General features: G+C 39.6%; 1 protein-coding gene and 1 pseudogene across 1 annotated transcript; one reads left to right on the top strand and one right to left on the bottom strand.

Moving 5' to 3' along the window:
- Window positions 1-58,856: 58,856 nt before the first annotated feature.
- LEKR1 (leucine, glutamate and lysine rich 1) lies at window positions 58,857-243,045 on the bottom strand. Its single transcript, XM_087440104.1, has 13 exons — window positions 242,339-243,045; window positions 240,035-240,124; window positions 227,882-228,096; window positions 169,397-169,516; window positions 161,513-161,688; window positions 147,717-147,902; window positions 125,124-125,205; window positions 110,883-110,960; window positions 110,341-110,544; window positions 89,487-89,580; window positions 77,808-77,972; window positions 74,908-75,207; window positions 58,857-59,270 (listed from the first exon to the last, which is right to left on the bottom strand). Exons 1-13 carry the CDS (start codon window positions 242,549-242,551, stop codon window positions 58,857-58,859), a joined length of 2,337 nt encoding a protein of 778 aa, XP_087296230.1. The 5' UTR covers window positions 242,552-243,045.
- Window positions 194,804-195,725, top strand: LOC106803744 (peroxisomal membrane protein PMP34-like; annotated as a pseudogene).
- Window positions 243,046-288,358: the final 45,313 nt, after the last annotated feature.

The raw sequence follows: 288,358 nt of genomic DNA, 5'->3' as shown, positions 1-288,358 counted from the left end.
GTGGGAGGATAACCAGGAACAGGCAGCAGAGATGAAAAGCCTTAAGCAAGTGCACAGCCACCCCTGGCTCAGGTCGGGGCCTGGGCTGCAGGAGATGAGGGAGGTCCTCGGCTGGTGAGGAAGTGCTTCCAGGAAAGCAGCTGGGAGCAGCCTGCTGGCCAAAGGCTGAGGGGCTGACGGAGTTGGAGAGGCAGCCTGGAGAACAGCACTAACAGCGGCAAAGGATGTTGGAAGGAAACCTGGAGCCCATTCTTTGAACAGTCACAGCTATTGCGCTCTTGTCTCCACAGGTGGGGAGTGTGGGGCCACGTCCCACCCACAGCAAATCATTTTCTGAATTGTTGTGTAGGATTTTAAAGGCAGAGGCCTAAAGGTCCAAACCAGCTTGACGATGGCGCACCTGTCATTAAGGCCTGAGGAAAACTTCAGCATCTTACCTCTTCCCTACAACAGGGCCAACTGTGCCTCGTTCTATGAACAGAAAAAGAAGTCAACAGCCTTTTAGAAATTTTGAAGCAGCTTTTATCTGCTCAGTGAAACGGCAGTGAGGGGAAGAATTTCCACATGAAGAACTCAAACCTTCCAGGCCTAAATAGGGTTCCAGCGATACACTCTTAACTCACAGAAAACAGCATCTGATGTTGATTTCTGCTTTCCTCTGCATAATTTGTAGCCCAAACACATACCATGGGTTTAACTTGGCAGACCTGAAGACACAAGTGAAAGGGATTCAGAAAACCCCATGGCTGAGTGAGTTCACCAACAGGCAGGAATATCAGAAGGCAATTAGGGCCCACATGGTTTCGGTTTTAATATGCTGGGACATAAGCCACCACACAGGAAGAGAAGCTGTTTGCTTTGTGTTGTTCTGCTTATTAAGACTGCCTTTACATCAGCCCATCTTTAAAACAGCAAAGACATGTTGTGAGAGCCGACCCTTGGTGCGAGTGGCACATGGAGTTGAAATCGCCTCCTCTTATAAACATAGGAAATTAGACCCGGAACTTGGAAGAGGCCTTAGAAATCACCTAATTCACTGACTTTATTTTTCCGTTAAGCATCTGAGGCTGCAGTCCTAAACATAATAAGTACGCTTAGCTACGACTTCCTGGTCTCCCACTCAGAGGCCAGTGCTTGTGTCAGGAATCGTGTTGGTTTGCTAGGATGGCTGTAACAAGCACCACAGGCTGGGGGCTGGAACAGCAGGAATTTTTCTCCCAGTTCTAGACGCCCGAAGTTCGGGATCGAGGGATCGGCAGGGTTAGTTCCTCCCGAGGGCTGGGCGAGAGGAACTGTTCCATGCCTCTCTCTCCCAGCTTCTGGTGCTTTGCTGGCAATTCTGGACACTGCTTGGCTTGTGGAAGCATCGCCCTGACTTCTCCTTCGTGTTCACATGGCATTCCTCTGAGTACATATCTGTCTCTGTGTCTAAACTTTTTTTTTAATAAACTTATTGAATTAGGGTCCATCCTAACGACCTCATCTTAATTTAACTATTATATCTGCAAGGACCCTATTTCCATATAAGGTTATATTCTGAGGTACTGGGGTTAGGACTTCAACATGTGAATTGGGGGGTGGGGGGGATACAATTTAACCCATAACAGAACTCTACCTACATTGTATCTGGTCCTCACAGCAAGGCTGCAAGCCTGGGGTAATCTGTGCTCTAGGGATGGGTCAGGCCCTGAGAGATGGGCAGTACCAAGGGGCACAGCCAGGAGGATGTGAAGAGCATGGACTCTGGAGCCAGGCTGCCTGGGTTGGTAGCCTAGCCCCACCTCCCACGAGTTAATGAATGTGGGTAAGCTATTTCCTCTCCCTATGCCTCAGTTTCTTCATCTGTAAAACATGGATAATACAGGCCCACAATTTCAAAAACCTAAAAACCCCAAACACCAAAAACTGTATTTGTAACTCATTTGATGGCAGAACCTGACCTGAAATAAACTCATTTGACACACGTACCTGTCTTGGGTTGATACAAGGCTACTTAGAGGCTCTATGCAATGCACACATCTCCCTACAGAAGTGTTACATGTTTGGTGACAGGACGCGGTGGCAGGGGCTGCAGGAGGTTATGTGGCCTACAGTACATGTGCTGTCTTATCTTTCTCAAGTCTCCAAATTCCGACACTGCAAACACTGCTGGCCCAAGAGTTCAAACAAGGGATTTTGGACCTGCAGGGTGTATGTCACAGGGCTGTAATGGGGACTGAATGGGTTAATATCTGTACAGTGCTGAGACCACCACTTGGCATGTAGTAAGCACTACAGACATATCTGTTAAAGAAAATAACAATAATAATAACTGTCTCGTCTAAAGTCACTCAGGTGGTGAGCCAGGGAAGAAGGTTCTGGTCTTTGAGTGCAGGAACGTCTCTACCTTCTGAGATGATTATGGAGTGAAATCAGGTTCTATTTGTATTCCTTTGGTAGGGCTGCCATAATAAAGTACCACAGACCGTGTGGCTAAACAACAGAAATTAATTTTCCCACGGTTCTGGAGGCTGCACGTCCAAGGTGAAGGTGTCTGCGGGTTCCTTCTGAGGCCTCTCTCCGTGGCTTGCAGTCGGCCGTCTTCTCCCCGTGTCCTCACGTGGTCTTCGCTCTGTGCATGTCTGTGTCCTAATCGCCTCTTCTCAGGACACCAGTCATATTGGATTAGGGCCCATCCTGATGACCTTATTTTCACTTAATTACCTCTTTAAAGTCCCTATCTCCCAATGCAGTCACATTCTGAGGTGCTGGAGGTTAGGACTGAAACATATGAATTTGGGAGGGAGGGGGTCACAATTCAGCCCATAACATTAAGGAACTAGGTGAATTTCCACTCACACCGGATGTATCTCATACACTTGCTGGCTTATTTCTGCATCAGTGTTTTTCAAAGCGTGGTCCAGAATCACCTACAATTGAATCATTAGGCCGTCAATAAAAACAAACCTGCCCTTGAGTCAGAATCTGGGGGCAGGGACCGCAGGGCCAGGGTGCGGAGCTTGCTCATTTTTCATACTCACATGCAGGTTTAGTTTAATCAAGGGGATTCAGGAAAAGCCAGATAGCAGGGTAGCTAGCCCACCATGGCCACAGCAGTCCCCCAGGTAAGCACGGGTGAGAGAGGAGCAGGAGAGAGGGCGGCAGCCCTCAGGAAAGTCTGAGTGGGGAGCACAGTTCATCCCGATGGCTCCTACGTGTCGTTCACCCTAGAGGATGACGAGAGAACCGACTTTCCCGCTCAAAGCCAGGCTCCCTGTCCCTTTCAGTGCAGGTACGTGGAGTTCTGCAGTGTAGACACCAGCAGAGGAGGCCGTCCGCCCACCCTCCCAACCCTGGCAAGCCGGGCTGTGGAACGCAGCCTGACAATGGGCTCCAGCCGTTCACCTGGGCAGCATGCCCGCCCCCGCCCCCCCCAGCTCCTGGCAGAACTCGAAGCTCTCCCCTGCACCTTGGAATGGCAGAAGACCTGAGCCTTGACGTGTGTTTAAGAGACAGGCAGCAGTGGCATTTTCCAGAGCCAAATGCTGGAGAAGGGAGCAGAGGTTGAGGCAGTTCATGCAGCTGCTGGCTCTGCTCCCAAACTTCCAGTGATGTCGTGGCAGGGGGTAACCAGCAGGGTCATGCTGGCTCTCTGCAAGCTGATCTTGAGGGAACAGGTTTGCCGTCCACATGAGCACAGCCTTTTCACCACAACCCAAACCACCAATGTGGGCCCTCCAGAGTGGGTGTCTGTGCAGGTATATGTGCGTGCACTGGGGTGGCCGCCAGACTCCCATGTCAAAAGTTCCAGCAAAACAGTGTTGAGTGGGGCTCTGACTGGACATGACTTTCCTGCCACCATGACAACAAGACACCATCGAAGCTCTTGGTGATAGTCCATCCCTCACCTTTCTCTGCCGGTTCCCGCTTAGACTTCTTCCATCTTAAAATACTTGCCCAGCTGAAAATGCGGTGATGCCTGGACTGGGATTGGACAGACCAGGTGGGGGTGCTTTCTTCTGAAGAACTGTCAGAACCCGGCACAGCGCCTGGCGTCTTTCACCTCACATGCGTTCCTGTCAAGGGGGAGAGATATTTCTCACTGTCTCGTCGAAGTTGGAGTTGCCAAAGAAAGTCAAGCGGTGGGAGGTGTCAGACTTCGGCACTTGTGTTCAACAGTTTGAGGAAACCAGGCGGGTTCCCCTGGGACTCTCACCCACCCTCTGCCCACTGCAGTTTTGATAGGGCACTGTTGAAATGAAGGGTCGCACGGAGATGCGCCGGGCCCATGCCGGGTCCTCTGCTTACATCTCAGTCAGCGTCAGGTTCTAACTGTCAGAACTCCATGAGTTCTGAGGACTGCAATGATTTAGGAACTCTTCTGAAGCTGGTACTTTGGAAACTGCATGGTTTGTAAACTTGAATTAATAAAAACTAGGGTCAAGAATTTACTGTCAATTAAACTGTGTTTATTCGTCCTCTCTTAATTCCATCTGAATTCCACAGGCTATACATTGTGGTATATTGGAAAATACTCTGAAGTCGAACCTGGATTCAAATCCTAGGTTCGCCACATATTAGCTGTGTGACTTTGGCTATGTTACTGTACCTCTCTGAACGTCTGTTTCCTCAACTGCCAAAGTGGAATTGACATCATCTTCCACATTACACTGTAGTGAATATGAAAGAGATCATGAATGTGAAAGGTGCCAGTACAGAGTCTGGCCCATAAATGCTCATTTCTTTTCCTGTCTCTTCTGTTTTTTCCTGCAATTTGAAATGAGCATCATTTCTGGCTAACTAATGTTCTAATATTGGCACATTTCAGTCTGCCGCTTTGCATACTTTTAGAATGTCATAAATAATTTTCCAAGAAGAATTAGAGATGATTGGGACACAGACGCTAAGACCAGCAGTTGCCGAGGTCGTAAGAAGGGACTGGCTCAGACACAGCAAGAGGAGCAAAGCGGCTTCTGCTGTGACCCTCAGAGACATGGGGGCAGTGAGTTGCAGTTTCCTTTCGAAAGGCCCGTAAAAATACTCTGACAAGCCAGGCCGCCCCTGGGCACAGGGGAGGCCCCTGGGAGCCCGCCCTCCCTGCACGCTGCCGCTATCCTACCCCCTGTCCCCAGCCCCTACCCTCCGTCAGAGCCAGCTCAGGGCCCAGCCGACCTCTCCCGGACGTCCAGCCGCAAAGATCTGCTGTCACTCCAGCTCTTCTAGTCAGTGCTTCAGGTCTTCGTCCTTGCTGGTTTCCCCTCCTCCTGCCATTTGTTTGGTCCCAGCTTCCCACAAAGAAGAGAATGGGTTTGAGTCCAGCCGCGCCCCGTACCGGTTGAGTTATTACGGCTAAATTACTTAACCTCTTTGAAACTCAATCTTCCCATCTGTAAATGGAGATCCTACATCATTAGGTTGTTGTGAAGACAAATGTGAATAAAATTCATATCAAAGTAGTTGGTAAATTGCAAAGTGCTGAGAAAAAAAGATAATTCAAAACACTCTTAGCAGGTGTACCCTACTGGCACAAGTGCTCAAAGATACGTGCTAGGTTACTTACAGACTAAATATCTGTACCACGGGAATGCTGTTCAATCCCCAAACACACCAGGGGATATCCTGAACAGTCCTCCAAGGGGTCCCATGGGTTCCCTGGCTGGTGTCTGAGGTGAATCTGACATTTAATGTAAACTCGCAACATCCAGGCTCATGCCTGGGAACATCTTCTTTGATCCCCATGGGATAGATATTAACCAAGATTCCCTCGTGTGGGGCAAATGAAGCCACGTCAGGACTAATAATCCAAACGTTAGTTTGTTATCACCATCTCTCATGTAGAACTTAATCTCAGCAAAGTAGCTTCACCCTTGTACTTTTGGGGAGCCCCCGGGGTTGGGTGTCTTACACGGACTCACCAACCAACCAGTGCCCAGGTGCCAGGCACCGCCCATTCCCTGCCCTGCCATCTCACCCTAGCAAAGCCACCTTGTGGAGAAGACAGCCTTCTCTCCTGGTATGCTCATTTATGGGGGTCTCAGCACAGTGACTCTGTACCTCAGTGTCTTACAGAGCATTTAGCGAACAATTCTTTTAGCTTTCAGTGACAGCCCTGCCTAGGAATCAGATATGGATTCAACATGGGGGAGGGCCAAGGATAGAGTCAGCCACTATCACCACAGTGTCCTCAAGACTACTCCTTTCTCCCACATGGACACTTTGCCACTTGGTGAGCTCACCGTGCTTGGCTCCTCGCAGCTCCTCAAGAGAGGCAGGTTCCCCGACCCCTGTGGGAGTTCCCCACCAGCTCCCCAGACATGACGGAATCCTAGTGCACCCTCCCACTGTACAGATAAAGAAACGAAGGCTCAGAGGGTTAACCAACTTACCCAAGTCATGCAGCCAACAGGTGGCAGAGACGAGAGCCAAACCAGAGCAATGTCTAAATCCTATGTTCTTTCTCATCCAAATCCCAGGATCAAAGTGGCAACGTGACCCATTGTTCTGACCCTGGCTCCATACAAGAGGCCACACTGTGCCGGGTCACTGTTTACTGTACACACTTTTTTCCTCCCCAGGGGCTTAGGTCTCTGCTTGCTTCTATTGGGAATTATGCTTTAGGCATAAAAAGTTGGGAATTCCATGCCATTTCACCTTCCTTCCCATCCCTAGCTGTCCTCCCAATAGACCTACAATTTATTTCAGTGTTATTTGGCTCACGGTTAAAAACACCGTGGTCCTTATACAGATGACAGAACAAGCAAGTCTTGGCTGTAGCTAAGAGCCACCTTAGCCAGTTTTAGTAGATCTGAGAAAAACACAAACGGCCGGGGCCGGCCCAGTGGCATAGTGGTTAAGTTCGTGTGCTCCACTTCAGCGGCCCGGGGTTCACAGGTTCGACTCCTGGGCATGGACCGACGCACCACTTGTCAAGCCATGCTGTGGTGGCGTCCCATATAAAGTAGAGGAAGATGGGCACAGACGTTAGCCTAGGGCCAGTCTTCCTCAGCAAAAAGAGGAGGATTGGTAACAGATGTTAGCCCAGGGCTAATCTTCCTCACAACAAAACAAAACAGAACAAAAAACACAAATTGCTGGACTCAGTTCCCAAAGCCCCTACAACCCAGCCACCCTACACCAGCCCTCTGCTCCAGCCTGAAGGACCTGACCCTGAGTCCTCTGCATTCTGCCCCCAGCTATAGCCTGCTGTCCAGTGGAATGGGCGTCTGTGCCCCTATGTACCTAGAACACAGCTGTCCCTCCCAGTTCCTTCCAGTGACCTGGCATCTGTCCCCCTTCCTGAGTGACACTCCAGTTTCCGGTGGGGCCCTCACCAGTCCTGGCCCCCGCCCTCTTGGCCTTGACCTTCTATCCCAGCCTTGCCAAAGCTGTCTTTGGGGAGCAGGATGCCCTTCTCCGCCACACGCTGCCAGGGGGCCTGCCTACACCTAACCTCACCTCCAGAATAAATGTCCCCAAGACTCTGCCTGGACCAGCTCCACTCTCCAGATGAGAAAACTCTTTGGGGAGGCAGGGGGCCAGCCAGACTTGTCTGAGCAGGCCATTTCCTGAGAACTCTAGGGTCAGGCGGCTTGCCACTGTCTCCCGTGGACTCCTAATGCACTGCCAGCCACGGTTCTCAGGTGCTTGGGTAACTGAGATGGTTTGGGGGAGCTGTCTGCAGGCTCGATTTCTCAAAGACCCTCTTTTATACTGCATACCCCCCACCTCACACTCCCTGTCTTTCCATCCTTTCCCTCTTTTTCTCCGTCGCAGTTATCACCATTTTGACGTACTGTGTGTCCTCCTCCCCTCCTCTAGAAGTAAGCTCCCTGAGGTTTCCGTCTGCTTTGCCGAGCAGCGTCTGGCCCAGGCCGGTGCTCAACAGCTCTCTGTGAACGGATGAGTGGAACCCGCGCCTGGGCAGGCAGGGCCAGGCCACACAGACCGAGGCGCCGGGAAGACCAGGACTTCTGGTTTCTCGGCGGTCACGGAGCCCAGCCGCCTCAGGCTGCCACGGAGGATTTCCAAAGCTCCTCCCTCTTAGCCAGGGCACTAAGAGGCCCACAAGGGCTCCCCAGCACTGCCCGGGCACTGTGGGAGACGCGAGGCCTGCGGCAGCGCATCACTTCCCGCGAGCTCTGAGCCAGGCGCCCGGCTGAGAAACGCACCGCTCCGTCCCGAGCCCGCAGCGCGCCGCCGCGCGCTCCCGCCCGGCACGGCGCGCTCCCCCCGCACGGCCCGCGCCAGCGCGGGGCGCCGCAGCCGCACAGACTGCCGCCAACACGTGACCAAGGAGGCACCGCCCGCGTCCACACGAGCAAGGCAGCCCCGTCTGCATCAATTGTGCGAGTCGAGCGCCGGGGCACGACGACTCTGTTTCTCCTTATTGTGATTAGTATTTTTTTTTCTTTTTTCTGAAGAGTTTCTCAATTCTGAGATCTAAGTTTTATATATCATAAATTTTAAGATATCCCTTATGGAATAATACTTTTTTCAAAAAGACACAGCATAAATTTTGGAGTAAAATTGATTATGTTTCCTTTCCCTAGACCTTAAATATCTCCTTTTATTTAGGGCTGATTTTTAAAAAAAATTATATGGAGTATTTTATGATGTTAAAAATAAAAGTCTGTGAAGAAAAGCTGATGCTGCCTTTACTCTCTCTCCTGGGATAATTAAACTTTTTATTTATTACAAAAAGCTTTTTTTTTTGTTTACAGGCAATAACTAATCCAGTTTCTCTTGGATTTAGGAGGGGGTGATGTACTTTAAAAAGAGGAAATAATATACAGAGAAAAAGTAAGACAGTCGTTGTCTTCACATCTACAAAGGAGAGTGAGCATTTTCTAAATGGAACTATTTACGGATTGCATTATGCTTTAAACCAGATATTTAGTTAATTATAGTCCTCAAATCTGATTATTAAAAATTAATTTAGGGGCTGCCGGGTGGCATAGTGGTTAAGTTCTCGAGCTCCACTTCGGTGGCGCGGGGTTCGCAGGTTCGGATCCTGGGCACAGACATATGCACCACTTATCAAGCCATGCTGTGGTGGTGTCCCATGTATAAAATAGAGGGAGATGGGCACAGCTGTTAGCTCAGGGCCAATCTTCCTCAGGAAAAAGAGGAGGATTGGCAACAGATGTTAGCTCAGGGCTAATCTTCCTCACCACACACACACAAAAATTAATCTGTGGTAAGAAATTTTTTTTTTTTTTGTGAGGAGATCAGCCCTGTGCTAACATCCGCCAATCCTCCTCTTTTTTTGCTGAGGAAGACTGCCCTGGGCTAACGTCTGTGCCCATCTTCCTCCACTTTATATGGGACGCCGCCACAGCATGGCTTGCCAAGCAGTGCATCGGTGCGCGCCCGGGATCCGAACCAGCGAACCCCGGGCCGCCGCAGAGGAGCGCGCGCACTTAACCGCTTGCGCCACCGGGCGGGCCCCTGTGGTAAGAAATTTTAAGAGGAGAAAAATTCTGCATTGATTTATGATCTTCGAATGAGCTATCTATACTAATTAATTTACGGATGAGTGCTCAGGTGCCCATTCATCTCCTGCTTGGAGAGGCTCTGTTCATCTAGGAGAGCTGTAGAAATTGAAACCCCAGGAGGCAGCAGTGTCGTCCCTCTGTGGTGCCTGCCTGCCCAAGCTCCCTCTGCCCCTTCCCTGGGACTTTTCCCCAAGCTCCCCACAATCCATCAACCAAAGGGTGAATGCTGAACACATCAGGGCACCTGCATTCATACTGGTCAGTGCATGAGCCTGTACGGATTTTTATATGTGTTGATCATCCTCCCTGTGGGGTGTAACAAGTGGAAGTAGAAGGGTGGTGTGTGGCTTCTGTGTCCTCATGATATGAGAGAAGGAGAAGTCCTGGCTTGTGCTGGTCCTCGAGTGTAGCTGCCTTGCGTCTGCCCATCTCAGGGCAATGTCCACTGTTTGCCTGTACTGGGTGTGCTGACAGCTTCTGATGTGGAAGTCCACGGTTGGCGAGTTTGTGGCCCATCCTCTAGTCTGAAGGAATGCACCCAAGGGTGTTCCCTAGCTGACTTAGCCTCTTCTCTGCTCTTCCAGGTACTTCTGAGTACTGGCCGTGACCTCCTCTCAGTCCTGGCCCCAGAGTGGGCCTCCCTCTGTCTGAACAGCACTGGGCTCCCCAGGCTCTCCTCTCGTAATTCTGGAGGGACGGCAGAGGATAAGGCTCCCATGCCTGTGGAGTCATTAGTACGTTTCTAACACAACTGTTCCTCTTAGGCCTCTTGTCTTGTTCTACAGCCTTGGTCCTCCCACAACCCCCCATTTCTCCCTGTCTAGACCTCCCATACATAAAACAAACCCCAAAGTTTAGTCTACCAAACTCCTCCCTGGATCTTCTAAAGAGGAAGGTAATGGAATGTAGAGGATATGTTCTCAAGGCGAGAGCTTGAATTACATGGCTACCTTCTTGCTACCAACTCTACAATGTGAGAGCTGAGTGCTACTTTCTCTTTTTCTCTGCATATCTTTGGGAAGAATCTTCATCTCCCCCCAGGCAGATGAATGCCTTGAAGAGACTAAGTTCAAAAAAGAAACAAACTAAAGCAAAAGAGAAAAGTATACTGATAATTTCAAAACATTTTCCCTATTATTCCTGACAACATCTTTTAAGCACCTGAAACCTAACCATGCCTTAAAGCCAGTCTACCCAGTTTAGCAAACCAATGGATTCCACGTTTGGTTTAGCTGGTTCAAGTTTCAGTTACTTGCTACCTGGAGTCCCGACTGACATGGTAATAACAGCATCTATTTCACATTATTCATGTGGCATTGGGCAGAGCTCCACATGCAAATGGGGCTGATTAAACACATTTGACAGATTGCTGCCATGGCTAGACCCTGACATAGACAAAGCTCTTTTTGAAGGGCTCCCCAAGTCTATTCCTAAAGCTTCCATGTGCATTGCTTCCTCTCACATGGTAGAAGGAAAAGAACAAAGCAAGAGGAATCCTTCCTTCAGGTTATCTGGAGTCAGAATCCCCTCTCCTCCCATTCACCCCTGTGGAGGTTGTACTGAGACCCCAGCCTATCCTCCCTGTTGACCCTTCCTGCTTCTCCTTACCCTACAGGCATGTTTCAGTTTCCCACAATAAAACGACAATGACAAAAACCTCACGCAGCCTCCCCAGCTGTAACTTCCCCCTCCCTGCCCCACCAGCTGTCCTGAAGCAGTGGACTATCCCCACTGCCCCTGCTGCTCCTCTTCCCGGACTCAGTCCATTTGTTTCTAAGCCATTGTGACTTGGTTTCTGCTCTCATGTCCCCACTGAAACTGGGGTCATGCGAGTCATCAGTGACTTCCTCAGTGTCAGATTCAGTGGGCACATCCCAGTGCTCACGTGTTGGACATCTGTGACACTTCCCACTCCTGACCACTTCCTCACCCTCGAGAAGCTCTTCATTTGGACTGCTTGATGCCACTTTTCTTCTGGTTTTCTCCCCAGTTTTCTGCCCCCTCCCCAGGATCTCTATTTGATCCTTAGAAGCTGGTATCTGCCAGAGTTCAGTTCTCCTCCATCCTATGATCTTCTCATTCTGCCCCGTCTCTCTGAGCCACCTCAGCCCTGCCCCAGCTTCAGCGACCATCTCTATGTTGACCATTCCCAATGGGCCCCTCTAGGTCTCTCTCCTGTGCTTGGCACCCATGTTCCTAACTGCCTCCCGGAGGTCTTCCCTGGAAGTCCCACAGGCCCATTAAAAATATGTTCAAACACACCATCTTCCTCTCAGACCAGTTGCTACTTTTCTACTCGCTGTCATAGTAAATGGTGTCACCATCCGTGAAGCTGCACAAAGAAGCTGAGAGTCCCCTGGATCCTATTTTCCTTTCCCCTCTCCCTGCTTACTGGGACAGAACCTGTACCTGGCAGTATATAATGTATCACCTAGAGCAGTACGTGTGAATGGATGAACGAACTATGGGGACACAGAAAACCAGGGCTCTGACGTGAGTCTGAAACTTGTCATTTCCCCTTCCACGGCTTCTCACTGCTTCTTCATTAACATGAGAGGGTTGCCCCAGATGATCTTCAGCTCCGGTGATCTGATTCCAGACTACTCCAGTCTGACACCTTAGGCACTTAACCACCATTCCTTCTGAGCCACTTAACCCCGTTGCTCATCTTGTGCCCACCACCCGCCCCCCCCCCCCCCCCCCGGCCTGGGAAAAGAGGACAGAGGCCCCTGTGATAAACTAGGACTTGACACATAAATTACCCCACCGTGCAGAACACATTTCATCCCGGTAAGAGGTCCTGATGTACTCTGCAGCCACATGAGTCACACTGAGAGTTGGGAGGAGAGGAAGGGCAGAGGGAGGGGGACGGGCGGGAGCAGCTGGAGGAAAGATAAACAGAGGCCATTTCCTCCTTCCCCTGTCGTGCCAGGTCACGTCGCCCTGCGTGAGTCTCCTCAAGTGCGGCACACGGGAAAGTACCTTCCCTCTCCTTCCGCATGACTTCTTTCTGGAAATGAGTACTGAGGCTGTCTCACGAACGCCTGTGCGCCGAGTACTTTCTACTTCTCAAAACATTGCACGAATATTTACTTAAGTGGCTTCCACGTGCAGGCACGGTGCTGAGCAACGTGCACCTTATCTCATTTAAGCCCCCCATCCTAGCAGGCAGGTCCTAGTTTTATCTCGTTTTGCCGACCAGGAAACTAGGGCTTAGAGAGGTTAACCGCCTCACTGAGGCCATCCAGCTAGTAGTCCTGCAAATCACCAAATCAATCCCAGGTCTGTCCCATTCTCTGCCCAAGTCCGGGGTGGCTGTGCTTACACTGCTTCCGATGTATTCGTGGTTATCTTTCATACCACACACACATTTAGTACATAATATCCAGGAGCCTGATAAGAGCTCACTGAAGGAGTGCCTAAGCCGTGCCAGTAAGAACTGGATCTGGTTCCAGCTGCCAGAATCCGGAAATGCAGCTTTGGCATTTCCCATCGCCTCTTTGGACCTCAATTTCCTTCTCTGTAAAATGTAGGCATGAAGCAGATGCCCTCTGAGGAGACTGTGCCTTGAGCATTCTGTGGCTCTCTTCCCGTGGTGCAGTGTCCCCAGCGTGCTGCCAGGAAAAGGCACAGAGAGCCGGGCCGAGCAGCTCGGAGCTCAGCGGGCAGTCCGGGCCTCACGGCTGACGCATGCGTTGTCGCCCGCACCCCGCCCCCCGCGCCCCAGTCCGGAGCGGACGCGCCCCCGCCGCGCATGCGCGTGCCCCGGCTGCGGGAGTGCGGGCGCGGGATGCGGGGGGCGACTTCCTGCCCCGGCGGCGGGGAGAGCAGGGCCCCCAGCAGGGGTGGGTGAGGCTGCGGGGAACGAGCGGGACCCACGGGAAGGCGCCTGGCCCTCGTTAGGAAAGGCCGGAGGCTCTCCCGAGGCTCCTGGGAGAGGAGCTGTTCCGGTGCGGGCGAGCGTGCTCCAGCCCCGCGCCCTCGCGCTGGCGGTGCCGAGCGCGGAGCGGCTCTCCGGGGCGTGCGGCCGGGCTCGGAGGGCGAGGGCCCGCGGGCCCCGACAGCTGGAGGAGTTTCCTGTCAGAGCCCGTGCGGCTGGTTCACATACACACTGCCAAGGGCGCCGAGGACGCTTATCCGACCGGGGTGGGACGGGGGTGTGAGGCGTCGCCTGATCGCATCAGCTGCTGACGGGCAGCGGGCGCTGCGGGAGGCCCGCCCCTCCTTGCTGCTCAGGGCTGAAGAACAACCGGGGCGGCTGTTTGTACAGTGGGGGGAACGTGCAGTGTGCGCGCGCGCCTGTGCTTGTGTGGGAGGGGGTGACAGGAGAGAGGACGTGGGGGCAGAACACCTGCAGCCTTTTCCCTTCACCTTGGGATCGTATTCCTCTTCCTGCTACAGAGCCCCTCCCCAGAATTTAAGAATGTTTTATTTTTTTGAAATCAGAGAGGGGAAAAAGATGCTCATCAAAAAGTTCCCTAAATAGTGAAAATAAATGAGATGTGTCAGCATTCTGAATTTGTCCTTGTTGGTCCCCTCAGTCCGTCCTCCCCTTGCGTGCCATCTTTTGAATGTCCAAGTGGGAGGTTATCCATGGGAGTTTTCTTTTCCCTCCTCAGGGACTGTGGAATGGCCTCTAGGATGTTGGATCAGTGGGCTGGAGGAGACGGAAAAAGGAGCCCTTCTACCAAATGCCATTCAGGTTGTCATTGTTAAGTGTATGACTTCATCCTGTTAGGACATTAAGTCCCACTTCTTCATACAGGCATTTTCAGTCCATGGTAGGTGCTGGGAAGGCAGAAAGTTGTCCAGAAAGGGTGGTTGCTCTGAATTTTCAGCTGATCTGGTCCAGCCTGTGCCTGTGCCTGTGCTTTCCTCTCTCAGAATAAATGTAATACTGACCCCAGCACTCCCAGGAGGTGTGATGTGGGACACAGTGGCAAGCTGCGTGGGGAATCATTGCTGACGTCAATTCATTTCAGATCACTCAGTTTACTTTGATTTCAAAAGTCTGGAAAAGGAGACACTGATAATAAGTTAAAGAAAGCATTAAATAATCCCTAAAATTAAACTAAGATTATAGAGATTCACCATCTTCAAGGTTTGCTTAGATGACCTTTTAGCAGTTTTCCATTTGAGAATTATGGAGATGAAAACCAAAACCAAAACAAACCGTTCACCAAGAAGGAGAGGTTACCTGGAAAGGTCTTTATTTAATTTGTTACTTCTAAGTTTCACCAGATCAGAATACTGATATAGGGTGGGAACATGTGGGGTGGGTGAGAAGTGGGGTGAGTTTTGAATGTGTTTCATTCATGACTAATGTCTACAACAATGAGAAGAAAGTAATCTCTGCCTTCTGTAAAGGGAAGGTGGAGTTCAAAGTTGTGGAGAAGCATTCTACCCCAGAAGCCAGCACAGCCTCCTGGGTTCCAGCACAGCTGGGCTTTTAGACATTCATCCACTCCTTTCAAAGGCAAGTCGAAGAAGATGAGGCTTTATTAAGGAGATAATACCATTCAGGGGCTCTTTCATAGCAGAAAGTCTGAAACCCCCCCATTATCTGTATGCCAGTTCGTTCTTAGCCAAGTTTGAGGGGAGAACCCCAGATTATCATTATTATGGTTTGTTTTCATGTGTGTTTGTTTATTCTGTTTTGCTTTTTTGTTTTTTTGTTGGGAAAGATTCGCTCTGGGCTAATGTGTTGCCAGTCTTCCTCTCTGTTTTTGTTTTTTCTCGCCAAAGCCCCAGTATGTAGTTGTATATTTTAGTTGTAAGTCCTTCTAGTTCTTCTATGTGAGCAGCTGCCACAGCATGGCTACTGACAGACGAGTGGTGTGGTTCCGTGCCTGGGAACCGAACCCGGGCCACCAAAGTGGAGCATGCTGAACTTTAACCACTAGGCCATCAGGGATAGCTCTATTCTGTCTTGCTTTTAAAAACATAGCAGAACTTCTAAGTCCAAATGGATGCAGATGCTGAGGCTTTCAGACCACCGAAAACTCTGGGATCAGAGCCATCCACACACATCCCAGGGGACAACTCTAGGCTAGTCCCCTCTCTTCCACCCCTGACAGGTTTAATGCTGGTGCCACTCAGTATACTTCAAATGTGGGCAGGTTGCTCCTCCTCTCCAGTCACATTTACCAGCCTGTCACTCTGCATCCATAGCAACTGGATAAACCCAGGTCTGAAAACCAGAAAACCAAGCTCCCGAAAAGATTAGGTCTCACAAGAGATTAGTATCAATAATCTGCCTTTGTGGATATTTTACCAGATAGCACATTTATTTTTAAGAAAAGAAACAAAATCTAAACTGAGTTAAAAAATCAGTTTCTTTTTTGTAATATATATAGTACAGGAGAAAGGGTTCCGGAAGTGGCAATTTAATTTGTATCTAATTTCAGCAAAATAATTGCAGACTGCTTCCAGCCTGAATGAGCAGCGAGGTAGAGCCCCAGTGGTTACTTATTTTAGCAGTCCTCCCTCAGGACGAATGCTAGCTATTTTCAGTTACATGTGGGAAAACCAAGGGCGCTGCCAAGCTGTGGCAAGTTGGCATCGCCTGTGTGAGCTGTCAGCCGTCATACTTAGTTCCACTCAGATTCATTTCTAATTTTCAGTTGGCGTGTGACCTTTTCCTTTGTTCAGTTTAGGGTCCTGATCACTTCCTTTCTCTGCCTCCCTACCTTCCCACCCATTTCTACCCACACAGGCAGCTTTTGGCTGAATCCATCTAATAATAACAGCATGAGTGCCAAGTGGGATGTATAAAATCCTTAGGGAGAGATGTGAAGGGAAGCACATTGTTCTGCAGGGCTCCTAGGGACCGGAGTGTACCTGTTAACAGAAACAAACTAATCTGCGTGAAATTATACATCTCTCTCTGTAATTTATGCAGAATGGGATAATGTGGGATCGTGCCTTAAATAGCTCTGATATATATGGTAGGCAGCCTCTAAAGCAGCCCCAATGATCACCACCTGCTAGTATTTACTCTCTGTGTAAACCCCCTTCGCGTGTGGGCTGGACCCAGTGACTCTCTTGAAACAAATAGAAAAGGATAAAAGTGATAGGATGCCACTTCTGAGATTAGGTTACAAAAAGACTATATCTTTCTCTCTCTCTCTCGCTCTCTCATACTCTCTCTGTCTCCCAGCTGCCATGTTGGTTATGAGCTGCTGTATGGGAGCCATGTGGTAAGAAACTGATGTCTCCAGCCAGGAGCCACTGAGGGCCTGAGACTGGCCAACAGCCACGTTAGTGAGCCTGGAGGGTGATCCTCCCTCAGTTGAACCTGGAGGTGACTGCACCCCAGGCTAACACATTGATTGCAGCCTGTGAGGCCCTGAGCCAGAGGACCACTAAGCTCTGTCCAGATTCCTGACTCACAAAAACTGTGAGATAATACATGTTTGTTGTTTTAAGCACCTAAGTTTTGGGGTAATTTGTTATGCAGCAATAGAAAGAATAGTAACACTAATAGGGAGTGAAGAGTCTTCAATGAGCCCCCAGAGCCCCGTCTTCAGCCTCACCTCTTGCTATAGCCCCCCCCATCACTCCTGGGGCCACTTTGGCCACACCTTACGCAGGTACATTTGTGTCTTTGTGTGAGCCGTCTCTTCTGCCTGAAACGACCAGCCTCCTCTTCTCCAGATAAATTCCTGCTCACCCCTTGACACCCGGCTCAGATGTGCCCTCTGGAAGATCTTCCTAGCCCAGCCAGGCAGAGCTCCTGTCTCCTGCCTTGGGGTCTCCACAGCACGGCGCTCTGCCCCTGCCCAGCATCTTGCTCTGCTGTCCTGACTGTAGACCTGCTAGGCTGTAGCTCTTCCTCGTCTGCCAGTCCCTGGTGCCCAGCACAGCACACTGCTAAAACACCATTCCTGGATGGAGCAGTGACAGGTGCAGAAGCAAGGATCCTAGGCAGAAGAGGGCATCTGTAGCTAGTTCCATTCCCAGCTGCTGCAGGAGTCTTCCTATAGCATCCTCTGAGCGTGTGGTAGAAGAGCACTTGGATTAATAGGACTTTTGAGCCCTCAGTCAGCGGATCCAGCACTATAGCAGCCTGCAGTGTTGTGAAGTCTCTTGGTCTGGTCCCACCCCCTCTCCCCTCAGGTAAGGTCACGGGAACTTGGAAGTTGACAGTCCTTTAATCTGCATTATCATCATTTCAACCCATGACCTTTGAGTTGAGATGTTCCAGGGGTCACAAACATTCCTTCCCCGCATTTTCAGAGAAACCTAGAAAGAAACCACGAAGGCATCTATCCATAAGGGTCCAAGGTGAAAGAGGGGAAGGTCGTGTTTGTCTCCCGGGTGGTGACCTGGCCGTGAAGAGTGCGTTCACTGCAGGGCAGGGTGTTGGGAAATCTCACAGGTGTGGAGTAGGCCTCTGCTCCATCACCTGGTCCTGACACGTGTCCCTCCTGAATAGACTCTTCCCCTTGCTCTCTTCCTTACTCTTCTCCTGGTCTTGAACTCACCTGTAACAGCTTCCTAACTGGTCTCATGACATCCATTTATGACCTTCCTAAGCTCTTCTCCACAGGGTGGAATGCACATTTGATCACGTTTCCCATCCACTGGAATACTTCAGTGGCTCCCCATGCATGGTCTGTCCTGAGTCCAGCCTTGTTGTGCCTCATGCCCCCTCACTGTCTGTGCTCTGGTCACACTTGTACCTTTCACAGCCTTGATGACACAGGCACTGTCCCACTGCAGAGACGCAGGGGACCCGCTGGGCCTAGTTAGTCCTGTTGTTCCTTCAGACTGCATTCCACTCGTCCTTTCCTCAGAGACGGCCCTGACACCCCTCTTTAAATCAGTCCCCTTCTTATCTACTCAGGGCGCCACACACTGCAGTGTTCTGTTAACCTGTGTGGGTATTTGATCAAGGTTGTGTCCTTCTCTGTTGTGTAAGTGCCATGAGGGCAGGCCCATGTCTGTTTTTGCTGACACTGTATTCTTGGTACCTAGTATGACCCAGCAAAGAGCGAGCATTCAGTCAATATGTGTTGAGTGAATGAGTGAATTATAGGTGCTATGGAAGGTACATGGAGGAAGAACAGAAATGCAGGGAGAGTGAGGATTTAATGGAACCCAAAGCTGAGGCACAGGAAGATAAGTTGAATGTACACCATCCTAAAATAGGTTGTTGGAGTTTCGTTAGATGAATTACAGAATTTGCAGAGTGCACAGATAACTTATCTGTAACTGCCGTTCCCCCAGGCCACGGCAGCCTCAGGGGAAACCAAGGACTTGGGTATGAGTCCCGGAGGTCTTTGGCTCTGCCTCCCCGCCTCTTCCACCCCATCCAGCGGCAGCAGCTCTGCCTCCCTGGGCACTCGTGCCAGCTCTCCTCTGCAGAGGGCGGGAGGGCCAAGTTGGGGGCAGAGATCTCCCAGGCCTCCTTTCTCGGGGGCTTCCCATGTTTGCCTTGCTGCCACCCTAGCACAGCCTGCAGCCCTTTCCCAGGCTCCACCTGCCACTGACCCCCAGCTCCACCCTTCTCCTTGGGGGCACCCTGGCCCCTGGCTCTGGCTGCACTCAGCCCTGCTGGGGCTTCTGCCCACGGAGAGGGTTGCTTTTCCTCGCATGCGGACCACTTGTCAGTCAGCCTGCGATGGAGCGGATAAAATCTGTTCGGCTCTCCTCTCCCTTCAGTGATTCCCCGCTGTTTCCTGATTGTCACCTCTCTAAGCCGTTTTGTAGCAGACAGGTCATTTTCTCTTGTTTGTTCAAGAACCTTAAATCGAGGGGTCTAGTGCCTGCCAGTTGGTTTCACTCCACATCCCTGTTTCTTCTAGGGCCCAGAGGTTTACTGCATCAGAGAGAGACGAGCAGGATGCAGGATGCTGTGCTCAGCTGGGGGCCTGCCCTCCTCCAGGCTCCCTAGGGACCTTCTCCTCCGCGTGAGGTATTCAGCTGTCATGCTGGGGCTGGGAATCTGTCCTCCCTGCGCTAATTTTTGCCAAGTGCCTGGAGTTGAGAAGAACATTAATCTGTTTTTCTTCCAGCTTTTCCCACACAGATGACAATATTATTACCCTCGGCTTTTAAAGTGCAAGTCTATACACAGATGACAGAGTCCGGGAGGGCTCCTGAGTCATTTGAGATAATTACCTTTTTTCTTTCTAGGTCTTCCATATCTGTGAACCAGCGATGTGGAAAACGGAGTTTCAGAAAAATCAAGGGAGGCTGGAAGGGAGCAGAGCCAGCAGGTGTCGCCGGAGCCGAGGCTGCCGCGGCGGGACGTCACGCAGGGCGTCACCTGAGGGGCGCAGGCCGAGGTGGGCCTCCTCCCGGCAACAGCCACACGGGCTGGGACTCGGATCACTGCGACTTGGGCAGGGAGGAAAATCCCAGCACAGCCAGTGTGTTCGGGAGGTGTGTGGGGTCAGGACGCCCTGTGCCAGTCTCCTTTGTTTTCCTGAGTCATTTGAACGAGGCAGTGGCTGGGCTAACCCTGTCTTGTGTCCACGTGCCTCTCCGCTCCAGCAGCACAGCGCTGATGGACCTCCGCACAGGGCAGTCGGCGGAGGAGCTGTCCCTTCTCTGGGCCGCGAGCCCTTCTAGGCCCACTCTCTTTGTGTCTTCAGGGCCCCGCACAGGGTGCACCACCTAGCCGGTTTCTGATGAATAAAGGAATGGCTATAGGGACTTAGGTACCCTGGGAAACTCGAGAGGCTCCTATAGTGGAAACAGGCTCAATAGTGCGGTCTCAGTTGGTTCTCTACAGTTTGCAGGACCCAAAGAAGGAATAATTTGTCCTTTCTAGAAAAGGTATGTCTTGTGTGGGGACTGTGTGAAAGGCCCTGGGGAAATGACACAGGAAATGGAAGTGTTCATCCTATGGGGACTCCAGGGCATGCCAGGTAGAGTCGTGATTCTCCAGGAGATGGACAGAGTGTCCGAGAACAGGGCTGGGGGAGGCCGGCTCTCCGCAGCTCCCACAAAGACCCCGCGGCGGACTGCCGCGCCTTCCCACGACTGTCCACTAGGGGGCAGGCAGAGGCAGGGGAAGAGGGGAGGCGGGCACGTCGGCTCCCCGGCTGCGCTCCTCAGGCCAGCCGGTCCACCCAGGCTCACATCCAGCAGGCCGGGCTGTTTGTATTCCTCAGACAGCAAGGCCGGCGTCTCTTCCTGCCTGTCCTGGCCTCTGTGGTTTTATATGGTGTGGTCTGTGACATCAGATACCACGCGGCCATGGTAACCAAAGTACACAGCTCGGTGTGAATGTTAATAAACAGGGAAAAAGGCGATCCCTGGTTTTCTTATTTTACTCACCATTTGTGGTTTTTCTACCCATGCCTCATATATGCTTTATTATCCTGAACAATCAAGATGTACCTGAATTCAGCGTATTTTTAAAATGAAAAGATATATGGGGAAAATGTGCACCGGTCTCCTGTTCATCTAACCTTGAAAATAGCAACTCATTTCCTTAGATTCGAGTTACACTTCCTCTTGATGTCCCACCCAACACTCCACTGGTGTACCAACACATCATTTCAGGGGAAAATTATTTTCTTGATAATTCCCACATGCTTTGAAAAGTCATTTCCTTCTAAGAAACTCCAGGTGATGGGAACTCTTAATTGGTTTAAGTTTTTCCTAATCCTTGAGGATTGAATAAAAACAGCACAACTGTCCTCCTCTACCGATTATCCTCCTATACAAATCATTGGGCCCATAGACATAGGCCTAAAATAAACTAGACTGAGCCTACAGGAATAAACATTTTACCAGGCCAGACCACAGAAATGGAAGCCTTGGAGCAGAAATGAGAGTTGCTTCATACAACATCAGAGGGTTTGAAAGTAAAGCTCCTGCCTGCTGAGAATGTCCAATTAGAAGCCCATCGATGCTTGATAACATTCATAGAAAGCTTAGTGTTAATGAAGTCAAAGACTTTTTAATGAATTGCATCTTTAATTGGAATGAGAGCAAACCAACCATATTCCATGAGCCAATGGGGAATGGTAAAACCGTCCTAAAAGAAATAGTTTCCTAGTGGAATCAGAATTCTTATGCAAACCTTTTCATGCTGCATATTCTTTTGAATGCTACCCCTGATTTCATCCCAATAGTAATCACAGCTGAGAAGTATCTTTTAAAGCTACAACATGATATCAAGTTACTTTAATGGCTTGCGAAATGCTCTCAAGAATTACCTAAAAATATGCATTTTCAGTGATACCATACATTAGTTTATCTACAATTGTTTGATTTTCAATTAAAAACATAAACAGGTTTGGACACAGATGTTGCTGGAGTTTCCAGATTCCATTGTTTAAAGGTATTCCATAAATACGACAAAAAGTGTTGTGAAGGCATCCGTCTGATTGGGTATTCAGGCTTACAAAGAAAGCAATTACAGGGTCAGACACTGGGAGTCAGCCCTCATTCATCTGAATTCCCTTTTGCATGTCAACATAGCTTGACCTTGATTTTTTAGATGCAAGTGAAGGACATCAATGTAATCCAAATAAACCAGACTTTCAAATACCCTGAGGAGTCTGGAATCAGAAATGACAGACTTGACAGACAGACATAAGCTTGAAAGAGTAACCCCCAACTCTTAAATGATTATAATGGTTTTAAAACAGTGTCTTCCCGTCTCATTGAGCTACATTTTTGTCGTCTGTCTAGAGAACGTTTGTTTGCCAGGTCCTTTGGAAAATGCCCACATGCCAGCTTCGCCCCCTCTCCCTGCCCTTCTGCTTGTGAGTCCCCCCACTGACATCCCCTCCAGGCCCTTGGTGCCTCCACAGTGGCATCTGTGGTCAGTGGCCGCTTCTGCTGCTAAAATGACCTCCAACCTTTCTCTGAGGGCAGGGGCCTCGCTCCTCTTCCTGACAAAGCACTATCAGTCAACTCTTGGATTTCTTCATGGTTGATTAAACTGTCTGTGTTTATCCAGGACCCTTCTCCTCTTTCTGTGTCCGGCCGCTGACCTTTCTGTGGGTTCACTGTAGAGGAGAAAGTCACAGGGCAGTCCAGCTGACTGCTTGTTAGCAGCTCTGGTAAAGATTTGGAAGACCCTGGAAAATGTTGAGGCCGTTGAAATATTAGTATATCTGCAAAGCATATGACTTTTCGCCTGGGTAGTTTTCTGAGTTGCTGTCGCTGAGTGAGGCCAGAAGCACGTGACAGAACAACAGTACATAGCCTATGAGTTATAACAACTGGCATCTGCCTCGAACCTCACTGATGTTGATCGTCTCACCATTAAACTCCACAGGGCTTCACATGGTCCATGGTTCTCGATAAGAGTAGATGTGGTCTTACTGCTTGGAAATGGGAAGGAGAGAGAAAATGAAGCACAGGGAGTTTTGTTGAGTGACCAAAAGACAAGCCAGGACAAATGCCTTAAGCCAGAACCCCCTTTACAAAGATTCTTGTTAGCATAACAACTACCTCCCCCTGCCCCCCACCTGTAACCCAGGTCTGGGCTCTCAGGCCAGCTCAGCTTCCCCAGCAGGACCACAGTGCAAGGCCAGGTCAAGTGCATCACTCCTTTCTCTGCACACTGTAACATGCACCTGCTGTACCTCTCAAAATGACATTTGTGTGTTTTGCTTATTTGTGAATGACTCTGATCACTCTGACTTGACTGCAGGTGCTCAGAGCGTGGGGACTGTGCCTTCTGCATCTTTGCATGCCTGGAAGCACGCAGGGCATATTTTAGTGAAAGTATGGATAAGTGGAGGTACAGAGGGATGCTCTCCGCGGGCCTTCTCTTACATTCCTTTAATGCCACCTTACTCTCCTGTGCTACCCCATCCTCCCTCCCCGTTTCTCAGAATATACTCAGCTCCTGGCTTGTACAACTGGTACGGCCTTATAGTTCAGTTTTGTCGTTTGTCCATCTCACGTTTATATCGCTGCCTCATCATTGCTGTCCATCTCACAGTGTAAACTCTTAGGGGACTGAGGTTCCAGTGAACTCCCTTTGCCTGTCACTTGACAGTAACTCCATGAGTGGCTGGACACTTCCTGGACTTCAGAAGACGATGCTCACGATCAAAGATGTGAATCACCGGAGCTGATCACTAGTCCTCTTGAAATTGTTTAACCGTCCAGGACTTTGTGTGTTCTTAGTCACTGTTGTGCCCTCCCTTGTCAGGAATGCCCCGTATATGTTTTGTTTGGTTTAGCTGCAAGTGAGTTGGAGGGTGATCAGGAGAATCCCTCTCTGAAGGCCAGGGTTCCCAACAGCAGCATTTGGACATTTGGGGCCGGATAATTCTTTGCTCTGGGGGCCTGTCGTGTGTGTTGGAGGATGTTTGGCAGCATCACTCATCTCTGCCCCACCAGATGCCAGTAGCATCCCCTAGTTGCCGCAACTGATCATGTCTGCAGACGCTGTCACATGTCCCCTTTGGGAGGGAGGCAAACACGCCAGTTGGGAGCCACTGCCCCAAGGGATAACTGCCCAGCCAGAGGGAAGGGGATGTGCATGGTGATCAGGGGCTCTTCGTCTCCTGGAGGGTTTTTGTTTTTGTTTTTTTAATGTAGCCAGCATGATGTCCTGCCCTAGCCAGTTTGGGGAGAGGATCCCAAATGCATTTAAATTACACGGCACTTCACCACTTTGCCCTCTTTTCCGCCTTAGGGGCCCGTTTTTTTTTCATCATTGCTACTGGGCGGGGCCCTGCTTTCTGTGGCTTGGTCCATCATGTTTTGGGAATCCTGCTGGCTTTCAGAAAACTTCGAGGGACACACAATGAACTGCTAGGAGAGGCCTGGGCAAGGCCACCGGCTGTCCCTGGGCCTGGACACGGCTGTCACGAGGACACTGTGCTCCTCCACTTTGCTCATCTTCTATCTCTTCCCTGGGAATCAATAAGCTGTTGGGGCAATAATTCACACAAACCTACCTCACCAGAAACTAGGCCACAAACCAGACTGTGACAGGATTATTTAAAGTGCGTGGCTCCCCAGAGCTCTCGCCGGGGTCTTGGACGCAGGGCGGGCAGCATGAAATGTGGTCCAGAGTGCACGCAGGGTCCCCAGGCCAGCGGGTTCCAGGCCCCGGCTGTGTCTGCCCCTCCTGACAGACACAGGCTGTGTCTGTCTCAGCTGCCAAGACGATGATCCTTGTGGGCGGGCGGGGGCGCAGGGGAGGCTGGGGTCTGAGACGAGAGTGAGAGCTGGCAGATGTGCTGCGTCTTTGGAAATCACTTGCAGCTTCTGCGGCATTTCAGTGTGGGTGTCCGGAGGCCGAGTGCCAGTTGCCCCTCCTGGGTGGACACCTTTCCCGCGTCGCCTCCTGTAGTCAGGATGACAGGGATACTGCAGTAGCTGTGGCAGGCCTGGAGTCAGGACAGAGGACTCGGCAATCTGGTGAGAATTCTCCCGGCTGTGGAGAAGCCTGGTGGAAGGGCCCTGCTTCTGATGGGAACAGCAGCTGCTGCCCTGGGGAGCCAATTTCACGGAAAGTGGCCTTGCCCTCCTTCTCCCGAGGGCCACCCCCTCTGTCATCACAGCTTGCGCGAGGGTCTGGTCACCCGCGTTTGCTAACCCTGAGGCTCCAGGGAGTGACCTTTGGCACTCTGTGCACAGCTTCTAGAAGCCAGTGGTCGGCAGGGCTTTCTCCTGAGTGGAGCTGCAGCCTCAGGGCTGCCCTGAGCAATACTCCGAGTCAGGGTGTTCTTCAGGCTTGTCACTTGGCTGGACCCTGTGGGACACCCCTTCTTTGGGGATGTCTTCTCCTTGACTATAGTCTAACGGTAGACATTCCTGCTGAGTGGACGGTGAACGCTTTTGTGAAGTTGGTGTTTCTCCTGATAGAGAGGCGGGGAAAGACGGGCACATTGTGGTCTCCATGTGTTCAGCCAATGAGAGCAGAAAGCCGTCTCTTTCTATGCCGTCAAAGTGCCTGGGGCTGTCTTCTGAGCCCCTTGGTCAGAGCTCTCTCGGGCTGGGGTCCTGGCAGGAGTGCGGCCCCCCGGGCTGGCAGCGCGTCCTCAGGGTGTGGAAATGCAGCAGCTCAACCCGCTTTTCTCTCAGGAACCAAGTGGGGCAATACGCTCACCACACCAAGAGCACTTTTTGCCACTGGAGTCATTCTCACTCCCATTGCTGAGCCTTTGTCAGAGTCCTTTGTCACTTTTGAAAATGTTATTTCTTAGGAAATAAAAGAACAGTATGGCCATGGTTAATGTTGCTGGTAAGTTCTATTACTTGAGGCACATTTACTGTAATAGGAAAATGTGAATCTGATCACTGTGTCACGAAGCCCATTACTGCCACAACCGTCATCTTTGTCCCCAAACACCGTGGTACATGCACTTCAAAAGCCATTGTGCTGGGGAAACGGGATGAACGGTGCTCGTTTGATGCTGATTTCCTTTAAAAAGGAAAGAGAATGAAAAAAAAAGCCGTGCAGTTCCAACAGGGTTCTCTGCAAGGGCTGTTTCCACACCGGCTTGGTTCATTGCTGTTTTTGGTCAGGGATGTTCTGTATTTCTGTGTATTTAATTCGCATGACTTCTTGTTCAGCCCTGTCTAAGGTGATATTCTTCATGCTCGTTTAGGTCAAATGTGCCTTTTCCTTCTTACAGGTGTCTCTGCTTCTCAGGGCTTTCACACTTGGTATGAACATCCCCTAAGGACACGAAAAGATGTGGGGCAGGGGTCTGGTAATGGGATCTCGGATCCCTGGGATCAACATGGAGCAGCTTTCTGGATCACTAACTTTACACACAGATTTTGGGGAAATGCTGTTTTATATTAAACAGTGATGTAACAATGGAGTTGAGTACTCAATTTGCATGAATTTTAAAGATAATGCACAATGTTTCAAAACATTTTATGCTTATAGCAGATGCCATAAGCCACCCCCTCAGACTCCTGAAGAAGGTAGTATTGTGGGTTGAATTGTGTCTCCTCAAATACGTTGAAGTCCTAACCCTTAGTACCTCAGAATGTGAACTTATTTGGAAATAGGGTCGTTGCAGATAGAATTAGTTAAGTTTAGATGAGATCATACTGGAGTAGGGTGGGTCCCTAATCCAAGATGACAGTTGCCTGTATAAAAAGAGGAAATTTGGGGCCAGCTCAGTGGTGTAGTGGTTAAGTTTGTGCACTCTGCTTTAGCAGCCAGAGGTTCGCAGGTTGGGATCCCAGGCGCGGACCTACGCACCGCTTATCAAGCCATGCTGTGGTGGCGTCCCATATATAAAGTAGAGGAAGATGGGCACGGATGTTAGCCCAGGGCCAATCTTCTTCAGCAAATAGAGGAGGATTGGCAACAGATGTTAGTTCAGGGCTAATCTTCCTCACCAAAAAAAAAAAAAAAAGAAAAAGGGAGGGAAATTTGGACATAGATAGGCACATAGGAAGAATGCCATGTGAAGATGGAGGCAGAGATGGGGGTGATGTGTCTACAAGCCAAGGAATGTCGAAGATTGCCAACAAACCACCAGAACCTGGGGGAAAGGCCTGGTACAGATTCTTCCTTACACCCTCAGAAGGAACCCACCCTGCTGACACGGTGACTTCAGACTTCTGGCTTCCAGCACTGTGAGGCAATCAATTTATGCTGTTGAAGCCACTCAGTTTGTGGTAGTCTGTTACAGGAGCTCTGAGCAAACTAATCCTAGGGGTCAGTCTTTTCCCTTGCTGGGGGCGCTTCATTGGCAGAGTTGGAGAAGCACTGAACTGTGTCGTGGAAGGAGCTCAATTTTAGGGCCTGACAGACCCAGCTTTGGATTCTGGCCGGGCCACCTACAAGTCATGTGGCCTCGGGCATGGACCCAAATGTCCCCTTGTGAGGATTAAATGAGAGGCTGTGTATAATAACACCAAGCATGCGACCTGGCAACCTAGTGGCTTCTCAGTAGATGTGATTCTTGATTCCTCTTTCCCTTTTGACCTTCCTCTCCCTAGAGGTCATGCTCAGTCACATGAGCTGGTGTGAGGCAGGATATCAAACCCAGTCCCCTCGACTCCACCCCGGTGCTGTGTCCCCCTGATGCTGTCTTTTGGGGGCTCCCCCTTGTTATACAAACTCTCTGCACATTGTCTCCCACAGACAGTTGCAAGGCGATGAGCGAGGTAAGCCTCCAGGCTGCTGATGCTGCTTATACCATGTAGTGAGCAGTCCTGCTGTGGAAGGTTCTTGCACTACCAGAAATCCTTCTTAACAGAAGAAATGCCTGTTTCTTTATTGTTTACTTTATTCTTCTTTTTACATATTCTTATCATGTAATTGTCAGCATGACGTAATTATTGCTTCATAAAAAGGCTGTATTTTGTTCAAAAGTGTTTTGCAATGTGCGTTACAGGAAAAAAGGGCTTGGGCCTTTTGAGAAGGAACCACTTAGAGTCTGAGGGCTGATCAAGGGTGTAGCAACCACGAGGCCTGGCCTGCAGAAACACAGCCTGGTAGTAAGGCATCAAAAAGCAGGGATTAGAGTAAATTAGTTGGTAGTGACTAATTCCAGAGGCAAAGTGGCCTGAGTTACATCTTCCTGATAGGAGGGTACCGGGGAGAAACCGTTTGCAGATTCAGGAGGTTGCCTAAATTATGATTCAGCATTGATCAAGATCAAGGGCTGGAGCCAAAGCTGCCCAGATCTCTCGCAGCCCGGGGGTGGACACCCCCTGGAGACGGCTGCAGCCTCCCTCCCCCACCAGGCCCAGTGCCTCTCTCTACACAATGTTGCAAACAATTGCAGGGGTTCAGGTCCCCCCCAGATTAAGAGCCATTACTTTCTGCCTTATTGGCCCCTTAAAAAAAAAGCTAAGTGCTAGGTTAAAGGGGCGTTTATGACTTCTTTTCTATTTAACTATTAGAGCTGACTTGAAAAGTATGTGTCCTGGGTGAAGAATAGTTCTCGGTACAGCAGTATTGTTGGGAGAAACTAACAATCAAGGTTTCCTGGATGAAAAGAACAGTCGGCTTCGGGAAGCCCTGGCTGGGTGCTGGTGGTTGGTGAAGGCTGTGGGGCTGAGTGGCTGAGCCGCTCTGGGCCTCAGTGGCCTGTGAGCCTGTGGGAGTGAGAGGGCTGCCTGTGAGCACTAAGTGGGGCAGCACCCTCCCTCTCAGCGCACCACGTAAACCGCCATAGGATACAAAAAAGAACCCTAGGGACAAAAAGACCTAAGCATTTATATTTTTCAGAACTTTGTTCTGAATTTTGAGACTTTTAATACATTCTAATAAAAAATATATTTCATGAGAAATATGGGTCCCGTTCTATCCTCTGTTTGAATCTTTATATCTAGCAGAAAGCCTAACCTAGAAGTTGCAAACCAGCCCACAAATGCATTATTTCACTTGCAGGAGGTTAAACAAGTTTTGTTTTGTTTGTTTTTTAATCAACTGCCAACATTTAAAACTAGATTTCCCTTTAAAAAAATTTAGATTTCAGCTTCTCTTGGGGAAATAGAAGCTGAATTACTGGCACAACTGGTTGGGGTCTCCTGTGGCCCACTGCTTCCACCCCTGGGCTGTTTGCTACCCCAGGCCAGCCACACCCAAGGTGCCCTCATTTCCCTAGTGTCGCTTTCGCAGTAGGAGGCCTCAAGTAGCAACTTCCTTGAAAGATCAGACCTGTAAGGAGACAGCAAGTGCTTGATGGATGGTCTAATTTAATCCTCTAAACGGCGAGGGTCTGGTCTCTTACCCTTAGCTGGGTCTACATGGACCAGGTGTGAGTGAATGTAGCCCAGCTGGACAGAGTTTCTTTCTTGTAGAATGAGCACAGGATTCTTGTGAGGATTAAATTAGATGGCATATTTAAACACCTTGCAGGCATCAACACTTGGTGAACGGTAGCTCTGAGCAGGGGCATCCCCAACCACTTAGGACATCACAAAGATTCTGACGAATAATCTGCCGTTCAGACTCCAGAAGTGATGGTCACAGTTGGGCATGAGGTCCCTCTAGCTGCCAAGTACCTTAGAGGATCAGGCTGAGGAAGATGGTGCTCCCTGAGACCTCAGGTTCTGAGAACAAGGATGCAGGCCCTCAGACTCGCACAAGAAGACCTGGAACCCAAGGTGCATACAGACCCTTAGCAGAACAAAGATGTCCTTTGCCTTCCGTGAATCACTCTCTGTCACCAGAAGTTTTAGAGAGCTCTGGGAAATGTGATGGGCCCAGAGATGTCTCTTTGTTTTAACAGGGCCACATGTAGCAGATGTGACATGTACCTGCATCTGCTCCAAAGAAACATTAACCCAGGACAGCCCGGCGCATTCGCCCAGGCGCTTGCTTCCAGTGCAAACACACAGCCGGCTTCCTGCAGAGAGCCAGTGGCCAGGAGCCTGAAGCTGCAGGGCGGCCCTGGCCTCTCTGGGGGGGAGGGAGCAGCAGTGGGCACCACTCTGACCTGACTGGCCTTATCTCCCAGGATATCGCCCACCCCAGGAGCCACACCCAGGAATGATCTCACGGGTCTCCTCTCCCTGCCAAGGGTTCCACCCAAGCCCTTTTTATAGGAAGCTGCCTTTCTTCTGAGCAGAAAGGGATCATCCCTGGGTCGAGCACAAGATGAGTAAATGATTACTGGCTGCCATGAAAGGATCCCATAAAGCATTTATGTTGTCCCACAAAGAGGATCTGGTTTCTACACTTCTGTCTTTTTAGTTCATTCGTTGCAGGTAGAAGGCTGCCAAAATCCCTTTGTGATGTCGGGGGCAAGGCTCGCTTTAGGACACGGCGTAGCCACAGATTTGGGATTTCCCCACACTGTTTTGTCCTCCATCTCATGACTCGACAGAAACAGCTCTCTGAGTCACGCATCGAGTGCACTCGTACTGAGGAAATAGTCCATTTGCTATGATAAACTAAGGAAGTCCCTCAGAAAGAACACCAGGGCTTTTTCCTGGGTGGGCCTGCCCTGGAGTGGGGCAAATGATGCAGCAGTGAGCCCCATACCGGGGATGTTGAAATTGACAGGGAAATGCTAGGTCATCTAGATTCAAACTGTAACCAATGCAGGGATTCTAAATCCTGCCTTTTAGGCGGAAGAGTCCCCAGGGAGCCTGGGTCAGGGAAGTCTGGGCTGGAGGCCTTCCTGGGGGCCACTGGCAGTCACGATCCCTGGGGAGATCCCCCACTGCCCCCAACCGAGAGAAGTTGTCTGCTCTGCCAAGAGCCTGAATTTCCTAAAATGGCTCCAGTGTACAAGGAATCCCCAGACAGACACTTTCTCCAGATGGACTTTGGCCTCTGTTAACAGTCTCCACTGCTCCCCATGTCTGCTTCTAGGAGATCTCACTGCCTTTTCCCTTAGTTGGCAGAGATGAGGATACCCCACCCCCATAAATCTTGAGCGTGGATGGTTTTTTATTGCCTTTTAGGCCTGGTGACACCGCCCCCACACACACACACACACAGATTATCCCCTTGGTCTCTGGGCAGAAACACTTGGACAATGGTTACTCTCTCATCCGCAAATCTGGAGAACTGCACCCCTTAGCAAGTGTACCTAATAAAAAATCCTGCCATTTATATAGGCTTATGCTCTGTCTGAAATGTGCAGAAATGTAATTGTCTCATGTGTGAAATGGTGATGACCAGAGTTTATCTGTCTAGACTGGACAAAACTGAACCTGAGCATTTCTTGAGGTCTCTTCCATCCCTAGAATCCATGAGTCTGAGACCCCTTCAAATATACACAATAAAAGTGAAGTTTTCTGAAAAAAATTATGGCTTACCTGAAATTACTAATGACTGAACCAAGTACAGAATCTTATTTAGTTCTCGCCCCAGGAGGAGTTTTATAATTTATTTTTTAGATAAAAACCCTTTTTCCCATTAAATACTGCATAAAAATGGCAAGATTTTCTACTGAACGTTAATGTTACAATCGCAAACATGGAGGACACTGAAAATCTGAAACAGAAATATGTGGCCTATTATTCCGACGAAGCAAATACAACAAAAAGAAGAAAGCCAGCTTCCTCCTCCCCTGGACACACCGAGAAGCCTGGGCCCAGCACAAGCACAGCCCCTCAGGTCCTCTCCTACCAGGCAGACCCCCATCTCTGCTCAGGCTTCCCCGAGCCTGCAGGGGCTCCCCTCCTACTCTGCCCTCTGAGGTTTCCCCATCCACAAATTCCCCACAGTGCAAATCCTCCTTTGGGAAGACTCCTCACAGCCACCTGCTCTCTGGCTGGCGGAGTTCGTCTCCCTCTCGCATTCCCAGGCCTCCGTATGCTAGGACAGCTCTTGCCACCCTCTGACTTAGATTCCCTTGTGTGGTTTAAAAACACACCTTTCTCTACTGCTGGTCTTAAGCTCTGGAAAGCAGAGACACCATCCTATCTGTCATTGTTCCCCCAGGTGTCTTTACACAGGTTAGACACATTTGATCCATTTTTATGAAGTTTATGTAAAATGATGAAGGATGGCAATGCCCACACTCCAGCTGTGTGTATACACCACAGGGTACTCGGAATGTCGGCTGAAAGGGGCAGGGACTTAGCCAATGTCGTCAGGGTTTCTCAGTCTCAGCATTACTGACATTTGGGTTGGATCATTCTCTGTTGGGTGTGGGGGGCTGTCCTGTGTATTGTAGGATGATTAGCGGCGCCCTTGGCCTCTACCCACTAGATGCCAGTAGCATCTACCCTCCTCCCAAGTTGTGACAACCAAAAATATCTCCAGACACTGTCCATGTGCCCTGGGGGCAGAACTGGCTGCAGTTGGGCACCACAGACATAGGCGACTCCCAAAGGAGGCCGAGAGGAGGCATCAGACACCTGCCAACGAGGATCCTACACAGACTTGCTCCTTACTCCTCTAATCATCATTGTTTTATTAGATCAGCTTAGGGCAGCTACTGATACCTTCTGGCCAAATATTTTACCCTGACAGGCTGTCATAGTGTTAGTCAAACACTGGAATTTTCTTAAATGGGGTGGGGAAAGAGAGAACTGGGTAAGGCCCATTCCCTGTGAAATACAAATATTTTGTGGGGGGAGGCTGTAGTCTTGGAGATGGCACAAAAGCTACCAGGAGGTGCCTGGGGTCATGCCAGGAAGACGAAAAAGGCGAAAAATAACAACAGCAAAAGCTGAAATGAAAGACATATTTTTCCTTAGCAGGTTAGGGGGGCCCATCATTGCTCAATGAATTAACACATACAAACTCAAGGAAGGTGCACACCTATTTTGGCACAAGCCCTGGAGCTGTGGGTACTGATGGTTCAAGTATTTTTGGGTGTGCAGGGAGTTGCCCCCATGTACCAGCACCCTGGCCTCCTGGGGCTGAGCCGTCCATCCGCTATGAGCAGCCTGCAGGCAGGCATGGCCGAGATGAAGGGCATTTGCTCAGACATGACAAAAGCGTTTGAATGAACTCCCACTCTTGCTTTTCTTTGAAGCTGTTACACTCTGTCATGTCGGGGAGCTGAGTCGGGGAGCTGCGTCCGAGCGGTGCCCAAGTGGCCATGAGAGACTCACGGGCCTCGGGGAGCTGCGGGGCTGTTTTTTTCCCTCATTGAGGCAGTAAAGATGGATTTTGAGGCGGTGACTGAGGCATTATGCATTAATGACTACACAGGGACTTTCAGCTCACACACTGCACACTGACAGTGGAAACGAGCTGTTATGTAGGGCGCTAGCTCGATGCCCTTCCATGCATGACTCCTTCCTCATCACATCGTTCACCTGCCAGAGGCCGAGGCCTGCGGAGTCATGGGCACAGCTGAGTAAAGGCCTGTGGTTTGGTGCAGAGCATCTCAGGCCATGATCTGAGCAGGCCTGACCAGCTGCCGTGAAGCGGAAGTCTGCCTGCAATGGGAACAGCCACCCGGCCCCCTCACATTCGACCTTTTGTTGGCTGCATTCAGATCTGGGGAGCCAGCCGGGAGCCTCTGCTGAGAAAATTAAAGACTTGAGGCAACAAGCAGGTTGGTGATATCCCACTCTCCTCTCTGACACCAGGAGAGAAACTCGCTTAAGTCCTGGCAAGAGATGGAGTTGGACTTTGTAAGGCACTGTTTTGTTTCTTCAGAAGCCAAACATCACAGCAAGGGCAAGAATTACAAGAATTATAGTTTCTGCTCTGATGCACAGGTACTGACAGGAGAGGTATTTTACCATGCTGATTTTGCACTTCTGAGGGCAAATCTGCAAAATCGACGGCAAAGGAGACAGGGGACCTGGGCGAGGAGCCACAGCGATCCGCCCCTCAGAGCAGCCTGGAGGTCTGTCTCTCTTCCAAGCTCAGTTTCCCACCTACAAGGTCACGATGCCCGTGGCAGCTGCCACGCAGCATGGTTGGAAAAACCAGTTTAAGCAGTGACTCTCCACTTGGAGTGACTGGCTGGACAGGTTTCAGAGGGGCTGTGAGACCCTGAAATTGGCATGAGCATGTTGTCTCTATGTGTTGGTGTGCATCTTCTTGGGGAAAGGGTGGTGGCTTTCACCATATTCTCAAAGAATATAGTGAATACAAAAAATCTTAATACAAAGAGTAAGAAGCATTATTTTGGTAATGTGTGAAAGTGGGGTATAACTGTAAGCACCCCCAAATTAAGCTATTATCAGCAACGATTTTTGAGGAGAAGGAGCAAAGAGGGGTACCTCCTAGGAGTCAGGGCTGTGCTAACACACTGACAAGGAGGAAAACCCGATCCTTGGCTTCCTGGAGCATACGGCAGACTTTCTGAACACGAGACCAAAACAGAGCAAAAGTCGGAAGGAAAATGTAACTGTAGACAACACGGGCTGATAGATCGGAAGAATTTAAGTGCCCCATAAATTCGGAAGCAAAAACGGACTTCGGTGGAGGTGTGGGGGGGACGAGGACAGGATCGGGCTGGGGAAGGCAGCGCAGGGCCTCGTGGAGGGGCTGCCCCGGGGAGCCCGCGGCAGAGCCTGCAGGCGAGTGTAGACACTGTGGATGCGGGGACCCACTGAGCCGGACACGAGCGGGTTCCCGGGTGACAGCCCATCCCGGATGCCCCTCGGACGCTTGGCCCGCTCTGGTCCTGCAGCATTCGCTCCCAAGTGGTCTGAGGGGCTCCCCTGGGAAGCCAGGTCGGGAGGACACACCTGCTGGTCCTCAGCAGGGAGCCGGTGACTCACGGGTTCCCGGCAGCAGCGCGCCCGTCTAGGCCTCATTCTTGCGGTGATGCATCCGGGCTGCCTCCGCAAGGTTAGCAAGTCCGTCTGGTGGGGCCTCATGGGGCCACACCCAGCACTTAGTTACCTCAAAGCACACGGAGCAGACAAAGCACCGGAAAATGCGAGGAAAGCTGGACATAATTTAATATTTCAGAAAAAAAGATTGAAGTGTTCATCATGGGAAAAATCAGAACGTTCTTATGTCTTGACACTTATTGTCTGGCGTGGCAGGTCCTAAATTCTGCGTGTGGTGGGGCTGCTGCACCCTCCCTGTGCCGAGGGCTCCCTCGGGTCCTGCTCTGACCCCGGCCGCACTGAAGGACAGGGCCTCCGCCCCCGCTCAGCAAGGGTCCTCCCACGAATGGCGTCTCTCCACTCCCCTCCAGGGCTTGCTAGAGGACTCCTGGGATCCTGCCACGGCGCTGCGGCTGTGCAGATACAGTCGTTTGTTCTGGAATGTGCTCCTGAAGGTAGAAGTGGACTCTGGTGACCAGTGCAGGCCCGCTCTCCCCACCTTGTGCCCCAACGCCCACTTCCCAAGGAAGCAATTATTTACCTTGTGGGCACCGCTTCCCCTTTCTGACATTCTCCCATCCTCGGAACACCTCCCTGGCCCTGTGACTCTTCATGTCCCCCAAGGGCAAAGAGGCTTGTGTTACCTTTCTTCTCCGTCACTGCCTGGCTGAAAGGTAGGGTATCTGAGGGGAACCCCAAGTAGCAGACGTACCTTCAGGGCCCATGGCCTTGTTCGTCCGCTGGGACGAGGAGCGACTCCTGTCAGCTGGTGGGAAAGGCCAGGCTGGGAGACTTGGCCCTAAGGGGAGCCCTCGCCTCCTAAAGTTACCCCCTGTCCTGACCCGCGTTCAGTATCCCCTCAGACAAAGCCAGGGATGACACCTTTTGGCTTCTGTCTCCGTCGGGCTGACCCGGCGCAGGCAGGGCCTCCAGCAGAGCAGAAGGCTGAGTGGGGCCCGGCTCTGGCCGTCCGTCAAGACTCCTTTCGGTCCGCTTGCAACGTGGTCTCTTTTAGTCTGTCAAAGCGCAGAGTTCCAGATGAAAAAGAGGGGTGGAGGAGAAGAGACTAAAACTCAGTTCAAGGTAAAGCAGGATTATTTATTTTAATTCGTTATTCATACCGACTTCCAGCACAGCGTCTCATTCGTCGTGGCTCATGTTTAGAATTTCCTGTTCACTCTCATCAAAGCCTAACAGTCCCTGGGTCTCTTTTCATTTCCACAGAATCCTACTTTGTTGGGGCGTTGTGGGATGGGGAGGCAGGGGCTCAGTATGGTAAAGGAATTTGGGCTCAGGGATTAACAATGGTTAACTATTAGAGTACCTCCCCTCCCAGCTAACAGGGTATGGGGGATAGCTTTTGGTTTGGGCCAGCTGTGCCCTGATTACCTCTGGGAATTACTTCTCCCACATATGGGGAGCTTTAGTCGAGGTACCTGCCTGTCCCTGGCCCAATGGCAGGCGCCTGAACCTTGTGAGGTCAGTCAGATCCGCCTCTCCTGGAATCTGAGATTTGAGGAAAGTCAGCAAAAGACAGAAACCAATTGCAGCTCATTGGTCATTCACAGCGCTGTACCCAGGAGACCCTGGTGAGGGGTCCTGTGTCTTAGACCCTGGAGTCTATGCTGCCTCCTGCCCGTGGAGTTCCTCAGTCCCTGTCTATTCTGTCCCAGTTTCTGAGCCTGGTTTCCCAGCCATTGAGGAATTAGCATTTTTCTAGTAAATTCCCCTTTGGTTTAGGTTAGTCAGGGTTGGTTTCTGTTGCTTACCACCCAAGGAGCCCTAATCACACCCACAATGCATCTGGGTTTCTCAGGGTCCCTTAAGTTACATTTGGTTCTGAAATGTTGCCCCGAAGCTATGCTAGAAGCTGGTGAAGTCTTTCCATTGACCCTGACTGCAGTCATCCTTTCCTAGAATCCATCTCGTTAGTTGCCAAGCCCATGGTGGGCATTAGTTGATTATGGTTTATAACTTGCTTTTTGGTTTCTTTCAGTGTTTTTTAATTTAATTTCAATTCAGACTGAGCCAAATCTCTCCACCCAGTACCTGGGAAACAGACTTGCTTCCCAAGTGGTCAGTTTCTTGCTGCTCCTCAAACCCATGCGGAAATGCAATCTGGGAGAGCATTTTCACAAACCAAATTGGAAAACTACAATCAAGAGCTTCTAAAATCTTCTTTCTTTCTGAACTAGTAATTCAACTAATTCAGGAATTCATCCTAAGAAAATTGTCAGAGAAGCATAAAGATGAGTGAGCATATTTGTTACAGTATTTTTCTGTAGAAGCAAAAACTTGAAGACAACCTAAGTGTGTAGGAGCCAGGAAATGGTTAAATAAACAATGGTCTATTCATATGATGATATATGATACATCATTCCAAAATCACAGTTTTGTAGAATGTTTAATACTGTGAGGAAAATTCTCAAACCATCTTGTGTACCAGGAGGAAACAAATAAACCAGGACACAAAACTGTATGTACAGGATAATCTCAATTTGTTTTATTCAGATTGGGAAGGATTACACCAACATGTCCGTGGTGGGATCTCTTGATGGGGTGATCATGGGTGGTTTAGTAGGCTGTAAACCCTTTAAGGGTAGGAACTAGGTCTTACTTAAGGTTATAGCTCTAATTCCTAGCTCAGGTCCAGGCATGTAGCTTGTCATGTGAAGTAATGAGTGAGTTTCTTTATATTTTTCCATGGTTTTCTTCTCTTTTAAATAATGAATGTGCATTTCATGTAAAATCAGAAAAATTATTTTAGGCAATAAAGCTTTGGCGTGTGAGGTTTATTGAAATCCTTTTCATGCTCCAGGCTCTTTGTAGCAGTTTTAAAACATGGCAACAAATGTTTGATTACTCCTTCCATAGAGAGGTGGGGCCTGTGTCCCCTACTTTTCAATGAGACTGCTTTAACCCAATGAGCACAGTGGAAATGCTGCTCTGTGACTTCTGAGGCTAGGTCATAAAAGGCTCTGAGGTTTCCTCCTCCTTTGCTGGGAACATTTGATACTGATGCCCTGAACCACAGTGTAAGAGGTTGACCACCCCAAGGCTGCCACATTGGAGAGGCCATCTGGGGGCACTCTGGTGGGCATTCCAGCTGAATCTGTCCTTCATCCCAGGCGCCAGGCACATGCATGAAGAAGCCATCTTGGAAGTGGATGCTTCCAGGCCCCTGCCATTTGAGTCACTCTCAGCCAACTGGGGTCCAAACAGCGTGGAGCAGAGACAAGCTGCCCATATTGTGTTCCATCCAAATTCCTGACCTGCAGAAGACCTGAGCATTATAAAATTGTGATTGTTTTATGCCGCTAAGTTTGGGGTGATTTGTTAGATAGTAGTAGATACCAAAGCAGTCCTCCTGAAACTTCTCCCTCTCTTTGAAACCTTCCCTGATCCTTCCTGTCCTTCCCACAATCCCAAGCCCCAAATTAAAATTAGTCATTCTTGTCTCCAAAAGCCTTTCTTTATACCTATATCAGAGTACTGACTCATCTTGTCTTTCTCCCAGAGATGATGAATTCCTTAAGGGAAGCAACTCTGTGAGTCATTTTTGCGTTCTCAGAGCACCTAGCACAGTGTCCAGCACAGTGAATCTAACTGATGGTCCTTCTGTTCCTTTTGCTATTAGTATAATGCACAAGAGAGACAGAAACTGACAGAGAAGCCAAATTTGGTGTGTACGTCAGGCTTTGATATAATTCTGGCTATCTGCATGCTTCTGGGCTGTAACTTAACATCACGGTGGGATGGCACTGTGCCTGGAAACCAACCCCATGTAGTAGTCTGCTCGGGCTGCCATAATAAAATACCACAGACTGGGGGCTTAAACAACAAAAATTTATTTTCTCACAGTTCTGGAGGCTGGAAGTCCAAGATCAAGGTGTTGGCAGGTCTGGTTGCTCCTGAGGTCTCTCTCCTTGGCTTACAGATGGCAAGTCTTCTCACTGTGTCCTCACATGGTCTTTCCTCTGTATGAGCACATCCCTGGAGTCGCCTCTTCTTCTTATAAGGACATAAATCCTATTGGATTAGGGTCCCACCCTTATGACCTCATTTAACTTTACCTCTTTAAAGGCCCTGTCTCCAGATACTGTCAGATTAGTCATTAGGGCATCAACATGTGAGTTGGGGGGGCACAAGTCAATCCATAACACCACAGGACATAGGAGATTCTCAGTTATGATTTACACTCCCTGCATTGTCGACATCAGTGAAAAGAAACGATGAACTCAGTGGTCCAGATTCCGCCCATCAACACTTTCCTGGCCGTCAGTTCCGGGCGTGTGCTGCTGTTGCTCTTGCGCTCCTTTAAATGATGGCCTGCGTAGGTGATACAAGTCTGTGACCACTTTCCCTTCTCCACAGCCCGTGACAGCATCTGATTTCACGTAGGTTTTGTTTGTTTGCTTGTTTTTCATTTGGTGCCCAAGGAAACCTCACACAAATCTTCTTCAGTATCATTGTCAGCCATAAAGCAGCACTGACTGCAAAGTGATGCACAGCCGGTCCCTGTGTACAGTGGGCATTCTGCCATCGCAGCCTCGTCAGTTTACCGAAGCTGAATAAAGAGCATCAATGAAGGGGCTTGGGAAGGAAGCTGCCAGAAGCAATTGGAGGGTCATCTAAGGATATTCAGGAATACCCGGGGCTCGGGTGACCAGCAACTCCTCTTTAGAATTTTTCTTCTGAAATTAATTCCTAGAAATTTCCTTTTTTGTCAATCTCTGTTTTTATTGTTTTGTATCACATTCCAGAAATGAGAGAGAGAGAAAGAGAGAGAGAGAAAGAACACAATCTCCTATGGAGTTGAATTGGATATGGGACTGTTTTATGCCGTATCTGTGAGCTGCAGGTGCTGAATAAGGCATAGAGCAGATGTTCAAGGTCACACATTTGCCCTTTGCAATTCAAATTATAATGCACCTATCTTGCAGTGTTTGCCCCTTGTTTTCAGCTGGCCTTTGTCACACTACCTTATTGTCAAACCAGCCCTCTCCCCAGCCCTCCTCCCACCTCACTTTCACCACTGGAGGAAGGAGAAGCCTTTCTCGTTCTGATTCACGCGCTTACTCACGCTCCACGTGAATCGATCAGCTCTCATTTTCACATAATATAGCATATTTACACAGTTACCACCCTGCCTACATGGAATGTCCTAATATTGAAAAGTTCTTTATGTGAAAATCAGTTCTGAAATACATTTTATCTGCCAGTTGAAACCAGTAAGAATTTTGCTCCAATCTCTAAAAAAGGCGTTATCCTGCTCAACACTATAAAGCCCTCAAGATTTTATCTTTCTTGAATTGTCCAAAAGTAGAAAGACATCCAGTTTGCTAAGAGTCCTTGTTTTTGACACAAAGACAAATATCCACTCCTGTGCTATACTTCACAAAGCAATGATTCATTTTAAAAACCTCTCAGGATCATGAATTCTCCAGGTACAAAAAATGAACCCAAGTCTTGTTCTCTCTCTGCTGCTTCACTTCAGAAAAGAGGTATAATTACTATCTTTATGAGTCAGACTCATGGCCCAGCACCTGTTAGAAAATCAAAAAATATTTTCCCACATCGCATTACAGAGTGAGGCCCATTGTTTTCTCGCAGTTGCTGGCATTCACTCATTTGCTAAAATGACTATATTGTAGGTTTTAAAAGTCATAGTGATAACGAAAAACAGTGACTAGAGACATTTCCAAATGCCAGGACATTAAAGATAGTAACATGAACTTGCTAAACCCTGATTTCCATTCTGTTTAAATTGTTCATAGATGAATAAAGGAGAGTCTGTTTCTCCTGGGCATGACAAAGTGGCAGATGCAGGCAGTTCAGAGTTGTTTTCTGAAGGCCTGCCCCAGCTAGCTACTTAGGCATTAGGTATGGAATTCAGTCAGTGCTAACTGCGGAAGGAGATTCAATATGTTTGAATAGATTATTGACAGAAAGATTACAGAATAATCGTAAGTAAGTAAAACTGATGTCATGACATAAAAACTATCCAGCTCAAGAAGGGGCAGGGTGTGATAAAAACTCTTTATACAGTCATTTTCTTGCCTAAATGCCGTATAAAGAGATCAAGGTCAGAACAGTCTTGTTCTGCAGATGACAGATGGAGTGATAGATCCCAAAGACAAACAGAAGCCGGTATTAGAGCCACAGCCCTCTCACCTGCTCCACTCTCCCAGGGACCTCACAGGCGTTCCTGTACAAATTTGCTTTGAATAAGTACCTCCGCACAGTCTCACACCGTCTGGGCACAGCAGGGAGAGGTCCGCCGACATTCACACCTAGCCCACGTGCAGGCAGCTTCTCTAGGCCTTTGCACATGGGAGGGAAAGCAGAGGGGGGAGGCAGGGGCTGCACTTGGCCAAGGGGGAGAGTAAGTGAAATGCAAATAGTTTAGAAATGCCTCAGAAGTGAGGGATACTGACACAAATTTTTGTCTTTTAATCTAGGCTGTTTGATAAAAAGTTATTTTTTTATATTCTTCTCCTTTTCCTGAAGCCACGAATCAATACTGAATTAGTGAAGAACTGGTTAAACAGGCAATATATACTTCATCTCTTAAAGAAATTTCTTATTTCATCCATTTCTCTGAAAATAATTATGAGTTCAACAGTTTGTTAATGACACGGTCACTGCAGCTCCTGGGGTTCATTCAAATACGTGTTGGAGAATTGTGTAGGAGCGATTTGAAATAAGGCCAACCAATGCTTTGTAGTCAAATACTGAGTTATTATCTGCAGAAAAGCAAGGTTTTGATCTTCCTTTCTAAAAATTTTTATAGTATTTAATACAAGAAATTAATCAGGTAAAGATGTTCCTTAATTCGCTACCTCAGCATAATGGTTGGCACTGTCGGGGAAGAGGGAGAATCCCTCTCCGCCCTTTCCCTTAAGGTTCTTATGGCTGGCCAAATAATTAAAAAGACAGGTTAGCAGGAGAAAATAATACCAAGTTTAATAACATGTATACATGGGAGAAACCAGGGAAACTGAGTTTCTCAACACAATAGCGGTGATTCTCCTCTTAAATACCATCTTCAACTAAAGGCAAAGGAGGATGTTGGGGGTGGGGAGGGAGACAGAAGGGAGACAGAAATTACAGTAATCAAGGGTATGTAGATTTAAGTCCTTCCGTACTGATAAGAGTGTCCAGAGACAAGGCCATCACCCCCTCTTCTCAATACACAGAAGGAGATACCTTTACAAATGGAGGTTTCTTTTATAAATGTAAATGTTTGTCTGGCAACTCTTTACAGGGCCACCGAGAGAATGTGCCCTGGGAGAGACAGAATTTTTGATAAGATGGGTTTGCTGGTGCCTTTCCTATTGTAACATCTAATTTACATTACATTACAGCCATCATATGATAGTAACTCCTTCCTGAAACAGGTCTTCTATGTTAAATTCTTTAGACAGTTTGGGGGAGGTCAAATGTCCATCAAAGAAAATAATCAAGGTAACGAGACATAATTTTGATCTTCCACAGCACAAAGAACTTAATAAATGTTCGTTGAATGAATAAATGAACAATAACACAAAGTTAAAATGTATAGACAACCATTTTACTTAAAAATCAGCATCGCTTTTCAAGATTCATTTTAGATAGCAATGTTTGTTCTAATTTGGTAAGGGCTAAAAAGAACCAAAGAATCAAAATAAACAAAACATATATCCTGGGGTTTTTCCAAACAGAAAAATATATTCTACATTAAGCACTGTATCGATTTGCTTCTCTCAGAAACAGATGACTAAAGGAATTTTCTAGCTTTGAATTCTTATATCAGAAAAAAAAGAAAGGTTTAAAATAATTATGCTAAGCTTTCACTTTCATAAGCAGGAAAGAAAAATTAAAGACAAAATAAATAAAAGGAAGGTAATAATAAAGTTAAAATTCAGGTCGTCTGGGAAGTAGATACAAGACAGAATTAGAATTGTATGTGATTTATTGGAGGAAATTCCTATAAAAGGTAAAGGGGAGAGGGAGAGAGAGCAGGCTGGGAAATCTTCAGACCACACTGCAGGTCTGGCCCCCATGGAGGAAGGGGGAGCAGTAAGGAGGCCAGGGGAGTAAGAGCTCAAGACTGGGGCGCAGGGCTGAGCAGGTCTCAGCCAGCTGGGAGGAGGGCCCACTGAGCAGTCCTGCCCTGGCCAGAAATTGCAACCATGCTCGGGCATTGCCTGGGGCCTTCCTGGAAGCACAGGGCTTCAGCACGGAATCCAAGGCAGACCCTGAAGTCTCTCACAGCTGGAGGCTGTTGTGAACCACACCCCTGGGGGCAGGTACTTATGGAGATTTGAGTAGCACTCTTAATGGCTGCCACACTTTACTCCTTGTGCCACATGGATTTACTTCCTTTACACATTTAGGGCATAGATCCACCATGGTTCCTGTATTAGTTATCTATTGCTGTGTAACAAATTATCCCCAAACTTAGCAGCTAAAGAATATACATTATTATCTCACACAGTTTCAAAGAACCGGGAATCCAGGAGCAGCTTAGCTGCCTAGTTCTGGTTCAAGGTCTCTCATGAGGTTGCAGTCAAGCTGTTGGCCAGTGCTGGAGTCATCATAAGACTCAACAGGGCTGAAAAATCTGCTTCCAACCTCACACATGTCGTTGCTGGCTGGCTGGCCTCAGTTTTTGCTGGCTGTTGGCCAAAGGCCTCCATTCTTCTTCATGTAGGCCTCTCTGAAAGCTCCCTGAGTGTACTCATGACAGTGGCAGCTGGCAAGTTGGCAAGTGATGTGAGAAAGAGCAAGCAAGCAAGAGAATGAGAGAGAGAGATTAAAACAGAAGGCATAGTCTTTCATAACCTGATCTTGGAGGTTACCTACCATCCCTTCCACCATATTCTGTTGGTCACATAGACCAACCTTGGTACAGTGTGGGAGGGCACCACACAAGGTATGACTATCAAGGGGCAGGGATTATTGGGGAATGTCTTTAAAGCTAGCTACTACAATTCCCATGGACTTACCTTCCTGAGGACAAACTTGGAACAGTGAATCCAAAGTGGCCTGGTGGCATCTGTAGCTTGTAATTCAATGGGACTCTAGATGTTTCTTCAGTGAGAGCACACCCCCTCTGCGGATGGGAACATCTGACTCAGCAGAGCCCAGAGTTGTAGAAATAGGATGGTAAACTTAAGCCAGTGGGTCATTGGAATGATGGTAATTGGGGTCACTCCTGTTTCCATCCTTTGGTTCCCAGACCTCTGTATTCTTCTGACACAGTGCTTTATAGAGGTCTTCAATTAGTGCATATACAGCATCCTGAAAGATGGCACCCCATCTCCATGGAGGATTCCCTTTAGTTTGTTGACCTAGATATGCTAAAAGATTTACCCAAGGAAAACAACCAAAGTACTAGATAAAATAACAAAGAAAACACTTTTTTTCAATTATTTTATTGAGGTCATACTGCTTTATAACATTGTGAAATTTCAGGTGTACATTATTGTTGATCAGTTTCTGTATAGACTGCATCATGCTCACCACCAATAGTCTAATTTTTATCTGTCACCATACATACATGCCCCTTTACCCCTTATGCCCACGCCTCAACCCCCTTCCCTTCTGGTAACCACTAATCTGTTCTCTTTGTCCATTTATTTGTTTATCTTCCACATATGAGTGAAATCATACAGTGTTTGTCTTTCTCTCTCTGGCTTATTTTGCTTAACATAATACCCTCAAGGTCCATCCATTTTATTGCAAATGGGACAATGTTGTCTTTTTTATGGCTGAGTAGTATTCCATTGTATATATATATACCACATCTTCTTTATCCATTCATCAGTCAATGGGCACATGGGTTGCTTCCACATCTTGGCCATTGTGAATAATGCTGCAATGAACATAGGGGTGCATGAGTCTCTTTGAATTGTTGATTTCAAGTTCTTTGGATAAATACCTAGTGGTGGAATAGCTGAGTCATATGGTATTTCTATTTTTAATTTTTTGAGAAATCAATCATGATACTGTTTTCCATAGTGGCTGCACCAGTTTGCATTCCCACCAGCAGTGTATGAGGGTTCCCTTTTCTCCACATCCTCTCCAACATTTGTTATTTTTTGTCTTGGTAATTATAGCCATTCTAACCGGTGTAAAGTGATATCTCACTATAGTTTTGATTTGCATTTCCCTGATGATTAATGATGTTGAACATCTTTTCATGTGCCTGTTGGCCATCTGTATATCTTCTTTGGAAAAGTGTCTGTTTATATCCTCTGCCCATTTTTTGATTTGGTTGTTTATTTTTTTGTTGTTGAGTTGTATGAGTTCTTTATATATTTTGGAAATTAATCCCTTGTCGGATATATGATTTGCAAATATTTTGTCCTGGTTGGTGGGTTGTCTTTTTTTGTTGTTCCTGGTTTCCTTTGCCATGCAGAAGCTCTTTAGTCTGATGAAGTCTCATTTGTTTATTTTTTCTTTTGTTTCCCTTGCCTGAGTAGACAGGGTATTCAAAAAGATGCTGCTAAGACAGATGTCAAAGAGTGTACTGTCTATATTTTCTTCTATGAGTTTTATGGTTTCAGGTCTTACATTCAAGTCTTTACTCCAGTTTGAGTTAATTTTTGTGTATGGTGTAAGATAATGGTCTACTTTCATTCTTTGCATGTGTCTGTCTAGTTTTCCCAACATCATTATTAAAGAGACTTTCCTTTCTCTATTGGATGTTCTTGGCTGCTTTGTTGAAGATTAGCTGTCTATAGATGTGTGGTTTTATTTCTGGGCTTTCAGTTCTGTTCTATTGATCTGTGTGTCTGTTTTTGTGCCAGTACCATACTGTTTTGATTACTCTAGCTTTGTAGTATATTATTTTGAAGTCAGGGATTGTGATGCCTCCAGCTTTGTTCTTTTTTCTCAGGATTGTTTTGGCTATTCAGGGTCTTTTGTTGTTCCATATAAATTTTAGGATTCTTTGTTCTATTTCTGTGAAGAACGTCATTGGGATTCTGATCGGGATTGCATTGAATCTATAGATTGCTTTAGGTAATATGGACATTTTAAGTGTGTTTGTTTTCCAATCCATGAGCTTGGAAATCTTTCCATTTCTTTATATCTTCTTCAATTTCTTTCAATAATGTCTTCTACCAAACATTCAAAGAAGATTTAATACCTATCCTTCTCAAACTATTCCAAAAAATTGAAGAAGACGAATGCTTCCTAACTCATTCTATGAGGCCAACATCACCCAGACAAGGACAACACAAAGAAGGAAAATTACAGGCCAGTATTGCTGATGAACATAGATGTGAAAATCCTCAATAAAATATTGGCAAACTGAATACAGTACATTAAAAAGATCATACACCATGATCGAGTGAGATTTATAGCAGGGACACTGGGATGGTTCAACAACCGCAAATCAATCAATGTGATACACCACATTAACAAAATGAGGAATAAAAAAACAACATGATCATCTCAATAGATGCAGAGAAAGCATTTGACAAGATCCAACATCCATTTATGATAAAAATTGAATAAAATGGGTACAGAAGGAAAGTACCTCAACATAATAAAGGCCGTACATGACAAACCCACAGCCAACATCATAGTTAACAGTGAAAAATTGAAAGTCATCCCTCTGAGAACAGTAACAAGACAAGGGTGCCCACTCTCACCACTCCTATTCAACATAGTACTGGATGTTTTGGCCAGAGCAGTAAGGCAAGAAAAAGAAATGAAGGGTATCGAAATTAGAAAGGAAGAAGTGAAACTCTCTGTTTGCAGATGACATGATTCTATATATAGATGGAAAGAATCCATCAGAAAACTATTAGAAATAATCAACTACAGCAAAGTTGCAGGGTACAAAATCAACTTACAAAAATCAGTTGCATTTCGATACAAGGAACTAGCAGAAAGAGAAATCAAGAATACAATCCCATTTACAATTGCAACAAAAAGAGTAAAATATCTAGGAATAAATTTAACCAAAGAGGAAGACCTATACACTGAAAACGAGAAAGTTCTAAAAGGCATCACCAAGATGGCACAGAAGTAAGGAGTCTACAGAGGTCAAAATAAGACAAAAGTGGCAACTCAGGGAGAGGAGAACCAAAGCCAGCTCTCTCAGTATTTCTGCCCAAACCTGGAAAACTTGAACTTTTTTGATAGTAAACGACGGGAGATAAAGCCTTGGGCCCACACCAAATTGGAAGTCTTGTAGGAGACTCCCACATAAAGCTAGAATCTCAAAGGACTTCACTTTCAATTAAGGGTAAGTAAAAAGTAAGCCACCATGCAGAAGTGGACAGCAACACGTCTGACTTGATCTCTATGCCGGGGGCAGAGTGGGAGGAAACCTCACTTGAGAATTTGTAACTGCAGCCTGGCGCTCATGTGGATTTTTGTATGAAATTATATCACCTGTATCTGAAAAATTGTAAGAGGAGAATTTTAATTAAAGGGCTCCCAGAATGTTTATATAATCAACTGAGAGCAGCAGATGCAAATCTTTTCTGAAAGAATGCAATCTCAGCCCAGGTCTCAAAAATTCCTGTAGATAAAGTTCCAAGAGACGTAAACTGACGTTAAAACCCACATCGGCACGCTCTGCCCTTCCCCCAACAGGAGAACAGAAGCTCCCTGAGTGAGAACCAGCGGAGATAATAGGCAGCAAAATCAGACCTGTAAAGATGACCAGACACAGAAATAAAAGAAGCATGTTTGATATAGTAAAGAAACAAAAGTTTGTGAGCAAGGAATAAGAGGTAGTTTTTTAAAAAACAGGAAGATTGAAGAAAAATTGAATAAAACTTTTAGAAATGAAAAACTGCTTTATGCACAAATATTATGAGGCCAAGTGGAGGCAGGTCTGAGATGCAAGAAGAAATGGTGAGCAAAGAAATGGATAAATATGTTGGGTAAATCTAAATAAACATTCTCGACATAAACAATAATAATAATGTCTAATTTGCGAGGTTAAACAAACAAGATAGAATTCAAATACTGGCCAAAATATAATATAAATTGGAATGGGGTGAAAAACTGTAGTTAAAATATTCTAAGTTTCTTGCATTGTTTGGATGAAGCATCAAGAAATTAAGTAAGCATCTTAAAATGTCTAAGGCAACTCCTGAAAATAAGCAGAGATGATTACTTCCAAGGGAGCAAAAGTAGGGAGTGGGGAAGAAATAAGCAAAAGAAGAAAAGAAGAAAGAAAATCTGTTCAGAAGATGGCAAGAAAGGACCAAAAAAAAAAAGAAAGAGAAATGGAAAGCACATAATAAGATGTAGAAATAAATCAAAGAAAGAAGAGTGAAGACAGTCTTAGGTCCTCTGCCCTCAAGCAAAGCATTGGAAGTTTGCAGACACTCGAAAGTGTTAATTTCATACTCTTATCAACAACGAAAAATGAGCATAAATGACCTTTGAGAATAGAAGGCTTTATTCCACAAAAGAAACTTTAACTTTTGAAGACCTATTCTCAAAATTGGACTTACATAAACCATTTTTAGGAGCATTGTTATGATTACTAAATTTAGAACTTGTTTTTATTCTCGTAAATTTTGGCCTTTGACTTCATCTGAAGAGTTTTTCTTGTGAAGAGCTGTATCATTTGTTATTTCTCTCTCCTTTTGTACCAGCTTAATACTCGTTTTCTCCTTTGTATTTAGAAGGACCTGCTTTTTTAAGGCTATAGCTAGGACACCATATTCTAGAAATAAATCAGAAAGCACAGGACCTACAGACCTAATATAGAAAATGACACATTTTAAAAAAAGGAAAATGAGGCCTATAATATTCTGCTTCTACAGGATACTCAGAAGCTTTCTAATGTATTTTTTTAAATAATGTTTTATTTATTTATTTATTTTTGTGTGTGAGGAAGATCAGCCCTGAACTAACATCTGTCAATCCTCCTCTTTTTTGCTGAGGAAGACTGGCCCTGGGCTAACATCCGTGCCCATCTTCCTCCACTTTATATGGGACGCCGCCACAGCATGGCCTGACAAGCGGTGCGTCGGTGCACGCCCGGGATGCAAACCCAGCCACCAGCAGCGGAGCACGAGTACTTAACCACTACGCCACCGGGCCAGCCCCCAGGAGCTTTCTAAAGGGTCCTTACGAGAATCTGCAGTAGATCTTCCCTGAGGTCTGTTTCATTTTATTGTTTTTTCTACAAGCTACTTTCTTCCTCTTGTTCTATAATGCTTTTCCCATAGGTTCTAAGCTATTTTTTTTCATTCTTTCTTTTTTCTTGATTGCTCATCCTCCAATGAAGTTAGATCTTTATGTCAACGGATGGTGCAAGGTTGTCTCTCAAGTTTGCTCTGGGTGAGAGTCATATCTTTCTCAGAGACACAACTGGAGGGCAAGGTGGTATGCCTGGGTCCCAGCTCAATCCCCAGTTTACAGTGCCTGGTCCTCAGTCCAGGCTTTGCCGTTTATTAGCTGTGTGGCTTTGGGTGAGTCACTTAACCTCTCTGTGCCTCAGTTTTCTCATTTGTAAAAGGAAGCTAAAAAATTTATTAACCTCATAGGGTTCTTGGGAGGATTAAATGAAATAGTTTTAAAGCTCTTAGCACTGTGCATTGCCCATCATAAAGAACAGATGTAAACTATCATTCTCATTGCTACTCCCACCAGACAGGCACGCTTCTCTGTCCCTGCTGCACGGTCTCTCACACGCTAAACCACTGCTGCCCTTGAGAGAATTCCACTTCTGGATATACCGCACTGCTGCCCCTCTCTCCCTCCCCACCGCCACGCACACAAGCTTCTTCCTTAGCCTTTCTCAGGAGCTGCCATTTTGGAACGTCCCCAGCAAAGCTGCCTGGATGCCTTGAGGGGCAGCACCACGTGGCACAGTGCGGGGTCCAGCTTCTGATTTGGTGACTTTGTCACCTGTGTGCTGTGAGTGTGTGATCTTTTCTTTTCCATTGCAGGGCTTTTAATGGGATATTGGAAGGGGCTTCCCCAGGCCTGTTATCCAGATGCCGCACCAGTTTACGCTAGAAATCTAGTTCCTGCTTTTAAACTGGGACACAAATGGAGGGCATAGCTGACGCCTGTGGAGAGCGCCTTTCGAGAGGCGAGGAGCGCACCATCCCTTTTGTATGCAGGTCCTTTGGTCATGAAAGAAAATCCCTCAGTCTGACCTGCACTGAGACCCTGATCCTAATCTGAGTTGGCTAAGAGAGTATAATAGCCCCAGTTTTACACACACTTAGATAAATCAGAAGATCTGAGGTTAAGTTGTCCCCTCGGGAGTGCTAAGACTAAATCCAAAGGTGGCTGAGGAAAACTGCTGAGACAATATCCTTGTCACGTTTCCAGGAAAATTCAGAACATTTATGAGAAGATCTGTATACTGAAACCCATGGCATTACATTTGGAATAAGGTTTGTATGACACCTTTAATGACTGAGTTTCAGTCATTAAACTGTGTATGAATACACAGTTTCTTCATTAAAAGTTGAGCTACTTCTACACTAAGGAAGGCCAGATGAGACATTTTATTAACTGATAAAAATAAATAAATGAACAGTTCATAAAGATTTTGTGGTTGAAATACAGTCAGGATCATACGCTCAATCAGGTCACGTGCCTCAGGCCCAGTCGGACGCCCACCCTTCCTGCCCTTCCAACAGCCACCCTCGTTCCTGGAGGGGTGGGGATAGTTGCAGGAGCTCTGGCTCTCGGGGTCCATTAATGGTTAAGAGTGCACCTGTGAAGTCAGCATTAGAAACATTTAGGACATCAGGAACCGAGGAAGAGCAGCGACATAGACGCTGCACACATATGCTGCTGAAATGCAGCGTGGCCAGTTTAAAGCACCAAATGTTGGACAAACATTTTCGAGGGCCTTTAATACATAAGCAAAACAAACTTTAAAATTGGTTGTATGACTATTTCTGAGTCATGAGTAATAACATCAAAACACGGAAAAAATACCTCTTTCCATCAGATAGGGCCATTTCTCCCTACCAGTGGGCTATGTCCAGGGCACAAATGGTAAAAACAAATATAATCTGTTTTTCGCCAAGTTAGTGAGTCATGTAGATATCAAGAATTTGATGACATTAACAATTATTGGATCAGAGTTCCAACCATGTTAGTTACAAAGAATTTACGCCCTCCCTGACCCCAGACTTGATCTTTATGGCTCACATTCCTCTTCGCTACTTCTCCCACTGCTGCCAGGGCTGGAAATTGAAGGAAAACTTTCCTCTTGGTGACTGCAGGTCAGCCTTAGACTGCGTAAGGTGGATGGGCTTGGTCCGTTCTGGGAGTCCACTGGTTAAGAGTGTCATAAAGAGTTCCAGGCGGACATGGCCACAGAGAACCACAAGGACACCACCAGTGCTGCACTCAGAAGTTTCCCTCTTCTGTGCTCTGGGGCCCAAGGCCAGAAGAGGGATGAGGTGGCTCTCCCTGACACTCTGCCCCACTGGGTGGAGGCAGGCTGAGGGAGGGGAGCACAGCCCCTGTCTTGGATCTGAGGTCTGAGGGTCCACCTCTCTGAGCTGAGGTACTCTACCTATAAATATTCCTGTTGAAGTGTCATGTAGAAACATGGTATTTTAGTTCATGGTGGGATTTTCTGAGTTCACATTCAAGGTAGATTACAGTGATGGGAGTTAGTTAGACAATTTTGGACTAATGGTTTTCTTCTTCTATGCCCTGGATTTTCCAAGTATGCATTTGAGGGACAGCTTCATGAAAGCAAGGCAAAATAACATCAGTAAGAAATGTCCCCTCCTGCAATGAATTTAAATATAAGAAGCTCTTTTCAGCTCTTCTTGATATTTATCCCTAGGAAACATCATTAGCTAGAAAGAAAAGAAACTTTAAATAGCAAAGCAGTCTAGGTTAGTGTCACTAATTCTTTTAAATGTAATAAGAATGTTTTCTTAGACTACCGAAATTTTCAAGATATACTAGATAAAGTTTCTATGAGATCCTTCCACTTCGCACTTATTATGCAATGAAGTAGTTAAAACAATTCTTACCAGATACTATTTGAAATGTTTACTACAATACAGTAAAATCCTCATCTTATTTCATCTTAAAATGTTTAATATTTTCTACTTCCTATTAATAAAAATTAAATAAGATTCTAAGTACAGACCAATTATTTTTGGCTGCATTTACCTTCTTTTTCATTAAATGTAAAAGAAAATATTAGATATTGATTCATCTCATCAAGAAATGCATTGTCAATAAAATTTGACTTTTATGCTTAATAATGATTTATCAAAATTTGTAATATATTTATGTTGTTTTAAATAATAGTTTATTAATAATAATAACTCAATGGAGAAGAACTTTATAAAGTTATGTATATATTTTTGTAGTAGTTTAATATGAGTTCAATAAAAGGTTTACAATCATAAAATATCTTACAGTAACAGTTTTATTTTTTAAATGTCCATATTTATAATATACTGGTTATCTTTACAAAATCCTTTGCAACCATTTAAATTTATGAGGAAATATTTTGGATGTAAACATAAAAATGAGCAAGAGGTACATAGTTTTTAAAGAAACTTCCAGGGTACGTTGACAAAAGCGTTGACTTACAATCCTGGAGGGAACACGTGGATCAGGCCCTTACCTGATCACAACTATTAAATAAGGCAGTGGACTCTTTTCTCCCCACCCTCACCTTTCCTCACTAACCTCAGCTCTAGACTGAGTAATGTGTACTCCTTAGAAAAACAAAAAGATTCTAGTTTTGAGATCATATGAGATCTCAGCTCCAACCTCAACCATTTTAAAAGTCTAGTAATAGAGAATGGAAACTTGGCTGCCCTGGGTTTTAAGAAATTCTGCTTTAAGTCAGTGACAAGAAGTAGTCACTTGAATCCTGGCAGTAACCTTGAATCCCTGCAAATTTAAGGTTCCAGATAGAAAATTACAACTATAGAACTCATCTACTTTAAGAAGACAGAATTCAGAAGGCATGTCTTTGGATTAACGTGTTGGAGACCATATCAAGCTCACCTGGGAGAAAAGTGTATGTATCTGACACTGGAGCACAGTGCAAAGCCAGATGTTCATATTTTTCAGAAAAAAAATATATTCCCAGTGTTAAGTCTTATCAAAGCCTCTATATAAAAATGCTACAATATTCTAAATCATATGTCTGTCTAATTCTTGGACCTGAATTATTATTATTTATGGGAATTATTAATAGCAATAACAAATAACCATACAAGCTAAATATCAGCAGTACATTAATAAAAGATATTCAAAAACTTTTTAACGGCAAATGAAATCAATCCCTTTCATTATTTTCTGAATTCAAAAAGTTTAAAACATGTGGCCACCCTGTGGTATAATGAGAAGAGCTGACAATGCTCATGGGCCAGCGAGCATGATGCCTTACGTGTTAAATACAGACTTGGAAATTGAGACTTGGAACCAAGTTCTCATTCAATTGCTGTTAGTTCTACCTTTAAAAAAATAGATCTAGGTGTAATACTGCAAGTTACAGTTTTACATTTAAGTGATTAAGAACTACTTTCAGGAGGAATAATGGTACTTAGTATTTCCTTCATAATTCTAATAAGTTGTCTAAGTATTCTATGTTCCACAAGCCTCCAAAGACAACCAGCATTATCAAATTTTCTTTTGGGAATCAGATATTCAAATATATACCATTATGAGATTAAAATTTAAGATTATTCAGTGAGTTGCCAATGATCAAAATGAAAGTATTTCTACTGGCTTTTTTTTTTTTTAAATAACAAACCTCTAGTTCTTTGCAGGCTCAGAAACTTGATGATATATTTATGAATATGGATTGATTTCCTTTAATTCACCAGTTTTCCTGGAGAGTTTCCAGGAAACAGATTCCTGATTAATAGGTGAAGAAGTAGAATTTGAGTGCATTGGGAGCTGAGGTATTGAATGAGTCGGCGTGTGGGGGTCTGGGGTCTCAGGTCTCAGGGGCATGAGGGAACTGAGCATAGCAAGGCTATTTCTGTTCAATACTACAATACTTCAGTACTAATGCATAGCTCTTGGAGATGGAACACTCCAGGGCCGATGGCACCTGCCAGCACTGATTCTCATACTTTAATGTGTGTAAGAATCACCTGCGGATCTCACTAAAATTAGATTTCATTCAGTGGGTTTGGGTGTGAGGCCTGATATTCTGCCTTTCTAACAAGCTCCCAGGAGACACTGATCCTGCTGGACCACTTTGAGTAGCAAACATTTAGAGCACTGACATGAGTGCTCTAAGTCTCTTCTAGTGGAGAAATGAGACATGCGGCCAGCGTTGGAGGCCCAGGCTCTCTCATCAAGCCGGCTGCTAAGTAGCTGTAGGAATGAAAATCACCTGACCTCTAAGGGACCCATTGTCTCCTTCTGTAGAATTGCAGGGCTGGACCGGGAGATGTGTCAGGTCCCTTCACAACTATCACATGTAAGGGTTTTAAGATAACCCTTATTTTTATTCTGGCTGCTGTCTTCTATATTTTCCCTCACAAACAGTTAGCAAAAATTAGAAAGTTTTATTGCACTGTATTACTTGCAAAGGTCACCATTGAGTTGTGCTTTGCATTCTTTGAGCCAACATGATAGCTATTTTTTTAATGTCAATTTCCACATTCTTCCCCCATAATACTTAGAGTAATGTATCAGATTTGTATTTTCCTTTAATTTTAAGAATTCTTAGGAATACTGAGTCTGTGGGGTTAGTTGTCTGTTGCCCAAATGAAAATATAGTTCCTATTATTTCACATTTTTCAGAGAAGCTGTAATATTCTTAAATAGAGGGTGATCCTCTAATTGGAGCCAATCTCATACGCTGCAGCCCTGCTAAGTGGCAATGGCTGGTAATGGTTTCAAAGAGCATTTAACAGGGAAAAAATTCTTTCCCTTCTCCAAATAGAATTTGAGTCAGCTGCTTCCTGTTTATTCCCATTATCCACATCTTTCTTCAGAACTTCATGAACTCTTGTCTGGACTACTATACTAATCTACCCTCTGGTGTTCCACCTCCAGCCTTTCCACTCTGTAATTCCAATACAGTCCTGCTAAAGCAATGTCCACAAATCAACCAAGTGCATGCCACTTCCACTCAAAATCCTGCCAGGGGCCCTTATTCAACAGCTTCACCTGTGGAGTCAGGTCCCAACTATTTGCCTTCACCATGTATTTTCTACACCTTCCACATCTGTGACTCTGTTTATATATCTCTTCTACCTGGTATGCCTTCTTCTATAAAACCCTACTCATTCTTCAAGACCAGTTGTAAATGCCAACTCTTCCAGCAAGAGGTTGAACTCATATAACACCTTGCTTTTTGATTCTCTTCTCTACTCAACACCTCCTGTCCTGTATTATAATTTCTGCATATGCTTGCCCCCACTGTCTACTATACAGTTCTTGGGAATCTGTAGTATGTCTTAATTATCTTTGTAGCTCTTACAGTGCTTTTTCAGTATCTGTTTCCATATCTGTTAAAGAAATGAGTGAATGTATAATATAGCTTCAGTATTATTCTATGGATCAAGATGCTCAGAAACTGCAGAAGTTTAAAAATTATTCATTAGTCTTATCTAGTATTTATTTTGGGCAAATGGCTTAATCTCTGTGATCCAATATTCTCTTATATATTTTGAGGGAGAGGATAAGTGATGTCTAGTAATTCTTTTTACTCCCTTAATGACTACAAAGCACTATGCTATATAAATGCTGGAGAAGAGGGAAATCTTGTCTTTCTGGATCAAGGTAAATATTGTCATAGGATAAGTGTGTTTCAGATTCAACTACTGTGTTGTTAAGAAAATTCTGTGTATGAATTCAGAATATACAAAGATGATATAATTTATATTTAAGATTCTAAAGATGCAACAAAATTAAGTTGGCTTCACAATTTATGACTACACAGGGTTAATATTTTCAAAAGGAAAAGTAGAATTTCTTCCTTAAGATACCTTAGACACCATCTTAGGAATGCTCCCACTATTGTCTATCATGGTTTGGGGACCATCAAAGCTGTCCTGTGCAAGACACAGTGTACATTAATTATTTTATTAAACCATGAAAGTGAAAAAGTAAGAAAATCCATAATCATTATAGAATTTCTGAACTTTGGGCACACACCACATTGATTTTCTGTGCCTCATGAGATTGAACGCAATGGTTAGGAATCTTCAGCTACAGTGCATGAACCCTTTTAGGACGGTAGGTTGCTCTATCAGCACAATATTGTAATAATCATAAGAACTTGAAAAGACCAAGTTTGAGAAAACTCGTTCCATTATAAAAAAAATTAGCTTTAATTGATCTGTAATATTACAAAAACTTTTTAGACTAGTAGAACATTAAAAGATCTTAGTCTTACATAATTTTCAATATTAATTGAAATTCAATTCCAGTCCATTGCCAGAAAATATAACTTTTAAGTAATTTTGACTAACTATAAATATAGCAATTTAATTCAATAAGACTTTAAAATATTGCTTGTGAAATCTATCTTAACTTGAGAAGAATTCTCCCATGTTTGTCCGCCAGTACTAATTTAAGAAAAGCAGGGTTAAAATTCTCTAAGGAATATTTTCTACAATATTCTTTTCTTTGGGCACCTATAAATCCTTCCACTGAGGTCATGGAAAATGTATGTCTATAGAGAAATTAAAATTAGTAGACAATATCCGTTATATGCATTTGAGAGCCTTATTTTGCCATAATATTCACTACTTGCTTAACATTCCTGATACTGTTTCATGCCAGGAGTTAGTTCATCACTGACAAAATCAATGGAAGTTTGAATGTGTTCTTAACCCCCAGGTTATATACGTGCATGCTATTCTCTTGTCTTTAAGTATCTTAAAAGTTATAAGCACATAGCTTAGATTACACCATTCAGATGGTCTCAGTTGAAACAAATGTGAGGATTGTCTCTCTGTTTATCCGTGGAATTACCTCTCTGATTTTCTTATGGAATATAACACAGCCTTACTGCAGATCATGATTCTGTTCGCAGAGTGATTATTTACAGAATTACTCATTGTAAAGCAGGAGTATAATAACAAACCGAGAAACCAGGTTTTGCACGGATAGTCTTTACATCACTTTGGAAAAGCTCATGTGTGACTTTCTTTACAAAATTTAAATACATTCATAATTTAGGAAAAATTATCCCCATGGTTCCTGAAGAGAGAGCAGACATTGCCAGACTGTGGAAAAGCATGTATAATCTGATAACAAAGACTGTTGCCCACAACATTCTCCTATGCTTTTACTAAAGCTTTCACTAGCTTTTGCCGTGTACCTTACGTCACGGGTACCTGTAATTTAAACATGCAAACACCAGATCAGAAACATCAAGGTCTAGTGCAGTGGTCTCCAGAGTGTGGCATGAGCACAAGATGGCATTGTACAAGATGGTTTTAGGAGGTACACCAACTAACACTTTGTATTTTAATAAACACATATTTATTTTATGTAAAAAGAAAATCTGATCCAAGGAAGAACTATAGAGTAATGAGTTCAATTTGCTAGTTGTATTTTTTTCTAATACACTTTAAATTTAAGTTTAAAAAGTGTGTGCATTTAAAGAAAATATTAAGTAAATACAGGGTAGGTGCTTCTGACAAAAGTCCTGATGGAGGCTGGGGACTCCCTAAGTGGAAAAATGAGGTGGAAAGATTGGGGTCAGGTAACAGTGGTTCTGATTCTGGTCTGTCACTAGCTGGCTGTACCACCTTAGCCAGGGCGGACCTCTTGGGGCATCTATAGTCCTTATTTGTAAAGAGATTGTTGGGGTGACCTCTAAGGTCCACCTCAGCACCACCACCCTATGATGTTCTGTTGTCTGTCAAATGCCCTTATAAGAAACACCAATCTCTGTAAAACAAAAGTAACCATTCTCAGCCTTAACACAAGATGTGCTCACTTATACTAGTCAGGGAAATCAGAGGACCTAACGTGGAATTCTTTTGAGATTAAAACACTCTATTGGTAGATTAGACTAATCCTTTGAAAAACTGGAGATAAGCTTGATTTTGCTTAGTAACTGTACGTTTTTTGCACATGGGAGGGATTCCAAGTGCCTTTGGCTTCTCTCACCAATATGATAGCTAGTAGCAGAAGGTTCTACAGGCCATATTTCTCACGTGTTAAGATCATTCTATCTGGGAGTGAGAAGCCTGGATGTCCATGTTGCAGTCAGATGAAGGATTTCAGTAGTCTTGCAAGAAAAATACACTTCTATTAGAAGGGGAAAAAGAAAGATGAACACTAGCTTAAGGTAAAGAGTTGTGTTTTAAGAAACAGGAGGGGCCTGAAGCTTGAGGATAACTTAAAATAGCTGGTCTGGCTTCTGGTTTTAATTTTCCACTCTGAAAATAGATAACATGTCAACCAGTTACCCATTTTCAGGGGTAATGAAATTTGAACCCCAAATTAGTGCTGTGTGCCCCTACTAAACTGTCTTAAGTTAGTTCTCTTCCAATGGCTTGAGAATACCTGTTCAAATCAAATCCTAACTCTGAGCATCAAAAAGCATTCAATGTAGAAAATCTCTACCAAGTAATATTTTCATGGCCAGGCTCTTTCTTTTCTAAAATAATCTCCGCTGTTTGAGAAGTGAACCACTTTCCCTTGAACTGGAGTTGCTGTCCCTTTTTCTGGAAGGTCCCCACCCTCACAGGGAAGACTAGCTTCCTGAAGGTCACCTATCATTGCTTCTGACTTAGCCTAAAAAGAAGTTAGACTAACCAATCAGAGTGAAAAAGAGAAGCTTTTGATGATGATGATGAACTCTGTGAATACCTGAACTAAGCATTTTGGAAATTATTGAATTAAAGACTAAAGTGTTTTTATTTTCTATTTGGAATACTAATTACATCTATTTAACCTATTCAGCTCAACAGACAAATGAACAAGCACCAACAAAACCAATACAATCTATTTTTTGTGGAAATATATTTGCTTGTAATAGTGCAAAAATATTAGAAAAGATGCTATGGGTGAAAATTTTTACCTGTGATCTCTAAAAAGGCATATTCATAGAGCACATCTAAAAACACAACACGTAAATATAGAAATCAGCCCTCTGGAATACCAACAGTTTCATTATCTGTTGCAATTTCAAAGGCCTCTTGGAAAATGTGGCTTTACAATTTCCTAGCTTTTCCAATTCTCTTGTTAAAACTATCTATAAACGTGCATCCTTGATCTGTGATGATAATTTGATCTTTGTCGCCCTCGGTTCCCGTGAGTCTCCAGCACTCTGAGAAAGACCAGGCCCACTGTGTGGAGGTGCTCCCGACTCTGGAGCAATCACTGCTGACTCAGCCTCCTCTGCAGAATGGCAGCCAGTCTTTGTCTGGCCTCATTTACTGAAGACTCTCGACCCCTGCGAGGATGTGGTTGGGGGAGAGTGGGCAAAGCTGAGCTGCTGCCCCTCCTGGGCTGAGCTGAGGTTGGGGAAGCGGTAGGTTTTGACACTCCGTGCAGGCTGGGGATTTTGATTCTTTTCTCTGAGTTCGGTCTTGCAAGGCTGCTCTCTCTCTGATGACTGGCCACCACAGCAGAGGAGGTGAGGCTGCCCCGGCTGAGGGAACACGGTGACAAGGGCAAACTTCCACTGAGCTTCCTGAGCTCCAGGAGCTGCTCTCTGGCTTGACTCAAAGCCTCCGTCAGTTCAAAGCGCTCTTCACACTCTCTACGCACTGTTTCCTGGAGAAAAGTGTTCTGAAATGAGAAAAAGGGGAAAAAAGCATCCCTAGCTTTAAACAGTGTACACGTGGATAGTTATTGGCAATATAAGCTGAGAACTGAACTGGTCATCAGAGGTCTGTGTTCTCTGATGATCTTGGTGGATACTCGACCACGTGGGACAGACGAGGCAAAAATGCAAAATGATTTGTGAAGCTGGAAAGAACTTTAAGAGAACATTTGATTCAACTCTCACAGTTTGCAGAAGAGGAACCAAGAGCCAGGGTCCCTCAGATGGTAGTGGTGGGGCTGGAGCTGGAACCCAGAACCTCTAGTGCCTGCTTCAGCCCGGTTTCAACTTCTCTATGCCTTGTGCCTCCGACAGTGTGTCCAGCATGTGCGATGTCTGGTAGTTAATATCTGGAGTGTCATGAAGTGTGTTACTTTACAATAAAGGTAAACTGCAATGTATATGACAAACAGATAAAACTGCCTGAATTATAAGATTGAAGGAATAAAATATATCAGCTATAGCGTTTAAACAGTAAGATCAGTATGATGCTTTCTCGCTAGAACTTAAATATACCCATCATTTGCTATTCTGTAAGATGCATAAGAACAACATCTTCTGCTTTTAACTCCACTCAGCAATCGTTTATCAAGTTACTAGAAGCTGTAGTGGATACAGTTCCTGCTCTGAAGAAGTTTGCTGTCTCAGAAGTTTGAGCAGAGCCACTTTTTATGTCGCCAACAGAATTTGGAGCCAAGGGCGGAAGCTATGGGATTTAAAATAAAGAAGAACTGTTTTAATAGCCAGAGCTGTCCAGAGGACACTCTGAGGGGTTGAATCTCACTTGACTGGAATGTATTGGAGCACATTTAAGCTTTAAATATGTGACTGGACTGGAGATCATTAAGGCCCCTTCAAATTCTGAGACTCTATGGTTCTAATTCAAGAGTTACCCATCTTCCATCTATGGAACTCATGAAAATACTTCAAGGCCCATGGTCAGAATTAGGTCTTGGAACTCCCTAATGTCCTGACATTCATGTCTACAGGATGTCAAAAAAGAGGTTGAAAAGTAAACAATTCAAAATGGTATCTGAATAAGTGAACACACTTAAAATGATTGTGCTATAGGATTCTTCAACTAAAAATGAGTTTCCATTAGGTTAGCTTGTTTGAAAAACAGCCAAGGCATTCCCAAGTGCGACTCTCAGGGGAATGCGTCCTCTTAAGGGGTTACTGACTAAGCTGCTGTCAGTGGAACCAAATAACAAAGCATCAGGGAAAGTAGCATCTTCCGGTATTTGAGTTTCTTGTGATTATGGTCAGAACTCTATTCAGTTCCAAATTTGGTAACCAAAATTGAAGAATATGGAGCAGTTCCAGATCAACAGTTGCACAGTAATTTTCCATAAAATCAGCAGCATGTCTGGGTCAAACAAAGCCTCATCATTTACATATATTATTACCATACATATGTGATCCATATATCCACATATTTTTTAAATCATGGGGGTTAATTACTTGCTTCCAGTTATCTTTTTTTTGGAGTAAAAGGGGACCAAGGACAATGTTTGTGGCTTTATCATGTGGTCTCATTAACTCTACCAAAAATACTTGTTGCAAGGGCAGGGGAGGGAGGGCTAGAGAAGACTGCTAAGGTGCTACATTAGCTGTCATCTCAGTTCCTTCTCCCAACAACTACATTTGAAAGACAGACATTGAAGCTCAGACTGGTTATGTAACTTGCTGAGAGTAACCCACCTCTGAAGTGGTGGGGCCCTGCCTGCCTCCAGAGCCCAGCTCACGCTGCCTATCCCTACGGGTAATTGTCTAATTCATCACATCAGGCACGCAGGGGCCATTTTGTTCCCAGACACTGAATCAATAAAAAACAGTAAGACATTTCTCCTAGTTTTGTCCAAATTTTCTTAACTTAATCATCTAAACTCTTTTTTATTTTATTTTTTTATTGTGGTAACATTGGTTTATAACATTGTATAAATTTCAGGTGTACATCATTATACTTCTATTTCTTCATAGATTATATCACATTCACCACCCAAATACTAATTACAATCCATCACCACGCACCTGTGCCTAATCATCCCTTTCGCCCTCCTCCCCGCTCTTCTCCTCTGGTAACCAGAAATCCAATCTCTGTCTCTGTGTGTTCGTTTGTTGTTGTTTTTATCTTCTACTTATGAGTGAGACCATATGGTATTTGACCTTCTCCCTCTGACTTATTTCACTTAGCATAATACCCTCAATGTCTATCCATATTTCCACAAATTGCTGGATTTCATCATTTCTTATGACTGAGTAGTATTCCATTGTGTATATATACCACCTTCTTCGTCCATTCGTCCCTTGATGGGCACTTAGGTTGCTTCCAAGTCTTGGCTATTGTGAATAATGCTGCAATGAACACAGGGGTGCATGTATCTTTACATAAACTTTCTTTGAAAAGGAAAAAACATCAGTGCATTATGCTTCCTGTCTACTAGTAGAATAAGGTGGCAAAATGTGTTGAAGTGATTAGAGTTAAGAGGCTTTCAATAAATTAGTTTAAAAATTCCCTTGATTAACAAAGCTATGAGAAAGAGTTAATTTTATTTGAATATATAAAAGAAAAAATGGATAGCAGTTAACAATGAGGTCAATAAATTGGTGACATAAATAATAGGAGCACCAATATGGAAGGATAAAGTGCTGGTGATGTGATGACAAGAGCTCTCATTGAAAGAAAAATAAAATTCAGTCCATTTACTAAAATTAAATTCAAGTCTTAGAGGAAAGGATTAGTGCTCCAAGGAAAACATCCATAAAGCAAGTCACTAAAAAGCTATTTCAAGCAAGTGACACTCCGCTAGAGGAGGAAATGAAAAAGTGTAGTGAACCCAAAGATGCCCTTATACAAGGACAATGGAGCAAAGTGCTGCCGACTCCAGGCAGAACCTTGAAAGGGCTGCTGACCATCTTGGTCTGGGGCCCATTGTTCTGGAACTCATCCTTCTTCAAGGCTATTAGCTTCCAGAAGGAAGGACTAATTCTCTTTCTTCTATTATTTCCCAAACCAAGAGGACCTCTGAACTGAAAACAGGATCCAAAGTTGGGAGGTCTGTTTCTGTTTGTGTCACAAGCACTGTGAAATCTCAGGTGAATCTACAATATCTGCATGTCCTCTGCCCCATGACCTCCTTCTTTAAAACTGAGATTATAACTCAGTTTTGTGCAACAGGCAGTTCAGATGTTATAATCTCTTCAATCATGGAGTAAAAACATGGAGATGGACACATCAAGTTGAGGGGATTGCTATTTCAGGGTGGAGTGTGTGTGACAGGGCATGACAGGAGCACACGTGGATGTGGCCAGAGTCAGGAAGACACATTAGCGGAAAATTCCATCATGTGGAAAAGAATCATTCACCCGTGGCTAGATTGCTTTCAACAATTTAGGCAAAATGTTTGTCTTTTTGAAAGTTTGTGTTGTTGCAGAATTTTAATATGTGTTTTTATTGAAGAACATGGAAAAATGCGTAAGGTGGAATATGTTCAGTAAGGTTGAAAATCATGGGCAAACATGAGAATAATCAGTGAAGCCATAGCATTCTACATGTTTTAGCCCTATTTTATCTTTGGCCGTCTTTTAGCATGGTAAAATAGTATCACCGGACTGCAGCTAAACTGCAAGTCAAAATGGAAAGGGAGGCATGAGCCAGGCAAAGAGGGGCAGCGGGGCTTTCCAGGCAGAGTGGGCAGGCAGAGAGGGAGGGGCACGTCTCGGGATGACTCAAGCACAGACTGCACAAGGGGAGGGGAGACCGGGACCGAGGCGGGTAGGAGTGAGCAGGGTCAGACCAAGGACAACTTTGGTAACCTGCTGACACTAGAGTTTTAACTGACTTCTGAGAGCCATATGGAGTCAGTGAAAGGTTTATTTCAAGGAGGGGGCTGGCATGGTCAAATTCTCATTAAAGGAAGATCCCTTCGCCAACTGTGGAAAATGGCCCCAAGCAGGGCGAGGCGGGAGGCAGGAAGGATAGGAGGAGGCCAGAGTTTTCACTGAGGAGATTCCTCCTCCGAGTGCCCCTTGGCTAGGGTGGTCTAGGGGAGGGAGAACTAGTGCTCCTCAACCTCTACAGCCTGTGGCAGAGCACTGTCTATAGAGGTGTCTATAGCAGTTTCAGATGAAGGCCACTTTAAATGGGCTTAAAATATGGCTTAACTGCACTCCCACTGGGTAAATAAATGTCAAAATGAAAATATAAATTAGCTCACCATCTGTTTGAAACTTCTAATATTAAAAAATGGCCTATTTTCCCCACTCCTTGCAATGTTAAGAGTGGCTTATTTTTATGTTTGTTTTAATTTTTATCCTTAGAGACAGCTGGATTGCTTTCAATTCCAAAAACAGTGGAAGAAGCAAGAGAAGGCTTTGCTGGGTAACTTGATCATTCTGAAGGTGAGGACCCCATTTGTGGTGGCCATCAGCTGTATTTGGCATAAGTGGGGGGCGCACGCCAGGAAAGCAAGTCCTCCGTGAAGAATAAGCACAGATGGGTGTCTTTGTTCATGCTTTACGCCCAGTGAGGTTGGAACCAGTCATGGAATGATCAGATTACAGTTTCCACCCTCCCAAACTAGATATGTCCCAGGGTGAAGGGAGGGCTGGCCAACTGGGTGGGGAGCTGAGGTGAAAGGAAACTCTGTGGAAAGGTGTGGAAACTAGAAAGATGAGTAAGAGTCAGCAGAGGACGTGCCCAAACTTCCATTTAAGGCTTCTGTTCAACTAATCTGATCAGCCCAAAATACTGCAGGAAAAGGGTGGAAACAGCCCTTTAGTAAGGCAGGAATGAGAAGCCGAATAAATTTCCAGGAAAGAAGTAAGATGGACATCAGGCAGGTTGTTCTTAAAATTGTATTTCTATGCTCGCAAACATAATGGACACTGTAAGGGGACGGCGGCAGACGTGTCAAAACAGAAGTAGAGACAGAGGGTGCTACCCCTTTGGACTGCCGGGTTTCAAGGGTGGATTTGCAGACAGGGGAGGAAGAGCCTACGAAGACAGAGGGTTCAGGAGTTACTTTTCTAAGTCAATAATCTAACTTTAATTAAGAATTAATTAGTATTAACTAAACACAACAGAAACAATTTCTTCATATTTTTTCTCATTCTGTCGATTTTCTGGCAACTATACTCTGCATGTCAACATGTAAGACAATCTAGACTGGATCGCCCTCTCCACGGCTGGAGACTCTCCATCAGAGCTCCGCATCTGCCCCATGCCCCTAGGCTAAGGTTCTCAGGTTGGCATTTCACCCATCCTCCCTGCCAACCCACCCTAGCAATAACCCCAGCCCCCTAAGAGCTTCTCAGACTCTCCCCTGCTCCCTGTGGAGACAGAGGTTAGAGAACTTCCATTTACTCCTTTCCTCTTTGAAAAAGACTCAGATGTTCTAATTTTATTTGGTCCCAAAGTTGAGAACCACTCCTTTGTTAATTTACTAACCGGTACTCTGGTTTCTCTTAATGGGAATTACCAAAGAAATGTATGACATTTTCTCTCTATCAATTAAATATGCAAGTACAATAAATGCAAATCCTAAAACCAAGCAAAGTCTTCTTGCAAAAAAGCTATTTGCATTTGCAAATGCCACATACTCCTAGAATTTAACCTTAGCATTTACATAAATCCATCCTTGCCAGCTTTATTAGTAAACTTTCCTAAATAAATGGGATGTTTTCTTTTTTTTAAAAAAAAATAGATTTTACATTTGGAAAATATTCAAAAACACCAAAAAGTTTTAAAGTCATCCACAATCCTAAAATTTTAACAAAGTATATAAGACGTGAACCCCCTGCCCATCTCTTCCTCGCCTCATATGGTAACCACTGTAAATAGTGCGGGGAAATTCCTCCTTCCTTTTTCCATATCATCTCTCTGTGTCTGTAATCCTATAGGGAAACATATGTACTCTCCTTTTTTGTTTTTTAACAAAAACAGATCCAAGATGCCAAGAGATGGCCAGGTGAACCAACAGAAACAGCTGCTGTTAAGGAAGCAAGTACACATCTACAATCCATTAGTCACAATGTCCACATCCAAGAATCTCTGAAAAGAAACATTTGTATAACTCATAACATTTGGTAGTAAAACCTGACTGCACTGATAATCCTTATTTACCTCACTGAGAGGGGCCATTCCTACGTTTCACTGCAGAAATAATGTCATTGCAGGGGAGGAGGTGCCCTAGATCTCCAGGGTCATATGCATTTTACTAACTTTCTAAAATTCAAAATAATTTGAATTCCAGAACCTATCTGAAACCAAAGTTTGTGTATAAGGGGTCGTGGACTTGTGTAAGTTGCATGCTCCCTTCTTTAATCCGTTCTGTCCTTAGTGCCCTTGCTGGGCTTCTCTTCTGGTGTTCCTCCTACCTTACCACATGTTCCTTCTCGGGGCCCATGGCTGGCTTCTCCTCCTCCTCCCAGCCCCTAAAGTCGGAGCACCTGTTCTCAGCCCTCTTCTCCATCACCTCATCGCCTGGGTGATCTCTTTCAGTCCCAAGGCTCTGGTATCAGCTGCATGGGGATGTCTCCAAAATCAATGTCTCTAGTCAGCCTTCCCCCGGAACACACGTCCGTCCAACACCTCCGTTTGGCTATCTGATACGCACACGAAGAGTAACATGTCCCAAATCGACTCTCGATCTTCCTCCCCAGTTGTGTTCCTTTATTAGTGTTTCCCATCTCAGTAAATGGCACCTTCACTCACTCACTTGCTGAGAGTCCAAACTTTGGAGTTTGGAGCTATCTTTGACCCCTCTTATGCTTTTACATCATCCAACCCATCAGCAACTTCTGTTGCCTCCACCTTGAAAACGTATCCCAAATCCAGCCACTTCTCACCTCCTTCACCACTATGACCATCAACGCTTTTCTAGATGTTTTCAAGGGCCTTGTAATAGGTCTCCTTGCTTTCATCGCCCTCCCCTCTCTTCAGCCTATTGTCCACACAGCAGTCAGAGTTATCCTCTAAAGATAAGTCAGATCATGTCACTCCCTTGTTCAGAATTCCCAGGTGGCTTTCTGTCACTCTTAGAAAACAATCCAAAGTCCCTGCTGGAGCCTACAGAGACTCCGCATGAATCAGCGCCCCCAACCTTGCTTTCTCCCACTGTCCTCCTTGCTCACTCGGCTCCAGTAAAGCTCGCTGACTTTCTCCTGGTTTCTCAAAGGTTCCCAGGATGTTCCTTGCTGCAGGGCCTTTACACTTCCTACTCCCTCTGCCTGGAATGTTCTTTTCCTTGCTTCAGGTCTGCTTGAATGTTACCTCCTCAGAGAGTCCTCTATCACCCCATCTAATGCAGTATTTCTCTTTCAGACAGTATCCCTTTACTCGACTTCACTTTTCTTCTTAGTATCTATTTAGAAAAACCCATCTACATGTTAAATGAATGCATCAACCACTGTAATAGGCGCACAGATGTACCTAAGCTGGCCTCTGGGGTTTCGTGGGTTCATGAAGGAGCTCTCCTTTTATTCAGACTTGGAGAATAAGTAGAAGTGTGTCAGGCACCTGTTAGTAAAGTTTAAGCTGGAATCTACTTTGTCTTCATTCTTTTATTTCTCATAATCTTAAAAAAGATCTCATTAAGGTTCATGTGCTGTTGTTTATTTGTTTTACTTACAACTTTCCTGGTTTTTCTTCTGTAACCTTGTCCTTCATCCTTTCCTCTGCCACCCTCTCTATCAGGTCCTTTTTATGCTTTACTTTTTTCCATTATTTTGAATTATTTTTAAAAATTAAAGTAATATATTACACACAGTTAAAAATTAAAATACTAGTATAAAATTATAATGAAAAAAGGCACCCCTTCACACTTTCAAGTCCTGCCTGTCAGGAACACTCATTTTCAGGTTTTCAAGCTGTTTCTTATGATATTTATCTCTATATTTCTAAATAATATGATTACACAGCTATCTCCTGGTTTTTCAGTTTTGAAATCATTATCTACTGATTTCATAGAACAGAACATGAAGATTTAGCTTTCTATTGCAACTCCTAACAGAGCCCCCTCATGGGGGGATTTCTCCTCCCCCATGAGGAGAAGTTTCTCCTCCCCTGGGAGAAATTTCTATCACAATTTTGTCTGGAAATCTTCCCAGTTTCTGTCACAATTTTTAGGCAAATATATTCTGCTTTATGTGATTACAGTATATAAATATTACGCACACCTGAGCCATGCGGTGTACTATCATTACATTTCCTTTTGTGTGCAGCTTCCTTCCAGAGTTAATTATTGTTCCATTATTTATCTGCTTAGGTTTTTAGGTGTTGATTACTAATTTTTCACCCAAGCCACTTGCAGAAGTGTAAACACCCTCTCAACATGCTCAAGCATTCCATGGGATCTATCAGCTTCTCTTTGTTTCTGGAGACATAACTTCTAAACACCCTCTGTTCTTTGGCTTAACCCTTGCTGGTTGTTCTCTAAATCTGCTGTACTGTAAATCACTGCTGTAATTCTTGGCTGTCTTCCTACCATTGTCCTGGGGATTGCCTCCACCTCTCTCCTGTGTTGGAACTCTCACTTCCTGATTCCTGTATCTTCTCCTTTCTTAGTTTACTCCCTCGTATATCCTCTAACAGGTTCCTGAGAAAGGCTGCAAGGAAAGTATCATTTTTGATTACTCCAATGTCTGAAAATAGCCTCTTTTGACAGGATATAGAATTCTAGGTTGAAAATAATTTTCTTTCAGAATTTGGAAGCCATTGTCTTCTAGGTTCTAGTGTTGCTGTTAAGAATTCTGATGCCATTTTGATTCCTGATTCTTTCTAAGTGACCCTTTTTGTTCTGGAAACTTTTAAGTACATATATATATATATATATTTTTTTTTTTTTTTATGAGGAAGATCCAGCCCTGAGCTAACATCCATGCCAATCCTCCTCTTTTTGCTGAGGAAGACCGGCCCTGAGCTAACATCTATTGCCAGTCTTCCTCCTTTTTTTTCTCCCCCAAAGCTCCAATAGATAGTTGTATGTCATAGTTGCACATCTTATATTTATCCTTAAGGTATAGACATCTCATGATAACCTGCTTTGGTGTTGTCGCTGTGCCATCCACTATGCTGGGTGGACCCTTTCAGCACAGAAATGTATGTCCTTCAGTTCTTGGAAATATTCTTGATTAGTTCCTGGATGGTTTCCTCCCTTCCATTTTCTCTGTTCTCTCTTTCTGGAACTCTTATTAGTGGAGTATTAGATATCCTGGCTTGATCCTCTAGTTTTCTTTTCTTCTCTCCTTCTCTTTGTTTTTTTCTTCTACTTTCTGAGAGATTTCTTCATCTTTATCATCTAACCCAAATATTGAAATTTTACTTCAGCTCTTATTTTTTAATATTCTTTCTTGTACTTTATTTATAGCCTGCTGTTCATGTTTCATGGAAGCAATATCTTCTTTTTTCTCTCTGAGGATATTAATTATGTTCTTTCTTGAAGCTCACTTTTGCTCACTGCATTGTTTTATATCTTTTTCTTCTGAGTTCTTTTGTGCTTATTTGTTTGATCCTGGTTTCTGCCTTTCATGTTAGAGGTGTTCCTAAAATGTTTGGTGATCTTTAGCTGTTAGTGTGTAAAAATGAGTCTCCAAGATGTTATTGGAAGCTCTGTGTCCCTAGGTAAGAGCTTATCGACTGGTATACTTCTCGCTGGGTAGACTGAACATGGATATTGCCATTTCATTGGGAGACCTCAATTGTTAGTATCCATAGGTCTTTTCTTTTGAGCTAGCTCATTTCTGCAGAGAGGGCTCTTCCAGTCTTCTGGCTATTGATCTGCAAGCACAGTTGTCAGTCTTCTGGGAAGTGAGTGGGTGAAGCGGACTACGAAGTCTCATCCTTTAATATACAGATTTTCACTCTAGCTTTATGCCATTACTCTGCTGTCATGTATCCTCAGGTCCAAAGCCTCTCACACTCAGCTTTTCTAGAGTGTAAACCTTTTGTATCCTGCCAGGATGGCGGATAGGGGCTACTTGGGTGTTAGGGAGGGCATCGTGGATCTATCTGCTCCTTTTACAATCATTCACACAGTCCTGTTTTCACATCCACTCTTCTCTCCCTGTTTCAGAGGTATCTGGTGTCTCCAAATCCTGAGACTCTCCCGTGTGGTGTCACATAATTGGGTTTGCTCCTTTAGGATTCCACCCCACTCCCCCACTCCCCACAGGCGTTAGGTTTCATTATCCTGTAGTCTACTGATTACCTCTCATCCGTACTTGCTTTCCATTTTCCAAAATTTGATCCACATCTTTTTCATCTAGTGACAACTCCTTCCTCTTCTGTTCTCTTTTCCTTAAGAATTTATTCACTTTTTATTAATTTACTTTCATTTAAGTGGTGTTTTGGGATGAAGCAGAGATAAACATATGTGTTCAATTCTCCATGTTTAACCAAGAACATTCCTTTCTATTTTTGAACATCTTTCATCTTCATCAGATGGCTATAGGAACTAGTAGAATTTAAAACGTCCACCCCTTTGTTTCCCTTATCTGTAGTCTTAAGACAACAAAAATACTGAACTCTCTGTACCAGTTTTTCTTTGGTAGTTGTATGTTAATATTTTCTTTTTTTAATTTACCACATTGTCCCTCTGGATCACAAGACCCTGCACTGTCTTGATAGGACTCACATGGAACCAGGAGGAAGGAAAACTGGCAGCTAGAAGCATATGATCTATTTTAACCTGGTTTTAAATGATAATATCCTATTCTCTAACATATTCTGTTTCTTTTCTGACTTCCTTCTTTTTTTTTTAAATATTCCAATTTCTTATGTGAGTGTCTTCTCTGAAGAATTTTCAGGGTCCCGTTTCATGTTTACATTTCCTATACAGAACCACTTTCCATTCCTCTCTCCTTGTTGCCCTGTGCTTTTTGTTGCTTCACCTCCCTGACCCCTGTTGTTTCTGTGCATGCTCTCCAATCATCCCTGCTCCGCGCAGGAATGCCTATTTTGCCTGTAGAGGCTATGGCTTTCCTCCCATCCTTAAGAACTTTCTTCATACAATTAAATACAAAGTAGCCCCATTCTCTGGCCTCTTGAAAGAGAGCAGGGCTTCCTACCCTTAAAGCTTCCTTATTAGACCATTAATTTGTTTTCATTCTAATGAGAATTTGTTCTCCATTTAAATGCGGCTTTATTTCTCCAGAACCTGAGAAATTTCAAGTGTCTGGAATGCATGATCAGAATAGTAGGGCTTTTCACTTTACACCCTACAATCTCTATTGTTTCTGGCTCATAACTCCTATCACTTTTATTGGCTCATTTCCTATTTTTATAAGAATATTCTGGACTTTGGCATGCTTAACCAGAGAAGCAGCCTTAATTATTTACTCTTACAGTTCAATTGTAATTATGTAACTTCTAATGGAGAATCTAGTCCCCCACCCCCACCCCAGAGAAAGGACGTCTGCCCCAGGCATGTCCTTAGGTGACTTTACTTTGGGGAGAATCCCCTTCTACTCCCCAGGAATGATCCATGATCATTTATTTTATTTTTTTGTGTGTGTGAGGAGATCAGCCCTGTGCTAACATTTGCCAATCCTCCTCTTTTTTGCTGAGGAAGACTGGCCCTGGGCTAACATCCGTGCCCATCTTCCTCCACTTTATATGGCTTGCCAAGCAGTGCGTTTGTCCGCGCCTGGATCCGAACCGCGAACCCCAGGTCGCCACAGCAGAGCGCGCGCACTTAACCACGCTTGATGGCCCGTCCCCCATGATCACTTATATACCAACCCAGCATCTTGTATCTTTCAAAAGTCTGCATTTTTAAAAAGATAAAACTTGATCTCTAAGTGGCTTCCTTTTACAGCTAATGAGCAGGAAGAGCTCCAGATGAAGCTTCTTTTGTCTGAAAAAGATATTCATTTTTCACTTTTAATCTAGTTTCTCTTGCCAAAATTACCTCCAGAGGCCCTGAGATTGCGGCCTCTAAGATGGGCCCCCATTATTCCTCCCTCCTGCCATTCACGCCCTTGTGCAATCCCTTCGCTTTGCGTCTGGGTTGGACTTAATCGACTCATGGGTTATGACTAGAGTACGGCAGAAATAAGGGGATGTCACTTCCGAGGTCAGGTTACAAAAGACTGTGGCTTCTCTCTTGGGCACCTTCTCTTGTGCTCTCTCATTCTTGCTCACTTGCTTGTTCTGAGGGAAGCCAGCTGCCACGTGGTAAGGACAGGTCCATGTTGCAAGGAACTGAGGGAGGCCTCCGACCAACAGCCAGCACAGTGCCCAGGCTCTCATCCCAACAGCCCTGGCGGAGGTAAATCTCGCTAATAGCTGCGAAGTGAGCCTGGAAGCCAGTCCTCCTCCAGGCGAGCCTTTAGAAGAAACTGCAGCCCCTGACACCAACCTCAGGAGAGGTCTGGAGCCAGAGGCGCCCAGCCAAACCATGTTCAGAGCTCTGACCCACAGAAATGGTGGGATAATAAATATTTGTTGTTTGAAGCCATTGAATTTGAGGATAATTTATTGTGCAGCAATGGATAACAATACAGGCCCTTGAGGCCAATTTTTCAGTTTTTAGTCTATGCTTTTTATATGATAAATTTCTGTTTAGGTCACTCTGATGTCAGTTTAATTACTCATATAAGATTTTCTTTAAATTCCTCTTTGAGAGTAGGGAATGGCCGTTGTCAGCCTTGTTCGTAACTGCTTATCCAGTGCCTAGCACAGTACCTGGTACCTGGAGAGATGCTCAATATATATTTACTGGATTTGACTCTTCTGTCTTTTTCTACTTGTCCTAGTTTATAAGTTACTCCTCACTTTTCACATTGCCATTTCTTTTGGGATTTAAGAGCTGGAAAACCTGCTGGTCTAGTTGTCTTGAGCTTTCTCTCCTTTAACCTGCTCTCCCTCCTCTAGAACTTCAACACTGCTGTCTCATTTGGAGCAAATTTGCATCACCCCACCCCATCTCAGGGTTTCTCCGGTGGAGCTGAGTCTCCTGGACTGGTGAAGCAGCTCTCTTTATCGAGGAGGTTGTGCTGCTTTGTTCCAGTTCAATCACCTGACCCCTAATCATCTGACGGAGTATGCAGTGTGTTTATTGTTTTTGTTTTTGTTTTGTGAGGAAGATTAGCCCTGAGCTAACATCTGTTGCCAATCCGCCTCTTTTTGCTGAGGAAGATTGGCCCTAGGCTAACATCTGTGCCCATCTTCCTCCACTTTATATGGGACGCCGCCACAGCATGGCTTGACAAGCGGTGCATATGTCCGCGCCTGGGATCCGAACCTATGAACCCTGGGCCGGCAAAGTGGAGCACACAAACCCAACCACTATGCCACCAGGCCAGCCTCTGTTTATTGTTATTTAAGAGTAAAAAAAATGAGGCCCGGAGATGTTGAGTGCTAAGCCTGAGGGTCACTTTGAAATTTAGAAGCAGAATCACTAGAACTCAGGTTTCCTGAAAGAGGAAACATTGTATCATATAGATTCAAATGTGAATTTTGGCTCCACCATGCTGTGTGACCTTATGGAAGTTATTCAACCTTCTTGAGTCAGTACCTCATTTGTAACATGGAAATAGTTTCTACTTTATAGGGTTGTTTTAGGCATTATTCTTGATCCAGCATTCTGTCCATTCCCCCATTTTAACTTAAATTTATAACTTCTTTGCAACAGGTTCACTTCATAATTATAATGATGGCATAAAGTTTTTATTTTGGTTGATAACTTAAATATAGCAAGAACACGATATATTTAATTGTTAGTAATATTATTACTAGCACTTTCCTTTTATTCCTTTAGTAAGATGCCAATGAAACCAACAAAAATATTACTTATTAAGATTCAGAATTTTCCTCCATTTGACTTTATTTGCTATACTGTCATAAATGGGATCAAATAATCTAATGTGACATAACTTTGGTGATTAGAGGACTGATTAATTGCTCTACTGTCTTAGTCATTTCAGGCTGCTATCACAAAGTACCCTAGACTGGGTGGCTCAAACAACAAACAAAATTTATTTTTCACATTTCTGGAGGCTAGGAAGTCCAAGATCAAGGTGCCGGCAGAATCAGTGCCTGATGAGAGCCCTCTTCCTGGTTCATAGACGACCATCTTTTTGTTGGGTCCTCACGTGGCGGAAGGGGCAAGGGAGCTCTCTGGGACCTCTTTTATAAAGGCACTAATCCTCTTCATGAGGGTTCTACCTTCATAACCTAATCACCTCCCAGAGGCCCCACCTTCAAGTACCTTCATACTGAGGATTAGGTTTCAACATATGAATTTCGGAGGGGCACAAACATTCAGTCTATAGCATCCACCATTTCTAAACTGCTTAGCAGTTAAGAAATAAGACTTTGTTAAAAAACAAAATTTCAGATCAAAATAAGTCTACTTCACAAGAAACAATAAGTGTTGGAGAGGATGTGGAGAAAAGGGAATCCTCATACACTGCTGGTGGGAATGTAAACTGGTACAGTCACTATGGAAAACAGTATGGAGATCTCTCAAAAAATTAAAAATAGAAATACCATATGATCCAGCTATTCCACTGGATATTTATTCCACTGGATAAATACTGGGTATTTATCCAAAGAACATGAAATCACTAACTCAAAAAGACATATGTACCCCTATGTTCGTCACAGCATTATTCACAATAGCCAAGACGTGGAAGCAACCAAAGTGCCCATTGATGGATGAATGGATAAAGAAGATGTGGTATGTATATACAATGGAATACTAGTCAGCCATAAAAAGACAAAATTGTGCCATTTGCAAGAACATGGATGGACCTTGAGAGTATTATGCTAAGCAAAATAAGTCAGTCAGAGAAAGACAAATACCATATGATTTCACTCATATGTAGAAGATAAACAAATAAACAAACACATAGATAAGGAGAACAGGTTAGTGGTTACCAGAGAGGAAAGGGGTCGGGGGGAGGACAAAAGGGGTAAAGGGGCACATGTGTATGGTAATGGATAAAAACTAGACTATTGGTGGTGAACACAATACAGTCTATACGGAAGCTGAAATATAACAAAGTAGACCTGAAATTTACACAATGTTATAAGCCAATATGACCTCAATAAAAAAATAAAATGTCTACTCCAGTTTAAATAAAAACATTGCTGAAATATTCATGCATACATTAGAAAGAAGACCAACACATGTAAATTACCCTATAAGTTTAAGTTGACAGAAAGATAAAGCCCTAAAGAAAAATTACATTTAAAATATATTATCTAAATATTTTTTGACTTAAGCAGCAAGTGCTCTAAAAGTTTCTTTGGCAAAGATTTAATATCAAAATAAATAAGACTAAATACATAATGATTCATAGTCTTAGAGGTTTTAAATGGTCATTTGCAACACAGTAGAACTGGGTGGTAAGGAAACCTTAGAGATTGTGCAGTTCAGTGTATTCATTTTACAGAAAAGGAAGCCAGGTCCAGAGAGGTTAAGTCACTGCCTAGTTAAGGACAGAAGCAGGATATGACCCCAGATCCCCGACTAACAGTCTGGGACTCGGCTCATGACACCAAGCTGCCTTTCATGTTGTTGTTTGTTTGTTTGCTTATTTTTTGAAAGAACATGTGTTCTCTCACTAATTGCAGTGGTACCATCATCTGCTTCCTACCTCTTCCTGGGACTGGTTAAATTGCTGTATCAGTTGTGTTTGTGCCTGCATTACTCTTTCCAATTCATCTGACTTCTGTTTCATTTCCTTCCTCAAATCCTCCGAAACTGAATTATTACTGTCAATTTCCTTCTTCAAGCGAGATTCAAATTCTGCAACCAAATTTTTGAGGTTTTCGATTTCTTTCTCCTTTGACTCAGATTCTTCAGTATATCGGATACGGGATTCATGGAGTTTTTCTTCAAGAATGGCCACTTCCAGCCTTAGATCTCTAGTAGCATCTGCGATTAAGTCAGATATCTGTAAAATAAATCTTATATTAGTTTGTAGGCAATAGTCTCTAAGTAACCACAGAGTTCTTATGGTTTTAAGAGGCTTATTCTAAATAATCAGTGTACTCTTCTGATCAGATGAAAACAAATTCTACGACACATGTAGGCCTTCAAGATTTTCTTTTTAAAAGTTAAGACTAAAACATTTATTTTTACCACCTAAAATGGAATTGCATTAATCTCCTGGGCATCCTTGGAAATATATGAATCTCTGTGACTGGACTGAGCTACCAAGGACAGCTCAAGTCTTGATCAGGTGCCTGTCTGGACTCACAGGGTGGCTTTGGGACCTAGAAATGCCTGATGTTTGGGGATGCTGGCGGGGAAGTACCACAGCTGTATTCTACTCATACCACACCAATAAGTTTTCCTTTGACAGTTTTTCTTTTTCTTTCTTGAATATAATGACGGGCAGTACCCCAGATACTACGTCTTCTATAGCAGCACTGCCCAACAGAACTTTCTATGATGACAGAAATATTCTGCACTGTCCAATATGGTAGCCACTAGCCACATGTGGCTACTGACAGTGGTGTGTTGGTAAATGTTTAACAATGGACTCACACACACAAAAAGCCAGATTTGCATCTAATTTCCAAGGTGTAAATTCTCTCACCATGGCTAATGCCAAGGTGACCTCACCGTCGCTAAGTCGGGAAGATATGTGCACAATTGGCTCTCAATTGCCAGTACTGGCTATTGAGCACTTGAAATGTGGCTATTGTGACTGAGGAATTGAAATTTTCATTTTATTTAACTTTAATTAATTGAAATTTAAGTGGCCACATGTGGCTACTATATTAGTGCAGTTCTAGAGGACACCAGAATACTTTGACACACATATACTGCTTCTCAAGGTGGTACTTCTAGATAAAGAGATGAGAGACTAACTTGGAGAAGCTTTTCCTCATAGTCATGAAAGTCTTTAGAAGGAAGCAGAAAAGACTGCTTGTTTTCTTTCTCCTTAAAAAAACAAAACAAAGAACAGAAAACAAACCAGGAATAGCAAAGCTGTTTCTGATGAAACATATCCTTACTATTTATGCTACAAAAATTGTCATATCATAAATGTTAGTACAATAAGAAACTAGCCCACAAAGAATCGGGAAACATTCATACACTAAATTTCCAAGAATTTTGTGAACTATTACTTAAGAGTTACGTATCCCAAATCTGTTTCAAATGTTAAATTTACATTAAGAATAACTTTTGCAAGAAATGTATTCACCACACCTAGTAATTTTATAAATTAAATTAATATTCCATTATCTTCAATTAATCCAGGAAGGAAGAGAGGGTCACGGCTGAGTCTGAACAGTAGTGTCCATCACCCAGAGGAGAGTTCACACTGAAACAGAGCAGGTTATCCTTGAGAGAGGAGGCCCACATGACCACAAATATGTTTTGAATTTTTAAAAAGGGAATCAACAGTTAAAAATCAAGAGAATTTACTTACAAAATCTGGACTTATGACTTCTCTTGAAAAACTGTAACCCCTAGTAAGTTGGGGCCTGCCCTTCAGCATTCCCCTGCGAATGGGGCCCTGCGCCACCCAGGACTGCAATAGCAATCACATGGTGAGGGAGGAGATGAGGGGAGTGGCAGGAGCCAGGAAGCAAGAGGCCCATCTGGGACAGAACCTGTCTAGAAGTGGAGGGACCTTGCATGAGCCAAGGCTCCAAGCTCCCAGCACATGCTCCGTTGTCTCAATAGAACTTCACTTACAAAACACAAAAGTCAAAGATAAAATTATTAAGAATTTAAAGACAGTATTTGCAGAGCATTAAACCTGAAGCATGAGGCCTGTCTGAGTGTGGGGCCCTGTGGTGCTGTACTTGTCACACACCCACGGAGCTGGCCCTGCCTGTTGTTCACAGTGAACTATTGAAAAGTCTCTGCCATATGCCCAGTACACCAAAGTAGAGGCCATTAAACCTCACTTGGTGCTTAATTTACACAGACTCTTAATGAGTTTATTCAAAATATGGTTTCCCCGCTGGGTTTTGGTTAATATACACACACATACACACACAAGTGCATATATTCTTTGCTCAGGTCTTATAAAAACCGGGGAACCTTAACAAAACCTTAAATTATGTTTAGGACACACTGTTTAAGAAGTTATGGAAGTGTGATTACATTTAAAATATTTTTCTTCATTCAAAAATACTTAGAATTGAAAATATCTGCAATTAAAGGGGATAGGTTTTAGTTATTGGTAAAATTTTAATTATGTAAAACAACTCATTATCTTTTGATGGTGGATATTTGAGGTGTTGGACTATCTAACCACACTAATTATTAGTTATATAATTTATGCTGTTTTAAAAATAAGTATATTTTTGTAGGAAAAAATTCCATACGTGGCTGAATTGTATGTTTGTATAATTTATCACAGTTATTCATTCTGGAGAATAGCCAAACCATTCTACCCATGTGGCTAAAACTAAGGCACCATGACATGAGGAAAGCTGCTGGAGTCATGAATACATAGCGTTCTCAGGAGGAAATCACCAACATCTATAGTTTCAGACCCATTCAATAATGATGAGCATCATAGTGACAGACCTGCATGTGTAGTTCCTCTTGTTCTTTCTTATACTTTTGGATTATTTCTTGGTGTTTTTCCTTTTCAATATCAAGTTCCAGTTTAACTTCTTCCTTAAAGAGAAGAGCTTGCTCCTCAAACTCAACTAAATGTCGGGCCCTTTCCTTGGCGAGTTCAACTTCAATCTAGAAAATAGCATTTCACACACATATAAAGCCATTTTACCTTAAAATAGGTAAATTAAGCTTATTTTCAGACTCTAATATTTAAAAAAAGATTCTAATTCTAATATTAATTTTTTAATTCTAATATTAAAAAAAATCTGGCTCAGAACTTGGGCCAGAAAAATTGACCTTGAGTCAAATATTTCTAGATCTTCCAAGATCTGTAAAATGAGTAGAAAAGTTAGGACAATATTTTATGACAGTTTTCAGAAATACTAAAAGCTTAGTCTTCTGTACATTTATTTATTTATTTATTTTTTTATTTTATTTTTCCCCCCAAAGCCCCAGTGGATAGTTGTGTGTCGTAGCTGCACATCCTTCTAGTTGCTGTATGTGGGACTCGGCCTCAGGATGAACGGAGAAGTGGTGCCTCGATGCGCACCCGGGATCCGAACCCGGGCCACCAGCATCGCAGCGCGCGCACTTAACCACCAAGCCACAGGGCCGGCCCTCTTCTGTACATTTATACTGTAAACTCAGTCCTTGCCAGCAACCCTGTAAGAAAAAAAATGATTTTGAGGCCCTTAGACTGAAAACTCAGAGGGGATACAAAGTATAAATGTTGGTTTTTTAAATGGTCCTTTCTTGATGGAGCCACAGATTATCATTTTAATGTGATTGGGCAGAAGTGACTGGAGGAAAACACAGGCAGTGATGCCTGCATCCATATTTTGACCCAGATAGAAGCACAGTGCTGGAAGGGACCTTAGAAATCCCCTAGTTTTATTTCTCAAGCTTCCGTGAACCGCAGAAAGAATAAACAAGGGCTTTGGATTCAGATGGAGTTGAGTCTAAATCTTGGCTCTAAATCCTGGCTCTCCCACTTTCTAGTTGTGTGATCTTAAGTTGTGACTATAACCTCTCCTGGTGGGATTATAACTAGTTCCCATGGGGGTCATTATGAGGATGAAATGAGATGAAACATCTGTGTAAGCTCGAGCACAAGCAGGAATTCAATAGTCGGTGGAGATCACTTCTATACCTCGAGCCTTCAGTCTCCACCATGGAATCTGCCCCGAACGATTGTCTGCTCTGTGCCTCAACACCACCAGCAACCATAAGTCACTCCTTCCACAGCAGGCGTTTCCAGTTTCAGAAAGCGCTAAGCATTAGGCAGTTTTTCCTTTAGCTGAGCCAACATCTGTCTCCGTGTGGTTTTTAACCATTGGTTTTGGCTCTGCCTACTGGAGCAAGAGACAGAACGAGTCTGTGAGGACTGGAGTCACTCAGGTCTGAGAGTTCGTCTAGTGAGGTTAGAGAGGGGAATCCCAGCCACAGGCCCGCTGTAGATTTACACAGTGCCATGATTATAAATTCTAATAGGGAGTAAATGCCAAATAACTCGGGACTCTGTGATTCAGGCACCTAAGAGGAGAAGGAGAAAGGTCAACCTGAATTTCTCAGGGGAACATGGAAACCAGGGTACCAGGAAACATAAAGTTTGCAGGAAGCCCTTTAAATTAAATAAAATGCAGATAGAAGACTAGCCCCAGTGTAGGGTCAGTCGGGTTTACTGCACTGGGTGTGGGACTGAGCGTTTTGTCCCAAGGGAAAACAATTATGTTTATACTCAATGCAAGGAGTTATTGTGGCTCTCTCAAAATAAGTTTCTGGATTGTTTGGGGAAAAGGATACTGATGATCATTTAGGAGCATGATAGAATTGTTCAGATGTGCTGCCCTCAGACTGCTGAAGACCAGGAAAGCATCAGGGGCGCTCAGAAAAATGAACAGATGTTCTTCTGAATTCCAGGTACTTATACCCACCTGCCTCCTGGTAGTCATTTAGATGCTTCACAGGTGTCTCAAATAAATTGCTGAACCAGCAATCTTGGTACAACCCCCTCCCCATCTGTTCCTTCCCTAGCCCTCCCCATCCCAGGACACAGCACCACCATCCATCTAGTTATTCAAGTCAGTAACTGGCGCATCATCTTTCACACCTCTCTCTCCCTTACCCTCCACACCTAATCCAGCACCAAGTCCTGCTCATTTGCCTCCAAAAGATGCCTTAAATCCATCCATTTCTCTACATCTCCACTTCTGCCACCCTAGTTCTGACTACCATCGCCTCCTGACTGGCCTCCTTACTTTCCACTCCCGCCTCTCTCCAATCCATTATCCACACAGCAGAGTGTTCTTTACAAAACATAAATTGGATTCTTTTATTCTTTCTTAGTGGTTTCTCAATGCATTAGTAGAAAATCAAAATTCCAATACATGATCTTCTACTGGGCACCACCAGCCCCTGTGACACCTGTGTGTGAATCAACACAGCACCCCTTCCTTAGATGAACACAGCCTTATGTGGGGCACAGGACTTGGTGAGCAGACACAGGCTGGAGTCCAGCTCCCTTCTCTCCCTTGGCCTGTGCTATTGTGCAGGGCACAACCTGAACACCGTCTATGCAGCCTGGACTTCTCCAACCTGACTTCCACCACTTTCCCCTTTTGATCACTGTGCCCCAGCCACACTGGAATAAAGTCTAGAACACATGAAATGAGGAAAACAAATGCAAAACATTTGGTAAAACTGCAAGGACTAACCTTAAGAGTTAATAGCCCACAAGATACCTTGACACTATTTAAAAAAAAAAAAAAACGACTAAACATTTTTTGAGAAGCTCAAGAAAAGTGTGCGCCGAAGTACTAAAATATCAAGTTTTCAAAAAAATTCCTCATGTGGTTAATTGGTAGAGCCAAATAGTTATTTCAGGAAAAAAGACACCTTTCAAAATATGGACTGATTGCTCAAATTAAGAGAACAAAAATGTACACAAACTGGGTGGGACAGGACAAACTGTAAATTAGATGACAGAAGGACTTTAGAAGAACTTATAAAAAAAGAAGTTCTTTAATGAAGAGTCCCTTGATGAAGATGAAACAAAGGAAGCATTCAGGGAAGAAAAGGGATGGCTGACTGCTTGAATGAGTAGAATGTTCTGTTCTACCTGAGTCAGGAGGCAGGAGATCTTCTTGCCCTTGGACTATTCTGTGGAATGAACTATTGTAGGTAAAGAGAGAAAAAAAGGAAGGAATAGATGGAAGGTGGGAAAGAAAAGCCTGTAGATAGGAGGGAGAAAAGTGATTTTCTGTTACCAATTTGATTTCTAATTTGCACAACCTGAGAAAGAGAAGCAACATGATGAGCTTCAGGTGGGATTTCTAAACATTTACGGAGCTGCACTGGGTGCCAAGAGCTGTCCCGATGTGTTGGCACTGCAGCAGAGAGAGATGACTCTGGTGGTTCCTTCATGATCCGAATAGTTTGAAAAAATGATGAGCCCACAAGCACGATGATTTACTTAAGCCAGTATAGTATTTGTCATTGAGAAGATGAATTCATGCCAAGTTGTCCTATTTATGTTTTTTACATGTTGATAGGAGCTGTTCGTTTAAAATGTCCTAGATGGCAGGACTTCCGTTTATGCAAAATAAAGAATTTGGTGATGGTGCATATATAAAATATGAGCTTCTTTATACAATAACTAATATTAGTTTTTACAGTAAATGGAGAAATTCTGATTTCTGAAAAAGAAAGCATGAATAATATATGAGCTCAAGAGTTGCACAAAGTCAATTATTATCTGTGTACACATTCCAGGTGTTAATGCTTTGTGCTTTTTGTTTATCCATATCCTCCTCTAGCCCACTCTCCCTCATTGGTGAAGGCTTCCTGGTGACTCCAGAGCATTCTGAGTATGTCCTTTTTTAATTCCTTTCATATTTGTTTTTGAAATGCAAAATTAGTGTTTTATAACATCTGTGTCTAATACTGATGTGCAAAATACTATCTTTTCACTAATTATTTTCCAAGTGAGGTCTTTGTGGTTGATATTTATATCCTTTTCTAGCTGTCTGTGGAGCCAGACATCATGTTATAACATAACCACTTATTACTTGGTAACCCCTTTAAAACCAAGGGAATTTCAGATGCCAAAGTAGAAATTAGATTATTTGTTTATATTTGATGTACGTATATCATTTTTGAAAGTATATGTCCTAAAAATAAAATTTTACACTATTTTCCAAAAGTTAAAAACAAATATTTGTTGAAAACTAATACTTCAGATTATTTCTGAATTAACTCCTGAATAAATATATTATAAAAATAGATGATTATTTAAATACACATACTTTGTAATAATAACTAAAAAAAAAAAAAACGATGCTAAGGAATCAGAATATGTATTGAAGTCCTGCCAAGAATTGTGTAAAATTATGACGGAAGGAGGGAATGTTCACTGAGTACCTAATACCAGCTAGGGTGGCATGGTACAGGACAATTTCCATCTATTCACTCATTCAATTCTTACAACAACCCTGGGAAGAACATATAATAGTTATTACTCCCACTGTCTAGATTAGGAAATAGGCCCAGAGAGGTGAAGTACTCTGTGAAGTACACAGAGATCACAGAACCACTACGAGGTGGAGAGGGTGTGCACACTCCATGTCTCTGGTGGCCTCCATAGCTCGGCATGTCTAGTTCTTCCTGTCTCCCCACACATCTACTCAGCATAGTGGTTAAGGGCAGGGACTTGCTATTTATTTTGTTTCAAAATATTTGGAGATTTTTCCTGATAACCTTCTGCTAATGAATTCTAATTTAATTCCATTGTAGTCAGAGAAAATACTTTGTATGACTTGAATTCTTTTAAATTTATTGAGACTTATTTATGCCCCAGAATATAATCTATTGTAACAAATGTCCCATGTGCACTTGAGAAGAATGTGTATTCTGCTGTTAAATGGAGAATTCTACAAGTATCAATTAAGTCATGTTTGCTAATAGTGCTGTCAATATATCTCAAAAATAAATTATTAGTAGTATTTTCCATAGTATATATCCTTACTGATTTTCTGGACGTTTTTGTATCAACTATTAAGAGAGAGCTATTGATACCTCTGACTCTAATTATGGGTTTGTCTATTTCTCCTTGCAGTTCTAGCAGTTTTTGCTTAATTTTTAAGCTCTGTTAGTAGATGAATACGTTTAGGATTATTATGTCTTCTTGGTGAACTGATCCCTTTATCATCTAGTAGTATCTGCTAATAATATAGCTATTTTAGCTTTCTTTTCATTTGTGTTACATATCTTTTTCCATCCTTTACTTTTAACCTTTTTGTTAAAATGTTTCTTTATATTAAATTGCATTTCTTGTAGGCCACATATAGTAGAGTCCTGCAATTTTATCCAGCATGAGAATCTCTGTCTTTTAATGAGGACTTTTAGACCAGGGCTTGGTAAACTTTGGCCCACAGACTAAGTTCAGCCATGCCCATCCATTTACATATTGTTTGTGGCTTCTTTTAATGACAAAGAATGGCTGCAACTCTGGTTGTCCCACAACCCACGACTTTGGTATGTCCCACAAATCAAAAATATTTACTAACTGGTTCTTTATAGAGAAAGTTTCATTTCTGAAAAAGTCTTTCTTTTGCTCTCAAATTTGAAAGATGTTTTCACTTTGTATAGAATTCTAGGTAGGCAGCTTGCCCCCTGCACCCACCAATCCCCCCGACCCCCCATCATTCTTTCAGTACTTTCAGTTCCACTGTCTTCTTGCTTACATTGTTCATGATGAAAACTCTGCTGTCATCCTTATATAATTTCTCTCTATATAATATGTCTTTTTATTCTCTGGTTGCTTTTAAGATTTTTTTCTTATCACTATTTTTGAGCAATTGAATTATAATATCCCTTCCTTGGTGTGTCTGAGGTTTGTTGAGCTCTTTGAATCTGTGGGTTTATAGTTTTAATTAAATTTTAAATTTTTCCAGCCATTATTCTTCAAGTATTTTTTCTGTTCCCTCTTCTCTCTCCCATCCTTTGGGTATTCTAATTATACATATATTAGGCCACTTGACTATGTCTCACAGCTCACTGATGCTCTTTGTTTGTTTTGAATCTCTATTCTATTTTGTTTCATTTGGATAGTTTCTATTGCTGTGTCTTCAAGTTCACTAAATTTTTCTTCTGGAATGTCTAATCTGTCATTAATCTCATCCAGTGTACTTTTCATCTCAGACATTGTAGTTCTCATCTCTAGAAGTTCAGTTTAGATCTTTTTTATATCTTCCAATATCTCTACTTAACATGGTCAATTTTTTCTCTAGTTTTTTTGACATACAGAATACACTTATGTCTTGACATGAGTACAACCATGTTTGGCCGCTCCATTGACCTATAGCCACCAGCACACAAAGAAATACAAAGCTGCTTTCTGTGTGGTGGGAACTGGCCTTTTCCCGGGAACTGGCCTTTCTCCCACAGAGAGAGTTGCAAGTTGTAACATTTCAAGGCTCTTGGAGCGTCGTAGCGCGGGATGGACTGGCCATCTGTGCCGGGCTAAGACGATAACCAAAGAGAACAATGCACGTACACAACTACTGGGCTGGGACGTTAGCCAAGGGGCTCAGTGCATGTACGCCACTGATAACTATTTTGTGCATGGGAACACTAGATGCTTGCTCTGTAAACTCTGTGACTGCTTATATAAACTGCTGGAAGCTGAGACCTAGTGAGAGTTCCACCTGTGGAAGGGACGCCTTGCCCAGGACGTGTGATCCTTGCCCAGCCGCGTCGATTGACAGGACTCTCCCGGCAGTGGGGCGTGGATGTTGTGAGTAATTGATTTGATGTGAAGTAATTGATTTGATATGAAGTAATTGATTTGATGTGTTCTCTTTTCGGTCAACCTGGTGTTTCTCTTTCCGGTTGATTTGTGTCATTTCTCTTCAGCCGATGTGGATGTTTTCTCTTTCCAGTTGGGCTGATGTTTTTTCCCTCTTAATATTTGACCTATTCGGATCTGTTTGCAGACTATCACCTTTACTATCCTCTATATAATAAAATATACCTTCAGTCCATTTGTTTGGAGTGGAAAGTGTCTTTTACATCTCCGATCGAATCCCCAAACCTCTCATAACAACTTATCATAACAGTTTTAATGTCCTTGTCTGCTAATTCTAACATCTGTGCCTTTCTGAGTCAGTTTTTATTCGTTGATTTTTCTTCTCATTATGAGTCCTATTTTCCTGTTTCCTTCCATGCACAGCAATTTTTGATTGGATGCCAGATATTGTGATTTTACCTTGTTAGATGCTGGATATTTTTGTATTCCTATGAATATTCTTGAACTCTGTTCTGGGATGCAGTTAAATTTCTTGGAATCATTTTGATTTTTTTCAGGTCTTCCTTTTAAAATTTGTTAGGCAGGACCAGCTCAGCATTTGGTCTAGGGCTAATTATTCCCTACTACTAGTTCAAGACTCTTCTGAGAATGCTACCCAGTGCCCTGTGAATTATAGATTTTCTAGTCTGGCTGGTGGGAAGAGACATTATTACTGGCCTTGTGTGAACATTTGGTACTCTTCTCCCTAATCCTTTCAGATGGATCTTTCCCTGGCTTTGGGTGGTTTCCCCACACATATGCACTCATCAAACACATACTTAATGGGGACTCTTTGTAGATCTCCAGTGTTCTTTCTCTGTGCAGCTCTCTCTTGGGAACACTATCCTGTGAATTATAGCCACCTTGATCTCCTTGGACTCTCAGCAAGGTCTCTTCAACTCAGAGAATCTGCCAAACTCCACCTGGATTCCCACTCCTTGCTCCACGGCCTTACGTTTCTTTCAAGGCATTAAGTTAGGGCAACCATAGGGCTCACTTTGTTTGTCTCCTATCTCCAAGAATCACTGTCCTTCATTGCCTGATGTCCAATGTCTTGAAACCATTGTTTTCTATCTTTTCTCTGGTGTTTTAGTTGTTTCAGGAGGGAGGGTAAATCTGGCTCCTGTTAGTCCATCTAGGCCAAATGTAGAAGTTTTGGATTTTGTATTTAGCTCCCTCTCCCCTTTTTTTCAGGTTTGTATCAGTTCTCATTTTATGGCTATATAACTTTGGCAAATTACCTAACTTCTCTGAGCTTTATTTTTTTCCATGTGTAAATGGCAATAATAATGTTAAAATTATTGACACTACATTTACGGAAAGCATTCAACACAAGGCCTGGCACATAGTAAACACTCTAATAATGGAGACTATTTTTATTGTCTAGACTGTCTAAAGGGTTTAAATCAGTTGATCTTTGCAGGCTATTCCAGATCTAAAATTTTGTGATTTTATTAATTCAGTTTTGAAAATTACATAGCATAATTTAAAAAATTAAAGCATACCCTCAATATTCTTTTTAGCCATACATTTACTATGCATAAATGAAAATTGATATTTTGTAAATGACAACTTTATCCCTGTCAAATTTTGTTATTTTACGAGTTACCCTTCTCAATTTCATTAATACATTACGTTAAAATATATTAGGAATTATTAGGCCATTTGGCTTTTCCATTTTGAAGAAGAATTTGAAATTTTTTCTTTTTTTTTGCCTTCCTTAAATGTTGGAATTGACTATTTCTTAAATTAAACTTCCCCCCCCCCTGCATTTTCAGTGTCAATCCAGTTGCTCAGCTAGGAATTAAGGTTTTGTTTGTTTAACTATTGGTTTGTAAAAGCTCTACGTACTATTTAAAATGAGGTCAATAGTACAATTCTAAAATGTTCCTGAATGTGATATCTTAGTAATAATCTAAGAAAATATTTGTTTGGAATTGTTTACGGCACTACAAAGAGATAGTCAGTAAATGACTATCACTTACTGTACGCAGTCTGTCTATAGAAGAGTTTTAATTACAAAATTTTAACTGAAAAGTAACAACACTGTGCATTTTGAACCTTAAATGTTCAGCATGAACATTAATTTGCTTTCTTCACATCAAAGCAATACTTCAAATAAACTAAAATTCATGACAATTAGTAAATATGCAATTATTTTAAAATGTGCCATCCTTGTTGCATAGCAACTTTTGATTCTATTATGTACTTTTTACGTACTCTAAAATAATTAAGCAAAGGCACAAACTGCTATCTACTCTTTTTGAATGTTAAAAGCATTTAAGTTATAAAGTTTATTCTAATATGTGTATTATATATTTGTAAAGGGAACATTTCATCCCTACGCAAAGGCACAGTGACCCAAGAAAGAGATGACAATGTCATATTAGCGATTCTCCTTTCTCATGAAAGAACTTTTAGGGAACTTTTTATTCACAGTCTCAATAGCTAACACAGCCAAGACATAATTATCATTCCCTGGCTTTACTGGCCTGAATCTTGATTTACTGCTAAGCTAAATGATAAGATTTATTAACAAGAAGTCATGTCCTCTCAATAAAATGAAATGTCCATTTATATTATAGAAAATTATACATGCCAAAATACATCTGTGATATAATTAATGTATTAGAAAGATATCATGGTCTTAGTAAGAATTTAGAGAATTTTGCCTAGGTTTATTTTCATCATCACATTAACTGCATAAAGGAGGAACATAATATTTTCATATGGTCAGACGCTAACTCTAACTTGTTCTACTTGCTGTGTCAGCACCTTAAGGACAGGGTACAGTGAGCAGCAGTACTAGAGTGGATCATGAACGTAGACTTCTTCTCCAGTAGATTGTATCTGAAAGTCCTTCATGGGGTGAGACCGTGGAGATGAGGAACTTCTACACAAACAAAGGCAGGAAAGTTCACTCTATCAGTCTAAGAGACACTCAGAAGTTTGAGGGAAGGAAAGGATCTGTGAATCTCTATCCACGTTAATTCCATCAGTGAAATTTCTGAGTCAAAAGATGGGACATTTACAGTATCTCTTCATACATATTGCCAAACTGCTCTCCAAAAGGTTGCTGTAATTTCTAGTCCTTTAAAGAGTAAGAATGAAAAACCACTATCAATTGGAAGAATAAAAAAATAATCTCTCATTGTTTTAATTCACCTTTTTTGAATTGCTAGTTAGGTTGATCATCTTCTTGTAATTTTACACATGGATTCGTAAAGACGGGGGAAGTGAATATGAGTAGACTAGCCAATGGAGTACATTGAGACTAATAAAAATTAGAAAGAATTAAAGACATGTGGGCTTTAGAGAAGAAAAGAAAAAGCCCATGCTACAAAATGAAACAAAATAAGAATGAGACACTTAGAGCAACTTTAGTCTGTATTCTCAAAGTGTAATTGTTTCCCATATGGCACTGTTGTTACAGCAGTCATTTTTGTTATAGCCTGAATGTGCTGGCAAGGGGGCAAGGGAAGGGCACTGATTTTTAGAGGGTCAGTACTGGCTGGGTATGGCCAACTGTGTGAAGACTGGAAATGAATGTGACAAATTTAGAATTGACCTGAGCTAGCAACAGCACGTAAAGGGTTTCAATCTGGTGGATGGCAGAGTGGGAGTTCTGGGGAGATGTTGGTTTGCAGGTGGCCACTGCTTGTTGCTTGAGGTTACAAGTTATAGAGTCTGGTCACCAAGGAGAAGCATCTGATAATAACCAAACAGGTTGTCAGGACTCAGTCAAGCAATCTGAATTGCAGTAGCCAGCTCTAGTTCTAGATGCAAATTTAAGACATAAGCAGAAAACTAAAGCAGAAGGCTAGTGCTAGGGATAGGTACCATCAGGGGAAGGGAAAGAGTTAGGAAGGCTTTGGTCCGGGGTGCAGGATAAGGCCAGGGCGAGCAGCAGAAGTTTATGACAGGGAGACGACGTCGGCAGCCTCAGTGACCAGAGCTGTGCACGGCCTGAGGTTGGGCTCACGATTTTAAAAATACTATTTGTATTCTTTAAAATTAAGAAAGTAGGGCCGGCCCCGTGGCTTAACGGTTAAGTGCGCGCGCTCCACTACCGGCGGCCTGGGTTCGGATCCCGGGCGCACACCGACGCACCGCTTGTCCGGCTATGCTGAGGCCGCGTCCCACATACAGCAACTAGAAGGATGTGCAGCTGTGACATACAACTACCTACTGGGGCTTTGGGGGGAAAATAAATAAATAAAATTATTAAAAAAAAAAATTAAGAAAGTAATATATATTCATTGTTGAAACTTTGATAAACATAGAAAAGTCCAAAGACAAAGTCTATGGAAGTTTTATCATACTCTAAGAGAAAACATTTTCTTTGTAAATAGTGAGCTAAACACATATTATTTTACTTTGCCAAAGTTCATAACTGAATGATTTTAAGTCATTTTTCATTCTCTTATATTATCTTCTTAAAAGCAGAGAAATTGTAAGAATAAATTAATATTCTCCTGTTTTTAAGGATGTGGTCAAATGGAGATTCTGTTGCTTTATGGGAAAAAGGTAAATATTTAAAAGTAAAAATTACACTTTTACATGAGAAGTAAATCTATCTTAATCTTACGAGATTTCAAATTCTATCTTTTTATTTCCCATTATATTGTCTAATATTTTGGAAAAGACACACATCATAAGTATATTTGGTCTTGGAAACTCCAGAAGGAATCAAAAGTGTGCATAGAAGCAAAGAAGTCTATGTAGAATAGACTGGCAAAGGGACAGAATTTTAAAAAAGCAAGTAAGACACATGCTGATGAAGGCCACATTATCGTTACCTTCTCCCTCCAGTTATCATCATTCAGCAGCTTCTGTCTAAGAGTTTCCTGCAGCTGCTCGATGCTTTTCTGATGTGAAATCAGCATCAATTCCCTGAAAACCATAAACCCGACAAATGAGTCAAGACTTACCACTGAGACTCTTCCTAAATTGCAGTTCCTGGCTCAGAGAATATTATTTTGCAACTTAGTCTATTTATTCTCTTTAGCAATATATATAGTGCTACTAGATATCTTTTTAACTGTTAACAGTAATTAACAAACACTGCATACAAGGTAAGTATTTTCTTAGGCTTAAATTTTGCTTAATAAATATTAGTAAGCATGAATTATTTATTTTACTATTATTATTGCATGAAATAGTAACAACAAATATTATTTTTGCATGAAATAGTAACAACATGTGTGGAGTCACAAATATAATAAAATGTTAAATAAATAAATAAATAAATAAAATGTGGTTCCAAAGTTTATGATTAAATCTTAACACTAGACAATATTTTGTTTCTTAAAAAAAGGAAAATATGTTGATATGCTGTAAAATCAACACATTATTTTGTGGTTTCTGCTAGATTTATTTTCCTTTTACTTATCTCAAATACTGATAGAGACAAACCAAATTAAGTAGAGGGTAATGTCTGAGATGTGGTATAGTACAAAACATATTAGAACATTGAAAAGAAAACACAAAGAACATTTTCATATTTTAATCCATATCAATGGATCTTGAAACTTAGTTTGTGATCCTCTGGGTGGAGGTAAGTGAGGGAGACTCAGGAGAACTTTTCACAGAGGTACTGAAACTAAGCCTTTTAATATCACAAGTAGTGGCATGCTTGTTGATCAGGGCTTCTTCCCTCTTCTATAATCACCATGATCCTTCTTATTTTCTATGTAGATGATTCTTCTCCATTGCTTATTCTGCTTTCTAATCCCTTTGTTTTCCATCATCACCATCTTTCTTTTAGCTTTGACTGCTTTTCTCAAACTTGTGACTTTCATTTATAACTGCCTGTTGGCCATCTCCGCCCTAATGATTCATCAACTCCAAAGATTCCACACATCAAAAAACAAATTCATGGGCTGGCCCGGTCATGTAGTGGTGGGGTTCGCGCACTCTGCTTCAGTGGCCCAGGGTTCGCAGGTTCAGATCCCAGGCGTGGACATGTGCACCACTTGTCAAGCCATGCTGTGGCCGGCATCCCACATGTAAAGTAGAGGAAGATGGGCATGGATGTTAGCCCAGGGCCAATCTTCCTCAGCAAAAAGAGGAGGATTGGCAACAGATGTTAGCTCAGGGCTGATCTTCCTCACACACACACAAAAAACCAACAAATTCACCATCGTCTCCTGCAATCTCGCCTTTCCTTTTGACTTCCGAAAACCTTCAACAGTCAAAATCTTTGGCTTGAAATCCCTGAGTGATCTCTGTCTCTTCCTTCTCCTTGCTCTACCATATCCATTCAATAAAAAATTCTATACATTCTGCTGCCTCTGTGAGCCTCAAACTATTACCTCCCTTCCTTTCCCCCTACCAACAGCCTCCTTAAGATTCTTGACTTTATCTCCCACCTGGAGTATTGTAATAGACTCTCAACCTATCTGTTGATCTCTATTGTAGTCTCACTTTTATAATATTATTAAACATTTTTTTGCCATAATAAAAATATTGCCTATATTTCTAGGCTAGATAATTTTAAGGATGCAAACATAAGGAGACACATTTGACTTGGTAACCAGGATTATGAATATCATTTGAGGGAAACTGATTGAAAAAAACAAAACTCCCAGGCTTCTCTTTCCAGAAGTGTGGGGGACTAGGTACCTTGACAACTTTCCTACTGAAAATAAATATTATTTTTTTTACTTATTAAAAAAACCTTAAACTTCATCAGTGAGCTGGACAAAAAGTCAGGAAGATGCAGAGAGCAAAACTGAAAATGAAAGAACAGAAAAAGAATGCCAGTGGAAAACTAGTAAAATCTGAATAAAGTGTATAGGTTAGTTAATTGTATTATACCAATGTTAATTTCGTAGTTTTTACAGATGTGACATGGCTATGAAAAATGGGCCAAAGGGAAACATAAACTCTGTACTGTCTTTGTAACTTTTCTGTAAATATAAAATTTTTCCAAACTAAAAGTTAAAAAAAATAAAGTGAAAGGAAAAACCCCAACAATAAGTATAACATTGAGGCCAACTCTCACCTTAAAGTACTTTCCAAATCTGATGAACTTGAGCTTTACATTTCACAGCCCTGAGGGCACAGGAGTCAGGAGAGAAAGGAAGAGTCTAAGAGGACACTCGCTCAGAAAGCTGCACCTCAAAGAGCCACACATGCAGCGTATGTGTGAAATCCACTCTCGGTATGAGTAAAACACAGATGACATCTCCTCTCAAAGAACAAAAAGGAAATTGCCAGCTTTGAATTCTGGTGCTAAGTGGAGGGGAAAATGTGAATCTCCCACAAGAATTTGTAGACATAAACCAACCGTAATGCAGATTTGTATCCTGAATTCACACCAAAAACCTTCATGTTAAGAAATTGTCTTCAAGTGGTGCTAGGTTAACCTTGCCTCCAGAGGCCTAGAAGGAAAAATACCAATATTTTGGGGAGAAACCTGTCTTCAACCTGAGACTCAAAGAATTCCTACAGATAAAGATTCAAGTCTTATGAGATCATAATTTTTTTTAAAAGATTTTATTTTATTTATTTATTTTCCCCCCAAAGCCCCAGTAGATCGTTGTATGTCATAGCTGCACATCCTTCTAGTTGCTATATGTGGGACCCGGCCTCAGCATGGCCGGAGAAGCGGTGTGTCAGTGTGCGCCCAGCATCCGAACCCCAGCCGCCAGCAGCGGAGCGCGTGCACTTAACTGCTAAGCCGTGGGGCCGGCCCGAGATCATAATTTAAAAATCACAAAACTAAAGAAAAAAAGCCAGTAGAGGAAGAATGAGCAGACACAAATGACAGCATAATCGAACTCACAAATTCTAAAGTATTGAATTTTCAGTTACGGAATATAAAATAAGGATGTTCAATATGTTAGAAGAAATAAAAGACTGATTTACATGACTAATGAAATTTGAAAAAGAACCAAATCAAGCTTGTAGAAATGAAAAATATAATAACTGAAACGAAAAACTCAGTGAATGGTCCTAGAGAAAATTATTCACAGCTGGAAAATGAAGTAATAAACTGAGAGGGAGATTCAAAGAAATTATACAGAGTGCAGTACAAGGAGTCAAAAATATAGAAAATACAAAATAGAAGTTGATATATGGAAGACAGAGTGAAAAGATCTAATACATATCTATTTATCATTTCAGAAGCAAAGGAGTGAGAAAGGGGGAGGAAGCAATATTTGAGAAGCATATTCCAGATTGGTGACAAATACCAACCCAGAAATCTAGGAAGTCCAATGGATTCCAAGCAAGATAAAAATAAATCTCACATCTGGGCACCTGGTAGTGAAAATGAAGAACATCAAAGTTAAAGAGATCTTAAAAGAAGCTGGAGAGAAAAAAAAACCAGATTATCTTCACAGGAGCCCAAACATATTGAAATCTTATTCTCCAACAGATATAAAGGAAGCCAAAGGCAGAAAAATAGTATGTTCAAAGTCGTATGAGAAAATGACCATCAGTCTCAAGTTGGGTACCCAGCAAATCTGTCTTTCAGAATGAGGCTGAAATAAAATACACTCAAATAAAATCTGAGCGTTTACCACCAGCTAAAGGACTTTTACTAAAGGAGCTTCTGAAGAATATGCTGTGCAGTAGGGAATATGATCTCAGAAGGAAGGTCAGGCATGCAAGAGGAAACGGTGAGCAAAGAAGTCGGCAAACGCACAGGCAGCAGCTGCTTCTTGGGCATGTGATCAGGGCAGTTGTACAGGGTCCCATGTTCAGAAGGGGGCCCTGTGCTTCAGGTTTAATGCTCTATGATCACCATCAAGAAATTCTTAATAATTTTGTCTTTGAATTTGTGTTTTTGTTTTATTTTTTTTGGTGAGGAAGATCGGCCCTGAGCCAACATCTGTTGCCAATCTTCCTCTTTTTGCTGAGGAAGATTAGCCCTGAGCTTACATTTGTACCCATCTTCCTCCATTTTCTTATATATGGGACACCACCACAGCATGGCGTGACAACAGTGCACAGGCCCACACCCGGATCTGAACCCGTGAGCCCCGTGTGAAGCGGAGTGCTTGAACTTAACCACTGCGCCGCTGGGCCGGCCCCCCCGAATTTGTGTTTTTTTAAGTGAAGTCTGATGGTACAATCGTGCATGTGCTGGGGCCTTGGAGCCTCAGATCACACACAGTCCTACCTCCTGCTACCTTCCTGCCTCCCCAGGCTGGTTCTCAAATCCCCGCTCCCCTGCGCTTGCCTAGCATTTGCTGCTGTCTTCTGCTTTGGGTGGGGGCCCAGGCCTGGGCATGGGCATGTGCTGAGTCATGGGGCCCTGGGTGCCCATGAGAGCTCCCACCCACCCCGTGAAATCTCCGAGCCCAAGGGAGTATGACGTTAAAACACAAAACATTAAAACACCAAGTTGAGAGATAAAACACCAACGTTGAAGGAAAGGAAAAAGCTTCTTTCCAGCTTTTTCAACAAGGGGCCCCAAATTTTCATTTTGCACTGGGTCTTGAAAATTATGTAGCCAGCCCCGCATGTAGGTAATAAACAAATATCATCTGTATAAAATAATAGTTTTGACTGTGTAATAGGGGCTAACGAAAGGATAGAACTGGAACACTGGACAAAATGTAGAATGTATATCGGGATGGCAACTATTAGAGCTCCAGTGTTCTTTGGTCCTGCATGTGTTCAAACGGAGTTCGAGATATTAACTTTAGACTTCATTAAGCACACATGATAAAATTTAAAAGTAACAAACTAAAACAATAGAAATAGAATATACCATTAGAGGAAAAATGCACTAGGAAAATAAATGAAATGCCAACAATCTCCCACTTCCAAAAACCCCAAAGGGAGAAAATAGTGCAGAAAAAGAAGGAGAAATAGAAAGCTTAAAATAACAATCACAATAATGGTAAATAAACTAAAATCATTAAAAAGAAAGAAACAGACTTTATAAAAACAAACAAACCCTAGCTATCTGCTTTATAAGAGACGTTCCTAAAACATAAGGACATGGAATGATTTCCTTTTTCTGAAAAAGATATAACAGAGAAATATTAAAGAAAAGGAAATGTATAACTATATTAACATTGGACAAAGTAGACGTTAAGACAAAAGTCATTATTCTGAGCTGATAATAACAGGTTAATTCACCATGAATATTCTAAATTTATATGCACCTGTTAAAATAGCCTCAAAATATATAAAGCAAAACTTTATAGAATTGTGAGGAGGTACTGTCACATCCACACTCCACACAGCTCCCTCGGTTACAGATTATGTCCATCGGGGACCACCAGACAAGGCAGGGAAGTGCACACTGCACAACCCCAGGGGTTATCTGAATGGCCCTCCTGTAATGTGTAATGTAGCAACCCAGGGTCAAGCAGACAAATAATTCAGTAAAAATATAGAGGATTTAAACAAAGTAAATAATAAGATTGATTTAAGGTACGTATTTAGAACCCAGTAGCCAATTAGTGGAAAAATACATAATTATTTTCCAGCTCACATGGAATTGACCACATACGAGGCCAGAAAGTAAATTTCAAACAATTGTTATACTGTAAACCTATATAGTCCAATATGGTAGCCACTAACCACATGTAGCTACCAAGCAGTTAAAGTATGACTAGCCCACATTAAGATGTACTGTGTATGTAAAATACACCAGATTTGAAAACGGTACAAAACAAATCTAAAATGCCTGTTATGGTTACATATTTATATGATAATTTAGAAATATTGGGTTAAATAAAATACATTATTAAGATAGATTTTACCTGTTTATTTTTACTCTTCTAATGTGGCAATTAAAAAATTTAAAATTATACATGTGGCTCACATTATACTTCTACTGAACATCACTATTATAGTCCATATTCTCTGAAAACAAAGAAATGTCAGTAACAAAAGGTACATAAAATATCTTTATGTATTTGGAAATTTAAAAAATGTATCTCTGAATAACTCATGGGTCAAATAAAAATCATAATTGATATTTAAAAATACTTAGAACTGAACAATAATGAAATTGCTACATGTCAAAATTTATGGAATACAGCTAAAGCAGAAAAGATAAATAAATTGTGGTATACTTCAGAATACAATACAGACGAAGAAATGAATGGTTCTCAGCTCCATGCAACACCACGGACAAATCCCAGGGACACTATCGTGAGCACAAAGAACAAATCACAGAGTAATGCATACAGTATAATTTTATTTCTATGAAGATAAAATATATGCAAAATCTAACATATTTTTTAGGAATACAAACATACTTAGTAAACTTATAGAAAGAAGCAAAGGAACACAGATGTTATCTGTAGATTTCCTAGATGATCTTTATCATCTATGGAAGTTCCCTTCTATTCCTACTTTGCTGAGAAGCACAAAATGCAGATTGTTGGTTCCCTTTAAGGAAAGAGGCAATGCAGCGGGGTTGGGGAGAAGCACAAAAGGACTTCAAAGCTAATGGTAAGGTTCTTTTTCTAAACTGAGTGGTTGACACACAGATGTTCACTGTATTGTACTTCTTTATACTTTACCCCCATATAAATCTTCTGTGTATCTACTCAATATTTATAAAAACCATAATGATAAAGCCTAAGCACAGAATAGAATAGGTATGTGGTGGAAAGAAAATTAAAGAGAAAGATCAAGGTGAAGAATGGGCAGGTGAGTAGTAAGTCTCTCCCGAGAGGTGGGGTTCATTGCCCACTATGCACACTATGGACAAGGCAGTGTCACTGAGCCCTGGAGATACAGAGGTGAATTAGGAAGGCATAGTCCCTGTCCAAATGGTGCTTAAAACCCAGCAAGGTAAAAGGAAGATTTATCTTTACGTGGGAGGTGGACCCAGCAGGTTCCAATGCTCGCTCAGCAGTCCCGAGGCTGGAGAGGAGGAGGTGAGGCAGAAGGAACAAAGAATGAGGACAGCAAATGTGGGATTACATTAAAAACCTCATTTGTGGCTTTCTTCCAAATATTTGGCCATTTCTGTCTCCTTTGCAGATTCATCTTCCTCTACTTGTCAATTAAATATTCGTGTTCCTAAGCACCTTATTCTGGGACCTCTTTTTTTCTCTCCACTCTTTCTCTAGGTGATTCTTTCCACTCCTACAGTTAAAATGCAGTCTAGATGCTGACAACTCCCAAATTTTATCTCTAGCTCAGATCTGTTCTTTGAATATCTGACTCACGTATCCAACCCTCCACCTGACTGCTCCACTTTTATATTTCAGAGACGTCTCAAACTTAACATGTCTGTAATCTCAGACAATATCAAAGTTTACTTTTTGCTCGTGTTTTGTGTCATCTACTGCTCTGTGCCACATGTTTTTTTCTTTTTTCCCCAGGGTGTAGCCCAAAGAAAAACTCTTACTTGGAAATGCTGTTTTTGTGGCAGATGGAAAAGAAAAATCACCAAAGCATGGGCTCTGTTAAAGCTTCTGCTCAGAATTGGTGCATATCCCTTCTCGCACATTTCAGTGGCAAGAACAAGTCAAATGGCCAAGATTGATGTCAGTCAGGTGTGGACAGTGTAGTCCTCTCCCTGCGAGGTGCACAGTAAGTCACCTGGCACCAGGTAGAGTCCATCGCAACTCCGCAATCCCACTGGAAGCCGCTGGAAGGACTCCTACCCTGAAGTGGGGAACATTCTGTGCTTAGACTGTGATTCTTTCACCTGGGAGTAGTTTCTCAGTCCAGTTTTCCCCGTAGCTCCTAGCTTTCCTCTCTGAGATGTAGTTTTTTTTTTCATTATTCAGCTTGGCTACATCAGAATAGGGCATTAGAGATTTTGTCCTGCTGGGAGACAGACAGCGTTCTAAACTTCTTTCCTATCTGTAGAAGATTTTGGAGGCGGAGAATGTTTCAAGAGGATTTTTTTGTAAAACAGATTTGTTGAGATATAATTGACAAACAATAAACTGCATGCTTAAAGTGTATACTCGGATGAGTTTTGACATATGTATAAACCTGTGAAACCATCACTGCAATCAAAATAATAAATACATCCAACATCCCCCAAAGTTTCCCCATGCCCCTTTGTAATCCCTCACTCCTGCTCTCTCACCCCCAGGCAATCAATGGTTTACTTTCTGTCACTATAGTTAGTTTGCATTTTCAGACTTCTGCCTAAAATTCTCTGTATATCATACAGTATATCCTTTTTTATGTCTGGTGTCTTTCACTCAGCATAATTCCTTTTAGATTCATCCACGTTGTACCATGTATCAATGGTTCGTTCATTTTTATTGCTGAGTAGTATTTTATTGTATGGATAAACCACAATTTGTTTACCCATTCAACTGTTGATGGACACTTAGGTTGTTTCACATGTTTTGGCTATTACAAATAAAGCTGCTCTCAATATCTGTGTTTTTGTATGGATATTCCCATTCATTTCTCTTGGGTAAGTACCTAGGAGTGAAATGGCTGGGTAACAAGGTAAGTGTATGTTTAACTTTTTAAGAAACTTCTAGGGAGCTGGCCCAGTGGGGTAGTGGTTAAGTTTGCACATTCTGCTTCTGCAGCCCGGGGTTCACCGGTTTGGATCCTGGGTGCAGACCTACTCACTGCTCATCAAGCCATGCTGATGAGGCATCCCACATAGAAGAACTATAAGGACCTACAACTATGCTATACAAATATGTACTGGGGGCTTTGAAAAAAAAGAAAAAAAAAAACTTCTAAACTGTTTGCCAAAGAGGTTGTATTGCTTTACATTCCAACCAGCAAGGTATGAGCGCATTCCAGTTTCTCCACATCTTCACCAACACTTGGTATGTCAGGCTTGTTAGACATTCTAAAGTGTGTAGTAGTATCTCATTGTGGTTTTAATTTGTATTTCCCTAATGACTAATGATCTTGAGCATCTTTTTAAAATGCTTATTGGCAGAGATTCTTGGCGAAGTGTCTGTTCAAGTCATTTGCTCATTTTTCATCAGATTGTTTATGGTCATATGACTGAGTTTCTAAAGTGCTATATTCTGGAAACAAGTCTTTTATGAGATATATATTTTGCAAACATATTATTCCAGTTTATGGCTTGTCTTTTCATTCTCTAAACAGTGTCTCTTAAAGAACAGAAGTTTTAATTTTGATGAAGTCCAATTTATCTAGTTTTTTTTTCTTTTATGGATTGTGCTTTTGGTGTTGAATCTAAGAAATCTTTGACTAACCCAAGGTCATAAAGATTTTTCTCCTAGACGTTTTATAATTTTACGTTTTATATTTAGATCTATGATCTATTTTGAATTAATTTTTATATATATTTCATAGTATGAATCAAAGTTCATTTTTGCATATGGATATACAATTGTTCCAGCACCAAGGGTTACTAAAAACTATCTGTCCTCCAGTGAACTGCTTTGGCACTCATGTAGAAAATCAATGAACCATATATATGTGCCTCTTTCTGGATTCTCTATGCTGTTCCATTGACCTATTTGTCCATCTTGAGACGAATACCACATTGTCTTGATTATGTGTGGCTTTAGAATAAGTCTTGAAGTCAGGTAGTGACTTTGATCTTTTGACTACTCAAAGTTGTTTTCAAAGTTGTTTTGGTTATTCTAGGCCCTTTGCATTTCTATATAACTCTTAATTAGCTTGCTAATTTCTACAAAAACGTCTGCTGGAATTTTGATTGTGATTGCCTTGAAGCTATAAATCAGTTTGGGGAAAACTGTAATCTTAACAACATTGAGTCTTCTGTTCCATGAACATTGTGTATCTTTCCATTTATCTAGGTCCTCTTTAATTTCTCTCAGCAATGTTTTGTAGTTTTCAGTGTAAAGGTCTTGCACATCTTTTGTCAGATTCATCCCTAAGTATTTCATGTGTTTTGAAATATTTTTGTAAATATTGCTTTTTAATTTCAATTGTTCTTTGCAAATATATAGAAATTAACCTGACTTTTGGATTTTGATCTTTTTTTCTGAAACCTTGCTAAACTCACTTATTAGTTCTAGTAACTTCTTTTGTAGATTCTATAGGGTTCTCTATATTAGTGAGTATGTCATCTGTGAATAAAGACAGTTTTATTTCTTCCTTTCCAGTCTGATGCCTTTTATTTCCTTTTCTTGCCTGATTATACTGACTAGAACCTTCAGCACAATGTTGAATAGAACTGTTGACAGTGGATATTTTTTTCTTGATCCTGATCTTAGGACAGGAGAATTTAGTCTTTCACTATTAAGTATGATGTTAACTGCTTTTTTTTTGCTTCTATTGACATAATCATATAGTTTCTCTTTTTTAGTTTAATATATTGAATATTGATTTATTTTTGAATGTTAAACCAATTTTGCATTCCTGAGATAAATACCACATATTCATGATTTATTTCCTTTTTATATGTTGCCGAATTCAATTTGTTAAAATTTTGTTTAGAATTTTTGCATCTGTGCTCATGAGTGACGTTGGTCTGTTAGTTTTCTTGTAAGGTTTTTGTCAGGTTTTGGTATCTGGGTAATACTAGCCTCATAAAATAAGTTACGAACTATTCTTTCCTCTACAATTTTCTGGAGGAGTTTAGGTAGAATTAGTATTATTTCTTCCTTAAATGCTTGGCAAAATTCACAAATGAAAACTTCTAGGCCTGATGTTTTCTTTGTGGGAAAATTTTAAACTATAAATTCAGGTTATCTGCATCTTCTTTAGTGGACTGTGGTAGATAATGTTTCAAAAAATTTGTTCATCCCATCAGTTGTCAAAATTAATGGCATAAAGTCATTCATAATATTCCTCTATTATTATATTAATATTTGGAGAATGTATAGTTATGTCAATTCTCTCATTTCTGATATTGGTAAATTCTGTCTTCTCTGTTTTTTTTCCTGATCAGTCTGGCTTGAGGTTTATTAATTTTATTGATCTTCTCAAAGAAATTGATTTTTGTTTAATTGATATTCTTTATCGTTTTTCTGTTTTCTATGTCATTGAGTTCTGCTCTGATCTTTATTATTTACTTTCTTTTGCTTATCTTGGGTTTTGTTTGCTCTTGTTTTTATAGTTTCTTAAGGTGGGAGACCTTTTTTCTTTGATCACATAGACATTTATTGCTGTAAATTTGCCCCCCACAAAGTTCTGCTTTAGTGACATCCCACAAATTTTGCTGTTTTCATTTCCATTTAGCTCAAAATACTTTGTAATTTCCCTTTTGATATTTTCCTTGACTCATGTCTCACTTAGAATTGTGTTATAGAGTTTACAAATATTGGGGGGATTTTCCAGATACTTTTCTGTTATTTATTTCTAAGTTAATTACATTGTGACCAGAGAACACACTTTGTATGATTTGAGTCCTTTTAAATTTCTTTGATTTTGTTTCATAGCCCAATTATATGGTCTGTCTTGGTGAATATTCTGTCTGCCTTTGGGGAAAAAATGTGTATTCTGCTGTTGTGGGGTGGAGTGTTGTATCAATATCAACTAGGTTAAGTTGATTGATTGTGAAGTTCAAGTCTTCTATAGCCTTATTAATTTTTCTGTCTATTTGTTTTATCAATTATTGAGAGAGGGTTATTGAAATCTCTAACGATAATTGTGAATTTGTCTACTTCTCCTTGTACTTCTGTCAGTTTTTGTTTCATGTATTTTAAAGCTCTGTTTTTAGAGGCACAAACATTTAGGATTGTTCTGTCCTCCTGGTGAATTGATTGATTTGTCTTTGTGAAATGAGTTTCTTTATTCTTGGTAATATTCTTTGTTCTAAAATCTACTTTGATATTAATACATTCCAGCTTTCTTTTGTTTTTAATGAGGAAGATTAGCCCTAAGCCAACATCTGCTGCCAATCCTCCTCTTTTTTGCTGAGGAAAATTGGCCCTGGGCTAACATCCATGCCCATCTTCCTCTACTTTATGTGGGACGCCTGCCACAGCATGGCTTGATGAGTAGTGCGTAGGTCCGTGCCGGGATCTGAACCTGCGAACCCTGGGCCACTGAAGCAGAGCACGTGAACTTAACCACTATGCCACTGGGCCAGCCCCCCAGCTTTCTTTTTTGTTTTTTTCTGTGTTTTTTGTTTTTTGTTTTGGTGAGGAAGATCAGCCTTGAGCTAACATCCATGCCAATCCTCCTCTTTTTCGCTGAGGAATACTGGCCCTGAGCTAACATCTATTGTCAATCCTCCTCCTTTTGTTTTCCCCTCTTTTTCTCCCCAAAGCCCCAGTAGATAGTTGTATGTCATAGTTGCACATCCTTCTAGTTGCTGTATGTGGGACCCTGCCTCAGCATGGCTGGTCAAGCGGTGTGTCGGTGTGCGTCCGGGATCTGAACCCGGGTCACCAGTAGCGGAGCGCATGCACTTAACTGCTAAGCCACAGTGCCGGCCCCCCAGCTTTCTTTTGATTAGTGTCAGCATGGTATATTTTTTTCCATTCTTTTATTTTTAACCTATTTGTGTCTTTACATTTAAAATACATTTCCTATAGGCAGTATATAGCTGAATCTTACTTTTTTATACAATCTGATATCTCCACATTTTAACTGGAGTGTTTGGACAATTTACATTTAATTGAACTGTTGATGTGGTTAGGCTTAAATCTATCATCTTGCTATTTGTGTCCTATTTGTCCTATCTATTGTTTTCTTTTCCCTCTTTCTCTGCCTCTTTTGGATTTTGCATATGTCTTATGATTCAACTTTATCTGCTTTGTTGGCTTATTAGCTATAACTCTTTGTTTAGTTTTATTTTAGTGGTTGCTGTAGAGTTGATAATAGCCATCTTTAACATCGCAGTTGCGGTAGGCTGAATAATTGCCTTCAAAGATATTCATGTCCTAATCCTGAGTCTATAAATATGTTACCTTATATGGCAAAAGGGATTTTGCAGATGTGCTTAAGTTAAGGATCTTGAGATAGGGAGATTATCCTGGATTATCTGGATGTGCCCTAAGTATAATTACTATCGTCTTTATAAGAGAGAAGCAAGACAGTTACTGTGGGGGAAGGTGACGACGTGACAACTGGAGCAGAGATTTGATTCATGGGGCCAGGATCCAAGGAAGGCCAGCAGCCTCTAATAGCTGGAAGAGGCAAGGAATCAGTTCTCCCCTGGAGCCTCCAGAAAGAACCAGTCCTACTGGCCCCTTGGTTTTAGTCCCTTAACACTCATTTGGATTTCCAACCTCCGGAGCTATAAGATAATAAATTTGTGTTGTTTTAGGCCACTAAGTTTGTGGTAATTTGTTATAGAGCAATAGGAAACTAGTACAATGGTCTTCCTTCAAGTGATATTACACAACTTCAGGTATAATATTAAAATCTTATAATAGCAAACCTGATCAAATAGGGAGCAGCAGTCAATAGAAATAAGGCAGCACTTTACCTGGTTTCCAAAATGCCAGGATCATAGAAGGGATGTGGCTGGCCATGTGCCTGTCAGAAGTGGCCAGACAGCAGAGTCCTGGGAATTTGATCCACTTTATTTCTTAAGCCAGATTTCCTATCTGAAAAGAGGTCTTACTGATTAGAATATCCCAATGAGTATTTCCAGATGGGTGACTGTGAGTACATTAGAAGTTACCTTTACCATAAAATAGATGGTACTGAATATTTGAGATGCTCAAATTTCAGTCTCCTTGGAGATCGTTATAATTTTGATACCACCAAAAATAGAATCCATTCCATATAGATTCCTCTGATGGACCCAGTACAAAACACCACGGTTATGTATCTTCTTAGAACAAAAACTGTGAAAGTCTAGTAGATTATAGAAGTTAAAATATAGTAGGCCAAGGTTCAAACAATGTTAATCAAGTGACAATTATTCACTGAATTTGCAAGGAATTATGAAGTTCCTTATGACATTTCCACAAAGTATAAGGCATTTTGAGTGAAATGTTATAAAAATTATGAATTTGCGTCTGTGACGGTAAGTTTGCTTGATATTTATGGCTACAGAAATGAGAAGGACTTTCATATCTCTTTGATTCCTGCTGAGTCTCTGTTCCTGACTGTAAGAACTCTTAAATGCGGTTCTTTCATGGGAGAAGGCAGAAAGAATAATTATACATGATGTTACAAACACTTACTGTCCTTGATTAGCATGGAATGGGCACTGAGTAATGTATACAGAGATGATTGTATGTGTGAAAAAGACAACCCTGATTCCAAAAATAAAAACCACCCATATGTATTACACCCATGGAGGGGTTCGCACATTGTTCGGGAATACAAAACTGTCTGAAGACATCGATAAAGAAAAAGCAATCTTGAGTTGAAGAAACTATAAAGGATCAACTTTGACTTAGTGAGCCTTTTTGCTAGGAATCTTGAGGAATGTTAAAAAAAATAGAAATTAACTGTTAGAGGCGTATTCTATATTTTTCCATGTTATAAAAAGCTGAAAATGTGTAGCCGTTTTTGAACATCATACAGATATGCAACTTCCTCTTCAGAACCAGTTCTAGAGATATTAATTTAGAATTATAGGAAACAACACAGATTTAGTCATAAATTTGCATTTTTACCAAGAATCCAATAAAGATGATCACTGGAACTCAGAAGTTTGAATTGTACTCTCAGTTCTGATTTTTGGCAGGTCAGAAGTTCTCTGGGCCTGAGAAACACTGGGACTTTCTGAGTTTTAAATCCTGTGATGAGCGGTTTGATTGGGATTAAATTCTCTCCCATCCATCCATCCATCCTGCAAATATTGAGTCCTACTATCTGTCAGGCACTGTTTTAGTCTCTGTGGATATAGTGGTTTTTTCTTGCTATCCCTTGGAAAAACATTAATGCGGTTCCCTAATTTTTAGAAGAAACGCAGATCCTGCGTGATAAATGACTACCTGAAGTGACTTGATGCATGAGAGGCAAAGCTGGTTCAAGCTTGTCCCAGCAAGGGCTCTCTGCAGGGTGTCTGCTGCCTCCTTTCTGTATGTGAGAGGGAGGTGTGGCTGTCGGCAGCACTCTACCCTGCAATTTCACCAGATAGTTTTTAAAAATAATGTTTTGGAGTTGGTACAATAGACAACTTAGGATCTACTTGCAATTAAGAGTATCTATTTTTAAAACTTTAACTTTTAAATTCTTACACCAAAAAGAAAATGAGAATCTAATTTCTCATATACATGCAAAAATCTAGGTTCCCTTAATTGTAGTTAAAAACGTAACTGCAAACAAATGTCAAACTGTAATGCCAATGACAGCTTTAAATTCTGTCACAAGTTGCTCTTTTACAGACGTCTTCACACTGTCAGTCAAAGAGATAGTTTAGATTTTGCCACAACTCCTGCCTCCATTAAAAGCAGTAAGTCTGTGATATCACAGGAAGTTTGGCAAGCCTCTTGTTCCCAGAGCTGTTGATGGGTAGGAAATCAGAGAGAGGTGAGTCTTGGAAAAATAAGCCTGATAAGGTTTGTTATTTTAGAATGAAGTTACTTAGAACATTTCATACTGCTTTAAACTAATAGGACAGCATCCAAATGGAATCACTCCACAGACTAATCTTACAAGTCTAAGAGTAAAGCAGATAATATTGAATCCCACAGACATTTACTCAATATCTACATCACCAGTGCAGGGTATACAAATTAATAAGATACAGTGCTTTAAGGGGTTGGCAACCTAAGGAAAAATGAAGAGAGAACTGACGCTTTCTGAGCACCTACAACCTACCAGGCACAATACCAGATGCTTCACTATTCACAAGATGATAGCAATTAATATGCCCATTTTTCAGACAAGGAAAATGACCCTTAAAGTGGTTAAGTTGTCCAAACTCAACACTGGTCAAGTTGGGATTTAAACTTATGTTTGCCTAACTCCAAAGTCCCCCCACCCCCACCCCCCTTTTTTTTTGGTGAGGAAGATTGTCCCTGAGCTAACATCTGTGCCAGGCTTCCTCTATTTTGTACATAGGATGCCGCCACAGCATGGCCGACATGTGGTGTGTAGGTCCGCGCCCAGGCTCTGAACACGAGAACCCCGGGCTGTGGAAGCACAGCGTGTGAACTCAACCACTACGCCACCAGGCCGGCCCCCAAAGTCCACTTTTTTCATACTAAACCACATTACCACAAGGTAACAGAACCCTTGAAACATTGCTTCTGAATCCCTTTTTATATTCTACACTTCTCACTGCTTCTAGCCTTCATGAAAATACGACAAACCTCATTAAAACAACTAAACACTAAGATTCTCTTCTGCTAGAATGTCGTGTAATGTTTTTATTCTATTTTCATTCTAAAGATACAGCTCCACTTCTGATTTTGCCAAGGCACTGAAGAGTAGAAGACAAAGTCACCGTCTTATATTCACTGAGTGAACGGAAGAATCCAGAAAGAGCGGAGGGGTGGGTAAGAAAGCAAGAGGAGAGGAAGGGACCCAAAGGGGCATTCTGGGTTCTTCTGCTCTTTGCAGGGCTGGGAGTCCCCTGAAGACTCAGTGTTACAACGTGGTTGAGAAAGAGAAGTCACGCCAAGAGAAGCTGACAAAACTGAGCCTTCAAGGCAAATGCTGAGGGAACTGTGCAAACTGTGGTGGAGGGAAAAGGGGTTGCAAGGTTAGACATAACGGAGCTTGATTTCTGTCTTTGCCAGTTATGCGACCCTGAGCAAGAAATTTAGCCTTGCTTAACCTATTTCCTCATGTGGAAAATGTGGAAAGTGATGCCTGCCTCCCAGGTGAGGGCCACTGCTCTGCTAGCCAGTGCCTTTGGGCAAATTTGAAATGGTTTCTCCTCTGGGTTGGTGAATTAAAAAAAGTGCTCCCTCTGGGTGGGAGCTAACCTAGGAACACAGGGCTTGGTAAGGTGTGTGTGGGGGAATAACATACTTATGCAAGAAAAATGAGCCTCTTCCTCTGTGGCAAGTGGCAGAGTCCAGGCTGGTTTTCAGGCCCCTGATTCCTTCCACAGAGCACCAAACAACGGTGCACGGCATCTCGCTCAGGGCAGTGTGAAGACAAGACCAGATCATGTCCACAGAAGCCCTTAGAGGGCTCCCCATGACTGAAACCCGCGGAGTGTGTGGGAGAGAGCTGGAGAGGGAGAAAGGGAAAGGGAGAAAGGGAAAGGGAGAGGGAGACGAGGAAAGAAGGGAGGGAGGGAGGAGAGAGAGAGCATGAGAAGGCAGGCACGCTTCATCATGGGCTCACATCATACATAGGAGAATGGGAAACTCCATGAACCTCCTGAAATCATTTGGTAGATTTTGTGTATATTTTTCTGGGATGAGGGTTTAGAGCTTTCAAGTTAAAAAAAAAAAAACACAAATGAGAAAGAGGCGAGGACCAGCGAACTGAAAAATAAGTTAATGTTATGTGTGTGGGGAGGGAAAATAAAATGTTCCCTACAGGCTAAAAGATGCACTTTTGCAGGGACAGAGAGCAATTAAGTTCCCTACAGGCTAAAAGATGCACTTTTGCAGGGACAGAGAGCAATTAAGTAAACTTCATTTAACATAGATAAATAGGTAGACAGACAGACAGTTACCGACATATATTATTTATTTCACAGAATAATTGACATATAAGCAACTGGCACCTACCTTTGGTTACAACTAAACTTTTCCTCCAACAACGCTCTTCACTCATCTCATCATGCTACGGCAAATAAATCACAATAACTATTTTTCTATATTTTTCCTTGGAATTTACCAAGAGGGGCTGATACAGCTCTGAGGGTCTGCGAGTGTTGTCAACAGCTGAGTGTTTGGCAGGATGATGGCAGGCCGGCTGCCTGTTAGCGCATAAGGGCATTTCACCCAGCTCCTTTGCTGGTAAAGCTCTTCCCTGGCTCTTGGCCTGGTGACATGTACTTGTCTCCCTTTATGCTTCATCTCATAAGTCACTTTTATGACCACCCTTCCCAAAGCAGGCACCCTTCTACAGTGTCCCCCACACACCCCTTTACCTACTTCATATCCATCATGGCAATGTACAGTTATTCCAGTTAGTTCTCTACTGGTTTTTTTCCTGTTTGCCTCTCCATTAGAATGTAAGCATCATGAGGACAAGGATGTTCCAGATACACTGTTGTACCCCCAGGTATGTAGAATGTGGCATATAGAAAATGCTCAACAAACAATTGTTGACTGACTGAATTACTCAAAGCAAGTCGTTCATTCACTCAACAACTATTTGCTGAGCAGATACTTGTGCCCGACTCCGAGGATACAACAGAGGACAAGCAGCCCAGGACAAAGGAAAAGACAAGCTTCTGCCTGGGACTAATCCTATATATATATGATAACTTACTGGTCCGTAAGCACATTGTTATTATTATTATGTGACAGGCATCATGTCAGCAAATTTAGCGCCACCAAATGACTAAGAAAGCCATGATGCTTTTGGACAGACTCAAGTCTAGAGAGCAAAGCAGGCACATGGGCAAGGATAGGCGAGGAGAGGAAGAGGAAGAGGAGGAGGAGGAGGTAGTTCAGTGATATCTCTATTATCTGAAAACTTAAAGAAATTACCCTTCTCATTCAACTCTTCTAACAGAAGGTAAGATTAGAATCATACTACATTTTTTAAAAACATAGTAAAATATATACATCCAGGTGTATGTGCTATTTCAAAGCAATCCCCCAAGAAAGCTCTATATTTATTCTAATGATGCTATTAATCCTCAAAATATTCATAAAACTGCCTTCTTCAAATTGCCGCCAGAGATGATTTATGAAACACAGGAAAAAAAGAAAACATTTTATTTTATTTTTGATCCCAAATGCTATTTCCCAGATTGATTTCCCATCATATGCACTGAACTTGCTTTCACTGGACCTATTGAGATTGTTTTAAAAATCAAATTCATTCCTAAAGGACAAAGATTCATCATACTGAGGGTATTCTAAAACATGTGCACTTAAGCCAATGCTCAGAAAAGAGTTCCAGAAACGTTTGAACAAAGACAGGATCTTTTCAATGACTACTATGAAGGAGATAGCATTCATCTGGATAAACAGATAAATCCACTTAATCTGACATCATTGGAAATGGGTATTCTAGATAATATAGGAATATAAGAATATTGCTCAGATAACCAAAGTTCTAAACAGAAGACTTCTAAAACTTTTATTTATTTCATCGTGTCCTAAGATGTATGATTCTGTACCTTTTATATAGAGTATACAGCTCATTTTAATCTTTCTGACTCAGAGTCGTCATTACGGCCATCAGTTATTAACCCACGTTATAAATATAGGGTTACAGATGTCTGTAGGGTGATTCGTCTCTATTATATACTGGCCCAAATTGCAATGTTTTTAAAGTTTTTGTTTGTACTTATAGTTTTTCTCTCTTCTTATACATGGTCAATCTTTCAGCTTTTTAATAATAAGCCTGGCTCTTGCAAATTCCTTGCTTATAAACTGCTGCTTCTAACATGCTACAGGCTGAGCAGCTACGTCATGGTGAACAGTCAGAGGCAGTGACGTGGAATGAAGAGTCACGTAACTACACGGTACATCATCTTTGCAAGAAGCAGGCCATTGGTGTGGCAAAGCGAGGAAGAAATGGGGGGTGGCGATCAGCTCTGCAGCTGTTCATCTTATTCAACCAGAGAGAAGTAAACGTATATCATCCCAGGATGGACCAGAGACAAGACTTGTTTCCCTGTGAACTAGACAGACTTCCTGTTAGCCTGGCGAAGAGACAGATATGACCCAGGGCAGAGCGTTGGTGAGAAGGTTCTGAGACAATGAACCTAATTGTAAGCTGCCTGTTACCCACTCCCACGGCCCCCCACCCAGACTCTTCCTCTGGGAGCAAATAGCTGCCCTTATAAAGAATTTTAAAAAGATTATAAATCTTCTAAATTAGAAAGCAGTCAAATACTCATAAAATGAAATGAATAAAATAAAAAATAAACTAAAAAAATTATAGGAAGAATGAAAAACAAATAGGCAATTGTGCCTTCTGTGCACAGAGAATAATACGAGACAAAAATTCTTGCCCTTATAGAACTTGTGTTCTTCTGGAATATAAAAGTTATATCAATAAATGTAAATGGGATAATATCTCCTATTAAAGACTCCTGTATTTGATAAAAATCAATAAAACAAAAACCCAAAATTTGTGCCATGTATTAGACATGCATTTAAAACAAAAGGACTCAGAGAGAATGAGTAAAGACATACCAGGCAATGAAAACAAAAAGAAAGAAAGCAGGGTTGAGACATTAAGTATAGATAAGGTTAATTTAAAGACAAATTAACCAGCAAAGAAGATGTAGGAAGGCTAGACGAATGCGCTTCTTAGTAGTCTTGACACTACCTCAATATCAGAGGGATCTTTGCTTGTGGTGAGACCTCAATAAGAGGTGTTGACAAATAACAAAGAGAGAAGAAAAGTAGAAGCCAAACAAAGGAAAAAGTGATATCAAAAGATGTTTTTCTGTTGGAAAATGATAGAATCCACCAATTGTTGGTCCAAGTGATATTCAGTAGTATAAGTACCACATTTGGTCTTTTTGATTCTTTTCAGTAAAAATCTAACACCAAATGCAATGTGGGCTCCACCTCTAACTTCACTAACTGTGTGCCTTGAAGGGAGTCATTTCACCAGTTTGGGCTTCAGTTTAATCACCTGTGAAATGGGGGGGAGGGATGCGATGACCTTTCAGGTGAAATACATCTTTAATGCTGTGATTTCACTGTTACTATAATATGAAGGACCTTGATGTTTCCAGTGTATATTGCATATTGACTTAAACAGAAAACATTTTGAAGACATCATTCTTGCCCGCACCTTTCACTTCTCAGTGTTACAGCCTCTTCCTTCGTCTGATTCAAAAGAGATCTGGTCATCTCCAGCTCACCTTCTGCAAGGGTCATTCTTCGTCTCATGTCCTCTCCTTGCCTTTCTTTTGCAGTCAGTTCCTCTTGTAAAGCTTTATATATTTGTTGACAAGCCATTAAAGAGTCGTCTTTTTCTTTAAGCAATCTGGTGTGCCTGAAATGGAATAGGGGAAAAACCCCCACCAATATGCATTAGATACTATATTTTTATGTTTATCAAAGATATATGAAAATCTCATTTGAAATGGAAGACTATAACTTAAAGAAATTAAGAATGCTAAAAAATGAATAGTTCTGTGATATTAAAATTTTTCCATCTAGGTGAAGGCAAAATCAATGAACAGCTTCAAGATTTTATAAACTTGAATTATGTATTGTATATGTAAATAATACAATAAGAAAAGCTAAGTACATTTTAAATAAAATGTTATTTAAAATATGGTATCAAATTCAATTACTAAAAATATTAATTAAAAAATTTGCAATGTATACCGTGACTCAGAAATAATGGATTCAAACTTCAATTTTCTAAGTTCTCTTTGACAGTCATCAGCTTCATTAGATTTATTCCTAAAATAATACAAAAGAGGTTCAAATATTTTATTTCAAAATAGTTGAAGTATAAATCTTTTCCTTTTTTTAAAACATGTTTTCCCTTTATTACTTTTCTTATCTTTATATTCTATTATTCATTATATATGCAGATTTCCTTGAAATTAGATATATACAGTCAAAGGGTTTTTCTTTGCCAAAAAATCACCTAATCTGTTAGTCCAACTAAATGTGTTTTTCTATGTCATTTTTTAATTCATCCATAGAAAAAATTTCTTAGCCTCTTCATACTATTATTTCTCTAAAGAAATAAACATTCAGTCCACTTCTATAATGGCCAAATAATCTCCTATCAGACTGATCTGCATTTAAATAAAAAGCCTAAACTTTGGACAACATTAAAAAAGGAAAGAAAAGAAAAGAAAAACCATTTTGTGAAAGCATTGGAAAGTGACCCAAAGCAGCAAGATACTGGATGGAAGTTGACACTTGGAATGAGGTGACAGCATGGGGTCCAGTTTTATGTTTGTTTGTTTGTTTTTAATGATTTTTAAACCTGAGGGCAGGCCCCAGTCTGCACCATGCAGGGGAACTAAAATTCTGACAGAAAACTGGTAGAAAGCTCAAGTCGTTCTGGCCTGAAGAACTAGAGGACAACATTTGCGGCAACCATGGCTGCTGGAAAGTGCAGAGCGAACTCTGAAGTGGAAAGAGCCAGAGAGAGGAGGTCCCAGACACTGCAGATAAACTCTGCCCACGTGGCTGGCTGACCCCTGAACTACATGCGCACAGGGCAGACTCCATGCAGCCCTAGTTAAAGATAAAAGAAGTGAACTGAGATTTGAGCTGTTGCCCTAGAGACAGAGTTTGCAGTTTGAGGCCAACCAAATTAATTGCTCGCTTAAAGCAATACCACCACCACCACCTCCACCACCAACAGTATTTAGAGAAATATAACAGAGTCCAGAATTTCTATAATATAACATTCACAATGTCCAGAATATAATAAAAATTACTCAACATGGGAAGAAACAGAAAAGCATGACCTATTCTCAAGAGAAAAGACAGTTAATAGGGACCGACTCTGAGATGACCTAGATATTGAAAATAAGCAGACAAGGATTTTTGAAGAAGCAGTTATAACTCTGCTCAGAGACATAAAGGAAAATCTACTCTAATTAGTGCAAAGATGATAAATCTCAGCAGAGAAATAGAAACCATTAAAAACAACCAAATGAAAATTCTAAAACTGAAATAAACATTGGTCTTGATCTTATATGATTGGGTTTTGTAACAATATTCAAGAAGTTAATATATTAAGAAAAATTAATATTCCAGTTTAAGTTTGTATAGACTGCTCATTAATGTCATTATCTGAATGTACCTTAAAATAGTTTATAAGCTGTACAATGAAATTTATTAGTTAGATTATCAATGGGTTTGCCCTACTTGCAGAATGACTTTAACTTCTAACAAATAATTTATTTGCATCATGAACATGAACAACATTCATTTATTTTTAAACCTTTTTTATTGTAAAATATAAAATTGTAAGCTATAGAAAATTGAATAAAACAATTATATAATGAATTATTATACAGAGAAAACTCTTGTAACTACCATCCAGGTCAAAAAATAAAACCTTACCAGCTACCCTAGGAGTTTCACATCCCTGGTCGCAGTCACAGCCAACTCCTTCCTCCCTAAAATAACCATTCTCGTGAATTTTATGGTAATCCCTTTGATTTTCTTTGGAATTTTATTACCCAAGTTTTATCCCTGAACACTATATTTTACTTTTACTTTTGTAAAAAGTGTCTTTTTAAAATGTGTTATTCCCTTTATTACCCAATTTCCTTTATTACCTAATAAAATAGTTATTAAGGTATTATATTGACATACAATTAACTGCATACAGTTTGATAGGTTTGACATATGTCTAAGCCCATGAAACCGTCACCAGAATAAAGTAGCACACGAGCATGCTTAGAGCCTAGACCTTGGTCTCTAATACCATTCTCATTCAAAGGAATCAAGAGTCCCCAGAGAAATGGCTGATTCCAAGGCTGAGGCAGAGTAGGTACATCTGAAACATTTTGTTATGCCAAAAACTAAGGAAGTGCTTATAAAATATGATGGGATCATGTTCCAATGTCACAGGAGCCCACTTGAAAGGCCTCCCACTGGCTAAGGCTAGGACAATCTGTGTACCACAATAATTAAGTACAGTAATAAATCACAAACCATGGAAAAAAACAGGAGTTCACGAGTCCATACCAATAAAAAATAAATAAATAGCAGGAAGAAGGGAGGCTCTTGCTTAAAGCAGAATGCTGAGTGCTGACTAGTGAATGAGGAGAGAGGGCTGGAGGGGGAAAAATCATCATTTAGCAACCACTGCAGTAAAGATTGGAAAAGGCAAAAGTCATTAATGGGTGCTTGTACCTTGGGATAAATTTTGATGAGAAGCAGAGCATTTGCATGTAAAGCGTCTTTTATAGACTGCTTACTAGTTGGAAGGGAACAAAACCTCAGGAATAATACAGTGGAAAAACTGAGCAATACCTTGACTATGTGATGAAAATTAACATCACCAGTGAGGGCAGATGATCATGCACCTCCAGATGTGATACCCTGAGAAGGGCACATCCCCACCTATGTGGTTTTCTGGCTCGGAATACATATCCTTAATCCCATCAAGAGGAAATATCAGACCAATACAAAATGAAAAATTTTTTATTTAAAAAAAGTATGAGGGGTTCTGAATTCTTCAAAAATGTCAATATTATAAAAAGACAAAGACTGGAAATATTCCAGATTTAAGGAGGCTAAAGACACATGCCAAGTAGGCTGACCCTACCTGGATCATGTACTAGAGGAGAAAACGCTATAAAAGCCAGCTAACAGAATTGGAATATGGATGATAGATTAAAGTATCGTATGTAAATGTATGACACTGACTACTGTGCTTATGTACAGTGTCACCGTCCTGAGGAAAGACAGGCTGAGTATTTAGAGGTAAAGAATCATGTTGTATATAACTTATCCTCAAACGATTCAGGAAAACTGTGTGTGGGGGGTGTGTGTGTGTGTGTGTGTGTATGTGTGTGTGTGTGTGTGTGTGTGTGTGTGTGTGGAGACAGAGAGAGAGAGGCAGAGAGAGGGGTGAGGAAATAAGCAAATGAGTTACAATGTTAATAAGTGAATCTGAGTAAAGATTATTTGGGTGCTCTTTGTACTATCATTATGTTTACAACGTTTTGTAAGTTTGAAAGTATTTCCAAATAAAACATTAGAAAAGAAGGAATAAGGAAAAGATGAACATGCCATTAGAAAAGTGGGCAAAGGCTCTGCTCAGGTGAGTCACGAAGGAAAGAGTACAAAAAGCCAAATATGCAGGGAGACAATTTTTCATCAAACTAGTAATTTTTTTTTTTTTTTGGTTATAATACCCAGTATTAGCTAAGAAGTGGACAAATGGATATTTACAAACACTGCTGAGATTATAAATCAGTATAATCTTACTGGAGGGCAATGAGTCTTTATGCATTAAAAGCTGTAAAATTATGCAAGTTTGATTCTAGCAAAATTTATCCTAAGGACATAATTGTGTATAAGTAGAAAAATCTATCTACATGAATTTCAAAGTACCTTACTTATAAAAATGAAAAATTTGGAAATTCTAAAAAACAAGGGATTAATAAATAAGTTATGGTTCATCCACAAATTGGAATACTACATAGCCATTTAATAATTATCTATAAATGTCTCACGTAACAACATGGGAAAATGTCTAGGATATATCACTAAGTGAAAATACGTTAAGAAATACACATTACTTAGAAAAAATGGACTATCAGGATATATCAAAATATAACTATGATGTTCTTTTTTGTGTATTCCTGTATTTTCCACGTTTTATAGTTTGCTTTGAAATCAAACAAAAATGTTACCTTTAAAAATGCTTTGAGATTCAGCAGTCCCACCACAACTTTCACTCTATGTTCAGACTCTTATACACACTTTTCCAAATCAAGAGGCAGGGCAGTAGAACTCCTTTTAGTGATTATTTTACTAACTATGCGGACAATTAATCTTGGCTGCATTTTCTTTTAAAGAAAGCCTGCTCCCCAGGGAGCCTGCCTACCATCCCAAGACCTCCTCTCCCCAGGTCAGCCCCCACCCCCACGCCAGTTAAGCCGCTGTTCTATAGTCTACCCACCTTACCCCTCATTAGGAGGGGAGGAATTGGAAGGAACAGAAAGAACACCCACATCTCTTTAAACACTGCATTCCTCCTTTTACTCTCAGCAAATAGTGTTAATCCTTTCTCTTCACCCGCTTTGAACAAGCCTTCAGAAAGGCCCCTGCTGCTTCTGCCAATCAAAGCAAAGGAAATAAGATGAAATAATTGGATATTTCCCCCTAATTTGAAAGGCAAGGGTCCATACCATTTCACTGCTGTGTATGAAATAGCCATTCTCAAACCACCTCCTTCATATTTCCACTTTGCTGTCCAAAAGACATCTCAAATCTAACAGATCAAAAGCATTGTTTTTTATTTCCCTCATCCCCATATCTATTTCTTTGACAGATTTTCCCACTTCAATAAATGGCACCAATGCAATAATGATACTAACAGGTAACACCTTATCTATCTCATGCTACCCTCAAAGCCATCCTTATTTCCTGTTACAGCTGGGAAAACTGAGACCAGAGAGACAAGTTGTGTGCCCAAGGGGACATCACTACTACCTCATAGTGCTGCAATCTGAACCCCCGGCAGTCTGGATCTGAAGTCTAGGCACTTAGTCACTATCCTCTACTGACTCTCAACTGTCTATCCTGATGCTGAAAAACCCCAAACCCCATCCTTTATTCTTTCCTTTCCCTTCCAGTCCCCTTCCTCCCCAGCCACATCTACTCCACCAGTAAATCCAGTCAGATTGACCCCCCAACATATATGTCCCTCCATCTCCACACTATAGCCGTACACCAAACCGGTCACTCCTCACTCGCATGGACGCACAGCCGCCCACCTACTCTCCCTGATGGCTCTTGTACTCCCACTCCGGTCCATTCTCCATGGAGCAGCCAAGCTGACCTTTTAAAACAAATCAAATCAGTTCACTCTCTTGCCAAAATTCCTCCAATAGTTTCCCATTGCCTTCTGCAAAAATCCAAAATCCTCAGTAGGCTCTGGACACACTAATGTATTAATTTCTTATTGCTGCTGTAATAAATTACCACAAATTTAGTGGTTTAAAAAAACACAAATCTATCATCTTACACTTCTAATGTAAAAAGTCCTAAAATCAAGATGTCATGAGGGCTGTGTTCCTTCTGGCAGCTCCAGAGGGGAATCTATTTCCTTGCCTTTTCTAGCTTCTAGAGACCATCTGCATTCCTTGCCTTGTGGCCCTTCTTCCATCTTCAAGTCATACCATCCCACCCTCTGCTCCCATCTTCACATCTACTTTTGTCACTTTGACCCTCCTGCTTTCCTCTTATAAGGACCTTTGTGATTACATTGGGCCTTCTTGAATAATCCAGGATAACCCCCCATCTCAAAACTCTTAATTTAATCACGTGTCCAAAGTCCTTTTTACCATGTCAGGTAACATACTCACAGATGCCAAGGATTAGGACATGAAAACCTTTGGGAGCCATTATTCTGTCTACCACTACCAGCCTCCTTCATGTTTCTTGAACTGTAAAGCTCACTCCCAAGAATTTAGGGCTTGTCCTTGATCTCCCTGCTTCCAGATGTTAGCATGTTAGCATTGCTAGCTCCTTTCTGTTACTCAGACCTTAACTCAGAGGCCATCTGCTCAGGGATGCCACTCTATCAAAAGCCTGTTTTATATTTTTGCGCACTTACATTACCTGAAATTACCGAAACAGCGCTGTTGGAGCTTATCAATTTTGTTACTCCAATATCTAGTGCCTGCACCCAACAGTCATGGCACATAATCACCCCTCAACAAGCACTGTGTATTGAATGAATGAGTGAAGTAAACCCAGCCTGTTCAATCCAGGATCATGTGAAAAGTGGATCATGCTCTGACACTGGAATGCCACCAGGCCACCTGCTTGCTAGGCAAAAATTCTCATGAATGACCAGGGAGGTAAGAAGAAAATCAGAACGTTATATCTCAGAAGGCAATACCAAAGAATGTTCCAAGAATGGATTGGTCAGCTGTGTCAGATGTTACCAAGAGGTGAAGTGAGAGCTTTACAAATTAGTAATTTATGATGGTCATAGGCTGATTATTGCTCAAATTATTAGTTAAATGAGGACGAGGTGACTGCTAATAAAATTAAAGTGTAAGTAGGTTATAAAGGTCCCTAAATTAGAAAATATGTTTTATATAACCACTTTAGACATATTCATTAGTAACTGACAAATTATGAATCATTTTAAGTGAATTTTGTTCTTTTTATTACATACATGCAAATAAATACATTCACATTGTAAGCTACTTAAATAATATATAAGTGTATAAAGTAAAATAAGAGTCTTTACACCCTCCACTCTCACCTCCAGAGGGAACTGTTGTAATCCTACCAGCCGTTTATTCAATGCATTTAAATCCATATACATGTGTGTGTATTCAAACATATCTTTAACATGAATGGAACCATTTTTATAATCATATTTTTAAACTCTCAAATTCCTAATAGCTTCTTTGTCATAATAGCTTGTTCTTCTTTTATAATCCCAAACATACTTTGGAGGATATCTTAACTTATAAAATTTATCTTAACTTCTTCTGTTTGCTCTTTGACAGTTTCCTTGGGTGTTCAAGTTTTCATATGTGAAGTCAGAGCCATTTTGGAGGGAGGAGCCAAGGTGAGGTTTTTCTCACATACCGGGTAATCTTCTGTTGGGTGTTCCTCTTCAGCCTGAAGAGTCTCTGTTTTTATTTTATTGCGGTAACATTGGTTTATAACATTATATAAATTTCAGGTGTACATCATTATATTTCAATTTCTGTGTAGATTTCATCGTGCTCACCACCCATAGACTAATTACAATCCATTACCACACACATGTGCCTAATCACCCCTTTAGGCCTCTTCCCTCCCCCCTTCCCGTCTGGTAACCACCAATCCAATCTCTGTCTCTATGTGATTGTTTGTTGTTGTTTTTATCTTCTACTTATGTGTGAGATCATATGGTATTTGACTTTCTCCTTCTGACTTATTTCACTTAACATAATACCCTCAAGGTCTATCCATGTTGTCACAAATGGCTGGATTTCACTGTTTCTTATGGCTGAGTAGTATTCCATTGTGTATATATACCACATCTTCTTTATCCATTCATCCCTTGAGGGGCACTTAGGTTGCTTCCAAGCCTTGGCTATTGTGAATAACGCTGCAATGAACATAGGGGTGCATGTATCTTTATGCATTAGTGTTTTCATGTTCTTTGGATAAATACCCAGCAGTGGAATAGCTGGATCATATGGTAGTTCTATTCTTAATTTTTTGAGGAATCTCCATACTGTTTTCCATAATGGCTGCACCAGTTTGCACACCCACCAGCAGCGTATGAGGGTTCCCTTCTCTCGACATCCTCTCCAACACTTATTGTTTCCTGTCTTGTTAATTATAGCCTTTCTGATGGGCGTGAGGTGCTATCTCATTGTAGTTCTGATTTGCATTTCCCTGATAGTTAATGATGTTGAACATCTTTTTGTGTGCCTATTGGCCATCTGTATATCTTCTTTGGCAAAATGTCTGTTCATATCTTTTGCCCATTTTTTAATTGGGTTGTTAGTTTTTTTGTTGTTGAGATGTATGAGTTCTTTATGTATTTTGGAGATTAACCCCTCATCAGATATACGGTTTGCAGATATCTTCTCCCAATTGTTAGGTTGTCATTTCATTTTGTTGATGGTTTCCTTTGCTGTACATAAGCTTTTTACTTTGATGTAATCCCATTTGTTTATTTTTTCTATTGTTTCCCTTGTCTGGTCAGTCATGGTACTTGAAAATATGCTGCTAAGACCGATGTCGAAGAGTGTACTGCCTATGTTTTCTTCTAGAAGTTTCATGGTTTCAGGTCTTACATTCAAGTATTTAATCCATTTTCAGTTAATTTTTGTGTATGGTATAAGATAATAATCTACTTTCACTCTTTTGCATGTGGCTGTCCAGTTTTCCCAACACCATTCATTGAAGAGACTTTCCTTTCTCCATTGTATGTTCTTGGCTCCCTTGTGGAAAATTAGCTGTCCATAGATGTGTGGGCTTATTTCTGGGCTCTCAATTCTGTTCCATTGATCTCTGTGTCTGTTTTTGTGCCAGTACCATGCTGTTTTGGTTACTATAGCTTTGTAGTATATTTTGAAATGAGGGAGTTTGATACCTCCAGCTTTGTTCTTTTTTCTCAGGTTTCCTTTGGCTATTTGGGGTCTTTTGTTGTTCCATATAAGTTTTAGGATTCTTTGTTCTATTTCTGTGAAAAGTGTTCTTGAAACTTTGGTAGAGATTTCCTTGAATCTGTAGACTGCATTAGGAAGTATGGACATTTTAACTATGTTAATTCTTCTATCTAAGAGCAGATAGAATATCTTTCCATTTCTTTGTGTCGTCTTTAATTTCTTTCAACAATATTTTATAGTTTTCAGTGTACAGATCTTTCACCTCTTTGGTTAAGCTTGTTCCTAGGTATTTTATTCTTTTTGTTGCAATTGTAAATGGGATTGTATTCTTAATTTCTCTTTCTGCTACTTCGTTGTTAGTGTATAGAAATGCACTGATTTTTGTATGTTGATTTTGTATGCTGCAACTTTACCATATTCATTTATTATTTCTAAAAGTTTTTTGGTGGATTCTTTAGGGTTTTCTATATCTAAAATCATGTCATCTGCAAATAGTGACAGTTTCACTTCTTCTTTTCCAATTTGGATCCCTTTTATTTCTTTTTCTTGCCCGATTGCTCTGGCTAGGACTTCCAATACCATATTAAATAAGAGTGATGAAAGTGGGCATTCTTGTCTGGTTCCTGTTCTTAGAAGGATAGCTTTCAATTTTTCTCCATTGAGAATGATATTAGCTGTGGGTTTGTCATATGTGGCCTTTATTATGTTGAGGTACTTTCCCTCTATATCCATTTTAGTCAGAGTTTTTATCATAAACGGATGCTGTATCTTGTCAAATGCTTTCTCTGCATCTATTGAGATGATCATGTGATTTTTATTCTTCATTTTATTAATGTGGTATATCACATTGATTGATTTGCTGATGTTGAACCATCCCCGCATCCCTGGGATAAATCCCACCTGATCGTGGTGTATGATCTTTTTAATGTGTTGTTGTGTTCGATTTGCTAGTATTTTTGCATCCATGTTCATCAGTGATATTGGCCTGTAATTTTCTTTTTTTGTGTTGTCCTTGTCTGGTTTTGGTATCAGGGTAATGTTGGCTTCACTGAATGAGTTAGGAAGCTTCCCCTCTTCTTCAATTTGTTGGAAGAGTTTGAGAGAATAGGTATTAAGTCTTCTTTGAATGTTTGGTAGAATTCACCAGGGAAGCCATCTGGTCCTGGACTTTTATTTTTTGGGAGGTTTTTGAATATGGTTTCAATGTCCTTACTGGTGATTGGTCTATTCAAATTTTCTGTTTCTTCTTGATTCAGTTTTGGAAGGTTGTATGATTCTAAAAATTTATCCATTTCTTCTAGATCATCCAATTTGTTGGTGTATAGCTTTTCGTAGTATTCTCTTATAATCTTTTGTATTTCTGAGGTGTCCATTGTAATTTCTCCTCTTTCATTTCTGATTTTATTTATTTGAGCCTTGTCTCTTTTTTTCCTGGTGAGTCTAGCTAAAGGTTTGTCCATTTTGTTTATCTTTTCAAAGAACCAGCTCTTGCTTTCATTGATTTTTTTCTGTTGTTGTTTTAGTTGAAGAGTCTCTGTTTACTTGTCTGCTCTGCTGTTTATTTCTGCCCTAGGTTGTTTTTGAAAGGTGTGATGAAGGGGCAGGGTATGGTGGGGGCAAACTGGAGGTTTGCCTTGGGATGTGGGGACCCTAGCCTCTCCTGGGGTTCAATAACTGCCAGGTCCCCCAGCTCCAGTCCCCATAATCATTGCTCTATTCTGTGTGCAGATGCCTCGCAATGCGGCTTCACACAAGGGCGTGTTGATTGGAGGGGGTTTGGTGAGGGGCCAGTGGCTGAAATGTTCCAAATCTGATTCCTCAGAATGGGCTTCATCTGACCACCTGCACCAGAATCACATGAGGAATGCTTTAAAAATGCACATTGCTCGGAGCCACCTCACATCCAAATGTAAAGTCAGAATATCTGGGGGGATGGAGCCCAGAAACTGATCCTGGGATTGAGTCTGTGGGGGAGCTAATGCTGTAATACACAGTTTCAGTAAGCTCCCCAGGATTATTCTGCAGATTGGTGCTTGAGAGCCACTGTTCTGATGATGTGCCAGATGTCACTCCCTTCTCTTTGTGTTAACTGATTCCAAGTGAGGTCCTGCCTGTTGCACGCCCACCACACAACTGGTTTCCCTCTAGTTTACTGCTCTGTAGAGTTCATGCTTTTCATTATCCTTCCTGTGTATTCTCTTTCAGGAATTCCTAAAAATTTCTCACCATCTATAGCAGTCTTTCTTATTTAGTTCATCTTATTTATCTATGTTTATCTTGATATATATATGAAAGTAATATATATATAATACATATAACATATATATGAAAGTAATAAAAGTATATTTCTAAGCTATATATATATTTAAAAGCAATAAAGTTGCATTTCATAACATCCATATTTTTTATTACTTCTCTAAATTAATCTAGATATTATATACAAATAAAATTTGTAGGGATGCAGGCCCGGTGGTGTAGTGGTTAAGTTCGCACACTCCCCTACGGCGCCCCAGGGTTCGCAGGTTCGGATCCTGGGCATGGACCTATGCACCGCTTATCAAGCAATGCTGTGGTGGTGTCGCATATACAAAAATAGACAAGTATAGGCACAGATGTTAGCTCTGCAAAAAGAGGAAGATTTGCAACGGATGTTAGCTCAGGGCCTATCTTCCTCACCTAAAAGAAAAAATTCGTAGAACATTTCATCATCAACTTTTCAGAGCATCATTAACATTCTACCTGTTCAACAAACATTACTGGTTACCTTCTAGACATGCACTACAGCTTTCCTCCTGGCTCAGAGCCCCATTACCACCTGTTCTTAGGATCAATCCTGCTTGGTCTGAGCTAGTTGTGGTGTCCTGTTCTCCTTGCCAGTGATTCATTCGGGAAGCGACATGTAAAGAGTTCTAGGCAAAGAGATGTAAGGATAGGGCCCTTTGGTGGCTTCTGGGAAGCTTTTTTTCTCACTTCTAAGGAGACACCAGGAAAACAGGCCCTTCCCGCCTCAGGGGTGGTTACATTTGGATGTGGTACCTGGAACTGCAGCCAACTCGTGATCACAGGGGACTGAGCCCTGGGGTGAAGCCAGTGCTCAGGGCAGCAGGATGAAGACAGAAAGAACGTCAAGATTCTTGGTGATGTTTTGAGCCGCTGGATCGCCTCACCTGAAACCACTCTACCTCTGTTACCGCATCAAAGCATCCTGATAAAATCTGACAAAATCTCTGTCTTCAAATACATAACAAGTTCCTATAAACTTTGCAAAATATTTTCCTATAAACTTTAAGGAAACAAGAAGGTCAAGTTTATCCATTTAAAAACTGCTTCTCCCCCTTGAGTAAAAATCCACAAAATTTATATCTAAGCATTTAAAAATCTTTGAACAGAAGAATTATCTTAAGTTGGATAGGTGAAACTAATTCCCACCCCCAGCCCCACAAAGGGTGCGCGTTAAAAATGTAAAGAAACCTGATTTCATAGCACCTTCCAATATCTGGAAGTTCAAAAATGTTTGGGTATGTATAGTAAATCTCCAATTTATTAACAAATTTTATGTCAAAATTTTTGAGTGATTTATTTTGACTTCAAACTTAATTTATAATGAAACAATGGTCAAGTAGCAAATTTGGTTTTAACCTATAAATAAAATAGTACTTACATACTACTGGGCACCTCCTGAGGTCCGGGGTGAGCAGTGCAGCCTCTGACCCAAAGGCCCGCCCTACTGCACTTCGTCCTGGCAGTGCGGGGGCTAGACGGAGTAGTGGTGGACGGGCTAGGTGCAGGCAGCAGAGGGAAAGGTCTCCAGCAGTTGCGGCCATTTAGTGGCTCTATCCTTCATAAGTAACACTTTCTAAAAATGGGTACTCTGCCCGTTTTCTAATTTTAAGAAGTCCTTACATAGGCAGAAAGCACCAGCTTCGGCGTTCCTGCAGTTGTATGGTGACCTCCTCCAGGCAATTCAGCCGGTGGACTTGAGTGAGCTGGTTTATTCTCCCTCCAGCTCAGGTCTCCTCTGACTCTTACCATTCCTCAGCACTTATATTGTAAATTCTGTTACAATGTAATCAACAAAAATACCACAGAGCATGTGTCAACACTAAATGGGCAGCCTCCTTGTATGTACAGAGGATTCTGTGCAAACTTATTCAGTAAAAATCAGTTCATGTCACAGCCAGTGAGCTTTGCTCCTTTCCCTCAGTGTGCTTATTTCTGCATTTAGCTTCTCCCCTAACCTTCCAGGACTCCACTCTACATGCCGAGTCTTGGCGTGTCCACAAACTCCCTTTTAGCTGAGTCGAGGGTCAGCCCCACCTCCCAGTCCCGGACTGCCTTCTTTACTTCTTGAGCTCCAAGAAGCCAAAGTCACGTGGTAGCTGTGGTTGATTAGGCTGCTCTCCATATGAGACATCTGTACGGCCAAAGCCCTCCTTGATGTTACGAGAGGGTGGGGAACAATGATCTTTTTTTTTAATTTTTTTATTTTTTGCTGAGGAAGACTGGCCCTGAGCTAACATCTGTTGCCAATCTTCCTCTTTTTCTGCTTGAGGAAGATTAGCCCTGAGCTAACATCTGTGCCAATCTCCATCTCTTTTTACGTGGGTTGGTGCCACAGCATGGCTGATGAGTGGTGTAGGTCCGCACCCAGGATCTGAACCCATGAACCTGGGCCACCAAAGGGGAGTGTGCCAGACTTAACCATTACGCCATGGGGCCAGCCCCACAATGATTTTTTTCTGGTAATCACCATTTTGTTTCACTTTTTCACATTTCTTCTGACCCAGAAAGTTGATTCCTGGGCCCAGTGAGTCATCCAAGGACCCCCTCTCCACTTTCCACTTATTCCTTCAACCCCAGCCATCATACCCAGACAGTTGAACTAATCTCTTTACTATACTATTAACCACAGTGTTATACAGCATGAATATTTGGTTTTTCTTGTTTTTAAAAAACAAATTATTTTGCTACAAACAATCCAAGTGTACATTAATTTGATAGGGAATTTTTGGAACTTGTTCTTCCTTGTGTTATTAAGAATTTTATTAAATATATTGTTCTTAGGAGTAGTCCATGGTCAACACAACATTTGGTTGCTAAGCATTCTAAATATTTATATTTCTAATGAGGTTCATCCTTCTAAAATATAGGAACTGAAAACCAGAGCTACTAGATTATACACCACAGAGTAAAAGAATTTACTTGCTTTTTAAAGTTATATAAATTCTATTTTAGTGCAATAATTATACATGTACTATATTTATACTGTAAAGTAATTTTTTAAATTTCCGAAATAAATTATTTTTAAAAGAAATAATGCTCTGGACATTTTATAAGGGGACTTTCCTATCATTTGTTTTCCAGTATCTTCTTTCTCACTTACAAAGCATAATTGCTCCACCATTTTAAAGATACTGAACTATCTTTCTGAACCATCTTTCTGAATCTAAAATTGTAATTTTAAGAAACGACTTCGATGTTGTTTCTTCTGGACAAATAATAAAAACAATAAGAGAAGAAGTTCACAGAATATTTCACATCAAGTTACACATTTGAACAACCAGGGAAAGCTTTAATACATGGACAGATAAGTTTCTTACTGAGGGAAAGAAACATTTCATGTATTTTAAAATACTTACAAGTCCTTCAATATACAATCTAGGCCAGAAAAGCAGCCGAGAAAAGCAGCAGAGACCTTAGCCACACCACTGAGTCATCGCCCTAGAGTTACAGAGAACACAGGGGTCTTTCTAAATTCTTACAGGATGGTTAATGTCCCCGTTCTTACATGAGCTTTTCTTTACAGTTGTCCATCTCGGTCACTGCCTTCTGAAGCTTTAGCCCAAGTGCCTCTACTTGACGTTGTAAATCTGAAATGACAGAATATATTCATCTGATTAGACATTTTAAGTGTCCAGATATTTTCTATAGAGTAAACCACATTCTTTTAGAGTTGCTGTTTATTCCACTTTGCCTGGATGACCATACGAAGCTTGTCCCTACTCTGAAACCCCACGGAATTAATGGGTTTTAGCAGACTCAATATATTGGCCTCTTTCTGCCAGCAACATCACGCTAATTTTCAAACAGCTAATAGGTTAAAGTTTACCAGTGTTTTCAAAGGAAATTTATGTAGCCAACGGACATGAGAATTTCTGATCATGTGGCTCCCTTCTGAAACACTTGACTGCCTGAGTTAGCTCTTGTGGCCTGGAACTGAGAGGCATTGCTGAGCCTCCTGGTAGAACTGACATAGACAAATCACATGCAAGGCTCCTGGTAAAGAATCTGTTAACTCTGGGTAGCATCTAATAGGCATTTTCGTGACTTTCAAAGCCAAGAAAATACAAGCAGGAAATTGGCTTCCGTAGAGTCTTGAACTGGGGAACTCAAGCAGTGTTTGAGAAAGATTATTTAAGCAGCCGTGTCTAACATGTGTGTGGGTGCAGAATTGGAACTAAAGCAGAAAGAACAAGTGGTTTGAGTGATCTGAGTGGTGCCAGTAGCCTGTGTGTGGGACCTGCGATCTGAACCCAGCCCCAGTGACAGCCCTTGCTGGCACTCTTTTTGGAAATAACGTGGAAAACAAACTTACACAGATGCACTAATTGGTTTCCATGGAGAAAATAATTTAAAACACTGGAATTATAAAATTTCTATGTTACATCTGCTTAGGCGCTTTAATAACATATTTTTAATAGTAAACTTCAAAATCTTCATTCATCCATACAAATACATAACATTTCTATATATACCTTCAATCTGCCTTCTTAACTTTCTTTTAGGAAGAAGAACCAGTTCTTTAAATCAGAAAATAAATTCTCTCTAAACAAATGTTTTAATTAGAATTTACCAGATATTGGTAAATTCCTCAAACTGCCATGTAGGTGAAAATAGCCCCATTTTTCAGAAGAAGAAAAAATGAGATCCTCTCTGATTCTCTTGCCTGGTATCTCACAATGGGTAAATAAATGCATTAGCCAGTGGTCAAACTGACTGAAGGTTTTAAACTCGGCTGAGGGAATCAATTTGAGAGGATGGCCCGTCGAAATAAGATTCAGTATGGACTTACTTGATAGATAATATTTGTGGGGTACACCTTTTTATCAAGTGATATTATTATATGAGAGAAAAGATAAAATAACATACACATAGAGAATTTATTTTTGAGTATAACCTTTTGAAACAAGGCAATCTCTTATGAATGCTGTGTACTGTGTTGCTCTGTTATTAAGTTCGTGTGGGCTTGCAGAGGGGTTTTATTCACGCAGGCACAGCTAAAACGTTTCCACCCACGCTCTGAAGAACATGGCGGGAAGGAAGCTGATGTCTGACAATGGTCTAGTCATCAAACTAGCCTGTCTAGGCACTGTGCAGAGTGCCTTCTCCTATATCATTTCATTCATATTCACAACTACCATAAAAAACATACACATTTTATTTTTACCAGTGAAGACTCTAAGGGTCAGCGTAATTAACTAACTTCAAAGGTCACATAGCTAGTTAGAAGTGATCCCACGATTCAAATCCAGGTTGGCCTCTTCCCAAAGTCCTATCTTTCTAACTCTCTTACAGTGACTCTCAAAACATCAAAGCTCAAGGGATATGATATTTGTCCATGGAAGTGTGGTTAGTGTGCCTATAGAGCTGTTTAGCAAATTCCAGAAGCTTTAAAGAGGTATACTTAAGACAAATGAAAAGTATTATTTTACATAAAATATGTAGTAAATTAGTGGGGTTTCTAACTCCAAGAGGTGGTTTAGATTTTAATTTTTTAAAGTTTAAAAATTAATATATTTTAATTAATGAAAGACATTAAGACAAATTTGGTATCATTGTGACCAACTTTATGAGACTGACATGAAAGAGAACAATTATGCCTTCCTATTAAATGTCCCTTGGTGCTCTTGTCAGGATATAATCTTTAACTAGATGAAGCATGGGTCTGAGCCCATGTGATAAATTTTATGTTATTACTTCTAAATGCAGATATTGTTAAGAGGAAGAATTGATTATCTTAAAAATAAACTCCAAAGAATTCCTACTTGGAATGTGAATTTTATGCAATTAATTCTCAATTACCTGATAATTAGGAGAATAGTAGACAGTAAAGATGGCAGCTAATTCAAAACCCATTTTTATGGCATTGAAATGTATTCTTAGACTCACATTTGAATATACTTGTGCATCATAGTTCCAGAATTTACTAGATGTAAAGGAAAATAAACTACACAATCATGACCCAACTCCAGAAAGGAAAAGCTGTTATATTTTCCAGTATTCTTCTCTCTACATACCCACCGAGATCTCCCTTTCTCCCTGTTTCAAGATAAGTAGATAACTCAATCTTTAATTCACAGTACTCAATGCGTAGAGAAGCCACTTCCTTCAGATTATTCGCTATGTATTTACAGCATCTCCGAGCAAAAACAGGGAAAGCAAATAAATGTTTTACTTTAAAATGTAGAAATCTCTGAAGGCTGTCGTGAGGTGTAAATAGAAACAGGAAATACAAGTAATGTCAACAAAGAAATCATTTTATATAAGCAGAGAAGATACCACATAGAATAGAGAAAAAAAGATTCATTATGAATAATTCATAAGGTAAACAGCCCACCAGTGTATAATTAGGAGTTGATTAATATATTTTCATGGCTGTTTTTTTTACTTTGGGTTATACTTTCTCTAATAGAGAAGTGCTAAGAATTATTTAAAATACATAGGACACATCTTTACTGTTCTGAATGAGGCGTAAACATCCTATTGGTTTATTATTGGTTCTGGTAGACTAGTAGGGTCCTTTTGTTTTTGGAAGCAGAGTGCCCAGTTCCCGTCCTTAATAAATAAAGGAACACAGTTGGGATAAGCAGCAGAGAGATTAAGCCATCTGCATAAGACAGCTCCTTCAGTTCCTGAGGCAAGGAGTTCTTAAATAAGTGTATTGTTCTGTGCAGTCCTTCTCTACAGTTAAATAAATTCAACTTCAATTTTCTGTCGTTCAGCATAACATTGGATTATGAGGCAAAAGGCCCTGTATGTCTATGAAAAGAAAGGAAGCATTGGCTTTAAACACCATGCAGATGTAAGGCGGAACCCATGGAAACAATCCAAAATTTACAACAGCAAATTCTACTATGATGTGACTGTGTTCTTTGCAGATATTAAATAAGAAGCAAATGACTTTAAATGAACAAGACAAAAAAGAGCTCTTAGCCTCTCTTCACACAAAGCCAGCTGCTTTGCTGGATAGCATTACACAGGCATCAGAAGCGGGGTAATTAGTCATTTAGGAGAATCCTGTTATTCCAAAAGGTCTCTAGAAGCTACAAATATAAAAGGTATTCATAGTTAGCTATTTTATAGAAGGATATAAAACTTTACAGTCACTTGAAGGGTATATTAAGTTAGTATAATGTTTGAGAAAACAATAAATAAAAGCTTTATTGTGGAAAGACATTTCAAGCTTAAAACTTTCTGACTAAAAAACACCAAAACAATTAAAAATTTTGTTCAAAGTGCTCTATGGAGGAAAATGATTCCAGGTTCAAGAAGCAGAATGGAATAACAAGCAAGAGATTTGGCCCCCAGAGATCGAGATCCAGAGGAATTTTTTTTTTAAATGAGAAGTTGAAGGCTGTATATATTTTTTAAGTGATAGAGATAATTGAAGAGAAGGAAAAACAAAAGCTCACCACTCTTTAAACACACTCCCAAGACAAGATAACATGGAGGGGTGGTGCATGAACTCTAAGGCTGGCCTGCCTAATTCCAAATTCTGGCTCTGCTTCCCACGGCTGCGGGACTTCAGGCATTTTAGTTTCCTTATCTATTAAGTGGTTACCACAGCACAGGATTGTTCTGAGAATTAAGTGACTTAGCATATGTAAAGAGGAGAACAGCGCCAGGCGCACAGTGAGCACTGCGGAACCAGGAGCTACTATCATGGGTGGTGCAGTGAGGCCTCCAGCTTCTGGTCTGAACCTCATCACTTCGCACCTCGAGGACCTTGTTCTTGCAGTGGGGCCTGCTGTCACCAGTGGTTATCTTTGTATAGGGGAGAATAAAAATGAAGGTTTTAACTGTGTATATTTCTTTAACAATCTACAGAGTAACTATAGCAAAACGTTAAAACTTATTAAATATGAGTGATGGGTTCATACACATTTGTTATTGATTCTCTGTATTTTTCTGTGTTTGATATATTTCATAGATACATTGTTTAGAGAGGGGTCCATGTTGGGTACTAACCAGTCTAATCAACTCAGTTCTGTGTGTCCAAGGTACAAAAGGAAACAATGAGAAGAGAACTTGGTTGGGGTGGGGGATGAGGTTAAAAATGTAATTAAAGACAACTCTTTTGATTCTTTGAAAAGAGAGCAGAGAGACCCAGTTGTTGCTGGAGGGCGATATGGTAACAAGCACTGCTGTTGATTTTGTTTTTGTTTTAAGCTATTGCATTTGGGAATGATCCATTCTAGAGGGTCCCCATGCTTGTGAATTTAATGTATGCCTTCTAACCTGGTTCTTACAAGTGAAAAAACAGTACTTCTGGCAGGTGTTTTAAAAAACTACATAAATGTTGGTAAGCTATAAATCTCATTTGAATTCTTACTTTTCTCACTACAGATTATCTTTTTGAGACCTATCTATGTAGCTATATATAGGTATGATTCATTCCTTTCTGACTGCTATATAATATTTAATCATGTGCACACACCACATTTTACTGATCTAGTCTTATAGTGATGGAACCTAGGTTGAGTTCAACTTTGTGTCACCACAAATAATCCTGCAATAAAATCTTTTTACCCATTGCCTTGAGTACTGAGAGGGGTGTTTTTCTGCAGTGTGGCCCCAGAGCAAACTCATGAGGTCATTGGCATACACATACTTAAATAATGTCAAATGGTTCCCAGGAGGGAGGCACCAACTTACACCCTCACCTCACTGAATGAAGGTTCCTGCTTTCCTAACACTTAGAAAAAGCTATTTTAAAATTTTTTGCCAGTCCATAGCGTGCAAACTAATGTCTCTTTGTTGGTTTAATTTGCAGTTCTCTGCTTACTGTTGACACTGATCATCTCATTTGATGCTTCTGAGTCACTCACATTTCCTTTTCTATGACTTGCCTTTTCTCCTCTCTCTTCTATCCACTCCAATTGAACTTGCCTCTTCACTCCTCCACAGAAATAGCTCTTTTCACAGTTAACAAATGACTTCCTAAATTGGCAATTCCAAAATTTAATTCCCTGCTCTTATCTAATTCAAACTTTCAGCTGCATTTGACACAATTGTTTACTTCCTCTTTGAAACACTTGCCTAGTTTCCATTACATCATACTCTCCTGTCTCCTCCTGGTTGGCTATTGCTTCTCAGTCTCTATTGTGATTCTCAGTGGAAGGTCCACTCTAAATGTTAGGAAGCACCAGGAGTTCAGTCCTTAACCCTTTCCTCTATCTGCATTTTCTCCCCAGCTGATTTCATTCAGTCTCATGGTTTTGAATAGCATTTATATATGGGTGTCTTCCATCATCATCATCATCACAGCTAATAAGTGTCGATAGTTGCCAGGCATATAAAAGTACACTACACTCATTTAATCTTCACAATGTGAACTAACTGGAATGTAAGTTCCATGAGAACAGGAACCTTATCTGTAATATTCAGAGTGTCTGACATGGAAGGTGCTCAAAAATTAATTGTTGAAAGAATGAATGAAATTTTGTAGATATTAGAAGTAAGAATGCCGGGAAATAAATGTTTAAAATTATGTACCAAAGATTAAAATGCATGAAACAGAAAGAATTGTGCAGTTTTCATTGATAATACCTAATATATATTGTGGCATTAAAATGCAACGTTCTTATAAATATGTTATTTTATTTCAATAGACACTTACTGGTACCTATTCTGTTGTAGGTAGGATCCATGCTAGCTAGATTCAGTGTATAAATAACAATAAAATATATTTCCTTGTCCTTAGAGAAATTATAATCAAGTGCCTCATTTTGCCTTCACGAATGATAAATTATGTTTTAGATAACAAATCAATAACTCCTTTAAATTTAAATCTGTTTTAGTTTTCCACCATTCTAAATGATTTTGTTTAGTTAGATGACTAGTTGGCTGAAATGGTGAGTTTTCTGAATCAGATGTAACTGATGTGAATGAACATAATCAGTACGCTGCATTTAGGTATGCTTTATATGTATATATTATTGTATCACAGTTTGATGAGCTTATTAAGCTCTTTACAAAAGTAATATCTCACTTAAATTTTTTAAAATGAGCATTAACAGAGGAAATCTTTGCAGATGTAAGAATATATACCAACAATGGAAGAAAGTTCTTTAATGAGTATTCAACTATATCAATTGCAAATTAACATATTTTAACTTTAGCAAACATTTTACAAAGCTCAGATGGTGAATATAGCCACTTGGAAAATTCATTTCATTTTAGGGTTTATATTTCAGAGGTTTGATTCACATCCATTTTGAAACAAGTATACTTGAAGTACATTAACATTTTCCGCATAATGCCAGAAGGGACTGAAATAACACTTGGAGATTTTTATAAATCAGATGCTAGAACAGGTGTGGGTATATAGCTAAAAAGTTGCAATTCAGTCTAGATGTAGTTATATTAAAACCAGAAAATTATTTAGCTGGGTGGGTGTGGGTAGGAGAGAGTCAGGAGTGGATTAAACCAAACTAAGGAGATAATCAGATACATAAAACTTGGAAATAAATTATATTCTGATATTAAGGATCAAGAATTTACTTCAGAATGCAAGAAAAAAAAAATGCTTCTAAGCCTCCATTGTATTTTTTTATTCTGAACATTAAACCAACCCAATATAACATGAAGATAATTGTAATTTATAGGGGCTTATAAAATATTACAAACTATGGATGGATAAAATAGGAGGAGTATTAAATTCTATTATTTTTTTTTTACCCTGGTTAAATCATTTAACCACTCTTTCTCAATGGGCAAAATGCAGATAATACTTTGTCTATCTCATAGGAGCAATCTTGATGGATTTAGAAACTTTTGAACTTTAGAATGGTACTTTGTTTTCTGATGAATTTGTACAAATAAATAAATTCACATAATTATATGTATATATGTATAAATAAATATTATAATGAGATTTTTCAAGACTGCAAAATGTTAGTAATGGATACGGACAGCCTAGAGTGAACTAAGTAGGAAGGGCCAGGGACATATAATAAATAGAATATTAGCTGAAAACATTTATGGAATAAAAAAGAAGACTAGGGTTAATAATAAAGTTAATGAATAAATGGAAGATAGAGAAGTTTAGACCTAAAAATATTTAAGACATTTTCAAATAGAGTCACATAAGCATATAAACATCAACTTTCTTTAATGAATGAGTGTGTTTTACATCAGAATGCTTGCGGAGATTCCTATATACAGGACTAATTCTACGCAAAACTGGGAAAGCGATGGACTGCACCTTCGGCCACACAGCACTGATTCTTCTTTCTGGACCCCTTCTCCTTGTGGTGCTGGGATGGCAGAAAAACAGGCAAAGGGCAAGAATTTCTTCAAACCAGTACTTTCATGCTACAAAACTACTTTGTGCTAATTGCATTTAAAAAATTCTACTACATAATTATATAAATTAAAAGTAGCAAGCAAAAACCCAAAAACATTTTATAATTTTCAAACTGAAGAGATCTGAAGGCAACACTCACAGATATGTGAAAAGATTTAGCCATAAGGATGTTTATCACAATATCATTTTAACAGAAAAATAGTGAAAACAGTTGTCCAAAAATAGGGTACAATTAAATAAATTATGATTCACCCAAAATCAGAATACTATGAATATTTTTGACATGGAAAGATTTGATAATACAGGAAATGGGGGGAGACTATATAACTCTATTATTCCACTCTTACAAAAAATATATATTTAGAACAGAAAGTCTAGGAGGACACACACCAAATGTTTATAACTCTACCTGAATGTTAGAATTTCCTAATCAATAGTGAACATGGCTTATTTTGGTAATAGGAAACAAAAGAGTCATATTAAAGGAGCCTAACCATGAACTATGTAAGATAGCCATACCCATCTTATAGCCCATTTCATAACTTATGGTTATGGTTTACGTGACCCATCACCAGGTGGTTACTGTCCTTGGGACCTCTTCTGCTTTCCCCTTACAGAAACTTGTGTTTACTCCAGTCCTGGAAGTGGCTCTGGTACAGTAGCTCTCTCTGAAGTATAAATTAATGATAACAATATATATGCTTTGATGCTTACGGGGAGTGGAGCTAAGAGCCCAAGTTTTGGCAGCATAGTTCTGGACTCAGGTTCCAATTCTGCTGATTAGTAGCTGTGTAGCTTTGAGCAAATGACTTAATTCCTCTAAACTTCACTGATCTTATTTGTAAACTGGAGATAATAAAAGTGCTTAACCCAGGAGGGTGATAATAAGGGGTACACTGTGGCTGCATTTTGCCTGACATGTGGTTAGTGCTTCATGAACATTAGCTGTTAGACTGTAGTAGGAAAGCTACCTGAATTCATAAGAATGACTTTTTTTTTTTTAAATGATGTAAGGACAGTCTTAATGCTTAGCTAGTGGGAAAGAGATGCTGGTAAGAGGTGAGAGACTTTGGGCATGGGATGGGGGGGATGGGTCATTTATTTCTCATTCAGATAGTGTCACGGTCACTCATGCTATTGGCCCACGAATGTGGATGATCGGTGAACGTCTATGAGCAGCAGGTGTGTTGTGCGCCTGGGTGAGTCCATGGGTGAAAGAGTGACTGGCTTTGAGTGTCAGCAGGAGTGCGTCCACATGGGTGTTAGGGACAGGGCAGATGAAAGCACTCTCCCCTCATTGCTTGGCTGGAGTTGCCCTGAGGATGCAGCATGCTTAGTGTAGAAGCCGTGTATAACACAGAAGATCTGTTCCTGATCAAGCCTAGGCTTCATCATAGAGGTGCCTAATTAATATTGCTGAATGACCAAATTAACTGGTGACTGGTGACTGAATGGGCAGAAGATGACTTAGGTTAAAGGGGAGAGAGAAGGGGATTGCAGTCAAATTACGCCACAAGTATAGAATGTGAGAAAGAAAGAATGGGGCAAATCTTTCTGAGAGAGATGGATTTAGAAAATGAGGCAGCAGATAGAGTCCATAGCATTAAAAAAAGAAAGATGTCTAAAATTTACCCCAAGGTCCTGAGGGGGATGGTGCAGAGAAAGAAAAGTCAGAGAAAGTGGCAAGGCTAAGATTTAGCCTTTAAAGGGGAAAACCATGCTGGAGGAGGAGAACAAGGAGAGGAGGAGGCTGCAATGGCATAGGGGAAAAATGACTAGAGAACAAGCCAGAATTTTAGCCTCTCAAAGGTGAGAAAGGAGTCTTAGAGAAGAGACATTCATCCTAAGGAGCATATGCCTAAGTCATTATAGAAAATTCTAAGATTCAAACATTTGTAAAATGAAGATAATATGTAAAATAGAGATAATCTTTATAGGAAAGCTCAAAGTTGGGAGCAAATGAGAAAGCAAGGAAACAAAGACAATCTTACAAGATGCCAGTGATCAAAGACCACATGGCTTCCACTTTATTAGACTCCACATCCAATGGTGACCTGGTTCCATAAAAGAAGTCTCGGGGATTCTAGTTAAGACTATCTGGCTTGCAACTCGTCTAGAGTCCCCAGGAAAACCATGTATCTTTGTGTTCCCCTGTTTTGGGTACGGAAGCAGCCCATAGTGTCCCAATATCAAGCTGGCCTCTTTTAAGAGCTGCTGGATTTAGTATAACCAAGGATAACCACAAACCTCCTTGGTTTTGTTTGTAAAATCATCACTTCTCCTCTTTTATTGGACTCCAAGGTTACACTATTCCTTCTGGAGTCCAAGGTTTCAAACGGAACCAGAAAGGCTGGTCAGTTCACCACAGTGAGCTCTGAAAATCATGCCTTGCAGGTGAGGTCACTGTGGGACTCTGTCAGACTCTCCACCTGCCAGTACGAGAGATGCCTCCCACTCTCTTCTTCAGCACCCTGTTCTAAGAGCAGGCAAACTACTGTTACAACTAATCAAGCCGGGCTGAAAGATAAATTACTGGAGGCAAATGGACCTTTGGGCAAACAGGAATTAAAATTTAGTTTTAATTTAATTTAAATTAAAAACATAGTTTTCCTTTGTTATTAAAGGAGTATTTAAGGAAATTCTAATATTTTTATCTTAAATATCATCATTTGGTTTGTTATTACACCAGAAAAACCACTTTAAAATGCAGTTTAATATTCTATATTTATATTAATGCTCCAAGGTAAGAAATGCTATCATATTTCCATTTTATAGATGAAGTAACCAAGTCAAAGAAATTAATAACTTATCCAAAAGGTCTGTAAAAGGCATAGACAGGGCAGAAAGCAGAAGTGTTTGACTCCAGGATCAGTATTTTTTTTTAACTGAACTATATTGCTCATTTTGATCTTTTTCACTTAATAGAGAAGCTACTAATTAAAGAAGGCAGTACTTATACATGCTACAACATGAATGAAACTCAAAAACATTATGCTAAGTCAAAGAAGCAAGACACGAAAGATCACACATTGAATGGTTTTATTTATATGAAATGTCCAGAACAGGCAAATCTATAGAGACAGAAAGTAAATTAACGATTGGTGAGGGACGGGCAGAAGGGTAAGGGGAATGACTGTTCATGACCGCGAGGTTTCTTTGTGGGGTGACAGAAATGCTCTAAAATAGATCACGGTGATAGTCATACAATTCTGTAAATATCCTAAAAACCACTAAATTGTATACTTAAAATGTGTGAATTTTATGATATTTAAATTATTTCTCAATAAGACATAATTTCACTTAGGATGTTAAAATATTATATGCAAAATAATTTTCATTAAAGTATTTGTGTATTATTTATCATACCAAAGAACTTCCTAAAAGAAAAAAATCAATAAGTGTTTTCACTTGGAATAAATATGAAAGTTGGTCAAATAAATTTTAGGAAGGACATTAAAGCTGAAGTGATTGATCTGAACTCTGTCTTCCAATATTTGTGACTGCCGACAAAAAGTAAAGGCATTGTATTCTAGCAGGTGGAAGGAAAATCATTGAAGTGGACTGCTCTGTGAGTCACAATGACCTCTGAGAGTATTAGCAATCGAGATATATTGTGCATTTTGGAAGTCATATTAGTGTGAGTTAAACATAAAATTACAAAACTTATATAAACAAATCTTTAAAGGGGAACCAAAAATTTAGTCTTCAAAATTTCATTTTACATGTTTACTTTCCAATGAAAAAGATGAAATTTTGGCATTAAGAGTTAGGCTGCTATTTACAGCTTATGATTCACTCTTAAACCACTCAAACTATATGGACCATAGTTATCACATGTATTTAAATTTTTGAGCATCTACATTTCAAAAGATAAATAAAGGGAAAATGTGGAAAAACAAAGTTAAAAGTTTTCATGTAGAAAAGCAATGATCATAAAGACTATACTATACTTCAAAGCTGAAATTGTTCAATGGTGATTTAAAACAAGAGAGTATCAAAATGCAAAAATATGAACATTTATGTAAGTTTGGCAACAAGCAAAATGCATCAGAGTTAGAAGCAGAATTATAGCGTATTAGAGCCCGAAGGGGACAAGGCCTTAGTCCAACCCATTGGTTACCTAGGTGTGGACACACTCATCGGGGCTAAATGGCTAATGTAAGGAGGGTCATCATCTTTTGATTCTTGGCCTAGCATGTTTCAATTAATACCACATTGGTGGGGAACGTGGGGTGGTGTGCAGAGGCTAGAAGACACAACAGAGGGATAGTTATACAGTTTAAAATGGAGAAAGATAAGTTTATTCTAAAAGTGAATTCTGAAAGTAAGAGATATGGGAATATAAAATATTACAACAACTTTTAAAATGTATTTATAAGGAAACATAATAATGATACAGTATTTAGCACAGGTTTAAAAATTCAGGGTATAAAGAAATATATTTCATGTTAGTTAAGAAAGTATAACATGTTAACACATTCATTAAGAGCAAGAAACTAAGGAGAATAAGGAACAAGTAAGAGCATGGGTAATACTAGGCCACAGTACAGAAGTTCAAGTGAGATGAATTAAGAGACTGCAGGATACAGGGGAATGGATAGTATAGTGTTTAAACGCTCTGAAGAAAAAAAAGGGGAGCAGAAGGGAGGGCAGAGAATTAGGCCAGGAAACCAGTAGGGAAGATGTTCAACTAGTACTAGAAAGGAAGCCTTCTTGTGATGCTTACCGCTTAAAGCTGGTTCCGCAACCGTGGAGAAGCCAGTAAAATGGCTCGTAGGAAGGGGTATAAACAATGCAAATGCTTAGAAACTGGATTTCAGACGATAAATTATAATAATCCATTTATATAAAACTCATATCAAAAAGTAAATTTAAATACTTTCTATTGTATTCTTTGAACAAATAATTATATTTCTTAAAAACAAGACAACAGAGTTAAAATATGAGTGGTATACCAGTCTGCCCTTATTTTATTTTTCCCAGAGAAAATCTAAAATGCTATGCCCATTACGTTAATCCAATGATTATCTGGGAGAAGACATTCTTTGTGATGTATTGGTTTTTCTTCTTTTCTAATGGTTGTCATGATTTCTGAAAAGACATTAATAAGCTGGAAAATCTATAGATGATCATTATCAAGATAATAGAAAATCTTAAGGACATTAATTGGTTAGTAATAGAAAAATTGGGCCTGCATTTAAAATAAAGCAGACTAAGAAATAAGATTGTTGAATTTCATGAAAATTATGAAAGTAAATATCATAAGATAGTAGAGAAAGTAAAACTAAACAAAATAATTTGAATGACAACAAAATTGGAGCTAGAGAAATTTACAGAATATTCTTAATATAGAGGACAAAAAAAAAATCTGTCAAGAATGGCTAAAGTTAAGAGCGTCAGCACATACAACCCGTGTGGAGCTGGGAGGTCAGAAGTCCCAGGAAGACCCGTGAAGAGCTGGAGCACACCTGCACATCAGAAGTCAAAGTGCAGACCAGGCTAGTTGGCTGGCACGCCGTAGATGCCCAATGAATACTTGCTGAAAAAATGAAGTCAATCTCAAGACATGGTCCGCCCAGGGCCAACAGATGGGAACAGAGGAGTCGTGGTAAGAGGCTAGTGAATAAGTTGGAGAGGGGGCAGAGATAAAATCAGATTGTAAGAAGTAGAAAAGAGGTAGTAGGAGGAGGGGAGCAGAGGGGCTAGCTCGGACCACTGGAGGGGGGAACATCTGCGAAAGTCCCCATGGACCCTAGAGGGGAGAAGAAAGTTCACCAAGTTTAGGATACGACACTGCCAAGACCTGAGATGGAAAGTTTGCTGTCTTTGCTGCACTTATAGTTCTATAGCTTTCCTAAACCACTGTAAATGTAAAATGAATTGGAAAGAAACATTACGTTGGTGCAATCAGTTCACCAGAAGGGTATTTGTGGATAAAGCAAGAGGTACATTTATGAACATTTTTCTAAATGTTCTGACAATTTCCATACCGAGACCCTGACAGGAATAAGATTGTCGTGGGGAAAAAAAAACAAAAACAACCCAGTGCCCTTCATGGATAGCTTCATAGGAAAAGGTGCTTGTCGCTACTAGTAGAGAGTAGCTTTAATGATCCCGTCCACTCTGGCCTACCAATTTCAAATGGTTTCAACCAAGACAGATGTAACATGTAGCCTTTTAAGATGGTTTCTTTCTCTGTTAACATAGGCTGGGTGTTACCACTGGAGTGAATCTATTCAACAACAGCAGCAAAAATAAAACCATAATTTAGTCTAGAAATTATGTGCCACTTTGCTCTGCAATTACACTGTCCTTGAGACGAGTCTGTATTAGGTCTGCAACTACACAACCTCTACAGGAAGAGCTGAATAGAACTGTCTGCAGCTGCACTTCGATTTGAATACAGACTGCACCTAATGAAGGTGAGGCCTTAATGAGTATAAAAATTGTGGCTAATTAGTACATTGTTTTGGTGAGGTTTTTTAATTGTAGGAGGTGGAATGTGAGATAAATCTTGAAAGATGTGTAGTTTTTTTCTTTTTTGAAGAAAGTTTATTTATTGTTAAAATAACATCAGAAAAAATTTAAGGCGCTGGCCCGGTGGCACGCTCTGCTGCGCTGGCCCGGGGTTCGCTGGTTCGGATCCTGGGCACGCACCGATGCACCGCTTGTCAAGTCATGCTGTGACAGCGTCCCATATAAAGTAGAGGAAGTCGGAATAATCTTCCAAGTGATGGTATATGATAATTTATTACCCACTTCATTAGTGTTGGGAATAAATTATTTCTTTTTTTTTTTTTTGAGAGGAAGATCGGCCCTGAGCTAACATCTGCCAATCCTCCTCTTTTTGCTGAGGAAGACCGGCCCTGGGCTAACATCCACGCCCATCCTCCTCCACTTTATGTGGGACGCCGCCACAGCATGGCTTGACAAGCGGTGCATCAGTGCGCGCCCGGGATCCAAACCGGTGAACCCCGGGCTGCCACAGGGAGTAAATTATTTCTAATCATTCACTATTAAAAATATGATCTTTGCATATAATTTTCTTCTTCTACAGTTTCCTAAGCATAAATTTTCAAGAAGGAGATTACTTGATCACAAATATTTCTATGGGTTAGAAAAATACAATGACAATTTTTATCGTCAAATGAAGGGAGACTTTATCATTAAAGTCTTTGTACTAATTTAAAAGGAGATGTTTTATTTTTGTTTATTTAGTTATTGTAATTAAACATTTTGTGCTTGTTTATTATATTTCCTGTGTTAATTGTCTGTTTCTGTTTTTCAACCATTTGCTTGCTTGGGGTCTTAGAGATTTCTCATACAGTTGAATAAGTTCTTTGTATGGTAAGATAGTAACCCTTTGCATACCATATATGATAATATTTTTTGTCCATCATCTACTTTTAGGTTGTTTGGCAGTTTTTTAAGTCAGGGATTCTACATTTTTTAAAGGCAAAATCAGTCAATCTTACCCTTTGCAATTTTAAAAGTGCTGCTTTACCCCTCTATGATTAGGATAAGTTCTGCATCTTTTTTTGGTGCTAGTTTTTCCTGTTATTTTTTCTTACTTAATTTAAGGTTTATTTTGGTGTATTTTGTTTTAGTTATCCTTATACCACTTATTACATAATTTTGCTTTTTCCCATTTGTTAATGATTCTTATTTAAACCTGAGTCTACTTCTAGATTTGTTATTCTGTTCTAAAAATATACATTGCCATTTTTATAGCCGCAACACACTCCTATAATAACATATTCTAAATATGCTACGGCTGGGCGGCCAAACATGGTTCTTACTTTCCAGACTATTTTTTAAAAATATTGAGCCAGCCCTGATGGCCTAGCGGTTCAAGTTCGGCGCGCTCTGCTTTAGCGGCCCCTGTTCACTTCACGGTATGGAGCCACACCGCTCTGCCAGTTGCCGTGCTGTGGCAGCGGCTCACATAGAAGAGCTAGAAGGACCTACAACTAGAATGTACAACTATGTCCTGGGGCTTTGGGGAGGGAAAAAAAAATTTCCCCAAGATCTGACCCGAGAACAATTGACACCAAGCAGAAGTAGTGGAGAATTCATTCCAAGATCAACTGGAATTCAGGACCAGAGGAGGAGGTGAAGGATCAGGTAGGGTGTCCGGTGTTTTAGGGATACAGCAACTGCATCCTCACTGGATGGTTCTTGTGGCATGATTTTGGCTGTTTCTGGCGGCCTAGTTTCACTGGGTTCCTAACCATTTTCTAGGCCTGGTTCTTCCACCTTCTCACCTTCTTCTCAGAGATTCTGAATAGTCAGTTTCTGCTACTTGCAACTAAGAAACCTTACTAATGCACTTCTTTTAAATTAAGCCATTTCCAATTTTTTACTATGCTACAGTGTGAACATCCTTTTTCCTACTTTCCTTATTATTTTTTAAGCTAGTATCAAATTTGCCTCATCATAGGAACCACCTGGAGCACTTATTAATCCTGAGTCTTAGAGAGAGTCTTAGTATCCTGGAGATACTATCTCAGTATGTCTGGACTGAGGTGCAAGAATGTACATGTTCAATAAGTTCCTTTATTAACCCCCCACATGCATCTCCACAACCCCAGATGTTCCTGTGGTCAGGCAATTTTGGAAAACACTGCCCTAGCTTTAACTCCGAAAAGACTTGCTAGGTCAATGGTCTATTTTCGTAAGGGGGGAAAAACTTTTTTTAAGGAAAAGGAATCCAGTGTTTTCATGTGCCTTTTTGGAATTGAATGAAATAACTAACAAGCTAACACAGGCTTTGACCTAACAAAGACCTGAGTTTGAATTTCAGCTGTGTGACCATGGACTACCTCTCTGTATCTGACAGGGAAAGTAAAGCTTCCACATTAGGATATCTCGAGGATTAGATGAGGGAAAATTAGTCACATGCTTAGTGCTAGTCAAATGACTGGCACAGAGAGGGTTTCCAGTTAGTGAAAATGCCTTCCCTTTCTTCTCTTCTTGTCTTTATTCTCATAAATCACTTCTTTTTTCAAAAATGGAAAGGTTATTACTTTACCCTTAACTACCTGTTACATGCAATATAAGATATCATGTTCTCTAATATTTTACCGTTCTTCTAAGAAAGTAAAATATTTAAGGAAATTGTTTATTTTATAAGCCAGATTAAAAGGATGAAATAAAAGAGAGAAGAATAATCTTTGATTTGGGGGGAAAATTGCATTTTGGGGAAAGTTATTTAAATAAATGTGAAATGAATATTTTAGCAAATCTGTCCTAAATTTGTCCTCCTCTCTTAAGTCTAAAAGAAATAGCATGGCACATTCAGTGTTTTACTTTATTTATAACTTTATTTATTTAGTTTTATAAATAGGTAATACATTCAAATGGTTCAAAATATTTTTTAAAATATCAAATACACAGTTGAAAATTGTTACATTGATATTCATAATATAAACAGGCCTACAATATTCTTTCTTTTAATAACTTTGTCTGATTTTGGTAACAAGGTTACCTTGAACTTGTAAAGTCCTTGAAAGTTGGTAGAATTTGCTTGTAAAACAATCTGGCCTTTTCTTTGTGAGAAGACATTGCTTCCATTTCTTTAATAGTTATGGGACCATTTAATTTCTTTGAGTAAGTCTTGATAAGATATATTTTTTCTAATAATATGTCCATTGCACCTAAGATTCCAAATTGTTGGAATTTGGTTGTTGACAGCATCCCCTTTTATTTATTTTCTTACTCTTTATCTGTAGTCACTGCCCCTTTTCATTTTTTATATTTTTAATTTGTGTCTTCTATCTTCTTCTGATCAAACTTGCCAGAGGTTTGACTATTTTGTTGGTTTAAAAAAAAAATCAATGTTTTGTTTTGTTGATCTTCATCATATCTTTGTTTTCTGTTTCACTGACTGCTGATCTTATTTTTATTATATTTTTTCTTCTGTGTTCTTTGAGTTTACTCTTTTCTTCTTATGTATTTAAAGCTATAAATCTCCCTCAAAGCACCACATTGGCTGTGTCCCACAAGTTTTGATACACAGTGTTTTTAATATCATTCAATTCTAGATATTTTACATTCATTATAATATCTGCTTAAACCCAAAAACCTGGTGTGTTTCTGTCAAATTGTGAATGATCTAAGGATGCCACTATCACTATTCTATTCAACATTGCATATGAAGTCCTAGCTAGTAGATATGTGTCATGAACCAGGGATTATGAGTGATCCAACTGAATGAACCTGAGGTCCAATGAAAAAAAGAGAAAAAACAAGAGACAGAGAAATCTAACAAGCTTCCAGATAAAATAATGAGTTGCTTTTAAAGGAAAAATAATCAGAGCTGCAATAGACTTCTCATTTGCAACACTGAAAGCTAGAAGTCAAAGCGTTAGCATTTATAGTTTTCTGAGAGAAAAGAACCCAAAAATCCTACATTCAGCTGAGATACCATTACAACCATCATGTTGAGAAGTATATTTTATTTTGTATTTCTAAGGAACATTTACAAAACTTGATCATGTATTCAACATGCAAAAAAACAACAACAACACATTCAAAGAGGTATTATGTCACATTATTTAATCAGAATACCCCCAAGTTAAACAATAAAAAAGTAACTCTCTCCCAAAACAATTAACTACTTAGAAATTAAGAAATATACTCCCAGATAACACTTTGACCAAAGAATGAGAAATTAGAGAGTATTTAGACAGTATTGAAAAGGAGAATAATACATATTAAAAGTTATGAGACATAAAGTTTTACTCAAAGGAAAATTTATACCCTTAAATGCCTCTATTATTAACACCCCAAAAAGATGAGAATTAAAAGAAGTAAGTATTCCCTTCAGAAGTCTGAAAAATAAAAACAAAAAACAAAAAGAAACCAGGAAGAGGAAATTAATAAATATAGAAATGAAAAGTAATGTTATGAAAAATAATAGTAGAAAGCATAAAAAAATACAAAAGCTAGGGTTCTTTGAAATGACCAAAAACATAAAGACCTTGCAAGCCTGATAAATAATAAAGGATAAAACAAATATAGACAAGATAAAAAATCAGAAATCAGGTATAACCACAGACAGAGAAGATATTTTCTTTTCTTTTCTTTTCTTTTTTTTTGAGGAAGACTAGCCCTGAGCTAACATCTGATGCCAATCCTCCCCTTTTTTCTCGAGGAAGATTGGCCCCGAGCCAACACCCATGCCCATCTTCCTCTGCTTTATATGAGACGCCACCAAAGCATGGCTTGACAAGCGGTGCGTAGGTGCGCACCTGGGATCTGAACCTGTGAAGCCTGGGCCCCCGAAGTGGAGCGTGTGCACTTCACCGCTTGCACCACCGGGCCAGCCCCGATATTTTAAAAATAAGAGTATTATATGGCATAATATGGGTACAAATTTTTTTTTTTTAATTTTATTTATTTATTTATTTCTCCCCAAAGCCCCAGTAGATAGCTGTATGTCATAGCTGCACATCCTTCTAGTTGCTGTATGTGGGACGAGGCCTCAGCATGGCCGGAGAAGCGGTGCGTCGGTGCGCGCCCGGGATGGAACCCGGGCCGCCAGCAGCGGAGCGCGCGCACTTAACCGCTAAGCCACGGGGCCGGCCCTATGGGCACAAATTTGAAATCTTAGAGAAAACTTAAAATTTCCTGTCAAAATACAAACAATCGAAACTGATCTGAGAAGAACTGAAAATTTAATAGTCAAACTACCACAGAAAACTCAGGAAATATTAAATAACTACCACTGAAAGAGGCACTGGAATCAGACAAGTTCATAATTGAATTTTACCTAATGATACTGGGTTCACAGTCAAGTTTTATCTGATTTTTAAAAAACAGACAATCCAATGTTATTAAACCTATTTATTTATGAAACTCACTTAATTTTAACAAAAACTCTAATAAAATTAGTCCCCCTTAATAAAGAAAAACTTATAGACCAACCACTTATACACTGAAATGATATATACAAAAATAAATGATGTAGGATTCCTGCCATGAAAGCAAAGGTGCTTCAGTGTCAGGAAATTTAGTGATATTCATTCATTCCACCAGTCGGTTAACGGAGACAAAATATGCTATTATATCACTAGATGCCGAATAGGCATTTAATAAAATCCAAGAGCATTTCTAATAAAACGTCTAAGTAAAATTGGAATAGAAGAAAAATAGTTAATTAAAAATAAAGAATATTTACGAAAAATCAAACATCAAATATAATTCCAAGTGGCAAAATACCAAATGATTTCAATTAAACTCAGGAAGTAGACATGGATGCTCACTGTCACCATTATTATTTAACTCAGTCTTAGAGGTTCAAATGAATTTAATAAGACATGAACAATACAAGAAAATAAAATAACAGATAAAAAATTAGAAAAGAATAGGTGAACTCTTTTTGAGGGGTGTTGGGGCTGATGATATAATTGTATAACTGGAAAACCCAAGAGACACTAATAAAAAACTACTAAAATTAATTTGAGAATTTTTTAAAGTTGATGGACATAAGACAAATACATAACAATCAATAGCATTTCTCTATTCTATCAACAAATACCAAGAAGTGGAAATAGAGAAAATAGTCCATTCACAGTAGATGCAAAAATGATAGTTATAAATTTAACAAGAATGGCAAAGAAATGTATTTAAATAAAACGATAAAATCGTATTAAAGAATATAAAACAACACTTAAAGAAATGAAAAGATATACCATATTCTTGAATAAGAAGACTTTTATAATATTAAGAAGACAATACCACTAAAAAATATCAACTCTCCAAAAATTAGTATATAAATATAATGCAATCCCAATTAGAATCCTTGTTGCGATTAGAATTGAAAGAAATTATCTTAAAGTTTATGTGGAGGAATAACTGCCTGTAAATATGTAAGATGAGCATACAGACTGGAGGAGAAAAACTTTACTAGGTGTCTATCAGAGCCTTTGGATTAGAGGCAAATAAACAATCTTAAGTTCAAACCAAAGAATAACTGCTCCAAACATATATTTAAAAAGTAAGAACAGTGGAGAGAGAAAAGACCTGCCATCTATGAAAATATGCTATTAAGTCACTATATTTAAATGAATATGATATTAATGGTACAACAAATAAATCAGTGGAACGGAAGAGACAACATAGTAATAGGTGCTAGCATATACAAAATTTTAACATATGACAGATAGTAGTTCTAATTAGTGGGAAAAGGATTATTTAATACATAATACTGATACAATTGACTATCCATTTAGAAAGAATAAAAGTGGACCCCCAAATCTCACACCACATAAAAAATAAGTTCCATATGTATTATTAAATGAAAGAAAACTCAGGAGACTATATGTACAATCTAGGAATGGAAGAGATTGTTTTAAGCAAGACTAACCAGAAACAATAAAAGATAGTAATTTGATCATACCAAAATGAAAAACTTTGATATGGTGAAATTTACCATAAAAAGTCAATAGACAAATTATACATTAGAAAAACATTGACTACAGAAGATAAATAATTACTATACTATACAAACTGCTCTTAAAAATTATCAAGGAAAATTCCAATAATGCAATAAAAAATTGGCAAAATCTATGAACAGGTAACTCACAGAAGAGTAAACTAAAATATCTGGTTTTTAAATTTATATCTGATTTCATATTGCTTCCAAATTCATGTGATGACTCCTATCTTCTCTTCCAATACCAATTTTTCTCCAGATTCCCCCGGTCTGTGGTATGTTCCCATCATTCAAGATTCCCAAGCCAAGAGGTTCAGAGCCCTCTGTGACTTCCTTCTTTCCCTTGTCTACTCAGCCAGGTGTTCACCTCGCTAGTGCTGGGTAGTCCCCTCAACCCTGATTCATCTCACCCTGCCATCCTGGCCATGGAGAGGGCCAAGGAGATGGAGTGGGAGCGGCAAGAGCCTTGGAGTGGACCAAGTTTCCTTTCACTCCCGGCCGTTTACCAGCTATGTGCGAATAGGCGTGTCCTCTCTGGGCCTTGATTCTCTCCTCTGTAGGATGGGATCATTCTACCTCCTTTTCATGGTCACTGTGAGAACTGACAGTGGCAGCATGGTGTCTAGTACATATTAGGACCTAAAAAATGGTAGCTCCCTTCCCTACTTCAGTTTCTTATCATTAGTCTAGGGACTACGTTACCAGCCAACATATTTTCTAAATGGCTACTTGGCTCCAATTGCTTGACGTTTGGAACACCTCCATGTGTTGCTAATAGCTTAATTTTGCTAAAACATTGCTTGTATTATATCATTCTTCTGATTACCAATTTTCCATGATTCCTTACTGCCCTCAGGAAAAACTGCAGACGCCATAGCCTTACTGCCAAGACACTCATTCCTCTGAGGTAGAAATTAAAAAACTTTTTGCCCAAGGTGCCCCAAAGACAATTTTTAATCTTTTCATTTGGGAAAATGAAGGCATGCCTACAAATCTGGATTCACCTTAAATAACAGTGTATGCTGTATTTGCCTTCATTACTCTAAATCAGCATCCACTGGTGTAATGATATACTAAAGTAAATTCAACTTTGTTTTCCTGAAATTTTACTTTGTACTTGAAACGTCTGTAATACATTCATTTAAATATTTCCACTCTAAATGACAGAACAGGAAGAGATGATAGCAAACACTCATCACAGACACTGTTATTGACACAGTTACTAAAAATTAGGCATATTTGCAACACAAACTAATTAAAACAAGATTTTGTTGTGATTATAAGAGAAATAAAAATTTAGACATTTCTTTATTATGGCTAGTTGCTAACAACAGCAAAAAATAATTCCCTTTTACCTAGGACTTGGTTTTGCAGGTCATGGCATCTGCTTTGCAAGTTCACTTCCTGCTGTGTGGATGTCTGAATCTGCTGAGACCGCAGCATGGCCGCATCTGACAACAATTTCAGGTTTTTCATTTCTTCTTCAAGGCATACTTTATTTCTCTGGCACACTGTCAAACTTTTATTTAGTATTTCTATTTCTGTAAAGAAAATTCAAAGTTTACAAACAGACAATAATGAATCATAAAACGTTTTCTCTAAAAAAATGATAATTTTCTTTTAGAAAATTAATAGTTAAAAGCCAGGATGACCTTTCTGAGAGTTTAGTGACACCTAACCAAAAGGTCAAATTTAAATTTAGTAGTTATTCTGAAAAAGAAAGGAGAAAAAGGATTATATTGCTAAACGGTGCATGAAACCTTTTAGTAGTTTTTTTAGCCTTTAAATTGTATTAAATGGCAATTCGGCCTGCTTTTTAAATACTCACATAAATGAATAACATAATATCTGTGTAATATTCTGGGTTTTATTGAAATTAAATTGTTTTCTTGGCAACATGACTCAGTAAAGTACATTTAAATGTGCTAGCATGAGCTGTGGGGTGGCATTTCTAGGAGAGTAACTAGGATACGTTCTACACAAATTATGAAGAAAAGTGGTGGGGTGGAGAGGAATAAAAGGATGTGGTGTCTAAAACTAACACAGGGGAGAAAAAGTATTAGTTAATATAGTTAATGATTTTAATAATACTCTGTCCCCTCAAAATGAGACCAGAAATTCATCACAATAATCACTTGTCATTCTTCTACCTACTTACATTAAGTTTAATAAAAATATGCCTTCACAGCATTATGTAGATTTAAATATGCTAGTCTTATATAATTTCCTGAGAAATGCATGTCACATATTCTCCTTCAAAATGGTAATTATCAAGCTCTCCCTTCATCAGTCTTTTCAGCACTGCTGCCTTAAACCACTATTAAAATACATAAACGTACAATAATGATAAAACACTATACAATTTGTACAACCACAATTAATTGAATTGATGAGGATGTGATCTATGAAAAGACCTGGACAGTCTGCTTTTCCAGAGAGTTCGCTTGGCGTTCCCTTCCTTGGTTAGCTCTTCCTGGGCCATGTGAGGGGTTTAGCATGTGATTGGGTGGCAAAGGAGGTCAGCTTGGTCGACTGGCCTTGGAGCCGCCACAGTAGAAACCGCAGCCACATGGGCCAGTGAAGACCAGAAGTAGAGACCCATAGACAGACATGGCAGCAGAGGCAATATGGGCAGTAAATGGCTCCAGGAGAAGTAAAGCAGTACGCTAGAACAAAGCACAGAGAAGAGAGCAGGTCTTGAGGGATGGTGATGAGTAGGATCAGGAATGTTGTTCCAGGAGAGAAAGAAAAATGTCTTTCTGTGGGTAGAAAGTATGTCTGGAAAAAACATGACTTTTAAGACAAACCCAGGGCATGAGTGCAAGGGGTCTGGCACCTTCTTCACTTTCAATTCCTGCTCGGAATGGACAACCTGGAGAAATAAAATGGCAGGGACCAAATAAGTGGAGTTTACTGTATTCTAATGATGACTTTATATGGGAATCTTTTTCCTAAGAACAGCTATATGCTTCTAAGAACTTATGGATTTGCACCCATTTGTGTGAGGTAAACTGCTGAGAGACTAGTACATAAAATTTTAGAACAACGTAGTTAAACAAATAAGGAGGCTGCAGTTCTTTTCAGACCTAAAAAGTCTTCCTGGGTATTTTTGTATCCTTAAAGGTGGCTTCTTATGCTGAATAAACTGTATCATATCTGTCTATATCTGTCTAACCATATCTGTCTATGTTTAAGTCAGAATGACACTGAGAGGAGCACACACATGCTGTCACCTACTTATCTTTGCCAGAATGATCCTGCTTAGGTTAGCTGGCTGACTCTGTTGGTATACACTACTGGCTGTCTCTAAAATAACTACTCATGTCAACGTGACTTTCTATCTGACATTAAAAGAATAAGAATCTGCAATACAAATTCATTTGTGAAATATATTCTAACACATGGAAAAGTACACCAAGATTTCAAAACTAACAGGAGCTACAACGTTTCTAACATGGAATTAGGAGAGTAAACTCAAGGGAGGTGAATTAATTCACCTTCAGGAACCTACACATCCCTCTACCTATGGCAATCCCGGCATCAAACATTCACTTCTACCTTTGTCATTAATATGACTTCGTATTTGTCACTCACGCATCCCAGTTTGGGGTTCAGCAGTTAGGATCTCTCCCAAGTCAACCTATTCTAGTCATTGCACCCACCACGTGCTTCCTGTTTCAGCACCACCCGTGAAGAGAGTCCTCCTAACCTCACACATTCGGCCTACCACAGCTCATATGCTACTTCAGCCTGGAAATCTTTGCTGACCCAATCTAGAAGTGACCTTGACCTTCCTGGAACTCACACCAATTTACACCATTTCTGTTGCCCTGATCATACATATATATATATGATCTATTATTGAACTATGTTATTTTAGGCGACAGGTAATAGATTACCCGTTTTTTATTCCCCCCATAATTTCTACCATGACATCCTCAAATTAACAGGAGCTCAATAAATACCTACTAAATGAGTAAAGGCATTACTGAGCAAAGCTTTTTTTTTTTTTTTTTTTGGTGAGGAAGATTAGCCTTGAGCTAACATCCGTTGCCAATCCTCCTCTTTTTGCTAAGGAAGATTGGCCGTGGGCTAACATCCATGCCCACCTTCCTCTACTTTAGATGTGGGACGCCTGCCACAGCATGGCATGATTAGCAGGGCGTAGGTCTGTGCCCAGGACCTGAACCCGCAAACCCCAGGCCACTGAAGAAGAGCACGTGAACTGAACCACTATGCCACTGGGCCGGCCCCTGAGCAAAGCTTTTAAGTTTCTAATATACCACTAGTTGAAGACCGTGAATATGTGTATATCTTACCTCACCCTTCACTTCAGAGGCAAACATTTTGAGCCCCAGATTATTTAATTTCAGACTAGGTAAGGCAGTAAAAACACACATCCAAAAGAAGGAAACATTTTTAATAGGATAAGCAAATAGGCCTATCCTATCCCTAATTTCATCAATTTTATGAAAAATGTGAACTACATTTCTAAGCCTAATTCAGGACTTGAATTTTAAAAGTTCAAGAGCTGTTTAGTCAATAGTTATTTTGAGAGTAGAAGCAAATTGATTCTACACTTGTTACAATATTCTAAGTTGGTAAAAATATTATTATTTTGTGAAATTTCTTTTATTAAAATAGGTGTGCTCTGGTGTAAGAAAACCTAATCTATGAAGATTTAAACTTAGAAATATTGATTACAGAAAGTGATATCCACTCGTTTGAGGAGTAGGAAATATTTCACTCATATCTGCTATTCAATATTCAGCATAATCTGTCAGCAAGAAAATATTAAGCAATGCCTTTTTCTGGGAATGTTGTTTCTGTTTTGGGCTTTGATTTTAAAACCTAAATTAATTTTAACATGCAAATCTTTTAAAGTATCTGAATAATGTTGTGCAATGTGTATGGGATTTACTATATTTATTAGTCTGCTAGGACTGTCATAACAAAGTATCACAGAGTGGTTTAACCAAAAGAAGTTTATTTCTCACAGTTCTGAAAGCTAGAAGTCTGAGACCAAGGTGTGAGTTGGGTTGGTTTCCTCTGCGGGCCATGAGGGACAGATCTATTCCAGGTCTCTCTACTCGGCGTGGAGATGGCTGTCTTCTCCCTGTGTCTTCATCTCATCTTCCCTCCGTATGTGTCTGATTCCAAATTTCCTCCTCTAATCCAAAATTCCGCTAGTCATATTGAACTAGAGCCCACCCATTTAAATTTTATTATTTTTTAAGGCGTATACCTCCAAATACAGCTATATTCTGAGATACTGGGCATTAGGACTTCAACATATGAATTTTGGGAGGGGACACAGTTCAGCTGATAACACTATATTTTAAAATATTCATTGGCATTTACATTGTGATTATAAATATGTAAAAATAGATGAGCATGTGGAGGACTAGAAGATAAAGTGAAAAAATGAAAACAATTATGTCAGGATAGAGGAATTAAGAGTTTATCTTACTTCTTATAAAAATGTTTCAAGTTTTGTTTTATACAAACTTTTCAACTGAAGAACCATGCCATGCAGAATCAACTCACACCGTAAAGATATATCCATATAGATCACAAATAAAAGCTGGTATTTAAAAAAAAGTATTTGTTATTTAAAATGTTTGTAATATTGTCAAAGTTTATAGCTAATACATGCTTTTAGCTTTTAGAATAGGTGTTATATAATTTGCTAGCTAATACAAGTATAATTATTAGTATTAATCTCATATGATCAATTTCTTTGCCTTGATAAGATTTTCCTGTTGTCCTTAGTCCTGTTAGTTTACTCAAGTGAACTTAAAATTATGTTAGATCATTACATTTTTAGGAAACCTCTATAACCTTATTGCCAAGGCATACTGATGTTACAAACAGTGTGTGACCATAAATTCACAGACTTTACATAGTTTTATTACAATAACATAAAAAAATCTCAAAGACTAAATTTATTATTTAATGAAAGGATCATAAAACACTAGATTTCTTAAAAACTTTTTATTTTGAAATACTTACAGATTTACAAGAAGTTGCCAAGAAATACATAGGGAGGTCCCACGCCACCTTCACTCTACTTTTCCCGTGCTGACATTTTGTATAACTACAGTATACTACCAAAACCAGAAAACGGACATGGCTACAATCCATGGGGCTAATTCAGATTTCACCAGTTACACACACCCGCATTTATGTGTGTGTGTGTGTGTTTGTGGGTAGTTCTATACAATTTTATCACCTGTGTAGCTTCGTGTAACTATCAACACAATCAAAATACAGGACTGCTCTATCACCACAAAGCTGCCTCCTTCTAGCCCTGTACAGCCACACCTGCTCCTATGCACACCATCCCTAATCCCTGGCAACCACTGATCTGTTCTCCATCTCTATAATTTTATTGCAAGAATGCTATATAAACACACTCATATAGTATTAACCTTTTGAGACTGGCTTTTTTCACTTACATAGTTCCTTTGAGCATGTAATAATAATTGGTTCCTTGGTATTGCTGAGTAGTATTCCATGGTATGGATATAACACAGCTTGTCCTTCATCCACTGAAGAACATTTGGGTTGTTTCCACTTTTGGCTATTATGAATAAAGCTCCTATGAACATTTATGTATAGGTTTTTGCACAAACATAGGTTTTCATTTCTCAGGGATAAATGCCCACGAGTGCAATTACTGGGTCATGTGGTAAGTGCATCTTTAGTGTTAAAGGAAATTGCAAAATTATTTCCTAGAATGGTTGCAGTAATTTACATTCCTACCAGCAATGCTAGGTGATCCAGTTTCTCCAATCCTTGCCAACACTTGGTATAATCAATTAAAATTTTAGACATTCTAATAGATGTGTGGTAGTATTTCATTATGGTTATAATTTGCATTTCCCTCGTTAGCTAATGATGTTGCACATCTTTTCATGTGCTTATTTGCCATCTGTATATCCTCTTTGGTGAAATTTCTGCTCATATATTTAGCCCATTTTCTAATTAGGCTTTTTTTTTAATGTAGAATTTTGAGAGTTTTTAAAAATATATTCTAGACACAAGTCCTTTGTTGGATATATGGTTTGCAAATATTTTCTCCCAGTCTGTAACTTGTCTTTTCATCCTCTTACCAGGATCTTTCACAGAGCAAAAGTTCTTAATTTTGTTGAGGTCCTATTTATCAATTTTCCCTTTTATGTATCATGCTTTTAGTTCAAGTCTAAGAATCCTAGGTCCCAAAGATTTGCTAGTTTTATATTGTACATCTAGCTCTGTGGTCTATTTTGAGTTAATTTTTGTATATGGTGTGAGGTTTAGGTCAAGGTTCATTTTTTTTTTTTTTAATTTTGCCTATGGATACGCAATTACTCCTGTACCATTTGTTGAAAAAGCTAGGCTACCCTTCCTCCACTGAATTTCTTGTGCACCCTTGTTAAAAATCACTTGGGCATATTTATGTGGGTCTCTCTCTCTTTCTCTCTCTCTCTCTCTATATAAATTTTTTAAATTTAAAACTTAAAAATATATACATATATATTTAAAGTATAGGTGAAGGGCATTAATTTTGTTCCTTTATTTAGGGCTACAAGCTCACCACAATGAAGACTTCTGTAGGATAAATGAGAATTTAATACAACAGAAGGAACATGGACTTTAAAATAAAAAAGAATAAAATAATAAGAACATCTTGATTCCTTACTGTGCTAGGCATACTGTAGAGAGTGTGTGCATGTGTGCGCACGTGCATGCACGGACTTCCTCATTTTACAGATGAGAACTTAGAGGCGTAGGTTTTTTGTAAGTAGTAGAGTCAGGAGGTGAACTTTGGCTCTCTGGCTCGGGAACCCTTCTCTTAGGATTTCTGTATATCTTTAAGTATTTCAGAATTGAAGCCCACAACATGAGAGGCCAGTGCAGGCTGGCGCAGACACACTGGCTGTGTGGCCCTTCCCGAGGCCTGGCGGTCAGGTCTGTGAAAGGGCAAAGCTACCAAGGATCCCACATTCCCCTCCAGATTCTTCCCGATTTCTGCCTCAAGTTCTAATCACTGACTTTGAGTAGAACTGGTTTAATAAACTTAAGTAAAAGCTGAATTAAATAGTCAAGACAACAAACTAGAAATAAGAAACATTAACAAGTTAAGATTAACAGAGTGACTGTTGAAAGTATTCTTCAGCTATAATTCACATTAAGTCCTTATAATTTTTGCAAACAGCAAATAAATTGAAATATAATTATAACACTTTAGAAGTTTTTAAAAGTGTGAAAAAGTTCATTTCACTATTTATACCAGCATTGTCCAATAAAAATATTATGCAAGCCACATACATATTTTAAATTTTTCTAGTAGCCACATTAAAAATGTAAAAAGAAACAGATAAAATTACTTTTAATAGTGTATTTTATTTAACTCCACATATCCAAAATATTAGCATTCAACAAGAGGCGAGAGTCACATTTCAAGTGCTCAATAGCTACGTATGGCTGGTGGCTACACATGGGACAGGGCAGGACAATACGTTTCCTGGGCTCTTGGTCATCTTTCTGTATAGCTGTGATAGTTCCTCAAGCTTGTCAAGAATTAGCCTTTAAAAGCATTACACAATTTATTTTCTCTGAATCTAAATTTAAGACGTAGATTATTTACTTAAAATTCTATGTTGTGAAATTGGCATGTTTATATATTTACTAGAACTGCTGCTAAATTTAAAGTGTGTTCAAACTGATCAAAGAAACCCTAAAAAGGCAAGCATCAGCACGTTTGGAGGACTGCATATACTTGTACATGTTTGTATAGCTATGCCCCTGGGGCTTTGATTGTGCTGATAGCATTGAGTAAGGAGAAAGTTTTTAACAAGGAGCAAAAATCCCTTAAAGTAATATGGCACTAGTTTCACACACCCCATCTGTTGTGTTCACTAAGCTCTTGCTTGGGAATTGAATATACTGTCCTGGTGTACGTATTTCCATCTCTGAGCTTCTGCAATCACTACTGTGTAACCTCTAAATGAAGCCCTCCTGCTTCTGCTGTAAAAGTAATGTGATTTACTATAATGGGAAACGTTAAAGTCAAGGGTTGAAAACTAACTCCTCTCTCCTCATGTTAGACAAAATGTAAAATGTACTATTACTTGTAAGTGAAAAACAAAATGGGCATACACCTTGACTCTTCAATTCCACTTTTAGGAATTAACCATGTTAAAGAAAAAATGGGACAAGATCATAGAAATGCATGTGTAAAGATGTTCATTGAAGCCTTATTTATAAAAGCAAAAACTATGATCAACCTAAATGTCCATGAATGGGAACTAGTTAAATAAGTTAAGATACATTCCTATGAGATACTAGGTCAACATAGTTTACGTAGTTAGTGTGACTATATCTCCATGACATATTATTAAGTGTCAATATCTAGGCACAGAAAAAAAGGTTAGAAAGTTCTATAGCAAAATGTTATCAACAGATATCTCCGTGCAGTGAGACTGCAGATGATGTTCACTGCCTCCTTTGCTCTTTTTCTGTATTTTCTGTTTTTACATTGAGGCTGTTTTATGTTTATGGCCAGAAAAACCCTTAAATGCATTTGAATTTGTGGAAAAAAAAGAATTATTAAGTTTTTGCATTTGCCTTCTTATAAGTTCAGTCAACAACTTTCAAACTGGTTTAAAAATCAGATTAAGAATTTTACTACTGATAGTAATCCACAGCTTCCAGGCAAGTGTAGCTCATAAACAAGGCCTTTCCTCTCTCCTTACTCCCTCTCCCCAGATTATAGAAGTAATACTTGAGCATTACCAAAAACATTCAGAAAATGTTCAGAGATTTTAAAAAGGAACACAAAGATTATCAGCAATCTCAGTACTAAAATTTGGGTGTACTTTTACTTCCATTTCAATTCCACAATGGTCACTGAGCACCTACTGTGTGATAGGCACAATTGTCTTAAAATGCTAGGAATACAGCAGTCACCAAGCAGGCAAAATTCCTATCCTCATGGAGATTACAGCCCAGTGAAAGGAAACTGTCAGTCAACACATAAATCAGTAAATGGATGAGAATATTTCCGACTGTGATAAACGTTGTTAAAAATAAAACAGAAAAATAGGATAGAGACATATAAGGGAAGATTACTTTAACTAGAGTGGTCAGCACAGACCTCTCTGAGGAGGTGACATTTGAACTAAGACTTAATCACAAGAAAGGGCAGCTACTTGTCCTGGGAAAGCCTTAGCCAACTCCTCCTTGATTAAGTTAAACTGCCTCCCTCTGTCCACGTATCACAGAGTCATGCCACAGTCACATTCAGTGAGAATAAAGTCAGTGAGGTTTTCTGAGGGAGGAGTATTATTCTTTGATGCAGATGGGCTTCAGTGCCTCCTTGCCTTTTCTGTCTCTTTCTGTGATTGTGACATATTGCAGTCTATGTGTTCTTACGTGGTTTACGTAAACTAACAATCGTAAAGTGGACAATTGGCTTAAAAGATTCTCAAAAAGAAATCACGGATTAGAGAAGATACTAATAACGCAACAAAATGAAAACAAAAACTGGTAGAGCTGATGCTTCTTCTATTCCGGCACGACTGAGTTTACCATTACTGACATTACGAGGTAAATATTCTATAATAAGATGTGACAAGACACTCAAAAATGAGAAAATTGGGCCGGCCCAACGGCGTAGTGGTTAAGTTCACACACTCCGCCTCAGCGGCCTGGGGTTCACAGATTCAGATCCCGGGCAAGGACCCATGCACTGCTTGTCAAGCCATACTGTGGCGGCATCCCATATAAAGTAGAGGAGGATGGGCACGGATGTTAGTCCAGGGCCAATCTTCCCCAGCAAAAAGAGGAGGATTGGCAACGGATGTTAGCTCAGGGCTAATCTTCCTCACAAAAAGTAGATAAAAAATAAAAAAGAGAAAGTATTAAAAATTGTCAATTTTTGCAGTTGAAAACATGGCTGTTATAATATTCATCTGTATTTGTTTAAATTTCATTCTTAAAATTAGTTAAAAATGATATCGTCATATACAAACTCATTTCTGAAGGCAATATTGCATAACAAAATTAGGAAATTGAAGTTGTATGGTTAGAATGATTTCTTGTTTCTAACATTTAACTATGAAAATTTAAAAATATACAGAAAAGTTGGAAGAATTGTACAGAGAACACAAATATACACACTGCCTAGATTCTTCAATTAACAGTTTACTATATTTGCTTTATCCTATAGCTACCCATCTATCCATCTTACATTTTTATTCATTTCAAGGTAAGTTGCAGACATCAATATACTTCACTCCTAAACACTTCAGCATGCATGTCATTAATTAGCATTCAATATATACCCTATTTTTGAGTAAAATTTACCTACAAAGAATGCACAAATCTCAAATGTTTATCATCCAGTGTTTTGCCAAATGCATCCACTGTGTAACACAAACCTCTGTCAAAACAGCGAGTACCACCATCACCGCAGAGAGTGCCCACAGGCCCCTTTCCAGTCCAGCCTCCCTCCAAGGTCACTACCGATTTTTTTCCAGGATAGGTTAGTTCTGCCTATTCTAGAACATTATATAAATGGAATGATAGAGTATATATTATTTGTGTAAGACTACTTTCATACATGCATACATATTAAAGTATAAACAATTTTATACTTTATAATATAAAACAATTTTATATGTCATAATAAACAAGGCAGCATATTTCTGAGGTTTATCCAAGTTACTGCATTATCTGCAGTTCATTCTATATTCCATTGTTTATTCAGTTGCTTTTTTGATAATCCCTTCTATTGATGTACTTCTGGGTTTTTTCCAGCTAAAGGCTATTTTGAATAAAGTTGCTAAATATTCTTATGTAAGTATTTTTTGGACATATGTTTTCATTTTTGGGGTGGGGGGTAAATTCCAAAGAGAAGAATTTCAGGGTCATCAGATAGATGTACCTTTAGTTTTATAAAAAAGTCAGATCTTTTCTCAAAGTGGCCGTAGCATTTTATCCTCTCACCAATTTGTAGGAGAGTTCCAGTTGCCCTCCTTCCTCACCAACATTTGCTGTGTCAGTCTTTTTCATTCTAACCAATCCAGGGGCTTGTGTGTACTGGTGTCTCACTGTGGTTTCTATTTGATTTCCCTTGTAACTGATAGTGTTGAGCACTTTTTCTTGTCCTTATTGGCCATTTGTACATCTTTCCTTGTAAAGCATTGTTCAAATCTTTTGGCCATTTTGATTGGACTGTTTGTCCTCTTAGCATTGACTGGTAGGTGTTCCTTATGTAACCTGGACAGCAGTCCTTTGTCACATGTTTTTGAATATTTTCTCTGTGGCTAACCTATTCACTTTTTTTAATGGCATCTTTTGATGAGCACAAGTTTTTAATTTTGATGAAGTCTAATTTATCAATTTTTGTTCTTTTGTAGTTCTTACTTCTGTGTCCTAGTGAAGAAACCCTCATTTACTATCAACTCATGACGATATTTTCCTATGTTTCTTCTTTTACAGTTTTAGCTTTTATATTTAGCTCCATGATTTATGTTGAATTAATTTTTATGTATGATGTGATGTAGGAGTCGAGGTATATTTTCCCATTTGGGTATTCAGCTGTTCCAGCACAGTCTGTTGAAAGATTTTCTTTTTCCTACTGGGTTGTTTTGGTGCCTTTATGAAAAGTGAAATGGTCATATAAACAAGAGTCATTTACCAGGCTATTTTGTTCCATTGATTTATTGTTGATCCATATGCCAGTCCTACACTGACTTGATTACTGTGATTTTATAATAAATCTTAGAGTCAGGCAATGTTAATTCTCCATTGTTTGAGTACTTTTTAAAGAGTTACCTTTTAATTTATTTATTAGCTGTTCAGCTATATCTTTTTGTACTTATTGTTTAGTGGTTGCTCTAGGAATGATACATCCCTAACTTTTTAGTCTACATAGAATAAATATTGCACCATGTCACACAGAATACAAAAACAGTGCAACCATATGGATCTACTCACCCCCTCCCTCTGTCCTTTATGCTCTAGTTGCCATACGGTAAATCAACATACTTTGTAAATCTCACCATGTTATAATTCTTACTTTAAGTGAGCAAGAATTTTTTGAAAAATTCAAAAGAAAAAAGAGCCTTTCATATTTACCCATATTTATCATTTATGGTGCATTTTAATCCTTCCTAAGAACCCTGGGGCTCTGTTCATTTTTTTTCAATGTTTATTTTATCTCTCTTCTTCAAATTGAATAATTTCTATTGACCTATCATAAAGTTCACTAAAATACAGATATTGTATTTTTCAATTCTTGAATTTCCAATTTTTAACAGTTTCTTGCTGAGATTTTCTATCTTTTCATTCATTATTAGCTTATTTTCCTTTACGTCATTGGACATAGTTAACAGCAGATTGGGAATTCTGGTCAGTTAATTATATAATCCAGATCAACTTGGGCTTGGTCTCTACTGACTATCTAGTCTTTTGAGTATGGGCCATTTTCCTGTTTCTTCCCAGATGAAGTAATTTGGGGTTGTATCCTGAACATTGTGGATGTTATGTTATGGAGACTCTGGATTCTGTTATGTTCCTCTAAAGTATTGATTTTTTTGGTACTGTTTTGTTTTAACAAGCAGTTAACCTGGCTGAACTCAACTGTAAACTCTGTGCCCCTAGGGGAGGTGGCAGGTAATATCCATTACATTAGCCCTAGACGGGCTGCTTAGAGTCTTCCCTGTGCACATGTGTTTCAGGGATAAGCCAGAGATTTGGGAAGAGTTTATATGCAAAATTTGAGCTCTCCCTTTCTGACTCTCTGGGATATCGTCTTTTCTGGATATCCTCTCACTTCTTAGAAGCTGGAGCCGCCTTGATCTCTGTCTTCCAGTCTTCAAGCCCAAAAGACTACAGATTTCTATCAGAGTTTTAGTTTCCCTTCTTGGAACAGATTGTACCCTTACCTCAATCTAATAGGCTTAAAAAAAAACAATCAAGGAATTCACCCAGTGCCATTCTCTTCTTTCAATTAAAAAAAATTTGATTAACTTTTTTTAGATCAGTTTTAGGCTCATAGCAAAATTAAGCAGAAAGTACAGAGCATTCCCATAGACCTCCTGTCCCCACACATGCACAGCCTCCCCCACCATCAACATCCTGCACCAGAGTGGTACATTTGTTACAATCAATGAACCTACATTGACACATTGTTATCATCCAAAATCCAGAGTTTACATTAGGGTTCACTCTTGGTGTTGTACATTTTATGGGTTTTGACAAATGTATAAAGACACGTATCCACCATTATAGTACCATACAAAATAGTTTCACTGCTCTAAAAATCCTCCGTGCTCCACCTATTCATTCTTCCCACCCACCTTGGCAACTACTGATCTCTACTATTTCCATAGATTCATCTTTTCCAGAATGTCATGTAGTTGGAATCATACAGTATGTAGCCTTTTCAAATTGGCTTTTTTCAATTAGCAATATGCCTTCTTTCAATTTTTGACCTTCCCTCTATTATGTGCTTGGTTTTGGTCCCTCTCCAGTGTTTTTAGGTAGTTATTTTGTCCAGAATTTATAGTTGTTATTTGTGGGAAGTCTGATCTAAGATGAGTTACTCAGCCATTAACAGAGAAAAAAGTTTAAAAATACAAATTAGGAGCTGGCATGGTGGTGTAGTGGTTAAGTTTGGCATGCTCTGCTTTGGCGGCCCAGGTTCGCGGGTTCAGATCTCAGGCACAGACCTACACCACTCATCAAGCCATGCTGTGGTGGTGACCCACATATAAAGTAGAAGCAGACTGACACAGATGTTAGCTCAGGGCCAGTCTCCCTCAAGCCAAAATGAGGAGGAGTGGCAACAGATGTTAGTTCAGGGCCAATCTTCCTCACCGCCCCCCTCCCCCCAAAAAATAGCACATTTAACAGGAATAACCAGACTTCTGGTCACAGCTCAAGATAGATATACCAGAGCTGACATTAGATCAGCCTATAATTATTGAATTTCAGGGTTAGACTAGATCTTAATGGTCATCTAGTCTACCAAACAATAACAGGTTTAAAAGTTAATCATAATTCCTATCACATAAGACAAAATAGCATTATTTCATTACTTACGATATACTATTTACAAAAAACATTTACAATTATGTTCTAAATATATGTTACAAACCTGTCAAGGATTTTTCACCTATGGATTTAATTTGTAGAAAAACTTCTCTTTTCAGTGAAGTCCAGTTTTGAAAATTATCATATACTTCATTTTTAATACTGGTTAACTCCCTTTTAGTAAAAGTAAGTAACGAAAGAGTCTTATTCCAGAAAAATGTGTACTCCATCAATCTTTGACTGTAAAGTAGTAAAAAAAAATTAGAATTCTTAAAAACAGCAGGAAAAATAACAAATATTTCTTTGAAAAAATTGTTTTCTTTGAAAAATAGTTTTAGAGTGACCATATAATCTACTGTCTAAGTGGAGACAATTTTGAAAGAGAAAGGAAGTTCTATTTATGTTATGCTACGATGATAGATACAAACTGGGCATATCCCAAGAAGACTGAGGTAGATGGTCACCCCAACTCGCGTCCATTGTGCTATGATTTTAACTGTAAAGAAAGATAGCTAACTATTTTCATACACATTTATTCTATTAATATTTTAAAATTAATTTTAACAGCAAACATTTAGTAAAGAAAATTAGGTCAAAAGTGACTTAGTCACAGAATCTAAATGAGAATCTCAGATTCTTGAGCAGCATTCTTCCTGCATACCATGGCTCTACAGCCAGTGTAAAACCTGGGGTGATAATAAATAAAACCTTTTAAGGCGACTGACCCAGTGCTTTTGCTTCATCAAATGCTAGAGCTCAAAGTAATCACATGTTTTTTGCCATCTCAATGCCTTTCGTTACTTCAGATGTTCTGGCTGTAATTTACCTAATAATCAAGCAAGATACAGCCACAGATCTGGGAGTTACCAGCAAAAAGAGGATGATGAAGCCATGAGAATTAATTATTTGGTTAACATCAATCTTCCTGATAGACTAAGATCTATGATGCAGAGACTGTACCTGTCTTGTTCATCACAGTCTCCCTAGCACCTAGCACATAGCATGTGCTCAAAAAATACTGACAAATGAAAGAATGAGTGAAAAAAACAGATCACTCAGTTGGAGGAATGAAGAAGTGAGAACTGCTGAGGATAAAATACTGGACAACAGCAACATTTATGGGACTAAAACAGAAAAGAATCCCTCAGAGGAGACTAGGGAGGAGCAACCAGTGAGTTAGAATAAAAACCAAAACAATAACATCAGAAAAGCCAGCAGATAAAAGATTTTAAAGAAGAAAGTAGTGGTCAGTGGTTAAGGCCTCAGATAAAGGTTGAACAGAGTCCATTGCATCTGGTATTAAGTTGGGGGCTTTGGTGATCTCAGAGAGAGGCATTAGGCAAGAAAGGACTGAGCAGTAAAGCAGAAATGAGAAAATATTCAGTTATGTGGTACCAGCAATCGAGAACCTTGACTGAGGTGGCAAGGAGAGAAAGAGGAAGATGCAGAGTAGAAGGTGGTTTTTTAGGATGGGAGACAACTGAGTGTGTACACAGCTGAGCAGACAGTATGAGTACAGTCACAGAGGCTAAAAACACAAACAAGATATGTGATCATTTCTGTGCAAAGTCATAGAGAGGACGGATGTAAAGCAGAGGCTGAAAGATTAGTCTTCACCAGGAAGAAGAGTGGTATCATTCTGTGTGGTAATTAAGGTCCACCTGAGTGACCAAAAGTCACAGGGGATGCCTCAATCAGCATGCAGATCTGGGAGCTAAGAGACATGTTGATTTCAAAGGGCAGAGAAAAAGTCCAAATAGATCACTAAAGCAAGAGAGCCAATAGTGAGGATGGGAAATACGAATGTGGAGCCAGGACTGGTAAGACAGGTAGACAAGACCTATGAACTACATCAAGATTAAGGGGCTGGCTAATGGGCCCAGTCTAGGGCAGCTGTTGGGAGCAATGCATATACATGGGGGTCAGGGCCTAGAGGGATATTTAACAGAAGGAAAGACTGGATGTGAATGCAGATGTCTCTGTAGGGAGAAAGGGAGGAAACAGAAAATTCAAGCTTGTTAGCTAAGAGCAGATCCACATTTTGTGGGGCCTAAATCTTATATTATTGGTGATAGGTAGGGGGAGGGCTTTCTTGAAAAAAAAATACAAAAATGATGACTAAAAAATTAGGTTTAAAAGTATGCAATTATTTATAGAATGAGAAAAATCATTACAAATAAAAATTTAAAAGTTGATAAATTCCATCAATATCACAAAGTACAGGGAAACAATATAACTTTTTAATAAGTAGCAGCTCTACAATACTTTTTTGCCTATAATTTTTCGCTACATGCTCTACAAGCACTTCTTCATTTGAGAACCATTTTATTATAATACTTTATGTGGAGAGACTATAAAGATTATACAGCCTTTCATCTAGCATGGCCATGAGATTTTTATTATTGATAGTTTAGAAAGATTCTTTCGGCTTCATAGCTCATTATTGGTAATACCATGTAAACATTAAGCATTGTAAAATTTGGAAAAACCCTTATCAAATTTTTTTCATATATGAGTACAAGATTTTTGGCATTTCAAGTTTTCTTGGAAAATGGCTAATCTTAAATTGTCTTTGAAATGATAAAATTCATGAACCAGTTTATCTTAGATGTCCTTGAAGTGGTATAATATGATTTTTATGTTATGCTCAGTGATGTTAGCAGTTTTTGTTAAATCAGCAAGCAACTTAAATCTTTTTCCAATGTATTTAAATAATTACCTCCTCTTCATTGAATGAATTATGAAATAATACAAGAGCTTTTATTAAAAATGTATCTCTCTTGGGCCAGCCTGGTGGCATAGTGGTTAAGTACGCATGCTCTGCTTCGGTGGCCCAGGGTTCAATGGTGCGGATCCCAGGTGCGGACCTACACACCGCTCATCAAGCCATGCTGTGGCAGTGTCCCACGTACAAAAAAATGGAGGAAGATTGGCACAGATGTTAGCTTAGGGCCAATCTTTCTCACCAAAAAAAAAAAAAAAAAAAAAAGTCTCTCTTATGATATAATCTGAAAAAAAATTGTTACAATTTGTTTCTTTATGCCACAATAATTTCTATAGCTTAAATTGCTCATCTTTATTGCTTTTATTCCATTTTTTAAAAAAATTCATACACATCCAGATTTTTAGTGTACAATGACTTGTGTTGTTGAAGCATTATAAACTGTTCTTCCAAATGGCAGTTGCAATGGTGCATTCTCAACTTGACTTCCCTCTACTCAGACCCCCAACACCTGTGCCTATTCCAAAGGCACGCCAACACCAGGAGTGTGAGAGATGGGAAACCAGAGGGACACAATTTTTGACCAATTACAATTAAACCGTCTTACTTTTGCCAGGGCCCTCCCAGAACCTTGAAAGGGGGTCCTGAGTGAGGGGTTCTGAAACTTAAGCATGATTTGATTCACAGTAAATCTACTTGTGTTGATGACCTTAACTTTCTCTGTGAAATATAAGGCAGACCCACAGCTTCTGAGAGATGAGTAGCACAGGGGAGTCTTAGCAGAATAGTGAGGATTTAGAATAGTACTGGAGGAATTGAGGGCCTGGTGTTCAACAACCTGTAAGTAGGTATGAAGAGGGTTTTAAGGGTAAATACAACAAAATGAGCAGAGGTAAAAGGAGACGGAGTATCTGTAAAGTCCTCAATGCAGAAATATCCTCCATGTAGAAACATCCACTACGTAGAAAATCCCAAGAAATACACACACACACACACACACACACACACACATAAATACTAGAACTTATAAATGGGTTCATCAAGGTCACAGGATCCATACATAAAAATCAACTTTATGTCTGTATACTAGCAATGACCAATCCCAAAAATAAAATTAAGAAAACAATCCCACTAATAATAACATCAAAAAGAATAAAATATTTAGAAATAAATGTAATAAAAGGAGTGCAAAACTTGTATACTAAAAACAAAACATTTCTGAGAGAACTAAAGATCTCAATGGAAAGACATACCATGTTCATAGATTGAAAGATTCAATATTTTTAAGATGGCAATTTTCCCCAAATTGATCTATAGATTCAATGCTATACCTATCAAAATCCCAGCAGGCTATTTTCCAGAAATTGACAAGCTGATCCTAAAATTCACACGGAAGTGCAAGAGACCCAGAATAGCCAAAACAATCTTGAAAACAAAGAAATTTGGAGAACTTACATTTCTTGATTTCAAGATTTACTAAAAACTACAGTATTCAAAAGAGTGTGGTACTGACATAAGAATAGACATATAGATTAATGGAATAGAATACAGAATACCGAGATAATTTCCTACGTTCAAGGTGAATTGACTTTAGGTAAGGGCACCAAGGCAATTCAATAGGGAAAGAATCATCTTTTAACAAATGGTGCTGGAACAACTGAACTTCTACATGAAAAAAGATGACTTTAGATTCTTACCTCACATCATTCACAAAAGTTAACTCAAAATGTATCATAGACCCAAATATAAGAGCTAAAACTATAAAACTTTTAGAAGAAACTACAGGAGAAAATCTTTGTGACTCTTGGTTAGGTAAAGTTCTTAAATACGTTACCAAAAGCACAAACCATAAAATAAAACTTTGATAAACTGTACTTCACTAAAAATAACAACTTTTATTCTTCAAAAGACACCACTAAGAAAATGAAAAGACAAGCCACAGACCGAGAGAAAATATTTGCAGATCATACTTCAAATAAAGGACTCATATCCAAAACATATAAAGAACTCTAATAATCCTATAATAAGAAAACAAACCAATGAAAATTATGCAAAATATTTTAATAGATATTTCACCAAATAACCATGCAAAAGGTTAATAAGCATGAAAAGATGCTTAACATCATTAGTCATTTGGAAAACACAAATCAAAGCCACAATGAGATATCATTTCACACCCACTAGAATGGCTACAATAAAAAAGACAAACAGTAAGAAGTGTTGGCAAGAACACAGAGAAACTAGAATCCTCTTCCTTGTAGAAATGTAAAATGGTGTAGCAACTTTGTAAAATAGTTTATCAGTTTCTTAAAGTTAAATATAAATTTATGATATGACTCAGTAATTCCACACTTATCTACCCAAAAGAAATGAAACACAGATCCACACAAAGATTTGTACGTAAATGTTTATAGCAGCATTATTCATAGTGCCAACAAGTGGAAACAATCCAAACGTCCATCAGCTGGTAAATGCATAAATGAAATATGGTATATCCATACAATGGAATACTATTCAGCAATAAAAGGGAACAAAGAACCGATGCATGATACAACATGGATGAACCTCAAAAACAAAAGTGAAAGAAGCCAGATATAAAAGACCACATACTGTATGATTCCATATATCTGAAGTGTCCAGAAAAATGCAAATCTATAGAAACAAAAACAAGATTAGGACATGTGGTGAGATTTACTGCAAATGGCATGAGGATCTTTTTGGGGTGACTCAAATGTTCTAAGATTGGTTGGTAAAGATTGCACAACTCAGTAGGTTTACTAAAAACCATTACATTGCCCACTTAAAATGGGTGGATTTTGTAGTATGTAATAACATCTCGATAAAGCTGCTTAAAAAAAGATGTGAGGTGATAAACTATGGGATCAAGAGTAGAAAATAAAGTAAAGCCAGAAACTGATTGGGAAAATCAGAAAAAATACTGGAAGCCTTAATGAAACTGAAGAGGTCAAGCGAAAGTGAGAGCTGAGAGGGGAGATCTGAGCAGCTGGTATTAAAAATTTCAGAGATGACAGAGTCTGGATTTACAAACAAGAAAAATTAAAGGATAAATACTTTATATTTCAAACAACTTATGAAAGATTCACAATAGGAATTCTGTAAGAGTAAACACTGCTCAAATATTTCAAAACAGATTTATTTGAAATATTGGATTTAGACACAACTTTATATGAAGTGAAGTATACCTATATTGCATACTGTTTTCCAGTATCTATTTCTACAGGTCTTCTAATGTTAATTCCCATTCTCAAAAGACACTTGATTCTGAACGGCAGAGGAGCCGAGCCAGTTGAGGTGTAACACACCCACTCCTGATCACTCACTTGCAAGAGACAGTCTGGAAGGATGGCAGGGAAAACCTAGAGCACAGAGAATACTTTTCTGGAGGCTAGATGATTAAGCTGAATGCAATTAAACATGTGAGAGAATAATTTAGAAGGAGCAATGTGACTCAAAGACATAGTTCACTAATCTACTGAAAGTTCCTTTTGAGCTCTGTAAACAGAGGTGGTGATGTCTGAGTAGCTAAAGCTCGGCTTCTTTCTTTACCCCTTTAAGAGAGAGCATAAACACCCTTTCTTTACCTACAGCAGTCACTGCGTTTATGTTCTAGTAAAGTAAGTATTTTTAAAATAATCAATAAACTAGTCTAAAATCAGCTTTTAGCAATGCAACAAAATCACTGAACTCTACAACCTTTCGGTTGATTTTATGTTCATGACTGTCTTTTCCTATGCAATGTACCTACTAGTGAGAGTATGAATACAATCAGCAATTATTTTTATTCATCCACCACAAACTTTTATTTATTCCAAAATTATTTTTAGTAAGTTCTACTTTTTTATACAAATCAGATCCCAGACTGTCAAGTTGTGATCTTTTAATAAACAAACAAACAAACAAATAAATAAATAAATAAAAATCACAGATCTATTGAAACTATTTGAAAAAAATAAGCAATAAAAGTATAATGCAAAATGATGACAAAATTAGAACAATGAATAAAAATAACATTTAACTTTGTATATCTAAGTTTCTTCAAGAATTTAAAATACCACAAATCACATGCAAAATGTGCATAATGAAGACGGACCCGATCAGTCCATAATATCCTAAAGCAGCACCAATTATTATTTACTCTAGCCCTGGTCTAACCTTTAACATTTAGTCAATCCTGCCATTCACGATGGCATTCACAGATAAAACAAATGAGACTTCCTTAGCAGACCTGGGCCCAAAGCTACTGCAGGAGCCAATATTGAACACTGATGGTCCTGACTAAAACGCAGAGTTGGGGTCACCTAGGTGGTAGCCTGCTAGTTCAATACCAAATTTCCAGGAAAGGGAAGAGATTTCTGATGATAAAAATTGTCATCTGTTTTGTGAGTAGACTCATTCATTTCCTCAAAAATGGTATATTGAGTATCAGTTATGTGCAAGGCATTAATGAAAGGCAGATGGCCAGCAGGTCATCACCAGATAGTGTATAAGAAATTATTAGCCCAGATAATTTTTCTAACAGAACAATGTTTCTGGTAATAACTAGTAGATTGAATAAAAAAGGAACCTAACATTCAAAATATTTACTTGGCATATTTTTTTAGTCATCCTGAACTTGTGTCTCTTTGTCATGTTCATTTAACTTATTTCCCTTTTCTAAAAGCTAAAAGTTACTGAACTCGAAAAGGAACCATTGTTTCTGATGTTCTCAATATATTCAAATTCATTTTTAGAAAAGAAAATATACTTCCAGGTTTCTTTAGAACATTGGGTTTTACCTTTAGGTATTATAAACCCTCCAAAGATTATATAAAAGCAGAATTAACATCATTTATGTTGGAGATTTCTAAATTTAGGAGGTCTAATAGAAAGTTTCCCTAGTCTATTACTTTTCATGTCACTGGACTATCAGTCAGGGGATCAAATACACCAAGAAATACTGGTCAAGAGGGAAATGAATTAGTTACTGTCCTTTAATTCCAAGTGTCACTGCAAAATAAGAACAAGGTGTTTGTCTGATTTAAATTTCATTGGTAAAACTATTCAGTTGAGCTATTGGTTAAAAAAACTAGTGAAGTTGTTTCCATTTTCTTCAACCCCACCAAATATAGAAACTATATTACTAAATTGTGTTTGAATGTTTATAAAGTTAGTATTAAAAGTATCTTTTCAATCTTATAATTTTCCGTTCTTTAAAGATAATCTTACCTGAAGACTTGTGATTGTCTCTGTTTAATTTTTAACGCATGCTGCAAATCACTCAATTCCTTCTGTACTCTCTGAAATTCATTCTGGTGACTTTTTAGCTGCATGCTTGCATCTCGAATTCTAAAAATATAAACAAACAACATCCATTACAAGCTTAAATATTCCCTTTTGAATACTTTAAATTAAAATTTAAATACATTTTTAATAAAAATAAAAGAAGAACACTATGCATCTTTATATATGCTAAACGGATGTACAGAAAAAGTATGGAGAGACCCACGCCAACAGCCACTATCCCTGGGGAGGGGAGTGGAGCTGATGCGTGGGGAAAGGCAATGAATACCGAGGCAGACATAACCTTTACTCTATTTCTTTTGTACTGTTTGAATTTTTACAATGAACATGTATGTACTTGAAATATTAATTAAAATGTAACTAAACAAATATCAATTTAAGTTTTATTAAAGTAATAGATGTACACAATTTAAAATGTCAAATGTTACTAAAACAATTATTTAAAAAATAGTAATCATTTACCTTTATCCCAATTCCCACTGCCAAAAAACAAATACTTTCAATTTTTTTTCCTGTTTCTTCTTGTATTTACCTCTATATTACTAAATAACATGCTTCTACTGTTATTTCTTAATATTTCATTTTAGATATTATTTAGAAAATTAAAAATCAGGGCCAGCCCAGTGGCCTAGTGGTTAAGTTCACGTGCTCCGCTTCTGGTGGCCTGGGGTTAGCAGGTTGGGAACCCTGGGTGCAGACCTACACATCTCTCATCAATCCATGCTGTGGCAGGTGTCCCACATAAAGTAGAGGAAGATGGGCACAGACGTCAGCCCAGGGCCAATCTTCCTCAGCAAAAAAGAGGAGGATTGGCAACAGGTGTCAGCTCAGGGCTAATCTTCCTCACACACACAAAAAAAATCAGTTCAGATCTAGTTCTGCTACATATAACTGAGAATTGAATATGATGGCTTAAATATACAAGGGTATATTATCTCGCGTAAAACAAGTGTTATGGTAGCCAGTCCAATGCCAATATGATAGCTTTTTATAGTGTCATCAGGGCCCCAGGATCTTTTCAACCCCCTGGTCTACCATCTTCCGTGTGTGTCCTTTGTTCTCCTGTTCCATGATAATGGCTGAAACTCCACCCACTACTTTCCCATTCCAGACCAGCAGCAGGAGGAGAATAATGGTTCACTGCCCTTTTTAAGGAGATTTCCTGGAAATATCACTGAATACTTCTGCTAAACTTAGACACATAGCCAAACATAGGTGCCAGTGAAGCTCAGAAATGCTATCTCTTAACTGGAAGGATTAGCACCCAAATATATCCATAGTTCTCTTACCAAGGATGAAGGAAGAACGGATGTTGGGGTAGGCATCTAGCAGTCTCTACCACAATCCTAATAAGAATTGACCCTCCTACACATACCTAAACACCTATACATCTCTCTCCACACACACACACACACACACACACACACACAGCTTTTCTCCCCTCATCCTCCCAATATAGTTACCTCAATCTTTTTATCCAGTATTGACATTATTCTTTACTACTGAGCCACATGTTATGCCACAATCACATTTCCTTTCTTGTACAACTTCTTGCTGTCTCTGGATTAAAAACCATCTCCTTTTCCTCTTTCTTAGTTTTCTGTGTGCCTATCACCGATACTTCTTCCGAATCTGACGGGGTGTAACTCCCCTCTCTGGATACCTTCAGACACAGCAGACAACCCTTCCACATCGTTTCTTTTCCAGGAGACGGCCTTCCTAGAGCTCTGCATTCCCCTGCTCCAGTCTGGGTATGCTCTGGTTTCACCACACAGCTGTCCTCCTGGGACTTCGCTTCCTTATCAGTTCAGGAATTGTCCTCAGCTCTCCTTTACGTTGGATCTCCTGTATCTTGGGTCTATCTCTTTCTTGGTTTACTCGTTTTGGTGGAGTAAATCCTCCAGGAGCTTTTTGTGCATGAGAGGTAAATTTGAGACCTTGAATATCTGAGAATGTCTTATTTTACCTCAGACTGGACAGTTTGGCTGGATACAGAATCATAGATCAGGAACATGTCCTTCATCAAAAATTAGGGCACTGTTTCACTCCTTTCTAACTTCCAGTGCTGCTTCTGAGAAGTCCCATGACTTTCTAATTCCTACCTCTTTGTATGATACATAGTAGGTCCTCTCCACCCCACCCCTACCCTAGTTCAGGCGCTTTAACATTTTTCTCTTTTCATTTTGTACTTTTAAATTTGATCACAATATATCATCATTGTCATTCTCTGTGCAGGGCACATGGTGAGTATCTGCTTTGGAAACTGATGCTGTTTACTTCCAGGAATTTTCCCCTACAGAGAACGATTCCTTCCCCTCCACTTTCTCTGTTTTCTTTCTGGAACATCTTTCTAGCATTTTGGATGTGGGACCTCCTGGAGAGATTTAGTTTTCTTACCCTTTCTTTGCCATCTTACCACTTTTGATATTTTGTTCTACTTTCATTATCTTCCATCCTTCCTCTGAAAATTTTAATTTCTGCTATCTCATTTTAATTACCAAGAATTCTCTCTTATTCTCCAAAAGATCCTCATCTTACTACCCCTTGTTCCTGTTTCATGGATATAATTTCTTCTTTTTTTTTTTTTTTTGAGGATATCAATCATAGTGTGTTTTTAAAGTTTCCTTCAGTTCACTGCATTGCTTCTGTTTCCTTTGGGTTTATTTTTGTTCTTTGTTTTGCTTTTTGTCTTTCACATTTGAGGCTTCCCTCAAAGGTCTAGAGATCCTTTGTTGTCTATTCATATTTAAGAATGAGGCACGTAAAGGGCAATTGGTCCAGTTTCTACAACAAGATAATGATGACAAAAGGAGAAAAGTGGGGGTGGGTGCACTTTTCTAAATAAAAGAGAAGCAAGAAAAGTGACAATCAAATGTGACATGTGGAGCTTGTATAGAGCCAGATTCAAACAAATAAAGTTTTTAAAAAGATTTAAAAAAAAAATTGAGGAAATTTCATCATGGAGTAAGAATTAGACAATACCAAGGAACCGTTGCTAATTTGGGGATAATAATACTGTTGTTTTACAAGAAAATGGCACATCATGCTGAAGTAAACAGGAATGAAAATAGCATGCAGTCTTGAATTTGCTTTAAATTACTTCATCAAACAAAAAAAGGAACAGATGAAACACATATGACAAAACCTTGGTAATTTTTTAATCTGTGTTAATGGATATTTATTATTCTACTTTCTCTTTTAAAAAAACCTATATAAATGAGGCACTGAAATGCTGTCTGTAAGCTTCTGCATGTGTGTAGGAATTGTTAAATGATGGCCTTTACTGTGGGGAGATCAGGTGGGGAACTAACTGTTTGCATAGTACCTGTGCCATCTGCCAGAGTCAGGGAACGGTAAATACAAGTCTTTGGGAAGGGAGGATGGGAGAGAAGTTCTGAAAGCCTAAATGTACCTTTAAAATATTTTTAATGAATCTTACTATTTTCAGCCCCACTTTGTATCCTGACAAGTATTTCAGCATACTAAAAGAAAAAAAATCAGCCAAATGTTGCTTTCAGGAGTTACATCTAAAAAAAAATTAACAGAGGAATGTAGAAAATAAAAGGTTTGGAAAATATATACCAGACAGATGCTTTAAAAATGATAAAAGATATTAATAACTAGCAAAATATTAAATGGAACAACAACCCTTTCATTTTGATAAAAAGTCCAATCCACCAAGAACAATGATAAACACGAACTTTTGTATACCCAAAACATAGCCTCAAAATATATTTTGAAATCCAATGAGAACAAATTAATAATCATAACGAGAGGTATTAACACATTTTTCATAGAAATGGAATGGTCACAATGACACGAAAAATAGGTGAAGATATCGAGGATGTGCATAACATAATTAACAAGCTTGATGTATGGATATTGTTGGAACTTACATCTAATAATCATTTCTTCCAAACACATGGTATAATCACAAAAATTGACCATGTAATCAGCAACAATTGGAATTTTAATATATTCTTCAAAAGAAAAAAATCATACATCCACATTCATCGCCCACAATAAAATCACATGAAAAATTAACAACAAAAAGGCATTCAAAAAATCTACATACATGGAAATTTAAACATACATCTAATAAACCTTGGGCCAGAAAGGAAATTATAAACTATTTAGAAATAAATGACAATGGAAACACTATACATCAAAGTACTCAGAGGAAAATTTATAGCCTTAAGTGTATGTACTGAAAAAACAATGAATGGGTATTTTTTTTTTTAATTTTTTGTTTATTGCAGTAACATTGGTTTATAACATTGTAAAAATTTCAGGTGTACATCATTATACTTCTATTTCTGCATAGATTATATCATGTTCACCACCTAAATACTAATTACAACCCATCACCATACACATGTGCCGAATTATCCCTTTCACCCTCCTCCCTCCCCCCTTCCTCTCTGGTAACCACCAATCCAATCTCTGTCTCTATGTGTTTGTTTATTGTTGTTATTATCTACTACTTAATGAAGGAAATCATACAGTATTTGACCTTCTCCCTCTGACTTATTTCACTTTGCATTATACCCTCAATATCCATCCATGTTGTCACAAATGCCTGGATTTCATCGTTTCTTATGGCTGAGTAGTATTCCATTGTGTATATATACCACATCTTCTTTATCCATTCGTCCCTTGATGGGCACTTAGGTTGTTTCCAAGTCTTGGCTATTGTGAATAACGCTGCAATGAACACAGGGGTGCATGTATCTTTACACATTGGTGTTTTCAACTTCTTTGGATAAATACCCAGCAGTGGAATAGCTGGATCATAAGGTAGTTCTATCCTTGATTTTTTGAGGAATCTCCATACTGTTTTCCATAGTGGCTGCACCAGTTTGCACTCCCACCAGCAGTGTATGAGGGTTCCCTTCTCTCCACATCCTCTCCAACACTTGCTGTTTCCTGTCTTGTTAATTATAGCCATTCTGACGGGCGTGAGGTGATATCTCATTGTAGTTTTGATTTGCATTTCCCTGATAGTTAATGATTTTGAACATCTTTTCATGTGCCTGTTGGCCATCTGTATATCTTCTTTGGAGAAATGTCTGTTCAGGTCTTTTGCCCATTTTGTAATTGGGTTGTTAGTTTTTTTGTTGTTGAGATGCATGGGTTCTTTATATATTTTGGAGATTAAGCCCTTATCAGATGTATGGTTTGCAAATATCTTCTCCCAATTGTTAGGTTGTCTTTTCGTTTTGTTGATGGTTTGCTTTGCTGTGCTGAAGATTTTTAGTTTGATGTAGTCCCATTTGTTTATTTTTTCTATTGTTTCTCTTGCCCTGTCAGACATGGTGCTTGAAAATATGTTGCTAAGATGGATGTTGAAGAGCGTACTGCCTATGTTTTCTTCTAGAAGTTTCATAGTTTCAGGTCTTACATTCAAGTCTTTAATCCACTTTGAGTTAATTTTTGTGTATGGTGTAAGGTAAGGGTCTACTTTCATTTTTTTGCATATGGCTATCCAGTTTTCCCAACACCATTTGTTGAAGAGACTTTCTTTTCTCCATTGTATGTTCTTGGCTCCTTTGTCAAAGATTAGCTGTCCATAGATGTGTGAATGAATGGGTATTCTGAATGTCATGATTCAAGAGAAAGATACAATAAATGTTCAGAAGCAAGGCTACCCTAGTAGCAATGAGCACACCCAACACCCAGATCTTGGTTTCTAAATACCATTCCTCAATAAAAGAAATCAGGGCATCTTAGAGAACTGGTTGATTCCAGAGTTGGGGCAGAGAAAATTTAAGATGACCCTACAACATTTGTGGTGCCAAAAAGTAAAGAGCTCAAAGGAAGACAGGGGCATGCTGAAACAGCACAGGTGCCACCTGAGAGAGCTCCTAATGGCCAAAACTGGAACAACTGAGTGACAAAATAAATAACTATAGTATTGGATTATAACCCACAAAATAAAAGTGAATGAGTCCATACTGATATTAATAAGTAACTGAATAGCTATATAAATAAGAGAGAAGGAACAGCTCTTCCTCACAGAGAAATTCCAATTAATAAATGTAGAAGGAATGAGAGAAAGAAAATCATCATTAGAAGAGCCCAGTAATAACTGTTGCAGGCAAAATCTACTGATAGTTGCTAAAAAGTGGGTGAAAGTTTGAGGAGAAAGAGAATATTTGAATATTCTCAAAGTATCTACTCCAAGATATTTATTAATTGTGAAGGGAAACATAATAATTTTACAGAGGAACCTGGCAAACACCACCTTAGCCAAGTGATCAAGGTTAACATCACCATTAAGAAGACACATTGCCATCATATACACCCTGGTATGAGACACTGAGAAGGGCACGTCACTTCTGTGGTATAAATGAATAATCTCAATATAATATGAGTAAACATCAGACAAATCCAAATTCAAGGGTATTCTACAAAATAACTGACGAGTACTCTTCAAAAAAAAAGATTGAGGAACTGCAGCAGATCAAAGAAGACTAAGCAGATATGGGCTGTAATGCAATGTGTGAGTCCAGAGTGAATCCTGGGCTGGAAAAAAGACGTTAGTAGAAAAACTGACAAAGTCAAATAAAGTCTGTAAGTTAGTATTGTAAGTATTGTATCAATGGTAATTTCTTACTTTTTATCATTGTACCATAGTTACGTAAGGTGTTAACATTAGGGGAAGCTGGGCATCTGGGAACTCTCTGTACTATTTTTGCAACTTTCTGTAAGTCTAAAATTATTTTGAAATAAAAAGCTAAAAAAGAATCACTTGTACTTATACAATGAATAATTTGTACAAGTCAAATGTATCTGTAGCATAAATTGTGGTATGAAAAGGTGGGCGCAGTTTAAATTTTGGAAGTTATGCAGTATTTTTAATAGCAAAAATGAAATGGAACAACCATCATGGTCAATATGAGAGGAACATGAAATAACCTATGCTCCTATGGAACACTATACAAAAAATAAAAAAGAATGAAGTAGATCTCTATGCCCTGGCACGGAAAGAATACCAAGACTTATCATCAAGGAAAAAGAGAAGCAAGCTATAATTTACAGATCAATATGAGCTTTCAAACACTCCTAATAGGAATGTAAATTAACACAACTTACTTTGAATAAATAGCAGGATCTACTAAACTTGGCCATATGCATAACGCCATGACCCAGAATTTCCACACACCCAATTAGTACATAGAAATATGTGCTCATATATTCATGAAAGATATGCACACAAATGTTCATGGCAGCACTGATTATAACAGCCCCAAACTGGAAACAATCCAAATGCCCATTCACAGCACAACAGATAAATCCATTGTGGAATATTCATACAATGGAAAACTGAACAGCAATAAGAATGAATGAACAGCAGCTACCCACAACAACATGGATGCATCTCACAAACATAATAGTGAGTGAGGGAAACGAGACAAAAGAATATACGCCATATGATTCCATTTATATAAAGTTCAAAAACAGGCAAAATTAATCTATGGTGTTATAAGTCAAGATAATAGTTTCCTTTGGGTGGGTGACAGTAAGAGAAGTACAAGAGAGCTTCTGCGGAATGTTAATGTTGTTTCATGATCTGGGTGCTGATTACATGGGGAATTCACTTTGTGAAATGTAATTTAGCTGTAAGTATATTATTTGTACAGTTTTATCTATATACGTTATACCTCAGTAAAAGTTTATAAAATAAATAAAATTAGAATTTAAAAAAACACCTAGACAGTCTCATTACATGTGTATAATCACGTCTAACATTGATAAGTGGAGAAAACATCCAGAAATATTAGAAGGAAATTTAAGCTTATATAGTATACTGCTGGATTAAATAAAATTTGTATTAAACACACCTTAATAAAAGCCCACTCCAATTATTAAGATTTACCCAGAAAAGGATTCTAAGCCTGTGGTTTTACAAAACATTTTCCTTTTCATAATTGAAAAAAAAACACGCACATTAAAACACTTTCCAACAGTTCTTTTAATATATTCCCCAAATGAATGTTACATATAAACAGCATCTCAAGCCCTCTGACAACACTCCCTGAGAGGTTAGGTCACATGAGTTCACTCTATTCTCGCTGTGCTAAGTCTACTTCACTCTTTTCAAATCAAACTGATTGGGTAAAAATGACATGCCTGAAAGGCACTAATGTTCAGTTTTGCTATATATATTATATCAGCTTTATGAAATAAACAATTCACAAAATATTGCAATACAGTATGTACTGTGCAAGCACATGGTTTTCTCTAACAGTCACAATTCTGCTCAGAATTTGAACACTCTGTTGATGTGAGGACATGCTGTTGTCTAGTCATCGTGGGGACTAACAGCATGTTCCAGCGGAGACAGTCCCCTGTCCTGGGAGTTAGATGACTTGTGTTATAACCCTCTTCCAACACAGCCGTGAGAACAACACATTTATCACCCTTATCTATTCCCCACTTTTTCCTTAGCCAACTTGATTAAAATGGATTGTGTGAGAAGCAGAGCTGTAAAACAAATTTAGGAAAGCTATTATAGCCTCCTCTTAATTATTTTCATTTGGATCATCTATTAATATCACTCATAACGAAAATATTCTAAAACAAAATACTTTAATACACGCTTTAACTTCCCTCCACTCTATAATCAAACACTTTAGAAAACACAAGAAAGCTGATCCCATCACTGGAGATTTTACCACCTGTAACCTATACTCTTTTGTCAAGCTCCTGGTTCTAAGGATTCATTTATTTTAGTCTTTCCCTCAAACTGGTTTCGCAGCAGTCTAAGATGACAGGTGGAAGTTCAGAGTCTAAAAAAATGAAGTGGAAGATTTTCAGGATTGTATCCTACTAACATTTGACAGGCAAAGGCACCCAAATATCAAGAGGAAAATTAGGATGGCAACAAAGAAACCAATCAAAACGAGACAGTACTTCAAGAGTTCTTGGGAAATGGATTTCAGAAGTTGACATAGGACTGCCAATTACAAGAAGTGGCTTTTGTAACTGTTCCTTTGGAATTAGCCACTACCTAAAAGCATCCAGAAAATTAAATTACCTTTCTAGAAAGTAGGGAATAGGGGGTGGGGAGCCCAAGTATATAGGTAGATAAATCACTTAGGATTCAATAAAACCAGAAAGAACTCTTATTTTGCAGAGAAAAGTCAAAAGCACTTTGTGAAACCCTAAAGGCAGAAACCAAACTTCTTTACCTATTATCTGGAGCTATGGCAACTTCAAAATTGTCAACAGGAGAATGCACAGGACCAGAAACGTCACTAACATACAGGTGTATAGAACAGGAGCAATATTTAAAACAAAATTATTTGTGAATATTACAAACAATTTCCTCTTGAGTGGTATTCTATTGCTTTTATTTAGAAAATTAGAGTGATACCTATTTATATCTTCCTACAAAAGTTCTTAGTTACTAAAATACATCCTTTTGTTAAGGTAGTTTTAATTTTATCTGGAAGAGCCATTATCCTGTACATTATCAATGTACTTTCAGTACATTAACAATAAATATACTCCCTAATAGCTTGACTCATTTCAAAGGGTTAAGGATCAGGAATATTTACCTTTGCTAACAAGCAGGTGTCTCAAAAGTCTAATAATAGTAAGCCGTGGTCTTCACTTTGATACCACACATTCGTATGTATTTTCTTCTCTCTCCTCTCCCCTCTGTCTCTCCCCACCCTCTCCCAACAAGATGGGAAAATGGTATCTTGCATTAGACTGAATCAACATTGCTTTTTCAATTAACCTCATTAAATTAATCTCATTTGAGCTTTATTCAGTCTTTGATTATTCACTTATTTTCCCCTGGTCTCTTTAATATGTAGAGAGTCTATTAAAATAATAGATCTTCCTTTGACTAAATATGATAACTCTTAAGCTTTACTAGTGCAGAAGCAGAAGTTAAAAAGCTTAACCCTGACTTAATAAAAAACCAGACACATAATTCTGTATTGTAGAGTTGCTGTATAATTTCACAAAATGGAGGTGAAATGTTTTACTGTTCCCATTTTTTTTGAATGTAAGGGGATAGAAGACAATTTGGAGAAAAATTGAAATCTCCATCATTTTAAAGTGCTCTTAATAAAATCATATTACTTATATAAAACAGTTTTAAATATCGCTACCATCATTTTAAAGTACTCTTAATAAAGATTACATTATTTATTCTTTAGTGCAACAACTTATGTTTCTTACTTCCCTGATTGTTTTCTCCCAGTTCTGGTAACATAGTAGGCATTGATAAATATTCTTCTATTGATTAACTCTAAAGGATGAAAGAGCATATAAAATCCTGGGATATTCTCTCTTTTTCATGTAGTGGTTGCCTACTGTTTTGTCCACCCAATATAACTCCCTTTCTTTTGGGAATCATCAACCCTTTATACAAGGACTTGTTTCTCTCTGCCCGACTCTTACAGCTCCAAATATTCATATGACTGCCACAGAAGTGTCCGTGTTCTATGAGCCAACCCTATCGGCTAAGTGGACAAAACACTCACACCAAACTGGGTCAGTCAGAGCTCTTCTCTAGGACTTTTTCCTTGGGACTCGAGAAAACAGCAGGCAGTCCCTCTCAGGTGGCAGTAGATGTAAGAAGTAAAACTTAGGCATTGTGGGCAACCACTTTTCCTTGTAAGTAGAGAGAGTAGATCTGCAGTTAAGAGAACAAAGCCAACATATGCAAAGAAAAGCAGAGATGAAACACAAAAAGAAAATCTTAGGAATGGTCATGTCCTTTCTTCGGGTTATTCCTGAAGCCTAGCTTCATAGGCTCTTCCCGGGTTCAAATTTTTCCTTAAAATCTGTGATCCATTAAACACTTTTTGCCTAAGGTAGTTCAAGCCAGATTTTAGTCACTTACAACCAAGAGTCCTAACTAACAGTGTATGGCCCACGATCTATCACACCATTAAACTTAACTTCTAAGAGGTTAGTTTGAAGACTGAATGCTTTCTACCAATCCTTAAGAATGGAAAATATATAGTTAAATAAGCAAATAACAATAAATAGTCAATTTAGAGAAAAATATTCTGAGTAAAAACTCAAAAAATATATATCATTAAAATTCAGAGAAATGGAAATTGAAACTAATATTTAATCTAATAAATTAACAAAGATTTAACAAAAATAAGTATTTCCAATACTGGCAAATTACAATCAAACAGCATTCTCTTTCATCATTTGTGGAAGTATAAATTTTTATATACTGTTTTTGTGATGCATTTTGAAACTATGCATTAAGAAGCTTAAAAATATTCATATTCTTTGACCCAGGAATTTCACTACTGGGATCTAGCCTAAGGAAATAGATCTTAATAAAAAAAAAACTTTTTTGTTTGCTTTGGCTTTGAAGAAAGCCAAGCACCACAATAATTTGCAGTAGCAAAAATCTGAGAGTAATACAAATGTTCAGTAAGGAAATGGTTAATTGATTTATTCAATGTAATATTACTCATTAAAAATAATTTTACAGTGGGTATGTAATAACACAGAGAAATGCTTACATTATGCAGATAGATTTTTAGAAATCAGGATATCAAATTGCATAATTAAATGTTTTTAATACTATATATACATAAAATAATTCAGGCATTTCTTTGACTATGAGAGTTTTTACAATATAAGCTGAACATCATTCAATAGGTTATCAGGGAACAAGATCTGCATTCTGCAGACTGCTGTTAGTGAAAAGTCGATCTCTACAGATACTAGCACCTTGAGTGACAAGACAAAGCTGCTGTTCCCCAAATACAGGAAGGCACAGCTGCTCTGTGTAAGGCGCTGGCTGCTCAGCTGGCCTTGCCGCCTTTCATTAATGTTGGTGATTAAGACATGTATAACAATTTCTAGAAACCCAATTTTAGTACAATTTTACATGCTGTTCAGGATGTCCTCAGTGACATTTAGGTATACGTTTGTCCTTTAGCTAGATTACATTTATTTAAAAACAACAACAAACAAACACATAGAGACAGATATTGGATTGGTGGTTACCAGGGGGGACGGGGGAAGGAAGAGGGTGAAAGGGGTGACAGGGCACACGTGTATGTTGATGGATGGCAATTAGTCTTTGGGTGGTGAACATGATATAATCTACACAGAAGTCGAAATATAATGATGTACACTCGAAATTTATATAATGTAATAAAACAATGTTACCTCAATAAAAATAAATAAATAAAAATAAACTACATTTATTTATTGTTTTTACTCTGCAAGAGTCAAATATTTATAAAAAATATTAAAAATTTTTATTAAAATTCTTATAGAAAAAATAACATTTTGATTGTGAAACTCAGCTTATAAATCTTTTTCTCATTGAAATATACTTTAAAAATTTGATTTTTTTAGGTTCTTTGGTTAATATAATGAACACATTTTAAAAGAAGAAACTGACTCCAAAAAGTTAGTATCAGCTATCTTAGGAAGTAACATTAAGGGCAATCTTTTTCATCTACTTTATACTTTCCAAATATTCCTTAGCGTGCACAGTAAAAGTAAGAGAATTTTTGTTAAAGAATAGGTAATAGCGGCCAGCCCTGTGGCTTAGCAGTTAAGTGCGCACGCTCAGCTGCTGGCGGCCCGGGGTTCGGATCCCGGGCACGCACCAACGCACTGCTTCTCCGGCCATGCTGAGGCCACGTCCCACATACAGCAACTAGAAGGATGTGCAGCTATGACATATAACTACCTACTGGGGCTTTGGGGGAAAAAAAAAAAAAAGAATAGGTAATACATCAGCAAATAATTTATACATTAATGTTTAAAACAATAAAAAAATGAGTGCATCTGAAACACAATATGATAGCACATTTACTAATATGCTCTAAAGTATCATTCGATTATATTAGTTATTTTAAATACTAGTCTATACATCTGTTTTCTTTGAAAAGGTTCAAGAGAGCTATATGTGAGCTTCTAGAAATAATACATAGAACTGTAACATGTTCAAAGACTCATTAAAATTTGAGGTTTCCTTTTCTTCCCATTTTTAGGTTTGAAGCAATAGTAACTTTGGTTCAATAAAAGGAAAAGGAAAAAAGAGTATGTGACAGGTCACTTCAGGTCACTATTTTTATCTTCTGATAAAACTGTAATTACACTAGGGACAGAAAACATAAATAAAAATCATTCACTTGAAAATACGTATTATATGCCGACTACATGCATGATACCACACCAGGCACCACTAAAGATTCGGAAATAAAGGAATGATACCTGTCCTCAAGTGACTCATGGTCAGATGTGGGAGACAGTATCTGACTGCATCATAAATGTGGTTGAAAGCAGGCAAGGAGGGCAGGGAGGAAAAGAGGGAGGACGTTGCCCAGCCATAATGGAGGGAAGAAAAGAAAATTTGTTAGAAAGACTTTTATTTTCTTCTCAAAATATTTAATAATCATGGGAAAATGTGAGTTATTATGGTTACTTCCAAATCAGAGATCATTCAGAGTTTCATTAACACTGCAGTGACATTTAAAAATGCCCAAAGAATCTTTTGACATGACTTTATCTTCATTTCATCATTCAAAGAGAATAAGGAAAAGAAATGTAGTATTTATCCAAAATTCAACCTATTGCCTGCCATACTCTGAGGAAATAAAGTTATGAAATATTCTCCAAATACAAATTATTAAATCACATAAAAATATAATAGTCAAAATATTCTTGCAGTTAAGAAATCTATTTTTCTTTTGGCCAGTTTTTCTGCTACCAGTGTGTTACTAAATATTTTCCAACTCAAATCCTATAACCTTAAACTGAAAGTTTCCTAATGGTAATGCCATTAAGAAACATAATGTGACTTTTTTAGATCATCAAATAATGGTACTGTGGTCTCAAATTAATTTTAAGCAGATGCTTATAAGTTTCAACAGAAAACACCTCAATTACGGGGTAGGCTGGGAACATCATTGCATTGGTGTCTTTGTAAAGGGTTCAGTGATCAACAGACCTCTGAGCTGAGCTGGTAGGAAGACTTGCCTGGGTTCTGCTGTGTGCAGTCTTACATTTGTCTGATTTAGAAACTGGTCCCTGAACATGTTTTATTTGACTTGCAGAGTGTTTTTTTCCCCCAATATTTAAAATTTGAAAGATTTTACATAAAGATCCAGATTCTCTGATTTTAAAAAAACCAAGTAATTCAGAAACAATGGACCCACATTCCCCCCAAAAACAACTTCCTGGAGCAGCTGCCTCATTTAAGGAGCGTGTATTTTTCAGTGTACCATAGTTCATATCCAGCCTGTTTCACTCATTGTTCTGGATACCCGTCTCAATCCATAGGCATTTGAATTTGCCATTCCACCTAATTCTAAAATTCGCTAGCTGGATTTTAGATGCTTTTATAACCCATTTAAAGCCCATCTGAATGAGCTTTTGGCTACCTCAAATATTTTTTCTCTGAAAATTACGAAAGGTAATTGCCTGCCATTCACTTGAGGAATTCTTTAAAATAAATGAATTCTACTTTTGTTTTGCATAATAAAAAATATATATATACACATATATACATGTGTGCATGTGTGTATGCTATACAGAGAGAGACAGACAGACAGACAGAGACAGAAAGAGAGAGAGAGAGAGAATGGTAAAACCATAGAGAAAAATCTGAATTTATACTGACAGTTACCAAGACACTAAAACTTAAAGGCAAGGAGAAACTATGACTATTTGGTCCAAAGTTGCAGTGGTTCCTTAGTTGAAATATTAGCTGACATCTACCCCACTGACAGCAATTTGTCTCTCACACAGCTAGCAAGAATAGGCCTTTTTCATCCCCTTTCCCATTAAACAACAAAAACAATAACAGCAGCAGCAACAATTGGCCCAGAACCAACAACCCAAAAGGCCCAATGCAACATGCTTTACGGATGCATTCTCATTTAAACCTTTTGGGGAAATCCCAGCTCCAGCTTCTCAATTTCCTTTTGGTTCCTATCAAGGGATTTTTGCCTGATTTTTAGCACTTTCTCTACCATAACAAATGTTTCATTAACCTTTATTTTAATGTCAAAGTGTGTTCTACAGTAAGCCCCCACCACACCCTAAAAATGGTTTCAGAGGAAGCTAAGATTGGAAATAACAGGTTTCTTTACTGTAAGACTTCTTGGAGCTTTTATTATGCTAATATGGAAAGTGAATCACCAAGAAAAGACAGATGTAGAGTATGTTCCAAACTTAAAATTTGACCATGGAATACTTTTTCTTTTTTTTTTTCTTTTTTTTTTTTGTGAGGAAGATCAGCCCTGAGCTAACATCCATGCTAGTCCTCCTCTTTTTGCTGAGGAAGACCGGCTCTGAGCTAACATCTATTGCCAATCCTCCTCCTTTTTTTTCCCCAAAGCCCCAGTAGATAGTTGTACGTCACAGTTGCACATCCTTCTAGTTGCTGTATGTGGGACGCGGCCTCAGCACGGCAGGAGACGCAGTGCGTCGGAGCGCGCCCGAGATCAGAACCTGGGCCGCCAGTAGCCGAGTGCGCGCACTTAACCGCTAAGCCACGGGGCCGGCCCCTGGAACACTTTTTCAACCACATTTCATAGGAATCCCTTGGAATACACTTTGAGGGGTAATGCTCTATTTTTAGCACTAATTTAATAATCATTCTATGTGATTACTTTTATTTAAAGTGGTGTTCATTTCAATAGGGTATCAGAAAGTATCAGCAAAAGGTGGAAAGTCAAGCAGACAGCAGGTGCTCTCACCAAGAATAGAGACTCTGCTCTTCCTAGTGAGTCCTGCAGAGGCTTCATTTGGCCACATGAGCTGTCCTCTTCAGAGGGACTCCTACCCAGGATGGCGTCTGCTCCATCAAAGACTTCCTTCTCCCACACACTATTTCAGGGGTTGTCTCAGGCTCTGCGCTACAAACTTTCTTGATCATCAAACTTGTTTCCAGCTCCTCACCTTCTGCTTCTGTCTCTAACTTCACCCTGGGCCCACTGTTTTCAACTTGGAAGACTGCTTGTGCAGGCCAATGTGCCCCATCTTGTTCCCAACCTGGAAGGGACAATTGGGGCATGTTCACCAAAACCAATTTTCTACCCAGATCTACACAGTTTCTTTGACCGTGGAGAAGATTAACAGTACCACATCTAAAGATGCTGTTCCCACCATCTTTATGCAGTTGAATGTTAATATTTTTCTTGTTAAAGATCAGTAAGGCCAATCCAAAAGATAGGAGAAGGGCGCTAATGAACAGTGTTTTCTCATACCCACAATTTGTCACGTTGTCACATCCACAGAGTCTCACCTATCTGATCTTCAGATATTTGCCAAGTAGCCCAAATCATGGACTTCAAGAGCCATGGACAAAAATTACAGCCAGGGAACGTCTTCCCAATGCCATTCCTCCACCAAGGTCTTGAAGACAAAAACTATGTTATGTTTTTTAGATTTCTCCACTCTCCAAAATATAGAACCTGAAACCTCCCTTGACAGCAAAGGGATAATTAGAATTCCAAAGCCCCTCAATAGCAGATTCTCCTATATATCCTGACCTTGCAAGCCTCCAGTATCCCACAAAGAGCTCTATTGAGATACAGAAACCAGCTAAGGAAGACGTCTTGAAAGTTTTTGGATGGCTCCTTCACTGCAAACAGGAAGCTATCATTAGCAGGCCCGAGGCACTTCAAACAAGCTGACCATCAAACTGGGCTAAATCTTAGAAATAACTCTCTTCACTCACAGTCTCATCTGAGTCATGCATTTATTCATTCATCAAAGAACTTCAGTTAATTCAGAAGACTGGTCCATTGGTCAACCAGCACTAAAAGACTATAACAGCAGGCATGCAGAGAATTTTATGTGAGCACAGAGGAGGACTCAGTCAAAGGAGCTGAATGGTAAAGAATGAGTTAGCGTCAGTGTGAAGCAGAGAAGGGCATAACAAACAAGGAATTCCAGAAGGGCATTAGCCAAAGCACAGAAGCTTGACAGAAGATGGCATATTCTGGTTAATTCTTAGTAGTTGATGTGGAATGACAAGAACTGAAGGCAAACTAAAGATCATGTGAGTCATGTTATGGAATTTGCACTTTTCCCTCAGTCCTATGGGGCCCTAGAGGATTTGAAGCAGGAATCAGATTTGCATTTTAGAAAGACTGCTCTACCAGAAATTACCTAAGAAACTTCCACCAAAACTTAGGCCCGGGAATATCTGTTTCACTGAGACCTACCCCATCTATCAGTGTGTCCTCCCGCTGAGTCCTCTCCTTCAGAATCTTGTTTCTCCTATAAAGCTCGACTCACAGATGCTCTCGTTGATTGAGAACATCATCAGTGCTTACTCTATCTCATACCTACTGCCTTAGGATTTCCCCACTTAGAGACTTGACCTCCTGCCCACACGACCTTCTCCTTCTCCTCCTCTCTCTCTTGCTTGTTAGGACCAATTCTGACTTTAGGCCTGACTTCAACAGTCCTGTCCAATTCTCTGCACCAATTCATTCTTCCTGTTGATTTTTTTACACTCCATTAATAAATAGGCTTATATCTTGGTTTCTTGTAATCTAGTCTTCTATTGGTAACCCTACCTAAGACTAGATCCTTAACATTCTCTTTCTAGGCCAGGATCACAGTCTTACAATTCAGCTCCTTTAACTGTCACCAGTTGAGCAATTAGACTTTTGGATTCTCCAACATGAGCCCTGCTATCTGTTTGGGCAACTTACTAGTTATTAGTACTTTGCCTTGAACTTCTCTTGTTAACTGATTATCCAGACACATCAACCCTCTTGGAGATTCAAGGGGTGTGTAGGGGGGAGGGTGGTAGTGGAAGACTATACCTATACAGTACAAAAGGCTGAGGCTGTTTTCTTTAGCACCTGTTACAGCCAATGGATGGGTATAATTCCAGGTCCCAGCCCCTTCTAGTACACTATGTACTTGTCATAAGAAACCAAGCCATGCTCAGTGAGTTCAGGGAGGTGACAAGTATAATTTATTCTAACTGTTTTCTCAGATGATAACCTGGCTCCTTAGACTGATCCTCACTGACACCTAATCTTATGTTGCATGCCATAAAACAATCACCTATGCTTCTCCTGTACTAACCCTTTAAGCCTGTCTTTCTCTTATCCAGATTAAAAAGATTCACAAACCCTTCAATTTTCCTATTCTTAGAAACTAGGCAGTATTGGGCCTGTCCTGTGGTATTAATTTATTGAGTATGGAATCATGTAACCCCAAAAAGCAAATGCATATACTTTTTTCTTACCCTTAAGTAATCTTGGATTGTATTTCTCAAAATTAAAATTGCCCTGGAGAATGACAGCATAAACAAACACAAGGATGCTTATCCAGCTTCCCACAAATCCTTCAGCTTTGTTAAAAAGAAGCACAGCTTTTAGAAAATAACTGCCTACATCCAAGGTTGCTGCCTCTTCTCTCATCTGCCCTTCTGTTGGAGTAATGCTGGTCGAGCATTACTGATAATGCTGATCTCAATTAACAGCACAGAGACACCTCGAGTTGCCTGATAAATACAATACGATATTACAATTTGATTTCAAATATACTAACAGGGAATTTCTGATAGTTGAAACAAAAGGTTGGGCTGAAGTTTGTCTGCATTATTTATGATGGAAATATTAATAACTGCTTACAAACTTCAGAAAAAACACTTCAGTATGAACTATTTATATTTAGAAATAATTAAAAAGTATAACATTAGGTTTGGGGTTTATTAAAGCAAATCCATGAAGTATTAAATCACACAATGCTTTACTGTCCTGGTTTCATTAATTATATATACTTAAATGAATTAAAACTGAGCATTTATTTAAAAATTTATCATTTAGATATTTACTACTTTAGATTGCTCTTGGCAAACAATGCTAAGTTGTGAGGTCATACAGTATATATTGGGAAGTTATGTTATAACTTCTCAGATTTTACTTATTTTCATTTTGGCATTTAAATAAATGAGTTAGTTCAGCATGCTACTCTATATGTTGGCATTTTATTGATATTAAAATGTTTACTTTTCAAAATCATATTTTCCTACAGATAAGAAAATTTTTATCACAATGCTAACAATAACAATAAAAATAATAATGAGCTCTACTGAGCATTTACCGAGTGCCAGACACTGTCTTAATAATTTACATGAGCTATCATACTTCAACATCACAATATTCCTATGAGGTAGATCCATCATCAGCCCATTTGACAGATGAGGGAATGGAAGGCAGAGAGGTGACCAAGCTAAACGAGGCCACACAGTCAGCAAGTGGCTGCGTGGGGATTTGAACCCCAGCAGCCTGGCTCTTATCCTCTACTAATGTGTAGTTGACTATACTTTGCTCTGATTTTGTACTTTTGATATTTCTTTGCATACCATTTTAGAAGATGGATTTTTACTTGCATATTGTACTTTGAATTTTGCCTTGATTATATGGATACTTAATAGGGATTGACAGGAATTGAGGAGTGGGGAATGGCCTTACCAAGAAAGGGAAGTGAGTAGCAGCTAAGAACCACAGATGTTATGCACGTGAAAAAAGGTTAAGCAGAAGATTAACTTTATACATATTCCCAAATATATGTTTTTTTTAAAATCCCCTCCCAAAACCCAGGGGTTCACAGAGGGAAAGAGTTCAGTGGTAAATCTCACAAGGCTTTGTTTTCACGGGCATTAAGTGTTTTCAGAATCCACCCAGTCAGTCTCTGTCTCTCAGCATGGTAAGGATTTGGCATGCTGCTCCTTTCCTCCTGCGAGAGAAATCCAAATGCTTGCCAGAGCACTTAACGTTCCAGCTTCCACAGCAAATTGCTTTCATCTCCTTCTAACAGCCTCTAAAAGACTTCAGATTTGGACAAAAGAGAGAAAGACATTGGAGGAAAGAGGCACAGGGGGGTTGTTGGTGTTGCTATTTTTTTCCACTGCGACAAACAAAACATGCTTATAATTGTGAAACATAATTTTTTTAGCATAATTTTTGCTATCAACACTAGAAAGCTCTCGAGTTGTAGTCTTCCCTCCCGCAAGAGCATAAAATACTAGGCCAATATTATGGTGTATATGAGGTACTAAATGACTTGCTTCTAACTCATTGACAATTTTGGGTTTTACTTCAATAGCCAACTTTTTTTTCCTTTAAAAGAAGATAAGAAATGGAGAAAATTATAACCTATTATTCTAGATATAAAGATATGAGTGAATAAAATATCTAGCCAAAGAAAACAAGATTAATAAAGAAGTCTATGATTTAGCATTTACAAGAAAATAAACTTTCCTTTTTAGAAAATGAGAGCTATAAAACAGGTTATGTAAAAGTTAATTTTTCAAAGGCATAAACATAATATGTTTTTCAGCTCATATGCTAATTAGTTTTTCATTAAGTCAAGAAAATTAAAAAAGACAGGCTTGTGTTTGGAATATGATGCTGATTAGAGAGACCTAAAAACACTGGACAAAGTCTGACACAGAAGAACAATGGTGACAAATATTCCAAGAAAATGCTGCTTTCAACAGTCACCACTTAAAAAATAAAGACTGGCTAAAAACAAAAGGTTAAAGAAAGAGAAAAACTTAAGAACATAGCACATTTAATTAGCTCCCTCTTTCCTCAGATCAGCAGCCCCCCAGATCTGCTGGATATTCTAACTAGGAATTTCCAATTCTTTTATTTTTGTTTCTCTCTCTGTGCCTCTCCAAAATCTTCTGTCTTAATATCAGAAGAGAGCCGTTAACTTCATTTCACAACATTATTTATTTTGCAATAACAAAGTTTTTACAAAAGGATAAAGAAAACTTAAATCACAGATATATGTATGGCTCAGTGAGAGAGTGTTGTGGATTTGGCATTAGTTTTTCTACTTCGCAATGTCATACTTCCAGTCTAAGCTTGAGTCTGAGACATATTTTGCTGTTAAGATTGGTCATAAATAGGGCTGGCCCTGGTGGCCTAGTGGTTAAGTTTGGTGAGCTCCGCTTCAGCAGCTCAGGTTCCATTCCCGGGCGTGGACCTACACCACTAGTCAGTGGCCGTGCTGTGGCGGCGGCTCACATACAAAATGAGGAAGATTGGCAACAGATGTTAGCTCAGGGTGAATAAAAAGATTGGTCATAAATAATACCATGTCTCCCAACTGTATATTTGCTTTTTAACAGAAGTGTTGACCAACTGCTTTGTTTTACTCTTTTGTCTCTTCCCTATCCCAATCCTCTCCCCACTCCTAACCCTCCTACCTTCTTCGACCATCTCTTATGCAGTCACATTCAGTTGGATAGTTGCATTAGACATAGTGAAAAGCTACATGAACTGAGACCACATATTAGACAGAATTACATACTGAAACAAAGACATTCTTTCCAATTCCTGATTATATCATTATGTTCACTGTTATCACAATTTTATGGACTGAACAACTCTCTTGAGTTTGTCAAAATAACAAAATGATGCAAAATATATACAAATATCTTTCTCAAGATAAACCATCTGGAAAAATTAGAAAATGATGAGTCAATCATGAACAAATCAATGAATAAGTTAACCTAAATCTTTATCTATGGATTTTTTTCAAATGGCAGGCAGAAGGGCAGAAGGATTACCCTGATCCCAGTATCTTAACACAATAATTATGTCCCATTTTAAATTTTTTAAATTTCTTATAGATAAAAATGATTCTAAGTTAGATCAACAATAGGATTAAAACTCAAATGATTACATGAATTTCTGTTTGATTGCTCTCCCCTGAGTAATTACTAGGGGACTTCATCAATATACCAATAAAGCAGAATGTATAAACTAATCATTCAAATATTTTTCAACAGAGAATTTAGAATTCAAAGCTACCATCCTGATGGTCACACAAAACATCTAAAAAACAATCCATAATATTTATTAATACGTTTCTAAATACAAAGTCTTGTTCCTTGAAAAAAACCTATTATTTTAAAATTCTATTTTAAAACCTATTATTTAAAATTCTATTATTTTACTAATGTAAAATTTGTGATAAAAATATTCTCTGTGAAAATAAATGTGATTTTTCTTTTACCTTTATCTCATGCACAGTATGAGTCTTTTGAACCACAGGGTCCTGAAGGAAAAAAAAACTTTAAAAAATGTTTGTTAAACTCATCTACATAACTATTGACACACAAAAAAATGTATAATTACTACAAAGCGAATTTTTTTTCTCCTCCTCTGAGCCTTGATTAACTAAAAGCTAATACTATATTTAAATATGCATTTCTCTTCTCCCAGCCTCTTTGCCACACCCCATCCCCAACCTGGGCAAGGAAAATGTTATAAATAAATGGCCATTTTTCCTCTCTCTCTGTTTCTCGGCCCCCCTTTCTGAGCTCAGGCACAGGCATTCTATAGGGCGCCTGCTGGTGGCAGCAGCTGAGGAACATCCCTCCTCCTCTGAGGTGGACGATGACAAAACCCAGGAGCAATTATATACGGTCGAGTAAACTCAATATAAAACCTCATGTCCATTAACAAAAAAATGGAATATAAACTGCAGGAAATTATTATGATTCGATATTTTAAATTACATGTGAATGATATACTTTCCAATGTGTCATTGACATTTATCTGAAACCATGTAGAAGCAGAGCAAGAATATTTTTCACAGCTCTATAAGCATTTATCTGGTTACAAATATTAGAAGATTCAGCACGAGTGAGGTTGCCTGCTGAGAACAGAAACTGAAATGCCAGGAGGCATATTAAAAGCCAGTGTAAATGATGCATTTCATGGCAGACAGCCATCTATAGGCCTACATGCATTTACTGTTAATAGAAAACAGAGGTAGCAGCAAGAGATATTCTGTTCCATTTCTCTTTTCTTGACATGGATATCATTTATAATATAGAACAACACACAACCTTGACTACCTTCCAGGAGGTGTGTAAACATTCCTATGTTATGTATAGTGGTATAATCAAAATGAAATGTAATATGAAAACTCTGGCTTCATGATTAATTTCATACATTTCAATCACTCAGCAAATTAGCAAACAGCTACCATGTGCCCACCACTAGGTTCTAAATCCTATGGGTAACACAAGGGAAGATAAAGACAGTTACTGTTCTTGAAGATTTTGACATATTAAAAAGGTGAAACTTAAGAACAAACACCAACAAAAATGCAAAATAAGACGGAACATGCTCAATTGATAAAAGTTTTCTTTGAAAATACAAGTGATATATGATATCAAAAGGAGATCATTATGGGCTGGAGTAACTGGAGGTAACATCATAAAAAAGAAGGATCTCGAAGACTCAAAATAATCTAACCACAAATAAAGAAATGAAATGGGTAGTTTATTTTGGCTAGGGGCAAAAACATGTGCAAATACATTGAAATGAAAATGGCCTCAGAGAAAATGTCCTCAAATCTGTATCAAAATTATAGACTTTTTTTTTTTTTTTGTGAGGAAGATCAGCCCTGAGCTGACATCCATGCCAATCCTCCTCTTTTTGCTGAGGAAGACCGGCCCTGAGCTAATATCTATTGCCAGTCCTCCTCCTTTTTTTCCCCCAAAGCCCCAGTAGATAGGTGTATGTCATAGTTGCACATCCTTCTAGTTGCCGTATGTGGGACGCGGCCTCAGCATGCCGGGACGAGCAGTGTGTCGGTGCGCGCCCGGGATCCGAACCCGGGCCGCCAGTAGCGGAGCGCACGCACTCAACCGCTAAGCCACGGGACCAGCCCCTCAAAATTATAGACTTTTAAAACATATATAAATGAGTTATTTTCTTAAATTTAGTCATAAGTCCTAGGACAGTTCCAGTTTAAGAATAATTATTGAAGGTGTAATTGACAAATTGCTGGAGGTTCACTGTGAACAACTCTGTGAGTTAAAAACTCTGGAGGGACCCGGTCATAGTGCAGCCTCCACAACATTGTGAGATTTACCTCTAGAACTTGACCAGGTTCCAATAGTAAATATCGAAGAAAAATCGCCTTGTGATTCCAGCAGGGTGAGGGGAAAAGGAATACACCAAAGCACTCTGTTCTTCTTAACAAGGCCTGCACTCAGGGGAAACTAGTTAACCACAGCCCAACCTGTTGGGGTATTATCAGAGCCTAAGTGGCCTGGCAAAGGGAAATATTCAACTCCAGCCCACTCTAGCCAACCTGTCCCACCTCCAGGCTGGGGAGAGGGGAGGGCAAGGGCAGAGCTGAGAAACCTTGTGGATTTCACAGTCCAGAGCTCACTGCAACACTGAGACTTAATCATAGCACTGTAGATCACTTCCCCTCCCCACCACACCTCACCACTACACTACTAAAGGCCTATTGACAGCAGATCCTTTTACCTGGTACGTCATATCCAACTATCAAGAAAAAATTACAAGGCATACCAACGGCAAAAAACATAATTTAAAGAGACAGAGCAAGCATAAGAACCAGACATGACAAGGATGTTGGAATTATTAGACCATGAATTTAAAACAACTATGATTAATATGCTAAGGGCTCTAATGGCTAAAGTAGATAGCATGTAAGAACAGATGGGCATTGTAAGCAGAGAGATGGAAACCCTAAGAAAGAACCAGAAAGAAATGCTAGAAATCAAAAATAGTGTAATAAAAATGAAGACTGCCTTTGACGGGCTTATTAGTAAAAGACATGGCTGAGGAAAGGATCTCTGAGCTAGAGGATACATCAATAGAATCCTTGAAACCTAAAAAAGCAAAGAGAACTAAGACTGAAAAACAGCCAGAACAGAATATCCAAGTATTGTTAGACAACTACAGAAAGGGTAACACACGCATACCAGGAATACTAGAAGAAGAAAGAGAAGGAACAGAAAAAATATTTGAAACAATAATGACCGAGAATTTCCCCCAAATTAATATCAGAAACCAAAGCACAGACTGAGAAACCTCAGAGAACACCAAGCAGGAAAATGCTGAAAAAACCACACTTAGGCATAGCATCTCCAAACTGCAAAAAATTAAAGATAAAGAAAAAAATATCCTGAAAGAAGCCAGAGGGCAAAAACACTTATCTATACAGAAACAAAGACAAGAATTACATGACTTCTCCTCAAAAACCACGCAAGCAGGAAAAGAGTGGAGCAAAATATTCAGTGTTGAGAGAAAAAACCCACCAACCTAGAATTCTGTATGCTGTGAAATTATCCGTCAAAAGTAAAGGAGAAATAAATACTTTCTCAAACAAACAAAAATTGAGGGAATTTGTTGCCAGTAGATCTGCCTTGCAAGAAATTTTAAAGTTCTTTAGAGAGAAGGAAAATAACACAGGCCAGACCCCAGGGCCTACCGCACTTTTTTCCTCACTGGGCTGGCTGTGGCTCCTGTGGGAAGAGTGTGGCTAGGTCTGTGGGGCGCCGCACTGATGGCTTCTGTGCTCTCCTGTGAAAGCCTTGTCCACGCCGTGGCTGGAGCTGTGGGAAGCATGACAGCAATGACAGTATTATTTCCTTGGATACAGCTTGACTTCAACTTCAAGTTGATGAGAAAAGAAAGTCCAAAACTACACACAAGGTGCTCCTGGAGATCATTAAAGAAGAAGGGTTCCTGGCACCACATTGAGGGTGGTTTCCAGTTATCTCCAGTCTCTACTGCTCCAATTTGTCTGCTTCTACACTTTTAATAGCCTCAAAGCAGTGTGGGTCAAAGGTCAACATTCTACTACTGGAGAAGATCTGGTAATTGGATTTGTTGCAGGAGTGGTGAATATGTTGCTAACAACTCCACTCTGGGTGGTAAATACCAGACTGAAGCTGCAAGGGGCAAAATTTAGGAATGAAGACATTGTACCAACCAACTACAAAGGTATTATTGATGCTTTTCATCAGATCATTCAAGATGAAAGAATCTTGGCTTTATGGAATGGCAGATTTCCCTCCTTGCTGTTGGTCTTCAGTGCTGCCATCCAATTCATGTTCTATGAAAGTTTAAAGTGGCAGCCTTTAAAGAAACAAATGAAGGTTTCTTCTGTGGATGTGTTCATCACTGATGCAGTAGCCAAAGTGATTGCCACCACAGTCACCTATCCCTTGCAGATGGTACAGTCGATTCTGAGGTTCGGACGTCACAGACTAAACCCAGAAAACAGAACACTGGGGAGTCTTTGTAATAGTCTCTATCTTCTTGACCAATGAGTAAGGCATTTTGAAATAATGGGACTCTACAAAGGCCTTGAAGCCAAACTGCTGCAGACAGTCCTCACTGCTGCTCTCATGTTCCTTGTTGATGAGAAACTGATGGCTGCTACCTTCACAGTTACAGGGCTGAAGTGTGCACACAAGCACTGAGACACCTTACCCTGCAAAGTGAAGAAAGATGCTCAACAGGGGGCTTCCTTCTGTGTGAAGAGAAGCAGTTCTCCTTTTACTCTTGCTCCTTCCACTGCACATTTCACCCTCCTGAGCTTGAAATGCATCTAGGGGTAAACATGGAGTTAAGCAGCTGGTCCTCTTGCCAACTTAATTTTTATGATGGTTGGTTGGATTTTGAAGGGGAGATTGGACTAGTGATCACATGAAAAGAGCACATTGTTGGAAACCTGAAAATGAAAGTTTGTGATGGTTCATTGGTTTTCTTAAGGTGAGTGGACTATTGTTCTCATGTAATCTTTACCAGTTAAAATTTTTCTTAAATTTACTAGCTGTTCTCTTTCCCCTCCCTCAGGTTCTAGGACAAATTTAACACCATGTAATTTTCCTCATACACTTTTGTATATCTTAATCTTGGTATGTTCCTCACTAAAAATAATATTATGACTGTGCCATGGGCATGACTTTATTTTCTTGGGCTCTTTTACTCCTGCTTAAGGGAAGGTGTCTTCTTTAGCAAGAGCTATTTATTTTGTAGGAGAAATGAAAATTATTAATCTCAAATGATTCTCTTATAAACTATTTGTAAACATCACTTTTTCGTTAGTATTTGATATAATTAAAAAATACTTATGTTGAGGGCCAGCCCCATGGCCTAATGGTTAAGTTCGGCATGCTCATGCTCAGCATGTGGACCTACACCACTTGCTGGTGGCCATGCTGTGGCAGTGACCCACATACAAATAGAGGAAGATTGGCACAGATGTTAGCTCAGGGCGAATTGTCCTCAAGCAAAGAGGAAGATTGGCAATGGATGTTAGCTCAGGGCTAATATTCCTCAGCAAAAAAAAAAAAATATTTTTGAATCAACGCTTTTATTACAAAAGGCTTCAGATTTTATGTTCATCCATACAAGCGCCAATCAAGTCAAGCCCCAATAAATTGTCAGAACAAAAGACATTCTTTAAAGTTGCCCTTTACTAAGGTATTACATTGGGTTTACAACCAGCTGGTAAAAATCACAGAAAAGGGGAGAGGAAGCAGATAACTTGTTCAGGCTCTGGAATATTATCTACCTTTACAAACTCTTGGTGAAGCCTGTGTATTTTGAGAATAAACATCTGATTGAGATTCTATTTGGAAACATTCCTTAGAGTCCTGCTACTCAAAGTGTGGTCCATCAAGCACTAGCATTGACATCACCTGGGAACTTATTGGACATGCAGTCCCAGACCTTCTGAATCATATTCTGCATTTTAACAAGATCCCCAGGTGATTTATACTCACATTAAAGTTGGAGAGACCTTAAAGCCCCTGACCCAACAGGAGATATGATTGGTTTCAATTATAGAAACCAAGACAAAGATTTTTCTCAAAGGAAAGATGGATTAAAAGTATTAAAACAACCTCTAGAAGAAAAATAATAATAATATAGGCCAGAAACTTGAATCTACATAAAGATAGGAAGAGCATCAAAGAAGGAATAAGTGAAAGTAAAAAAAAAACCAACTTTTATTTTTCTTATTCTTAATTGATGTAACAGATAAGAGTCTGTTCAAAGTGATAATAGCAACAATGTGATTATATATGCTTATGTATATATCTTGTGAATATATATATTCTTATGTGTGCTGACATATAAATGAAATGAATCACAGCAATGATACAAGGGATGAGAGGAAAGAATCAGGATTATTGTTTTATTGTAAGGTACACACAATACTACCCATAAAGTGGTACAGTGTTTTTTGAAAGTGATCTTGGATTAGTTGTAATGTATATTGCAAGCTCTAGGGCAATAACTACAAAAAGTGAAAAAAAGAAGTATAACATATGTTAAGAAAGGAGAGGAAATAGAATTATATAAAATGCTCAATTAAAACTACAAAAGACAGAAAAAGAGTGGAAGACAAAAATAAGAACAAAGAACAAGGGCAGCAAATAGAAAGCAGCAATAAATATAGTACATATTAATCCAACTATACCAATAATCACTTTGAATGTCAAATGTCTAAGTACACCAACTAAAAGACAGAGATAATCAGAGTGGATCAAAAAACACAAAACAACTATATGTTGTCTGCAAGAAACCTACTTTAAATATAAAGACACATTAGATTAAAAGTAGTGGATGGAGAAAATATACCATTTTGATTAGCTAACACTAATCAAAAGAAAGCAGGAGTAGCTATATTAATTTCAGACAGAGTAAACTTCAAAGCAAGAAAAGTTATCAAGGATAAAGAAGAGAATTACATAATGATAAAGGGATCAATTCTCCAAGAAGACATAACAATTCTTAACATGTATATGCTGACACCAGAGTGCCAAACTACCAGAGGCAGAAACTTATAGAACTGTAAGGAGAAACAGATGCATCCATTATTACAGTTAGATTAGTTAGATAGTTACTCCTCTATCACAAATGGACAGATACAGTAGGGAGAAAAACAGTAAGGACGTAGTTGGATTCAACACCACCATCACAACTGATCTAATTGACATCTATAGACTACTTCATTCAATAAGAGCAGAATACACATTCTTCTCCAGTTCACGTGGAATACTTCTAAATAACACATGTGTCAAAGAAGAAATCTCAAAGGAAACTTAAGAATATTTTGAACTAAATGAAAATGAAAACATATCTTATCAAAATTTGTGGGATGCAGCAAAAGCAGTGTTTAAGGGAAATTTATAGTATTGAATGCATACATTAGAAAAGACAAAAGATCAATAATCTAAGCTAATCTAAGCTTTTAACTTAAAATACTAGAAAAAGAAGAGTAAATTAAATCCAAAGTAAGCAGAAGAAAAGAAATCAGAATTAAGAGCAGAAATTACGAAATTTAAAACAGGAAATCAATTGAAAAAATCAACAAAACCAAAAGCTATTTCTTTGAAAAAAATCAATAAAATCAATAAATCTCTAACCTGGCTAACTAAGAAAAAAAGAAAGAAGACACAAATTACTAATACCAGAAATGAAAGAGGAGACATTGCTACAGATACCATGAACAATAAATGGATAATAAAGGAATATTATGAACAACTCTATGCCCAAAAATTTGATAAGCTAGATGAAATGGACCAATTCCTTGAAAAAATTGTCAAAACTCACACAAGAATAAATAGACAACCTGAATAGGACTATGTCTATCAAAGAAATTGCATCAATAATTAACAACCTCCCAAAACAGAAAGGACCAGGCCCAGATGGGTTCATTGGTGAATTATAACAAACATTTAAGGAATAAATTATACCAATGCTCTATGATCTCTTTCATTGGATATAAGCAGAAGGAATACTTCCTAATTCATTCAATGAGGCCAGCATTACCCTAATACCAAAACCAGACAAAGACATTACAAGAAAAGAAAACTATAGACCAATATTGCTCATGAACATGGATGCAAAAATCCTCAACAAAATACTAGCCTATTGAATCCAAAGAAGTTTTATAAGATTTATATACCACAACCAAGTGGGATTTATCCCAATTATGCAAGGCTGGTTCAACATTTGAAAATCAATTAATGTAGTCTATCACATCAACACATTCAAAAAGAAAAATTACATGATCATATCAATAGATGCAGAAAAAGTATTTGACAAAATCCAACATCCATTTATAATAAAAACTCACAGTAAACTAGGAACAGAGGGGAACTTTCTCAACTTGATAAAGACTATTTACAAAAAACCAATAACTAACATAAAACCCATAACTAACTAAAAAAAATCTATAACTTAATGATAATAAACCAAAACTTCCCTACTAAGATCAGGTACAAGGCAAGGATGTTCCCTCTCACCATTCCTTTTCAACATCATACTGAAGTCCTTGCTAATGCAAAAAGACAAGAAAAGGAAAAAAAAAAGTATACAGATTGGGAAGGAAGACATAAAACTGTCTTTGTTCTCAGTTGACATGATTGTCTATGTAGAAAATCCAAAAGATTCAACAAAAAAAAACTTCTGGAACTAATAAGCAATTATAGCAAAGCTCCAGGATACAAAATTAACATACAAAATTAAATCATTTTCCTATATACCAGCAATGAACACATGGAATTGAAATTTAAAAACACATTACCATTTACCTTAGCACCCTCCAAAATGAAATATTTTGGTATAAATCAAACAAAATATGTACAAGATCTATATGAGTAAAACTACAAAACTCTGATGAAAGAAATCAAAGAAGAACTAAATAAGTTGAGAGATATTCCATGTTCATGGATAGAAAGACTTAATATTGTCAAGATGTCTGTTTTTCCCAACTTAATCTATAGATTCAATTCAATGCCAATCAAAATCACACAAGTTATTTAATGGGTATCAATAAACTGATTCTGAAGTTTATATGGAGAATAGCCAACTCAATACTGAAGGCAGAACAAAGTTGGAAGACTGATGCTACCTGACTTCAAGACTTATTATAAAACTACAGTAATCAAGATAGGGTGGTATTGGTGAAAAAACAGACAAAGAGATTAATGGAACAGAGAGTCCAGAAATACTCACATAAATATGGTCAACTGATCTTTGACAAAGAAGCAAAGGCAATACAATGGAGCAAAGACAGTCTCTTCAACACATAGTACTGGAACAACAAGATATCCACATGCAAAAAACAAAAATCTAGACACAGACCTTACATCCTTCACAAAAATTAATTCAAAATGGATCACAGACCAAATGTAAAATGCAAAACTATAAAACTCCTAGAAGATAACAGAGGAAAAAACGTAGATGACCTTGGGTATGTGATACCTTTTTAGATCCAACACCAAAGACATGATCCATGAAAGAAATAATAATCTGGACTTCCTTAAAATTAAAAACTTATGCTCTGTGAAAGACAATATCACGAGAATTAGAAGAAAAACCACAGATGGGAGAAAATATTTGCAAAAGATACATTTGATAATGGACTGTTATCCAAAATATACAAAGAACTCTTAAAACTCAATGATAGAAAACCAACAACCCAGTTAAAAAATGGATCAAAGACCTAACAGACACCTCACCAAAGAAGATGTACAGATGGCAAATAAGCACATGAAAAGATGCTCCACATCATATGTCATTAAGGAAATGCAAATTACAACAATGAGATACCACTACACACCTATTAGAATGGCCAAAATCCAGAACACTGACAACACCGAATGCTGGTGAGGATGTGGAGCAACAGAAACTGTCATACATTGCTGGTAGGAATGCAAAAAGTACAGCCACTTTGGAAGACAGTTTGGTGGTTTCTTACAAAACTAAATATACTCTTACCACATGATCTAGGAATCATGCTCCTTGGTACCTGCACGTGGATATTTATAGCATCTTTATTCATAATTGCCAAAACTTGGAAGCAACCAACATGTCCTTCAGTAGGTAAATGGATAAACTGTGGTACATCCAGACAATGGAATATTAGTCAGCATTAAAAAGAAATGAGCTATCAAGCCATGAAAAGATGGAGGAAACTTAAATGCCTATTACTAAGTAAAAGAAGCCAGTCTGAAAAGGTTACATACCATATGATTCCAGCTATGTGACATTCTGGAAAATGCAAAACTATGGAGATATAAAAAGATCAGTGGTTGCTGTGGCAGAGGGAGGATGAATAGGCAGAGCACAGAGGATTTGAAGGGCAGTGTAACTATTTTGTATGATACGATAGATGGAGACATGTCAATACACCTTTGTCCAAACCTATAGAAAACAACACCAAAAGGGAACTCTAAGATGAACTATGGACTTTGGGTGATTATGATGTGTCAATGTAGATTCATCCGTAGTAAAAACTGTACACTTCTGGTGGGGAATGTTGATAATAGTGCAAACTATGCATGTGTGGGGGCAAGAAAGACATGGGAAATCTTGGTACTTCCCTCTTAATTTTGTTGTAAATCTAAAACTTCTCTAAAGTCTTTAAAAAAAGACTCATCCTTGATGACACCCCCCTTTTACTCTCAAAAAGTTCCCAGTTTGGACTATAAATTATGATCCTCTTGCTTATAATGTGCTATCTCAGCAGAGAGTTATACTACTTCACTTCCTTTCATTTAATAAAGGTTGTTAGGTTTTAAACACCATTGAGAAGAACATCGGCCAAGATCTATCCCTGATTCTGACTTTTGTAAAGATACTTGTTTTTCCAAATTATCTGGGATGTACCACAGTTTGATCTAAATGCTTATGAGTCTCTTTAAATTGTGAAAGTTCAGAAGCTGATCTCTTAGGGGATTTCATTTTAGAATCCAAATTAAACCTGTAACTTAGAGCCCTCTCTAATGAAATAACATCTTCAATCCACAATCAACATCATCATCAGTAAATATCTGTTGGGAATCTACTAGATGCAGGACAGTGTTCAGGGTGGATAGAGGTGGGTGGGGAGGGGTGATACAAAAAATATAAGATATGGTCTTGATCCTCCAGCAGTTTACAGTCTAGGGGTTGCTGTTCATCCACCCATCTATCCATCCATCCCATCCACTTATCCATCCATCCACCCACCCACTATCACAAAATAGGACATGCTAGGTACCGAATAAGTGATGTAGGCACTTTGTATAACAGGGATTGCATCTGGTTACATATTACAGAAACCAGGCTATAGTATATTAACCATATAGTGGTTAATTGTTCTCACATAAGAAGTCTGGAGAGAGGCATTTCAGGGACAGAAAAAGGGCACCCAAGATACCAGCAATGACCCAGGCTCCTTCTATCTTTCTTAGAATGTCATGATTACCCTCATAGAAACCTTGCCATTGCAAGAAAGCTGATCTGCCTCCAGTCTGTCCTCTGAATTTCAGGTGGGAAGAATAAGAAGGAAGCAACAAAGGGAGGAGTAGTGCAAAATTTCCCACAACTCCCCAACAGATTTTCACTTACATCTAATTTGATAGAACCTTCACAGAAAGTCACCCTTAACTGCAAGTGAGGCTGAAAAAGCAAGTGTTCGGCCTTTTCAGCATCTACAGGGAAAGGTCAGCCTTAGTGTTTACAATAATCAGAGAGCAGAGAATTTCTGAAACATAGGAAGCCACCATATACTTTTCATATCTTGTCATAAATTAATCAGTTCAACAAATCTTTTGGGGCACTACGATGTGCCAGACACTGTGTTAGGTGCTGGGGATAGATAAAGCAAAGAATAAGACTGGTTTCCATGGAACTTACATTATAGCCAGGAATGCAAACATTCAACAAATAACTGTAAGTATGAAGAGCACCATAAAATGGAGAACAAAGAATGTCACAGAACCCCATCAGGGGTCAGAGAATACCTTCCTGAGGATCTGACATTTTAGCTAAAACCTGCAAAAGGAAGTAGAGAAAAGATGGTGGAAGGGGTGAAGAGTCCCCAACAGAAGGTACAGTACATTCAAAGAAGTTGAACGATGGTACATATTAGGAACTAAAAAAGTCTAAGGTGACTGTAACAAAGAGAGTGAGACTGGAGGGATAATCAAGGGCCAGAGATCATACAGAGTTTCAAACCGTAAAGAGTATTCAGGACTTTATTCTAAGGGCAATGCAATCCTGTGGCAGGTAAAGCAATGGAATGTAATGGTCAGATATGTATTTTGACACAATCACCTGGGTTGCAGAGTAAAGAATGGATTAGAAATGGGCAGCAGGTAATGTAGGGAAACTATTGTAGATGTCTAAACAGAGAATGGACCAGGATGGTGGCTGTTTGGATTGAGGGATATATAGACAGATTCAAGAGATATTCAGGAGGAAGATGATAAAATAGAAAGAATCAAGGATGATGCCCACGATTGATGATAATCGTAATTATAGTTTGTTATATAAGTAATTCATATATTTTATTAAATTTCCATTTATATAAACCTCACAACAACCCTATTAAATACTCAGAGTAACCCTGCGATGTAGGTAGTATTATTACTCCCATTTTATAGACTAGGAAACTGAGGCAAAGAGTATTTAAGTAATTTGCCCAAGTCCACATCACTAATGACTTGTGGAGCCAAGATTCAAACTCAGGCAGTCTGACTGCAGAACCCAGACTTTCAACACTACCTTAATGCTGCACAGTGCTGATGGGGCAACGTTTCCTGAAGTCAAGAACACAAGAGTAACAGGTGTGGAAGGAGGATGACCTGTTCACCCTGGGGCATTGTTGAAGCCTATGATGCTGCAGTGAGGTGGAGATGCTGAATGGAGCATTGAATAGATTAGTCAGGAGCTCAGAGGATAAGTTAGCAGAGGAAGTGGAGATTCACAAGCCTACAACAAGATGGGTTAACTGAAGCCTTGGGATTGGGTAAGATCAACTGGAAACTGAAAAGAAAATGTAGAATGAAAATAGAAGAGAGCCACGGACAGAGCCCTGAAAGACTCCAGCATTTAGAGCAGGAAGAAGTGGAGAGCCCAGGAAAGGAGAATCAGAAGCAACAGGCATCATGAGAGGCCACAAAAAACCAGAAAAATATATCATACAAGGGAAAGAAGAGTATTTTTGGGTAGAAGGGGTAAAATACTGTGTCAATGCTGCTAAGAAGTCAAGAAAAATAAAGAACTAGCATATTTTTTAGATTTCATAACATGGAAGTAACTGGTGACCTGAATTAGAACATATTCTTTGAAAGGATGCTGAGTGAAGCCAGATTACAGTGAGCTGACGTGTGTGGAAGTGAGAAAATGGGGACAGCAAGTCCAGATAATTTACTTGATAAACTAGCATGAAAAGGAAGAGAGATCTAAGGCAGTAGCTGGAAGAAGCCTCACACTGAGTGGTTTCATTTGTTTGTTTGGAGAGTCCTGAGGAAATGCTGTTGGAAAGGAAGGAGTTTGTAGAGGAAGAGAAGGTAAAAATACTACAGAAAGAGGAAATAATAGGTAGTATCAGGTTCCCGGCAGTAGGGTACTGGTATAAAGAGTGTGGTTAGTTGGAGTCATCCATATTAGGGGTTTTCCAGGCTGATACGCTGGAAGGATAATGAGACAAGGGACTTTAAGATACTGTCAAAAGAATGGCTGAATGTGTATGGTGATGGATTATAATTAGTCTTTGGGTGGTGAACATGATGTAATCTACACAGAAATCGAAATATAATGATGTATATCTGAAATTTATATAACGTTATAAACCAATGTTATCACAATAAAAAAAAAAGAATGGTTGACATCACAGACCATGGAAGCTAAGCAGGATAGAAAAAAAGTGATAACAGAAAGAGACAGAGAGAAGGCAGAGGCATCAATAGACTTCAGGCCTCAATGAAACTGATCAAGTTGGGAGATAAGTAGACTATAAACAAAGATTGGATGTCTGAATTAGTAATTTCAAAGTGGAGCCACTTCAGCTGATGGAAAGACTTTTCCATTGTCACCATATCTTCAGTCTACTTTAAAATAAGGCTGGTAATACATGAAGATTTCTTGTTGAGTTCTTCACATTGTTTCCAGGGACAGCTATCCTAACAGTTCTACGAACTCAATCAACCCCTGTCTCTTGCTAATACTCAATGACTTTTTGTACAATTGGGTTTCTTCAGTCCAACAAGACAAGGCTCAAGATCTGGTGTGCCCTGTCCCTTCAGAACAGTTGTCCAATGACAGCATCTTCATGCCACCGCTTGCCATAGCCATATTTGTTTGGTTTCTTCAACTAATCCTAATAGTGATATTATAGAAAAGACAAAGAATTTAATCAGCTGTGTGAGCAGTTATTTAATCTTTTTGTTTGCTTATCCGTCTATAAAATAGAAATAACAGGAGTTGATCAGACCTCACTCAATGAGTTAATTCATTTTTCTTCAATTTGAAACTGTTCCCATTTAGAAATATGTAAATAATATATAAAGAATCTGAGAAGAAACCAAATTGCATACTGTTTTTGAAGATGCGTTAATTCAAACCTGCAACATATAAAAATCATCCTATTTCTAAGCTAAAATAACATGATGTGACTTGTTTGTTCAGGCCTAGTGGTAAGTGAAACAGTAAGGAGGTGGGTGGAGAGATGAGGATTGAGAGAAAGCTAACAGAAAGGCAAGCTGGGTCTGCGTTCATGAGAATAGTTTTGCTGCCTCCTCAGTGAACAGCAGCCTTAGAGGGGCAGCCATCAACCGCCTGTGAGGATTGGCTTCAGATGCGCAGACAGAGCACGTCCTCTCTAGGACCTAAATGCCCTCCTGAATGATCTCCTGTAGACCTCCTGGAGATTTCTTCTAGTGCTATGTCAGCCTTGCTTAAATAAATAAAACTGACTAACTAACTGAGTAAAATGCACATCCCCAACCCCTACTCCATTCCCACTCCTACAAAGAGGCTAAGAGTACAGAAATCCCCGACGCTCAGGTAAAAGGATTTGCAAGAAAGCTGCACTTAACTGTTGATCCTCAGAGTGGACATATTTGGTTTCTCGGTTTTTGTCCCACACGTCCCTCCTTTTTTTCCCCTATGTTGTTAATTTTATTACGTCCTTTTAAAATACCTCATATCCTTTTTGGAAAGAAGGGTGTATAATAAATAAAAATAACAATCCCAAAGTTATGCTGTCTACAAATCTCTACTCCATTGAGCAGAAACACAGGATGTGGACCTAACCAAAGTTGGGCTAGGCATTTTAAAACTCCAATTAAACTGGAATTTATTGTTGTGGTAGAGCTGAGATTGGGCTATTTCCTAGACCCAAGAACTTCCCTTGTGATTTTAGGCAACGTTTAGATACCAAGGTAGGTGGGAATGTGATGATATCCATGGGGGAAAACACTGTACGCTATTAACCTGAGTGCACAGACATGGAAAGGAACGAGAGGGAAGGTGAGGGAAGTGAAACATAACTGCATTCCTGCCAGTCACAGAGCAGTGTGCACACCATCCCTGTGCAGTAGCTGTTTCTCTGACCATTTTATAGATGAAGAAACAAAGGTACAAAAAGATTATGAGGTGGGGCTAGGTAACAGCAGAGCCTCTCCTGTTCATACCATATCATACACTGCTTCCCTTCATTCATTCTTATAATTCCCACTAGGATTTAGTCCAATAAAAGTTGTATTTTATGTTATAATGATACATAATTAATTTAAGTAAGGGAAATTCCAGGAGAAAAGATAAATAGAAAGAATATTGTGTGCCTGGGACTGAAACTCTACAGTGCTGTGAAAAAGCTTGGGGAAAAAAGGCCTCCTTTAAAAAGACAAGGCAGAAAAAATGTACCTTATTTTGGTAACCATGTTGCTATAGCAACAACATAATGATACACAGAAGGGCTTTCAAAGTTGTACTAGTAATAAAAGATATACATGCATACATAGGTCTAACAATGTTGTTGAATAAATATCCATCTCCATAACCTTGAGAGATCTAGTAATGAGGAAACCCGTGTAAACATTATTTATACCAAGAGTAAAAACACCTGTCAACTTCTATTTACTGTTTGTACATGTTCATAGACAGAAGGAATAAAAGAAAACAGTATGCTCTATACCTAAGGACTTTGGTCTAGAAAACAATCTAGTGCTGTTGTGAGAGAAAAATGAGAATATAATAAAAGGATTACCTGGTCTTAGAACTACATGGTGTGAATAAAACTTGTTTAGGTTTCTCAAAGTTTAAGTAATGCACAGCACAAATATCAATACAATAAATTCACATCTATACATCTATTCTAAGAAAAACATGATATAAACTTCTAGGTTTAAATTATTTGTTAACAGCTCTGTGTCTATTGGAGCCATTTTTCAGTGGCCTGAAAAAGAATAAGTGCTTTTCCAAATGGTACTCAACCTTTTATTTCCTGCCTTCCTCATGTTCATATGCCCAATCACACTCCCATCGGTAACAACTCTCATTTCACTGCAGAGATTCTCACTCTGCCCCAAAAGAGATAAATCAGAATCTTGGGAGAAAGGTGAGGATTTGAGAAGGCCCCCAGAGATTTGAAATTATTCCCTAGGATGTATGCCCCACCCCATGAGGACTATAGTTCTGCATCAGTTCTTTGTCCTAGAAAATCTTTACTATTTAAAATTCAGTTGTCCCCAACATTTTTAACATGTATCCTTCTTACACTACTTCCATAAACACCAGAGAGCACTGCAAAAGCAGAAAAAGCAGAGCCTGGACAAGACGTGTACAGAAGCCAAGACCTTTTAAAAAGGGAGTCCTTAATGTATTTCTTTTCTTGAGATACTATTTTTCTTCCTCTCAAGGAACTAAAGTAAGCAGGCACATGTTATTTTATGGAGGAAAATGTAATGGTCCAGTGTGGCACACCCTGCTAGTGTCTTCTTCCTTATAACAGAACCTGATATTATTGCAGGAAGCAATGAGCCAACTCCCTGGAATCAGTTCCCCAGACTCCCCTGCAGCCATGGGAAAGCTTTTGATCTCCTAATACAGGCATTTCCTCTCACCGCTTCCCCTTTCATATTCCTGCCTAGTGAACACGATGTCTGGCAGTGCAGAGGCCATCCTGAGATCTGAGAAGACCAGCATGAGGCTGAAGGTCTACTCACTAAAAAAGATAGAGGTGGAAATGGGCTGGGTCCCTGGTGACATTGTTGAGTTGCTTATACCCCCTCTTTTTGACTCAAGAAACAAATAACCCTCGTCCATTTAAGCTACTTGCTGCAGAATGCATTCCCAACTGATATAAGCGGTCTCCGTGGGACGTAGGTTTGGCAGGGAGAGACAATGACTAAACTGTTTCCCCCATCACCCTCTACTCCAGCTAGGTGTACCTATTTCCTCTAACTCTCTTCATCTATAAACTCAGAGACACTCTCTGTATTAATTTGATCCCAAATTATGGACTCAGTCTGGCTCTCTGAACCCTGGCACCTAACTATGCCCCTTCCTTGGACTGACTGCTCTAGATTTGACTTATATGGTTCACCTGATTTGTAAGAATGGCCCACTATGATAAACAGAACTCTTAAGTCTGGTTCCTCAGGGACAGGCCTTCCCTACTGCTGCTTAAATCTCCATGCACAGTCTCAGTTTGGCATGAACAGAAGAGAAGTCAAAGACAAAATGTTTAGCAGGCACGTAGAGATGCATTTATATAACTACTGACTTTTGTGAGCTAGCTATTGACATTTGGAAGAATTTAATCAATTACTTAAAAAATGTTCAGAGGCAAGATAAGCTCCAACACACCTACCAAGAGTGTGTCACTGGGGCCAGTGGGCAGCTGAGGATCCACCTCCACCCTGCACCAATGAGTCTGAACAAAGCAGTACAAGTTGGTAGTAGTAAGCACTCCACTTTCCTTCTATTCCTGGAGTCAGTGAGGCCCAGTGGGGAACTAAACCTCCATACCCAACTGGCAGTAAGAGACCAAGCGAAGCAGTAAAAAACAGGACTAGCGGCACTCTTATTCCTGCTCCCCATCCACATCCTATGTCAGAGGGTCTCAGCCAGGAGCCTCCGGTCCCAGCCAGCATCAATGAGATAGGATAAGGTGGTGTGAGACAGAGTAGTCAATACTCTGCTTCATTAAAATTCTTTTAAAAGCAATTAAAAATTCTCTTGAAACAAAAGAAAAATAGAAAATCTCAACAAAGAAATAGAAGTTACAAAAAAGAACCAAATAGAAATTATAAAACCAAAAAAATACAATAACTGAAATAAAAAATTCACTGGATGGGCTCAATAGCAAAGTATAGTGACAGAAGATAGAATCAGTGAACTTTAGGATAGATCAAGATAACTCACCCAATCTGAACCACAGAGAGAAAGTAGACAAAAATATATATATATTTAACAGAATCTCAGGGACCTGTGGGACAATAACAAAGAGCTAACATTCAAATGATCAGAGTCTGAAAAGGAGATGAGAGAGAAAGTAGGACTAAATAATACTCAAAAAAATAATGGCTGAAAACTTCCTAAATATGGCAAGAGATATAAACCTGCAAATTCAACAAGCTGTAGGAAAGATCTTATTCTATCCAAATAGAATAAACCCAAAAAAGTCCATGCCAAGACACATCATAATAAAACCATACACTATGATAAGTCATGTATCTATATTGCAATAACTAGGGCAACCACTAAGAAACCTACAGAAAACAATATACTTAAAATCACTATGAATAAATCAAGATATAATCCTAAAAATGTTCAAAAAAACCAATAGGAAGGTAAGAAAAGAGAAATGGAGGAAAGAGGACCAGAGGAAACAAACCGAATACAAATAATAAAATGGCATACTTAAACCCTAACAGATCAATAATTACCTTAAGTGTAAATGGTCTAAACACAACAGTTAAAAGAGACTGACAGAATAGACTTTAAAAAACATGATTCCACTATATGCTGTCTACAAGACTCACTTCAAATTCAATAACATAGGTAGGTTGAGAATAAAAGAATTAAAAAGTATATATAACATGTAAGCAGTTTAAAAAAAAAAGCATTAGTGTTTTTTTAAATATCAGATAAAATAGACTTCAGAGCAAAGAAAATTACTACAGACAAAGAAGGACATTACATAATGATGAAAGGATCAATCCACCAGGAAGACATAAGAATCCTAAACGTGTTCACATGAAACAACACAGCCACAAAATATGTAAAGCAAAAATTATAGAACTCAAAGAGAAATAGACAAGTCCACAATTACTCCACTCACAGCAACTGATAGAATCATTAGACAGAAAATCAGGCAGGAAATGAAAGAACTCAACAAAACCATCAACTACTAGGTTTTCATTGCCATATATAGAAAACTCTACCCAACAACATCAGCATACACATTTCTTTTCAAGCACCCATGGAACAGTCACCAAGGCAAAGCATATCCTGTGCCATAAAACAAATTTCAACAAATTTTTAAAAGTTGAAATCATACCGAGTATGTTCTCTGACCATAATGGAATCAAACTAAAAATCAGTAACAGAAAGATAAAAGGATAATATACAAACACTTGGAAACTAAACAGCACACTTCTAAATAATCCATATATTAAAGAAGTCTCAAAGGAAATTTTAAAAAATTATACACACACACACACACACACATACACACAAACACACAGACAAGCACTAAATGCTTTCATTAGAAAAGAGGGAAGGTCTCAAATAGTCTAAGTTCCTACTTCAAGAAAGTAGAAAAAGAAGAGTAAAATAAACCCAAAGCAAGCAGAAGAAAAGAAATATCAAAAATAAGAGCAGAAATCAATTAAACTGAAAACAGGAAAACAATAGAGAAAATTGATGGAACAAAAATCTGGCTCTTCAAAAACATCAAGAAAATTTATAAATCTATAGCAAGAATGAAAAGGATAAAAAGAGAGAAGACAGAGATCACCAATATTAGGGATAAAACAGGGAATATCACTATAGATACATTAGCCATTAAAGGAATAGTAAGGCAATACTATAAACAAGACCCTCAAAAATTTGACCACTTGGAATTGAATTGTTTGAAAACCACAAACAACCAAAACTCAATCAAGATAAAATAGATATCTTGAATAATCTTATGAGCATTAAAGATATGGAGTATGATTAAAAAGCTACAAAAAAAGAAATCTCCAGGCCCAGATGGTTTCACTGGAGAATTCTACCAGACATTTAAAGGTGAATTAATACCAATTTTAATAATCTCTTCCAGAAATAAAAGAGGAGGGACAACTTCTCAACTCTTCATGAGGATAGTATGAACATAATACCAATACCAAAGACATTACAACAAAAGAAGCTACACATCAATATCCCAATAATTTCAACATAAAAACCCTCAACAAAATATTAGTAAATCAAATCCAGCAAATGTATACAATACAACATAACAAAGTGGGATTTGCTCTAGGTGTGCAAGGCTGGTTCAACGTTTTTAAATTAATCAATATATCCCATCATATCCACAGGATTAAAGAGAAAAATCATATGATCATATCAAAGGACACCAAAAAAACATTTAACAAAATCCAACATTCATTCATACTAAAAGCTCTCAGCAAACTAAGAATAGAGGGGAACTCCCTCAACTTGATATAGAGCATCTACAAAAAACCCACAGCTGACATCATACTTGATGCAGTGAAAGACTGAACACTTTCCCTCTGAGATTGGGAACAGGCAAGGATGTACACTCTCACCACACTTACTCAACATATTACTGGAAATTCTATTCACTGTAACAAGGCAAGAAAAAGAAATAAAATGGATATAGATAGTAAAGAAAGAAAACTGTCCATATTTGCAGATACCATGATTGTCTGCATTTCTATATACTAACAATGAACACATGGAAACTGAAATTAAAAACACAATACCATAGAGCCAGCTCTGATGGCCTAGTGGTTCAAGATTGGTGTTCTCACCGCTTCGGTGGCCCTGGTTCATTTCCCGGTCACAGAACCACACCACCTGTCTGTCAGTTGCCATGCTGTGGCAGCGGCTCACAGAGAAGAACTAGAAGGACTTACAACTAGGATATAAAACCACACACTGGGGCTTTGGGGAGGGGGAAAAAAAAAAGAGGAAGATTGGCAACAGATGTTAGCTAGCGCGAATCTTTCCCTGAAAAAAAAAAAAAAAAACCCCACAAAATCATTTACAATCTCTCCAAAGAAAATGAAATACTCAAGTATAAATTAACAAAACATGTACAAGCTCTGTATGCTGATAATTACAAAATGCTGATAAAAGAAATCAAAGAAGACCTAAATAAGTGGAGCGGCATACCATGTTCATAGTATGATTTGAAGATTCAATATAGTAAAAATGTCAATTCTTCCCACACTGATACACAGTTTAATGTGATTCCTATCAAAATCTGAGCAAGATGTTTTGTAGACATAAGCTTATTCTAAATTTTATATGGAAAGGTAAAGGAACTAGAACAACTTAATCTTAAAAAAGGAAAATAAAATAGGAGGAATCACTCCACCTTCAATATGAAGGCATACTGTATACCTACAATAATCAGAACTATGGTATTGGTGAACAGACATGTAGATAAATGGAACAGAATAGAGAACTCCAAAACAAGCCAACGTAAATGTGCCAACTAATTTTTGGCAAATGTGCAAAAGCAATTGAGGAAAGGTAGCCTTTTAAACAAATGGTGCTGGAGAAATCAGACATCTATTGGTAAAAAATGAATCTCAACCTAAGTCTCACACCTTATAAAGAAATTAACACAAAATGAATCATGGTCTTAAATGTAAAACATAAAGCTATAAAACTTTCAGGAAAAAACACGGGAAAATCTTGAGGATCTATGGCTAGGCAAAGAGTTCTTAATCTTGACAAAAGCATGATCGAGACAAAGAAAAATTGATAAATTGAATCTCATTAAAACTAAAAACTTTTGCTCTGCAAAAGACCTTGTGAAGAGGATAAAAAGACTGGAAGAAAATATTCACAAGCTACATATCCAGAAAAGGACTAGTATCTAGAGTACCTTAAGAATTCTCAAAACTCAACAGTAAAAAAATCAATATTCTGCGGCCGGCCCGGTGGCATAGTGGTTGAGTTTGCGCACTCTGCTTCAGCAGCCCAGGGTTCGCAGGCTCAGATCCTGGGCGTGGACCTAGGCACTGCTTATCAAGCCACACTATGGCAGGCATCTCACATATAAAGTAGAGGAGGATGGGCAAGGATATTGGCCCAGGGCCAAGCTTCCTCAGCAAAATAGGAGGATTGGCAACAGATGTTAGCTCGGGGCTAATCTTCCTCACCAAAAAAAAAAAAAAAATCAATATTTCAATTAGAACATGAGCAACAGATATAAATACACATTTCACCAAAGAGAATATACAGATAGCAAATAAGCACACTGTTAAGGACTGAATGTGTCCCTCCAAAATTCACATGTTAAAGCCCTACCCCCTAATATGACTGTCTTTAGAGACAGGGAAGTAATTAAGATTAAATGACATCATGAGGGTGGGACCCTACTCCAATAGCACTGGTGTCCATATAAGAAGAGGAGGAGACATCAGAGATCTCTCTCTCAGTGCACACACAAAGAAGAGGCCATGTGGAGTCACAGAGAGTGGGCAGCCGTCCAAAAGCCAGGAAGAGAGGCCTTGTCAGAAACCAAACCTGACAGTACCTAGATCTTGGACTTCTAGCCTCCAAAACTGTGAGAAAATAAATTTCTGTTGTCTAAGCCACTCAGTTTGTGGTATTTTGTTATGGTAGCTCTGGTAGACTAATACACACATGAAAAGATGTTTAACATCATTAGCCATCAGGGAAATGCAAATTAAAACCACAATGAGGTACCACTACACACCTATTGGAATGGCTAAAATAAAAAATAGTGACAACATCAAATGCTGATGAGGATGTGGAAAAATTGGATGACTCATATATTCCTGATGAAAATATAAAGTGGTACAGCCACACTGGAACACTATTTGGTTCTAATAGTGTTAGAATAACTAATTACAAAATCAAACATGTAACTACCATACAATCTAGCAACTGCACTCTGGGCACTTATCCCAGAGAAATAAAAACTCATATTTACACAAAAATCTGTACATACTCATAGCAGCTTCATTTGTAATAGTGAAAAACTGAAAACAACCAACATGCCCTTCTATGAATGGTTAATGTGAATCATTAAACAAAATGTGGTACATCCACACCATATAATACTATTCAGCAATAAAAAGGAGTGAACTATTAATACACAGAACAACTTGGATACATCTCCAGAGAACCATGCTGAGTGAAAAGCCTATCTCCAAAGACTAATATTGTGTGATTCCATCTAAATCACACTCTTAAAAGGATAAAATTATAGAAATGGTGGTTGCCAGGGGTCATAAATGGAGGAAGGAGAAAAGTGGTTGTGACTATAAAAGGGCAACATGAGGAATCCTTGTGGTGATGGAACTGTTCTGTAATTTGACTGTATCAATGTCAATATCCTGGTTGTGATATTGTACTATAGTTTTACAAGCTGTTACTATTGGGGGAAACTGGGTAAAAAGCACACAGGATCTCTATTATTTCTTACACTGCATATAAATCTATAATTATCTCAAAATTAAAATTTAATGTAAAAAATCCTTTCAATCCTAAATACAAATATTTCTGACCGATAATCTGCCATTATGGTTCTTCAAGTCTCTGAAATAAACACCCAGCTATAATCAGTGTGCTTCTCTGTAAAGACTGTGAAAGGTATAATTTGCTACATGTCATTCTGGTCAGCTGGTGAGTATCATAAGCTTAAACTAATAGGTTCAATAAGCTTAAGTCAACAGATAACCCCAGTAGCTATAATGATGATATATTTGGCTATGCAGTGTCAATCTGTCTACAAACACAGAATTTCCTGTGGCTACTCAAATGGAGTCCTTTGCAGAGGAACTCTGAAGTAGACCTCCCAGAGAGGCCCCCAAAGATATTTCTGCCACAATGTCAAGTTGGCAGCTCAACACTAGACTATGACAGACACCAGAGGAATTGACTGAGGAGTAATAGCATTAAGTAATTATAACCAGAAAGTCAAAGTTAGAAGAAAAGCTATTTCAAATCCATACTTTTTTTTTTAAGTCTTAGCACTCATATTTTTCTGCCTATTTCCTTTGTCTTAGGGTGTCTGTACTTTGATTCAGATTTCATGAGTCTTAATGAGTCCAGTTATGAACATTTACAGCACACGAAAAAAATAAAAACGTTAAAAGAAGTATTAACTCACTTTTTAAAATGTTAGTATAAAACTTCTGGTTTCTGGTCAGGAGCATAAGGAGCTTAGAAGTCACTACCCTATCCTAACAATAAGTAAAAAGATGAACAAACTGAAAAATCAACAACTCTTCTTAGATCTGTCAGAGAAACGAGGTCAAAGGGCAAACCACTGCCGCCCAAACTAGAGAAACAGACAAAGGTGGATACAGAGAATCACAACTTCTCAGAGCAGAAATCCACAAGAGAAACCTCCATGGAACCAGTGCTAAGGTAGGAAAACCTGAATTGTGACTGACAAATGACTGGAGGCCCACTGTGGACAAGTCAACAGAGAAAAACTCCAAGAGGACCCAGTTATAGTGGGGGAACCACACACTTTTGTGAGTTTCACCTCCAGGAGCCCTACCAGGTCCTTGCAGTGAATATCCGAGAAAAATCCACCTGTGCTTCCAACAGGGCGATGGGAAAGTAAATATTTTCAAATATGCCAGAGCTTTCTATTCTGTTTAACAAGGCCTGCCCTCAGGAGAAACTCTTTTATCAGACCCTAACCTGCTGGGGTTTTATCAGAGCCTAACTAACTTGGCAAACGGAAATACCCAACTCCAGCCCACTCTAGACATCCTGTCCCACCTAAGGGTGAGGGTAGGGGGTGGAAAGTCTGGGAACTGAGAACATCGGTGAGGTTCACAGTCCAGAGGCATAGGCTCACTACAAGACTGAGAACTAATCATGCGACTATAGAACACTACACCCCTCCCCCCCACATTACTAAAGGTCTATTTACTGCAGTTTCTTTCTTTTTTTTTTACTGATGAATTTTGGGTTACCTTTAAAGTTCTGAATTGTTTTAAATGCAGTGCAGTATATTTCATTTTTTAACTTCTAGGTGCTCATGTAAGAACTCTCACTTTTTCTCAAGTACACAAGAAGATTATTCTGGATTATTACCTTGAAACTTTTTTTTCTTTTCTCCTTTTTTTTTTTACTGCAGTTTCTTTCACCCAGTACATCATATCCACCTTTCAACAAAAAATTACAAGGTGGCCTAAAAGGCAAAAAGACACAGTTTGAACAGACTGAACAAGCATTAGAACCAGAGTCAGATATGGCAAGAATGTTGGAATTATGAGACCAGGAATTTTACAAAACTATGATTAAAATGAAAAGAGCTTTAATGGGAAAAGTAGACAACATGCAAGAATAGATGGATAATGTAAGCAGAAAGATGGAACTTCTAAGAAAGACTCAAAAAGAAATGCTAGTGATCAAAAACACTGTAAGAGAAATGAAAGACTCTGATTGGCTCATTAGCAGACTAGGCATCACTGAGGAAAAAATCTCTGAGCTTAAGGATAAGACAAGAGAACTAAAATCTTCTAAAACTGAAAAGCAAAGAGAAAAAAAATATGAAAGAACTTTGGGACAACTATAAAAGGTGTAACATATGCATAATAGGAATACCAGAGGAGGAGAAAGAGAGAAAGCAAAATAAGAAACATTTGAAACCACAACTAAGAATTTTCTCCAAATTAACATCAGACACCAAACCAGAGATCCAAGAACTTCAGAGAACACCAAACAGGATAAATGCCAAAAAAACCACACTTAGGCATATCATCTCCAAACTACAAAAAATCAAAGATAAAGAAAAAATTCTGAAAGAAGCCAGAGGATAAAAACACCTTACCTATAGAGGAACAAAGATAAGATTTATACCCACCTCCTCTTCAGAAATCATGCAAGCACGAAAAGAATGGAGTAAAATATTTAAAGTCTGAGAGAAAAAAAACCACCAACCTAGCATTCTATACCCTGAGAAATCATTCCTTCCAGGTGAAAGAGACATAGGACTTTCTCAGATAAACAAAAATTGAAAGAATTTGTTGCTAATAGATCTGCTTTGCAAGAAATGCTAAAAGAAGTTCTTTGGAAAGAAGGAAAAGAATGTAGGACAGAAACTCAGATCAACAAAAAGAAAGAAAGAGCATCAGAAAAGGAATAAGTGAAGGTAAAATAAAAACTTTTGTTTTCCTTATTCTTAATTAGCCTAACATGTAACAGTTCATTCAAACTAATAATTGATCAGCAATGTATTTGATTATGTATGCTTTAAAAAATATATATGTACATTTATGTACACTTACTTATAAGTGAAATGAATGATGGCAATGATACAAGTGATGAGAGGGAGAAATTAGGAATATTTTACTATAAAGTACTTGGCACTACTCATGAAGGAGTCTAGTGTTATTTGAAAATAGACTGGATTAGTTGTGAATATATATTGCAAACTCTAGGGCAATAACTACAAAATGTGAGAAAAAGAAGAATAACTGATATTCTAAGAAAGAGAAAATATAATTATATAAAATGCTCAATTAAATCCACAAAAGGCAGAAAAGGCGTGGAAGACAAAAACAAAAATGAAGAACAAGAGCAACAAATAGAAAACAGTAACGAAAATGGCAGATATTGATCCAACTATATCAATCATTACTTTGAATGTCAATGGTCTAAATATACCAATTAAAAGACACACATTGTCAGAGTGGATCAAAAAACAAGACCCAATTATATGTTGTCTGCAAGAAACTCACTTTAAATATAAAGACACATATAGATTAAAAATAAAGAGGTGAAGAAAGATATGTCATGCTAACATTAATCAAAATAAAGTGAGAATATCTATATTAGTTTCAGAGAAGACTTCAGAGCAAGGAAAGTTATCAGGGATAAAGAGGGGTATTACATAATGATAAAGGGATTAATACTCCAAGAAAATATAATAATCCCTAACAACAGAGCCTCAAAATATGTGAGGTAAAAGCTGATAAAATTGCAAGGAGAAATGGATGAATCTACTATTATAGTTGGAGACTTTAACACGCTTTTATCAAAAATGGACATATCCAGCAGGCAGAAAATCAGTAAGGACATAGTTGAACTCAAAAGCATCATCAATTAACTGATATAATTGACATCTATGGACTACTTCATCCAACAACAGCAGAATACAATATTCTCAAGATCACATAAAATATTCACCAAGACAGACCACATTCTAGGCCATAAAACACATCTTAACAAATTTAAAAGAAGAAAAATCATAAAATTTCTGAGCTCAGACCACAACGAAATTAAACTAGAAATCAAACAGAAAGAACTAGGAAATCCCAAAATACTTGGAGATTAAACAACACACTTCTGAATAACATATGGGTCAAAATAGAAATTGCAAGATAAACTTAAAAATTTGAACTTTGAGGGCCGGCCCGGTGGCACAAGCAGTTAAGTGCACGCACTCCACTTCAGCGGCCCAGGGTTCACAGGTTCGGATCCCGGGCGCACACCTCCGCACCACTTGTCAAGCCATGCTGTGGCGGCGTCCCATATAAAGTAGAGGAAGGTGGGCACGGATGTTAGCCCAGGGCCAGTCTTCCTCAGCAAAAAGAGGAGGATTGGCAGATGTTAGCACAGGGCTGATCTTCCTCACACACACACACAAAAAATTGAACTTTAAACCCAATGAAAATGAAAATACAACTTACTGAAATTTGTAGGATGCAACAAAAGCAGTGCTTAGAGGGAAATTTATAGAATTGAGTATATTTATTAGAAAAGAGGAAAGATCTAAAATCAATAACCTAAGCTCCCACTTTAGGGAACTAGAAAAAGAAGAGAAAATTCAATCCAAAATAAGCAGGAGAAAAGAAATAATAAGAATTAGAGCAGAAATCAATGAAATTGGAACAGCAAATCAATGGAGAAAAATCAACAAAACGAAAAGCTACTTATTTCTTTGAAAAGATCAATAAAATTGATAATCTTCAAGCAAACTAACAAAGAAAAAGAGAGAGAACACAAATTGCTAGCATCAGAAATGAAGAGAAGACATCACTAGAGATCCCATGAATATTAAAAGGATAATAAAGGAATACTACAAATAACTCTATGCCCACAAATTTGATAACCTAGATGAAATAAGCCCATTCCTTGAAAGAAATGTTGAAACTCATGCAAAAATAAATAAACCATCTGAACAGAATTATATCTATTAAAGAAATTGCATCAATAATTAATAAACTTCCCAAAACAGAAAGTACCAGGCCCAGATGGATTCACAGGTAAATTCTACCAAACACTTAAGGAAAAAACTACACCAATTCTCAATTCCACAAGATAGAAAAAAAGAAAATACTTCCTAACTCATTTAATGAGGCCAGCATTACCCTAATACCAAAATCAGACAAAGACATTAGGAGAAAAGAAAACTACAGATCAGTATATTTCCTGAACACAGATGCAAAAATCTTCAACAAAATATTACCAAATGAAATCCAAAAATACATAAAAAGAACTATACACCACAACCAAGTGGGATTTATTCCAGGTATGCAAAGCTGATTCAACATTCAAAAATCAATTAATGTAATCCATCACATTAACAGGTTAACAAAGAAACATCACACGATCACATCAATAGATGCAGAAAAAATGATTGACAAAATCCAACATCCATTCATGATAAAACCTCTCAACAAACTAGAAATAGAGAGAAACTTCCTCAACTTTATAAAGAAGATTTACAAAAAACCTACAGCTAACATCACACATAATAGTGAGAAATTTGAAGCTTTCTTGCTAAGATGAAGAACAACACAAGGATGCCCCCTCTCATCACTGCTATTTAACATCGTACTGGAAGTCCTAGCCAATGCAAGGACAAGAGGCTAATGCAAGCTAACACAAGAAAAGGAAATAAAAGGTATACAGATTGGGAAGGAAGAAATAAAACTGTCTTTGTTCACAGATGACACGATCGCCTGTGTAGAAAATCTGAATCAACAAAAAAACTAGTGTAACTAATAAGCCATTATAGCAAGGTTGCAGGATACAAGGTTAATATACAAAAGTCAATGACTTTCCTATATACCTTGAACACATGAAATTTGAAATTAAAAATATATTACCATTTACATTAGTACCTTCCCAAAATGAAATACTTAAGAATAACCCTAACAAACTCTAACAAAATATGTCTAAGATCTATATGAGGAAAACTATAAAACTCAGTTGAATGAAACAAAAAACTAAATAAATGGAGAGATATTCTGTGTTTGTGGATAGGAAGACTCAATATTGTCAAGACATCAATTCTCTCCAACTCGATCTATAGATTTAATCCAATCCCAATCAAAATCCTAGCAAGTTATTTTGTGGATATTGACAAACCGATTCTGAAGTTTATATGGAGAGGCAGAAGACCCAGATAAGCCAACTTAACATTGAAGGAGAAAAACCAAGTCAGAAGACTGATGCTACCTGACTTCAAGACTTACTATAAAGCTACAATAATCAAGATAGTGTGGTACTGGTGAAAGAAAAGACAAAGAGATTAATGAAACAGACTAGAGAAATAGAGCCAGAAATAGAGCAACATAAATACAGTTAACTGATCTTTGACAAAGGAGCAAAGGCAATACAATGAAGCAAAGATAGTCTCTTTAACACACGTGCTGGAACAACTCAAAGATATCCACATGCAAAAAAAAAAAAAAGAAAAAGAAAAAGGAATCTAGACATAGATCTTAGACCCTTCACAAAAATTAACTCTAATGGATCATAGACCTAAATGTAAAATGCAAAACTATAAAACTCCTAAAACATAACATAGGAGAAAACTTAGATGACCTCAGGTATGTTGATGACTTTTTAGACACAACACCAAAGACAAGATTCCTGAAAGAAATAATGGATAAGCTGAACTCCATTAAATTTAAAAACTTCTGCTATGCAAAACAGAATGTCAAGAGAATTGGAAGACAAGCCACAGTCTGGCAGAAAATATTTGCAAAAAACACATCTGACAAAAGACTGTTATCCAAAGTATACATAGAACTCTTAAAACTCAACAATAAGTGAAAAAACTGATTTTAAAACGGGAAAAAGACCTGAAAAAACACGTCAGCAAGAAGACATACAGATAGAAAGCATATGAAAAGATGTTCAACATCATATGTCTTAGGGAAATTAAAACAACAATGAGATACTACTACACACATACCTGTTAGAAAGTCTAAAATCCAAAACACCAACAACACAAAATGTTGGTGAGGATGTGGTAACAGGAACTCGCATTCATTGCTGCTGGGAATGTCAAGTGATAGAGCTACACGGGAAGACAGTTTGGTGGTTTCTTACAAAACTATACATTCTCTTGCCATGTGATCCAGCAGTCACACTCTTTGGTACTTACTCAAAGGAAATGAAAATGTATGTCCACACAAAAACTTGTATGTGGATATTTATAGCAGCTTTATTCATAATTGCCCAAACTTGGAAGCAAACAAAATATCCTTCAGTAGGATAAATAAACTGTGGTACCTCCAGAAAATGGAATATTATTCAGCGCTAAAAAGAAAGCACTATCAAGCCATGAGAAGACATGGAGGAAACTTCTACGCATATTACTAAGTGAAAGAAGCCAATCAGAAAAGGCTACATAATGCATGACTCCAACTATATGACATTCTGGAAAAGGCAAAACTGTGGAGATGGCAAACGGATCTGTGGTTGCCAGTCCTTAGAGGGGAAGGAGGGACGAATAGACAGAACACAGAGGATTTTTAGGGCAGTGTAACTATTCTGTATGATACTACAATGGTGGATACATAGCTTTATACATTTATCAAAACCCACAGAATATATAACACCAAGAGTGAACCCTAATGTAAATACGGATTTGGGGTGATAATGATGTGTCAATGTAGGTTCACTGATTATAATAAATGTATCACTGTGGTGTGGGATGTAGAGAGTGTGGGAAGTTGTAGGTGGGGGGCAGAGGGTATATGGGAACTCTCTGTACTTTCCACTAGATTTTTCTGTGAACTTAAAACTGCTCTAAAAATTTATTAATTTTTTAAAAAATTCAGTATAAAGCATTTGTGAAGTGGAATGATACAAAATGTAATTTTAAAAATCAAGTGTTAGAAAAATTGAAGTAGGTCAAGAATATTCTATATTAAAACATATGTAATCCAAAAAGATAAGTCCTATATCTCCCATCCACTTAACTTCAAAATAGATAGAAACTGACAAATCCACATTCAATTTGCAAGACTTTAATATTCCCTTATGATTTGCCAAATGAAATAGACAAAAATAAGTAAAAATACTTAGAATTTGAAGAGCACAATTAACCAGTGTATTTAACAGATCTATTAAAAACTTATATCCCTAAAACAAAGAATATGCATCCTTTTCAAGCAGCTATGGAGTATTTCCAAAAACTCACTGTTTATTAAATTCTCAATAAGTTCTTCTAAATAAGTCACATTCTCTGTCTATATTATTACCTCTATAAAAATAGACATAAATAAAATGATAGCCAAAAAATAACTATCCACTTAGAAACTTAAAAATATTCTTCCAAGAAGTTCTTAGATTAAAAAGGAAATTAAAACTAAACTTCTATCTTATTTAAAAGTAAATGAAAATAAAACACTATTATCAAAATGTTTGTTGTTGCCAAAGCTTGTTACCACAGGAAAACTCGATAACTTTAAATGTAATTACCAGAAAAAGAGACTGAAAACAAATTAACCAAGCCTTCAATGAAGTAACTAGTAAGAAAACTAGAAATTCGTAAAAGGATAATAAATAAATATAAATATAAGAGTGTAAATTAATAAAATAGAAAAGATTTGATGAATTAAGCTAAAATCTGGTTCTTTGAAAAGGCCAATAAAACAGACAAATCTGTTTATTTTCCTATAAAAAAAGTTTTCTCTCTCCTCTCTTTATCCTCTCTGTCTCTCTCTCTCTTAATCAAACACAAATAATCAACCCAAAAAAAGACAAAGCGGGTCATAAAAGATACAGAAGAAAATTTTTAAATAAGAGGATCCTGCACATTACTAAATACCAAGAAATTTGAAATGCTTGATTTTTCTAGGAAAATATCAGTTTCCAAAATTGACTCAAGAAGAGGTAAAATCCATAAATAAGCTAATAATTATAAAGAAAGCATAATGGATTTCAAAATTCTATTACCCAAAAAAGATATGACACTTTTTTTTTTTTTTTTTTTTTTTTGCTGAGGAAGATTTGCCCTGAGCTAACATCTGTTGGCAATCTTCCTCTATGTTGTATGTGGGTCACCACCACAGCATGGCCTCTGATGAGTGGTGTACATCTGTGCCCGGGAACCAAACCCAGGCCACCAAAGCAGAGTGCATTGAACTTAACCACCAGGCCATGAGGCCAGCCCCCAAGACATATTTTTTATGAAGGAGATTCTATCAAAGCTGCAAGAACAGGCAACTCACATGTTATTCAAAATGTCTGGTACACACCAAAGATGGAAGTCTTCTTAACTTTTTTTAAGATGCTGGTATGAGCCAGTCTTTACACTGTAAAAAAAGAAAACTACAGGCCAACCTCACCTGTGAACATAGATGCAAAAATCTATGTAAAACATTAACAAATTAATCCAGCACCCTATTAAAAGAACAATATTCTTCATAAATTGTTTCACACATAACTAGTAACATGAGCAATTATTTTAGTGGTACTGAGAAAAAACACATTTTATTTTAATAATTACATATTTGTTTTTTATTTTCTATTTATGGTAAGTGATAATGTTTTCCCACTCACTATTCTCACAGAAAATTTCCTTTAAATACATATATTTAAGGGAGTATTTATAGAAAAATGGTACAGAGTGCTCATAACTGTGGAGAAGAAGAAGGTAAGCAAATATATGAAATTTAGGGAACCCTGAAAGACATACCATAATCAAAATGGCTTTATTCCAAAAATGCAAGTACAGCTTCACATAAGAAAATCTATTAGTATTATTTACTACATTAACAGATTAAAGGAGAAAAATCACATGATCATCCCAAGAGAAGATGCAAAAGCATTTATGTATTAAAATTTAATAACTATTCCTGATTAAAAAATAAACCTTAAAGATCTAGAAATAAAAGGAGACTTCCTTTAACTGATAAAAGTCATCTGTAAGAAACCTATAGCGAACATCCTATTTAATACAGAAACACACTAGATAGGTTCACATTAAATCAGAAATAAGACAGATGCATTCTACAAGTTTGCTATTCAATACTGTTCTAAAGGTCCAATCCAAGTTAATGAGATAAAAAGAAGTAGGGCAAGGCACAACTATCAGAAATAAAAAGGTAAGACAGTTACTATTTGCATATAATGTGACTGTTTTATATATGTGTGTGTGTGTATACATATATAATGAATATATGTAATATATTCAAGAAAATCAACTGAAAAATAAATACAAGTAATAAAAGAATTCAGTAAAAGAGCTAGAGATAAAATCAACATACAAAAATCAATCCCTTCCAGAAAAATTAAAAAGTGTAATGAAGAAAAAGATACCATTCCCAATAGCAACAAAAATTATATGTCCAGGAATTAAACTAATATGGAAAGTGCAAGAAAATTACAAAATTTTATTGAGGGATTTAAAGAAGACCTATATAAATGGAGAAAAAAAATACCATGTTCCAGGATAAGAAGACTCAAGATTATAAAGATGTCAAATTGCCCTAGAGAGTAAATGCAACTCCAATCTAAATCATAATATAAAATGTTTTATGGAATCTGATAAGCTGATTCTAAAGTTCATCCAGAAGAGAAAATATGTTAGAAAAGCCAGGATAACCTGTCAAGCAAAACAAATACTTGCCCCACAACATATCAAAACATAAAGCTAAAGTAGTTAAAAGTGTGGTGCTGATCCATTCCTATACACGGAATATTTGTATCCCCCCAAAATTAATAAATTGAAGCCTATTTCTCAATGTGAGCCTATTTCTCAATGTGATGCTATTTGGAGGTGGGGCTTTTGGGAGGTAGTTAAGTCATATGGATGAAGCTCTCATGAGACCCAAGAGAGCTCCCTTGCCTCTTCCGCCGTGTGAAGACACAGCAAGAAGATGGCTGTCTGTGAACCAGGAAGGGGGCTCTCGGGAGACACCAAATATGCCAGCAACTTCATCTTGGACTTCCCAGCCTCCAGAACTGTGAGAAATAAATAAATAACATTGTTTATAAGTCACCCAGTCTGTGGTACTTTGTTATAGCAGCCCAAAGGGACTAAGACACCTATTGATAGACAAAAGATCAATAGCACAAAACAGAGTCCAGATATAGACTAGAATAGAAATTAATAGGTTGTATTTCAAATCAAGGGAGAAAGGACAAAGGATTTAATAAATGATATTGGGACAATAAGCCATACATTCAGAAAACAATAACAAAAAACATGAAATTTTAAATCTACCTCATGAAAATTAATTCTAGGTAGATTAAAAAACTAAGTAAAACAACAATACTATAAAAGTTCTAAACATATGATGTTTTCTTCAACTTGCCTGAAACTAGGTTAGTGTTATCCAGAGTAAGTTTCTATTGTTTGCAGCCAAAGGCTGACACAGAACACTGACCAGAACACTGACCAGAATTTGGCATAGGATACGAAAAAAAATTGATATAGAAAAAATACAATAAACAAAAAGATAAGCAACCATGAGAAAATATTAGCAACATGCATAAACAAAGTAAAATGTCCATGTTATATTAAAAACTCCTACAAATAAACAAAAATAAATAACCCAGTAAAAATTTGTACAACATATATGAACAGGTAATTAATTGAGAAAGAAATAAAAATATCTAATAAACATGTGAAAAAATGTTCAACCTCATTAGCAATAAAGAAACAAATTAAATAACAATGAAGTAACCTTTTTTTACTCAAGAAAAAAGTGAAAATTTGAGAAAAATCAGGAAGACTCTAATATTAAAAATTTGTAGGAAGATGGCCACTCTATAAACTATTCGCCAAATATAAATTAATGCTATCTTCTCAAAGGACAATTTGGTATAATATCTATCAAAATTTTAAATTGGCATTTCCTTTCTTTTAGCAATTTCACTTCTAGGAATTTATCCTCTGGAAAACATATGTACACAAGAATATAAATATAAATACTACGTGTAATAAGAAATATCGGAAATAATGTAAATGTTGAAAAAAGAAATGGTTAAGTAAATTATGGCATATTCTTAGTAAGGAAAATGTTGCAGCAGCTAAGAACACAGTAGATCTATATGTATTAACATGGAACAATTTCCAATATATATAGTTAAGTAGCAAAAGTCACAGAACGATATGATTAATACATTGCGTATGTTAAAAACTAGTCTATTAAAAGATAAAGATTTAAAAACTACACAGCTTATATATAATACATTACATATACTAAAAAAAATATCTATCATAAAGGTAAAGGCACAGTGAAGGATGTAAAACCATATACACCAAACCATTAAAAGTGGTTTTATCCTCAGTAAGAAGAAAGCAATCAGCGGGGTGAAAAGGGACCTTCTTGCCTTCTCTTCTATATACTGCTTTTATTTCATGTGTTTATGTATTACTTATATAATACAGTATTTTATTAAAGAAAGTAAAGTGTGAATAACACCAAACAAAAGAAGCTCTGACAGGCAAAAACCCTCCAAATTTTAAATTTTAAACCGAATACTTCAAATTTTTTATTTTTCCACTCAAATATTATGAGATACTTTATTATTCAAATTTGAAATCCAAGAAACTATAACAAAATTTTTTTGGTAAAAGACTAAAAAATATCGGACTCAACTGACATTTAATGTAATTATAAAAATTTGTAACAAAATATAATAGAAGTACTTAATCCTAAGAGATTTAACAAAGTCTCTACTTTTACAAAGACATGATATTCATTAAATTCATTAATTTAACGTTTATTAACATCAGCTGTCAATATTTTAAGTGGAAATATTCATTCATAGGAAAAAGGAAAAGCCATAAAACACCAGCAAAAACCATTCTGTAGAAGTGTCTATATAAGCTGATTGAAGTATCTTTAGGCAGACTAAATTGCTGATTAAATTTGACAGCGTTAGGAATCCATTCTGTAATTTTATTCCAATTTCAGTGATTCAGAATCATGTACCAATTTTAATGTCTTGGGATCCTTTTCAAAACAAGACAACCTTATTCTAAAAATCTAAATATTCAATCCATTTAAAAACAAACGTTAGGTATCAAAAACTACAAAAATTCCCGATTTTTATAGACAAATCTTCTCAATAATAAAATAAAGATATGTATCTGGGGAAAAATAAAACTTAACCCACCTCAACTTACAGTTATGAAATTAACTGGTTTCTATTTATTCAAATAGTAAATATATGCCTCAAAGGAATGCTCAAATTAACATTAACAATTATATTTAGTAATTATCAATAATTAATGAACTCAGTGTATAAAAGTGTAAATTATATCTGATATAGAGAAATTCTAGAAAAACATTCAAAGTCTATTTATTTTCTGCACTTTTCTTTCAAATTAAATAAATGACAGAAAAGAATAACATACTCCAACCTTTCTGTTTTGGATTCATTGTCAATTTTGTACTGTTCAAAATCTTGGCTAAGAAACCGTAGCTTTTCTTGAAGTTTATTTTCACGTTCTACACTTCCTTGATAAAATTTCATCTCTTTTTCCATCGCCTTCACTTTTTCTTCCATAGCCTTAAACTCATGGAGAATTAGATAGCTGACTCCACAGTACTTACAAACTTTTTCTTCAGGGGACATCTAGAAAATAGAACACACATTTACTGACATGGTATTTTTTAAATTCTAAAAAACAAAGTTCAACTGAAGATGCAACCATGTTGGTCAAATGAAGTAAATGTATACAGTACTGTGCTATGGAGTAACAACTATGACATTGCCTACATCTGAACAAAATTTTAAAAACTGGCATGATATTGACCCTGACACAAAATTTTGGAATTAGAAAAGTCTTTCAGAGTAATTATTCCTCCATAGTATCTCCAAGAAAGATTTACTCTTGAAATATTTTCCATAAAATAAAACTAAAAATGATGAAAACATCTTTACAATTCTTGTTTTAAGATGAGTTTTTCATGAAGTAAGAAGAAATCACTGCCAACTGCACTGTGATCCTGCAGATGCCTCTTGGATTTTTCAGATCTTATTTTCCTCATTTATAAAATTATGGCATTAGACCAAATGAATGCTAAATTCCTATTCAGTTTTAACATGTTATGATTTTTACAGAATTTTATGTTCTGTCATAAAACCACAAATAGGAAAAACACTTAGAACCTAATTTCTTCTCCCTAAATCCGTTCTTTTCCCCTCAGATAGGTAAGGTTATACCCATTTTCTCGGTAAGGAAATGGAGACTATTGCAGTTAAATAACCAGCTCATAGATGGAGAAGTTGGGATTAAACCCAGGTCTATTTAAAACCAGTACTATGCCTGTAGCCTGTAACCATTTGTATCATATTTGTCTACTATGTGTATGTCAGCTAAATCCTCTTACTTCATTCAGATCAAATGTTCATGTATCTCTGGCCAGCATAGAGGCAGTGAAAAATGGAATTTTAGTCAAGTCAAGAGAGAAGTAATTCTTTTTTCTGTCGAAAGTATACAAATATTCCTCAAGTAGCCTCTACTTGTCTTGCTATTCACAAAGGATAAGAGACACAGCTTCATTACATATTTGCTCCAGGGCACTAAAATGAAAGCAACACTTTTATTATTCAAGGAGGACTTAACGCTTAACGCAACCTCCCCATAAGACTATAGAAACTGCTCTCTTAACTAAGAGTGATGCCAACATATCTGCCTAGCAATGCCATTACACAAGAGTCAGTGGAAACAAACTAATTGTAAATCTCTATACAATAAAATTTTGCTCGTTTAAACTACAATAATAAAAATTTCAAATTAAAAACGATAAGATAATACTGTGGAATACAGATGAATGACTACATCAATCATCTAACTGCTACTGATACCAAATTTATAGATTTATAAAACCACAGCTTTGAAATAAATCATAAAAATAACCTGGTTCAAGGTCTGGCTAGGTTCATAGAGTATATTCCAACCTAGATAAATTGTTATCCAGACTCTATTTCAACATCCCAAATGATGGGAAACTACTTTGTAAGTAGCCTGTTCTATCTTCTGATGGTTTTGTCTATCAAGAAATTGTTTCTCATGCTGACCCCTAATCTGCCTCCCTGGAGCATCCACTGGTCCTAGACCTCCTGATAACCATGTGGAACAATCCCAAGCCTCTTTCTAATATTTGAAGACAGCTATCAGGAAGCTCCATATCTTCTCTTCTCTAGGTCAACACTTGCAATTCCTTCAGCTGTTTCCCATATGACATAGTTTTGAATTTGTTCCTCATGCTAGATCATTTTCTCTGACTTGTTCCGGTGTCCTGTATCTGTTTCAAAGTATGGTGCCCAATATTGAACACTTCAGTGTGGTTGGCACTCACTAAAACAGAGTAAGAGAGGACTCAAATTCCCCTCATTCTAACATCTCACTGGTAATAGCATTAGTAATATTTTCTAATGCAACCTTAGATCACAACGGTCTTTTGTATTTTTAGCAATTATATGTTGCTATTATGTACTATAACTGGCTTTTATGTTAAATAAAACCCCTATTTAAAGAATACTGCAGTGTGAAACCATTTCTCATTACACTGAATATACCAATCCATTCCTTCCCACCTATGCCCCCTTTTTTAGAGAATCCACCTTCCACAGTACTGGCTGCTCTGTTTGGTAATGTGACTAAATCACCTCCCTCACCCATCCACCCTAGCCATGGCTGATGGGTGGATGAGGACTGGACATCAGACCCAGAAGAACCAAGCCCTAAACTGGGATGAGCCAACTAGGCCTATCAGTGTTGAAGACCTGGGCATTTAGGACACCTTTAGGGCAGCCATAATAGAGAAGGGTCATGTGCAAGGTATAGAGTAAGTCACGTTACTGGAATAAGAGAGGAGAATAAGCAGACACACAGAGAGAAGATAAGACAAAGACACTGTGGAACCAGAGTAAGAGAGAAAAAAATGGAACCAGTCACTGTCTTATACCCAGTAACCTTCCCACTCCTCACTTCAGTCCTCGTTGAGATCTAGCTGCCTTACTTGCCCTTTAGGATCCAAGCCCAATCTTCCTCCACTATTCTTTTTTCTCCCTTAAGCTACCCATTCCTTGCAACCAATAACATCCATTCTGTTATGTGAGTATTTGGTTTTTCAGATCCAAGTGCAGAATGATAAATATAAATAAATAAATAATATATATTTATATATATATACACACATATATAAATCTTAGATTCATATATACGAAGATATGTATGTCTTAGACTCAGCCTTTAGTTATTGACTTTGATATCCAGGAAATTCTAAGCTTTGTGTCTTTTTCAAAATTGATCCTTATAAGTTGTTTTATCCATTTAATTCATGGATTAAAAATGTTGAATATGGCAAAGTTGAGGACAGAACTCCACAGCATATCTTATCTCCTTGGTTTATTCTGATCCATTACTCAGCACATTTCAGGTGCAACTCTACAACTGGTTATTAAACTACCCAATTATCTTTACAACCAACCTATACTTGTTCCTATTGTCTTCAGGAATATTATGACAAACTTTGCCAAATGCCTTCATAAAGTCCATATATTCTATGCCTACTACAGTTCCTGGATCTAGTAACTCTACACAAAATGGAATGGCAAGGACTACATCTGGTTCTCTTAACGAACACAAAATTGGCCCAAGGGTTATTGTTTTCTCTAATATGTTCTCACAAATCACCCTTTAATATTACATTTTAGAATCTTGTCTGGGATTGAAATTGAGTTCACTGGCTGTAATTCATGGCCGCTTTACATGGATTGGCATTTGTATATTATGCTCTTACTCTCTACATGTCCTCAAAGATCACCAAGAGTAGCTCCACAATCCCATTCAAAGGTACTATAAGTCCTCAAAAATATAATTCATTCAGGTCAAGAGACCTGAACTAATTCAGAGCAGATGGGTATTTTCTGACAATCCCTCTGCCCATTGTGAGTTTTGGTTCCTTCTCATCAATTTGAAAATTTTATTGCTTACTCCAAGGCACTTTCATCCTTAACCTTCTGCCTATTAATCACAGTTGCTGCTCCACTCCTGGCAAAGTGCCATATCCTTATTCTAAAGAAAATTCTTGCTGGGTGGAGCTTATTTGCAGCCTGACATATGAAACAGAAATGGTACAAACTTCACAGTTGTAAAAGCTATTAGAATGTTATTCCACCATACCAATCACTGGGGGGCCGGGGGGGGGGGGCGAAAGCTGAAAGAAGTGAAGTAATACATTTTACAGAACAGGTCTTCTAGAAGTTCAGCAAAGAAAGCCAAAACATGATATTTTTTATGTTCTTGGAAACAAGACAACCAATTATAAGATAATAGGTCCATAAGGGTAGTCTCCAGACTTCACCTTGTACAACGTGAATCACTGAGTGATCTATGTTAAATAAGTACATTAAACAAAAGCTTTCAATACTATGAAATTGTAAATAATTTTCTGTAAGTAAAACTGCAACAGAAAAAATTTAATAACGCTTTCAAATTCTCACTGTCTGCATGGGCTAATTACTTAGGACATTTCTGTGAAACTTGAGAAGATATGAAATACTATAATTATGTTCCCAAATGAAGTAAGTAAAAGTCATCTGTTTTTTTGTTAAATATAATTTGTGCTTCATACTTAACGAGGTGTTATATCATCTCCTCGTTTTGTAAGTAAAATAATGACATGCTGTCATTTTTGACAAAAGGGCTATCAGTAGCAGGATGTTTTTGCTTTCTGCAAGATGTACTTTGCAGGAGGCATCAACAAATGCAGAATATTAAACAAATGCAGAACCACTTAAATTATAAAATAAACTTCTCAAATGCAGTGTTTTTACTTTTAAAATTATAGTTATTTATATAAAAATGATGCAAATTTTTAAAAAGATTAAATTAGGCTTCAGATCCTTTTCAAAGCTTCTGTCTGTGCTTCAACTAGAAAAGGCACTCAGTAACCTCCTGCTGCCCAACTGAGGCATTCTCTGCTCCAAAAATTGTTCCTCCTTTCTTCCCCCACTCATTCAACGATTTTTGTGCTTGGACAAGGAGGAAAGAAACAGATAAACTATTCCATAAAGGTAAGAGTGACAGCAGTACAAAATGTTAACCCTTCTAAGAGGCTTTGCATTAAAAAAGATGCCTTTACTCAAAACCGTGAGTGTCTAGCTAGTGAATTTCATTCAGATTGGGAGAAACATTTTGAGATAGGACCCTTCCTCATTAACAAGTCAATTTGCTGCACGACCAATTTAAAAACCAATTTGGAAAAGAGAATCTACAAAAACCCCTACACCTACATTATACCTAATGGTGAAAAATTAAATGCTTTTTCCCTTAAGATCAGGAATAAGGCAAGGATATTTACTCTCTCTGCTCTTATTCAACATAATGCTGGAAGTTCTAGCCAGAGCAATAAGGCAAGAAGAGGAAATAAGTGACATACACATCAAACAGGAAGAAACAAAACTGTCCCTATTTGAGATGACATGATTGTCTCCATAGAAAATCCCAAGGAATCTACAATAAAACTCCTAGAACTAAGAAGTTCAGCAAGGTCGATGATTCAAGATAAACATACAAAAACCAATTGTATTTCTATATACAGCCAGTGAACACATGGACAGTGACATTAAAAATACAGTACCGGGCCAGCCCCATGGCTTGGCGGTTGGGTGCGCGCTCTGCTGCTGGCGGCCCGGGTTCGGATCCCGGGCACGCACCGATGCATCGCTTGTCTGGCCATGCTGAGGCCGTGTCCCACATATGGCAACTAGAAGGCTGTGCAACGATAACATACAACTATCTACTGGGGCTTTGGGGAGAAAAAAGGAGGAGGATTGGCCATAGGTGTTAGCTCAGAGCCAGTCTTCCTCAGCAAAATGAGGAGGATTAGCATGGATGTTAGCTCAGGGCTGATCTTCCTCACAAAAAAAATATATATATATACAGTACCAATTACAATTGCTCAAAAAAATGAAAAATTCAGGTGTAAATCGAAGAAAACATGCACAGGACTTATACGTTGAAAACTATAAAATGCTGATGAAAGAAATCAAAGGAAACCTAAATAAAATGGAGAGACATACCGTGTTTATGGGTTGGAAAGCTCAAAATATTAAAAATATCAATTTTCCCCAAATTTATATATAGGTTTAATGTAATTCTTATCAAAATTCCAGCAAGATGTTTTTTAGATATAGACAGGATTATTCTCAAATTTATATGGAAAGGCAAAAGAACTGGAAAAGCTAAAACAATCTTGAAATAGAAGAATAAAGTGGGAGGAATGATTTTATCTGATTTCAAGACATACTGTAATGTTACAGTAATCAAGACTGTGTGGTATTGGCAGAAGGACAGACACATAGATTAATGGAATAGAATAGAGAACTCAGAAATAGATATACATACATGTGCCAATCTTATTTTTGTCAAAGGTGCAAAATCAATGAAGGAAAGATAGCCTTTTCAACAAACAGTGCTGGACAACTGGATATCCATAGGTTAAGAAAAAAAAAGAGAATCTTGACCTAAACCTCACACCCTATACAAAAATTAACTCAAGATGTATCATGGACTTAAATGTAAAACATAAAATATTATTTTAGGAGAAAATCTTCAGGATCTAAACTAGGCTGAGTTCATATACTTGATACCAAAAGCAAGATCCATAAATGGAAAAACTCATAACCTGGATTTCATCAGAATGTAAAACTTTTGCTCTGCAAAAGACCCTGTGAAGAGGATGAAAAGCTACAGATTAGGAAAAAAATTTGCAAACTACATATCTGACAAAGGACTAGTATATAGATCACATAAAGAACTCTCAAAACTCAACAGTAAAACAAAAAAATCCAATTAGAAAATGATCAAAGGACATGAAGAAATATTTCACCTAAGAGGATACAGAGATGCCAAATAAGCACATGAAAAGATATCCAACATCATCTGGCACTAGGAAATTGCAAATTAAAACCACAATGAGATATCACTGCACACCTATCAGAAAAGCTAAAATAAAAACTAATGACAACATTAAATGATGGTAAAGATGCAGAGAAACTGGATGACTCATACACTGCTAGTGAGAATGTAAAGCGGTACAGCCTTCTAGAAAGTTTGGCAGTGCCTTAAAAAACTAAACATGCAACTACCATACAACCTAGCAATTGTACTCTTGGGCATTTATCCCAGGAAAATGAAAACATACGTTCACATAAAAACCTATACATGAATGTTTATAGCAGCTTTATACATAATAGCCAAAAACTGGAAAAAATCCCAATCTTCTTCAACAGGTTAAACAAACTGTAGTACATTCATACCACGAAATACCACTCAGCAATACAAAGGAATAAATTACCCATGCATGCAATAACCTGAATAAAGCTCCAGAGAATTACACTGAGTAAAAAAACTAATCCCAAAGGTTACACATTGCATGACTCCATTTATTTAACATTCTTGAAATACAAAATTATTGGAGATCAGATCAATGGTTGCCAGGGGTCATGAATTGGGGGTGGGGGTTGGGGGTGGAGGTGTGTGAAGGGGGTGGTTGAGGTGAATGAGGCTATAAAAGGGCAACATGAGGAACCCTTGTTGTGGCAGAAGTGTTCTATATCCTGACTATATCAATGTCAATATCCTGGTTGCGATATTGTAGTGCAGTTTTGACAGTTGTTACCATCAGGGGAAGCTGGGGTAAGGGTACAAGGGATCTCTTGGTATCATTTCTTACAACTGTATGTGAATCTATAATGATCTCAAAATAAGAAGTTTAATTTTAAAATAATGAAAATAAAAACAAATCAATCTGGGACTAAAATACCAGAAATTAATCCATAAAGAAATTTATAGAGCAATTTCAAGAAATGTTGGCTTCATACATAAATTATACATAACACACCTATGTTTATCTAAATATGCTTCCAAAGTATATTTCCTCCAATATCTATTTTTCCCACTAGGAAACCTCATCTTAGTAAACTCTATGACCCTCTATGGCCAGCCAGCAAAAGTATTTTGGACTACAAATTGACAAATGCAGATTTTTCAAGATTCATAGTAATATTTTTGTGTGTTGTGTGTGAGGAAGATTAGCTCTGAGCTAACATCCGTTGCCAATTCTCCTCTTTTTTGCTGAGGAAGATTGGCCCTGGGCTAACGTCTGTGCCCATCTTCCTCTACTTTATAAGGGACGCTGCCATAGCATGGTTTGACAAGCGGTGTGTAGGTCCACACCCGGGAATCCGAACTTGTGAACCCTGGGCCGCAGAAGCAGAGCACATGAACTTAACGGCTACGCCACCAGGCTGGCCCCTCATAGTAATATTTTTTTAAAAAATTTTTTCCTAATGAATTTCTTGGGTCACAATATTAAGTGAATGGTCTCTCCAAAAATTACACAGCAGCTTCTTTCTTTTACTGTTAGGTTTTAAAACTGCAATTGCTTAAAAACACAACACACATACCTGCGCCCACATACACACACCACTCCTGCTCCAGGATGCTAGTGCTAACAATTCCAGGACCATTTGCACTTTCTTTCTCCTCTACTTTAACTCAACACCAAATCTGACCCTAGCCACAGTGGCCCAAAATGACCTGGAAAATTAAGTTTATTTTTTCTGGCAATGACAACCTGTGCTTGGAAATATAAAACTGTTATTCCGAATAAATTTCAAAGTTCCAAAGTACTAAAATTACTTTGCTGAAACAGGACAAAATGAGCTGTTACTGCTAGGGAAAGGGATTGTTATCCCAGAAAGAACAGTGTGCTCTCCAGCCCTTGCACTGCCACTTCTGTTTTGTAAAATAAACAACTCTGGTCTCTTTATTTTACTTTGTGTCCTGTGGTAATAAATATCTCCTGAAGCTAAAATCCTATTACAAGTGTTCATTTTGTCACCATTTACAAAAACAAGAGATCAGTTTTACTTTTGCAAAATAGCCGATTTTTCCACTAGTTTGTTGGGGTGTTTTGACTTCTGTGTATGTTCCCTAGCAAAAACAGCAAAAGGAAAGTTGCTCATTGCTTTTTTTCTAAAAAGAGGAGTCCATATGTCTCTAAAATGTGTTGACATTCAGGAGGGGAAAAGATATAGAATTATTACTTTGCTGATCTGTTAGTGTTGTTTTAGTTTTAAGTTGTGATTTTAAGTTTGAAATCCTAAACACAGAACTGTACTACCATTACAAGCACATTCTGCTTTCAAAATGCTGGATGAAAATTCTAGCAAAGCTGTTGGTTATCGGAGGTCCGAGATAGGCAGGAGGCAGCTCAGTCTAGAGAGAGAGATTTAGAGACATGGTCCAAGCCCTGTAGAAGTAAACTGTCGAGTCTAGCAGCGGACAAAGGAGATGAGTGTGGTCTTGCTGTCCAGCCATGGGCCTGTGGTGCATTTTCTGTCACTTGGGGATACGGAAGTTTGAGATGTATCTTATGCTCAGTCAGAAACTGTGATAAAAAGCAAAAAGATCCAGGAATGGGAGTCAAAAGATTATCTTATCCTTTCTTCCCTAAGTTTCCCTAAGAAGATAAGACCACGAGGAGATGATTTAACAATCTTAGCCCTGTGATCAGGCAATGAATTTTCTAACTACAGCTTATCATCATCAACACTCTCCTCCACACTTTCCCTTTGGTGCCATCTCCCTCACCACCTTTACTGTTTCTTGCAATTCTTTCTACTAGTATTTTGCTATTAATAGTACAGTGTAGTACAGTCATTTCCACATTCTTTATCACGTATCTTTCATGTAATTTATCAACCATCCCATTTCCATATCACACAGCAAAAGTACAGAAAGAAAGAAAGAGGAAAGGCTCCCCTCCCTTTCTCTTCCCTGATTTCTACACTAACCTTCCTTGCCTAGACACAAAAGAAAAAGGAAACACAGCAGGGGTTTCTCTAGAAAGAAAAGCCAGCATAAAAACTAACAAAAGTTAACAGGAGAACAAGAAAAAAAAAAGCCTTTGAGAGATCTCTCTGTTACTGCACACTGATCCACCTGCCTCACATCCTTTTTTAACCAATAAAGAAATGGAGGACAATTTCCAAGCCATTATGAAAAAAAATGATTTGTTTTCTTACTAATGAAATGGTTCTAATCTAAAGTGTTCCTATTGCCATTATAAGTTGTCTATCTATCTAACATGATTCTGTATAGAATGATGTATGCAAGCTGACTAAATAGATAATACTGCCTGATCACTAGGCAACTTCACAAGTTTACATTAGGGACAGTCTAGATGAGTCAAACACAGGTAAGAAGTTATGGAAAACAAGTAACTGACTTGTTCTCAGACTGTGCTTTAATAGGCTGCGGGATGCACGTAGCATGTATACATTTTGGTTGTTTTATAATCAAGTACCCAGAACAGTGTCTGGCACACAACAGACAATAAATACTTGCTGTATAAATGTATATAACGTGGGTCTGAACAAATGCACAGCTGCACTTTACATCTAAACATTCAGCAAGACGAAGGCTACAATCAGCATACTGGTCCAGGGCCCTAGGCCGCTGAGCTGCTCCTGGCGTCCCCACTTCTCTGCATTGTACGGACAGCTGCCTGCCATTCCTGCTTTGAGAATATAACTGTAGATATACGAAATGCTTGGTTTTAGCATTTTAAGTAAATTTTATTTACTTAAAAATTTAAAATTTACTTACAAGTAAATTTTAAACAATTTACTTATAAAGTACCTTAAACATGAGAAAAAACATTCTACAACTCTCATAGAAACCTTGTCAAGATAAATACATACTCTTTCATGTATTCAAAACATTTACATTGTTAAACATTCTCTAACTTGGCCAGCTCTTTCTCACCAGGAAGCTTCTGTTCCCTTGGCCTGGGATGCTCTATTCCCCGTCTGTCTATGGAAACACTCACCATTCAGGGGCCAATCCCAGTTCCATCTCCTGCACAAAACTCCTCCCGTGACCATCCCCATTCTCAGAGAAGGCACTCTCTTATACGACATTTAAATCATACACTGTGTTTTAGAGTTATTTTTTTCATGTCATGATATATTCTCTTCCTGACAGATGATTGGCATCTGAAGAGTACTGTTTCTTGCAGATTGTTGTTTTATTTTTGTTTTTTTGTTGTTGTTGTTGAGGAAGATTAGCCCTGAGCTAACATCCGTTGCCAATCCTCCTCTTTTTGCTGAGGAAGACTGGCCCTGGGCTAACATCCATGCCCATCTTCCTCTACTTTATATGTGGGACACAGCCACAGCATGGCTTTGACAACTGGTGTGTAGGTCCACGCCCAGGATCCAAAGCTGTAAAACTTGGGCTGCCAAAGCAGAGCGCACGAACTTAACCACTATGCCACCGGGCCGCCCCATTTTGTTCCTTTTAATCTCTACCACACCAGACTCATATATTGAAAGAACTCAGCTGAGGGAGAGAAGGACATTCCATGTCTTCAAACACATATAAGCACCATTTCTCAGATAAGCAGAGCATAGATGAGCTCTCTCTCTCTCTTACACTCAACTTAAAAAGTGAAGTGAATTAAACACAATTGTTTGAAAGATCTTTTCTGGTAACTGAACTTCCCTTCCAGTTCCTGGTAGGTCACAGTTTACATAAATTTGAAGGACATATAGTAACAGTAAGCATCAAGTTCAATCAGTACATGCTAACAGGCAGCCCAAAGCAAGACGCACAGAGCACAAAAGCATATCTGAGAGTTGACTGCAATTTTTCATTAAAAAGTAACAGATTGGTGGTTATTAAGAGTTGACTATAGATTTACTGAACATCCTGAATGATTAATGATATAGCTAAGGTTTGGGGTTTTAATTCACAATTTGTCAATTAGTTTCAAAGAGATATTTTTAAAATCACACTGTTAACAATGTAGACATTGCCAAACTAAACACGGGAGAAATGCTTTGCCTGTGGACAGACATGAACTAACACAGAGGAGAGTAGCATAGAAACTTGAAGAAGAACTGATCGTCAACAGATTAAATGAGTGGCATAAATGAAAGGGCTTAAAACAGTGCCTGGTGCACGGTAAGTGGCAAGAATTAGGGTGAAACTGAAATAGATTCCCATAGAGAGAGAGACTTGAAAATTAAACATCATATAAAGTTACAAACTAATTACTAATTTCTGTGGTGGTTTACTCCTAATTATTTGTTTTGCAAATACAGAATAAGGATCACTTAAAATTTTAAACAGACCATTTCAAGTTTTTAAAAAAAAAAAAGTTTTTTTCTGAAAAGCTGCTAGAAAAATATGTAAATATAGTATTTGGACATTCCCGGGCCCTTTTCTCACAAGGGCTACACAAACACCTGGTCAAACACTGCTGGAATCACATATCTGTCTTGTTTCGCAGGTCAAACATTCTTTGCACTGAATTGAATTCTGCAATTCTGACTATTATGATTATTCCCTTCCCCGTTCCACCAATTCAATGAAGATCCCCTAACCAAAACAAATATAAAACCTCTCAATTCACTTCCCTAGGTCTTAGAATTTTCTGTTAAAATGCTGTTAATGATTATGCTGTAATAACACAATATAATATCATACCTTCTGGATTTCTTCAGGTAATGCATGCATGGGAATGTGACGATCCATAATTTCCCAAAATATACTGAGGGAGCTCTGAAGTAAAATAATCTAAAAACATTGATGGCAATAGTCAGAATTGAAATAATTTGAAGGAAATTCAAATTAAAAGATATAAATTCCTGGGAGTATTTGGGGATGAATGGTGATAAGTGTTTCAACAGATGTTTGTTTCATCAACTCAATGTTACAAGGTACAACTGGGGTTTTCTCAGTTAGTTATTAGGCCAACAGAACAGGAAGGATCTATAGAGAGAGACTACTGAGTTAGAAACGATATTTTCTTTCTTAGAACTTTACAGTCTAATTGTAATTTCTGTGGTGGTTTACTACTAATTCTTTGTTTTGCAAGTATGGAATAAAGATCACTTAAAATTTTACAGAGACTCATTTATTTCAGTTATTTTAAAAAAACAAGTTTTTCTGAAAAGCTGGTAGAAAAATACCTAAATATACTCTTTTAGTTAAGCAGAGAAGAAAAACAATAGTGACATGAATGTTGGTTTAAATGATGAAGTACAGAAAAAAATATTTAGAGTTAGATTAAATATGATATGCAGGCACTGAACAGAGTCGTCACAGCATGAGAAGCCAAGCATCGATTTTACCTAAGATGGACATTTATATAACTTTTATGCAGATATTTTACTTTTAATAGGTTTTCATTTTCTAATAAAACAATTCAATATAAAACTCCATGACTACTTCCATAAAACCACACAAGATGACTGGAGGAGCATTTTGAGTTTTTTTTTTTAATCTTTCCCAAATATGGAGAAAGAATAGACAGTCCAGTTTCACGACTGAGAAATGTTTATACACATCTAAGGAGTGAGGGATGACGGGAGGCAGCAGAGTAAGATGAAACAGGCACAATTCCACAGCAAGGAGAAGGCCTGAGGGCCAGGAACAATCTAGGAGTTCAGGAAAGAAAAATGACTTATCTTTCTGATGGGAGTGGGGAATTAGTGAAGGCTTCCTGAGGCTGTTTGCTTCTGATCAGGGCAGGATTTTGACAAAGAGAGCCTGGAGAGGCATAGTGCTCTATCAGAGACAGCAACCTCAGCCACAGCAAGGTGGCAGGGAAATTGTAGTTGACAAAAATTCCTGTAGTGGCAGTATTTTTTTAAATCGTGCAACCATTGCTGGAAGAGAAAAGTCTCCATTCCCTGTGTTAGCACAAAGCCCCCTGTTTTAAAGAGCAGATGTTTAAAACAAATAACTAATGGGCTGTCTTCCCATATAAACGTAACACAATGTAGTGTGTGTGTTTAGTAAAGTTAACTAGCATAGTTAACATAGGCCCACATGGCCAGGTGCATAATAACCTGTTGGCTGGCAGACTGTCTTGGTGATGTGGTAAGAGCTCGTTATTCACAGAAGGCTCATTATTCTCATCTCTGCCTTTTTACAGTGGACTCACCATCAGTAAAATAAGATGGCATCATCTTAATTAAACTCTATTGGGAATAGAATTTTTCCTAAAATTACCAACTAAATCTCCTTTTAAAATTCCACCCAAAAAATTACTTGGGAGCATGGATCTAGCGACAGTATAAAGAAGGCACCAGTGGAACAGTTTTTATTTAGTATCTTCATTGTCTGTGATTCTATTCCAACTTGTGGCCTTACTATACCAAAGGGGAAGAATTGGCAGGTTCTGATTACTGAGGAAAAATTAAAAAAAAAAAAAATATCCCGCCAACCCAGAAAATCTCTCCACAATGCAGAAATAAAAGTTTTTTTATAGAATAAGCATTTAACTAGACTGTGACGCACATCACGGCCAATTGGCTAATGAGATTACAAAGAAAGAAATCCCACTCTTTATACAGCCAAGCAGATACAATCCATTACATACATTTCTCAAGATAAACGTCAACTTGTCCTCCACACAGCTTGCTATACACTCTCTCATGGTTCATTTTAAATTCACCCGGTAATTGAAGTAGCCATTCGTGCTAGCTAATTGCGTTTGTTCTCAAGAATACATATCTCTACGACAAAGCACTTGGTTACTAGAAGTAAGGCCCCTAGGCTAAACTTCCAGTGATACGTAGAGAGGGGCGCTATCTTCCTTGACGTTGACCTGTTACAGAAATGGCTCCCAGGTCCTCGAGAAAATACATTCTGGGTCTTTAAAAGATTTGCATACATATTAAAGGAAAAGAGGAAGCATTCACAATTATGAGGTTTCTCAAGAAAGGCAGGGGGAAGGTCTCTTTCTTTTTTGGCAACAGGAAAAAATTTTAATTTTTAATTTACCCTTGTATTACTTCGTGTTTTATCAAATGAGTCCCTTTTATTCTTTCCCATTACACACGTGTAGACTGCCCTTCGGCAAGGGCTGTGGCGACAACTGGCAGCAGGTACGTAGGCATCTGTGAGCCTAACAGGATCACGAGGAGATGTCAGAAACACACATCCTCGACTGCTGCTTCCGACGCCCTTCCTCACACCAGCGTCCCGCTGGGCCATCAGCTCCCGCTCGGCGTTCAGGCCCCTCCGCGGAGAACCGCAGGCCCGGCGCGAGTCACCGCACCGCGCGCGGCGGCGCCGGGGCCAGTGCGGAAGTGCACGTCCCCAGACTCTCCTGGGGCGGCGGGATTTGCCCAACAGAGACCAACTGCGAGGCCGGCCGGCGCTGCTGGCAGGGTCTCAGTCTGCGCCGCTCTAACCCGTTCCCTGGGCCCCGCGGGCAGGAAGAGGAGGAGGAGGGTGCGGGGGGCGCGAGCCGCGCGCTCCGGGGGAGAGGAGGGCGCCGGACCGGGCGGGCTCGGAGACAGGCGGGGGGCGCAGGAGACGAGGCGGGGCGCGGGCCCAGCTCTGCTTTCCGGCCCTCTCCCGGGGCCAGCCCGCCTCCACTCCGGAACCGCGTCCCGGGCACCGGGTCATCCGGGGCTCACGGAAGACATTCATTGTCTCTCACCTAGACCTCGACTCCGCCGGGTGCGAAACGGCTTCCCCGGTCTCCCGGGAGACCGGGCCGCACGTCGGCTTGACGTCAGGGCGCGGTGACGTCGCGGCCCACGCCGCTCGCCAACGCGGAAGCGGGGCTCTGCTGCCCGGCCCCTGCCCAGCGCGCAGGCGGAAGCGGGAAAGCTCGTGGCGGGGACTGGAGGGAAAGGCTCCTCTTACGCGAGCGCTGGGAGAGAGAGGGAAGGGGCATGGAGGCGAGGCGGGAAAGGCGTGCTGGAGTAGTGGGAGCAGTCGCTCCCACTGGGGTGGAGGGAGACGTCCCCAGGCCTGCGGCGGGTTGGAGAGACATGCTGCCTGGGTTGGAGGCCAAAGTCCATCTCACTATCACACCTGGCTCTAGGGCTACTGTGGCGCACCCAGCACTGGGCAGTTACTACTCTTGAGCGGAAAGAGGAGACATCATGGCTTGTAGAGGTCATGGGTGTAAAGGGCATCTCTGGTCTCAGTCATTCTAGCCAGAACAAGTTAATTGGAAAAGTGTTGGTAAAATTTTCATTCTAGTGCAAAAGTAGTCAAGATGGTGGGCTTAGTTTAAAAGGTATCTTGACTTCTCCTGCCATGCTGAGGCCACGTCCCACATAGAGCAACTAGAAGGATGTGCAACTATGACATACAACTATCTACTGGGGCTTTGGGGGAAAAAAGGAGGAGGATTGGCCATAGGTGTTAGCGCAGAGCCAGTCTTCCTCAGCAAAAAGAGGAGGATTAGCATGGATGTTAGCTCAGGGCTGATCTTCCTCACAAAAAAAAAAAAAGGTATCTTGAGACACCTAGTCCACAATTTGTTTATTTATAGAAGGCTTCCCACCCTTATACCTGACTTACTTTCCTTCCTTCATTCATAAAGCAAGGATTTATTGATGACCTACTACGAGACAAGCGCTGCATACCAGGATGGATGATGCTCTGTGACTAACTCAGGCAGGGGCAGCCATTGGTATGATTTGCAAGTGACTCAGTCATAGCCCACGTATCTCCTCGTTGGGGATTATATGAGGTCAAAAATGCAGCTCTTCCAAGAAACAAAACGGTTGGAGACTCACTAGCAGGGAAAGAGACAGCAGCTACTATTGAATGAAGTAAGGTTGAGTAAATACAAAGGAAGTTAATTTAAATCTGTAGATTTAGAAGTGATCCATTGATGCAGAGCAGTGCTGGAACAGAGTCAGACTGCTGGTTGATAGCTATTTATTAATGAAAATGACAGCATGAAGTACTGAACACCTAAAAGCTTTGTTCCTCAAAGCACTAAAAGTCTTGGGGATAGAGGTACCCTGTACACTTAACCTGACTGATATTTTTGCCCTAAGGTCTACCAGCAACTCTCTGTTTCCACCCCCTCAAAGAGAACATCTTTCTTCATCTGGAAAGATAAGCAATAATTGGAGGAGTGGAGAGAGGATTGAGGGTTGCAGAGGACAGCCAATGAAGTATCAAGTAGAGCATGCTTAATGAGAAGCACAAAGGTTTCAGAGCTATTCATCCTCAGTATGTTTCTTTGAGGGACAATGAAGGTAGAACTGTTCTCATTTTTGTAACAATGGGGGTTTAGGTATAGGGCACAAAAAACAGTTCATCCAGATCCATTGAGTGCTTTATCTGGAACAGGAATTGCACACCTAAAGCAAGATCACTCTGTTCTGAGGCTAGTTTGGCTAGTAGTATGATTAGTAGCAATCATAATATTTCCTGAGTACTTTCTGTATATGATAAGGAAAGGAAACATTTTAAGGATGGGAGAAGATCCAACTGAAAGGCTATATAATTCATTCTGTGGTTTAATTTCATCTGTACTTATTCATCTCTACATTGGCCTTGAGACCAATTTTCCTTCCACTGTTGGTGTCCCTTAGACCTGCACTGTCCAAGAAGATGGCAGCATGTGGCTATTTAATTTAGTAAAAATGAAATAAAGTGTAAAATTCCATTCCTTTATTGCAGTAGCCACATTTCAAGCGCTCAGTAGTCACCTGTTGCTACCGCATAAGACAGCACATATATAGAACATCTTCATCATCCAAGAAAGTTCTATTGCACAGTGGAAGCCCAGGAAGAAATTCAAGGATAAAGAGAGTTGATCAATTGTGAAGAATAGCCTTTGTTAAAGAGTAGCAGTGAAAAGTGTTATTCCTGAAGACCACAGCACAGATGACGAGTTGTGACAGGGTGTTACAAAATAGGTTTAAAAAAAAAAAAGTGATCCAGTAAGCCTCTCCCCAGTGTTGGTGCTTGTTTTTCCTCGGTTCTCTGTTGGGCTCAGTCTCTCCCTCTCTCTCTCAGTCCCAGTTTCTTTCTTTGTCCTTTTTGTTTTTCCTCTCCTTTTCCTCACCCAATTTTTGGCCATATTGGAACTGAAGTAGAATTTAAAATATTCGCATCATCGGACATACTGAATAAAGTTTTTTGTTACTCTATTCTTAAATTTTAAATCAGCTAAGTTTCACTTTTTACTGTGACTCAAAAATAATCTAGTGATAACTAAATTAAATTTCTTTTAACCTCTTCTGTGACCCTTTATTATTCTTTTTTCCCCTGTGGGTCAATCAGTGACTCCTGAAAGAAAAAAAAATGCTCCCTAGTTTTGGAGTAGAGTCTCTGTAAAGTGACTAAACGGTCAGGTCTTTCTACACAATCCCCAGACCTTTGTGATGTAGTATTAACGTTTATCAGAACACAGTGTTTGTGCTTGTGTTTCTGTTATGAATTTACCTAATTTATTTAGATATTTACAATATGTACAAAGATATTTAATTCATCCCATTCATTTTGGTAAGTAGTAGTATGTCCCCTCTCTTCTTCTCCTCCTCCCCCCATGAAAAGCATGTAGGAGAACAGGACTTTTGTGCAAGTCTGATAAAAACATTGGGAAATATACCCAAGATTGCTCATTTCAAAGTAAGCCCAGGACTGTACAAAGGGAGCAGGGCCAAATTTCAGTTAGCCCAACTTTATCTTTATCCTGTGAACCAAAACATAGGACAATGCTATCCCCTCAGAAGTTTGAATAATGTGATTGCAGACAGGCCTCCCAGGTTGGAAGCAACCACAGGTTTCACTGCTGTTTCTGGGTTCCATCCAATGCAAGTGCAGAATTTTTAAAAAGCTAACGTTTATTGGGCTCTTTTATTTGCCAGGCACTTCATTACACAATGTCTCATTTATTGACCCTTCCAAAGAACCCTTCCAAAGATAGCTCAGTCAGATCCTACTTATTGTTTACTTTTACCCACTGATGGAAGTGGCCAAGGGCATGGCCAGCACTGAAGTGTCCTTGGACTGAATGTGAGGGTAAGCAGGAGCACCTGGTCCTCAGGTATGTGTCAGCTGACTCTGCCAGCCAGCCATTATTCACGGGGCGGCAGCCTACTATGGATTAGTAACATATGTAAATAGCCCAAAAGTCTTTAATTCTGGAAACTGAACTTTGTCTTAAACTTACTTTCTTCCTAACTTTTCCCATACAGCTTCCAGTTTTCAAAAAAGAGGTCTGCTACAAGTGACCACTTGCTTCCTGTACTTACCCCAACACATTTTATTCCCACCAAGGTGTGGATTGGATTTTCTTTCCTAATACTGTTTTCTTTTCTTAACTGCTAACAACATTTATAGTTTCAGACTCCTTTGCAAAGCTGCTTTGTATATTTTGAACCCCAAATAACTCTAGTCTGGAGGTGGCTTTGGCCACAAAATACTGTTTGTGGGTTTACACTCAGTGTATTTTTGAATCCGTCACATGTGCAGTGTAAACTTGAGAACCTAATAAAATGAAAGTCCCAATGTTTAAATAGCATTTCTCTCTAGGAGTTCAAATGTTTTGTCATCTGTGCAGGAATAAATTGTGTACTGAATTCTTTTTAGCCCCGAGAATATGATTATGGAACAAAATTCCCAGTGAGACAAGTCAGGCCTTTAAATGATTAACATCTACTCTCAAATATTAAAAGGAAGTCAAGCACTACAGTGAAACCTTTGATGACTGTAAATATATTCTCTTGTGGCCTGTTCACTACTGATAAGAGCTTTAGCCAAAAACGCACTGTGTGCCAAATATAGTTTAATATTTGTTACATGAATATATTTAAAAACAAAAAAGAATAAAGCTCTAACGGCACTAACTTAAAACTCTTGTAATGAATTTGATGCTCAAAAACATGGTACTTATAGTTCTTTAAGAGATTAATCTGTAATGTAAATTACCCATATTCCTTTTATTAAACTCTTAGCATCCAATATCTAGCCTATAAGCATTTAATAAATGTTAATGAATGCAAAGACTGAAAATTTATGATTGCTTTATGCATTTAAAAAACAACTTTGTAGAATTTATTTGCTTGTTTAATGAAATGATTGCTTCTTTTTTTCTGAGATTTCCATAGGACTCTGATGAGGCATCTAAGAGTCTAACTCACATTTGTTTTGATAAGTGATTGGCAGAAGTGATTTCATTCTACCTTTATAGAGATGAAGTTCATGTTTCTGTATCTATAATTTTAGGTAGCTATGGAATTTATAGGAAACAAATTATAGCAATTTTCCTGTCATTTTGTTATATCTCATAGAATGTTTTAATGCCATTAAATGAGTTGTAAAACATCTTAAAGATATTTTCTTATGACCTATTGATAAAAAATATCAAATATTATTACCAGATCTATCAAATAGGTGAAAAAGATTAAAATAATTATAGTAGCCCTGGTTTGCAAGGGTATAGAGCAACTAGCACTCTTAAATATTGTTTTTGGAGTCACAAATTAGTACACTTATTATGTTTTAAACACCTAGAAATGTTCAAAACTATTGCAGTGGACACCTGATCCCCCTTCGTGCTTTTGTTCAGGAACCCAGACCTCTTCACCCGCCCTTCTCTCAACCCCCAAGCACATGTGTGAATCAGCCCAACTCTGAGAATGAGCTTAGATTAGGTCAGTTCTCCTAGTCCCTTCCCCTTTACCAGTGATTTAAACCAGGAATGGGCCAATGACCCAATTCTGACCAAACACGCTCCAAGAGAAGGTTGCTGGAAGCTTCTGGGAAAGTTCTTTCTTATTAGCACATATATTTAGTGTTAATCACAATCTTGTTTTTCATGTTTACAAATTGGAAATACCAAAATGTGAAATATTGATATAGCAAACAAAAACTGTGCAGCTGTTGGAAATGATGATGTAGTTCTTTGGTGATTAATGTCCCACTGGCTTATGAAAAAAGCAAGTTAAAAATAGTATTTTAAATCCAAAAAGTTGTATTTAAATAGGATTCTAAATACACATTTTGCTAATTATTGCTATCAATGTGTATTTTAGTATTCAGGATAGCAGGGCACCTCACAGAATCAACAGAAGAGCTGAACAGCCAAGCTTCGGGAAGCAGGAAGCAGGACTGCTGTGAGCACTTCAGACACAGACTCTGGGACTCGAGCGAGTCAGAGAGTCTCAGCCGTTTGAATTGACCACTTATGAGAGCTGGTTCCATCCTCATTTACAGTCTCTGCACATGGCAGGGCAGTGCTGGCTGACAGTTCAGTTTTGCCACCAAGATGACGAGAGGAGGCTTCTGTTCCCCACCACCAGTTAGAAAAATGCCAGGAAATGACTGTTTGGCACACCTTGAGTTACACACCAATCCCTTGACCAAATCACTGAAGCCATGAGGAGTCAGGTACACGCCTCCTGACCAATTGTGGGGACCAGGTAGACAAGGCTGCGTGATGACAACTCCCTTTCTAATTACATGTCTAGAAGAGTCGAAGCAGAAGCAGCATCTGAGGAGGAGGGGCATCCTGTCCCAGGAGAAAGGAAGAGTGCTAAGCACACAGAACAAACATTCCTACCTACACTTAAGTGCGGAGTCTGAGTTAGCTGCGCTAAGATGTTAAAATTAAACAGTGAATCTTGCTCCCTTTCCACATGTGGTAAGTTGAGAGGTGAACATGTGTATTTTGAAAAGGCTTCCTGGGAGTTTATGATAGGTATCCTAACCAGGAGATTTTTCCTCTTCTATAACGGTGTGTTACTTGTACAGCAAAAATAAGTGTTTGTGTGTGTGACTAGGCACCATAGCCCTAAGGGTAATCATAACAGGGAGATAAATAAGAGCACAGATCCACCAAATCAAAGTTTAAATAAATAGAAAATAAGCTAGTGTCGAATTATGCGAGCTTCAGTTGACTGGTGTTATGCTAAACTGTCTTGGTGTAAATGTTTTTGTTTTGCCCTCCAAACTTGATTTATCTAAAAACCTACAATCATTTGAATTATATGAACAGATATCAGCGAAAACCACTTTTTGCTCACATGATGTTGAGAAGGAACTTAGATTATGGCCTACTATAACGTCAGTCACCTTTTTTTTTAAATGCCCTTGGGACTCTTGAGTCACCATGTAAAAGAGGTTATACTCCCCAGTTAGTATGGAGGGAACTCAGGCACCTTCGATTTTAAAATAAAACACTGGAAATAACGCTTCTGGGAGGAACGGCAGCATGCACAGAATCACGACTCTGCTATTAATCTTCGTGCAGAGTGGACTAAACTTGCTTCTCAGAGCCGCAGTCCTCGGTCCGGTTCCTTTGCGTCCGCACGTCCCACGAGCCGCACCTGTGCGCCGTGCCTCTTGAAAGCTCTGCTTGTCAAGTTCCCTTGGCGTGACTGCTTCTTGACCGAGCAGCTCGGCTTCCCCGTTCCTTTAATACAGCCTGTCTGCGCGGTGTTATTACCCAGCGGTACCACGTTCTGATAGCAGAGACGCCGTGTCCTGCGCGGTGAACTCGGCCCAGTCCCCGAGCCATAGCGTGACTCGCCTCCCCGCCCGCCAGCGGGGCCAGCGGGAGGGCCGCCCGGGGCACGAAGTGCGTGCGGCCGCCGGGCGCCCGGTCACGCAACCCGGCGGCCCCGCCCCGCCGCCCGCGCCCGCCCTTCCGCGCTGGCTCGGGGCTTCCTGGCGGCCCGGATCCGCCTCGCGTGCCGAGCCGGCCGCCTAATCCCCCGAGGAATCCCGGTTCCGCCCGCCCCCGCGCCCTCCGCCTCCCGAGCGGCGATGCCCTCGTTTTAACCGACAAGATGCCATCTCCGCTGCTGTGAGGCAGCGACCTCGGGCGGAGGAAGGCGGAGGGCGCGGGCGATGACTGGGTCTCGCGCCCGCCCCGCCGGCCTCGCGGCCTCGGCGCTGGCCCGCAGCTTGCCATGCCCGGCCGCCCCGCAGCGCGCCGACGGGGTGCGGGCGCCCGCCCGAGGCAGGGAGCCGGGAGGGCCCCCAGGGCGCCCGCCTCAGCCCCGACTGCCGGGAAGCCGGCGCGCTGACGCCCGGGTGACTGAGCCCACGGCCGGCCTTCTCCAGAACTCGGGGAGGGCCAGCGCTGGGGACGTTTGGGAATTTGGTGGCGTCCGGTGGCCGTCTTTCCGGAGGCTGAGCTGGCGGCGCTGTCACGCCAGGCGGGCCTCGTGTCCCCGGGCCTCGGCAGGGCGGGGCGCCTCTCACGAGACGCCGCGTGCGGCGAGGAAGTGCGTGCGGAGCCGGGCGGCGCCCGGCCGGTCGCTCCACCGCCGGCGGGAAGTGCCGCGGCTCCCGCAGCCCCCGCCCGGCCGCGCCGCTGCGGCACGGGAGCTGGGCGAGGCGGCGCTGCCACGCGGTCCCCCGAGCGGGGCGCAGAAGCCTTCCCAGGGGCGGCGAGGGGCTGGGAGCCGGGGAAGGAAAGTGTCAAGATGCAGCTCACACAGTTAGGCGGCTGCGCTCTGTGAGCAAACTGGATTTCGAGGCGCACGCTGAAAATTACCTCTGTGAGCCAGGGTCTTACACTGCGCCTGTAGGTAACCGTCTAAAAACCATTCGAACACAGAACTCAAAGATCATTAAGATGTGCCTATAATTTGTTTATGTTACTTTATTAACAGACGGTGCACATGGCTTGCATATGCATGCATGAAACTGAATTTGTACAGTCAAGAGTGGGGGCGTGGTTTGGCAAGAGGAATAATTGTGAATTCAGTGAGAGAGGGTACAAATAGTAAAATTACTTAAAAGGACAAATGAACTGAAAGAAAAAATTCAGTCCATGACACGAGGAAGCCATTACGTTCATCTTTTGATGGTCTTGAACATCTTGTACCAACTCAACTGTAATACACGGCTGAAACTTCTAATTAGACACAGAAAACGCAAGTATTTAGCTGTACCAAGCAAACATCAAAAAACTAAGCCTTATGTTATAGACACATGATTAACATCTATAACATAAGAGAGAGTCTGTCTTTAAATGTTTTGTGTTTCAGTCAGCTCTATAGTATACATGGGACTCACTGGTAGGTATGTCACTGGAACAATTAGGATTAAGCACCATGTGCAGGAAAATCTGCTCTGAATTTTAACTATTTTTTATGAGAATATTTTTTCTCTTTTACAGATAGTAACATTCATATGCTGTGAGTTCAGTAAGGAAGTCGGGACTTGAGCCCAAGTGCCTGACAAACTGCATCAAATGAGTATTTCGAATGAAGGAGAGAATGAGTGAGTGAATGAATGCATAGGCAGTACTCTGATGGTTAGAGCTGTGAACTTGTGTCATGAGTGAGTAATGCCAGCCCTGCCACTGACTCACGTGTGATCCTGGAATGATAAAATAATGCTTACAGCCTACCTACTTCACCAGAGGTGTGGAGAGCACTGTTCCTTACTCACCAAAGATGCTTTGAAATCTTTGGAGGAAGGTGATATATTCAATTATTATAAATAATGCACCACTGTTATGACAATCCATGTATAAAATTACATAAGTATAAAATAATGTTTAAATACACCTGTGCCACCAAGTTTTTTCATTTGTACTTAGTCTATCAAGTACTGAAATACGGTGTGGGAGGCTGCATCCTTACATAAAAGATTTGGCTTATAGACATTTCATTGTCAGTTGACAAATATTTCATGATGTGCAATGAAAGTTTTAAATATTCAGTACTGGAGTAGTATTTGTGATGATGGTATTTTATAAGAGAGCTGAGACCTCCAGCCTGTGAAATGCCTAGGAGAAAACTAATTTTTGATGACTCTTCCTAATTTGGTCTGTGGAATCTTGAAGGCGAGACATCTTGGTGTAATTTTCTCTTGCTCAGGGACTGAAAGTCTAGGATTAGAGATTTACTCAATCAGGCATTGTCCTAGGTGTCGAGGATAGAGCAGTGAACAGACAAAACTGACCCATTATGTAATGTTTAAGTGGCTTTGGTCTCTATTTAAATGCAGATCACCTTCAGAATAGTAATACATTACATACATCTTTGTGTAAATGTAAAACCCCTTCCTGGTCTCAGTTTTTAGAAGAGATCCTTCCAGAGGGAAAGGAAAAGTCACCACAGTCGTTTTAACTTGATTAAGAAGGCAGATACCATCCTTAATCAGTCTCTTCTATTTAGAAAATCATAAGACAAAACCACACAGTACTGTCTGTTTTCCATCCTTCTCCTTGTCAAAGTTGTCCTCAAGTTGTCCTCGTTCTTAATGCCCTCTGCCATCGTTTTCAGGCTATTCATGCCCTTTTTGCCAGGGCACCACACACTTGTGCTGTTTGTTGACTGCAAAATGGTGCCTGGCTGAGGAGGTAGGTAGGCATTGAACTCCAGCCCCAAGCTTCATCTGCTGCGACACGTGCTTTGCATCCACCTGAGGAAGGGGTGTCTTGTTCTAATTTGAACAAAGCACCACAGAGCCACTCTCTTTGTTCTTCAGAGTTCTCAGGCAACTAGCTCCCATCTGCCCCTTGACATGTATTTTCATGTTGTTTTTAAGAGCGTTGCTCTGTTATGAGTCGTAAGACAGGGAACCTTGGGGAGTGGGGAGAAGCCAAGGCTGAAGGAGAAGTGAACTAACCCCTGTCAGCTTCCAAGGTGTCCAATTAAGATCTTGGCTAAATGAAGACTAGCCAAGGCATGGTGCTGTGTGAAATGTTCTGCAGCAAAACGGAAGCACTGACAGAGCAACAACCTGCCTTTTCAATTTTAGCAAACTTGGAAGACTGTCAGCTCACAACAGGGTGCCTTGGTATTGCACTGCAACTGGAGAACATGATACAGTCAGACAGCATGGCTCAACCTTTTGGCGGAGCTCACTTGTAGGATTTGATACCAGATGATTTGATATAGGATATATGTCCTGCTGAACCCTGGGAATGGCCTTAGGAATTAAAGCGTCTTCCTTTTCCTGTTGCTAACTTCTCTGCGGTCTGTTGACATTACGTCAGGTTGCAAACAATGAGTGGCAGAGACTGCAGTGTCAGGATGTAGTGACCTGATTACTCCAAACTCCTGCAGGGGAGATGTGCAAATAGATGAGCCCCAACAGGACCTGAAGAACCATGTGCTTTTGAAATCATGAGTGGATGGGCCACGCCCTGTATACACCTTGAATCTCCTGGTGCTTTGAAGGTATAATTATTGCTTAACAACTCCCAGGACAGAGTTAATTAGATCTTTGTATGATTTGATTATAATAAAATGAGAGTTTAAAGGTAACTTATTAAAATGTGCAAATGTGTGCATAATATATATAAAAAACTTGGAATTAATATCATATAAGAGCATAAAAATGATCCAACTGCATTAACACTTTTTAAAATATAGTCTCTTTCTAACAATAGTTAAGCAGTTTTGTAGCTTAACGTACAGGCCTAAAGCAAGTGAAACATATGAAGGAATATGATTACTCTGCACTACACAATTTATCATTTCATTTATCAAGGAAAGATTCCTATGGTATTTCTTAAATTAATGAATGATTATTATCTACAAAAGCCTTTAGAGTGTATTGCTTCCCATTTTATGCAGTTTCAAGGTGAGGAAACAAAGAGATTAAGTTAAATATTCCATAAACTCTATACCTACTAAAGATAAGAATTAAAGCAATTGTGGAACTTTACACATATAAGACACTTGGTAAATATGTTTTATTACTATAAACTGATTAATCTAATGCCCTACCTTGAGACAATAAATGAAGCCTGCAATAGATTGTTTGCTGTGTGAGGTTGAGACCGCTGCTTGTTGACATTGGCATTGCTAGTACCACCTGACAAAGGGTGATGAGTGAATGAATCAATGAATGAATGAGTCTGAGAAAACCCATAGGAACTAACCTCCAAGCACTCCACTGTAATCCCCAGGGTCTCCCGGTTTCTGTCTTGCTCAGTGCCTTCCCGGCTTGTTGATGCCTTACGTGAGCAATCAGGAGAAAGGAAGCAATCCAGATGGGAGGCTAGCTGTGGTCAGATGCCTCTGAAATGAAAAAAGTATTTGCAGATGTTCCAACAAGTGGAAGAGTGGGGCTGAGTCTAGGCCACAGGAAACAACTTCCACACCTTGGGGCTAGTACAATAAAGGTATCATCACTCACCAGCACTGGAGTCTGCTGGGAACTTGAAAAGGCGCTCGGGGTGGAATGCTGCATGCATCCAGACTTGCCTCAGGAATGCCACAAGTGATCAGAGCTAAGTATGGAAATTAATGTGATTTGTAAAAATAGCAATAAGGATCATGGTTATCTGGGAATCAAATCCTTTAATCACTTTAGACAGAACAAATGAAACTAGAAGAAACCATCATTGATTTTGAGAGTCTCCTTCTAAATTAGTTGGCCTTTGGCTTTTGGAGAGCAAAGTTCAAATTCCAGTTCCTGTCTGACAGGAAGATAAGTCAGACACAAAGTAGACAGATGGTCTTTCAGACTCCACACCAAAACAGCAGGCCATAAAGGAGGTCTGAGCCTTGAAGAACCTTTGTTTTTAGGGTTGCGGAATTCATCCACCTACTGTGGTGTTTTTCACTGTGCCTTTTCAGGCTGTTCACTTTAGATTTATGATATTTGCCTTTGTTGGCAAATCTGTTCAAATGTAAATAAGAAATGTTCTATTTTCTAAGGAAAACGTCCTAAATTCTACTATATTCTGTGCATGCCCTCTTCCAGAGCACGTTAACTTTCTAGCTGCATAGTGGACAATGGGGCACGAGAGTATAAGTACCAATTGCTTAATAAGATAATAGTAAGACACAAAGGCACCTTAAAAAGTGCTCAGAACCAGGCTCAGCCATTTACTAGCTTTGTACCCTGGTCATACTACTCTCTGAGCCTATTTCCTCATCTCTAATAGGGCAACAATTGGAGAACGGTTTTGTTTTTGCCTCAGTGGGTGAGGAGGAGATTATTTTCTAAAACAGTTGTCTGAATGCTTGGCAACGTTGGGTTTGTTCCATGAAATCCTAAAGTTTTAAGGTGAAAAGACCTTATAGTAGCATAGCTGTGGACAATTAACTAATAGAGATCAGCTTTTTACCATCCCAAAATTAAAGTTTTTAAAAAAAATTATAAGGAATGGAAGAAAATGCTGGGACTGTTACTAAAACTGACGGGGATCTTTGAGGGGTAGAGAAAAATTAACCCCAACATTGTTAGCAAATTATACATATGTTGCCATTCTAAGTGAATTGCCCTTTCTGAATATTGGAATTCAATATGCAAAGACTAAATGCCAATGCTGGCAGCAAATCCTTTTGTCTTTTATAAAAACCAGAACAAAACCCACAGAGGTGTATCAGCTGTACGGAGTCCCCCTAACTATTGCAGAATTAGATCACTAGAGCAAGGAGGAAATTTAAATGCCATCAAGATCACATTCCTCATTTTATGGATGAGGAAACAGATTTAGAGAGGATAATCAATTTATTCAAAAACATTATTATTATTATTATTATCATCCTCATTGTTATTATTATTATTACAGGTGCAGTGCAAGGCACCAGTCCAGGTTTTGGGGTTCAGCAGTGAACAAGACGGTTGTGGTCTCTTGCCCTGAATCCCACAGTTAAGGGAGGAGCTGGAACCAGAAATGAGTCTGTGGGTTTCTAATTGAAAGAGCTTCTATGAATCAAGCCCTGACTGTAGAGCAGGCTCAGGCGTCTCACCTACATTGTCATGTAATCGTCACTCGCTTGGAGCAGGGTGGAGCTTGCCTCCCCACTCCTGAGATCTCCTTCCCTGGAGAGAGCTCCATTAACGTCAGAATCCTGGCTCCCTTTGCTGCCTTATTTGCTCTGCCCAAGGGGAGATAAAGTGACCTCTGAGTTTGGAAGGAGTAACAGCACATGAGTAGCCCAGCCAGTCTTCTGCTCTTTCCTTAGGACTGAGCTGCCAGATAGGAGTTTGCTCTTCCAGACGCAAAGATGAACAGGGCAGGAGGCCTCTTCAAGTCCTGTGAGTGGGGAGACTAGTCTCATACTGGGGTTTTCAAGTAGGAAGTCCAGTTTCCCACAGATGTCAGCTTTCTCTTCAATAAAATCTCTCCGTGTATGAATGCAAGAGAGAAGCATTTCAAAAAAATTAAAAAGTAAATAAGCAAGTATGTACTATCATATTTGAACCATCAAAATCAGCTGAGTTCTATCCAGTGTGCATACCTGTGCCTCACATGCTGACCCCACGTGCCACAGCATCCAGGAAACAGTGCCTTAAAATAACATGAGCATCACCTTCTGGGGTCTTATGCCCCAGCGGCAGAGCAGCTTGCACAACAGCCTGGACCTGTTGCAAATGGCACATAAAATTCACTATCACACCTTCTAAACAGATTTGGCTCAATTTCTAAAACTGTGAAGCTTAGCTGTTGGGCTTTTTGGGAGACAAAATAATGAAATGGAAAACCTGGGATTGGGGCAGTTCCAGTGGCGCAGCGGTTAAATTCACATGTTCTGCTTCGGCAGCCCAGGAATCGCTGGTTCAGATCCTGGGTGCCGACCCAGATTTGAGTCTACCCTGAGTACATCTCGCTGACTGTGAACCTCTGTTTTTCCTCTAAATAACAGCACAGATTGCCTTACCGAGCTCACATGGTTGTTTGAGGCCCAAAGAGGATAATGGATGTGGAAGTGCTTTGTAAACTCTAAAGAACTATAAAAATGTTAGTTTTACAGATTTCAAGGGCAATCCTGTAATAATTCTCATTTTTACTATGGATTTGAAGCCTGACTTTTTACACAGGTGGTTGTATAGTTCGGTGGTAGATGTTGCGTAGTTAGTGGTCTAGATGGTTACTACTTAGAGGCTGAGAACCACTCTGCAAACTACGCTCTCCCCTCTCCCAACCAGTGTTACTTACTTTCTTCATTAATTAAAATAAAAACCTCTCTTCCATTGGTGCCTACATTTCTACCATTAATCTTTTGCTTTAAGCAATGCCTCTCTCAATGACTTCCTTTGAATTTTGAGCAGGTTTGTAAAATACTTTCCCATGAGGAAGAAGCAGCAGTACCCTTCAGAACTGAGTTGAGCTGGGGACGGATGAAAGAAAGGCTGCAGGCAGGTAGATGGCACAGGAGAGTCTGGGCTATGAGTTCCAATCAGAAGTACTGGTGAGGAAACCGAGGAGGGAGCAGAGGCCGCCAGGAGCAAGGGAACATTGTTTCAGAGTGGGCTTTTCCACAAATTGTTTTAAGACTGGCTCCCTCTGATGACTCTACCATATCTCGTTCTGGATGTAAGAAGAAATGGATTCCAATCCTGCCTCTGTGACCACCTAGCTGTGTGACCTGGGGTCTGTAATTTTGCCTCCCTGGGCCTCATTTTCCTTATCTGTAAAATGAAAGAATTGGACAAATGTTCTCTAAAGCCATTTCCATGACAAATATTCTATAATTCTAGCAAAGATCCCATGAATTTCCCTCCTTTTCAACATTTCAGTCTTATCTTCCCTCAGGGAAAAAATTATCTTAGAAATATTCTAAGAAGTAGGTGTGTGTTTGTGTGTGTGTGCGCGCACACACGTGCGCATAGATACCAGTGGTAGTTATATCAGCACACCATAGTCCAGAGAGAAGCATTTCACAAAAGTTAAAAACAGAGTAATTAAGCAATTGCACACTATCATATTTGAACCATTTCTCTTAAAAGCAGAGACTTCCCCAAGAAGTTTGAATATAATTGTATTCAAACATGGTCATAGTGCAGTTAGAAAACTACTGAGCCTTACAAATTGTACTTGGAGTATTAAAGAATACATACTAGCATTTAGATCAGGCCACCAGCCTAAAAACATACAGACTTCTTGACAATTGCTTTAAATCAATAAGAGAACATAAATAAAATATTACAATAATTGTTAAATCCTCAAAACAATATATTTTTCTCCTAAGTGTGGAGGACAGACTCCATGTTTTTCTGCATGGTGATAATTCTGTTTATTGCATAGTAGGTTTATGCAAAAGGAACAATAGAAAGAGCTCAATTATATGACCTGGGGCACTAAAAACAAAACAATTTGGGGAGGGGGATTCACAGATTCAGTATTAATCATTATGGGAATCTGGTGGAATCAAAGGCATTCCTGTGTCTTTCATGTACTTTAATAAGCTATTAATAATTTTGGCAACTATTAATTACAATTCCACTCTCAGAAACAACAAAGAGATAGTAATACTATTGTTGTTTTTCTCATTTATGTAGATGACCTATCCCAATCACTTTTCTGTTAAACAAGACTACTGCTTCCAGAGCTAAAGACTGCAAGCGTTTCTGTAAAGCGAGAGGTAGGAGACAGAGAAAGTCAAGGGCCTTTGGGAGGGAAGATAGTACACAGAAGAGACCACGGTCTTTGAACTCAGACGCAGGCTCAAATCCTGGATCCACTAAGTCTAGGCACCTAACCTCTCTGGGTTGGATTTTTCCCAGCAGTAAGATGGACCTAACATCTGCCCTGCAGCTGGAGAAGTCGTAGCACTGTGTGGGACGCACCTAGCAGGCACTCATGCACGGTAGATGCTGTCTATTCCCTCGTGAATGATGTCTCAGTGGGACAAGTAACTCTATCCTCCCTGTTTTAAATTTGAGATCATGCTCCTTCCAGGTCTAAATTCCAGTGAAACTATGCTGTTTCCTAAGGTTATATAACATTCTTAAGACTACCTGGGAATAATGATGGTCTTCAGAATAGAATCTAGCTTCTCACATTAAAAAAAAAGAAAAAGAAGGATAAAAAAGGAGGAGGAGGGAAAAGCGGAAAAGGATTAAAGAAAAACTATAAGAAGTCAAAAGAAGAGAATGAGCAGAAACAAAAAGAAAAACAAAAAGAGGAGACTCAGGTCTTTCCCTGGCAGTTAGCTATATTCGAGGGTTACTTAAGTCCCCTGAATGGTTTTCATGAAAATCTCATAGCTTCTCTTGCGTGACCCACCCAGTTGAAATACCTCATTTTTTTTTTTTTTTTTGATGAGGAAGATCAGCCCTGAGCTAACATCCATGCCAATCCTCCTCTTTTTTTGCTGAGGAAGACCGGCCCTGAGCTAACATCCATGCCGATCTTCCTCCACTTTATGTGGGACGCCCACTACAGCATGGCCTGACACGCGGTGCATCGGTGCGCTCACTATGTGCCCAGCATCTTGCTAGTTGCTTTACTTGAGTTGCCTCGTCTACAATGGACAGCAGCCTTGAAAGGTGGATGTTATCAGCCTCTTTGTACAAGGACGCAATGAGGAATTATGTCACTTAGCCAGAAAGGGAGTCAAGCGGGAATGGATCCCAGGACCATGGGATCCAAGAGCCTTCATGTTGTTCCTCTCCACCACAATGCACATACCCCTGATCCTCTCCACCGTGATGCACATACCCCGATCCTCTCCACCGTGATGCACATACCCCGATCCTCTCCACCGTGATGCACATACCCCGATCCTCTCCACCTTGATGCACATACCCCGATCCTCTCCACCTTGATGCACATACCCCTGATCCTCTCCACCGAGATGCACATACCCCTGATCCTCTCCACCTCGATGCACATACCCTTGATCCTCTCCATCAGAATGGATGGGCCCTTCCTCTACTTGCTTTCAGCACTTGGCTTCTCCCTTTATCATAACAATCATTTCACTCCATTTTGTATTTTAATTTATTATTTTCAGTCTCTCTTCTGCCAGTTCTATTCCATTTATTAAACATTTGTTGAGCATCATCTATGGGTAAAATACTGCATTATGTCCAGGCTCTAAGTAGACTGTAAATTTTGTTTAAATTTTGATCTTTTTATTATTACCTTGTTTTTAAATTGTGGTAAAAATCACATAAGATTTACCATCTTAACGATTTTTAAGTGTACAGTTCAGTAGTGTTAAGTGTATTTACATTATTATAAACTGTACCTTATTTTATTAATGTCTGTAAAGCCTAGCATGTGTTTGCTGAATGGTCAGGACTTTGCCACCCGAGCCCCAAACCGCCGGTCCCCAAATCCTGGTGGTCCTGAGTCCACCGTGCCCACAGGATCCTAGCCCTCTCAGCACGGATAGAGCTAATATTTCTAAGGCAAGTTCTTTTAAATATTTCCTACCTATGAGCTGTCATACATCCCAGATCTTTAATTTTATTTGCTGATTTTGAAAATAGGTCATAAATTCACATGGCTCAAAATTCAACAAGTATAAGAGTATCCAGTAAAAATTCTCCAATTCAGTTCCTCAGCCATCCAGTTCCTCTCCCTGGAGGCAACCCTTATTATCCTTATTATTCTGTGCATATACTAGCAAAAATACCCACACACACATTTCCTCTGCCCCACCTTTCACACAAATTGTAGCATACTGTTTATACTCTTCGGTACCTTGCTTTTTTCACTTACTATATCTTGAAGGTCCTTCCATTTAGTACACTCATTTTTCACACTTTGTGGATGTACATAGTCTATTAAGAAGTTCCCTATTGATCAACATTTAGGGTTTTTTTCTTTTTGCCAATCTTTTGCTAATAAAACATTACTGCAATAAATATCCTCTCTCTATATATATCATTTTGCAAGTGTGCAAGTATGTCTATCGGATAAATTTCTAGACTTGGAATTACTTGGTCAAGGGTGTGTACACCTGTGGTTTTAGCAGACATTGCTGGAGATTTTTATTTTGCCATTTCTCCTCCCCACTTCCTCGCAGTTGAGAATTGTTTCAGTGTAATGACAGATGTTGCTTACTGACAATGGCAGTGTGTGCTCCACGTGTTAACAGTGTGGGCAGACCCACCCCCTGGCCTTTGGTCAGTATTTCCAATTCAGAAGAGAGAGAATGTGCTTGACCAGGCTTGTCATGTCCAGCCCAGCCTCACCAAGGTCTCCTGGAGTCTCTGGTCCAGGGTTATTTACCAGCCTTGGGTCACGTGCTCGCCTGGAATCCAGGCTAGTGGCTCAGGGTCAGCCTGGTGAGCCTGGAGCTGCCTTTCCAGCAGGGGCAATGGACAGAACAGGGTCCCTCTGGAAGGAACCTCAGATAGGCTAATACTGGGATTAGGACATCTATAGGGCTACTATAATCCCCGTGTTCCCAGGACAGCCCCAGGGTATGTCTGTTGTCTGGCATAATTACCAATAGTGCTCCCTTTCACGCTCAAAAGTGTCCCAGTTTGGACCATAACTTACTAACTGCATAAGGTAGAGCAGTGCTGTTCCTACTGTGTTGGAAAGTGCCCTGGAGTTTGCAAAGGTGCCTGCAGACAGACTTTCAGTGGGAAAGGGAAGGACCAAGCAGGTGGGGTTGGGGCCCCAAAGCCACTTCTAATGTGACTAAGAGGAGTTTAAGCTTGTATTAAATGAACACATTTCTACCTAACAGGAGTTAGAAGGTTCTCAGAACTTTCCAATCAGATGCTCTTGTCCCCTCTCCACTGACACATATGTACTATTGGGCATTCTGTCCACCAAAATAGATAACTGAAAATCTTTGGGGCAGTAACCCCTTAACCTCAGCAGGTAGAATATCTGCACTTGCCACACACGTGACAGTGCATCTGGGGCCAGACCTTGAACTACTGGACCACTCATGGCTTTTAACAAGGGCAACCCCAGCAGCACTTTCACCCCGTGCAGAGTCAGAACGTGGGGTCTGGTCTGGGTGAGAGGACGGGCAAGAAGGACATGTTGAGTTCAGTTCAAAGATGCTGTACTTTTTTTGTGTGTGTGTGAGGAAGATCAGCCCTGAGCTAACATCCATGCCAATCCTCCTCTTTTTGCTGAGGAAGACCGGCTCTGAGCTAAATCTATTGCCAATCCTCCTCCTTTTTTTCCCCCAAAGCCCCAGTAGATAGTTGTATGTCATAGTTGCACATCTTTGTAGTTGCTGTATGTGGGACGCGGCCTCAGCATGGCTGGAGAAGAGGTGCATCAGTGCGCGCCCGGGATCCAAACCCCAGCCACCAGTAGCAGAGCGCGTGCACTTAACCGCTAAGCCACAGGGCCGGCCCCAAAGATGCTGTGCTTTGATTTACTTCCAAAGCAGTGCAAGGATGGATGTGAGGTGAGGCAGGTGGAGCTGTTCATTGCCTCCTCTGTTTTTCACAGACACCATAAATTGGGCAGACGTGGCAGCCTGAAGAGAAGGAGGTGTCTGGGGGGTCAGGGGAGCCCAGAAGTGTGGGCTCACCATCTTTCTTTCATACCTCCAGCCACATTAGCAACCAGAAACAGTTTATGCTCCCACATAAGACAAAAGTGTGGTTACTCAGCAAGCTGCTTCATTCAGGCAAATGTCCAGACGCAGACATTGTAGTGCGTGCTGTGCCAGCCTGGGGCAGTGTCTCCTTATCTACACCTGGGTGGCAGGCTGGAGGAGTTTTCCACTTACTCTGCAGGCAGGCCTGGCCTTGATCTACCACAACCACGTTTAGCCTTTAAGTCCTCAAACAAACTCTTGGCCCTCTCCTGAATTAGCCAGGCTAAAGGACATCTGTGTTGATTTTGATCATCAGACTTGTGGGCCAGGCTTTCCATTTTGTTAATCACTGTGCCTCATCTCTTGCTGATTACTCTTGATTGCAAAAGCCCAGCTTTTCAATTGCTGCCTGATTCCCTTTGTCCTTCAGAACTATTCCTTCTGTGAAACAATTCATCCCTTACACGCTCGCAACTCTCATCATTTTCTCCTCATTTAAAATGTTTATTCTCTCTACTTTTGTTTCCGTCAGAGCTGTATGCGTCTTCTTTCTAGCTTTTCCAACAGTCTTGCAGCCCTTGTGTTTTCTGGACCCAAAGGAGTCAAGAGTGTTCATAAAGTATCCCCAAATCTACACGCGATCATGGCAAACATGACCAATGATTCAACATGGCCCCCGACAATCGGTAATGTCATTAGCCCATGCCACGCAGGACAGATGAACTTTCCCTCTGGCACACAGTTTTGTTCAAATCTATGGAAGTACATTGGTTTAAGTTTCTTAAATCAAGTAGCTTCTTTTCCTCTTGCTCTGTTTCACTTCTTTCTTCCCTTTCTCAACCAAAGAGTTTAAGATCATTTGTAGAATCCAAAGAAGTTGATTAGGCTTGAAAGCCAGGAAGAAAATGGGTAGAATGGCCAGCGAAAGAGGGAGGCTGCAAAGTTAAAATAAAAAGGGCAGAAGGGTGGAGCAGACCACCCTAACTGGACCTCCTGGATGCCCATTTCCATCCGTTTGTCAAAACAAATACAAGCCTAGCTCTTCCCTCCCAGGTCCTTCCAGCAGGGCAGGATTATATTGCAGCAGGGATTATACTAAGAGAAAATTAACCTTCCCACACACCAGTATTAGGTTTGGCTTTCCGACTTGCTTTGACTAATAAAATGTGAGCAGAAGGGACATGCGACACTTCTAGCAGAAGCTTTAAAAGCCGTTGCGTGGTTCTGCCATTGCTTTTCTCTCTGCTGAGATAGCAACGTGTCACAGGTAGGGGTTGTTCCTTCAGCGTAAGTCCCAAAATAAGATGACATGGAACAGAACTGAAGCTGACCTGCTATTAACATAAATGAGAAATTAACACAACTCAGAAAACAACTTTCATCCTTGTAAACCACTAAAACATCAGGGTCATTTGTTATTGCAGCATAATTTAGCTTGACCTGACTGATAAAGCCATTAATTCCAGAAAGCAGAGAGAGCAGCAGTAGGGATGTTTGGGAGGGGAAAGAAAAGTCAAGGAGATTGTGGCACAGTGAGACAGGAGATTTAGGTGCCAGTCAGACATGAAGAAAACCTCTAAAGGGAACAATACAGGCTCTGACAGGAAGATCTGAGATCAGACGAACTAAATGGAGCAAACTTGCACAATGGCTTTCCTTCGGGAAATAGGAGGGGAGAAAAAGGACACAATTCAGAATGCATTAAAGAACAAAAGTACCCTATTTTTATTGTATGTAGAGTAGAAGTGAAATAGTCTTTTGGGACTAGGACTAAGAGAAACCCCAAGACTTTTCTTTCCTCTGGGCCAAGTTTGATTGCCTACAGTATGATTAAAAGCCCTGGATGGAATTCTTTAGGTGTCCCACATGAATCTCCATGAGGAGGGGCGCCATTTTAGAGACGGCATGGAAGTTGTAGCAGTTGGGTCCAGTCTACTGCCTGGACTCAATTTCCATGGTTTGATGCAATCCATGGATGATGCGGGGGTCCCAGCCGGGGAAAGCAGGCCCTGGATTGGTGTACAGCTCAGGGGGTGGTGCTTTTTAGGGCAGTGTCCTACTTGTCTCTATTCTTCGTTTCATCTGTGTTTCGGATCCAATTGATGTTGAAAGACAGGATTCTAATTTTCTCTGGAGCTGTATTTACCGTGGGTTTTCCTCACAGGTTGAGGAGATTGTATTCATTGTTAACATTGTTGCCATTATGGATAACTCTTGCCTGTACCATGTACCGACTATGAGGTCATGGTCACACATACTGCCTAGGTGTCTGGGATGCAGGAGCGCAGTGGTTCCCTCGAAGTGTGGTCCTCAGAGCATCAGCATCACCTGGAAACTTGTCGAATGAAATTTCTTGGGCCTCATCCAACACCTACTGAATTTAAAATTCTGGGAGTGGGGCCCAGCAATCTATGCTTTAACAACCCCTCCAAGGGATTCTGATGCACACTTAAATTTGAGAGCCACTGCATTAGGGGCATCAGTCTGAACAACAAACATGTGTCTCTTTCTCAAGGCAAGTCTTAATAGCCTCAGGCGAAGACTCAGATCAACTCCACACCCTCCTCTGAGCTTATTAAAATATCATCCCCTCCAGGTTACGAACCAGCCCTCACTGTCTTCACTGCGCATCTCAAGGTGGGGGGGCAGTGGAGAGGGTCGAGGCCTTTCTGCAGTGCTGTATTAAGCACATTACCCAATGCCTCCTGGGCCATCCAGCCCAGGTCTAGGTTGGCCCTGGGAGCCATAGGCAAATATAACCCTCCCTGCTCTCATGTCTCCCTTTACATAATGTCCACATAAGACTAAAGAGGCCGCTGATGAAATCTACCCTGTGAGGTCAATGTTATCGCCACTTTACACACAAGAAAACAGTGAAGTGGAGAATTAAGTAACTTGCCACAATCACAAAATTGGTAAGCGATGGAGTTGGGATTCAAATCCAGTCTGGCTCCAGAATCCACTGAGCAATTGTTTAGAACATTCCCAGATGCAGCTTTGAGAATCTTGCTCTGAAAAATGCTGTCTACATTGATTTGATAATTTGCTTTCAGTCATTTTGCTTTCCAAAATGGGGCAGCTGACCCAAACGTTAATAAAGATATAATTCTAACTTCAAGATAGATGTATTCTTATTTCTTTCAAACCATTTGCTCTTTAAACTTTCCTCCAACCCTTGGGGCAAGAGATGCCGACCTCCCTTGAACTCCAAGCTCTGCGCCTCTCCTGCGGGATATCTAATAGGCCTCTCACATTGCACACGTGCAGGCAGAGCTCTTCATTCCTCACCCCCAATCTGCTCCTCCCCTGGTCGTCCGTATCTCAGTAAAAACAGCACCGTGGTCAAGCCAAAATCTTAATAGCCATTTTCTATTCCTTCTTTTCCTCTTTCTCCCATATCTAATTACTTCATCTTATTAAAATAACTCTTCCATCAGTTCCCCCTCATATATTTCCTAGTCACTTCCCCTCAATTTACCACCTCCAGAAGCTCAAATCCCTTTCTTTTGTCTAGTTACTTCTCTACAACTTATCTCCCTTTGTTAAAATGATAGATAAGCCCCCCAGGCTAACTACTTATTTAGGATTTTCACTTCTTTCCTATGAAACCCCACCCCTGTACCACGTAAAAATATTAACATCAAATAAAATGTGTATGCTTTCCTCCTCTTAATCTGTCATTTGTCAGCTTAATTTGCAGGTCCCTGGTACAGAATATAAAACAGTAGAGGAAAGGGTTTTCCTCCCCTATAATGGCACTTACATATCAAAATTTATATTTTTTATTCTTTTATTTACTGTTTTGTTTAATGTCCTCTCCACTAAAATACAAGTTTCATAAAGTAAGAGGATTATTTTTCCTGTTCACCACCATATCTACAGGCTGGACACATAGTAGGTGCTCAGCAAATATTTGTTGAAGAACTAAATCTGCACAGAGGTGATATAGTTTAAGCCCCAAGGAGAGTGAGTTATCTGAAAAAGAGAATGTCTGACAGAAGAGCCCCACCAACTGACCACCCCTGATAGAATTACCTGTCTCAGGTCCCAAACACAGGCCACGTTACCACCCTGACTGAGCATCTACTAAATGCAATTGAAAGGGGCAGATCTTCTAGTGTAAGAGAAAGGAAGACAACCGCGAAGATTTGAAGGGGCAAAGTGAACTACCAGAAAGGGTGTGGTGAGCAGCACGCGGCAAGACGTCTGCAGGCAGAACAAACATCAAAGAATAAAAGCCTGATTGTAAAAAGCAGTTTTAGCGGGAATACTGGGGAAAGAAAAGGGGTGGGGGGTGGTGTCAGGGAGAGAGAGCAAGAAAGAGAGACAGAGAAAGACAGAGACAGAGAGACATTAAAGAGTAAGCCATATGCCATTCAACACTGGATTCGAATGAACCCTCCCCACCACACGGCACATGCACATACAGTAGCTGGGGAAACGAGCAGTCAGAACACATGGTCATATACAAAGAGAAGAGCACAGCGTGAAGCAGGGGCATCTGCCCAGCTGGCAGCGGTGCAGCCCTCCAGCAAGAGCGTGTGTGCCCAGTTACATCACAGCTCTGACAGCCCACGGGGTCTCTTCAGCTTTCCTGTGCTGCGTGGCCCTCCCACGAAGAGACTGCTGTGGTTGACCTGAGGTGTTGCTGCTGGAGGAGGATATCACAGTGATAGGAATGCAGAGTGTGTGCAAACCACAGCGGCACCGCTCCCTGGCAATCGTACTTGACTAGCCAAGAAGAACCTATAAAATGTTTGTGTAGAGAAATGCCAAAGCAGAAAACCAAAGGATTTTTTAAAACATTAACTTTTTTAAATGTAAGAGATGTTACATACACACACATACATTCTTTTACGTACCAAGAGAGCCTTATAAAGTGGCTTATATACAGACTGTTCTAAATAATTATTATATGATTTTATTTGCCATTTCTACGTTAAGCTAATGTTATAGGAAATACATTTTTGTGATTCTTTTTAAAAATTGGTTTTTAAAAAAGAATATCATAAGAGAAATTACAAATGAAAAATTATACAGAAAAAAATTTGATGAGAAATACTATCCTTGTCAAAATAGGCCTATGATAGAAAGGAAACGAATTTGAAGAGATTTTTAAGGGCATCATCTCTTTCTCTCTAATCCATTTGCACATAATTCGATGTCACTGATGTCAGTTTATTATCAGTGTAGTGAGACACATTAGAATTGAACAGCCCTGGATTCAAATTCCAGCCGTGGCATGCCCTTGCTGAGTGAGTCACTTGCTCTCTCTGAGCCAAGCTTTTCTCGTCTATAAAACGGGGGCCATGGGATTGTTGTAAGGATAAAATGAGATAACGTATGTAAAACATCTGGCACAAACTAATGTGCAGTGCACAGTCCTAGTAATTATTATTAAGTAAATTCATTCAACAAATATTTATCATGTGCCTTTGCACGGTAGGCGTTGTTCTCTTGCTGGGGATGGCCATCAGGGCTGCCCGTGAAATGATACAGGTTGTGCACAAAACAAATCCGTGGGCCACCATTTGCATCATCATCCAAAGTAGCAGTGCACCTGGAGCTGGAAGGCTACAACCTGGGAGACATACTTTGCTGCCCTAACAATGCAAAATACACTCTAATGAAAAGAATAATATTTTTTATTATAACTTCACACTTTACAAAAACCCTATCATTCAACCCTATCATTAGTATGACTAATTAGTAAACCAATAAGTACTGTTTAAGCATTTACCAAATATTCAACGCAATGCTAGGTGGAGTGGGCAATAAGAAGGAATAGAGGGTTTGCCTTGTTTCTGCAGTTTAAAATCCAGTGGAGGAGTCAAGATACATGAAATGGGGACAAAATATATTTAAGGGCCAATTTGCATGATATAATTAAGTACAGGCAGCCCTCACTTCGCATGATAGTGCAGGATTGTAAAAATGACTATGCAAGCTGAAGCCATGCAAAGTGATCTTAATAATCAATAGGAAAAATTATAATTATTCCAAGACCTTTACAAATTTTTGTGAAAATATTAAAAATTCTCTTAAGACCAGTTATAAACATACAGGGAAATGAAAAAAATAGTAAAAACTAACATTCAGTAGACCATACTTTAAAACATTAGAAACATTGGGGATTAAAGTATTTTACCTCCTTGGGAAAAAAATGTATCAAGAGTAGTTTCAACAGTACTTGCCTTCTTCTTGTCATATAACTGACTATACATCTTTTCTGTGCCTTGGCAAAATTGTCATATTCCTTTCTAAGCATAGGTCAGCTTCCAACATTTTATCCTTTGCATGTTCAATGTCATGAAATAGCTCCAAGTGTTTCTTTTTTTTTTTTTGGTGAGGAAGATCAGCCCTGAGCTAACATTCATGCTAATCCTCCTCTTTTTGCTGAGGAAGACCGGCTCTGAGCTAACATCTATTGCCAATCCTCCTCCCTTTGTTTTTTCCCCAAAGCCCCAGTAGATAGTTGTGTGTCAGAGTTGCACATCCTTCTAGTTGCTGTATGTGGGACACGGCCTCAGCATGGCCAGAGAAGCAGTGCGTCGGTGCGCGCCCGGGATCCGAACCCGGGCCGCCAGTAGCGGAGTGCGAGCATTTAACTGCTAAGCCACAAGGCCGGCCCTCCAAGCGTTTCTTTAATGTGAAGTATTTTCCTGCAGTCACTTCCTCTGAGACGTTGTCATCCTTTGCATCACAACCGCTTTCCTCATTAATGTCAATAAGTTCGCATCCACTGAGTGCCTCTGGCTGCACATCTAGAGGTGCTCACACTGCAGCAGTGTCAACATTGCCACCATCAGCTATTTCTTCTATAACTCTGTTTACATTGGATTCGAATTTCACTTCCAGTATTATCTCTTTTTGTTACTTTGCTGCACTTTCATCTTTGTTGGTCAATTTACTCTTTTGATACCCATTTCTGCAAAATGTCACAGAGGTTTATCACTGGGAGACAAGGAGGTGAGGCAAGGCAACTGCACACTTTGCTATCTGTGGGTGAACTGATAGCAGATGGGAGGTGACCATGCAGACTCCGGAGGAAGTGACGTGATTGGTCATGGATCCTGATGCACATCTGTTATTTACATAGCCATTTGTGTACTGAAGTGCTAGGAGCAAAGTTTGTACTTTGTGCAATTACTCACAGTTAATATACCAGATAGCGTGGTAACTAAAATTTGAACTGTGTTATTGGGGACTGGTGTTATTTAATTAAAATGTGGTAACAAATTCATGTATATCAGAACCATGCCGAGGACTGCCTATCATACATTATCTTTGTCGGTTTTTAGCATATATCAATGGAAAATTGTTCTCATGATAGAAAGCTGTCTCATATGTTATAACTGAACTGGATTAAACGTGGAAGGTTAATAAGCGTAATACATAAAAATGAAGTGTTAATCATGTACCTTAACATACCATAAATAAAGCTCATAAACTCACAGAGATCAGTGCACCTAGTACACAGTAGCATGGCCCTGGAGGCCAAAGTCCAGTGGCTTCTAGTGTTTTCTGGAACTTTACTTCATCTTTTTGTTCTCTTCTATTTTTGCCTTTTCTTTTTTCTTTTCTTCTATTGAAATGCAGATACAATTAAATGTAATATATTTCATTAAAAATAGCAACACAGAACCTAACTTTTATAAAAGTATTTCTCTATCTCTTTACTACTTTTTTACCCTTTTATCTATCCTTCCATCTGTATATGCAGAGAGAGCATCTGGATAATGTTTTTCTACTCTTAACAATGATAATATCGTTATGAAGCAGTGGGAAGTGGGATGAGTCTTTTCATGTTCATATTTACACTGTGCACGGTTTTAATTCTTCATGATGAGCATTGATGGACACGTTTAACGTTTACAAAAGCAATTGTGATTTTCCTCAAAATTAAAACAACAAAAAAATTTGGAAGTATTTTTAAAATAATTGAAAGAAACCCTTTAAAATTTTCCAAATGACCTAATTTTCTCAGAATTTCCTCTAGGAAGGCACAATTCAGCATTTTGAATAGCAAAATTGTCCTTGCTCTTTTCCTCTAAACTCATTTTCCCAGCTTGATTCTTTTTAAGAGAAATTGGCAATAGCCAAGGGTCATCTTACAAAACAATCCTCGACTGAGTCTCTGAATTAACCCCTACTCTGTGCTCTGCTCACGCAGTTATTCTGCTCCTGTTGAAGATCTTACCAGATCCTGTCTGTGTTGATGAAATTGTAAGCTCCATGAGAGCAGAGACCCTGTCTTCTTCATTCCTGCACACAGGCACTCAATAAACATTTGTGGGTATGAAAATAATTTTTTAAAAATTTTTGGTGAAAGGTAAAATTAGTGCTTTTACGAGTAAAGAGCTGGTTTGGAAGTCTGCCTGAAGTTTTGTTTTGTTTTATTTGCTAACTCCGAGCTTTCAAGTTCAGGATGATAAGCCTCCCTAGACTGTAAAGAGAGGCTGCAGATTCGAGGAAAGCATTCAGGTTTATGTTCAAACATGAGGTAATCATCAATAGTAAGTAAAAATTAGAGAGAAGCCATCCAACTGAGTCTGTTTTATGTTTCTGTAAATTTTGCCTAAACCAACACTTTTTTATAGTAAAACATATTAGTGTTTATTATACTGATATAGAATAGCTGCTTGCTTCTAGCAAGCTATTTTTTCCCCCAAACTTGAGTTGACAAAGGCGCTTTGTGCTTTTTTTCCTTGATTGAACAGATCAATTTAAAAAACAAAACAGAACACACCTGATTACTATGTACTCTCAGCCTTGCTGTGGAGAGAGATATATTTTTTGACCCGTTTCTCTTCTTCACATTACCTTCCAGGAGTTCTGTTTCTCTGTTAGCCTCAATTTCTACTGATACAAAGAGTGGTTCCAAATCTCTCTCCTGCCCTGCCCTGTCACCCCCAAGGCCTCTCTAATTTTTTGTTTCTAATTGCTTGTAAGGTATGTCTCAGGATCCCCTAAGAGTTAATATCGTGATAGAATTCTCTCCCATCTTAGTCCCCAAGGCCACGTCCAAAAAGGCGTCCAGCTCTGAAGTTTGAGAGTTCCTCACAACACGTTTTATTCTGGTTGTTCTGACCTGCATCGATTCATCCTACTGAGTGTTCATGATACCTGCTTCCTCCTCTTCATTTGCACCACTCCTGCCTGAATCCTAACCCTCCCTTATACCTGGACTTGCACAGCAGCCTGCACTCAGAGCTGCTGACCAACCTGCTCTGCACTCAGCAGACAGAACAGACTCTCATCCACCACCTTCATTGTGGAATCTACAGCCCACTGGAATCTACAGCATCTCCCCCAAATTGACTGTATTTTGTCAGCTTCAATTCAAGAACCTCCATTATCTACCACCTTTTCTTATCAAATTATGCTACTTTCTTGTTGGAAACTGTCCATTTATAATCAAATCATGCTGCTTCCCTCATCTCACTCCAGACTCCTTACCAAAGTCTAATGTGTTTGCCTATCTTTCCTACCTTCCTTCCTACCAACCTTGTCACAGCTCACTGTGCTATAGCTCACTCATTTCTTTCTGTTCCTTCCCACCCAAGGCCCTTTGCACTACCTTTTCCCTCTGCCTTGAAAGTTCTTTGCCCAGATCATTGCATGACTGGCTTCTTCTCATCATTTGGGACTCAGTGCAAGTGCTGTCTCCTCAGGAAGGCCTTTCCTGACCATCCTGTCTAATGCACATTCACAGCTGTCATATCTCTTAGTTTTATTTTATTCATAGTACTTTATATTATTTTTCACTTGCTTATTACCCGTCTGTGCCACTGGACAAAACAATCCACAGGACCTGGATCTTGGCTCTTTTGTTCATTGCTGTATCCCCAGGGCCTAGAACAGTGCCTAGCACACAGTTAGAGCTCAGGAAATATTTTTTGAATGAATTATGGTGATGTAATTTTTACTCCTCGATTAAACCAAGCCATTCTCTACGCTATTTTGCATGTCTGTTTGCAAATTCTTAGTCATGTGTTTTCTTTGCTCTATTCCCCTCAACCAAATTCCCTTTACTGTTCCTTTTTATCAATTTGTATCAGTCACTTCCTTCAAGATCTAGCTCAAATGCCACTTGAAAAGCTTTCTCAAATTCCTCATGCCATGAGCACTCTATTACTTCTCCTCCCCCCAGGACTTACACCCATTCTTTTCATGATATTGTCTTATGCTTTTTAAAAAATTTTTAACATGTTGCTTTATAACAAATATTTTTTTCTTTTTGAGTCATCTAATTGCTTTCTTGTTGAGAGAAGGTGTAGCTAAGTGATTAAAGCTTTGAACTGGGAGTCCTGGAGAGCAGTTCCACACTTCGGACCGGCCATTTCTCACATCTGTAAAATGGAAGTGTTAGTCGACCAGAGGTTGCAAAATGGCAGCTCACAGGTTGAATAAGGCCCACAGGTGTGTTTCATTTGGCCTTAGTAAAACTCAAATTAGTTGGCAATATTTAAAAATTGGGAAATTTTGGAGAGCTTGGAATTCTACCCTCTCTGAAAAAAAAAAAAATGAAAAGATCAGGCAGCAAGAGACCTTCATGTCTGTATGACAGCAAATCCCCCAAGAAGGAAAGCAGCTGTCCCTTCACAGAGGGTAGTGATTCTGACATGACATGGTGCCCAATGGGCTTCGGCACCTCACTCATTTATGTTAACTCTCTACTGGAGTTGGAATACATGACTCCAAGACTGTGGCATCTCCGAGGTCCCTTCCAACTCTACGAAGTGATGATTCTGGATAAATATATATAAATATATTATATCTCTCTACCCAGACTTAATGTTCTTGAAGGGCACTGCCTGTGCTTTTCCTTTGATGTGCAAGTTACAGTGCTGGGCATAAAGCAGATGCTTAAACGTTGTTTGTTGAACATTAAATTAAGCTTTATACACAAATATGCAGTGAAAACCAGATACCACTTAATAAAAAAATTTATTACAAATGTTTGGTTGGCTTTTATAAAGAAAGACATCCTATCAAAATGGAATTAGAATTCTGACACAGCGTTTGTGTGGTATGGGAAATTTAACTCTGGACAGATATCAATAAAATGATGTTTCGTTTAGACAGCAGAAAAGAAATGTAGACCCTTAGTCTCCTTTCTCTGTGTGTAATTCCCACTAATTGTTCATTGTATTTGTGCAGGCATACCAAGAGCAGAATGTACTCAAGAGATGGAAAAATATTGTTATTTGTCCTCCCAAGTAATGATCATGTGTTCAACAGCTGGGACTTGCTGAGACCTTCATTTATTACAATACCAATAATTACCTTTGCTGTATTCCCACAAACCCATAAAATATTTGGCATGGTTCAGGACCACCACATTTAATAAATCCCATTTTTTTTTTTTTTTTGCAACAATTCACTAAATTTTAAGGGCAACACATCACACTAAAATATTTTCCATGGATTAACAGCAATAGCTAAAAGATTCCATACCCATGTTGGGCCATGCATGGTACACCAAAGCGAATGGAAGTCACAGGTCTGTAACTGAGGGCAGATTTAGCACCAGCGTTGTCAAAGACCAGAATCTGAACATTTTCTTCTCCGTTTTTCCGTTGTCTACTATCAAGAGTACTCATCAATGACGTAAATATTTCATTTGAGAAAAGATTTCATTTCTTAAAAACTGTCTACAGTAACAAAGGACATAGCTGTTACTATGCCATTCCTATTAATACCAGAATAAGTCTTTTTATGAAGTTTGGATAACTGCAATATTTGAAAAACATTTTAGAAATTTACATTTATTTAGAACATTATATCCTAAAGAACTAAAAGACAAATAAGTTAAGCTGATTAAAAATTTTAACATTTAATTTGGACAGTTTTAATCTCTGATTTGTTTACCATGTGTGCAGGGACTGAGCTGAAGTATACTTTTGTACTATCTATGGGAAAAAATGGCTTAGTAAGTAAGAGAATAGTATAAATAATATATGAAAGGAAGCATTTACTTACCAAAGAAAATAATTTGTTCTCCAACACTTGAGATTTCTTTTATTTATAAAACACTCTATTCAAAGTGTAGGCAAGACCAGAACTTCTTAGATATGCTAATCATTTTTATCTATTTACTAAATCTGGGCCTGAACTGCCAGCACTCGTTAGTCATTTTTCTGGTTACTCTATGTGCTTGAAAGTAATAAAACTGCATTTCCTTTGAAATGGCCCAGTTGGTTCAGATTAGTGAGTTTTCTATATGTATTTATATTTTGGGTTTGGATAATTTTCATCTTCCATTGATGTCTAAACCATTGCAAATTACACAGTTTACATATTAAAGAAATCTAGTTGCACCCAACAGTGAAAAGTATAGTAGAAGAAATGTTCCTGCAAGATGTGTGATCTAAACTTTGCTGAGCCTTAGTTTCCTCATTTGTAAAATGGAGATAATAATACCTATTTCCTGGGGATGTAGAGGAGTCAATAGAGATAAAGCAAGCATTCTCTTAATAAAAAAGGTCCACATTATCATCAGCATTACTAATATGTGTTGAAGATACTGTGTAATGAATTATGCATTTTCTAATTTATACTGCATTATCCCCATTTTGTGGATGAAGCCTGAAGCCACTGAGGCTCAGAGAATTAAGAAACTTGCTCCACATCACGTGTTGAAGAACCATCCTCCTAAGTGCCTCTGCTTGTAAACTGTGAGCAGGGCGTGATTTTGCTACAAAAGCAATCGTAGAAATTCACCGGCACAGAGTCAGTGATCATCCATGAGTAGTCACTGTAGTTCTGAGACTGGTTTTCATAAATGCTTTGTAGGATCAGCCTCACTATTTTGAGGTTGTACCCTGTGCAGGGAACGTGAGTCATCGCCTACCCATCCACTCCTCCACACTCCCACGCTCTCCATTATGAATTAAGTCCGAAAAATTCCTATCTCATTACTTCCCAAGGGGCTTCAACCACAGTCATCTCGGACTTGTATTTTTCACCCTCCTAGTTAATTGCTTTCTTAGACTCTTCTATTAGGCTAGTCCCTGTCTACCTCAGCAAATAACTTTGCATCATTATAGAGGAGCAAGAAATTGTTTGGATTGTGGATTGGTTTACAAATGCTGTAGTTTCCAGTTCCTACCACTTCGTGACCCAGTAACCTGAGGGAGGACACGGCCCTGAGTGCAGAGGAAACTCCCTGTGGAGCACTGTTTCCTAGTTCTTTGCCTAACTGCCTGAAGTAGGTTCATGGAAGGAGAGGCATGGTGGTGGTGTGGTGACATTGTGGTAACAGTGGTGGTGGTGACAGTGGTGGTGACAGTGGTAACAGTGATGGTGGATTTTGTTCAACCGTGTTGGCGCCTCACCCAGCAAATATCGTATGGGTGTAAGATTTTATTCTACTCTGACAATTTCAACTTATCTTGTCAATGCTTCATAATTTATCAGGAGCTTATGAGGTTAAAAGTGAGGGTTCCCAAATACACAGTATCTCTATCTTCCTCAAGTGGTATAGATCTTCATGTGTGTTGTATTTTTTTCCTTTAAAATTTAAAACATCTACCATTTGCCTAAAACAAATGCTATTTATTTAAGGCCAGGGATAAAATGAAACCATGTCCTAGGGCTTCAGAGAACTTCTCACTTCTTGGGAATTCCAGGTGTGGCCCCTGTGCTAACCAAACTGAAGCTCCCAAACAGATTATAAGCATCTTATGGAGAAAGACAACGTTATGCGTGTCATGTTGAATAACTGAAAAATTTAGAAGAAGAAATGTAATTCTGAAAGATACTTTCCTTCAACATGTTTCTAGATCACAAAGCTGCCCTGCAAAGGAGCAGACGGCGTTTTAGGTGTGCTCCACCTCAGGCCTCAGGAGAGGCGGGCCAGAGGGCAGAGGACCGGTGCCCTGTGGAAAAGCCTTTGAGTGGCCTCAAAAAACACAGAAAGGACTGGAGTGGAGCTGGGGCAGGTGCAGAATACATCTTCCTGGATTCTGTCACGGCTCTGTCTGTTCTTGCAGTCTATGACCCCAGGTGCTCTGCAGTCTCCTTCCAGTGTCTATAAAATGGAGGAGTGCAACTCCAGGACCTCTGCTCTGCCTTTCTCCCCCAAGGGGCCGGAGACTTCTTAAGCTGTGCCCTATAAAACTCACAGATCCTTGGCTCTAGGTGTGGTTAAAAGAACAAAATTATTATAATTACCGGGCGTAACTTTAGTCACTTTGCATCACCTCTGCCCCTAAATGTGCACCCTGGATCTGCACGTCTGTTACCAAGAAAAGAAAGTGACGACGGGAACAGGAAAAGACTTCTGCTGAAATGCTGAATTTTACACTGTTTTCTAGAGCCTGTTTTAATAATCATCTGCAAAGCTACAATTTTGGCAATATGAGCTGGCAGCCTGACCTGACGTCACTGTATCCTGGGTTATCGAAGTGTCCCCACATGCCCAAACCTGCCACCTTCTCTTCCTCCTTTCCTCGGTACTTCATCAACAGTGCCCACCTCTTGCTACCACCGGAGTCTCCTTAGGCATTGCCCAATGCAGCAGCCCCGAGCCCGTGTGGCCGCCAAGCATGAAAAACGAGGCCAGTCTGAAGTAAGTGTAAAATACACATTGGATTTCCAAGACTTAGTATGAAAAAAGAATGTAAAATATCTCGATAATTTTTAATATTCCTTGCAGGTTCAAATGATAGTAGTTTGGATATATTGAGTTAAATAAAATATATGATTAAAATTTGTTTTACCTGTTGGGGGTTTTTTTACTATTTTTTAATGTGGCTACTAGGAAGTTTAAAATTATAAATGTGGCTTGCATTTATGGTTACATTATATTTCTGTTCTGTAGTGGTCTAAGTAGCTTCCAGTCCTTTGCATTTGTATGCTCTAAGAAAAACATTTCCTTAGTCAATAGCGTCTAAGAATGTTTTATCTTTTTATATACATATCAAATAATTTCAAATGGATTATCAACTAAATTTTGCATTTTTTTAAAGAATGAATTTATACATCCAAAACAAAGCCAGTTGTACTAGAAGTAGGTGCCTAACAGATCATAACTATTATTTCTCATCTTGCTTTATGTGAGAAAGTGGCTCAAAAGGGTAGGTTAGAGGACGGATTCTTCATGTCTGAATCTTCCTTTCTACGTCAAGTTCTTAAATCATATAGTAGCTCTAGAGGTTAGTTGCTGAAACACAAAAGAGTTTGGTTCTCCAACCAAGCCACGACCTTTTAAATGAGATGTCCAAAACTGATGTGTGGGTGTCTGGGGTAATATGACTCTACAGAACTGAGAACACATCTCTGCCCACACCTGGAGAGATGCTATGTGGTATGTGCATACATTTTTCTGTGGTTTGAAAACAAATTTGTGTCTGCAAATCTCACAAGTGGGTTTCTGTTTTCGGAGCGTTATTTTGTTTGTTTGCTCTTTTAGGAAACTGTCCTGGTATGTATATACTTCTCACAGGCCATCTGAGGGCACTTCTAGCAGGCACAAGCAGACTTGGGGATGAAAGTAGCCTTAAATGAATAAGAACTTGGGCTGAGAAGCCAAATGTCATGCTATTCCTACATTGCCTGTGCTTCCAATGCCACACTTGGAATGATCCGTTCTCCAAATCACTCAGTGAAGGTAGAGTGACTCACGACTACCAGGAGGCGAGAGTAAAGCAGCCTTGTCATAATTCTACAGACTCCTCTTTCCACTCATGAAAACAAGTTATGCACGGTATTTACGTACATCTGTGTTGCTGGGCATTTTCCAAATGCCTCTTGGAGAACATTAAACAGGAAATTGATGCCACAGGGCAAACACTCATTCTTCCCATCCTCTCTCACAAAAACAAGTACAGATTTGCTGTGGCGAGACTGACTTCCTGCAGTGTGTTGTTGCTTATTCGATTTTACACTAGATGGAAAAAATACATTCTCTGTTTGAATTTAGAGCATGTTGAAAATGGCTAAAATGCATAAACAAAAAAGCTTCCCTCATGACAGCGTTGAAGTATGGAATTCCATGCTTTATAAAATCACAAAATTCAAAGGTTAATGATTGTTCTTCACGCTTATTGATGAAAGTCAATTTGTATCACATCAGACGCATCAGATTTGGCTTAAACAGCACAGCTCTAGTTCTCAAACAGAAAAGCCTTTAAGCGTTGGGCCCCTGCAGCTTTTCATATAAGGATAGCATCTCTTTCCAACCTGTTATAGTGGTCTTTGGTTAGTGGCCTCCTCAGTGTCCATTTCTCCCCTTCCTTATCAGCCCAGAAACTGTTTGGGGATCCATGAGGTTCTGGAAAAACTGAGTCTACTCCCAGCCCCAGGGTTAGAGGATGTGACTTAGGCTAAACTACTCAATGCACTCTCTCACCTGGCCAAGGAGATTTGTTCACAGGGGCATGTGACCTAAGCTTGTCCAAAGTGAATCTTGAGGCTTTTGCTGGGAAAAAGATGATGGACAAGAACACTGAAGGTTGGCAGTCATCTTAGGATCATAATGGGGACTAGCCTTAAAATAAAGCAAATACTATGGAGGGCAGAATAGAGAAACTGAAATAAACCAGGCCCCAGATGTCATCGTTTTACAGCTAGATCAAGCTTTGCCTGAAGATGTATCTCTGGACCATTTAGTAATATAAACCATTAAATCTCCTATACTGTTTAAACTAACTTGGTTCAGGTTTTCTATAATTTGCAACCAAAGCTTTATAACCGCCCTACCTATCTGTTGGAAAATATTTACAAAAGAAAGGGATGAAGACAGAATCTAATGGGCTACTTTTAAGGTCCATTTCATAATTATAGAAGAGCAAGACTAATAAAAGAGTGATTGTTATTGAGAACAGGATGAGGAAAAAATGTCTTAAAGTGATGAGTAACCACCATAGTGCTGTGGGGTGGGAAAAAGTCAATCCATGTACTTCACCCTAGGCCCAGGCAGAGCTGTGGTGGAGGGGAGTAGGGGGGAAGGGTTTAGCCACGGGGAGGGCCCACTGTCAGCCAAGGCTATTCTAATCTACTCCTTTTCCTTCATCTTCCAGATTGAACTACTTAGCAACACATGCAGTTTGCAATTGTTAAAGTCATTTGACCTCCACCCTCTCAGCTGGTCCTTACTGCCTCCCTCTGAAGAATTATATATTATTATTATCATTGGGTCCCATTTTATAGATGGGGAAGCTGAGGCCCAGAGACCCCAAGTTATACATATAATAAACAAGCAGTAGAGAACAGACTCAGAGCTCAGATCTTTTTATTCCAAAGCCCATAATTTTTGTGATACAACATCCATCATCCTTGAAGGTTGTCCTTTTGGTATTGTGTTTGGTACTTGGGATCATCTGAAATGAGGCCTGGAGGCCTGACATCTGGCTTCATCCCTGCCATTTGCTCTACTCTTCCCTTCACCAGGAATACCCAGAGTTTCTATGTCCACATGGTCACCATAATTTCCTTCAGCAGCGCTCCAGGCTCTGAAAGTATCCCCTGTCTACCCGCCATGACCCAACACCATCAAAACTCCCATTTGCTCAGTCGCTGAAGACAAGAAACTGTCCAGGAATGGATTTGCTGAATGTGAAATATTGATAACAGCTTTATTGTTACCCTTATCTCTGAACATAAGTACTTTATAAGTGGCGCTTGGAGAGATATTGCCTTCCATTGAAGAAGTTAATCTCCCAGTCTGAATTTCAGGCAGTGTGGCAAATTGGAGGCAAAAACACTTGGGGTAGGGGCCCTTTCTGGTAGTTTTGCTACATAAACACCTTCTTCTTCACCTACTCACAAGGATCCCCCTGCCCAGCCCACAAGTTTTCAGGTAACTTTGGATACACCTTGGTCCTTGTACAGAACCACTCTCTCACCAGCCTAACATGGGCTTGATCATTCCCAAAGTAATTCCATACGTCTCATAGCTTCATTCAGAAAACACTACCAAGTGCTTACTGTATGACGATGCTACACAACACACAGGAACTCTGACAGCTTGGGATGTGGATTCGACAAAGACATCATGTTATTTAGGCTCTTTCAAGTGGCAAGGTACAGAGGCCTACTCAGGATACTTGAGGAGCTGGAAATTATTAGAAAGATAGATGGGAAACTACAGAGCAAAAGAAGCAGCTCTTAGCCGGCCAGGTCTCACAGAGAACATGAACATGGTAAAATATGCAGCAAGAGCTTCTGATGCCTTCTGGATACAATAGGAGCTTGACCATCTGGTCATTGCCTCGGGCTTGTTTATTTATTCTTGCTCTAGTGAGTCTACTATTATTGTGACTCAGCTACTATCTATCCTCATTTATTTTCCTTCCTTTTCTGACTAACTTTCCCTCACTTCATGGCTTCTACTACATTGTTGCTTCTGCCTTTGAATGTCTTGCCTCTGGGTCTCTGCTGCTCCCTCCAGCCTGTAGCCCACTTTTTGTGATTCTATTCAAAAGCTCCAAGAGAGAGGATCTGTTTGAGTCTGTTGGTCACTGTCTAGTCCTGAGCATCTATTCTGGGCTAAGTTCTCAAACCAGGCCCCCCATGAGTTCCCTGTGGACCAGGCACCAACCCCTAGTTAAACCATGTGGTCCTAAGCATGGCAACCCTTGGCAGCATCCCTGGGACTCTGAAGAATCTACCTGGGAGATTTCCTTCTCCGCTCATTTTAGCAACAACCTTTTCCTAACCAAAAACAAAAGTAAGACTAGGTTAGCCACAGCAGAATGACAAGTCACTGTATATTTAGTGGTAATTTGGAAGAACAGAACAGAACATTAGAGAGTTAGGGTACTAAGTGCTGAAAGCAACATATAAAAAATAAGGTAACAAAATTGACTAGGTTACTAAAAAACACGATCTCATTTAATCAAGACCAAATGGAGTGTTATATGTTCCAAATGCACCTTAAAGACAAGAAAATTGGGAATCACAATGATAGTTCACAGAAACATGGAATACAAGAGCTGGAAGTATACGGCAAGCTACTTGTCCAATCCTCTCACTTCATAATGGGACAAAGCCCACAGAAGTTAACTGACCAGTTAATTAATTCACACAATTAGCAGCGGAGCCCTGACCCCTGAGTGATGATCAATGGACTACCATAGTCTATATTTCTGAGCTAGTGTGGGTTTTCTTTCCTGAAGATGGAGTGGATCACATTCAGTGCTCAAAAGACTCTACTGATGTCCCAGTGAATGTGGGCAAGGGCAAACGGTAAAGTTGGGACACAGTGGCTTAAAGTATTCACACAAGATCAAGTCTGTTTTCCACAGGGGTATAGGATGTAGTAAGTTGTTGCAGGAAAAAAGCACAAAAGTAAGAGTTTGCAATCTCAGATTCAAGTCTCATTCCTGCCATCAACCACCTGTGTGTGCTTGGACTGCTATCAACTCTCTGGGCCTCAGGCTCTTCCTCTGCCCAAGGAAAAATTAGGCCAGAGGACCACTCAGGCCCCATGTACCCATGACTCCTCTCGCTCCGCCCATTCTGGGAATGACAGCACCTACCTATGGGGTTAAGCTCAGTGACCCGGGAGTACCAAACCAGTGGACTGCCAGCCAACTGAGTGGAAAATTCAATAGCATGTTCTCAAACCTATCTAAAGGCAAGTGGACTAAGGAATGGATTTGGCTTTTCATGGAATCTTGGCTTAGATTTGTTGCCATCTCCAAAAGTACCCAGAAAGGCATTTAAAATCATAACATTTCACATAGAAAAAAAAAAGTATCTCTATAGGGCACCATATATGGAGACATTTAAATATTTCTTCTTTCTAGTGAGCTGAAAATGGAAGAGACATGACAGTTATCCAGTACACAGAGCGACATTTTAATACACTCTCTTGTAATAAATTTTGATGGATGTAACACTAAAAATGGGCTATGTAGAGAGAAGGGTCTCCCAGTTGGAAGTCATTCTGTGAGATAGCCAATAAATCTTGAGGCCACTGGCAAGGCCACTACAAATGTTTATACCCTAAACAACTCTAGGAGGTGCTGTTCACGTTGAGTCTCTATGGGTGGTACCCTATGGAGTTGTACACTGCACAAGTTGCAAAATGGTCCGTAGTGACCCTGACCATGGGAATATTAGTGATGTCTTTCAGAATACCGTGTGTGCTAAATGACACTTCAGCGGACTGCCTGTGTTACTAGCTCTTCTCATGATATTGAGGAGAAGAAACTATTTAAAATAACAAGCATATGGCAAAATCATTCCAAGTGAACAAAGAAAATATTTTCATTTACTTAACCAACTTTCAATCACTATTACATCCAGTTACAGTGAACACCCAGTAGCAAGAACTGCCTGGATTTTAACCTCAGCTTTGGCATCTACCCCTAGCTGGGTGAGCTTTGGGAATGCTGCTTAACCTCTCTGTGTGTCAGTTTCCTTATCTATAAAATGGGGATAATAATAGTATCTATGTCATAGAGTTTTTATTAGACTTGAATTAAACGTGTTCATATTTTAAAGTACTTACAATAGTGCCTGGCACATAGTGAGCATTATGTATGGATTTGTTAAATAACTAAGTAAAAAATACAAGTGCATATTTATTATCATTTACTGACTATTCCAGCATATTCTATTTGTTAAACAGAATGTTGTATTAGCCATAGCACATTTTCAGTTATACATCCAACTAAAATATTGCTAAGACAATAATTAAAGCTGAGAGAGAAATAATATATTGAGGATTGTTCAAACTTCTCCTTCTCCAAAATAGATTACACATGAAAAATATGTTAAAGAACTGCATTCTTAGCAAGTATTATTTAAGATTTTAAAACAAATGTGTAAATTGGATTGTCAGACAAGATGAAAAAGAACACCCAGATGAACACTTTCTTATAGGTTTCGTTTTCTCTTCCCAAATCATAAATATAAACTGTTTTCATAAACTGACTATGGCCCATTTCATTATGAGAATATATGAACTGGAGGAAGTTAATTTTCTCTACTAACTTGAATTTATTACACAAATAGCATAACAACAGTAATAGAAGGAAGGAAATACTGTGAACGTTTGCACACACACGCAACGGTGGATTTTCATTTTTCTTTGCTCCTTTCTATACAGAGTCCATTTGCCTGTCCTTTTTTGCATAGTGGTTGAAAAAAAAAGTAAGATGTTCTGTAAGTCTCAGTCATCTGTCCTCTTTCCTTTTCATACCACACACTCCCTCTGGGAGAAGCTTTATCCATTCAGTGAATATTTATTGAACACCCGCTACGTGCCAAGCACTGTTCCAGGTACTGGGGATATAATGATAACCCTGGTCCTCAAAGAACTTAATTCTATTCAGGAATAAATATGTAAACCAATAAATAAGCAAAGTAATTCCAGACCTTTGGGGGTCAGGGAAGGCCCCTCTGGGGACATTTGGGCTGAAAGAAGAACGATGAGGAGGTAGAAGTTGTGCAATGAGCTGAGGGCTTCAGGAAGAGCACGTGCACAAGCGCTGACTCATGAAAGAGCTGAGTGCATTTCAGGACGCAAAGGGAGGCCAACGGGAATGAGGTTAGTGAGCAGACACCCAGGAGGTAGGCGGGAGTCAGCTTAGTAGGGCCTTGTAGCCCATGTAGCCCTTAGTAGGGCCATGGTGACGAGTCTGGATTTTATTCTAAGTGCAACAAGAAACCTTTGGAAGATTTTAAGCAGAGTCAGTGCATGTTCTGTCCTAACTCTCAGGTTACTCTGGTTGCTTAGTGGAGAGTGAATTATGGTGAGGCAGGAACGGAAGTAGAGAGACCCACTAGTAGATTACCGCAGTAGTCAAAGCAAGAGAGGATGATGGTTTAGACTGGGATGGTGGCAGTGGAAATGAAGTAGATGGATTCAGGACGTATTTTGGAGGTAGCACCTACAAACTTGCTGACGGATTAGATGCAGAGGATGAGGGAAAGGGAAGAATCTAGAATGATTGGGATCCTAATTTTTTGGGTTAAGCAACTGGGTGCATGACGGAGGTATTTACTTAGACTGGGAGAGGATCATATTTAGGACAGAACTCACGAGTTCTTTGTTATGTATGTTTAGTTTGCAATACGTGTTTGGAATTCAACCAGAAATGTCAGTTATGCAATTGGATCTGTGAATCGGAAGTGCAGGGCAGCTATACACCTGGGAGACATCAGTCCATAGTAACACCTAAAGCCAGAGGACCGGAACAGAATCAGGGAGAGAAAATTGAAAACCGGGCTCTGTAACACTCCAACTTTCAGATTTCAGGCAGAGGCAAGAGAGACAGCTGTAAAAACTGAGGAGAGTTCAGCGTTTTAGAAAGAAAATCAGGACAGTATGATGTTTCTGAAGCCCAGAGCATAAACTGAGTCAAAAGGAGAGAGTTCTTACCTGTGTTGAATGCTGTTAACAGGTCAAGTAAAGTGAGAATGAAGAAAAATCCATTCCATTCAGGAATATGGAGATTTTTGGTGATTTTGACAGGATCAATTCCAGTGGAGTCCTACAGATTTAAGCCAGAATGGAGTGAGTTGAGATTGAATGGATTCAATGCAATTCCAGTAAAAATCCAAATAGGATATTTCTTAAAAACTGACAAACTGATTCTAAAATGCACATAGAAAAACAAAGGGCCAAGAATGGCCAAATCATCTTAAAGAACAATGGGAGACTCTTCATATCAGATATCAAAATTTGCTGAAAAACTAAAGTGGCTATGGAACATTGATATATGCAGATGCATGGCAGGGCCTGGCAGATTATTCAATAAATGGAATGACTGGTTATCCATAAGGAGAGAATAAAATTGAATCCCCACACCCCACCATTCTAAAATATCAATTACAGGTGGATTGAGAATGTAAAATGAAGGGCAAAATTTTAAAACTTATAGGAGAAAATTTTATGAAATTTTATGACCTCAGAGCAGAGAAGAATTTCTTAAATAAGATACATAAAGTTCTAACCATTAAAGAAAAGACTGATAAATTTAACTACGTTAAGTTTCTCAAAACACACCATAAAGAAAGTGAAAACTCAAACCACAAACTAGGATAGATGTTTGCAACAACTATAATGAACAAAGGATTAGAATCCAGAATATCTAAAAATCTCCTATCAATCAATATCAAAAGACAAGTGACTTGATAGAAAAAACAAGGAACATACAAAGGAATTTCACAGAGAGAAATCCTTAATGGCAAAAAGACATATGAAAAGATGTCCAACCATTTTAATAATCAAGAAAATGGAAATTAAGATGATAATGGAATAACATTTTATATCCACTAGACTGACAAAATTAAGAAGTCAGACAATACCAGGTATTAGAAAGGATACAGTCAACAGAAACTCTTAAAAATACTGCTGAGAGGGGCTGGCCTGGTGGTGTAGTTGTTAAGTTCCTGCGCTCCGCTTCGGCAGCCCAGGGTTTGTGGGTTTGGATCCCGGGTGCCAACATACCCACCTCTTACCAAGCCATGCTGTGGTGGTGTCCTATATAAAATAGAGGAAGGTGGGCACAGATGTTAGCTCAGGGCTAATCTTCCTCACACACACACACACACACACACACACACACACAAATACTGATGAGAATTCAAATTCACATAACCAACTCAGAGAACTATTAGCATTATCTTATCAAATTGAGCAATTATATAACCTATAGCTCAACAATTCCATCCCTGATATATGCCATGTTCACAGCCTCACTGTTCATAACAGTAAAAATGAGAAGCAGCGCAAATATCCATCGACCAGAAAATGAATTAATAAATTATAGAATATTCTCACAATGCATTATATTTGAGTGTAAATGAATGAATATCAGCTACTGAAACGATATGGAAAAATCAAATTCCGTACAGACAGTATGGTACCATTTTTGTAAAGCTCAAAAACAAGAAAACCCTACATTATACTGTTTGGGGATACACTCTCACAGACGCATCGTGAAGTGCCACTGTGACCCCTGTCAACACAGGGCTGCTCTGAAGAGCAGGCAGTTTGAACAGGCTGCAGCTGGGGAATCGAGAAATGAACTTTTTGTTCTGAGACTTCTTGCTAAATGTCTCAGGAAGTTCACACACACACACACTCCCTGCCCTGCCCAGGTCTGACCCAAGGTGAGGGGTGAGGAACGAACACAGTGAGAACCATGGAATCTGACAAGGTGGTTGGTTGCTCCTCCCAGCTGCTGAAGGCTTTTCTTTCGTCCTGCAGAATGTGACACGTCCGTGAGGAACTTGCCTTACATCTTCTCCTCTGTATTCCTACTCTACAGCTCCTTAGTATAAACTAAGGTTGCCTGGCTCTCCATAAAGCTTTTGGAGTTTGAGTCAATATTTTTCTGTCTCTGAAAGCCATACTTTTGCAAATCAAAAGGACTTGCCTCAGGCTATTTTGTTTCCCTAAGGACTTAAAAAACTATTTTGAAATTCAAAAATCTAAGCAATGACCTCTTTGTTCTTTGCTGTATCAAATACTCCCCTTCCCTAGGACAACAAGCCTCAGATTTCAGGTCTGTTCTTTTTTTTTTTTTTTCTTTTATTGGTGAGGAAGATTAGCCCTGAACTAACATCTGTTGCCAACCCTCCTCGTTTTGCTGAGGAGGCTAAGATCCGTGCCCATCTTCCTCTACTTTATGTGGGACGCCGCCACAGCATGGCTTGACAAGTGGCGCATCAGTGCACAAGTGGGATCCAAACCTGTGGAACGCCAGGCCCCCGAAGCAGAGCGCGCACACTTAACCGCTGCACCAGCAGGCCTGCCCTTAAGGTCTATTCTTTTTTTTTTTTATGCAATTGTTTTTTTTTTTTTTAATAATTTTATTTATTTATTTTTTCCCCCAAAGCCCCAGGAGATAGTTGTATGTCATAGCTGCACATCCTTCTGGTTGCTGTATGTGGGACTCGGCCTCAGCATGGCCCGAGAAGCGGTGCATCGGTGCGCGCCCGGGATCCAAACCCCAGCTGCCAGCAGCCGAGCGCCCGCACTTAACCGCTAAGCCACGGGGCCAGCCCTTAAGGTCTGTTCTTAATGGCTATGAGGGTGAAAAAAACCTGAATTACTGAAAGGAAAAAATATAAGAGATATTTAAAAATGTCATCCTGCTCTGCTCTTTAGCATGGGATTCCCTGCCCTTCAAGCTGCGTGGCCCCTTTCTATCGGTCCAACTGCACTACTCAACGTTTTCCCAGTGCATTTTGCATTCCTTACAGCTGATTCAGTACTTGTAATTGCCAAGAGCACCAATCACTCAGACGGCATCGTGCCCTTGCACACGTGGTCTCCTGCCGCCTGAAATGCCCTCCCCTTAAGCCTGCCTCCGCACTTGATAAGATTTAAACTCTTAAACTAGAGATTAAGCTATTTTCTGTCAGCTCCAAGCCATCTTTCTCTACCCTGTTGTGATGCTGGGGTTGAAATTTTGCAAGCCACCCTTCTTTGGCCTGCAGAATTCCTTTTGGTTTCTGTCAAGAAGGGGCGCTAAAGGGAGACTGGAAGGCTTGAGGAGGTTGAAGGGACTGTTCCTTGCTACTTGCTTGCCATTCCTGTAATGTCATCCAGCAATGACCCTTCCCCTGACAACAGCAGTGGTTTCCAGTCTCCAGTTTCTTCTGGCATTCCTAGAACCAGCTTCATCCCACCTTCCTCAGAAACACCAGCACCAGCCAGCCAATATCCCCTCCTCTGAGGTCTGGGTCTGCTCTCTGTGAGTACCTCTCCAAGCCTCTAAATTCTGATAAACGCAATCTCTTCCCTTTGTTTGCTCAGACCTAGGAGGTGGTAGTTACTCCCTGAGGTTACTATCTTTATGAAACCTCAGGTTCCCTTTTTGCATTTTCAGTTCTCCAAGACCTGGTTAACTAATTCCCTGTATTAAATTTTGTCTGTTGAAATTCTTAATGTGTTTTC

The sequence above is a fragment of the Ceratotherium simum genome, chromosome 15 (assembly GCF_057802395.1).
Source record: "Ceratotherium simum simum isolate JZ-2026a chromosome 15, ASM5780239v1, whole genome shotgun sequence".
Classification (NCBI taxonomy): domain Eukaryota; kingdom Metazoa; phylum Chordata; class Mammalia; order Perissodactyla; family Rhinocerotidae; genus Ceratotherium; species Ceratotherium simum.
Note: the sequence above shows the minus strand (reverse complement) of the source record. Positions and strands in the feature narration are given on the sequence as shown.

Coding starts and splice junctions, on each gene's coding strand:
- LEKR1 (XM_087440104.1), bottom strand. CDS start 242,551: ATGGCCCAGCGGGACGCTGGTGTGAGGAAGGGCGTCGGAAGCAGCAGT. Junction 240,125..242,338: donor AAACACGAAGTAATACAAGG/GTAAATTAAAAA, acceptor CAATGTTTTTAG/ATTATTTTACTTCAGAGCTC. Junction 77,973..89,486: donor ATGATAACTGGAGGGAGAAG/GTAACGATAATG, acceptor GCTATTTTCTAG/ATTGAAGTTGAACTCGCCAA.